This window comes from Dromiciops gliroides, chromosome 4 (genome assembly GCF_019393635.1).
Source record: "Dromiciops gliroides isolate mDroGli1 chromosome 4, mDroGli1.pri, whole genome shotgun sequence".
Taxonomy (NCBI): Eukaryota; Metazoa; Chordata; class Mammalia; order Microbiotheria; family Microbiotheriidae; genus Dromiciops; species Dromiciops gliroides.
Window position 1 is genome coordinate 424,991,682 of NC_057864.1, and position 250,626 is coordinate 425,242,307.

The 250,626-nt window shown below is 38.3% G+C and overlaps 5 protein-coding genes and 2 pseudogenes across 12 annotated transcripts; 3 read left to right on the forward strand and 4 right to left on the reverse strand.

Annotated features, from left to right (window-relative positions):
• Nucleotides 1-15,536: 15,536 nt before the first annotated feature.
• On the reverse strand, nucleotides 15,537-16,662 carry LOC122725825 (annotated as a pseudogene).
• A 5,009-nt stretch (nucleotides 16,663-21,671) lies between these two features.
• MFSD14A (major facilitator superfamily domain containing 14A) lies at nucleotides 21,672-68,158 on the forward strand. The gene is made up of 12 exons (XM_044000533.1): nucleotides 21,672-21,928; nucleotides 32,136-32,231; nucleotides 49,151-49,213; nucleotides 49,867-49,994; nucleotides 51,923-52,037; nucleotides 59,033-59,251; nucleotides 59,781-59,894; nucleotides 60,680-60,751; nucleotides 62,582-62,694; nucleotides 63,746-63,843; nucleotides 65,831-65,994; nucleotides 66,996-68,158. The coding sequence occupies exons 1-12, from the start codon at nucleotides 21,845-21,847 to the stop codon at nucleotides 67,200-67,202; spliced, it is 1,473 nt and encodes a 490-aa protein (XP_043856468.1). The 5' UTR covers nucleotides 21,672-21,844; the 3' UTR covers nucleotides 67,203-68,158.
• Nucleotides 68,131-100,663, reverse strand: SASS6 (SAS-6 centriolar assembly protein). 3 transcript variants are annotated; one of them, XM_044000531.1, is made up of 17 exons: nucleotides 100,485-100,663; nucleotides 96,034-96,094; nucleotides 93,307-93,386; nucleotides 92,833-92,937; nucleotides 91,208-91,379; nucleotides 90,282-90,347; nucleotides 88,679-88,798; nucleotides 86,791-86,982; nucleotides 84,666-84,734; nucleotides 84,495-84,584; nucleotides 84,230-84,409; nucleotides 83,817-83,898; nucleotides 82,496-82,632; nucleotides 77,400-77,528; nucleotides 74,500-74,591; nucleotides 70,629-70,723; nucleotides 68,131-70,519 (listed from the first exon to the last, which is right to left on the reverse strand). In XM_044000531.1, the coding sequence occupies exons 1-17, from the start codon at nucleotides 100,547-100,549 to the stop codon at nucleotides 70,422-70,424; spliced, it is 1,833 nt and encodes a 610-aa protein (XP_043856466.1). In that variant the 5' UTR covers nucleotides 100,550-100,663; the 3' UTR covers nucleotides 68,131-70,421. The 3 variants fall into 3 exon arrangements, with proteins under 3 accessions (XP_043856466.1, XP_043856465.1, XP_043856467.1); XM_044000530.1 differs by having other exon boundaries at nucleotides 84,666-84,860; XM_044000532.1 differs by lacking the exon at nucleotides 86,791-86,982 and having other exon boundaries at nucleotides 84,666-84,860.
• Nucleotides 100,664-100,708: 45 nt separating this feature from the next.
• On the forward strand, nucleotides 100,709-125,006 carry TRMT13 (tRNA methyltransferase 13 homolog). Of its 3 annotated transcripts, none has more exons than XM_044000534.1 (11): nucleotides 100,709-101,019; nucleotides 107,309-107,355; nucleotides 107,451-107,517; nucleotides 113,804-113,866; nucleotides 115,412-115,481; nucleotides 115,638-115,747; nucleotides 117,151-117,318; nucleotides 118,070-118,142; nucleotides 119,187-119,261; nucleotides 123,868-124,300; nucleotides 124,715-125,006. In XM_044000534.1, the coding sequence occupies exons 1-11, from the start codon at nucleotides 100,867-100,869 to the stop codon at nucleotides 124,923-124,925; spliced, it is 1,470 nt and encodes a 489-aa protein (XP_043856469.1). In that variant the 5' UTR covers nucleotides 100,709-100,866; the 3' UTR covers nucleotides 124,926-125,006. The 3 variants fall into 3 exon arrangements, with proteins under 3 accessions (XP_043856469.1, XP_043856470.1, XP_043856471.1); XM_044000535.1 differs by having other exon boundaries at nucleotides 107,313-107,355; XM_044000536.1 differs by lacking the exons at nucleotides 107,309-107,355; nucleotides 107,451-107,517.
• A 133-nt stretch (nucleotides 125,007-125,139) lies between these two features.
• Nucleotides 125,140-162,256, reverse strand: LRRC39 (leucine rich repeat containing 39). 4 transcript variants are annotated; one of them, XM_044000539.1, is made up of 10 exons: nucleotides 162,123-162,256; nucleotides 161,615-161,687; nucleotides 155,130-155,332; nucleotides 150,846-150,951; nucleotides 146,761-146,917; nucleotides 144,066-144,202; nucleotides 141,800-141,945; nucleotides 140,333-140,485; nucleotides 133,848-133,987; nucleotides 125,140-125,276 (listed from the first exon to the last, which is right to left on the reverse strand). In XM_044000539.1, the coding sequence occupies exons 3-10, from the start codon at nucleotides 155,240-155,242 to the stop codon at nucleotides 125,221-125,223; spliced, it is 1,008 nt and encodes a 335-aa protein (XP_043856474.1). In that variant the 5' UTR covers nucleotides 155,243-155,332; nucleotides 161,615-161,687; nucleotides 162,123-162,256; the 3' UTR covers nucleotides 125,140-125,220. The 4 variants fall into 4 exon arrangements, with proteins under 4 accessions (XP_043856474.1, XP_043856472.1, XP_043856473.1 ...); XM_044000537.1 differs by having other exon boundaries at nucleotides 161,615-161,692; nucleotides 162,123-162,252; XM_044000538.1 differs by lacking the exon at nucleotides 161,615-161,687 and having other exon boundaries at nucleotides 162,123-162,242.
• A 12,306-nt stretch (nucleotides 162,257-174,562) lies between these two features.
• DBT (dihydrolipoamide branched chain transacylase E2) lies at nucleotides 174,563-226,455 on the reverse strand. Its single transcript, XM_044002550.1, has 11 exons — nucleotides 226,352-226,455; nucleotides 216,690-216,813; nucleotides 213,224-213,299; nucleotides 210,340-210,521; nucleotides 197,360-197,481; nucleotides 188,895-189,114; nucleotides 187,328-187,494; nucleotides 186,204-186,281; nucleotides 181,150-181,341; nucleotides 178,752-178,823; nucleotides 174,563-176,898 (listed from the first exon to the last, which is right to left on the reverse strand). Exons 1-11 carry the CDS (start codon nucleotides 226,400-226,402, stop codon nucleotides 176,731-176,733), a joined length of 1,452 nt encoding a protein of 483 aa, XP_043858485.1. The 5' UTR covers nucleotides 226,403-226,455; the 3' UTR covers nucleotides 174,563-176,730.
• A 4,121-nt stretch (nucleotides 226,456-230,576) lies between these two features.
• LOC122754275 lies at nucleotides 230,577-232,202 on the forward strand (annotated as a pseudogene).
• Nucleotides 232,203-250,626: the final 18,424 nt, after the last annotated feature.

The window sequence follows — 250,626 nt, forward strand, 5'->3', positions numbered from 1 at the left end:
TCTCTCTCTTATTAGGCTCACAATAGATGTCTGTAGAATGAACTAATGAATGCAAATCAGATAACCAAAATATTAAAGACCCCAGTTGTTGAAGCAACAGGAACCATATTGTATTTCTGTCATATGAAAGTTAGAAACAGACTTATCTGTTTGGTATTTAAAGCTATCCCCAATCTGCTTCCAGCCTACCATACCAAGCTCATGTTATTCATTTTTCTTTGAGAATTTTCTGTATTCTCACCTAATTGACCTAATTGCTCTTCTTTACAATTCATCTTCTTTACCTTTGTATGGGTGAACCCATGTCTTAGATGCACTCCCACATCCCCTGTTCCACAGTCAGTAAAGAGAAAAACCAAAGTTAAATATAAATACCTATGCATTAGGCACTGGGGATACAAATGCAATAAATGAAATAATCCATACTTACAGGGAGTTTACATTCTAATGGGAAGCAACCAATATGTATTTACATATATGTAGAATAAATATAAAATGTCTCAAAAGTCTTTTGGAATACCCTGTATAGAGAGGATAAACATAAATATATAAGAAGTAGTTAAACATACAAGGTTTTTTGGAAAGGATACGCATAAGTAATTGGTGGGAGTGAGGGGATCAAGAAAGGCTTCATGAAGAAGATTGTGCTTCAGCTGCTTTTTTTTTTTTTGCAGGACAATGAGGGTTAAGTGATTTTCCAAGGTCACACCTAGTAATGTGTCAAGTGACTGAGGCCAGATTTGAACTCAGGTCCTCCTGAATCCAGGGCCGGTGCTTTATCCACTGTGCCACCTAGCTGCCTCCTTCTTCAGCTGCTTCTTGAAGGAAAAGGATTTTGTTGAGATGGAAGAGAGGAAGGCGCACATTACATACATAGGGAATGGCTAGTGCAAAGGTAGTTGGGAGATAGATGGAATGTTGTGAGGAACAGAAGCCATTTTGCCTGAATTGCAATGTGTGGGATGTGGGAGTAGTGTAAAATCAGTCTAGAAAGATAGATTGGAGCAAATTTGTAAAAGGCTTTCCTATTAGAATCTCTGTCTCCCTTGAAGTCTTAGCTCAGATGCTACTTCTACATGAGACCTTTCCTAATCTCTTCAAATGGCTCCTCTCCTACCTCCCCCATTGCTTTATATTTACTTATCCCTATACAGACTCTCCCTTACTCAGAAGTAAACTCCTTCAGGTCAGGAACTGTGTTGGTTTTCGTCTTTTGTTTCCTTGGCACTTAGCATACTGTTTGGCACATAATATGCATTATTGTTTATTTATATGTTTATGTTATATATGCATATATAATGTACAAAATATTATGAAATTATATTTAAATACATACTATATTAATACATATGTTTATATATGTATGCTTGTCAGTTGATTAATACTTTTTTATTAATCCTCAAACAGGCACTATTCTATTCACCATCTGATAAACTGTTTTGGATAGACATTTTTTCCATGCAATATAGGACAGTTTAAAGTGATTGCAATTGTTCACTTCATGTAATCAATCTTGTCTTTTAAAAATTCTAACAATAAACTGTTATGGAAATCTCTTTTCCCCCAAAAAACCATGCCCACTGCCAATATCAAAAGCAGCTAAAGTTAGTCCATCAGCCCAGAGAATCTAGAACTTCTTCCTAGAAGACCTTCTATATTTTGTTCTACTGCCTGAAACTATATTGGAAGTCTCTTGGGAGTAGTCTTAATGACACAGGGGATTTGTGGTGGTTCTTAGGTATTCCTCAATAAAGAATTACACTCTAACACATAGTCCACTTAGAATTAAAGTAGTCTTTTATTTGGCAGTAGAGAAAGTGACCAAGTGGGAAGTCAAAAGACTTCACCCCTCAGGGAGGAAAGCTTAGAAGCATTCTTCTTCTTAAACAGAAGGAAAACAAAAGCTTTTATAGAGGATAAATGGGGTATCCACTTGAAAACTGGAAAGCTCCCTTTTGGGGTGGGTTGGGGAAAGTTTGGATCCTTGTCATATTCCTGAAATTTGAGGGGGATTTTTTTTGAAATGATGGTCCTGACCTTTGGAATTACCTCCGTCTCCTACTAAGGTCAGTTAGTAGCCACTCCTAAATGACTTTCCTGCTATAGAATTTTATCTCCCCATACTTTTTGGTACATTTGTCCTGACCCCATACTATTTGGTACATTTATCCTGTTATCTAGTTGGTCAGTCTAAACTTCAGGAGTCTCTTGATTCATTTGTCCTGTCATCTAGTCATCTTTGGTTTTGCCTTTCATAGGAGAAACTTCTGATTTATCCTAAGCCCCATGTTATCTCCCCCCTTCTTTTTATCTAAGGGATGAGGAGGTGAAGATTCTTCTTCTGTAACTGCTTCAAGCTGAACAGGGTCACAGACATCACAGGGGGAGGAGGAGCCTGGTCCAGAGGCTGAAGAGATGTATAGGCAAGCTTTGAGCCTAGGCAAAACAAACTTTAACAAGAGGTTAAAAAGACAAGGGGCAAAAATTAAATGGACAAGAACCAGTATCACTATAGGGAGAAAGAGGGTGCACCAAGAGAAAAGCCAGGAACCTTAGGATCCCACATCAGGAGTGAAGAGCTGTTCACAAATGTCCTTCAGCATAAAAAAAATCCCATAGTGTTTGCAGGGGCTTCAGGGCACCTTTGCAGTGAATTTACTTCCTTGGTTCCAAGATGACTTCATTTTGGGTTTGGTTTTTTGTTTTTTGTTTTTTTCAGGGGAATGGGGGTTAAATGACTTGCCCAGAGTCACACAACTAGTAAGTGTCAAGTGTCTGAGGCCGGATTTGAACTCAGGTACTCCTGACTCCAGGGCTGGTGCTTTATCCACTGCATCACCTAGCTGCCCCCTCATTTTGGAAGTCCAAATCTAAATACCCCTTGATTTAAAGTAATTGCAATTTTATTCAGTTAATCAATATCCTCCTCAAGAGGAGCAGAGACAGATAAAGATCTAACCCTCACATAAAACGTAAGTTACAGAATACTTTTTTTAAAAATTTAATTTAAATTTTTTTTAGTGAGGCAATTGGAGTTAAGTGACTTGCCCAGGGTCACACAGCTAGTAAGTGTTAAGTGTCTGAGGCTGGATTTAAACTCAGGTACTCCTGACTCCAGGGCCAGTGCTCTATCCACTGCGCCACCCAGCTGCCCCACAGAATACTTTTTAAGAAGATCACCACAAATGAACTTACATAAAAGTTACTAAATTAACCTCCCTTGTAGTAAAGAACATAAGATGATAACTTCAAAAGAGTGTATGTCAAATAAGTTGTACGTAATAAACCATGTTTGTATTACAGAACACACTCTACAGAAGGGTGTTATTTTCACATTACATAAACTAAATAAAATTTACCTTTCCATAGGTGTAACAAAACACTCCATAAGTTAACCCCCTCTAAGAAAACTGGTTCTATTAAATTTCTTTTCTTCAAAACATACTCTTCTTGTTATTGATTCAGTTTTAAAGTGCATAACTAATAACAGACAGATGACAAAGACAGATGTTTATACACTTTTGTTGTTTAGAATATAAAAAGGACTATATTTTTTACATTAAATAATTGAAACATTATACCTGCATCTCACTATAGTAACCCATTTGCAGTACTACTTCAGGGATGAAGATCCAGTATTATATCCATGCTGATCACATGACATGATTATAGGAATTTTCCATTAAATAGGGACAAAGCTCTCAGGGAATAATGCTTCCTTAAACTTCATGTCCACTCTAAGCAGAAGTTGTATAGATAGCCAATTACAGTGGGCCAGGATTAAAATCAGCCAGATGGGATGGTTTCCATTCCATATATCATATTGGAGAAATTGATTCAGGAGAATCCTATCTCATCCTTTGCTAAAAGTCATTCTCCCAGCTTTCCTCAAGACAACTCCACCTGCAGTGTACACATGTAAGAACCCCGTAGTTGCTGGCACCATGGCTCATTGGCTCAATAGTATTACTTGATGATCATTCCTGGAGTCAGACTCAGAATAACAACAGTTAACAATCCCATAATGTCTTTAAATAGCAAGTTCCAGTGATCAGTATTATAAGTGAATATACTTCTCAAGGATCACATATCCTAAATAGCGAGCATTAACTATCCTTGCATTTATGTTAATTAGATGCTTTTCATCATTAAGTTAGTATTAAACAAACAAATTTTGCTTTAAGATGCTTAATAACAACAAAAGAGTTGGGATATGTGTAAATAATCCCAAATGGCAAACAGAGAACAAACTAGAAAATGTTTCACATAACAGTATATAGTTTTGGGGGCAACTAGGTGGCACAGTGGATTCTAGGTCGAACCAGCCCTGGATTCTGGAGGACCTGAGTTCAAATCTAGCCTTAGACACTTGATACTAGCTGTGTGTTCCTGGGCAAGTCACTTAACTTTCATTGTCCTGGAAGGAAAAACAAAAACAAGAAAACAGTAGTTTCAGTTATTGGCCATGTAAGCATAAACATAAGATACTGCCCTCAGAATTCCTTTAAACAATGGGGACATCTTTAAGGTGACTGAACTAGTTTGCATGCAGTTCCATACATGGTTTTTTTTTTTGGTTTTGTTTTTTAAAGGCTATATCTTATTTTATTAATACCTTTGGTTTCTACATAACATTTTGTTGCTGTTCAGTTTTTTCAGTAGCTCACTCTTTGTGACCCCTTTGGGATTTTCTTGACAAAGATACTGGAGTGGTTTACCATTTCCTTCTCCAGCTTTTTTTTAACAAATGAAGAAACTGAGGGAAACAGAATTAAGTGACTTGCCCAGGGTCATACAGCTGGTAAGTGTCTGAGGCCAGATTTGAACTTAGTCATCCTGAATCCAGGCCCAGCACTCTATGCACTATGGCGCCACCCAGCTACCCTCTACATTACATTGTCTTTTTTTTTTTGGTGACAGTTTTAATTTTCCATTTATTTTATTTTTTCCAGTTACATGTAAAGGAAGTTTTCAACATTCATTTTCATAAGATTTACAGTTCCAAATTTTTCTCCCTCCCTTTCCTCCCACATCCACAACACAGCAACCAATCTGACATAGGTTGTATATATACAATCCACAGGCGTTGTTTTTTTTTTTGTCTGTGTTCAGTCGATATCAGTTCTTTCTCTAGGAGTGGATAGCATGCTTCATCATTAGTCCCTTGCGATTGTCTTGGATCGTTGCATTGCTGAGAGTAGTCAAGTCATTCACAATTGTTCATAGAACAATACTGCTGTCACTGTGCACAGTGTCCTCACAGTTCTGCTCACTTTTTCTGAAATCATCCTGCCTGTCATTTCTCACAGCACAATAACTCCATTATAATCATATACCACAGTCCCATTTTTTCTTCTGAAAGATTATATTCAGTTTCCTGGATACATGATTCTTGGTTGTAATCTCAATTTGTTTGCCCTCTTGAAATATATTCCATGTCCTCCGGTTCTTCTTTTTTTTTCTTTTTTCTTAGTGAGGCAATTGGAGTTAAGTGACTTGCCCAGGGTCACACAGCTAGTAAGTGTTAAGTGTCTGAGGCCAGATTTGAACTCAGGTACTCCTGACTCCAGGGCCTGTGCTCTATCCACTGTGCCACCTAGCTGCCCCTCTCCCCTTCTCTCCCCCCCCCCCCCGCCCGTTCTTTAATGTAGAAGCTGCTAGATCTTGTGCTATCTTGACTGGGGCTCTGCAGTACTTGAATTCTTTCTTTTTGGCAGCTTGCCATATTTTCTCCTTGACCTGGGAGCTCTAGAATTTGGCTATAATATTCCTGGAAGTTTTCCTTTTGGGATCTCTTTCAGGAGGTGATCAGTGGTAGATTCTTTCAATGTCTGTTTTATCTTCTGCTTCTAGAATATCAGGGCAATTTTTCTTGACAATTTCTTGTAAAATGTTGTCTAAGCTCTTTCCTTGATCATGGTTTTCAGGTAGTCCGATAATTTTCAAATTATCTCTCCTGGATCTATTTTCCATTGTAACATCTAAAATTCTAGCTGTGATGTCTAAAATCTAATGAGTGGTCACTTTAAATTAGAAAACATATAGCACCTATCTTTGGGCATTAAGTATTTAAATATATTAGGGGTTGGGGGGGGAACAGAAAAACTAAAGAGGACACTCCCCTTTAGTAAGTGGACATTATAAACAGTGTATACAATGGGGAAAAGGAACACAGGAAAATGTCCATTTAAGTCTTTGGAAGTCTTTTCTCAGATGATTCTTGGGATGTCCTCTGGGTGTAGTTGTAGAATGGAAGTCTTTCAGGTGTTTCAGATGCTGTTAACCAGCCAGGAAAATCTCCTACAAAACTGAGCTTAACACAACTTTAAATAGCTTTGCCAATAATCAAATCAAATAATGAGAGTTCTCAAGAAAACATGTCTAGGGAAATTCAGAATCTTAGTTATACATGAAACATAATAAAAACAAAAATTGAAACATTCTCTAAAATTTAATATTACTACACTCCCCCCTGTGGAGGATAAATTGAGAAGACAATTGTGATATTAATTAAGAAAATAATTTTTATCTTTGTTTCATCACTTTTTGTATCATCTGCCTAATTATCTTCATGCCATTATGAGAAAGTAAAGAATCTAATATAATTGGTAGCAGATGTCAAGGCCAAATCCACCATTGTATTTATCATGACATCTGAGATAATTATGGGGGTTACCATAAAAGAACAGAGAAGAAACTGATTCAGGCTTAATTAGATGAAAAGGATTGAGATGTCTATGACATCAGGCATACAGGAGGGGGAATTGAAGTCAGGTGTGGAATGAGATGGCATAGCCTGGCCACCTGGTACCATGTGGAGGAAAATTAAACCAAGAAAACCCAACCTCGATGTTTGCCAATAGCCATTTTCTTGACCTTTCCCAAAGCAGTGCAGTACCTGGACTTTTCATGCATGTCTCCCCTCATGTGATAGTTCAATGTCTGGTCTTATATGTGTTCCTCTTGTGATTGGATGGCATCCTGGCCAACTGGCATCTGATAACTCAGAATGAAGGCAATTAATGTCTTAAATGATAAATTCCCATAATCCAAGTCTCATATGGATTTAAAAGTTGAGGATAATAATCATCGCAAAACATGTGAATGTGCCTAGACTCAGAATATAATATACAATTATGCAATAATTCCAAGTAATAACTTTTTTTTACTAAGTATACAATTACTTTTGTGAAAAAATCAGAACATATTTTAATACAAGTTAAAACAGAACACAATCTTAAAAGAGTAAGAATCTTTACAAAAATAACCACATACTACTGAATTCAAAATGTAGTTGCAAAAGCATAAAAAAGAAACTCTTATGTAGCATTTGAACTTTTTTTAATTAATTTTTTTAAGTCTAGAAAATTTTTTTCAATATCTAAAACCCCAAATCACATATTATTATTTTATACAATATGTTCCTATTTATGGCAATAATAAATTTGATTACATGAATATGAAAAAAAACTTTTGCAAATGTTCCCCCTTTTTTATGCTTATCAAAAATAATACTTCTAGAATTAATTTACACTTGCCAAGGCAACCAATTTGCCAGGGAAGTGGTTTATAGAATTTGATGAAATAATCAGTTGGAAAAAACAAACCATTTAGAATATGGGAGCCCAGTGCTCCCAGAGTTAACATTGTTTTATGAAATCAAAAGCATCTTGCATGGTTTCAAAATTGGACAGATAGATGAATAGAACAAAATACACATGGAAGAATAAGAGACAATGAAATTCAGTGGTCTGCATGTGCTGGTACCAGTTTTATGTGGGAGCAATGTATCCATGAGTCCTTCTCTCTGATTTGGATAGCGGTCAGAGTTGTTGGCAATACTTGGAAAGGACCTTCCCAAGCTGTCTGGATCCTACTAGTTCCCTTGGAGGCTCTGGACCAAGCCCCTTCAGTTTCTCCCTCCAGATAAATGTGCTGTTGTTAACCCATGAGGACGAGGCAGTGGGGCCTGGGCTAGCGGTGGTGGCTGAGGCAGAAGATGGTGTTGCTGAGAGTGTTAATTCTGCTCTCCTGGGCAGCAGGGCTCGGAGGTCAATATGAAAACCCATTAAATAAACACATTAGACATTATGAAGGGTTATCTTATGATGTGGATTCATTGCACCAAAAACACCAACATGCCAAAAGAGTAATCTCACATGAAGACCAGTTCTTACGCCTGAACATTTCAACTTATGAATGTAAGAGAGACATCCCTTTTCTTTTTCTTTTTTTTTTTTGTGAGGCAACTGGGGTTAAGTGACTTGCCCAGGGTCACACAGCTAGTAAGTGTTAAGTGTCTGAGGCCAGATTTGAATTCAGGTACTCCTGATTCCAGGGATGGTGCTCTATCCACTGCGCCACCTAGCTGCCCCAACACATCTCTTTTCACTGATGACTTTAAAGTAGTAATGTCAGATCAAGTACTTGATTATGTTACCTCTCATATATACACTGGACACATTTATGGTGAAGAAGGAATGTTGAGTCACTGGTAAGTTATTAATGGAAGATTTGAAGGATTTGTCCAGACTCATGATGGCACATTTTATGTTGAACCAGCAGAAAGATATATCAAGGACCACACCCCACTGTTTCATTTCATCATTTATCATGAAGATGATACCAAATATCCCCATAAGTATGGCCCACAGGGAGGCTAGGCAAGTCACTTAACCCTCATTGGGTGCCCCCCCCCCCAATTTTCACTGTAGTATTTGAAACTTCAGAAAAGGTCACTTCTGGATGCTAAGTCACATGCGTTCTTTTCATGGTGGAGCTTCCCTGCAGTATCTTTCTCAACAGGTTGGTAGTGCTCTAATTCTCACACCAGGTAGGCAGTTTTTCCAAGAAGATATTTCACATTGCCCTCTATTTTTTTATTCACTTGGGTTTGCTTTATTGTGTCTTGGTTTCTCATAAAGTCACTTGCTTCCATTTGTTCAATCCTAATTCTTAGGCAATTATTTTCTTAAGAGAACTTTTTTTTTTTAAGTGAGGCAATTGGGGTTAAGTGACTTGCCCAGGGTCACACAGGTAGTAAGTGTTAAGTGTCCGAGGCCCGATTTGAACTCAGGTCCTCCAGAATCCAAGGCCGGTGCTTTATCCACTGCGCCACCTAGCTGCCCCTTCAGAGAACTTTTGTATCTTTTCCATTTTGCTTTTTCAGCTGTTGACTTTTTCTTTTTTTTTCATAGAAATATTTTATTGTTTTCCAGTTACATTTAGAGATAGTTTTCAACATTTGTTTTTATAAGATTTCTAGTTTCAAATTTTTCTCCCTTCCCCTTCCCAAGACAGCAAGTAATCTGATATAGGTTATATATGTTCAATCACAATAAACATATTTCTGCATAAGTCATGTTATGAGAGAAGAATCAGAGCAAAAAGGAAAAACCTTCAAAAAGAAAAACAACAACAAAACAATAGAAATAGTATGGTTCGATGTGCATCCAGATTCAACAGTTCTTTTTTTTTTTTTTTAAATTTGGAGAGCATTTTCCATCATGAGTGCTTTGGAACTGGGCTGGGCAGTGAGGGTTAAATGACTTGCCCAGGGTCACACAGCTAGTAAATATCAAGTGTCTGAGATCACATTTGAACTCAGGTCCTCCTGAATCCAGGGCCAGTGCTTTATCTACTGCATTACATAGTTACTCCAGCCAGAATTCATCTTGAGGTAAGACTGGTGAATAAAAATAGGCAGTCAAGAATGAGATGCGTTTTTCCTTCATGACAAGTATTTCTGAAGTTCCAACATTGTTTTGAAGAAGGATAGAATTGTTAGAATATATTGTAGTTCCTTGAAATGCCTATTTTAAGACTTTACTCTCATTTGGAAAGTTTAATTTTATCAATTTGACATAATTTCCCACTTATTCTTTTCCTCAGTCTCTGACAGTGAAGGAGCCCTTCTCCTTCCCAAGGCCAATCCCTGTATGCAGTTAATCATTTCCCCTCTCCTGTCTTCTTCATCATATTCCCCTTTCTCTAATCTTCACCTTCTTCCTAATAGCAGTTGCCTATTGCATATTTTAAACTAGATGTTTCCAGAGACATCTTAAAACACATTATGTCTAAAATTGAACTTGTTATCTTTCCTCTAAACCCTTTTGTCTTCTAAAATTCTCTTTGTCTTTGACATAACAAAGGTTCCACCATCCTGAGTCACCCAGGCTCAGTGTCCTCCTCTAATCCCTTCTTTGCCTGACCCTTTTTATCCAATCAGTTAACAGATGTTTCTACTGTCACGTCACATATGATCCCTTTTCACCACTCTAGTTAAGGCCCCCATCATCATCTGTCATCTGTTATTGCAATGGCCTCCCAAATAGTTTTTTATTTGTCTTTTTCTCTCCATTCACACAGCCAGCACCCTAGTTCAGGCCTTCCTTAATTCTTGCTTGGTCTACTACAATACAGTTATCCCTTCCACATTGAGCGGGTTGGGGCATTGGTGCTTCCACAGTCTGGGAAATCTGTGTAAAATTTTTTGGCCCTCCCTTCATTCCAGAGAAGACATGAATTATTATGGTTTTAAAAGATAAAATATGTAGAGAGCAGCTAGGTGGCATAGTGGATAAAGCACCAGCCCTAGATTCAGTAAGACCTGAGCTCAAATTCGACCTCAGACACTTGACACTAGCTGTGTGACCCTGGGCAAGGCACTTACCCCTCACTGCCCTGCAAAAATAAAAAAAAAGAGAGAGAAAATATGTAAATAATACTTTACCTATATTTATGCATTTCGGAGTTTCTAAACTTTTTCTGTGTTGTCTACTAGCCTTTGCATGTCATTTGTGACTTCCAAATAAACCCCCCAAAATTCCCATTTTTTATGCTGACATAATATCTTGAAACTGGGATATGGGGAAAGTTGAGAAATGGAAAGAATAGCAGTAATATCCCAGTTGATTTCCCTGCTTCATGTTTCTCCCTACTCCAGTTCATCCTCTACCCCACTGCCAAAATGGTTTTCTTAAAGTACAGGTGTATAAATATTCAGTAAAATTCAGTGCCTATCTAATAACTTTAGCATCGAATATAAACTTTTGTCAAAACCTGGCCCCTTCTTAACTTTCTAGTATTTTCACACATTATTCCCCTTCACATACCTTAGAATACAGTCACATGGGCCTACTTGCTGTTCTTCACATACAAGTCTTCCATCTCCCATTACCCTGTCTTTGTACTGGCTACTACCATGCCTGGAACCTTACCCTTCTGCTTCCTCTTCAACTTCTCATAATTGCTTACAATTCCCTCAAGATTCAGCTCAAACATCACTTTTTTCAAGAGGCCTTCCCCTCTAATGTTTCCTTGTACTGTATGTTTTATATGTCTATGTATATCCCACTTCCTGCATTAAAATTGTAGGCTTCCTGAGGTCTAGGATGCTTAGCACAGTGCTTGATACATAGTAAGTGCTATATAAATGTAAGCTACTTTTATCACAATCATAATCATTTGGTTTTGTTACTCTAGGTGTGGTAACTGTCCTTTTGAAGCTCAGCTCTCTCTACAAGATTACCTAGCTCTATTATACTTTATATAAAACAGATGCGGTTGTCTTTTTCTTCTCATTATTACTGTTGTTAATAACATTCTCACTCAAACTATTCACTGTTCTCAAAGTATCTGTAACACCATTTAGAACCTTTAAATGAAGGTGACTGGGGGCGGGGAGGAGTGAATGATTGGAGATTAAAATCCAGGATGAGCTACTTTTCCTATCTATACATCATTTTATTTGTACTTCATGTAATCTGTGTTGTTGGTGTGAGCCCTTTCTCCAGTGGTCAGACTTGCTGCGCATGTATTCCTTCTTATTCTGTGCTTCTTCATCTGCTTCCAAATCTTCCATTCAGCATTCTGGAAGTTTTTCTCTGGGTTTTGTTACCTGCCTGTGGATGCCAGTGCAGTACTTGGATGTCCATCTTAATTAATCCCTTGCTCTTTTTTTCTGCATGATTAGTTCACACAATTTTCTGATCATACACATGGAAAATATCTATTTTACCACTTCTTGGTACAAGTCATTGTTGGTGACATGGTGCAGCCTAAGCAAAAGGACCTGGGTTTGAATCTTGGGTCTACTTCTTACTCTCTGTGACTTTTCTCTCTAGGCTTCAATTTCCTCATATATGGTATGAAGGAGTTGGACCAGATGACCTTAGATCCTTTTCAGTTCTAAGTCATTGATTCTGTGGTTATTTTATGTTTAAATCTTTTACAGTTGGTAGTTTTTTATTAATCCCAAAGTTTTGATAGCTTAAAAAACTGCACCATGACTGTATATGATTTAAGTGATATATATATATATATATATATATATATATATGTGAGATACTTTACCCTATTCCACTTCTCCCTTTCCCTTTCTCTGTATATAATTTAAGTGATATATATATATATATATATGTGAGATACTTTACCCTATTCCACTTCTCCCTTTCCCTTTCTTCCAGTGCATTCCTCTCCCCCCTTAATTTTATTTTTTTAAAGATATCAACATGGGGTAATTAGGTGATGCAATGGACAAAGTACCAACCCTGGACCCAGGATGACCCGAGCCCAAATCCAGCCTCAGACACCCGACACTCACCAGCTACATGAGCCTAGGCAAGCCACCCAAACCTGACCCCCCCTCCCCCCAAAAAAATTTGCTTTAAAGATATCATCCTTTATTGAACTCACACCTGTTCCCTCTAAGTATACTCAATTCAGCTGCACTAATAATGAGAAAGTTCTTATGAGTTAGAAGTATCATCTTCCCATGTAGGAATGTAAACAGTTTAACCTTTTAACATCCCTCATGATTTCTTTTTCCTGTTTATCTTTTTATGCTTCTCTAGAGTCTTGTATTTGAAAGGCAACTTTTCTATTCAGCTCAGGTCTTTTCATCACAAATGCTTTAAAGTCCTCTCTTTCATTGAATTTCCATTTTTTCCCCTGAAAGATCATAATCAGTTTTGCTGGGTAGGTGATTCTTGGTTGTAATCCCAGTTCCTTTGCCCTCCAGAATATCATTTTCCATGCCCTCCAATCCTTCTATGTAGAAGCTGCTAGATCTTGTGTTATACTGACTGTAGCTCCACAGTACTTGAATTATTTCTTTCTGCTACTTCCAATATTTTCTCCTTGTCCCAGGAGCTCTGGAATTTGGCTATAATATTCCTGGAAGTTTTCAGTTTGGGATTTCTTTCAGGAGGTGATGGGTGGATTCTTTCAACTTCTATTTTACCTTCTGCTTCTAGAATATCAGAGCAATTTCCTCTTACAATTTCTTGAATGATGATTTCTAAACTCTTATTTTTTCATGGTTTTCAGGTAGTCCAATAATTTTCAAATGATCTCTCCTGGAACTATTTTCCAGGTCAGCAGTTTTTCCAAGGAGATATTTCACATTGCCCTATATTTTTTCTCTATTTTTTGCTTTATTGTGTCTTGATTTTTCATAAAATCATTAGCTTCCATTTCCTCAATCCTAATTCTTAAGGAATTATTTTCTTCAGATAGCTTTTGCATCTCCTTTTCCATTTGGCTTTTCAAGCTGCTGACTTTTTTTCATGACTTTCCTGCAATACTCTCATTTCTTTTTTCCATTTTTCCTCTACCTCTCTTACCTTATCTTCAAAGTCCTTTTTGAGAGCTTCTGTGGCCTGAGACCAATTCATTTTTTTCATGGAAGCTTTGGATATAGGAGCTTTGACTTTGTTATCTTCTTCTGAGGGTGTATTTTGAATTTCCTTGTCACCAAAGAAACTTTCTAGGGTCAGCATCTTTTTCTGTCTGCTCATTTTGCCAGCCTATTCCTTGACTTTTAACTCCTTCTTTTTCTTCTTCTTCTTTTTTTCTTTTTGGTGAGGCAATTGGGGTTAAGTGACTTGCCCAGGGTCACACAGCTAGTAGGTGTCAAGTGTCTGAGGCTGGATTTGAACTCAGGTCCTCATGACTCCAGGGCCTGTGCTCTATTCACTGCACCACCTAGCTGCCCCTTTAACTTCTTCCTATAGTGGGGCACTGCTTGCAGAGTGCACTGTCTTAAGCTTCAGGGTGTCCCATGTCCTACGATTTAAGGAGAAGTACATTCTGCACTCCCCTGGCCTGTGCTCTGGTGTCTAAGTAACCACAGGCCTGCTTGCTCTTTAACCAGGGAACAGATTTCTAAGTGATTATTTTAAAACATTGTATATACATCATTTACATTTTTTTCGACAACGCAAATATGTCAATATATGCACATGAACAAAAGAAAAAGGAAGATGAATATCCCTGTTCAAAAAGATTATAAGTAATTGTAAATTCTGTTCTTTATTAGTTGTTAAAACCAACAAAAAAGATGCATATTGAAATTAATAACCACATTGCTTGTTTTCATGACTGTTTTTTAACCTTTTTAAAGTTTTTGACTTGGATTTATTGCTGCTATTGTTTACTTTAATTTGTTATAAGTGACATTTAAAAAGAAACTGTTTAGTCAACAAAGACAAAAATTACTTTTATGGGTGCAGTTGGACAGCATGGGACTTTTGCCATTAAACTAGCTAATATAAATCACAATGAGACAATGAAGTATCGTGGAAACAATACCGGATCTTCTGTTAGAATGTCTAAATTTGAATCTTAATTCTGCTTTTCAGTACCTATTGATTGATTAAATCATTTAATCTTTCAGGCCTCAGTTTCTTTATCTGTAAAATAAGGATCTTTGAAGGCCTACTCTAACTCTAAATATAATTCTGGTTCACAATATAAATTTAGTTTAGATTTCCATAGAGATATGAGAAATAATTTGATTTACCAAATCTTAATTGACTTTTCAAATTTTGTTATAAAGAAATTTAATGTTAACATTCATCATCTGAACTGAAGTTTTAAAATAGTCAAAACATTTATAAAGGATTGGACTTCATTGAACAGATATAAGAAAATAATCCAAAGGAGAGTAAGAATAAAGTAAGAAAATCTGATTTTCAAATGACCAAATATTTTGACTAAGATTTAAGTAGTTTCCCATGTGTTACTTACATTTCTTGTACAGTTATATTTTGTAAGGGACTTGCATAACAAAGCTACTTATGTTTTTTTGGGAAAAGTCCATAGAAAGTACTTTGATCTGGTTATCATTTACCCTTACAATTGTACTCCACAGAAAGTCATTGTTCTTATAACAATCATTCTATTGTACAATGAATGAATTTGATTTTGTACTGTTTGGTTTTAGGTGGGAGAGGAGACCTCAGTGGAGTTTTGAGCTCTGTAATTTTTTGAGTAACAGAATCTTGGAGTTTGAAGGGACTACAGAAGTTACCTAGCTTGTCCAAACCACTTCTGAACAGGAATCTCTTAAACTGGAATCTTGGCAAAGGCATTATCTAGCCTTAACTTGAAAACCTCAAGGGGTAGGGAATTGATGACTTTCTAAGGTTGACCATTCAAGTTTGGGAAAGCTCTTAATTGGTAGTGTCAAACCTGACCAAATGACCAGAGCCATAGCAGCTTTGCAACTGCTGTTAACTCTAAAAAAACCCCAGAGAGCTCATACAGGTTATCAAAACCACAATTAACTCTAAAAAATTTAAAATAAAACCAAATAGATAATGGTGGTTACAAGCAAAAACTTTCTTTATTCTGTTGGAGGAGGGAAATTAGACACACATATGCTGGGTCTCCCCCACATAGACTTGCTTTAGTGTGAGTAAATCTCAATACTTATACCATTGGCTACACAGTGACCTGTAGCTATGACAATGAGGGGTTAAAAGCAACATCGAGACAAGTTTGATTCACAGTAGAACTTCATCACTGGTATACAAGTAATACAGGTGCTTGTCCAAACTCAGGGACCACCTGATGCTGGTGTGAAACAATTCTGGGATTTTGCTGTGCTCGAGTTCATCCCAAGGGTACATGCAAAGGATTGTTGTTATGCCAAGTTCAGGGTACAGCTTACTTGCTGGGCCTTAACTCTGGAAAACGGGGTTTCTCCTAATAGTAAAAAGAGAGGGGTGGCCTTGGCATGGGAATCCTAACAACAGGAAGGGTTTTTTTTTGTTGTTTTGACACCTAAAATCTCTTTATTGTTTTCCATCTACCAGAGAGTGACTACACAGCAAAGGGAACATGCTTGGGCCATGGGGACACAGTAGGGGGAGGCATGAGCTCAGGCAAAGGCGGAACCATTCCAGCCCATGTTGGCAGCATTCATGTCATAGTAATTGATATAGATCCTGTCCCTGGGAATTTTGAGGTGCTTGGTGAGCAGCTCGCCAGAGCTGTTTGCTTTATGCCTTGTTCTGAGGCCTGCAAATTTTGCCAATGCTGTGCAGGCTGCAGAGGGTACACGGGTCTGAGGAGCCCCAAAGGCCACCATCTGGTCCGCCGAGATGTGCACTGCCATGTACTGGGCGGGCTTGCCCGTGCCCTTGGCTTGCTGCACAGTGAGCTCACTCAGCAGGGAATCCGGCACTGCAGAGCGCAGCACATTGGTCTGCACCACAAACATGGGCATCTTGGCAGTCGTTTTGGCAGGCAGCAGCACAGGGAGCAGGGCAGTGGTGAGCAGCAGGCTGTTGGGGTTTTTTTGTTGTTTGTTTGGTTTTTTTGGTTTTTTTTAGTGAGGCAATTGGGGTTAAGTGACTTGCCCAGGGTCACACAGCTAGTAAGTGTTAAGTGTCTGAGGCCGGATTTTGAGCTCAGGTACTCCTGACTCCAGGGCTGGTGCTTTATCCACTGTGCCACTTAGCTGCCCAGGCTGTTGTTTTTTAAACCAAATCCCCATAATGGAGATTTTCAAGCAGAGGATGAACTACTACTTATTAATGATGTTGGATTCACAGTTCTTCTTCTGGTTTGATTCAACTAGATGGCCTTAGAAGTACCTTATAACTCTGTGATTTGGTAGTCCTTCATTCCAGTTATAAAAAGTGCTTCATAATGTAAGTGAAAAATAACTTGCAGCTCTTTTTGCATATCACATAGGCAGAATCAAAATTTTCACTCGTTGCTTTTTTCTTCAGTTATGCTTCTACTATCTTGACACCCTCTACTCTTTTGACACCTCTCCAGGACAACTAATTTGTAGAATTGTTTTTGGTATTTTTGTGTTTTGCTTTGGAACTGTAAGGGTTTCACCTTTTCTGTGTACATTTGATCAGGACACTTAAAATTATTAGTTGAACCCTTTCTGTCAGTTTAGTTGTACAAAGGAAACACTTAAAAATAAACATCTTGTTTTGAAAATCTCACTCTGGATTTCAAACCCTTCTTTCCTAATCATACAGTTGGAAAAATCCTTAGAGACTATCTAAACCAACCAATTCCTGAAAAGAAAACCTTTCTTTTTTTTTTTTTTTGGTTGTGGGGCAATGGGGGTTAAGTGACTTGCCCAGGGTCACACAGCCAGTAAGTGTCAAGTGTCTGAGGCTGGATTTGAACTCAGGAACTCCTGAATCCAGGGCCGGTGCTTTATCCACTGTGCCACCTAGCCGCCCCAAAGAAAACCTTTCTACTGACAAATGTTCATCCAGTTCTTGCTTGAAACTTTCTATAGCGGGAGATTCTCTCTTCCCCTAAAGCAGTTCATACAAATTTTAGATGCCTGTAATTGTGTTGGGGTTTTTTTGTTTTTGTTTTTTGGTGAGGCAATTGGGGTTAAGTGACTTGCCCAGGGTCACACAGCTAGTAAGTGTCAACGGTCTGAGGCTGGATTTGAACTCAGGTACTCCTGAATCCAGGGCCGGTGCTCTATCCACTGTGCCACCAACTGGCCCCTGTAATTGTTTTTTATTTCAATCTGAAATTTGATTCTCATCTCCCACCTGTTACTGTTGGTTTAATCTATTAAGGCCCAGCAGAACAAGTCTAAGTCTTGTATTTTTCAAATACTTGAAAATAGCTATCATGTCTACCCCCTAAGTTTTCTCTTCTGCAGGCTAACCGCCCCCATTCCTTTAATTGATTGTCATAAGGCATGGTCTCCACTTATCATACTGGCTGTTCTCTCTGGATGGACTTTTAGGCTGTCATTATTTTTCCCTAAATCTACCATCAAACACAATACTCTAGATTTGGTGTGATCAAGGTAGACTAGAGCAGAACTTTCATCTCCCTCATTCGGGATACACTGTTAATAAAACCTAAGATAGCATTAAATTTTGTGGCTCCCTTGTCATACTATTGACTTATATTGAGCGTGCTTTTCTCAAATACCCACAGATCATTTTCATACGAACGATTGTCTAAACACATCTCCCATATCTTATACTTGTCAAATAGTTTTCTTTTTAAACAAACCATGGGATTTGTATGTCTAGAAGAGAGAAGAGAAATGTCTCATTAGTATCATTTTTTAATTTAAAAAAATTTGTTTTCAGTTCCAAATTCTCTTTCTCCTCCACACTTGCCCCACCCATTGAGAAGGCAGGAAAAAGATACCCATTATACATGAAATGTCATGCAAAACATATTTCCACCTTAGCCACATGATGAAAGAAAAAAAAGTGAATTATGCTTCAGTCTGTATTCGGATTTCATCAATTCTCTCTTTAGAGGTAAATAGCATTTTTTGTTTAATGAGTTCTCTGGAATTGTCATGGATCATTGTATCGATCAGAATCGTTAAATCTTTCACAGCTGATAATTGTTACTGTGTACAGTGTTTTTCTGGTTCTCACTTTACTTTGCATCAGTTCATATGTCTTCCCAAGTTTTTCTGAAACCATCCTCTTTGTCATTTCATACAGCACAATAGTATTCCATCATAATCTATACTACCAGTTATTCAGCCATTCCTCAGTTGGTTGGCATCCTGTCAGTTTCCTCTTTGCCACCACAAAAAGAGCTGCTTTTCATTGGGAAATGACCATCATCATTATTATAACAACTAACATTAACATAGTACTTTAAGGTTTGCAAAATGTTTTACAAATATCTCATTTTATGCTCACAAAAATGCTAGCAAATAGATGCTATTATACTCATTTTACAGATGAAAAAACTGAGGCAGACAGCAGTTAAATTACTTAATCCAGGGTTATATAGCTAGTGAATATCTGAGGAAGGATTTGAATTCAGGTCTTTCTGACTTCAGGTCCATCACTTTGCCACCTACCTGCCTCGATTAGGAAGTGTGTAGTATGCTTTATCATTGGTTCTTTGGAATCACAGCTCTTCATTGCATTGATCAAATTTAAAAAGTGTTTGTCTTTACAGCATTGTTGTTAGTATATAAATTGTTCTCTTGGTTTTGTTTACTTTATTCTGCATCAGTTCATACAAGTGTTCCCAGGTTTTTCTGAACTCATTCCCTTTGTCATTCTTACAACACAATAGTATTACATCACATTTTTATGCCACAAATTATTCAGCTATTCTCCAATTAACTGGGAGCTCCCTCCATTTCCAGTTCTTTGACATCATGCCTCTTTCTGAACCCTACACAAATTTAGGGCCCTTTGTGCTAGATTTGGAACTTCTTGCCTGGTGTATAACCTCTCCCTGTGCTGAAATGCTCCACGCTGCAGTTCCTGGCTCTACCCGTCCCCAGTGTCCACAATCCTCTCTGTCTTCCTATGTACCCTGGATTGAAAAAATGCCTCACTTATTTTTTTCCCTGAATTTTACAATAAAGACTGATTCTTGTGTGTTTTCTGTAACTGAAGAAACTGTGGGGTAGAATTTGTCTGTACTTCCTGCTACTCCACCATCTTGTGTCTACTCTCCAGTAAGGTACTTTCTCTTTTCAACTCACCATTTCTTAGAGAATGTTAACTACAGCAAATTAGCTGCCAAAATAAAGAGACTAAAAAAGCCAAAAAACTCTCAATTAGCAAAGCTTTAATATCCTTTCTTAGCAGATGCGTAACAACCAAAGCCTATGCTATTTTAGAGTATAAAGATCTTTGTAAAACATGTTGAAGGATTACAGAAGTTTACAAGCGCTCTCTTTTCAAAACAATGAAAAGTTGTTACAAAGTTAGATCATACCAAATGCATTTATTTATAGATGAAACTTGAAAATGAATGACAGAAAAAAGAATAGATCTACTGAACTTTTTTAGAGTGATTTTCTTCCCTCATCTGATTATAGAAACACAGTATTTGCATATTAGATTTCAGCAAAGCATTTGAGAAACTTTCTCATGCTCATCAACAAAATGGAGTGATGCTACTAAATAATAGGAAGACAGTAGTAGTTGAATAATCGAATTCAAAGAATAATGTCAACTTAGTAGGGTTTTTTGGTGAGGCAGTTGGGGTTAAGTGACTTGCCCTGTGTCATAGAGCTATTAAGTATCAAATGTCTGAGGCTGGATTTGAACTCAGGTCCTCCTGAATCCAGGGCTGCTCTATCCACTGCACCACCTAGCTGCCCCTATAACTTAGTGGGTTTTTAATGGAGTTTCCTAGTGATATGTGGTTGATCCTCTTCTTTTTAATAGTTTTACTAATAATTTGGATAATGGGATAGGTTGCATGCTTACTAAATTTACATATGAAACAGCTGGGAAGGGTAGCTAAACTTGGATGGCAATTAGGATCCAAGAAAATTTGGCTGAATCCATCAAGATGACCTCTAACAGGGAAAAATGTAAAGCTTTGTACTTGGGTACCAAAAAGGGTGGAGTTTAGCTAGAAAGCAGTTTGTCTAGGGGGAAGAAAAGCTAAGTGTTTTATGGGATGGCAGTCAAAAGGTAATTGATTTTATCTTTCAGTATGATAGGGCATCCAGATGAAGAATGCTGGTGTCCTCACCCTGGTCAGATTACCTAGATGAAGCGTTTAAGTACTTACCATGTGCCTGGCTCCTTGCTGAATGCTGAGGGTACAAATAGGAGGCAGGAGGTGCTTCTCATACCTCCTCTGTGAGGCCAAGCTTGCTCTTTATAGTTTCACAACATTTCGTTTCCTTTATTTTGTTGTCGTTCTTTCCATGTAACATCAAAGGAAACATTCATCAAATGCCCACTAGCATCAGACATAATACCACGTGAGAGGCAGTTTCATGTAGTGGATCCAGTCAAGAAAACCTGGGTTCAAGTCCTCCCTCAGACACACAATAATAGTATTTATTAGTGGGCACTTTGCACGTGCCATTCCATATAAACAAACCCTGCTAGAGAGAGAGGTTCTTATCCCCACGTTACAGATGAAGAAACTGAAGCCTTGAGTCTCTAAATGGCCGGCCCACGCTTCCATAGCCCCTCTCTGACCCCGACTGCCTCAGGAGCCATCCTAAGGCTCAGTGCCAGAGGGGACACCCCCCACACTCCCGCCCCCGCTCGATTCCCGGGGAACCCGGGAAATCACGAGGAGGGAAGGAGGGAGGACGCAAGGCCCGAGTTCCAATTCTAATCGCCACTTACCGGTGGGACGTTGACCCTCAGTTTTACCCAACTGTAAAGTGAGGTCCATAACCTCAGGGCCCCTTCCAGCACTATACCTGTGATTCGGTTTAACGAAATTCCGCCCATTTCCTCTCAAATACCTTAATCCCCTGCCACGCACGCCTGGCTCCTGCGCAAGCCTGAGAGGTAAAACCAAGTGTGACAAAACTAGATTCAGCCCCTTGAGCCGAAGGAGGGGAAGCGTTGGGAGGCGGGCGAAGTTTCCGAGAGGCGGGGGAGTCACGTGTCTAGGAGGCGGGGCTAGCCCGGGAATCGCCCGACGTGACGTGATATGACGTGACGGGGGCCGGAGGCGGGCCGGGCTCCCAAGATGGCGGCTGTCGCCTGAGCGTCTCGGGCTTGGCTGCGGGGGCTCAGGAGCTGCGGGCCGGGCACTCGCAGCTCGGGCCAGCCGGGAGGGGCTTACGTGGGCGCCGGGACTCGAGAATGGTAAAATGACTCAGGGGAAGAAGAAGAAGCGGGCTGCGAACCGAAGTATCATGCTAGCCAAGAAAATCATCATCAAGGATGGGGGCACGGTAGGTTTCTCTTCCCCGAGCCCCGCGTCGGCTCCGCCCCACAGCCGCCCCCAGCCCGGATGGGCTGGTCTCCATCCCCACCGCGCGGCTCTTAACGGCCGCCGTCTCCACCACATCCACGGCTTGGCGCCCCGAGGCCCCGCGCCTTCGGTAGGGGCCGGAGGGAGGCCCGAGCTGCGGACCCACCTCGGGCTCGAAAAGGCGCAGGCCACGGAAGGGAGCGGGGGCCTGGCCGTGCCATATGCTCTGTTCCGAGAGCACTCGGGCGCCGTCCGGGACCCCGAACCCTCCCTTCCCCAAGCGCCGCTTCTCGGGCATCTTGGGAGACGGCGGCGCTCAGGGGAGACGGCGACGTTCTCCCCCTCGTTGCGGGCTATAAGGCGTTTGCTCGCTAACCTCCGCCGCTCCAAGCGCCGTCGCCCGCGCCCCGGGGTGGGCCGCCGGCGGCGAGAGGTGAGGGGCGCACGGTCACTGCTCTGCAGCCGCTGTGGAGGAGCGAGAACGCGGGGGCCGAGCGCCGGCTTTCCCGAAGCCCGGGGCATCACAATCGTCGTGTGCGTGTGCTTGCTTCAGGAGAAACCTGGGCTGGTTTGGGGGTGGGGGTGGAAGGGTTCGTCGGTCCGAAAGACCCGCCCTTCTTTATTTTACGGATTGAGAATCCATCCGTGCTGGATCGTGATGGCCTTTTGGTTAGGGAGCTACAAATGCTTCCACTCGTACAATGTTTCCTGTAAGATTTCTACGTAACGTGGGAGCGTATGTATGTGTATACATATGTCTTTGTAGGCGTGTATGTCTACACATAATACACACATGCAAGTGTTCCCCACATGTAGTATGTGTTAAATGAATAAGTATTTAGGAAGCACTATGTGTCAGGCAGTGTTTACATGCATATGTGCCTGTGATAACACACTGAGGTACACACACAGATACGAATATGCAAATGAATATAAACTTTGTTTTGTACAGAAGAATGTTAGGATGCTCAGTAAATATACAGTTGAAGCAAAAAAGTAAATTTTCTCATTTCAAAAAAATGTGCTAAGAATTCTAAGTTGAGAAAGATTTTTTTGTTTAATAATAGATTTATGTAGAGTTTTGAGGTATTTCAACAAATCTGTGAGATAAGTGATAAAGTAGACAGTATATATTAGTGCATCTTGGCATAATGGATTCAGGAAGAGTTGAGTTCAAGTTTGACTCTACAAGTCACTTAACCTCAATATACTAAGTAATTCCCCAAGATTTCAAGTTGCAGAGAAGTTGTTGAATGAATTGATAGGTGGTATTTCCTCACACCAATGAAAACACAGTTCAGAACAATAAAATCTAAAATTTCATTGGGCATTTGATGGGGAGGGACATTTGAAATTCAGTCCACATTTTTTTGTTTCAATTGTTGATTAAATTCATTTGGTTGAGACAAATAAGGGCTGTTCATAAGTATATTTTGAGTATAGTTATAATTTGAAGTAAAAGTGATTCATTTCATCACAAAATTGTACCATTTCAGGTCGTATTGTCTTGTAGGTATCTTGAACTTATGAAGGCTAAAACGGAAATGGTTATATTTCTCCACAATATCACCCCTCTTCTGAACTATCCTATTTCTGAGAGCACTGTCATTCTTTTAGTCACCCTAGTGACTAAAGTGATTTGCCCAGGGTCACACAGCTAGTAAGTGTTAAGTGTCTGAGGCTGGATTTGAACTCAGGTCCTCCTGACTCCAAGGCCAGTGCTCTATCCACTGTGCCACCTAGCTGCCCCCCTCCTTTTTTTTTTTTTTAAAGTGAAGCAATTGGGGTTAAGTGACTTGCCCAGGGTCACACAGCTAGTAAGTGTTAAGTGTCTGAGGTTGGATTTGAACTCAGGTACTCCTGACTCCAGGGCCGGTGCTCTATCCACTGCGCCACCTAGCTGCCCCATTACAATATCTCTTTATTCCTCCCCTTCTCTCCACTTACATAGCTACCATACTAGCTGAGGCCTTCTTTTCCCTGGATGCTCTACCTCAGATCTCTCCCATTTCCATTCCATCTTTTACACTGGCTGCCAGAATGATTGTTGGTATATCAAAGATCTGATTATGTCACTCCCTTTCTCAAATTCAAGTGGCTTCTTAACAGGTACTTGAAGGACAATGTAAACTCTTTTGCATTTAAAGCCCTTCACAACACAACTCCAACCTGCTTTCTAAATCTTACTGTATATTACTCCCTTTCCCACTTCATCTCCCATCTACATACCTTCGAATCATCTGTCCCCTCTCAGAGAATATATTCAGGTCTCTTCTCCATTTCTTAGAATCAGTAATCTCTTTCAAGACTCAGCTCAAGCACTGTTTTCTACATGAGGCCTTTACTGATTTCCTCCTAACTCCTCCAGATCATCTTGTATGTATTTTATATATCCTAGTTATGTACATGTCTTTACCTCGAATTTAAGCTATTTGTGGGCAAAGACTGTTTCAATTTTTTCTCTATATACGTAATACCAGAGAGATGGGAGATGGAATATTGTCAGTGAAGGATAGGTAGGGCACCAGAATTAAGAAGGGTTGAGAAAGATTTCCTGAAAATGATGGAAGCTAGGGATGCCAGTAGCAGAGATGAAGGGAGAGCTTTCTAAGCATGGGAGACAGCTAGAGAAAACCCTGAGCCACAGATGGAAGTGTTTTGTCATGGAACAACAAGGAGGCCAAATGTCACTGATAGAAGATTACATGACAAGGGAAGTAAAAGGTGTAAGACTGGAAGGGGGGGGGAGCTAGGTGGCACGGTGGATAGAGCACTGCCCCTGGAGTCAGGAGGACTTGAGTTCAAATCTGGCCTCAGACACTTACTAGCTGTGTGACCCTGGGCAAGTCACGGAACCCCAGTTTGCCTCACCAAAAAAAAGAATTCTGCAAAGGTAGATGAGGATTAAGTTATGATTGGTTTTGAGTGCCAAACAGAGGATTTTGTATTTAATCCTGGAGGTGATAAGGAGCCTCTGGAGGATATTGATTATCAGAGTTGTGGGAAATCACTTTGCTGGCTGAATGGAAGATGATTTGGAGGGGGAAGAGACTTGAGGCAGTGAGTCCCACCAGCAGGCTACTGCAGTAGTGTAGGGGTAGGAGATGAGAACCTGCACTTAGTTGGTGACAATTTCAGAGAAACAGGGGCCATATTCAAGAGATCATGCAAAAGTGAAATCAACAGGCCTGTCAACAAATTGGGTATGGGATATAATGAGCGTTGAGAAGGACACCAAGGTTGCGAGCCTGAGGACTGGGAGAATGGTGTTGTGCTCTACTGTATTAGGGGAGTTAGAAAGCATAGAGATTTGGGGGTATAGATAATGATCAGTTTAGAGATTCAGAGTTTAAGATGACTACTGGACATCCAGTTGAAGGTGTCTGAAAGACAGTTGGAGAGATGAGGTTGGAGCTCAGCAGTGAGTTTGTAGCAAGATAAGTAGATTTGGGAATCATCAGCTTAGAGCTGGTAATTAAATTCATGGGAACTAATAAGTTCACTAGATGAAGTAGTATAAGGGAAGAAGAGAGGAGGACCCAGGACAGAACTCTGTGGGACATCTAAAGTTAGCGGGCATGATTTGGACAAGAATCCAGCAAAAACAGACCAAGAAGGAGCAGATGAATAGGTAAGGAGGCCTACGAGGAGATTGAAATAGTCCAGGAGTGGGATAATGAGGACCTGCACCAAAGTGATGGCAGCGTCAGGAGAGAAGGGGGCATTTGCAAGAGATTTACCAAAGGTGAAATTGACAGACCTTGACAATAGCTTGGATAATAGGGTGGTGAGAGAGAGTGAGTTGAGCATGACCTCTAGGTTTTGAGCATTGGTGGCTGAGGGTGGTGCCCTCCAGAGTAATATGGAAGTTTGATATTTGAAATTGAGAGTCTATCAGAAAATTCAAGACATGGTTACCTACCTATGAGATGTCTAATGGGGAGGAGTAGCTAAGAACAGGACAAATATGAATTGGAAAATGATGGGGATTAAGGAAAAACTGAGGGAAAAATAATAGCAGAAACCTAGGTGAGATAAATACCAGAGTAATAGATGTGTACAGATGCTCGAAAGACTAACAGCTTCTGATCATGCTAACTCTTGCTTCAGATTTTAGGCCTTGTGGTGAATAAAACTATATGTGGTCTCCCTATTTCTGTCCCAAGTAAGTATAGGGGAAATTAGCTGGAGTTTCTAATATAGTTGTTACTTATAAATGAGAAGCTTTAGCACCAGTTTTGGGGCAGTAAGGATTTATTAAAGTATACTAAATATTAGTAAAGAAGAGCGCACATGTCTCTGAAAGTTCAGAAGACCTATCTAGCCTAGAGGAGAGAATAGAGCTCAGCCTGGCCTGCTTCTTCCTCCAAGTCCTCTGCCACCAAGAGGTGGCATCCGAGACAGTAACTGAGTGTGGAAGCTTCCTCTGGGTCTGGAGGAGAGGCGGTCCTTACATACTGCTTCAAGCTAATTGGCTAATATCACCCAAATCCATTGGTTCACTGGACTTGAGGGGGGGTCCATGAGCAGAACTGCTGAGGTCAGAGTTCAGAGAACACACTCCCTGAGGGCCAGGCTCCCAGGTAGGTGTGGTTTCAATCAAGTCAACTTCTAGTGAGTCAATCAGCAAAGTCAATTTAATCAATCTTAATATAATCCCCTGGGGGAGGGGGGCCTCTGAGCGTTCCAAAACCCATTATTTTCTCACAGCCCCATGGTTCATGGTTGCAAATAGCACCCAAGGCTAAGCAATGGTAACTCCAGATTCCAAAGTTTAAGTTGGCAAGTTTCAGACTAGGGTGGGGCCCAAGCTCACCCTCTGTCTTTGGCAACATTTTACATTAAGTAGACATTGGAAATAAAAAGAGACTAGATTTCCTGGGCAAAGGCTTATATAGCATTGGCTGGGTGGGGGTTAGGGAAGCCCAGCTTTATCTGTAGCAACTCTTGGCATTAATCCTCTTCCCACATTCTGTTGTTCAGTCAAACTGACCTTCTTGTTGTCTTCTTATGGAGGATATTCCATTCCTCATCTTTGTACTAGCTTTTCCCCATTTCTAGAACGTTTTCCCACCTCATCCAGACTTCTTTGAATCTTTTTTCCTTCAAAACTCCGCTCAAGTTACACAGTGTTCATAAAGCCTTTCCTAATCCCTTTAGTTTCTAATGCCCTCCTCACCCCCCCAGAAATATTACTGTGTATTTATTTTGTACATGTTTTGCATATATTTACTTAGGGATGGATTGTTACCTCCACTAGAATGTAAATTCTTTGAGGGCAGAGACTTGTATTTTTGTTCTTTATCACCAGGATCCAGAACGATGCCTGGCAACCTAGTAAGAGCTTAAAAAATATTTGTTGATTATTTGAGAAAGATACAGAAAGCCATATAGACAGGTTTTTTTCTGTGTACTTATCTGCCTTTCTGGATTTTTTTCTCCTGGGAACTTTTTTTTAGAAAATGTAATTTGAGAAATAATATGATATACTATATTGATATGCTAATAGATTGAATAAAATGTAATAATATTGTATTCTCTCAAGCTTATTAAAGTGAGATTTCAAATTTAAAACCCCACTAAGTTAGGAGAAAGTCATTCATGTCTGTTTTGTTTATATATAAGAAATGTAATACTATGGCAGATACCGCAATTCAAATCAATAGCAATTGATTTGATCCATTATGACCAAATAGAAGTCATAGTGGGCTTTCTTTAATACGTATCTGAAAGTACATTTTAGTATTTACTCGCATATATTATGATAGTCCTTAAAATATCAAATTAAAGACTTTTCTTACATTAAAAAACCTTTTAAAAATTCTACCTAAATTAATATAATCTAAATTAGTGATACTTGAAGATTTGTCAGATAAAAGGGCCATTAGACTCTTTTGCTTTAGACTTCAGACTCCTTCTTGGCCTGAGGTCCATGAGCTTTTAAAAAATGTTTTGCTAATTATACTTCAATATAATTGGCTTCTTTTGTATTGCTATGTATTTTATTAATTTAAAAACATTATGCAAAGGGATACATAAGTTGCACCAGACTACCAAAGAGTAATCTACAACACAACAACAACAAAAAGCTAGGAACTCTTGCTTTAGAGTAGTACTTAGACCCAATTCATTGGTTTTGCTTTTTGTTTTCTTACCAATTCGTTGTTACAGGAAGGCACTTGTTCAGCATACTGTGTAGAGGAACTTTGAAAATATTGATGCATTTTGCTTTTTGTTTTGTCTTTGTATCCTCAGCACCTTGTCAGTCAACAAGTGAGTATTAAGTGCCAGCCATTGTACTAAGAGTTGAGGATATACCTAAAAAACAGTACCTGTTTTCAAGGAGCTTACATTCTTGAGGTGGGGAGAGAACATTCAAATAACTTTTACAAACAAGATATATATAGGATAAAACTGGAAAGAATCTCGGAGGAAAGGCACTCAGTTTAAGGAGGACTAGAATAGTCTTATTGCAAAAGGGAGAACTTGAGCTGAAAAAGTCAAGGAGGCCTGGGAGTGGAGATGAAGAGAGTAAGTTCCAGGTATGGGGAATAGCCAGTGAAAATGCCTGGAGTCTCTCCAAGACTAATACATACCATATGCCTGGCATATAGTAAGTGCTTAATAAATGTTTATTGGTTGACTGATCAAGGCTTGTGGGAAGATCAAAGAGCATAGAGTCACTAGATCAGAGTATATAGAAGTGAGGAAGATGTAAAGAACATTGCAAAGGTAGGAAGGGGCCATATTATGAAGAGATTTAAATGCCAAACAAGGGATTTTATATTTGATCTTAAAAGGGGAGCCACTGGAACTTAATGAATGAGAGGAAGAGGCAGAGAATTTGACAGCTGACTAGAGGATGGAATCCAGTGAGGAGAGACTTAAGGCAGAAAGAGCAACTTGAAGGCTAATGCTATCATCCAGGCATGAGGTGATGAGGGGCTGCACCAAAGTGGTAACAGTGCATTGGACTGTCACAGAAGGGGAGACACGCACGAAGTTTAGGTAGTGCACTGCCTTGGGAAAGGCCGAGAGAGCGGCTATTGGCAAGAGTCAAGGTTGGATTTTCTTGGTTTAATTTTCCTCCACGTGGCACTGAGTGTCTGGGCTATACCATCTCATTCAACACCTGACTTCAGTTCCCTCTTCTGTATGCCTGATGTCATGGATATCTCAATCCTATGCATCTGATTAAGCCTGACTCAGTTATTTCTCTGTTCTTTTATGGTAACCCCCATAATTATCTCAGGTGTCATGATAAATATAATGTTGGATTTGGCCTTGACATCTGCTACCAATTATATTAGATCCTTTAATTTCTCATAATGGCATGAGGATAATTTGGCAGATGATACAAAAAGTGATGAAACAAAGATTTTTTTTAAAATTCTTTTCTTCATTAATATCACAATTGTCTTCTCAATTTATCTGCCACAGGAGGGAATGTAGTAATATTAAGTTTTAGAGAATGTTTCAGTTTTTGTTTTTATTATATATTTCATGCATAACAACTAGACAATAATTGTAAAATCTTTTAAAAATATTTTGAATTTTCTTAGACATGTTTTTGAGAACTCTCATTTGATTTGATTATTGGCAAAGCTATTTAAAGTTGTGTTAAGTTCAATTTTGTAGAAAACTTTCCCACCTGATTACCAGTATCTGAAACACCTGAAGGACTTTACAACCACATCCAAAACTCTACAGCTGAGACTTGTTAGTTGATCTTCAGCATCCACACTTGAAAGACTTTCATTCCACAACTACACCCAGAGGACATCCCAAGAATCATCTGAGAAAAGACTTCCAAAGACTTAAATGGACATTTTCCTGTGTTCCTTTTCCCTATTGTATACACTGTTTATAATGTCCACTTACTAAAGGGGAGTGCCCCCTTAGTTTTTTTCTGTTTGTAATGTCCTCCCGCTAAAAGGGGAGTGCCCCCTTTAGCCTTTGTTAATGTTTCTCTCTTTTCATTCCTTTTACATTGTTAGTCATCAGTATCTAATATTATTGCTTCATTAAGGAAACAATTGTTTCTTAACAAGCAAAGGGGGATGTGATAAAATAATGGAATTTGGCAGACCCCCAGGGATCCCACCTGATTGATTTAGAATTGTTTGAATTGGGTGAGAATGAGAAACTACGTACCTACTTACGGTGATTTGATAGAGACCACACCTGGCTGGCCCTGAGTGACATTGTTCTCAGAGGTGGTGGTATTACTGACATCAGCAAGAGACCACGCTCAACCAATCAGCTTGAAGGACCTCCCCTTTGGGGGAGAGAGAGAGGAACTAGGAAGTGGACACTTGCTCATGGAAGTGTTTTCTTTTTGTGGAGGAACCGTCATGGCGGTAGACAGGAGAAAAAGGAGGGTCCCCCTATCTGCTTGGTGGCAGAACTTCACGTGGGTTGCTAGGAAAGGCATTACAGGTTTCTTTCTCTCTGGCTATACCGAATAGAGCCAAGCTAGGATTTTCCATGCTATAAGGAATCTGTTCTCAATCTCTCTCTCTCTTCACTAACTTATAATATTTTTTCATAAATCTTTAAAAGCCTAAACTCTTGCTGAATTTATAAGTGATTTTAGCCAGCTTCCCCCCTCCAAGACTGGGGGTGGGGTGGCAGATTAGAACCCACATTTAGATTTTTAAACAACACATGTCAGAGGAGAAAAGGTGGCATATGAGAGATGTTAAGGTAGAGCACAGGTTGACAACTGATAGGAGTACCTTGCATATTACAGGTCCTTAATATGTTGGTTATGTGTATGGTGGGCACAGCAATGTCTTCTCAGTACTCCCTGCCTTTCCATAGTACTTTTCTTTCTTTAAAGAAATCTTAGCTGCTATTATATTAGGTTCTTTTGTTTTATATTACATTTAATTTTATCATTCCTTAACAGAAAAGGAATGGGTTTTAACACTTAGTCATCTGGAACTATCCTTAGCTTTTCTTTCTTCCTTTCTTCCTTTCTTCCTTTCTTCCTTTCTTCCTTCCTTCCTTCCTTCCTTCCTTCCTTCCTTCCTTCCTTCCTTCCTTCCTTCCTTCCTTCCTTTCTTCCTTTCTTTCTTCCTTTCTTCCTTTCTTCCTTCCTTCCTTCCTTCCTTCCTTCCTTCCTTCCTTCCTTCCTTCCTTCCTTCCTTCCGAGGCAGTTGGGGTTAAGTGACTTGCCCAGGGTCACACAGCTAGTAAGTATCAAGTATCTGAGACCAGATTTGAACTCAGGTCCTCCTGAATCCAGGGCTGGTGTAATATTATGGCTTTTTAACAGATACCACAATTCAAATCAATAGCAATTGATTTGATCCATTATGACCAAATAGAAGTCATAGTGGGCTTTCTTTAATACATATCTGAAAGTACGTTTTAGTATTTACTTGCATATATTATGATAGTCCTTAAGATATCAAATTAAAGACTTTTCTTATGTTAAAAAACCTTTTAAAAATTCTACTTAAATTAATATAATCTAAATTAGTGATACTTGAAGATTTGTCAGATAAAAGGGCCATTAGACTCTGTTTTGCTTTAGGCTGCTCCACCTAGCTGCCCCCCCCCCCCCCTTTTTAACCTAAATTGTGTTGTCTATTTATGTTAGGATTGTCGTTGTGTCTATTGTTCTTTTGGTTCTGCTTTCTTCACTCTGTATCATCAGTTCATACAAGACCTCACATGTTTCTTTGGGTTCTTTATAGTCATTTTGGTCCTTATAGGGCAATAATGTTTATTAAGAAATAACTTTTTAAAATAGAGTGGTTTTGCTATGGAATGTGATTCTTTTGATGTCAGAAGTTTTCAGTGAAGGGTGACTTGAACCATATGGAAGTGATAAAAGGTAAAAAGGAGATTCTTGCACTAGGTAGAAATTTATATTAGATTTCCAAGGTGATTTATCTTTTACTTTATCTTCTAAATGTACTAATTGGAGACCATTTTTTAAAAGTTCCAGATTACTTTAATCTGATGCTTAAGAACGCAAAGTCAGAAAAATTCAAATAACTTGTCAGGTTGTTGACCACTTCATTTGTGAGCATTCCTTCTAATTTTAATGACCTTTTCTAAATGCATTACTTATACATTTTTTAGAGAAATGTTTATATACTTTATAAAATTTGATAGTGATCTTGCAAGGAACTAATTGGTTGTCTTTGTGCTTTGTTTTTTTGTCTTTCTCATAGCCTCAAGGAATAGGTTCACCTAGTGTTTATCACGCGGTTATAGTTATCTTCTTGGAGTTTTTTGCTTGGGGATTATTGACAGCACCTACTTTAGTGGTAAGTAATTTTTGACTCATTATATATCTGTTAATATACCTACCCTCTCTTCTTTCTCTAAGAACTTGGAAAGTGTTGTCTCTCTTTTCCAAAGCCAACTGTTTAATTACTACTCTTGATTCATTCCCTTCATTACCTTTGATTTCTTGCTCAACTTCTTTCTAGCACCTACATTCTTTCTCCCTCCATTAGCTCTTTCCTATCTACCTAAAGATCTCTCCAGTCTTTGCAACTGTCCTCCCTTTGTAATATTTGGTGTTGCTTACTCTTTCCATCTCCTTAACCCTTTTACTGTTACACTATCCTGCATCTCCTTTTATTTCTGTATCTATATCCTTTAGTAGTTCTTTTTTCCTAAATGTTGACATAATCAAAATACATTCTTTAGTTCTTTGTTCTATGTGCTATATACATTTCCTTCAGATGTTTTCCAATCCCATAGCCTCAGCAAATCACTGTATCTTCAACCCTGACCTTTGTTTTTCACATCTATTTGTTTAAGTCACACAGAATCTGAGAGTTGGAAGAGTACCCTCTAAGGCCATATATTCTAAACTTGTTCCTGAGAAGTCCATTCTACAGTTTACCTTATAAGTAACCATCTAGCCTTTGCTTCTGGGTCATGGGGGTATAAAGATAAAACAGTTCCTTTACACTTAAGGAGTTAACACTTTACTATGTTTAAATCCACAACTTTTCATCACACAGAAGAACACAAAATGTAATGATTTCAGTACCTGTCTAACTGTCTCTCTTCCCCAACTCTTGCCCTCATATTAGACTTCTGCATATATCTTTATAGTCCCCTAAGTATCCCATCTTCCCAGTTCTTCTATTTTATTCCCATGGCCTCTTCCTACACTCAGCTACACACAGAGATGGTTGTCACAATACACATCTTTTACTTCCGTGATCATGAATTCTGAAATTCCTTTACCTGATCATAATTTTCTGTCATTCCATCTTTTCCTTTGCTTTATGTCTCCAGCCCTGTTTTTGTCTTCATTTTATCTTCAGGTCCCTCTACCCTTCAGTTCTTTCTCAGGCCATCACAGTGCATTCTCTTCCTTTTCCTATATTGACACCAAGGTGAGTCAGTTCAGAACTATACTCCCTCTACACTCAAATCCTTAGGTCTCTTGTCTTATCAGTTCAATAAATATTTGATTAAGCACTTCCTTTGTGCCAAATTCTGGTTCTTATCTGAAACCCTTGCCTTGTACTTCTAAAAAAAACTGAGGCCATTTGACAAAGGCTCACTCTTTTCCTTTTATCTTACATCACTCAGGTATGTCTTCATGATTATTTTCTACTTTACCACTGTCTCACATCAAAAGGTTACTTTTTTTGCTAAGGCTAGCCCCACCTCTACATCCATTTTCTCCTGCATATTTCCTCTTGTATTATCCATACTTTTTTTATCTTCAATTTCCTTTATCTACTGGCTCCATCCTTGCTGCCTACAATCATGACAATGTCTACCTTGTTTCCCCCAGCTTTAAAGATCTCATTTCATTTATCCATTCCTGCTAGCTATTTGTCCTATATTTCATCTTTTCTTCTCAGCTAAACTTCTTGGAAAAGCTGGCTACAATTGGTGTTTCCACTTTTTCTCTTAACTCTCTTAAACCCTCTGTAATCTGGCTTCCAGCCTCACCATTCAATAAACTGCTTTCTCCAAAATCACCAATGATCTAATTGCCAAATCTAAAAACTTTTTCTCAGATCTCACCATTCTCGACTTCTCTGAAGCTTTTGACAATCAATTACCTTCTTCTAGATGCCCTGTCCTCTTTACTGTTTCTTACATATATCTCCCTCTTCCTTGCCTTGAGTGATTTCCCTTCTCTTCCACTTAATTTCCCATACTTTAAGATTAAGGTCAAATCCCACCTTTTGAAGTAGAATTTTTCTGGGTTCCCTTAGATGATAGTCCCTTCACCTTTGAGATTACTGTTGTCTGACTTCAGGCCAAGATGGTTGCCTTAATGGAGGCAGACTGCCTAGCTCTCCCATATAACCTTTCCAGTAAAACCCTAAAATTTGCACCAAACTGAATAATAATATGGAAATCCAGTGAGAGAGGAAGAGCCAAGATGGTGGAGTGATAGGAAGCAATGCAGTAAGTTCCTCTCCACCAACTCCTTAACAGATTTCGAAAATTCACCACAGCAAATCCTGATGGAGAAATCTATAAAAAGTCACACTGAGTCATTTGTCCAGTCCACCTCACCATAGGGAAACCTGCCCAACAGGGAGGTTTTGTGGACTTGGGTGATGATGTCAGTACAAGAGCATTCTATACCTGAAACACTCTAGCACTCTGGAGAAGACTGTGCACTAAGGCAAGAAGAGATCCCTGCCATACCAGGACAGTGTAGCAGGGACAGTTGCAAACTGGCCATTTTGTTGCCTACTACCTAGTTCTGGGTCACAGATCCAGGGTGAAATGAGAAAGAGACCTTTGCATAGGAGTAACTTTCTTAAGTAGAGAGGTCCTGGCTGATCTGTCAGGAAAGAAGGATATCCATAAGCCAGCAGGAGCAGCAGCAGTGGTATGATTCAGACCCCAAACTCAGTGCAGGGTCTCACTTCCAGCATCAAACCCAGGGTTCAGAGGAGTAACTAAGGCAGGTATCTCAAACCAAAGGGGAACCTTATTTCTTCCACTCTGAATTAAGAGATCTTTCCAGCTGGTTGATGGGCTAGAATCCAGGAACAGTCTACTCTTGGACGGATCCAAACCCAGATCAGGAAGTTGCAGGATTCAGGCCATGGGCAACAATCACACTTTGCCCTGGATCTGACTACTTTGGGAGTACTGAAAGCTTTTAAGTATCCAGCCTGTCCCTGAGATCCTAGAATAACCCAACACCCAGTACCCCAGGAAAGCAACAACAAGATTTTCCCAAACCTTCCTTCCAGAAGTGTGGCAGAGCCCAGCTCAAACATTAAGTCTGAAGTCAGGAAGTAGGCTGGAAGAATTCAGGGAACCCCAATAGAATAGGATATTTGGCAGGTACTCAAAATACAAATGCAAAAGAAGAAAATTATTTCAAAATATTTGTAATAATACATTAGAGAAAAAAAACAGCTTGAGTTCAAGCTTAGTTACAATTCCTGAAAGAGATGAAGAAAGAGTGTTTTTAAAATGTTTAAAATATCTGTATAAATGGTATAAGAGCACTTGAGGGGGGAAAAGTTGGAAGAGAGATAAATTATAGACGACAGAATTGGAAAGGGAATTAATAGTTTAGCATAAGAGCTTGTCTAAGCAACAAACTCCCTGAAAATTAGAATGGACCAAATAGAAGTCAATGACTTCAGGAGTCAAGAAGAAATATTAAAACAAAGTCAAAAGACTGAAAAAAAAATAGAAGAAAACATATCTTGTAACAAAAACAATTGGCCTGGAAAAATATATTGAAGTGAAAAACTTAAGAATCATTGGACTATCAGTGACCCCCCCCCCCCAGAAAAAAAAAAAAAAAGCCTAGCCACTATATTTCAAGAAATCATAAAACAAAACAAGCCCAGGTCTCTTAGAACCAAAGGCAAAGTGGAAATAAAAAAAACCTCGCTAGTTACCTCCTAAAAGAAACCCTAAAATGAAAGCTCCTAGGAACACAGCCAAAATCTAAAGCTTATAGGTAAAAGGGAAAAAGCCTGCTGCTTTCCAGACAGAACATTCAAGTACTGAGGTATCAGTCAGGATCACACGTGATTTAGCAGCTGCCATATTAAAAGAACAGAGAATTTGTAATATGGTATTCCAGAAGGCAAAGGATATGTGCTTACAGCAAAGAATAAAACTTACCCAGTAAAACTTATTTTAATGCTGCGGGGCAGAGGATGAACCTTTAATGAATTATGGAACTTCCACTCATTCCTTATGAAAATACCAGAGCTATGGAGAAACTTCAAAGTTCAAATGCAACAATAAAGAGAAACATAAAAAGGTAAAAATGAATGGACACTGATAAAGGACTAAACAAGGATAAATTGCTTAACATAGTTAATTTGGAAATAAGTTTTGCATGATTTCACATGTATAATCTATATAAAAACTGCTTGCCTTCTCAAAAAGGGGAGAGGGAAGGGAAAGAGAATTTGGAACTCAAAATTTTAAAAAATTTTAAATGTTACATGAAATTGAGAAATATTTAAGGAAATAAAAAACAATATTGGGGGATAAGCTGCTTACATTAAAATAATGGGGAGACTCGGGGCACCATGGATACCATCCCTGGATTCAGGAGGACCTGAGTTCAAATATGACCTCAGACACTTGACATACTTATTAGCTGTGTGACCCTGGGCAAGTCACTTAACCCCAATTGCCTCACCAAAAAAAAAGAAAGAAAGAAAGAAATATGGAGAGACTCAATTGAATAAACATTTATTTAAACACCTCCTTTGTGTCAGGTACTGTGATAAGCACTGGAGTACAAAAAGAGGCAAAAGATAGCCCCTGCTCTCAAGAAACTTACAATCTAGTAGGAGAGACAACATGCTAGCAAATACATACAAAGCAAACTATATGCGGCATAAACAGGAAAAAAAATAAAGAAAGCTCTGAAAGAAAGGGGGGCTGAAGAAGGCTTTCTGTAGAAGATAAAATCCTATCATCATGAGGATTCATAGAAGGAGTTTAATTAGATTGGGATCCAAGGCCTGTGAATGGTATTGTTATGGTCTTGATGATCCTAAGAATGGAAAGAAAGGGGAAGAGGAATATAGTTGAAGCTTGGGGGAAAGAGGAATGTTAGGAAAAATTACCTCACAATCAAGACCCACAGGTAGACATGCAAACAAGGAGTCAGAAAGACATGAGTTCAGATTTGACCTCAGACACTTAGTAGGTCTTTGGCTCTAGGCAAGTCACTTCACTTCTGTTTGCCTCAGTTTCCTCAACTTAAAATGAGGATAATAACAGCACAGAGTAGTTTGGGTATTTGTTTTTAATTATTTTTTTCTTTCTAAATTTTCATTTATATATTTATTTTTTGGGGTGGGGCAGTGAGGGTTAAGTGATTTGCCCAGGGTCACACAGCTTGTAAGTGTCAAGTGTCTGAGGTCATATTTGAACTCAGGTCCTCTTGAATCCAGGGCTGGTGCTTTATCCACTGTGACACCTAGCTGCCCCCCAGAGTAGTTTTGAGGATATCAAACAAGGCAATATTTATACAATATTTTAGCATAGTGCTCAGTACATAATGAGCACTATATAAATGCTCATCACCACCACCATACACACACACACACAGACACACACACATCAATCAAAAGGGAAATACAAGGAAAATAGAAAAGGAATTAAGGGGAAATTAGAGGGAGGACAGAGGAAGGGAGAGATCAGTGCTAAGCAAAACAAACTCTAAACAAGTACAAAAAGATTATACCTCTTTTTGAGGTGGCAAAGAATGGGAATCTGAGAGGTTCCTATAAATTTGAAGAATGAATGACCAAACCATGGAATATAAATATGATGGAATACTGTTGTGCTAAACTGTTACCAGTATGCTGACCAACTGGGATTCCAGAAGACTAATGATGAAACATGCTACCCACCGCCTGATAGATAGGTAAAGGACTCAGAATGTAGGACAATACATATATGTATATTTTTCATGATACATATATATTTTTTGGACACGGTCAATGTGGAAATTTGTTTTGATTGACTATATGTGTTTATAATGGGTTCTGTTTCTCTTGTGTTCTCAATTAGGTGTGGGGGAGAGGTTGGGGAGAAAGTATGAAAGGTAGGTTTTGGATAATTAAATAATTTTTTTTCAAAAAAGAAATTAAATGAAGAACTAAATAAATTGCACTGTCAAAGGAACAAGGGCTGCCAGCAGAACTAATACCAGGATAGGCAAACTAGTTTGTGACCTTCCAGTATGACCTGTGACATGTTAGAGACAGGTAAGCAACAAGAGCAAAGGACTCTCCCACAAAAGCCTCAGAATGGTCAGAAGTCCTCAGGGTGACAGAATCGTGTGGGAAGAACAGCAAAAGCTACCAGAAGAGACAACTTCAGCAGCACTCATCAGGAAAGCACAAGGGCTCTGAGGTCTCAAGCACTCTGCCCCAAAATATGATCCCTGAATATCCAATATTCTGAACCTTACAAATTCTGAGGGCTTAACCCTGGGAGGTGGAAGTCAGCCCAGGTGACCCTAGAGCAAGGCCAAGTAGGGATGAACGTCATACCGTTAAGTAGGGGGAAGAGCCTAGTTTTGGCACAGAGCCCCAGTTCAGAAAATAAAGGTGGAGAAATGAGTAAACCAAAGAAGTCACCGCCAAGTTTAAAAAAAAAATAGATTTCTAAATCCATTTTAAAATCAGCTTAGAAGGAAAGCTTAACTCTAAATTGCAAGTAGAGATTCAAAGAGAAAATGGATTTTCTAAAATGAATACATTATCTAGAAGATAGAAATAAAGAGATATAAGTTCTCAAGCAAAGAGTTGTAGGAAAAATAATTAGCTAAGAAGAGATCAGTCATTGTTATTAATTATAAATTGAGTAATTATTAGTTATTAATATATTAGCTTGCCCATGCAGCATATTCCATGAAGACTAGATTAGACCAGACCCAAATCAATGACTCCATGACACAGCAAGAGATATTAAAATCAAGTTTAAAAATAAAAGAAAATGTAAAATAGCTGGTTTTTCTTAAGTGACCTAAAAAATGAATCAAGGAGAGATCATTTCAGAATCATTGAATTCACTGAACACCATGATTTTAAAAAAGATCCTGGACACTATATTTTTAGAAATCATAAATGAAAATTGCCCAGATAAACAAGAAGTAGAGGGTAAAGTGAAGATAGAAAGCTTCTACCAGTCACTACCTGAAAAGGAAAATGTCATGGTACAAATCTTGAGTTTCCATGTCAAAGAAAAAATACTGCAACTATACAGAAAGAAAGAATTCAGACACCAAGGAAGCATAATCATGATCATACAAGCTTTACTATAAACAAATTTTGAAATACAGATTTATCATAAATAGCTATTCCACAAAGCTGAATATAACCTTAAAGAGTGAAAAACAAACCTTTAATGGAGTAGGTCTTTTTTTTTTTCAAGTAGAAGTCTTTCAAGCATTTTTTTTTGAAGGAAAAGACCAGAACTTATAAGGAACTTCAAAATGCAAACAAAAAAATCTAGAGAAACATAGAAATGTAAATTTACTTGAGCAATTTCAAGGGACTTTATAGTAATGCTAATAATTTAATAAGAGGAGAAATAAATATCTCTTCATAGCATTAATGTCTTCAAAAGATTGAGTTAAGTGGGGAAACAGGATGTAGAAAAAGAGAAGATGGGATGGATTGGTTTTTTTCTGAAGATTATCTCCTTTTTATTTTTAAATTTATTTAGAATTTTCCCCAAGTTACATGTAAAAACAAATTTTCTCCTCAATTTTTAAAACTTTGTGTTCCAAATTCTCTTCTTCCCTCCCCCCCATAAGAGCTCAAGTAATTCAATATAAATTATACATGTGTAGTCATGCAAAACATTTCCACAGTCAGGTAGTGAAAGAAAACAGACAAAAATACTTTAAAAAGAGAAACTAACAAAAAAAAATTTTTGTACTTCAGTCTGTATTCAGATACCATCAGTTCTTTCTCTGTAGATGGATTGCATTTTTCATAAATCCTTCCGATAGCTTCCTGCTCATCATTTCTTTCTTGCTAATCTTTTTTTGGGGGCGTTGGGGCAGTGAGGGTTAAGTGACTTGCCCGGAGTCACACAGCTACTAATTGTCAAGTGTCTGAGGCTGGGTTTGAACTCAGGTCCTCCTGAATCTAGGGCCAGTGCTTTATCCACTGTACCACCTAGTTGCCCCATCCTGCTCATCATATCTTATAGCACAATAGTGTTCCATCCTAATCTCATCCCATAGTTTGTTTATCATTCCCCAATTGATGGGCATCACTCCAATTTCAAATTCAACTTTTTTAATGTTCTGGATTTTAAGAGGAGAAAATGAGAAAGCAAAAATGTGATACTGGTTTTTGAGGACAAAGAAGAAAGTAAAATTTGCTATTTAAATTGAGATGTCAGAAGTGGAAAAAGGGGTGAGGGAGTGAGCATCAGAGGAGCTTCACGCATTTGAAACAGACACAGGAAGGTTGAATACATACATGTACACAAATAGCTTGGCATAGAAATACATCAACCTGAAACAAGAGAAGGGTGCATTAAGAAAGATCCAGTGGGTTAATTAGCACACCAAAATTTGGAGTTACTTAAATTCATGGCTTTCTGATGTCCACCTTTTACCCAGCTTTCACCTGTGGGTCTAAGAAGCTGTAGTATGCACCTTAGCTGGTGGGCTAAATCAGGTTGAGGGTAAGTGACAGGCCTCAAACCTGTCTAAATTAAGAGCATGTCTACCAAGCATGTGATGACTGCCCAGCAGGATGGGCAATTGAGAACAATTTGTTCCAATGGCTGTGAAGATGACTGAAGCATGCACTGTGGAGCACTTAGAGCTTGGTTAGACATGGAAGACACCAATGTTATCCACAATATCCTAGGCCATAGCTAGTCTTAACTTTTGTCTTGCTGCTGCATTTAGATGATTCTGGAAGAGAGAATGAGGCTGACAACTTTGTGCAACTCTCAAATAAATCCAGTTCATACTTAAGTCAAGACATCGACCATCATCCACTATTTTACCCAAACATTGGAATGTTGATTCTCTTTGAAAACAAAGGACAGAACATACAACACCCCCATTAGACTGAGCTCCTTGGGAGGGACTGTATTCACCTTTCTTGGTGTCCAAGGTGCATTGCATGGTGCCTGGCACATAGTAGGTACTTAACAAATTCTAGTTAACTGACAGGAATAGTTGCAGGCAAAACAAACTTCTTGGGGTAGCTAGGTGTCGAAGTGGATAAAGCACCAGCCCTGGATTCAGGAGTACCTGAGTTCAAATCCAGCCTCAGACACTTGGCATTAGCCTCTGTGACCCCGGGCAAGTCACTTAACCCTCATTGCCTTGCAAAACAACAACAACAAACTTCCTTATCCTGAGGGAGAGAAGAAAAAAAGCACCAGAAACTAAGTGGGGGGAGGGGGGTGGGCTCTAAATTCGAGAATAGCGGAACAGATTGTGTTATACAAAATGTAAGGGAATATTACTGTGCTATAAGAAGTAACAAGAGGGCAAGCTAGGTGGTGCAGTGGATAAAGCATATACCCTGGATTCAGGAGGACCTGAGTTCAAATCCGGCCTCAGACACTTGACACTTACTAGCTATGTGACCCTGGGCAAGTCACTTAAGCCTCATTGCCCTGTCCCCGTTCCCCCCCACCCAAAAAAAAAAAAAAAAGGTGACAAGAGAGGAGTTCAGATAATCCTGCAGAGTGAAGTGAGCAGAGCCAGGAGAACATTTTATACGACAACATTTTAAAGAAAAACCATTTTGAAAGACTTAAGATTTCTGATCAGTGAAGTGACTAACCATATCCCTCTGGGAAATAAGACTCCTTTTGTGTAACTCTGCTTTTTTTTTTTTCTTTTAAACAAGGTATTTTTCTTTCAGTTTTTATTTGGGATGGGACATTAGGAGATGCAAGATGAACAGTAGAGACACAGGAAAAAGGGAGCCATTGAAACATTTTTTTTAATTGAACAAAAGAAGGGAGTTCAGAAGAAAGCACAGAGAAGCTGGACTGTTCTGAAAGAAATGTGCTTTTTTTTTTTTTATAAATAAGTGGTATGAAGTGATAATTCAGTCTCACAATCCTTATTTCTGTGTATATGGAAATGCCCATTGGATTTTGGTGTTTAAGTTCTGTGGCAATTAAAAATTTATGGGGTACCCTATAATTGTCCCAAATTTTAGGGGAACTTAGCTAGGATTTCTAATATCTTGCTACTTAGAAATTAGAGGCTATAGGACCATTTTGGGGCATTTAGGATTTATTAAAGCATATTAAATATTAGTAAAGAGAGCGCACATGGTCCAGAAAGTTCAGAAGGTCTATCTAGGATAGAGGAGAGAGAGAAATGGGCCGCATGGCTACTCTTTCTGTGTCCCAGGGCCCAGAGAACAGAATGGTCGAGTGTAAGCTGTCTGTGGTCAGGAGGAGAGCCAGCCCTTCCACACTGCTCAAAACTAATTGGCTAGCATCATTCAAATCTACTGGTTTACTGGACTTGAGGGTGGTCTGGCGCAGTATGTGTGGGTGTCGGTACCAAGAGCAGACCCTTTGAGGGGAAAAGCTTTCAGGTGGGTGTGGTTCTAACCTCTCTTGTCTATAGTCATAGTCCAAAGTCCAACTACTTTTCCTTTGAAATTCTCCTGACTCTGGGCTGGCCTTAAGACTCTCTGGGTCCCCTAGGACCCCATTATTTTCTCACAGTTCTGAATAAGTTCTTACCTCCCAACTACTCTGTGTGTAGCTTCTGTGTATCTATTTACTTCTTGTCTTCCCCATGATAATGAAGGGACTGTCTTTGCCTTTATATCTCTAGCACACAACTACATTGCTGGGCACATAGTAAACACTTAATAAATGTTTGCTGGCTGATTAAAAGTAGTCAGATTTTAGGTCCGTCTGTTTGAATGTTTCTATTTCCGGTTTTTCATTATATTTCAGACTCATTTGAATAGATAAGATTGAAACTTATGATTGTAGAATCTACATAATTATTCTCTATGTATCAGAGTGCTGTGATTGCACACTGGTTTTTGTTGACATCACAGATGAATGTATAAGTCTTAGGGAGTTGTCTGAGACTCAGAAATATTGTAACTTGCCTGGAATCACATTGCTCATAAGTGTTAGAGAGGGATTTCAATCTCTGGTCTTCTAGCTCCCAGCCCAACTCTATTTAGTATGTCATGCTACTTTTCATTCTTATGTGTACATATAGTAAAGATAAAAAATAAAATTAAACATTAATATTACTAATGGAATATAATCTATGGTTCTGTTTTAAGGCTTCTCATATTAAACTATTTTTGCATTGGTTAGGATTTTTTTTTAATTTCAATTGTTAGCTAAACACTTCTATTAAAGAAATGTGTTTGTGTTTATTGTTAAAATATTTTAGTGTAAATTGCTTTAGGTAGAAGATTAAGACAAGAATATTTAAGGTTGTATAGTGGATATTAGTTTTCCATTGAAGGCACAGCTTTATTTAATTTTATTAGAAGAAATTTTAGTTAGTTATTAAAGAAAACTTCTTCGCATTAAGAATTTTTTCAGGGGCAGCTAGGTGGCGCAGTGGATAGAGCACCGGCCCTGGGTTCAGGAGGACCTGAGTTCAAATCCGGCCTCAGACACTTGACACTTACTAGCTCTGTGACCCTGGGCAAGTCACTTAACCCCCATTGCCATGCCAAAAAAAAAAAGAAAAGAAAAGAAAAAATTATTATTTTTCTTTTTTTTTGGTGAGGCAATTAGGGTTAAGTGACTTGCCCAGGGTCACAGAGCTAGTAAGTGTCAAGTGTCTGAGGCCGGATTTGAACTCAGGTCCTCCTGAACCCAGGGCCGGTGCTCTATCCACTGCGCCACCCAGCTGCCCCCTGTGCCACCTAGCCACCCCAATATATTTTTATTTCATTAAATATTTCCCAATTACATGGCAAAAAATTCTTAACATTTTTTAAAATTTTGAGTTCAAAATTCTCTTCCTCCTTCCTACGCCTTGCTAAGTCAACCAATATATTAATTATGCATGTAAAGTCATGCAAAACATTTTCCATATTAGTCATGTTGCAAAAGAAAACACACTTAAAAAACGTAGAAAAATCATGAAAGTAGGGGGCAGCTAGGTGGCGCAGTGGATAGAGCACCGGCCCTGGAGTCAGGAGTACCTGAGTTCAAATCTGGCCTCAGACACTTAATACTTACTTGGCTGTGTGACCCTGGGCAAGTCACTTAACCCCAGTTGCCTCACTTAAAAAAAAAAAAAAGAAAAGAAAAATCATGAAAGTAAAAGAAATATGTCAATATGTACTTGGAGTTTATCAGTTCTCCCTGGAGGTGGTTAGCATTTTTCATCAGAGTAGCTGTCTTTCGTGGTATCATCATTAAAGGATTCTTTTAAGCATTTAACTTTAACCCTGTAGAAGCTAATTCATTCCTAGAGTTCCCAGAATCACTGAGTCTGAATTGGAGGGGACCTCAAGGAAGTACCTGTCTTATGAACAGGAACATGCATATGCAGAAGAGATTACTCTGTAACACACTGAACTGGTGACCCCTCTCATGAGCATAACCATGACTTCCTGAGGTGAAGCGCATTCTGTTTTTGGAAAGATTAAATGACTGGGGAGTTTCCCTGCATTATCAACCTTAAACTTGCCTTTTTACATCTTCTACCCATTGCTTTTAGTTCTACAGTTTGGGGCCAACCAGAACAAAGCAAATCCCTCTTTCAAGTGTATGGTAGGAGTGGTATCTTTTTTGGTATCTTTTTTTTTTTTTTCCCTCCAATAAACTAGGCTAATGCTTTTTGAGGATGAGAACACCATTTCCTTCCATGGCACCTGAAGCATAAAAAATCTGGCACATGGTGGGCACTAATGATTGATTGAAATCTGCCCTTCCACAATTTCCACTTAATACTCTTAGTTCTTAACTCCAGGGCTTAGTTGAATATGTCTAACCTCTTTCTTATGTGACAAGCTTTCAGATACTTGAAGACAACTATCATGTACCTCCCTAATATACAATTTTTCAACCTTGAATTAGTCTTCAGTTCCTCTAGTCAGTCATGAAGCATTTATTATATGTCAGACACTACTTAGTAAGTTCTTGGAATGCAAAGAAAGGCAAAAACATGATCTCTTCCCTCAAAGAACTCTTATGGGGAAAATAACATGCAAAAATGTGCATAAAAGAGAATCTATAAAGATTAACACACATGTATACATATATATACATATACATACATACATATATATATATACACACATACATACATACATATATATATATATGGAGGGGTCCCAGACTGACGTGTGTGTATGTGTGTGTGTGCCCGCGCACGCGCGCGCCTTAGAGGGAAGGCAGTAATTGTGAGAAGTAGGATAGGCCTCTTGTAAAATATGGGATTTGTGCTGAGTCTTAAAGGAGGCTAAGGAATCTAGGAAGTGGAGGCAAGGAGGGAGACCACTCTACGTGTCAGGACAGCCAGTAAAAAGGCAGGAAATGGGAATGTTGGGTTTTTTTTAGGAGCAGCAAGTAGGTTGTTGTCTCTGGATTGTTCATGGAGGAGTATAAAGAATAGAAAGGTAAAAGGAAGCCAGGTTGTGAAGTACTTTAAAAGCCAAACAGAGCATTTTGTATTTGACCCTAACTGTAATGGGGAATCACTAATTTATTGAATGGAGGGGCAGGGAGTAGGATGAGGTTACATGGTCAGACCAGCATTTTAGGAAAATTACTTTGGCAACTGCAATGATTGGAGTAAAGAAAGATTCAGACTTGAGGTCCCAACCTGAGGTGATAAAGACCTGTACCAGAATGATGACTGAGTTGAAGGAAGGGGATGTAGATGTATAAGACAGGTGTGAAGGTAGAAAGGACAAGATTTGACAGCAGATTGTGCATATGGGATGAGTGCAAGTGAGGAGTTGAAGATGACAACCAAGACTGAGTCTGGATGACTTGGAGTGTAATGCCCATTAATGGGAAAGTTGGAAAGAGGGGAGGGCTCAGAAAAAAGATAGTTCTGTTTTGTCCATAATGAATTTGAAATGTCTGGGACATCCAGTTTGTGGTGATGCTAGAGCAAAGGGTGTAAAGAATTAACTGTTATTTGAGGTTTTTATGACCCCCTCTTTTGCTAGAATTTAAAAAACCCCAGCCTGTACACTGTCCTGGGGCTCAGGCACAGCGCCTCTGCAAACTCAGTGCTCCACCCACTGGTTGTAGCCGGTGCCATGGTGCCAGCACCTCTTGTCATCACCACTCGCCAACACCTACATGGGCCTGGCAAAATTATAATGACTGGAAGCCCAGTGAGGGCAGTCATGTGACTGTCGGAGCTGCCAGCCAATTGGCTTGGGGCTGTCTGGGGTCAGCCTGGGGTCTGCTGGGAAGAAGGGTGGTTTTTTGCCATTCTAGCTTGAAGCTGGAAGGCAACAGGACGCTGCTGTGTGTTCTCAGCTGATTCCTGGGCGGTGGTGTGATTCAGGTTGTATTATTTCCCTTTCCCCATTTTATTTCCTTTCCCTTAATCCTACTGATCCTGTTTGTGTTTTTGTAAGTTCGTTCTTGTTAAATAAATCTTGCTTTGTCTTGAGGGAGGCTATCATTCTCCTTCCTATTCCTAGGCCTAGCTAACACTCCCCAATTAAAATTCATCCCTACAGGGGAAAGCCTGGGGAGGGAGGGAGGGAGGGAGGGAAGGAAGGATGGATGGATGGATGGATGGATCATCTGCATGGAGGCAATAATTGAACTCCAAATATGATGAGGTTACTAAGTATAGAGTAGGTTTTTTGTTTTTGTTTTTAGTTTTCAACATTTGTTTATATAAGATTTCCAATTTCAAATTTTTCTCCCTTCCTCCCCTCCCCCCCTCCGCTAGACAGCAGGCAATGTGATATAGGTTATATATACATAATAACATTAAACCTATTTCTGCATTAGTCACGTTATATGAGAAGAATCAGAGCACAAAGGAAAAACCTCCAATCAGAAAACCAACAGCACCAAAAACAAAAGAAATAATATGGTCAGATCAGCATCCATATTCCACAGTTCCTTTTTTTTTTTTTTCCTGGATTTGGAGAGCCTTTTCCCTCATGAGTCCTTTGGAACTTTCTTGTACTGTTGTATTGGTGAGAAGAATCTAGTCTATCACAGTTGATCAACACATAATGTTGATGATACTATGTATAATGTTCTTCTGGTTCTGCTCATCTCACTCATCATCAGTTCATGCAAGTCCTTCCAGGTTTCTCTGAACTCCACCTGCTCATCATTTCTTACAGCACAATAGAATTCCATTACATTCATATACCACAGCTTGTTCAGCCATTCCCCATTGATGGACATCCCCTCCATTTCCAATTCCTTACCACCACAAAAAGAGCAGCTATAAATATTTTTGTACATGTGGGTACTTTTCCCTTTTTTATAATCTCTTTGGGAAAAAGACCCAAGAGTGGTATTGCTGGGCCAAAGGGTATGCACAGCTTTATAGCCCTTTGGGCATAATTCCAAATTGCTCTCCAGAATGGTTGGAGCAGTTCACAGCTCCGCCAACAATGCATTAGTGTTCCAATTATTCCACAGCTCCAACATTTATTATTTTCCTTTTTTGTCATATTAGACAATCTGATAGGTGTCAGGTGGTACCTCAGAGTTGTTTTAATTTGCATCTGTAGGGTAGGTTCTTAATTTTTTTTTGTATCATGAATCCTATTGGCAGCCTGATGTGACCTATGGCCCCCTTCTCAGAATAATGTTTTTAAATAATTGAAATAAATGCTGTTTTTTCAGTTAGAGATTAGTGGAAAAGATGTTTTTTTTTCCTTGTTGAAGTTTACAGACTTGCTGAAATCTAGCCGTGTACTTCTTTGGATCCTGTAGACCCCAAGTTATACCCCTGACATAGAGGAAGAAGAGAAGATGGTTTGGGTTGGACATACCCTTAGATGGTTTGGGTTGGACATACCCTTAGATAAAGATGCAGCAAAGGAGACTGAGAAAAAAGCGTGTTATGATCATAGTACCATTGCTATTCTGGATTGTCCTCTGAAACTTCTCCAACATACTCACATTCTCTCTGAAATGTGGTGCCCATAACATGATCACAGTGCTCCAAATGTTGTCTGAACAGGGAAGAGTGCAATAAGCCAGTCGCCTCCCTGATCCTGAACAAAATGCCTAACTTTTGGCTCCTATATCATAGTGTTCATGATTCATAGTGAGCTTAGAATTTACTTAAGTCCAATATTGATAGAATTGTAAACTCACCTTTTTAGAGAATAGAACTGACAGTGTCATTTGATCCAATTCAATCATTGTGAAAATATGCCTTGATGAAATTTTTTTTTTTTTTGGCGGGGCAATAGGAGTTAAGTGACTTGCCCAGGGTCACATAGCTAGTAAGTGTCAAGTGTCTGAGGCCGGATTTGAACTCAGGTACTCCTGAATCCAGGGCCGGTGCTCTATCCACTGCATCACCTAGCTGCCCCCCTTGATGAATATTATTAAAAATTAAACTATCTTTCAAAAATTTACGTAGCAGAATTATTTGTAATTTTTAAAAAACTAATGGCAGCCTGTATGTCTTGACGAGAGGGGAATGATTAAATACATTTTGGTACATTAATAAAATGAAATGCAATTTTAAAATATGAGGAATATAAAGAAATTTGACAAAACCAGGGAGGGATTAGTAGGATACTAGTGCTCTTTTCAGTTAGCTTACTGGCTTTTATAAATCAGTCACCAAGCATTTATTCAGCACCTGCTCTGATGTTCTAGGCACTGTGCTAGGTGTTAGGGATACAAATACAAATGAAATCATCCAGAGCTTACATTCTATCAGGGGAGTCGATATGTAACATGTTACAAACATGTGCAAAAGTAAGGTTTTTTGGCAGGGATAAGTGCTCGCAAGTTGGGGTATCCAGGAAAGACTTAAAGTACAAGGTGCCACTTGAGCATAGTTTATTGGTTTTTATTCAAACAAATGGTTACATAATACTCACTTGTGGTGCTATTCAGTATGCATATGCAAATTTATATTAGTCACTTTGCTTTGTGCAAAGGAAGATATAAAAATAAATTAAGAATTCCCTCCAGGAACTGTGATTATATTCTCATACATGTTTTCTCATATACATTTCACATGTTTTTATGAAATAATAACTAGTTTTATGTGAAGCTTGTTTTTATGCAAATTGCATTTTTTTTTTAGGTATTACATGAAACGTTCCCTAAACATACATTTCTAATGAATGGCCTCATTCAAGGAGTAAAGGTAGGATCAGTATTTTTTATACATATAAACATACATGTTCTCATAGAAAGTTGTAAATAGACTGTAATAGAAATTTTAAATGTCACTTCATTCCTCCTAATTTTTTGTAGCAAACTGGTTTTTGGTGAGCCACATAATTTTTCTTCTAGTTTAAATTTGATGTTCACTTTTAGAAATACAAATGAAGTAACATCTCTTTTAACATGTGCCATTTCTCATAGACTTGATCACAGTGGTAATTTGTCATGACTGAGAATTCAGCTAGCTCTTTTTGTTTGATTCACTCTCTGATTTCTTCATATGGTTGTATGCTACTATTGTCCAGAATTTTGATAGAAGATGAGGAAGATAGAAATTATTTTCACTGATCTAAGGTTGTTTCAGAGTCAAATGATTTTTTTCTGATAGCCTTGATAATACTAACAGGGTTGTTAATAATAACATTTGAAACAACAATGTTGTTTCAAATGTATTGCTGAATTACAGTGTTTCTCTGGAGGACACTATTAAATTATAATGACTGCAAACTTGTCATATTGGATACTCCATTATTAATTATTTACAATATGCCATAATTATATTTTTCTATGTGAGTAAAATGACTAGAATGTTCATATGAATTTGTGAAAAATCATTATTTTAAATTGTTTTAGGGATTGTTGTCATTCCTTAGTGCCCCTCTTATCGGTGCTCTTTCTGACGTTTGGGGTCGAAAGTCCTTCTTGCTGCTAACAGTATTTTTCACTTGTGCACCAATCCCATTAATGAAGATCAGCCCCTGGTAAGTAATTAGTTAAGGTTTTAGCCACTAAATATGACCTTCCATCCTTTCCCCCCAATTTTCTCCTCCCCCCCTTTTTAAACCTATGGTTAGGTTCCACCCCTCCCCCATACAAATACACATATATAAATTTGCCTTTGACATTTGTAAAAAGCCTTTGAGAGAATATAGTAATCAAGTCTTGAATCATAGAATTTTAAAGCTGGAAATGACTTCAGACTAGATGATCTTCAATATTCCCTTTTTACAGATGAAGAGAATTAGGTCCAGGGAGTTTAGTGATTTATTGAAACTTACTCAGCCTGGGCAGATCCTAAGTTTCCTGTCCTCTGATCCTTTCCCTTTTTTTTCTTTTTTTTTCCTCCTTTCCTTTTTCAGTGAAACTGTGCATGTTGTTGAGTTACTATCCATGGTCATATTTCTTCCCCCTGCCCGACAAAAGTAGTTACAAATATACAGTGCTGGATTGGTTTGAAGGATCTATCTGGATAGACACTGTGCTCTTGTCTACCTTTTTAAGGTAGGAGAGAGTACAGAGGAGAATCTATAGCCAGTCCACCTGAATTCAGCTCTGTTAATTTTATGACATCTTCCTTGCTTCCATGGGACTAGTCCCTTCCACCCTACTTCCTTCAACCACCCTAAGCTTCCACAATGGATATACATTTTTCATATTGTAAACTCGTGGTTATTTGTATCATATTCATATACATACCACATGTGTTCACACACAAAGTATGTACATATGTGCATGCATACACGTGTGTGCCTGCACATGTATGTATACCTATATGTGTATATCTCTGTGTGTTTACACACACACATATATCCTCCTTTCTAAAGCTTTTATCTTAGATCATTATAGCTTAAATGGTTAAACATTTGTTGAAAACTAGAGCTTCAGTAGATATCTCTTCCTGAACCAATTATCATAAATGTAAAGTGGACTTATCTTTGAATAACAAAAGTTTCTCTGGAAATGTACAGAAATAAAAGAATTGATCACGAAAAATGTATTTTGGAAAAAGAAACAAAGACCTCAGTGGAATGACTGTTTTGAAAGTTTTATTATTACATGGAACCTACACAAGAGTCTTTTAAAACTGGGAACATCAGTACTACAATAGGAGTTTCTTACAGTGCAGTTCCATGTCATTATCTCCAGTTAACTGTAGAACAGTTACATATAATAAAATGGTTGGAGTTTAGTTTTTCTTAATCTTTTCAGAATGCTCTTTGGTAATTTTAATGTCTTCCAGTTTTACTCAGGAATACTATCCTATTGTACATAGATAAACTATATCAGATTGTTTGCTGTCTCAGGGATGGGGGAGGGAGAAAAATTTGGAACTCAACATCTCACAGAAATGAATGTTGAAAACTATCTTTACATGTAATTGAAAAAAAATACTATTAAGTGTGGGGGTGGGGTAAAGGAATAACATCCTAACAGATTTCTTCTAATTCTGTTGGTTTAGGCATAATTAAGAAAGTAAAAGGTAACTTGTTGAACAGCATCATAGATGTGTAGCTACAAAATAAATGTTGACTAACATGTTACTCAATTTAATTTATTTATTGTTAGGTAAAATGGTAATTATGATAAAGAATGGAGAAGCTCTTCTTTATTTTAATGATGTCTGTAAGGGCTATAAAACATCTTCAGAGATTAGGTATAGAATCTTGTGAAATAGTTATTTCGTTAATTAATTTAGGTCTCTTTTTGTCAAGTAATCTCTTCGAGCTCTATATTTTTTTATAAGACTCTTATAAAAGTTAAATTGTTAGAAGCAAAATGAGTTAGTAAGTAGTTCTAGTAAGATGATTTACTGTTTGAATTCAATCATCTTTACTCTGATTCACTTGTAGAATTTCAGGAGGAAAATTCTAATTGTCCTAACCATTTCCTGTTTGTTATCTACTTTTAGGTGGTACTTTGCTGTTATCTCTGTTTCTGGGGTTTTTGCTGTGACTTTCTCAGTGGTATTTGCATATGTAGCGGATATAACTCAAGAACATGAAAGAAGCATGGCTTATGGGCTGGTATGTGTGTTATTTGCTACAAGATCCCTGAAAAACTTCTTTCTTCAAGCTTTACACAATATACTCCAGAAGCAACCCTATTTTACCACTAATTGGCCTTGAACCATTACTTCACATTTTAAAGAGGGGGAAAAAGCAAATACCCACCGTCTTGGTCAAAACTGTTATTTGAGGAACCAGTCTTGTCAGATAAAAAAATCACAGGACTGTCTTCCAAAGAAATTTACTTAGTAGAATTTTGAACTTAGGGAATAATGTTAATTTGAATTAAATATCAGAAACTAATTAACTAAGCCACAAAATCACATTAAATTTAAGATAACATCAAATAAGCTTGTTCCTTCCTTTTTGCCCCTGCTGATACTACAGTATCCTCAAATCTCTGTAATATGCTAAATACATGTAAGTGACTAATTTCCAAAAAACAATTAGTGTTTGTGTCAGGGTCTTTATTCTCTTAATGTATAATTGTTCATTGAAGATTCTGTCATCCGTTGAGTTTGCTAACAGAAAGGTCAGCATTCCTTAACAGCAAGGGGGCTTTCCCTGAGCTAAACCTTAACAGTAGAAGTAGAGATCAAGAGGGATTCTGTTCCAGGCCTTGGAGCGTAGCCTGTGTGAAGGCAAGGAGACAGGAGAGAGAATGCTGAGTTTAATGAATAGCTGGTGGGCCATTTGGGCTCAGCCATAAAACAGGTAAAGGGAAATAATATGCAAGTAGTCTCATAAAGTATTAGGTTGGAACCAAATTCTGGAAGTTTTAAAGGTCTGGATGAGTAATTTGCATTTTATCCTAGAGGCAGTAGGAAGTCTCTAAAGATTTTTCAGCACAAAGACATGGTCATCCCTCAGTCAATCTATAAACTTTTATTGAGCCCTGTGCTAAGGATACAAAAAAAGAGACAAAAGACACTCCATGCCCTCAAGGATCTTATAATCTAATGAAGGAAACACTATGCAAACAAATATATGCAAAGGAAGCTAAATATAGGATAAATAGGAAGTTGCTAATTGAGGAAAAGCATGAGGACTAAGAGGCATTGGAGAAGGCTTCCAGTTTAAAAAAAAAGATTTTAGTTGGGACTTAAAGGAAGTTAGCAAGGTCAGTAAGTGGAACAGAGAAAGGAGAGCATTCTAGGCATCAAGGAGAGGCAGGGAAATGCCCAGAGCTAAGAGATGGAATACCTTATTAATGGAACAGCCCAGAGGCCAGTGTCATTGGATCAAGGAGTATGTATTAAGAGAGTAAAGGGTAAGAAGGCTGGGGCAAGTTTATGAAGGGCTTTGTAGGAAGCCACTGGAGCTGCTTATTGAGTAGAAGGGTTGAGATGGTTGGACCTGTGCTTTAGGAAAATCACTCTAATTCTGGATTGGAGAGGGGAGAGACTCCAGGTAGGAAGACCTACCAGCAGACTATTGCAGTAATCTACACATGAAGTGGTGAGGGCCTGCACAGGCTCAGAGGAGAGAAGTTAGCAAGGTGAAATCAACAGGTCTTGGGAACAGATTGCATAGGGGAGGTGAGAGATGGTGAGAAATCCAGGATGACTCCTAGGTTTTGAGTCAGGAACTGGGAGGATAATAGTAATAGAGAATGTAGGTGGTGGGGAGGTTTTAGAGGGGAAAGATACTGAATTTGGTTTTGGACATGTTAAATTCAGTGTGTCTACTAGAGTTCACGATTGGAGGGTGGCAGAAAGTGTGGGCAGGATAGTTAGATTTGAAAGTCATCAGCAGAGAGATGGTAATTAAATCCATGGGACCTGATGAGATCACCAAGTGAAATAATATATAGAGGGAGAAGTGGGCCCCTGAGGGACACATGATGAGAGTGCTCTAAAAGAGAAGACAGCAAAGGAGCAGTCATATGGGTAGGATAAGAGCCAGGAGACAGTGGTGTGCTGGAAATCTAGAGAAACTATCAAAGAGGAGGGAGTGATCCACAGTGTCAGAGTCTGCAGAGAGACCAAGGTGAATGAGGAGAGAAAAAAGGCCTGTGCCTTCAGACCATTTTTGAGGGGGTGCTATATTGAGAGTACATTAAAGAAAGGAGGCATTTGAAGAAGGGAGAACAGTTAATAGAAAAGCGTGAGGTTAAAAGGGACTAAAATAAATTAGTGATTATATTTGTAAAGATAGTGGGGCAGATGTGAGAGATTTGGTGATGAAGACTTGGCATCAACAAGACTTGGCAATTAATTAGATACAAAGGGATGTCTTTTAAAAGAGTCAAGAGTTTGAGGTTATAAACCAGGATTACTGGAAAATTGATGGTGCTTTTGACAAAAATAATGGAACTAAGAAGAGAAATTCTCTTTTCAATGGTAAATACTTCAGTTAATTGAATTTATTATTTTTTTCCTTCTATTAATCCTTTTTTTTTTTGCAACAAGCATTTATTTTATTTTTTTCCAGTTACATGCAAGGGTAGTTTTCAACATTCATTTTCATAAGATGTAGAGTTCCAAATTTTTCTTACTCCTTCCCTTTCTTCCCCCCTCCACAAGATAGCAACCAGGTTATGTATGTACAATCCACAAGTGCTCTTTTTATCAGTTCTTTCTATGGGTGTGGATAGTATGCTTCATCTTCAGTACCTTGGGGTTGTCTTGGATCATTGTATTGCTGAGAGTAGTTAAGTCATTCACAATTGCTCATTGAACAGTACTGCTGTTGCTATGCACAATGTCCTCCCAGTTCTGCTCACTTCACTTTCCAGGTTTTTCCGGGAACATCCTGTTTGTCATTTTCTATAGCACAATACCATTCCACTACAGTCATATAGCACAGCTTCTTCATTCATTCCTCAGTTGATGGACATTCCCTTCATTCTCAATTCTTAGCCATCACAAAGAGTTGCTATAAATATTGTTTGTATATTTTTCCCCCTTTTCGCTTTTTCATGATTACCATTGTTAACTGTTTCCCTTCCATCCTATTCCCTTCCCCATGATATTTATTCTATTATCCATCTTCTTTCATCCTATTCCTCTTCAAAAGGGATTTGCTTCTGTCTGTCCCCTTCCCCAATCTGCCCTTCCTTCCTTTGCCCCTCTCTCTTTATCCCCTTCCCCTCCTATTTTCCTGCAGGGTTAGAGAGATTACTCCACCCAATTGAATATGTATGTTATTCCCTCCTTGAGCTAATTCTCATGAGATTGAGGTCTTTGAGCCTGTTCTGATGAGTGTAAAATTCATTTACTGCCCTGCTCCTACCCCATCTTTCCCCCACTCCATAAGCCTTTTCCTATTTCTTTCATGTAAGATTTCACCTCATGCTACTTCTGCCCTTTCCCCTCCCCCAGTACATTCCCCTCACCCCTCAATTTAACCCTAAAGATGTCATCATGGGGCAGCTAGATGACACAGTGGACAAAGCATCCACCCTGGACCCAGGGGGATCCCAGCCAAAACCCGGCCTCAGACACAAGACAGTCATCCACAACCCCAGGTATGTCCCCCAACTCCAATATTTTATGGTTCTCTAGGGTCTTGTATTTGAAAGTCAAATTTGCCATTCAGTTCAGGTCTTTTCATCACAAATACCTGAAAGTCCTCTTTTTCATTAAAGTCCCATTTTTTCCTCTGAAAGATTATGATGAGTTTTCCTGGGTAGGTGTTTCTTGGTTGTAATCCCAATTCTTTTGCCCTCTGGAATATCATATTCCATGCCCTCCGGTCCTTTAATGTAGAAGCTGCTAGATCTTGTGCTATCCTGACTGGAGCTCCACAGTACTTGAATTCTTTCTTTTTGGCAGCTTGCAATATTTTCTCCTTGACCTGAGAGCTCTGGAATTTGGCTATGATATTCTTAAGAGTTTTCCTTTTGGGATCTCTTTCTGGAGGTATTCAGTAGATTCTTTCAGTTTCTATTTTAGCTTCTGCTTCTAGAATATTAGGGCAATTTTCACTGACAATTTCTTGGAAGATGATGTCTAAGCTTTTTCCTTGATCATGGTTTTCAGGTAGACCAATAATTATCAAATTATCTATCCTGGACCTATTTTCCAGGTCAGCAGTTTTCCCAGAAGATATTTCACATTGCCCTCTATTTTCTTATTCATTTGGATTTGCTTTATTGTGTCTTGGTTTCTCATAAAGTTACTGGCTTCCATTTGTTCAATCCTAATTCTTAGGTAATTATTTTCATCAGAGAGCTTTTGTACCTCCTTTTCCATTTGGCCAATTTAACTTTTCAAGCTCTTGACTTTTTTCTCATGTCTTTCCTGCATCACCCTCATTTCTCTTTCCATTTTTCCCTCTACCTCTCTAATTTTATCTTCAAAGTCCTTTTTGAGCACCTCTGTGGCCTGAGACCAATTCATATTTTTCTTAGAAGCTTTAGGTATAGTTGACATCTTCCTCTGAGGGTGCCCCTTGGTCTTCCTTGTTACTGAAGAAACTTTCTATGGTCCTCACCTTTCTCTGCTCATCTTGCCTTTCTTTTACTTGACTTTTAGCTCCTTAAAGTGGGGCACTGTTTCCAAGCTGCAGTATCCCAAGCTTCAGAAGTCCCAGGTGGTATGATTTAAGGAGGATCAGGTTCTTCACTCACCTGGCCTGTTCCCTGGTCCGTAGATGACCCCAGATCAAGTTGCTAATCAACCAGCTTTGTGTGTTGTGGTTGTCAGCTCCTCCGACAAGCCTGTGCCCCTCCCCCACCTGGGCCACTGCTACTCAAGCCTACCTCCTGGTTCCTAGCAGGGGTGAAAAACCCAAGTTCCACCTCAGCACCAGCAGAGACCCCTGTAAATCTTTCCCCTGCCAAGGGCTCATCTCTCTCACCAGGCTGTGAGCTTAGTTCCATACAACACTGGCACTTCAGCTGATTCAGAGTCTCTGGGGGTCTCCTTCTCTAGTGAGGCCTTCGTGGGACTGGATCTGTGTCAGGGTGACTGTGGGGTTGGGCTCCACTCCTGTCTCAGCACAGCAGCTCCCTCCTTCTGACCTTCCAAGCTGTTCTTGGTTAGAAGATGATTTCAGCACATTTTTCTGTGGGTTTTGCTGCACCAGGAATTGTCCCATGGCATTATTTGGATGTTTTTTGAAGCGATTATGTCATGAGTTTGAGAGCTCACTGCCTTTCCTCTGCCATCTTGTCTTTCTATTAATCTTAACATTACCCTAATCACTTGGGGGAAAAGCTCTTCCTGGGCTAAATTTAGGAACTTTTTCCTTTTGAAACTAGTTAAATTTTGAGAAAGAATGATGTTAAACTATTTCAGTGCAGGACATTGTTTTGGAGTTGATTAGAGTTTGATAAGGTTTTCTCATTCAGATCAGAGCAAGGACTTATGACAAAAGTAACATTATAATATTATTTCGTATCCTAAAGAAGCACAATAAGGAGAGGATTTGGGGCAGGGGACTTAGTATACTTTCATAGCCCTGTTCCATGTCAGCTGGTTCTTTTGTTGTTGTTGTTGTGAGGCAATTGGGGTTAAGTGACTTGCCCAGGGTCACACAGCTAGTAAGTGTTAAGTGTCTGAGGCCAGATTTGAACTCAGGTCCTCCTGACTCCAGGGCCGGTACTCCATCCACTGTGCCACCTAGCTGCCCCGGGCTGGTTCTTAATATATAATATAGGAAGTTGTCCTATATTTGACTTCATAGTTAATGTGTCACTAGATGAAGGATCTGTGATTTCTTTGGTGTGGTATCTCCCTCCCTCCATTGATGAAGGCCATAACCTATCTGTAATTTAGTAGATTGTCTTTAGTTACCTAAAGTTCGGAGAAAGCAAGTTATTTTTGTTCCTGTGTTTAATAGATAATTAGATTGTTTCTGTGTTTAATTTAAGAAACATGTATAATCACATATTTATAGGGCACTATGCCAGGCACTCAGGAGAAACATAATTTTGATAAAACACTACCTGTTCTCATGGAGCTTATATTTAATACTGTTCTCTGTGATTTAGACCCAAGTCTGCCAGAAACAGTTTTATGTAATTGAACATTTTGTATCTATGAATTTCTGGCCTAGAGAGAAATGTCTAAAATGTCATAATCACAATCCCATTCCTTCAGACGTGACTCTGTGCCGAGACAATTTGAGGTTGTGTTAAAAGGAATCTTAAACAAGGAAGAAACCATAACATATTAAAATGTACTTTGGGGTTAATATTCCAAAAGTCCTTCTGGACTGAAAGGAACTCCTCCCAAAGATCAATATCCGTATCATTTGTTATTATGGAGAGGGATGAATTACAGTGCTTTTTCTTCACTACATGTAGATGATCCATTAATAATCCATTCACTGTAGGAGATGGAGAAGGCAGTGATCCAAATAGAAGCATTCAGTCCTTCAAAGTTTTCTTTCAAGTGAACGAGCACTTATTAAGCACCTATCTCGTTTCCAGTTACTGCCATTAAATCTAATTTCTACCCTTAACCCATTTCCTTAAGAATGGACTTTTATTCTTGACCTCACTTACCTACTAAGTGAAGAGACATGTCTGGAAGAAGTTCTTAGACCAGAGAAATATAACAGTAATAATAATAACAGTAACAATAAACAATAATAATAATGCTTATATAGTTCCTGAAGTTTTGCAAAGCACTTTACAGATATCCTCAAGTAATGCTCACAACAGCCCTGGGAGGGAGGTGCTGTAGTTATCCTCCTTTTACAGATGGGCAAGTTGAGGTAGACTGGTTCAATGACATTCCTAGGGTCTCACAGCTAGTAAGTGCCTGAAGCTAGACTGGCTGTCTTCTCAACTTGGGGTCCAACATTATCCACTGTACTGTCTATTTCTAGAGAAACCCCAAAGGAGGTTTTTAAATATGCTTCCCCAAAAGAAAACTTTTAAATAGGACAGCAGTGTATCTGCATTGGTGTACATTGAATGAGGAACTGGGGGAGTAAGAGAATTTGCAAGAGAATAGCTTTACTATATCTGGGTACATCGTGACTTTGTGAGTAATAGCATATATTTCTCCCATCCTAGCCATGCTGAGGTTTTCTCAAGACTTACTCTTGATCTCTTGCAGGTTTCAGCAACTTTTGCTGCAAGTTTAGTAACCAGCCCGGCTATTGGTGCCTACCTTGGCAGAGCCTATGGGGACAGCTTAGTGGTGGTCCTCGCCACAGCTATAGCTTTGTTAGATATCTGTTTTATTCTTGTTGCCGTGCCAGAATCATTGCCAGAGAAGATGAGGCCAGCATCTTGGGGAGCGCCTATTTCTTGGGAACAGGCTGATCCTTTTGCAGTAAGTTCTTTATAAAAGTTATTTATACTCTACCTCCCGGCTCCCATCCCCCCCTCCCCCCGTCCCCCCCTGCCCAAATGTGAATGTCATAGATGTTAGCGTTGTTGTATTTTTTTTCTTAAGTTCTGAGGTCCCCCAACTGGGTAATTATTTATTATTCATTTACTCAGATGGATCTGTGGTCTCACTGATTTGGAAGTTCCCTCCCACCATGTAGATTATTACCTATTCATGTCTACCCATCCTCTGTGGCTCTTGTCCATGTTCTATAAATTTACCAAAAAGTGTTTACCCAATATGTTGGTGGACTTCTTCAATTTCTTGTGAGAGCTTGAGGGCACCAGTGTAATCCTCTGGCTCTCTAGCTCTTCATCTGTCACCAGTATTACTTATTATTAACAATGTACTGAATTACTGAAGTAGTCAAAATAACAAGTTTGTTTTTTAAACAATTCTGCTAAAGCTTATCTTTACATATTAAGATTAGCTAATTATTTTTGGTTTAAGAACTTATGCTCTCTCTTTCTAGTCCTTAAAGAAAGTCGGTCAAGATTCTGTTGTCCTGCTAATTTGCATAACAGTGTTTCTCTCTTACCTACCGGAGGCAGGCCAATATTCCAGCTTCTTTCTATACCTCAGACAGGTAAATAGTCTAATTCTGCCAAATTTGAATTTTCTTCTTTGTTCAACCATAAATATTTGCTTACTTAATCACTACCAAAGAGTTTTCAGGAGGAAAGCATTTCTTCCCTGCCATGGAGTTGCTTTTGGTTATAAAAGCAATACTAGTTTTTATAGATAGTATTTTGTCTGGCTAATACTGTTGATCATTTTTCATGTTTCCTTTTGCAAAATGGGGATGTACTCTTCATATACAGTGATGCTACTAAACTTTTCCAGAAGGATATGGGCTTTGATGGTCCTCCTTTCATCCATGCCCTTTGTTTGGTGTTAGTTGGTGCATTAAACTACTTATATACTTGGCTAGTTCCTTTGTGACCAGTAGCAGACATTTGAGAGAATGTCTGGATAGGAATAACATAGAAATGTTTTATCTTTCCCCCTTATAGAGTTTTAGCTTTATATAGCACTAGACATAGGATAGTTGTTTATAAAATAGACCCTAAAGAGTATCTTTTGAAGTAATTTCCAGTTGTTTTTTCCATATAACATAATACATTACTGGCATCCACTAAGCCTGAATTTCCCAAAGAAAGTTTTCCTTATTAAATTAGGTATTCTTGGAAGAAGCATTAACTATTTCAGCCCTATAAGATATTCTTTCAGATCAATAAATATTTTATTGAATGCCTACTTTATGCTAGGTACTATTTCAGTGGTTTCTTTTACGATATAATATTTGTTATGCTATTGTATATTATGCTATAGTATTTATTATCTATTAACATAAATTTTTTAAAACTCTAGATAATGAGATTTTCACCAGAAAGTGTTGCAGCATTTATAGCTGTCCTTGGCATTCTTTCCATTATTGCACAGGTGAGTTCTTCTTTCAAACTTCACATTGAACCTCAGATGTTAATAAGCTTTTTGAACTATCCAGCAGTACTGTGCTACAGTGTTAGTTGTGTCAGAGGTAGTATGAATGGAGTCAGGGAGACCTATGTTTGAGTTACTTAACCTCTCTGATCCAGTTTCTTCATCTGAGGCCCTTTCCAGCTTTAAATCTGTGATTCTTCATCACCAAGGGAAAGGATATACTGCCAAGCCTTCTGGGAAAAAATATTTTAACTATTTGTGTAAAGGGAGTTTTATTTTAAGAGAGACTATTTTTAAGATGCCCCAAAATTGTTAGAGTGGGGGAAATGATTGTTTTAAAAAGCAAAGTAGTTGAGTTTGAAAAGCCCAGCCTTGGATTTTTCTAAAATTACAGGCAATAATTGTCAGTAAGTGGCCCTCATGGTATATACTATATGTATATGATAGAGAAAAACAGAGTCATATGGTAATTTTGCTCATATAGTTGATTGACCTGATCTAAAGCGGGCAATTTATATTTCTGTCATTATGTCTACTCACTCACTCTTTGAAGAGAAAAATCAATTTTAGGACAAGGAACTTAGGCTTTTGTTGTGTTCTTCTCTTGAATTCAAATAACAATTCAATTATAGTAGAATATATCTTGCTTCATTAGCTTTAATTTATATAACTTATATAAGGCCTTGCATTTATTGGTAGATTAAAAGTTGGAAGACCTAAAATTCTGTTTCATACCTGGTTGTCTGCAGTTAACAAGAATAGTCAAATTTAAAATCTAGCCCTAGGGACCAGTTAATAAATGACTCATCTCAGTTTGGCTCCTGAGAAAGTTGAAAGTTAAATCACTGAATCTGAGTTGTCAGGGACCTCAGAGCTCATCTCCAACCTGTGAATTTGTGCTATAGTATCGATGATAAGTAGAACATGGATGATAGAAGAACTTGGTATCTTCTGAACCAACCCTTTCTACTTGTGAATGTTTCTATTGTTAAGAAGTCAGTCTTTCCTCATACTGAGCAGACTGCTTTTTCGCAGTTTAAACTCATAGGCTTTAGACTTGAAGGGTCCTTCAAGATTGCCTAAGGTTTCCAGACTTTTCAAGTGTGAGAATCTTTTTTATAGTATTTAATATTAGTACATTTTAATTTCAGGAAACACATAACTAAGGCTTCTATGAATTCAGTACTATTTCTAAGTTAGTTTGTATTTGATTAATCATAATAGCATCTATATAGCCCGTTAAGGTTTGTAAAGTTTGTTATGATTATTATCATAAATTGGGGCAGCTCAGTGGCACAGTGGACTGGCCCTGAAGTTGAGAGGACCTGAGTTGAAATCTGACCTCAGACACTTAACTAGCTGTGTGACCCTGGGCAAGTCACTTAATCCCAATTAAACATCTGGGGCTATCTTCATTTGTCCTGGTATCTGTCTTGCCACTGAACCCAGATGGCTCTGGAGGAGAGAGTGAGGTTGGTGACCTTGCACAGCCGTCACTCACTTAAATCCAATTCACTGTAAGTTATGACATCACCCCAATGTCATGGTCCTCATAGAGAATGAAGGACAAACAACACAAGGTGCCAATGGACAATAATCTGTGAACGAAAAAAGTGTTGCATAGCAAATATGAAACACTTAACTGTTCCCCTTTCCTCTGAATCCATAACAATTAAAAACAAAGGAAACTTTTCTCCCCCATCTCTGCATTACAAAGTGTGATTTCAGGATAAATCCCTGGGAATTATTGCTGGGAATGCAAAGTGAAGATAATTAAAATTATTCAACAGCTTATCTAAAAACAGTTAAATTTGTTTTACATTTTCTCAGACCATAGTATTGAGTTTGCTTATGAGGTCTATTGGAAACAAGAACACCATCTTACTGGGTCTAGGATTTCAAATATTGCAGCTGGCATGGTATGGCTTCGGTTCAGAGCCTTGGTACGTATATGTATATGTATTTGTACTTTAGATTTTATTGTTAGTGTCATCTTGCATAAAATGGAAACTTTTTCAAGTATTTCTTACTAATACGTTATTGTCTCCAAATGGGTGTAAATTTTTTACCTTGATTTGAAGGATAGCAACTTCATAGTTCACAGATAATTGGCTGAGACCTCATGCTTACTTTAAGATCACAGACTCTTCTGGACCCTAAATAATTCTTAGCTTAGTTTGACATGTCAGCTTAAAAGAACCACTCTAATAGGCTGTTTTACAAAATCCCTTAACAAGGACCTGAAAGTTAGTTTTATTGGTCATTTTTTTTTTTCTGTTCAGAAAAAAAGGAATTAACCCCAGTGTTCTTTACTGGAGGCAAACCAGGAACAAGTGAAAAAAGTCCATTTGTCTTGGCCTTACCTTCCAGCTTTTCTTGCCACAGTCTGGTTTCCTGCTGTGAGGTGACCATGATTCTAGTGTCAAGATGCCCACAAACGCCATTTTGCCCGGGTATCGGGAATTTGACTCCAAGATCTGCCCTGATGTTTCAGTACGGCTGAAGTTACCTCTTTTAACTTAGATTTGTTTTTACATAAGCATTAAGCAGGTTTTGTGGGGTTGGCCATGGGGGGTAATATTGAATTTGTTTTTAAAAGGGTCTTGGAGTGTGGATTTTGTGAGCTTTAAGGTTTTTTAAATGTTAGACTAGAATATTCACAAGGCTTCATAGGTAGTTCTTTAGTAAAGCTTCTCTTAAAGGACTCTCAAAGGTTTATCTAAAATTAGGTGACTTCTGTCTAGTGCTCTCTTCACACTGGCACAGAATAAAGTGAACACCTTGAAGAACAGAATTAGCTGATGGGCCTTGTGGTTTCAGAGTGTTCAGAAACCATATCAGTATATTCTGTAACAGGCCAAATTGTCTCCTCCTCATACCTCCACTAAAAATGACCCAGTTGCAGGGATGAACTAAACTCTCCTAGTGGGCAATAGTATGCCAGATTTGCTGATTTTATTCAGAATTGGTTCCTTTTGCCTTTTTTGCTTGCAGGATGATGTGGGCTGCTGGGGCAGTAGCAGCCATGTCCAGTATTACCTTCCCAGCTGTCAGTGCGCTTGTTTCACGGACTGCTGATGCTGATCAACAGGGTAAGTATGAGTCACAAGCTTTTTGTCTGTTGTTTTGTTTTTTTGTTTTGTTTTTCAGGGCAATGAGGGTTAAGTGACTTGCCCAGGATCACACAGCTAGTACATGTCAAGTGTCTGAGGTTGGATTTGAACTCAGGTCCTTCTGAATCCAGGGCCAGTGCTTTATCCACTGAGCCACCTAGCTGCCCCATCTGCTGTTTTAGTATACTTAAACATCATTTGAGACTTTTTTCCAATATAGGGGAAGGAAAAGAGAAGTGAATGAGCATTTATATAGTTTCTACAAATACTTTATAAATAACTCATTTGATCCCTCAGAATAATCCTGGGAGGTAGGTAGTTATTACCCCATTTTACAGTGGTGGAAACTGAGGCAGAGGTTAGACAACTTGCTCATGGTCACACAGCTAGGAAGTAGCTGAGGCTGGATTTAAACTCAGGTATTCCTGACTCATATCCCAGCTCTCTATCCTCTCATAAGGAATGGTTTTGACATCTGAAGTCAGGAGCAGAGCAGGGCAAGGAATGGAGGCTGACTGACCTGGGCTCCTTCACAAAAGTGAGGCTTCAGGAGGGGGTGACTCACCAATGGGAGAAGGGGATTATCCTGAAGGAAGGATATTCCAGGGTAAGAAGGCTGATGGGGGAGTTAGATGTTCCAAGAGTAAGGAGGTCCCAGGAACTGAAGGGAAGTTCCAGGATGAGATGGCAACTGAAGTAATGGTTTCAAAGTCCACAGTGCCAAGTGCAGGAAACCCAGAAACTGGGTGTCCATTTTCTCTTCATTGAGTAGTCTTGAAATTCATCTCTGGGTGAGGCATCTATACTGGAAGGGGTGCTTCTCACAAGATACAGCCTCTCTGTTGGCTATCTTAGCCTTGCTAATTCCCTGACCTAGTACTAGATGGATGGTTTTAGTCCCCACTACCTTCAGCCTAAGCTCCAATCTCCAGCTGAGCTATTGCTGTGCTCTCCCAAAAAAGCAGACTCTTGACCTTGGACCAGAAGAAGCATTTCTGGTTTTGTTCCCTTAGGAGCTTGTTGCCTTCCAGGAAAGTGAGTGATCAGAGGTTTAGCCTTTAGAAAATAGTTACAAAGGTTAAAAGTGCAACATGTTGTATGTAATTGCTGGAACCAGTTATAGGGAAATCCTATAACTAGATAATCTGACCTGGATGGTCAGAATACTTCATTTAATTTGTGACATAATAAGATCAAGAAACTTGATATCACTTTCTAAAAAGTGAAGGGATGTCCTGTCTTAATTAAAAGCCTCATTTGTAGCTGGTTGGGAAAGGGTCAACTATCTTTAACAAATAACTTCTGTTGTGTAGACAAGGGATCTATGTGGGGTCGCTTTTATAGACAAAAACCTACCAAAATATCTCAAAATCTCACATTTACAGTATTATATACTTTAAAATGCCTCATTTGTATTTTGTAGGACTAAGGGCTATAGAATAGCATTTTGTGACTGTCAGGATGCACTTGCTGGCCTCTCACAGCCGTATGTTTTCCTAATTCACAATTGTGATCATTTCATTCTCTTGGTGCAAAAAATATGAATGAAAACTAATCTGCTTAGGGTAAGATTTTTTCAATATGGATCCAGCTAGCCTCCTTTTCCTAGCCTTTTTTCACTGTTACTCTTCATACAGGTCTATTCCAATCCAAGCCATGTTCTTCTGATCTCCTGCCTCCATGCATTTGTACATGCCATCTCCTATGCTAGAACATGACCCCTTTTCCCCATTCAGATACATATCTGCCCTTTGTATTCATGAACATGTGTTGGTACGTGTTATTTCTTTTACCTCCACTGTAAAATCTATGAAGCCAGGGGCTAGCTTTTTTTTTCTTTTTATTTCCATTGCCATAACGTTTGTGAAATGATCATTTAATTTTTCTGAGGACTAGAATTGCAGCATAAAAATGGTTGTATTGCCAATAAGAGAAATGTTAAAGGGTTGTGTTCTTTATCATTTAGGCGTTGTTCAAGGAATGATAACAGGAATTCGAGGATTATGTAATGGCTTGGGACCAGCTCTTTATGGATTTATATTCTACATATTCCATGTGGAACTGAATGAACTACAAATAACAGAAACAGATTTAGGAACAAACCAAGGACCTCAGCACCACACCCAGGAGGTATTTTCTTCTTCTGGTTCACTCTAATAAACCTAAGAATTTCATTAGGCTGCACTAAAGGGCACATTAGAAGAGATTTTTTTATTAAGTCCTGTGTAAGAGTCTTCCTTTATAGGATAAAATATTAGAAAGTCAGTCCTTATCACAATTTGCTTAGAACAGATTTTCTACCAAATAGGTTATTTGAATACATTCTAAAATAAAGCCAGTTGTATACAAGACTGAGTTTTTGTTAGTAGAAAGCCATTTATTGGGAATCTTATTTAAACATTTCATTATATTCATTGAAAGGCAGGTCATAACTTCAGCCAATACGAATAGTTTCCAGGTTTCCTCCTACAAGTGAGCACTAGATTTACCCGAGTGTTCAGATAACTTAAGTAAAAAACATCTGTCTGACTTAGGTGGAAAAATAACATTTATTATACAGGTTCGTGGTTCAGGGTGTAAATATTATAGACCTAAGAGGAAGGTAGGACTACACTTATTCTTTTTATTTAAATACTACTTTTCTAAGCTGTTATATTCGCTCTCCAAACATAGGGAAACCCAATAAATATTTACATTCCTTTCTTTGCCTGCTTTGGACTTTGGAGGTTTGATTTTTGGTATCTGATTCTGTATTTAGAATAATTGAAATCCTTCCTTATCCTCTTCCCCTCAACTTTTTTCCTCAAGACTTTCTTAGCTATTTCCGTGATCTAAAACAGAAAAGTCTAGTGGTTATTTCTCACAAAATACCTACAGTTATACCAAGAATCCCACCTTCAGATATATTAAAGTTTTAGTGACATTTTTATCCTTACATTTTTGTCCAAGGTAAACTGATTTTCCAAAATCTATCAATTACAGCTCAAGATCGCCCCCTTCTTTCAGGCAAGGATTTTATAATAATTATTAGAAAAAAGACTAGAAATTTCAACCCCCTTGTTCCTATGAGAGAAATTTATGAACAGATGAGACCTTCTTTGCAAAATCCTAATTGTTTTTTCTTTCCCCAGAATTCCATCATTCCTGGACCCCCATTTCTCTTTGGAGCCTGCTCTGTTCTCCTGGCTCTACTTGTTGCCTTGTTTATCCCAGAACATACCAACTTAAATGTAAGAGCTGGTGGTTGGAAAAAACATTGTGGTGGTCACAGCCATCCTCATAGCCCACAGGCTCCTGGAGAGGCCAAAGAACCATTGCTCCAGGACACAAATGTATGACAACAGACACTGGGAAAAACTTTGGGCAGCTCTTAGGCCTTGGTTTTTCACCTGCAGTTCTGGATGCATTTTCATCCAAATTTCATATTGTACGGTTGTCTTAAGAAACTGATCTGCATGAAAAATAGAACTGAACAATTCTCCAAAGATGTCATTTTTTAAAAAGTCTTGTTTCATACCAATCTTTTGCCACTAGTTCTGGAAAAAAGGAAAGAGTTACCTATGAATAATCTCCATGGCATACATGTCTTTGCATCCATTTCCTTAAGGTGTTGAGCTTTAATTCTATTTATGCTGAGTCTCAGTGAGACACTAGTAGGTAGCATAGTTGTAGACCCAATTATTTTAATATTGTAAAATCTTGGGTCAAGTAATTCAAAGCCTTATGCACTAAGTAAGGAAAAGGCAAAACATTTTGCATTTTTTACTTTTTTTTTTATTTTATTTTTTACTAAATACAGAATCATGTTTTAAGCTTGCTTGCAGAACAGAAATTTTTAAAGAAATATATAAGTGCATTGGGGGGAGGTGGGGCATTGTATCAAATAGTTATCAGACCATTTGGTATTTAAATGGGTGGGTGTTTAGAGCCTCCAAGACTTTACTGGCTCAAGCACAGCTTTCCAAAAATAGTTTTCATATACCACTGTTTTAATGTTTGCATAATCACAAGGACCTCAACACTTGAATACAGAAACTATAAATTATACAATAAACTGATAGTCTTGAAAATGTCAATGTGATATCTTTGTATAGATATAGTGGCCTTTCAGGATTGTCATAGTAACACTTGACAGAGCTAATGCTTGTCCTAAATTTTCAGGACCCTAGAAGAGAGCTTTATATAATAATTACTGATGTGAATTTCTCTAAAGTGTATATTTTTGTGTCCAGTTATATTATTTAAGAAATGTTACTTTGTATAAATTGTGTATAAAATATTGTATAGTTTAAAACGTTTTTGTCTGGTTATTGCTTACTTTCAAACTTTGGCCATGATTGAGTACCAGGGGTGTTGTAAAAATACTGTTAATAAGTTTTCAATTTTAACACAATTACAAACATAATGTCTATATATACATCATATACATGTATTTGTACTATACGGTTTTCAGCATTTTCTCTTCATAGAATGTATACACACACTCTACGTGTGATAGGGTATTTATAAACTTTTCCCACTCATGACCCCTTTTCACCCAAGAAATTCCTATGCAACCCCAGGCATTATAGGTATTCCTAACCTTTTACTGTTGCTAATTTTTTCACGACCCCCACATTCAGTTATGAGACCCTATATGGAAGTTTAAGAAGCTAGGTGTTAGAATACACATATGTACACACACACACACATATATTGTACGAGTAGAAAATGCTGAAAACCTCATGGTACAAATACAACCTCATTTCCCCTTAAAAGCTTGGTTTGGCCATTCTCAATATTTTTTGTGTGTGTATATATATATATAACTTGGAACATATACCACTGACCAAAAAGAATTTTAATATTTCAGCAACATACATTGATTACAAACAAATGTACAACTTTTACACCGCAAAACAATTGAGTTTAAGAGGTAGAACAAAGCCCATGGCAAATTTCCAGCAAGTAGATGTAAAAAAAAAAGTATGAGCATTTAAAAAATGCTTTGGTAAATCTGGCTGCTTTCATATTTAAAGGTTATGGGGAAGGAAAGGGTTGAATTCCTTTATGATAATCAAAAGACTGCCTAGACATATAACCCCACTTACTAATTTTACTACACATTGCCCACATTGAGTTTATAAATATGTACAACATTTACAACAAAGAACATTCTAAAGTTGCTTTCAAAAAGCTGCTTCATTATCCACATTTCATTCAAGTCATTGTAATCTAGTTAAGTTACTATTATATCTTGAAGATTACAGGATTGTAACTAAAGCCTAATAGCTCAACGAAAAAGGATACTCATAGGCATAAAGATTACACTATCTTAGTTTTAAAAAGCATAATCAAGGGATGACTGTCAACATGGTAGGCTAATTTTTTCCCATGATCTTATAAAACTCAAAATCCTGGATGGGGCTTCATAAAGCAAAATCACCTAAGATTCTAGATAATCCTTTAAAATGTCACCTACTGATGCTGGCACTTAAGAAAAAATGCATTGATGGCTCTCAAACATGCTAATTTTGTGCATTTTAAAATGCTTAAGAATTAGAATTTATCAATTATGTACAAATTATCTGAGGAATTAACTGCAAAGAGAAGAATGTTGGTGAAAATGAAGTTGGGAAAGGGATAGTATAAATAAAGCAAGCAGCAAGACTTTTCTTTTTTAAAAAAGTAGTTACCATTGAAAATATGCCTAGAGACTTTGCAGCAATTAATTGTGGTCACAGCACATAGTTTCTAACGAGACTTCTAAGTTTTGCATAGCTATTAATTGTTTAGACAAAGGGCCATTTGACAAAATTTTATCTGAACAAAATTCAAATTAAAGAAAAACTTAATGAATAAAGGATGCCAAGAGTGTTTTGAAACTACTTAGTTTAGATGACATTTCAGCCTAATCTGGCTGAACATTTGCAACATCAACTAAATCAGTAGGTGTTTTTTTTTTAAAAGGTATTTTACATCAAACTAGGTTTCAAGGGAGTCACATGTGTTAATGAATCAACTACAAGAAGCATTTTGCACAGCTAAACAGCTGGTTGAGCCCATAAGAATTACATCAAATCTTACAACAATGTTCCAATATAACAATCTTTATGAAATAATATAACTCTTTAAATTTTCTATTAGAAAACCAGTAGGCTATGAAAACTCTTAAGAATTTTTCCTATTCAATTTCTAGATAAGGTACCCCATGGGGGAAACGTTATCAACACTCTTTGGTTCTATATTAAAATTACCCTCACTTAAAAGGGTTATGATCTTCCATATTTTAATAAAATATATACAGCTAATACCCTCAAAAATGGTATCAAGGCTCCTTAAAAACAAAAGGCACTAAATATTCCATTACCTGGGAAATCTAGACCAAGGTCAAAATCCAAATTTAGTTCTTCCCTAATATTTTCCACATATAGCAATGGTAAAGTCATCAGTAGTCACTTAAGTCAGAGGCAAAGTCACCTTATTCATAGTGGTTGTGTTTATATGCTATGTTAAGAGCTGATCTTCAGTCACCACCAACCATTCTTATACTTCACAGAGCAAGACTGAAGGTTTGATCACTGTCCAGGAAAATATGCTGAAGCTACAGAAGGAGGGAGCATTCCAGGTTTTGATGAAGCTTGTAGGGTTGTTAAAGAGCCATCCTTCTGATGTTCTATAAGTAGTGGGAAACAAACATTAGTTCTTTGACTTCATACACATGTCAAGTTTTAAATCAACTTACAAAGAAACTCCAATTTAGAAATAATTGAGAAAATTCTTACCTGGATTACTAAACAGGTTTTGACTAAGCCCTCGTAATGGAATGCTATCTTCCCTTTTCTTCAAATACTTGGATTCCAGGCCCAAATTTTCACCACTTATCAAAGGGGGAAAAAAGTACTTTAATTTTTTTTTATTAAACAGATCATTCCTTAGTAAAATCTAATGAAGCTCAATAGCTTAAGTTTGAATTCTGTTAAAGTATGGTTTTATATGAGGAAAGAGATGGTTTTTATGTGATACGTTGTAAAAAAAGGAAGTGAATAATGAAAAAAGACATCAAGCATTAATACCACTTCCTATGAAAGATGAACCAATATAATGTCTACAAGGAGTCGATCAGTGCCCAGAGAGCAAACACTTAATTAGACCAATTAGGCACAAGCAATAATGAAGCTTTAGAGGCCGGTGCCATACTGATCAAAAAGTGATAGAGGGAAAACAAGCTTACTGAACACTGGCCACAGGGGCACACTGAAGATTTCCTATATAACAAAATGACTAGCTGTATAGCTTCAACTTGAAAGCATGCAGTGAAGGCACTGCCTCCTTAGGCAATCCATTTCAACTATGGAAAGCTGTTAGAAACTTTTTCCTTAGAGCAAGCTGAAATGTGTCTCTTTCCAACTTCCTCACTCTGCTAAGGGGCAAAACAGAACAAATCCAATCCTTCCACATATCAGTCCTTCAAATACTTGAACACAATTATCATGTTCACCCAAAGTCTTTTCCAGTCTAATATTAAGCCCAAGAGAGATGATAAGCACAAGATAAAGGGTATACAGCTAAAGAATAAAATTACCAGGACAGAATTTTGTGGGAAACAGCCCACAAACGGGGGCAGGACATGGATAATGATGCTACCAAAGAGGAATTGCCAGAAAAGTATGAAGCCAAAAAAAAGTGTCACAAAAATCCAGAAGGTACCCAGGAAGAGAAAGTCAACAGTGTCAAATTCTACAGGAGTCAGGAGAACTATGCAAACCTGTAACATGTAAAGGGGACCACTCTAAATTCTCAAATTTTCCCCTTCTATTACTACTACGTGACACATTCCCAAAGAACATTTTTTTTAAAGGGAGGGTTGGGAAAGGACCCATACATAGACTATATTTATAAAAAGTACCTGTGTTAAAATGAGTAAGCATTAAAATGCTTAACATTTGTAAAAACGCTATGTGAAAACAACAATCCCTGCTCTCAAGAAGCTCGTTCTAGTAAGACAACACAAGATGGAAAGGATGATCCCATAGTCCTTAGGATACAGTGGTCAAAGTAGATTTGTCATTTCTACTAATAAAAACATCTATTTCTGATAATTACTCATTTGATTCTACCAAGGACCTTGACAGTAAGAACTTTTTTTCCCAGACCTTCAGTAGATGTGCCTTCTGAGGATACAGAAGTTACACTATCATCTCCATATAGGTGGCTTTTTCTAAAATACTGGCTACAGGAGCTGGACTAGAAGTAAGGTCTGGGATGTTGCCACCCCTAGAGTTCTTAAGCTTACCTATTAGTCAGCAGGAGGTGCTGGTGGTGGCAAGGAAAAGTGGGTCCCCTCTCCATAGAGATAGCTCCCCTTAATGGCTATAGAGCCTGCACCAGACGCAGGGCCAGCAACCTTAAGGGCATTGCTATTCTCAAAGCTGTTGCATTAGGGCCCTGTGCCATCTCTATAAGGGTCTGAGAAGAAATGGTGGTGGTTTGACTTGACTGGAACCTGTCTTTCCCCCAGGATGCCTTAGTACGTCAGCTAGACTAGCTTGCCCATTCCATAGGTGGCAATTAGTTTTTGTTGTATCAAACAACTGGTGCCCAGCAATTGGGGAATAGCCAAACAATTCATGGTACATGAATGTGTTTTTACTTGACTACATTTATGTTATAAAGGAGGGATTTTATTTCTGAGAGGGAGGAGGGAAGGGAAGGTAATGGGGTTAGTTACAGCAATGTCATAAAAAAAAGAAAATGTCAATGCAACATTTTTAAAAACTGCACACAAGGGGCAGCTAGGTGGCACAGTGGATAAAGCACTGACCCTGGATTCAGGAAGACCTGAGTTCAAGTCCAGCCTCAGACACTTGACACTTACTAGCTGTGTGACCCTGGGCAAGTCACTTAACCCTAATTGCCCCGCAAAGAAAAAAAGAAAAAAACTGCACACAAGAGAAAAGAAGAAAGTTCAGAGAGAGGAAAAAAAAAGGAAAGCTTTGGAATAAAAATGCTAAATCTACTATATATATATATATTTAAGAATAAGCTATCTGTATAGAGATTCAAGTTTCATACACAATTCTTTTTCTTTTGTTTATGAATGTTTTATGTTTGTCAGATTCAGCATAACAAAAGATTAAAGTCCTGGAAAAAGAAATATTCCTCCTGTCTTGTTCTTCATTCTCAATGAACATTAAGGTTCAGAATAAAAGTTCCCCTTGTTTAGTGCCTTCATCTTTCGAAGGATGAAATCATTAAGTCAAAAATGATTAGCTGCTTAGTTCTTGGCAGAAAAGCACCCACCACTAAATATCTCTCAATGCTACTTGTGATTTATTTCTTCAATCTCAACCTCTCATATGGCAAGAAGGGATTTTTAAAAATGGTGTAGCCTGGGCATTATAATGGTACTCAAGAAATGGAAAAATAGCAAGGAAAAGAGCTCTGTTGTAAGAGAAGGATCCTTGTGAAAAATATGGATGGGTTCTGATCTGTATCAATGGAAAGTTTCCCACATAGATTGGACAATATAGCCATTAAAATCATCTCCTTCATTCCTGTTTTTGACTCAACTTAAGCACCAGGTCCCAGCAGCCTTCTTACTCTCAAAGACGTCTCTGCTACAAGGCAATAGCAGCTTTCTCACAAGATTCTAACACTCCTTCTGACTTCTCCCAATGAAGATTCCTCTGGCCTCAAAGTCAGAGTCATTAACATTTATTAGGTGACTACAATGTGCCAGGCATTTTGCTAAGCTACTTAGGTATTAAGGATACAAAAAGAGAAAGACAGCCCCTACTCTAAAGGAGTTCACATACTAACTAAAGAAGACAACAGAAAAAAGAAGTTGAAAAGGGTGGGATGGGAGTACCACATGATGAAGTCCTGGTGGAAAATCTGAGGAAATTGGTTTCAGAATTGATTATATCTTGCAGAATGATGAGTTTCTGGGGCAGCTAGGTGGCACAATGGATAAAGCACTGGCCCTGGATTCAGGAGTACCTGAGTTCAAATCCAGCTTCAGACACTTGACACTAGCTTCGTGACCCTGGGCAAGTCACTTAACCCCCATTGCCCCACAAAAAACAAACAAACAAAAAGAATGATGAGTTTCTGAAAAGCATTAAGCCCAGTAAAGTAGCAGGGTGGAAAATGATCTCCCTATGACCCCTCCCTCTGATTGGTCAGTTCCTGGAACATCCATTTTCTAGAAGGGCCCAGACTAGTCATTTTTAATCCTCTATTCCTCTTCTTAGGATCTGATCCTGACACTAAAAAGCACATGCACACATGAGCTCACACATATTTTTCACAAGTTACTTGAGGGCTTGAGGACTGTCCTTTGCTTCTATTTGTATTCCCAAGCACTTAGGAAATGCCTAGCATAAAGTAAAAATGTTTGTTGACCTGACCCTCAACAATACCAGAAAAAAGTGTTCCTACGTTTAGAAATCTCTCAAACATATCATTAAACCAAAATGCTGGAAACCATTCAACTATTTCCAGTTATTCTGTAATCAATAATTAGCATTCAAGAGACAAATGGATTTACATTTATGTTCTCAAACTCTTGCTGTATTAAATCTAAAAAATTTACTTTAAACTATAACTGCCAACATGCAATATTTTAATTATGTAAAATGAAGAAGCATTTACTTTTCTTTATCAGTTGATCGAGGTATAGTAATAGATCCTCCTGAAGGAATATCTGAAGTATTTGTTTTTGCAAACTGCAAGTTAAACTGAACCTGGTAAAAGACAAAACATTTCATATATTTGAAGTTATGAAATCTAATAACATTTTCCCATACAGTTATTTTTCTCCTAGAAAACAGAACTACAACTTGTCTTTTACTAAAAGCTTACCAATATCTTTCCTTGTGTAAGGTTAAATTTTAAAGTTATGCTCCTTTTTCCCCCTAAGCTGCACATAAAAGGTGTGACTATAAAGTAAGGAGATGTATTTATTTAAAGCACCAGAACCACATGACAATACTCTCGGAGGAACCTTAATGATGTCATTAAACCCTGTTGTTAAACCTCTATCTGACAATCACCCCTAGATAGAAACTGGATGGTTAGTGATGATCCAAGCTAGTTTTTAAGCCTCAGTGACATTAACTTCCAAGCATTAGGCTGCTGTCACCATCATGCTTCACTTACTGCAAGGAACAAAATACTATTCCCATGAAACTAAATATTCCTGACTCATTCTTCTTCTCTAACACAGTTTACCTGAGATATGTCAGGATTTCTATACAATAAACATGATTTACTTCTCTTTGACTTGCATCGATGAATTCCACAGCTAAACTGTTATGGTCAAAGCTAAAACTAAACAAGTCTTTTTTTTTTTTTGGTGGGGCAAGGGGGTTAAGTGACTTGCCCAGGGTCACACAGCTAGTAAGTGTCTAGGGTCTGAGACAGGATTTTAACTCAGGTACTCCTGAATCCAGGGCCAGTGCTTTATCCACTGTGCCACCTAGCCGCCCCCCCCCTCCTTTTTTTAATGGGTTTTACATGTTCACTTTCTTAGGCCTCAGGAATATTGTGAGTTTCCCCCTACAGAACTGGATGCTTTGTTCCTGGGTCATACTAGAAAGACCATTATTCCTTAGTATTTACTATTTTCTTCAAAAATGTTATTTTCTCCAGTTTCCCAATCCTTTTGCTGTTTCTATTTGTCACTAGAAGTGAGAAGTCTTATCTTGAAAATGTCTAATCTAAGTGAAAAGTATACTCTTAAAAATGTTCTGGTTTGGTTTTCTTTCTGGATGAACCAATTTCTACAACAAACATTACACGTTAGCCACCTTCAGTTGACCCCATGGTATAGAACAATGGAAAGAATACTGAAATTGGAATCAGAAAACCTAGATTCAAGTCTTGACTGTACCACTTAGCAGCAGTGTGAGCATGGATGGATAAATCACAACCACCTCTCAATCTGAACTTCTGCATCTGCATACTACTACCTCTGTCCACCTCACAATACGACTACGGCAGATAAATTAAGTGCTTTATAATAATAAAGAACTGTAAAAACATCATTATGATTATGATTTTTAACAAACTAAGCCTGACTTTTTCATCATTTTCCTAGGTCCTAGAGGTGAATGAATGTTGTCTTTTCATAACATCACAGACATCAAAAGCTGGAGATCTTAATGCAAAGAGGCAAATTTGACCTCAAAGGTATCACTGAGACATGGAAAGTGAAGCCCATGACTGGAATATAAATTCTGGATGGACATATTTTATGTGGTGAAAAACAGGATAGGTAAAAAGGGGTAGGACAACACTATTTGTTTACTAAGCAGACATATTCATGTGAGGAAATCCAGCAACCCACAATCAAGAAATATCATCAAAAGCATTTCAGTGAAGATCAATGGAAGAAGGAAAAGAAATAATTTGGTAATCTGTAGTATGTTTGACAGATATACAGATAAACCATCTGGGAAACATCAAAAACTTAGCACAGAGGTATAAAAGTATGATGAAGGACTTGAATTATTTAGCTATCTACTAGCATCTTTCTACAAAAAAAAAAAGCCTTGCTTTAATTATCATTTTATTCTTTTCTTTTTTTAAAAGTGGAATGTGATTCTAATAATGGGGAAGAAATGGTTATAGAAATGATGGTAACCTTCAAGGAAAAATGACTACCACCTGTTAAAATGTGTAATACAAACCATAAAAACTAGGCCCAATCTGACATGTAACATAGATGTGTTACATGTAAAATTTTGTTGATTCTAGATCTCTACCTTCTTTAAACTTTATTGCTGTCAAAAATTCTGAACATTTCATCCCTATACTTCATAATATTTCAAGTGTATCACTGGCATATTTCTTTTTATTTGAAAAACCACACACAATTCAATACATCACAGCTTCTAGCATAAGACTTACTGACTGACCTTGAAAGGACTGCTGCTACAGGATGAAACAAACCCCTGCTCTGTTTATTCCTCTGCTCCCAATAAGCCACACAATAAAATCAGTCTCATTACTTTATGGTCACACTTTGCATATTCTCTTAGCAGGTGGTTCTAGTATATTTTGGTCACACTTTGGAAATTGTTAGATTCCTGAAAAGTTGCATGTAAATCAAAATATGTAAAGAATCAAAATTTCAAAGGCATATTTTGAACGGAAAAATGATTTGATAAAAATCACTTAAGAATCTCAGTATTTACTTTAAGGAGCATCTTTCCTTTGCCAATGTACAGTGCATTTATTAATTCATCCCATTAAGCCAGGCAATAGACTATTGTACCATATACAAATATTGAGTTAATAAATATATTTTTAAATGTCACATGGTCAATTCCCATTATACTGGGAGTTTTCTTTCCATGGGGTATCTTATACAGAAAGGCATTATTAGACTTTAGAATTGTAACAGCATTTACCAACTTCTACTCAGTTTGTCTTGGAGGAGGCGAAGAAGAAACATTCAAGTACTGTTTCAAATATAATAAAGTACTAGAATTCTCCAATTTTGTTTTTAATTAAACAAACAAAGCTTCATCTTTAAATAAAATAGCTACCTTTGGTCCAGAAACTGGATGAACAGTGCTTTTTGAAGCTACAGGATGAGGGAAGGAACTGTGGTAAGTAAATGTGGAAGAAACAGGATAGCCAATTCCACAGTTTGGAAGAGGTAGTCTGTTATCAAGCTGGAGAAAAAAAAAGAAGGTGGAGGGGGGGAAAAGTATTAAGAGAAAATGAAAGCTATACATAGTATTACTTAATATTACTTACCCAGTAAGCACCAACAAGTTAAGGAAAGAGCTAGCCTTTTAAAGTTCCTTAATGTTCTGCAAAACGCTTTCTTTATGTATATACAGTTTGTCCCAAAAGTCTCAGTGCCATTTTAAACTCCTAAAGCTAAATAACAAGAAAAGGCAGGTGCTATACTTATCCCCATATTACAGATGAAGAAACTGAAGGTCAGAGATTAAATGACTTACTCTGGGTCACACAGCTAGAATGTATGAGGTAGGAGCAGAACTCAAGTATTCCTCATTCCCAAGTCCAGTATCTTACCCACTATGCCACCTAGCTGACCCACAGCATAGTAAGATACATAGTTGTTCACCCTATCGCCCTGAAGTCAAGTTAGCTCGGCCCTATAGTATAGCCTTGTTTACCAGAGTCTAAAATGCCTGGCTCATCCTTGGTCCAGAACAGCCCACAGACAGAAACTCAATACTTTATTGTAGGTAATTTTATTATAAATTAATTGGTTATCCTGTAACTATAAATTTCTATTAGTATTATTTCCACTAGACATTTATAGTTTAAGCTCTTTTCTCTGTGGAATGAAATATTTTGTGAGGTTTTTAAAAAAATGGTGAGGCAATTGGGGTTAAGTGACTTGCCCAAGGTCACACAGCTAGTAAGTGTCAAGTATCTGAGGCTAGATTTGAACTCAGGTTCTCCTGACTCCAGGGCCAGTACTCTATCCACTGTGCCACCTAGCTGCCCCTGAACGGTTTTTTTGTTAATTTAAAATTTAACTTACTTAACTTTATAAAATGTTAGCTTAAGTAACTTCTTATTGGAAAAAAAAAACATGCACTAACATCTAATTATCTAATCAAAATCCCTCACTCTGCTTTACTACCCCTACCTCTCTTCAGTCTGGCTCCAGCCTTTCCTTTGAGGCTCCTTTCATGTTCCTCCTTATGGACACTACACATTATAGCACAGTGTTTTAAAAAGAGCAGTCACAATTAGGAAGGTGCAGAAAGTCAATGTAACCAGTTAGTTTAGGCCAGGAGGAAATGGGCAAAGCACTAGGGCTACACAGACAAAATTAAAAGAGTTTCTGCTCTCAAGTTTACACTCCTGAAGGAACGTACACATTTTTTAAATCTGAGCAAAGAGAGAACATTGATTGCTGCATAATCAGACAAATCCCCAGAGGCAGCACGTTTCAGAGGAAAGAGCGTGGGGTTTGCAGTCAGAAGCCATAGGCACCAACCCCTTTCTGTCACTTAAGACCTACGTACTCTTGGCCAAGTCTCTCAACCTCTCCAAGACTTATTTTCCTTATCTATAAAACCAGAGGGGTTGCACTCTCGGCTCCTTTCCAACTCTAAATCCATGGTCGTATTATGTTTTAAGAGGCTGCTCTTAAGATAGGCCATAAATGAAGCTAGGGGAAGGTGAGGAAGGAAGGCATTAGGAATAACCTATACAAAGGGATGGAAAAGAGAAATGGAATGGCTAGTTTGGAAAACACCCAATGGGCCAGTCTAGCTGCAATGTAGAGTACAGAAGCAAAGACTGGAGCCAGACTGTGATGAGCTCTAAAAGTGGAGACACTGGAGGTCACTGAAAGAATGAAGAATAAGAGTCGGGGAAAGGGAAGGATGAAAAATGCTAAAGGATTATGATTAGATAAACATGGGAGTGGAAGTAGAACACCTGTGGACAATAAGATGAGTGGTATGATGGAGTGGAAGAGTAGATGAACAAAAAGAACTGGGAGAACAGTATCTGAGGAAACATCAACATGTATAGTGAAGTTCTCTTAATATGAGGGAAGGAGTTGGGCTAGGGAAGTCCAGACACTGAAATTAATGAGAAAGGAGGAAGAATATCCTATGGATTGGTAGATAACAACCTGCAGAATCTGGGTGTGATGATATGTTTGGATAGAGTAAAGTAAAAAGCAGGAGAGATTGCCGAGTGCTGGTTATAGAGGGAGAAGTGGCAATGAAGAAAAAAGAAATATACTGACTCCACTACCAGTCGGGGAGGGGGCGGGGGGGGGGGGGAGGGGCAGGATAAAGGGAGCCAGGTCTCAAGGAGTACCAAATATGAAAAGAGCAAGAGGAGAGGTCTACAATGACAAGCTTGTTGCTTCTGGAGGGACATTCCAGGGGGTGCAGTAGAGGGGCAGGCATACCTAAAGTGAGATGTTAGGTTGACATAGATGAGAATAAGGGAGAGAGGGAAGTGGAGTCTGGGAAGAGGGGCTTTGTTCCTTGGAAAACCATGGAAGGAATCAGTACTTTGGAAATTCAAATTCCCACAATTCCACAAACATTTAAACATTTACCATGTACTAACACTGGGGACATAAAGACAAGAAAAAGAAACAGTTCCTGTCTTCAAAGAACCTACATTCTACTGGAAGATTATTTTGGTAGCTGTTTGGAGAATGGATCTGAGAGAGAAAAACTGCAAGCTGAAAATCCAGTTAAGAGGTTGTTTTAATCGCCCACCTGAAGGACAATGAGGGCCTGAAGAAATATGATGGTGGTCTTGTGAGTGTAGAAAAGGACAGAGATATGCAGTGGAGGAAGAATTCATAAGACTTGGCAACCAAATGGATTTGGTGATGAGGGAAAGAAGAATCCAATAGGACAGTGAGGCTGTGAACCTGGATGAGAATAAGTACAGAGAAAAAAAGAAAAAGGAAAATTTGGAGCAGCAGATTGAGGGTAGAAAGATAATGCTTTTCTCTTTCTGGCATGTTGGGTTTGAGATGCCTATGGTTCATTCAGCTGAAGATATAGGACATGTAGCTGGTGATGAAGCCCTGAAAAACAGCAGAAAGATTACTACTTGATATATAGATTTGGAAGGGATCTGCATAGAGATAATAAAACCTATAAAAGATAATAAAATCACCAAAAAAAAAGAAGAGAGAAGAAAAGAGAGTTCAGGATAGAGCCTTAGGATACACCAATGGTTAGAGAACAGAACAGATGATGATCCAGCAAAAGAGGCAGAGAAGAAAGGGTCAGCCAAATATGACGATTACTTAGAGAAAGCAGTGGTGCAAAAACCCAGGAAGGAGAGAGCATCCAGGTGGAGGGGTTGACACAGTAGTGTTATATGCCACAAAAAGGTCAGGAATGAGGACCAACTTTTCTTGAGAAAAACCCACTAGATTTATTAATAAAGAGATCACTAGAAAACTTGGAAAGAGCAGTTTTAGTTTAGTGAAGAGGTTAGAACTTTCAGGAAGAAGGCAAATGGTAGATAAGGAAGTGGACGCAATGAGGGTAGAAAGCTTTTTCTCCAAAATTGATTGTGAAAAGGAGAGATTTAGAACAAGAGCTAGAGGAAATGGCATTCAAGAGATGATTATCTTGGGAAAAGCAGTCAGAATCTGGTCCTGATAAAGTTTTTAGAGAGTAATAAGTTCTTGACTTGTCATAATGATAATTTCATCCTTTCAAAAGGTTTAGGAACTAACAAGAGAGAAATAAGGATCTGATTCTCTCTTTTTTTGTTAGTGAGGCAATGGGGGTTAAGTGACTTGCCCAGGGTCACACAGCTAGTAATTGTTAAGTGTCTGAGGCCGGATTTGAACTCAGGTACTCCTGACTCCAGGGCTGGTGCTCTATCCACTGCGCCATCTAGCTGCCCCTCTGATTCTCACCGACAGGGAAGAAAGGGTGTTACAGTAGAAAACATCGGAATCTTGGGGTAGAGTAACCACTCTATCTTCTGTGATAGAAAAAAAGAGGAAGGTCAGGCACAATCTGACATATACTCTATATTTGGTGAATGTAGATTTCAAAGAGTTTGTAGGAAAAATAGGCAGGATACTATATTCTAAAATTCTACATGGGAAATTAGATCAAGGGGGATGGTAAACTTTCAAGAATACAATTTGGAAGACACAAAGCAGCACAATTCTGATACATAGAAAAATGGTAATTGTCTGATGAGACAGATGGAAAGATAAAAAACAGGGTGAATGAATACAAAAGCATAGACCAGGAGTGGCAAAAGTACTACAGGTCAGAATAAGATTAGGTTGTCAAGAAAAGCTATGAACAAAAAGGGACTTTTAAAAAGCTATCCTGGGATGGGAGCAGCAAGGTGGCTCAGTGGATAAAGCACCGGCTCTGGAATCAGGAGTACCTGAGTTCAAATACGGCCTCAGACACTTGACATCTACTAGCTGTGTGACCCTGGGCAAGTCACTTAAACCCCCCCCCGGGGGGGGGGGGGAGAGGAGCTATCCTGGAAAAAGGATCACAAAATAAAGAAAACTGTTGCCTTCTCAAGAATGGGATGAAGACATCTACTAGAGAAAAGGTAGAAACATTCAATCCTTATTTTGCTCCTCTTTTCTTTGCCACAGAGAAAGTAAAACGGCTAATAAGAAAATGACAGCCAATATTAGCATGGAGATAGGAAAATTTCAAGCACCTACTTGCCTTTGATGAATTCAAATCACCTGGCCCAGATGAACTACTTTGTCAGATACCAAAAAAACAAACAAACAGAAACCCACTATGTGAGTGCTGAGTGATTGTCAGCAAAATCTGAAAGATCATATGTCCTGATTTTTGATGGAAAAGCAATGAAATCTGTAAATTACTTGCCAATGATATTGATACCTGGGAAGATTCTAGAACAGCTCATTAAAAAGATGGTTAGTAGCCATCTAGAAAAAGATGTAATGGTCACAGAAAGTCAGCACTGGCAGACAGGTCATGTCTGGCTAATCTGATTTCCTTTTATAAAAGGGTAACTACATGGGTAGTACAGAAAATGCTGTAGCTATAGTCCATCTAGATTTGAGTCAAGCACTTGATAATGTAAATGACAGTATTCTTAGGATCTGTGTTTGACTATCATAAAAGTTCCCTGATATGAATTGGAATCTTACCATGTTCTGATTAGGAGAAATTCCATTTCTGATGGTGGTGTTGCTAGGCTGAGCAGGTGGAGTTGTGGAGGATCCCAATAGTTCTTGTTTTCTTACTAGGTGATTTTCATTCAGTTCTTTATTTAGCCATGTGATTACTTCATAAAAGAAAAAACAAATAAATTCAAATATTTTGCTTGTCCTTCCATTTTTACATTTGTTTCAAGCACATTTAAAACCTGTATTGAGCATCAAAATAAATTTTTTAATTGTGAAAAACACTGCCAACTCTCCTAATGTTTTAGCAGAGATAATATATAGGGTTTTCTAGATCTTTCCAAGCAAAAATGTACATTTTGATATGTTGATCCATGTAGGTCAGCTCTCACCTACTGCTGAAACTTGTAGCAAGTTCAGTCAGTCAATAAACATTTATTAAGCACTTATTACATGTCAGGAAACTGAGCTAAGCACTAGCGATATAAAAGTAAAAGACAATCCCTGCTTTCAAGTAACTCATACTCTAATGGAGGAGATGGTGTGCAAACAATTATGTACAAACAAACTATATATAGGACAAACTGGAAATAATCAACAGAAAGAAGGCACTAGAATTAGGGGGATCAGAAAAGATTTCCTGAAGGAAACATAATTTAGTTAGGACTTAATGGAAGCCAGGAGATGGAAATGTGAAGCATTTCAAGCTTGCAGGAATAACCAGTAAAAATAGCCAGTCAGGAGATGAAGTGTCTTGTTAGTGGGAACAGCAAAGAGATCAAGCTATGAAGGACTTTGAAGATCAAACAGGTAGATTGGGAGCCAATGGTGTTTACTGAGTAAGGGGGTGACTCGGTCAGAACTTTACATTTTTTGGCAGCTAAAATATATTCTTTTTAAAAAAAGATTTTTACTGTTTGCTTACATTTCCCAATATTTCCTTTCCTGCTCCTCCTTCCACTAAAGCTCTATCCCTTCTAACAAAAAATTTTAAAAGGGAGGGGGGGGGGGGGTCTGGCATCATCTACTCGTAACAGATCTGTCATAGCTAAAGTATTTTCAAAATAAACGACTTCAAATTCTAAATTTAAAGAATTAAATACATTTCAAAATGCAATAGCTCTACAATAAAAGTGAGAAAAGGAAACACTCTCAGCTAACCTCCCTATACACTTGATAGCACTATGGCAGTGTTACAATCTAGATGGCCCTACTCTAGTGACATTAGTATTAGTCATCTGGCAATGTCAGGTAACTAGAGGGGCTAGGAGTGGATGCCTTGAAATGCAAACCTTAAAGTGTTATAAACCCATATTGGTCAGCTATTTTCATTCAACAAACTTACATTTTTCATTATTCTTCAGAAGCTGTTTGCTCTCTTCAAGTTTTTGTACTGTAACTTCTAACTGTTCTTTCAATTTGCTTACCTGAAATATTTCAATATAATTAAGTCATATAAACTAAAATATAATTAAGAAAGAGGAAAAGCCAAAACATAATTAAGAAGTTGAAGGAATTATCCCAATGAAGTGATGAAAAACATAAAAATGTAATGTATACTGAGACAAAATTACTGACTTTTCAAATCAAAAGGACAATTTCATTATTTCTAGCTGATGATTTATATTTAACCTGAATCAAATCAGATTCTTTTGAAAGAAGTTTTTTAAAAATTCTCCAACATAGAATTTCATTCCTAAAGATAGCTACAATTTATAGACTGTCATTAAATCTTCATGGTCAGGAGATAGTTTTTACCTCTTGCTCTTTATTTTGGAGAGCTTGTCCAATATCTTGTAGCTCCTTTTGTTCTTTTTTCAATTTTTCTTCCTTTTCAGCCAGTAGTTTTTCTTGCTGAATTGTAACTGTATTCTTCAGTTTTAATTTGCTCATTAGCGTTTTCATATCACTTTGTAACTTCTTGATAATTTCATTTGCCTGTGAAATAGTCTCATCAGATACGCTTCTAAACTCAGTTCCATAGAATACATGAAGAATTTTCTTAAACTCCTCAAAAACAAACCTTAAGAAGTTCAGCTGATAATGATTTTATTGTAGCTTCAAGTTTTCCTAGCTGTACCCGATTCTTCTCTCCATTTTCTTCTAAGGCCACCTGAATTTAAAAGTGTTTAAATTTTAACCCTTTGGGCTCCATGGGGGAAGTACAACTTACTAATTTTTTTTAATGCATTACCTTTTGTTCCTGAATTGTATCAAATGCTTCTTTTGTTCTCAAAACAAGCTGATCTTTATCCTTGATTTCCTGTTCCAAAACAGCTACTTTAGTTTGAAGCTGATTAATGTGCTTCTCTTTTTCATGACATTCAGCATCAAGAGTAGAATTCTCTCTTCTCAAAGAGAGAATTTCTTGCTTTGCCCTCTGGCACTCCTACAATAAACACAACTATTATAAATATTTGTTGCTTCTAATAAAAGAAAATAAGGCTGAAAATATAAACCAGTCAAAAGTTTCTAGGACAAGTAATTTAAGAGAGCATAAAAAATGTGCTGCATCTACATCTGTTTTATATAATGTGGTCTACTATAGAAGAAAAGAATCCTTACAATCAAATTAAGGAAAAACCACTAGAAATCTACCAACAGATGCGAATAAACAAATAAGGCTTTAAAAAAATACCTATTATTTAGCAAATTTTATTTATCTGAATTAATTCCTCATTTTAAACACTACTTATTTTAATTTTTTTCAAGTATCAAAACAAACTTGCAAACAAAATATATTTCCACATTGGCCTTGTGTGAACAAACCAAAAAAAAAGAGCTGATTCTACCATCTGAGTCCTTCACCTCTATAAGTGGATAGCCTGTTTGGATCATCAGTCCTCTGGAATTACAGTTAGTGATAACATTGATCACAGTTCCTAATTTTTTCTTTATGTCTTTAAGATATTGTTATTATTACAGAAATTGTTGTCCTGCTTCTACTCACTTGACTCGCTATCAATTTATACAAGTCTTCCCAGGTCTATTTGAAAACATCTCCTTCATTTCTTATAGGACAATAGTTTCATCCATCCAACCTCTATACTTTGCTCAGCTTATGGGCACCCCCTCAGATTCTCATTCTTTGCCACCTTAAAAAGAGCTTTATTTTTCTACATCCTTAGTTTGTTTTCCTTAAGCCTAATAATCCTCCCCTTAATCTATACTCCCACTAATTCCTTTTTTCACCCTTCTCCCCTTTCTCTATTTTCTTGTTGAAATTTATTTTTGTACCCAACTGTATATGTCTATATATATTCTTCTCTTTCCTTTGACAAGTTCAGATGAGAGTCAAGTACAAGTATCAGCACTTCCCTAGCCCATCTTATTTGTATAGATGTCTAGATCAGTGACTCATAACAGGGTAGTGGGCAACAAAGCTGCCAATTGGCACCTATCCTTATCAAGGTGCTCTGGTATAGGTCTGAGACTTCCATTTGCCCTGGTACACAGCCTCTCCCTACAGAGGACTGCTTTACACAGCATTCCTGTCCAGATCTCATACCCAATGTCTGAAGACCTCTCAGTCTCCCTAAGACCCTTTGAGCTGGAAAAAAAAAAAAAAAAAAGACTCACTGACTTTTTTCGATTTCCCTATCCTGATTTGGACTAGTATATTTTCTAGATCTGTTTGGAGTAGCCGGGGGGAGTGGGGGGTGAGGGTGAAAGCTTGATTACTGTCTTCATCAGTATTAAGTATTTACTTCCATCACAATTTAAGATTCACAGAACAATTTTCTGACAATAACCCTGTGGGAAAGGAAGTACAAGTACTATCATCCTCATATGACAGATGAGAAGACGAAGTCTCTGGAAGATTGTGACTTCTAGCTGCCTGACGGCAGGAAAAGGAACTAGAGCTCTTTTAGACAGCATCTGCTCCAACATCCTCATTTTTATAGATGAGGAAACCAAGGTCCAGAGATTATTAAATGATCCATCCAAAGTCACACAGCTAGTAAATGACAAACATCTGGCTTGAACCCATATTCTCAGACTTTCAAACCAGTGTTCTTTCCAAGTTTTTGAACTATTCAAATAGCTACAAGAAACTTATTTTCAGATTCAGAAAGCCAAATTTCTCAGTTGCTTCTTTGAATCTTGGCTAAAAGGGGAAAAAAATCTATTATGTTATTCTATTCTCTACTGATGCCTTTTTAATATAATTTCCAGAATCTCTGTAGATTTTCTCTGAACCAACAATATTTGTCACCCCACCAAAACAAGTGAACAATTCAATTACACCTAACATGATAAAATAAATATCTACCAAATAAAAGCACTGTTTTCAACTACAAAAAGAAAGTATTCCATACATCTTCTACACCAGAGAGTTTTGCTTTAAGTTCTCTAATGGTGGAGTCTCCTTTGTACTTCCTTTCTGTTAGGTCCTTATTGGCCACCTCCAATTCTGATAATCTGTTCTGAAGCTGGCGAACATTTCTTTGATGTATGCTTTCTAGGTCTTTTTTCTGTTGTTCATGCTGTTGCTGAGACTGAACCTGTGCCTACAGGTAAGTAAATGAAAGTATAATTAGCAAAAAAATTAAGACAAGACAAAATGAAATATGAAAGAAATATGTGAACGTGTGCTTAATTCTTTTCTGAAAACATTAGCTCTCCCCTGTGAAATCGCACAGGTCAAAGCTGCTACAAACACGAGCATACCTCCTTGGTATTTTGGTTGACGATATTTACTTCCCAGAATTTCACGTATCAGGAATTATCCTTCGACAAATGCTTAATCCCCTCAATGTCAGTATTCACTCTGCTGATACAGCTTATAGCCTAATTCATGCCTTCTCATCTTGTGTAATATTTTTGGGGGGCATAGCAATCCATGCTAAGAACTATGGGATTTCAAAATAAGGGAATACCATATTACATACCGATCATAAAATTACTGCCACAGGTACCAATGGGGACTAGGCATTGAAAAAAGGAATACACCATTTTGTAACTATACTTTGGAACTACATTACCCTCTGTTGGGAATCACTGCCAAAGTGCAAAGACATTTTGTACTTCTACTATGGAAATTTCCTTATTCTAAGAAGTATAAAAGGAGAAACAGCAGCAATAGAACAAAGGAGGAAAAAGAGAAAAGGGTACAGATTATGGCAGTGAAGAAATTCATCTTGAAATAAATGAAAGGGAAGAGACTCCTAATAAAATACTGAGGATAAAAAACAAAGTAAACTGATTAGTAAGGGAGGAAGGGGAAGGGCATAAAGCATTTATTAGGCACCTATTATGTGCCAGGCACTGTGCTAAGTGCTTTGTAAATATTAATCACATTTTCATCCTCATAACAACTTTGAGGTAGGTACTGTTTTATCATCCTCATTCTACAATTAAGGAAACTGAGGCAAACAGAGGTTAAGTGCCCAGGGTCACAAAGCTCATGTGAGTGTCCAGATTTGAACTAGAGTCTTCCTGAAACTAGAAAAGGATGATCCACCATGTTGAAATAGCACAAATACTAAAGAAATGATAACAAAGAACCTATCTGACATTTACCTTGATGATGTTTAGGAACTTTTGGAGAAATAATTTCAAATTAGTGATAGAAATAAAAGGCAGGCAAAAGAAGCTTGAAGGAAAGGTCTGCTGAGAGGAATAATCATCCAGAAAAGAAATGTTTCAGAGGCTTAGCTATGAGGAAAAAATGGGAGGCTAGTAGTTTTATAGGGATAAGACTCAAGGAAAATTAATTAAGAACATAATGATTTCAGCCAGATAAGAAAAGGAGATGAATACTGAGAATAAGGAGCACTAGAACAAGAATAAGAAATAAGTATTCAAGAGAATGCTTGTAGTTTAAATGATGCAGAAAATGATTCACAGTAAGAAAAAAAGACAAGAAAAATAATATCAAAATTATGACAACAGATTTGCTTTCATACCCCACCCCACCCCGCCCCACCCCATCACTATAACATATATTAGAGAGCATTTCAGTTTTACCATAGGTAAGAATAACCCTTCAAAATGTGCATACTTTGAAAAATATGCAAAACCTGAATTTCCAAAATCTTGAATTGCTTAAAGTTTTATCTTATTTTATGGATACCTTTTGTTTCAAATTTGGACCTTATAGATATACAACACTCAGTTTTGTTTTCCAAAAGGTTCTTTCAGAATTACTGTAATCAAATGATTTCATTAACTAAGAATTTTATATATTCCCCTTTGTGTTCATACCTGAAGGGCTTTTTCCTTCTCATTTGTCAGTTCCTGAGAATGCTTGTTTGTCAGTGCTGCTGTGTGTGATGTCCATTCATTTCGTAACTTATCTAATTCCTGGACCTTTTCTGACAATGTCTGTACAATTTTAAACACAAATATTAAAAGATGGAACTGAGCTAGTAACATTCTGTTAATATTAACGACAAGTGATGAATTCCACTTCAAGTGTTCCTAGAGCTCTTCAATTCCTGCCCTATAAAGCATGATCTTCTTTGCAGGAAAGAGCTGTCTTCTTGTAGTCTTTGGATTCTCCATGCCTGGCATGGTACTTTGCCCACTGTCAGTGCTTACTATACCTTGAGTTTACTTGAATTAAGTTACACAATTATAATGCTCATCTCCTTACATGTTGAAGATGAGGAAATATAACCTGGATGTGGAGAAGGGATTTGTAGGCCCTTTCCTTGTACCCTGATCCTTTAGCTCTTTTCAGTACACCCTGAGTAGGTCTTCACACTACAGTGACTGCTATTTTTAAGGTGCTTTAGAAAACTTTAGAGGAACCAAATATAATAAGAGCTAGCACTGTAATAATGGCGCAGCACTTTAAAGTTTACAAAGCACATTACATGTTAACTCATCTTCACAACCCAAACCAAAAGCTTACAAAACCCCCAAAGCAGCAAGGTAAAGAAATAGGAGTATCCTCTTTCTACCATTACCATGGATGTTCTGCTAACAAGAACGTTGAATGGTATGGCTAAAGGAAAGCAGCCGTACCAAAAACCATTTGCCCTAAGTTGCGAGGAATTTCACTAATTGGACATTTACTGTGTCTGTAAGCAAACACTCTCAGAGGAACATTCCAATTCCACTGGAGTTAGTTTAATAAAACTCCTTTCCTAAAATACTTCACTTGCACTGAAGGAGCTTTAATTAAAGGAGGAAAAGAAGGATCCAAAGCAAGGAAGGGACACTTCAGAGGAAGACATATTTGTCTACCTTCTAGGGCAGATATAATGAAAGTGAGCGGGAAGCACTGAAGACAAACCATTTCAAAATGAGGTTTTTTCTTTTCCCACCTTCACAAAACAAAACAGAGCTGTCCTTTAAGCCCTTCCCCTCTTTGCCACACTTTATCTGTCCTTGTTTCCAACCCCTATCTCTAGCCCTCTCCCCTCCATGGGGAATGTAGGGAAGAGCTGACTTAAGCACTAGTGCAAAGCTGAAGTCACCTGGATAAGACGCCAAGGGACAGGCCCAGAACTAGGTGCATCTAACATATAGAAATGAGCCATAGACATCTGACCATTCATTAAATTTGGAGGCAGTTACTGTCCTTCTCTGTAGCCCAGTCCCCCCAAAAGAGGTAGCTGACAGGACACTGTAGACAAATGGAATGGTGTGGGCAAAGAATAAAGATGGGAATAAAGTATAAGATTAAAAGAATGTTTGGATAGAGCAAAAGATCTGAGCTGGGATTTACATTCTGTTTATGAATGAAGATAACTACTTTTTAGTTTTAGATTGGATTTTTTTGTGGTGCAGTAGCCTGACAACTGGAAGTCATTAAAGAGATGATTTACTAAAAACAAACAAACAAACAACCTTGAATTACCTGTTGTGTAAGGTTTAACTGCCTGGTAACATCCTCTAGTGTTTGCTCCAATGATAATTTTTCTTCCTATTAAAAAAAGGTTAATAAAATTTTAATTTAGTTAAGTTACTGGTCCCCAAACAACCTTCCTAAGACCAAATGAGTTAATATATGCAGAGGGCTTTGCAAAACTTAAAGTGCTACACAAATGCTAGCCATTATTAAGAAACCAGAAAACGTCCAAGCAAGCATATTGTATCTCCAGGAAATAGCACCTTATGTTTGTATGGCAATTTATACTTTTCAAGGAATGTTCACATTTCCTTACTTAAGATGGAGTAGGTAGGGTGAACTTTATTATTTATATCTGGCAACTGAGAAAACTCAGGTACCAAGAGATAGATTAATTTGCTCAAGGTGACTGAGTTAATTGGTCATAGATTTGAGACACCATTGGAGTCTGGAAAAAGACTCCCAATCTAGTGCTCCTTTCTATTATGTTGCACTTTTTCCTCTACAATGAACATTCTAAAATAAACTAAAAAATTAAATTGAAATTTGCCTCTTCTAAACTATTTATACTTTCTCAAACACAATGTATGATAGCAAATAACCAAATTTCCAAACATTTTATGGTGGTTCTTTTGTATTCATTTTTCTGGGTTTTTGGGGGTTTTTTCAGGGCAATGAGGGTTAAGTAACTTGTCCACGGTCACACAGCTAGTAAGTGTCAAGTGTCTGAGGCTGGATTTGAACTCAAGTCCTCCTGACTCCAGGGCCAGTGCTTTATCCATTGTACCACCTAGCTGCCCCCGTACTCATTTTTCAAAAGAACAAAATTAGAGAATTTTAGAGCTAGAAGGGACCTTAGAAATATCTAGTCTGTCTTGACTTTACAGATGAGGAAAATGCATCCCAGAAAGGCAGCGTGCAAATTCAAACCTTACCTTGCTACATTTCAAACAGCCTGCTAAAAATTTCTTTATTTCCATATCATTTCCAGGAAGAAGCTTTAGAGAAAGGTGTGTAAGATGCTTAAAGGGATTTGTCTCCACCACATTTAAAAATACAGGTGAATGATCCAATATGGCTGTTGTAGAAACTAACTGTAGTAAAAACCTTTAAAGGAAAGTTTACAAGTTAAAATACTTAGCAAGGTAGTACAGCTGTAACATTACATCAAAGGCACTCTTCTTACTGGGAATAAAGAGGACATATCACAGGATACTAAAGTTTTAAGTGCAATACAGGTAGCTGCTAGGGAATGAGTAGCCAAAAAACTTCAGCTATTACTTGACAACAGTATCTGTCTGCCATATTTAAAAACAAACTAAAGGGGGGGGGGGGCTCGGGGGTACAGAAGAACCCTTAACTTCCCAATTAACATAGAGTTCAATGTCAGTCAAGAAGGTACAATGATGTAAGTCCTGAACTGGAAACCAGTTAATTGTTCCCAACATACAAATAAGGCAATAGACTCATACTCTACATCTAATTCTTCAAAAACAATACCTGTAGAGTTCCAATCTTATTACCAAGATATAAGGAGAGAAAATAAAATGTTCCTTGAGCTTAAGGGGTTTGTGGTGGGGTAGAAGAAAGGAACTTAAGTTGGGTTTCATTACTTTTTTTTTTTTTTGCAGGGCCATGAGGGTTAAGTGACTTGCCCAGGGTCACACAGCTAGTTAAGTGTCAAGTGTCTGAGGCTGGATTTGAACTCAGGTCCTCCTGAATCCAAGGCCAGTGCTTTATCCACTGTGCCACCTAGCTGCCCCCTCATTACATTTTTTGAAAACAAAGAAATGCATTGAAAAACATTTTTGGTATATTACAGATATTTGATTATCACATAATTTTGAGTTTGCATAAATGCAAAACCTATGGACAAATAAATGAAAAAGACTGAATCCAAATTAAAATGAAATAAATCAAAAGATTCCAAATTTAATCTCCATCTTTTATTTTTATCTGGTTAAAAAGTACTTATAAGGGGCAGCTAGGTGGTGCAGTGGATAGAGCACTGGCCTTGGGCAGTCACTTAACCCCAACTGCCTCACAAAAAATAAAACAAAACAAAAAGTACTTATAAGGCTAAAATAAAGATAAAACAAATTCTGCACAAACAAAAATATCCAAATGAGTTTCTTTATAAACTGCTATTTGTGTCATATAAAAAACAAATTAGCTTTCTAAAAAATTTCACAGAAAAGACACAAATGAAACTGCATTTAGAAAAATATTCTGAAAATAATTTTAACTTGACAACAGATATGTCTAAATTCCTTTCCTTTTCCATAAATGCTTTCCCTTCTTCATTAAAAAAATATCTAAGATTAAATTTTGGTTAAAATAGTTTCAATGACTTTATTCAGCTTTGGGAACTCAAGGGAATATACTACTATTAATGTTAATAAAAACAATTTGAAATTTTAGGTTTAATAGAGGCTAAATTCCAATAAAAAAGAAACAACAGGGTATTCAAAACACATCAAGAAACCTTGGCTATAAACATCTTTCAAAAGAAAATTTAGTCTAAGATAGCTTAGTAATACAATGTCCATATAAGACTTACCTTGGGATTTCTTTGCATTGTTCCTGTGTACATTGCTGTAGTAGATCTATAAATTTTTGTGGAAAAGCTGAAAAGTCTACCAGAAGGCCTTGCTGCAATTTCAAACTATATACATCAAAGATAAGAAAAGGGAAATTTTAAAATTTGGATACTGTAACTTTAACATTTTGTCTTAGTAATTATCAATGTTAATCAATAGTATTCAATGTCCTCAGAATCAATTTAACCCAAGCTGCAGTTTTTCTGTTTTTAATGAATTATTAATATGCTCTAAGAATACATATTTCTACAAAATTACAAAGATTCTGAATAGAATCAGTTTATAAACACCACAATTTCCCCAAACTACATAGAAAATTCCAGTTTATCCAAAGTTTCTAAAAGGCTATCAATGTAACATAAAACATTAAACAATGAAAGCATATATTAAAATTTAATTGAATAAAACAAAGAAAATTTAAGTCACCAACTTACCTCTGAAAATCTTCCTCAGATATAACAAGATTATACAGAAAAAACGGATCAGCATCATCAGTCAACTGAATGACTAAATCCTAAGAGAAAGATTTGTTTTAAGTATTTCAGTGCATATAGATCTTAAAAATTAGTAAACTGTTTCTTTCTTAGAAGTAAAATCACCTGATATGGGAAAAGTATTCCCACTGAGTTCTCATGATAATCACTGTCAAATGACAATTTCATCATGCAGAAAGAAACCTGGAGGTTAAAATCTACCCTTTTTTTTGACTCAAGCATAGGCTGAATGCTTAGAAGAATAACACTGTTAGGGTTCTAAGAAAGCTTATATGGTTTTCAACTACATCAGTCAGAGATATAATTTTTGTTTACTGTCTTCGCAAGGGAGACAGAATCTCACATGTTACCCAAGAGAAGAAAAAACAAAGATAAAAACCTAAAGGAATTACTTTTCAAAGCTAGGCTTGTGAGATTTACACTTCAAGCTTTTATCTGGAGAGTTTATAAGGGAATAATTGAGAGGGAAAATATATATGCCAAAAGATAACCACAGGATCAGAGCAGATTGGGATCCTTCTACAAATAAGTTATATCACTTGAGAAGCATTGACTAAAACTGTGGGTGCAATAAATTCCTTTTTTCTATCTTTTGCTTTTTATCTCGGGAATATGACAGCCTTCACTTAAAGCTAATAAAAGGGACTCAAAAACTCTTATGATACATCCAACATCAAGGTATCACATCTATCACTTTAGGTCTAGTTCTTCACTTATGTTATTCAAGGATTTTGATAATCCCTTTCTTAAAAAAAAATCTTTATTTCAGCCTAGAATAGGATGGCCAATCTACTCTAACCACTATATAACGGTGAAAGAATTCTAGGAAAGGTTCAGAATACACAGGTACAGCCTTAATGGCAAGACCCACATCTTTACACATACACATTTTATTCCTAACTGGATCACACCTGGCTTTTTTAACTTGAACACATAGGATTTAGAGCAAGAATATATCTTAGAGCCCATGTAGTACAACCTCCTCATTTTAGAGATAAGAAAACCGAGAGCCAGAGATGAGATTCTTCCCCAGAGTTAAGTGTCTGAACAAGATTTCATCAATCCTCTTTTGAGCAAAGAAATCAAGAGAACTGATAATAAGTTAATTAACTTATTCCCTTCAGAAAAGAGGAATACCTCTAAACAAGGGTATCAGATATCAGGTTGCTAGGGTTGCCTGTGAACCAATTCTATTTAGCTCCAGGTGGCTGGTGAAGTGGCATTTGAGATCCATCTGTCTGTCTCCAGTCCCAAGTCAATGGCCTCTTACTGTAAGATTTAAGTTTGTTTTGTGGACAGTTCAGAATCATAGCACTGGAGGACTAACCATTAGAGTAGTCAGTCTTCACAGCACAGGAGGTATGGAGTTAAAAGGGAAGCAACTAGAGAGACAAGGTTAGAGCAAAGATTGAGGAAGATAAGGCAGGAAGACTGCAGAGCAAAAGTTTGGGGGAAAAACGTTTATTCCTGACTCTTAAGTATAACCAGTATGACTTTAGGGCCACAGAAATAAGTATAGAAAAGTTTAAAAAGGAAGTGAAGAAATGTACTTTACTGTTCCTCAGAATAACTGATGCTCATTTAAGTCCTTTCTCAGGCTGGGCCAAAATGTTATGAAGTACTACAGCTGAAAGGGTAGTCTTGGGGTTATAACACTAAGGAACTAACAATTAGCAAGACTGCTTTGTCCTTAGTATTTTTAATACCAACTATTTATGCTGCATATAGTTACTTATGAATAAAGAGGGAATCAGGAAGTATAAAAACATCAGATAAAGGCCTATAACCTAGATCAGTCTTTGTTCTGACCTCATGCAACTTTGCTAGGTGTACAGAAAGATCAAGCCTAAAACTTCAACCACCTTTCCAAAAATTGTTTCCTGGCTCAGCACCAGCCTCATTCCTAGATTCAAGCCTTTACAAATCACATTTGGGGGGTGGGTGGCCTTTGGATATTATCTTTAAATGTATTAGCAATGGTGGGTAGACTACTTAGAACCTCTGTGTGAAAAAGAACCTGTGGACAAAAATGAACTCTCTTATATACAAGGGCTACATCTGGGTAATCCAAGGTGTAGGAGCAGGATTATATTCCATAGTCCAGCCTCACTGCTTAGTTTTCAATTTTTCCAGTTCAAATGAGGCTCAAAAGTGTCAGTAACTTTGTTTTCCTTGCTCTCTTAAGTATATTCTCCTTCAGTCCTCTTAATTACTACTTTTCCAAAATGAAAAACACCCCAAACTGAAATATTCGTCTCTGCAGTACACCTACACTACTGTGTTGTTCTCTGGAATAGAACTATATTTCTATATTAACAACCTATAAATAAGTGGAATCTGATCCTTTTTAAAGTAACCCTTTCCCCATCACTGACCCTCTCAACTTTAATGCTATATATACACACACACACACACACACACACATATATATATATATATATATATATATATATATATATATATATATATATATATATACTGCATATTCTCTTCCAAATACCTAAGCAGTTTCCACAACCTCAGATTTCCAACAGATGTAAAGATCCAAAATTAAAAAAAAAAAAACCAACCCAGAATGGTTACAAAGTATTCAATGTGCACAAGAAATGAATGAGTTAGCTGTCTGGTACATAAGTTATCATTAAATTACAAATCAGAAATACCAACCTTTCGATGAACTGGATTAGAAACTGCTTGGAGTTCAATGCTCACTCTAACATTTACTCTTCTGTTTAAAAACAGATAAATAACTGTTAAAAAACACTCAAAATGGTCAAATACTGCCATTTGCACTAGGTAGAAATTTCTAACAGGCTATGTAGGAAGGGAAAACAACAGAAGAGGCAGCATTTGAGTTTTGGCATTGCCTATGTGAACTGAGTAAACTGTTTAACCTCTCTGGGCCTCTCACAATATCCTTATCTACAAACCTTTCCTAACCCAACTCTATTCCAAAAAAATCTGCATACTCACTATAACCCACTCATGAAATAATGTAAAGCTGGTGTCCCATATGGCTCTCCATGAGCAGCAGAATCTGACAATTAAATCTCAGCCCTCTTCTTTCTAAGAACTTTCTCTGATGAGGTAGAAAGTATAGTATTTTCTGGTCTACATAGGCAATCTAACCCACATGCTTTAGATAACAAGACACATTGCACACAGGTATGCACATAAGCGTATAATGAACACAAGTAAGTGGAAGGCATCTATTTTCTGTGCATTGTCTGAACATGTAATATAGTTCAGGGCACAGAGTGCTCGACTTGTAATCAGAAAGACAGGGTTTGAATCCTGCTAGATATTTATTACCTGTCTGAACCTAGGCAAGTCATGTTTGCAAGGTGCCTCAGTTTCTCCATTTTTAAAATGGAAATCATGGCATATACTTCACAAGGTTGTTATGAGGAGAAAATGAAAAGTACTTTGCAAATCTTAAAAGAGGGATATAAATGCTAGCTATTGTGTGTACTATATAATAGTACACACCCTAGCAGCACATCATAAAGATGAAGTGAATTAAGAAAAAAATAGTTAGGGGGGGCAGCTAGGTGGCGCCATAGAGAAAGCACCGGTCCTAGATTGAGGAGGACCTGAGTTCAAATTCGGACTCAGACACTTGACACTTAACTAGCTGCATGACCCTGGGCAAGTCACTTAAGGGGGGGGGAAGGGAGAAGAGGAACCAGGTGAAAAATAGTTAACTAAATCAGATTATGATATAAAAGCAATGAGTTGAAAAGTAAACATCACAACAAAGCTAAGAATTGTCTAAAAGGAAAAAAATATATAGCTTTTTTTAAGGACCTTCATTTAAATCAATTTTTTTCCTGATGAACTGAGTGCTGATTTGTTGGTTTTCCACTTTTTCTTGCTTAAAAAAACAAAACAAAACAAAACAAAACAACAATAACAAATGTGGGAAAATGTTTTACATGACTTCATGTGTATAATGTGTATCATATTTCTTGATTTCAAAATGGGTAGTGAATTGGGGGAAAGTAAAGACTTTGGAACTGAAAATAAATTTAAAAAAATTTTTTTAAATCTTTCTCATTGGGGCAGCTAGGTGGCACGGTGGGTAGAGCACCGGCCCTGGAGTCAGGAGTACCTGAGTTCAAATCCGGCCTCTTAACACTTACACTTAACACTTACTAGCTGTGTGACCCTGGGCAAGTCACTTAACCCCAATTGCCTCACCAAAAAAAAAAAATCTTTCTCATTTTCTGAGGCCAACTTTAAGACATACAAGATAAATTGGAATAATCTCAGAGAGAAGGTAGGGTTTTAGCTGAGACTTGAAGGAAGCCATCAAAGTCAAAAGACATATAGATGGGGAAGAGAGAGGTCCAGGCAACACCTGCCTTCTTACTCTTCCTAGAACATAATACTCTGTGTATTTTTGACTCCCATGCCTGGAATGCTCTTCCTCATTTCATCTACTTGCTTCCTCCAAGATTCTCCTCAAACCCCACCTTTTTCTTTAAGTTAATATTTTATTCCCTTCCCCCCAATTAATTGTAAAAAGTTTTAAACATTTGTTTTTGAAAATCTTGAGTTCCAAATTCCTCCCCCCACCCCCAGGGCAAGCAATTTCATATAGGTTATACATGTGCAGTCATACAAAACCAATTTCCAGTGCCTAAATTCTTGTTGAATGACTGAGTCTTGGAGAAACTTCCCTATATACACTCACTCACTTTAAAGTTAGGGGCCAATTTTCTCCAAAATCACGTCCTTTTTTTCCTTTCCTTAGAGGCTGCAAAATTCACCTACTTCATAAATTTTGGAGTTAGCTCTTAGATTTAAAGCAAATTGATTAAATCCTGTCATAAGCTACTCTTCATATTACTCTAGGAGTATCACATTATCCCCTTTTCCTAAAACAAGTTAAGCACATTGTTTTTCATGTCCCCAAATTCTAGTCCCATGCGCTCAGTATTAGGGAAATAAAACTAACGCAATGTTGACCACATTAAAAGAATACTTAAAATGTGTTGTCAAGTCCTAGTGTTTTTAGTGGAAACAATTTTGAATGCCACATAAACTATACTGTCTTCACAGCACATTGATTGCCTATGGTATTTATAATGATCAATAGTATGTAATATTTCACATTTTGAACAATGCACAACTGTACAAAAAAGTGTTCTGTACTATATATGGTTAAATCTCCTAATATTTAATTTTGTTTTTTTTTAATCCTTTGCTAAGATAATGTTATCTCCTCCAAACAGGGTGGTTTGGGGAGAAAAACACCGGAGCAGAAAGAGATCATCCCAGACCGCAGAGACTCCCCATCTCTGCTAAGTAAATCTCTGAACCTAGATACATTCCTTCACTTTCCTTAAGCTGTATAAAAGGCAGATCACTGAACTAGACAGTTCATGTTTATTTAGTATCTTATTATAAGGTCTGCAAAAAACTTTAACACAGACACTCACTACCTTGTTTAATAGATGGGAAACCAGGACTAAAAGGTTAAGTGATTTAGCCATCCTAAGTATCTGAAGCAGTCTGAATCCTGGTCCTTCTGCTTCCAAATCCTCTATCCACTAAGCCAAACAGGTCCAAATTCCTATGATCCTAAAAATTAGTATCACTTTATTGTAATACACAAGAATTTTATTTTGACTTGACCAACAACTTAAATTTACAGGGTTGTGTTGGTTTTTTTTTAAAACCCAAAGGATACAAGTATCATTTCTTTTTCAACCCCTATTCAAAGACTCCATTTAAAAATACCATCAGTTATACTGTATCTTAAAGCTGGCTCGGGTCTCTAACTCTTCTTCCTTCTTGCTCAGCGTTTGGCACTACCTCGTCAACCATCAGTTTGTGAACATAACAGCAGCACTTCCAACTTACATTTAGCTTCCAAATTTTTTTCAAAGCATTCTTTCAGAGATTAATGTGAGACAGGCAGGACCACAGTATTATCTCCATTTTACAAATGAATCCCAATTGTCCAGGATTACACAGCTTGTGTTGGAAATGAGATTCAAACATAGTTCTCTCCTGAATTCTGAACAGGTGTGCTTGAAACGGAGAACGGTATCATTCTGGCATGAAGCCTATTCTCTCCTAGCTCCACTTAATGTGGAGATCCTGACGGGCAAGTGATCCAATCAATCAATCAACAACCTTGACAGACAGTGTAGCCTCTATTAAGTGCCGAGGGTACAAAAATTTTTTAAAAAACCAAACACCTAATCCCAAAGAGTTTATAATGTCCTACGGAGAAGCTTTCATTCCACCTAGACCAAATCTAATGCTGTACTATATGTAACATGTTTCCATACTATTGCCTAAGGGGTTTCTTTCTTTAAAATCCCCCCCCCCCAATCCCTCGCGTCAGCCTATCTCCTGCTTTGGAAACGGAGGCGGAGGAGGAACCCCTTAAGCTTTCGGGTTCACGACTCATGTTTTTATTTCAGTTAAACTTTGTTTATCACTAGCCACAATAAAGAGCAACCGAGGGAGGCACTAGATGGCATTTAAAAAACAAACAAAACCACCGAGAGGAGCTGTTTCTTTTACTGACTTCCAACCGACTCGGATCCATTCATTAGATCCTGAGTTTGAAGAGACGAATGGGTGGGGCGCGGGACCTCGGTTCAAATCCTCCCACCCCCCTCCCCGCCTTTCCTAAAAGACGCAGGGCAAGTCGTTCTCCCCGCGGGAGACTCCGTTTCGTCCTCGGTAAAACGGAGGTGGAGGAGGCGATCAAGCCGTGCCCGCCTCGCTCACCTGGTTGCTGGGAGGATCAAAGGAGAGCATGGCGGTCGGCCCACTTTAAAGCGCTTTGGAAACTATGTAGTCATCTTTGGTTACTACCATTCGTTTTGCTTTGTTCCGGTTATTCCCTAGAGGACCCCGAGATCAGACCCTTGACGCCCGCCCGCTTCCTCGCTCCCGCCCCTCAGTCAAGAGAGGAGACCCCGCCGGGGAAAGCGGCAGCCCCGACCCCGCTGACCGCCCCCCCCCGACCCCGCTGACCCCCGACTCCTCCCGGAGGAGGCGCGCCCTCCTGGCCGCCATCTTGCGCCCTCAGCGCCGGCCCCCAACGGCCTCGGCTGCCTCAGGCGCGGGGGACGGGGAGAAGCGCGTTCCCTCACCTCTCCTCGCAGTCTTTGCACTTCACCTGCAGCGGGACCAGCTGCCGGAACAGAACCTGACTCATGGTGGACGGCCCGCCCAGCCGCAGAATGGACCGGCCCGGCCCGCTCCGGCCAAGCCCGCGTAGCCGCCTCGGCCAGAAGAACCTCAAGCTCTCTCCGCACTGTTTGGGTTTGGCGCTCGGCTCCCGCGGAGGAGGGCGGGGAGAGGGCGGGGAAAAAGGAGAAGAAAACGACGGCTGCTTTTGGCCCTCGTAGGCCACGGTAGCTCCCTTCCGGTCGGGGAGGTGCCTGGGACTTCCGATTGCCGTGGCTGCCCGGCGCCCGGCCCGTTTGTAAAGAAGCAGAGCCCGGTTGGTCTGGGGTGCTGGAAGCCCCGAAGATGTCTACACCGCCGCGGACGCCGGCGGCGACCCAGGTTCCGATCGAGGGCAGATGCAGCTACTTTGTGGAAAGGAAGAATCGCTTCTGCCGGATGGTGGTGGCGTCAGGGAGACGCTTCTGCGGGGAGCATGCCGGAGCCGCGGGAGCAGAAGTAGGGACACCCAGCTCTCCCCGGCGCGGATGCAGTGTTTATTTGCAATGTGTTAATAACTATAATAATAATAGACAACATTTATGTAGCGCCTACTATATACCAGACACTGTACTAAGCGCTTTACTCATTCGAGATTCTTTTCGCCCCGCCCGCTGATCCTCGGGCTTCCTTTGAGTCTCGGCTAAAAATTCCGCATTCTACGGGAAGCCTTTTCCAACCCGTCTCCATTCCGGCGCTTTCCTTCTGTTAATTACTTCTTATCTGTCTCCTATACAGCTCACTTCCTATACATTTATATGTTGCCCCCCCCCCCATTAGAATGTAAGCTCCTCCAGGGCAGGGACTTCTTGCTTCTTTGTATCCTCACCACTTAGTTCCTGTTGTTCCTATTTTACAGTCGAGGAAACTGAGGCAAACGGGTTAATTGACTTGTCTAAGGTCACACAGCTAGTTAGTGTCTGAGGCTAGATAGTCTGTTAGAAACGACAAGGAATGTAAACACCACCCTTTCCTCTTATCCGTTATTTACTTGTATTTGCATATGTGCTGTTAGGGTACTTTGAGACTGGGGTTTATTTCGTGCCTGTACTTTCTCCCTTGATGATGCAAGTCACTACCTCATGCTAAGTACTTTGCAAATATTATCTCATTTGATCTCAAAACACCCTTAGGAAGTAGTTATCATAATGCTGTAACTGTCCCCATTTTACAAATAAAGAAACTGAGGCAAGCAGGTTAAATGACTTGCCCAGAGTTACACAACCTGTAAGTGTCTGAGGCTGGATTTGAATTTAGTTCTTCCCGACTTCAGGCCCAGCTCTCTCTCTCCATGGATACTTGGAAAGACAAGAACATATAACTTGGTACATATGAAGAATGTTACGTGGAAGGAGGTGCTTACAGCTGGGGGGGGGGGGGGCGGACGACTATGAATGGCCTCTTGCAGAAGGTGAAATTTGAGCTGAGTCTTGAAGAAAGTCAGAGGTAAGGAAAGACAGCATTCAGTCTTTGGGGGATATTCTAGTGCAAAAGCACAGACTGGAAGTAGGTCATGTTCCTGGAACTTCTAATAGTCCAATCCAACCCAGTTTGGAAGGGTAGTAGAGTGTAGGAAGACTGAAAAGTTTAGAAGGGACCAGGTTTTGAAGAGCTTTAAGTGACAAAGGAGTTTATATTTGATCCTAGAAGCAATGATTCATGTTTCTTAGCCACAAATTAAAACAAACTTCACTTAATAGATAGGAGTGGTGAATTTCAAATCCCATCTCAAGTACTGACTTTATTCAAATTACTAAACCTCCTTGAATCTGTTTCCTTTTCTTCAAAATGGTGATAATGCTTGCATTAGGGCAAGGCAGTGATGAGGTGAAAATGAAATAATGTATTTAAGGCGGTCTCCCCCCACCCCCTCCCCAAAGTGCTCTCCAGGGCTTGATCATCAATTCTGTGTGAGAACATCTCTTGCTCCAGTGAGTGGCTTCAGAGCATCCAAGAAAGATAGCTAGCCACTCTGGCCCATTTGACACAGGCCCACTGAATCAGTGAATGAATGAACAAAGATAAGAAAAAACGTTTCTCTCCGATAGAATTTAAGGTCCTTGAAGGCATGTTTTCATTTTTCTTTGTATCACCAGCTTCTAGCATAGTGCTTGGCACATAACAGGCATTTAACAAATGATTATTGATTTAATCTCAATTCTAGACCCATTCTATCTGTCCATCTTATCTAAGAGCCTCATTTAAATTAGATTGGATTAAGCTGTTCATTCTGCATATCAAAATGTCAGTAAAATGAGTTTTTGTATACTTTTTCTAGCTTGGATGGTGGTTGTTGCTTTCACTGAATAGGACTTAATGTAATTAGAGTAATTTCACCTATGAATAGGAACCATCCATAGGGAATCTTTCTTTTGTTTGACCTTTTTCTTAGGGTGTCTTCCTTTATTGTTGAACACAGGTGAATAGAATATTTTTTTCAATAAAAGGTTACTACTGCCCAAGAAAAAAATTGTTAAGAAGCACTTGTGGGGGGGGGGGGTAGCTAGTTGGGTCAGTGGGTAAAGCACCAGCCCTGGATTCAGGAGTACCTGAGTTCAAATCCCGCCTCAGACACTTGACACTTACTAGCTGTGTGACCCTAGGCAAGTCACTTAACTCCCATTGCCCCACCAAAAAAAAAAAAAAAGCACTTGCTAATGAAGAACATCTTAGAACTAAAAACTCAGGAGGAAAAGGGCAGTGGAATTGTGAGAAACAGAAAAAGCACAGTTCATCTGCTCTTAAGGAGACAAATGATGTTTTTAAAAATTCTATAATATGGTCAGTTATTGTTCAAATATAAAGAAGTGTTAGGGGGCACCTAGGTGGCAAAGTGGATAAAGCACTGGCCCTGGAGTCAGGAGTACCTGAGTTCAAATCCAGCCTCAGACACTTAACACTTACTAGCTGTGTGACCCTGGGCAAGTCACTTAACCCCAAGTGCCTCACTTAAAAAAAAAAAAAAGAAGAAGTGTTAGAGGAAAAACTAACTCTAAAATACTGGAGTGAGGTAAAGAAATTTGGTATCTGTAAGGATAGTGTCTGCTTTTCAGGTACCCAAGCCCAATTCGACCTCGGAGTTCCAGCACTCCTACCACATGTTTTTTTCCTGTATGCATAGTGAGATCAAACTCTTAAAATAATTCTAGGTCTCATTTAAGAGACTTTTGGTGTTCCTTCAATCAGTGTAATTCATCTACAGAACTGGAATATCTGGAGGACCTTACCATCTATATGGAATCCCTCTTCAACTTGGAGTCTACTAGATCTCTTCCATGATGGTGGTGAATACCTTCAGCAAGCACACATCTCTCCACTGGCTTTGTATTAATCATCAGAGTCATTGAAAAAGTTATCTCTTTTGTGACAGCTTTCAGGATAATCTCATATGATTTTTAATATATGTATGGGAGAAAACCTTAAACAAGAGTTCATGGGGCACTATTTTGTTATTCCAGACCAAATCTTTTTTATACTCAAACAAGAAGCACAGCAGAGTCTTATATTATCTATGTATTTCAGTCAGCTGTGTTACTGTAAAGATGTACTCAGTTGAGGAATATTGCTTAAGAAGGTCTGTCTGTCCCATTCTAATATTCTCTACAAGGAAACCTTTGATGAGTATGTAGATTTTTTTCATTAAAATTTTGAATAGATGAAAAAGTAAACAAGTTGGTAGACCTTGATATTTACCATGTCACCTTTTTGCTCTCACATCCTTGGTTTCCACTTCTTTTTCATAATACCTTGAAAATCAGTCCCATTATATTGTGAGCTCTTTGAGAGCAGAAACTGTCTTTTGCCTCTTTTTGTATCCCCAGCGCTTAGCACAGTGCCTGGTACATAGAAGGTACTTAATAAATGTGTATTGACTGACTGGTCAGTCTCTCAGTTCCCTCAAAACTGTGTTGCCTCTTGTTACAGATCTCTGTATATTGTTGGTCTAGGTCAGTTTCTTTTCATAGCCAGGATTCAAGGTGTTCTTATGCTGTTCTCCCTAGATTAAGTGTTTCTACCAGGCAAGTCATTTAGGTGGACTCCCTGCAGTCATCTCTGCAGTTCAGCTCCCAGTGACCAGGGCCACTTCTCTCAACTCACAAAACTCCTATTTTGTCTTGAGTCGCTGGGTGAACTTCCTCTTGGATATAGTTCCTCTTGGGCCAGTGTCTTCACTGCAAGACACCATGGTCAATGGGAAGTGGGAGATGAGGGAGGAGAGAAAAATATCCTTTCTTCTAGAGGCCAAGAACAGTTCTATAGAGCTGGATTCTTCTATAGCTGGCTGTCTTCTCTCCTCACAATTCATATCATGCCTAGAGCCCCCTCCCTGCATGTGACTTGACTGGGTCCTTAGAGTGTCTTTTTTAGCCAACTGATGACTAGCTTCCCTCTAATTCCACCTGCTTGCTTATGAAGCACTCCTTCACACTTTGTAAAGAGCATACAAAATGTGTAAACTTCTTTGCATTTCAGTTGAGACCTTAACTTCTTCGGTAACTACCCATTCCAGTCCTATTATTTAATAAGCTTAACTGAGAAACCAAATGATCGGGAGTCTCCTGATCCACTTCCCCCCAATATAATAATTTCTAGCATAATTCCAATTCATTTGGGGGGGAACCCAACATTCATCATTTTGACTGATTGACTACTGTGTACAAATACCTGGCCTAAATTTGGGGGAGACAGCCAAAAATGAAATTGCCTCTGTCCCATTCTGCTGTGCAGATAAAACATGTAAGCAGATAGGTAAATATATAAAGTAATTTGTGAAGGGATAGCATTAACTACTAGGACAATACAGAAAGGCTTCACAGATCAATTGGTACCTGATCAGAGTATTATAGGATGACAATTCCAAAAAGCCAAAATGAAAAAGGTGGTCATTTCAGGGAAGGATGATAGTTTATGCAAACACAGGGAGGCAGAAGATGAAATATCAGATTTGGGGAGCAGCTAAGATATCAGTTTGATTAGAAGACTGTGAGAAAGGAAATAATATGATTTAAAGCTAGAAAGCTAGCTTTGAACAAGATTGTGAAGGTCCCTAAACACCTATATTTCTATGCTTTTCTTGAGGCAATAAGGAGTTTTGAGTCAGGGAATGACATAATTAAACCTTTCATGAAGATGTTTTTTGGACAGCTATATGGAAGAGAGTTGTGGGGCAGCTACATGGCAAATTGAATAGAGTGCTGGTCCTAGATTCATCTTCCTAAGTTCAAATCTGGCCTCAGACACTAGACCTTAAACAAGGCAGTTAGCCCTACGTGCCTCAGTTTCCTCATCTATAAAATGAGCTGAAGAAGAAAATGGCAAGCCAGTCAAACTACTCCAGTCTCTCTGCCTACAAAACCCCAAAATGGAGTCAGGAAGAGTCAGACAACTGAAAATAACTGAACCACCACCTTGAGGATGAATTGAGGAGGGAATGGATGGCTAGAAGGAGAGAGTTCAAGTAAGTTATAACAATAGTTCAGAAAATGATTATGAGAGTAAGGGAGGTAAGGTAAGGGAATTGCAAGAAATTCTACAGGTAGAATCAACAAGATAGGTACTAATGGGTGGTGATAAGGACAAGCAAAGAGTAAAGATGCCTTTACTATTATTAAACTGGATGACTCAGAAAAAATAGGGACTTTTGAAGGAAAGGTTTAGGGGGAGAAATAATGAGTTTCATTTTAGATGTGTTGACTTTGCAGTGCCATGGGATTCCTGGTGGCAGTTGGTGATATAGGACTGGTTCAGGAAAAAGAATATATAGATCTGGGAGTCACCCGCATAATAATGTTAACAGCTCGAGAACATTTATGAGATCTCTAAGCCCAAGACATAGCCTTGTGGGAGTCCCACATACAGAGGGTGAGAGCTGGGTAACAAGCCAGAGAAGGACGGGGAGAACAGGTAGGAAAAGAAGTAGGATCGTAAAATCTAGTAGGAAAATATCGAAGAGAAAGGAGATGGACAGTGTAAGTACTGCAGAGGAGCCTCCAAGGAGAATACTGAGAAAAGGCCATTGGATTTATCAGTTACAGGATTGTTAGTCGTTTTGGAAAAAGCACTTTCAATAGAGGGATGAAGTTGGAAGCCTAATTAATGGTTACAATAGGAGTGGGTAGTGAGTGAGAAAGGAGGCAATAATTGGAGGTGAGTCATTCTAGCTAAGGGGTGGAAGGTAGGAAAAACAATATCATGAAGGAATTTTAGGGTCAAGTGAAGTTTTTTTTAAAAAGATGAGGCAGACCTGGGCATGTTTGTAGACCCAAAGAAAGAGTTCTGCAGCAAGAGAGGGGATGATTTCCAGGGCAAGTTCCTGGAAGAGATAGGAAGAGGTAGGATCATCCCCATCAGACCAAGGACAGTACTGCAGCAAAACAGAAGAGGGCCAGTAAAGAGGACATATAGATGTTTTGAAATGTGGCATTGGGGAGATGAAAAAACTTATTTTGTATGACCTCCATATTTTTAGTAAATGAGGAGATAAGGTAATTTGCTGAGTGGTAGAGAGGGTGTCATGTGCCAAGGGGATAAAGGATTCAGAAGTGAAGGACAGTGTTTAGATGAAATTAGACAAAATTATGAAGGTACAAAAGTGAAAGCAGTAGTGATAGATTAAGAAAAGAGAGGGATAGAGTTGGTAGAGGATGTAGTGAGGGTAGAAAAGTAAGGGGAAAAGTTGGAAGATAGGACATTATCATCATAGAAGAGTAAGCTTAATTTTCAGCTAAATAAATATGCTTTTTAACAGGAAGAAAATACCAGAAAAAGAATACTCTGTCCCCTAGATCCAAAACAGTAAGTATGGGCTAAATAAACTTAAAGAATTTTCTGTATTTTAAGTATAGCTCCTACATATTTGTATTTGAAAATAATTGCCTTCTTAAATTTAGCACAGTGTATGAAGATCAGCTTGCAAAACATTTGAAAAAATGTAACTCAAGAGAGAAACCAAAACCAGTAAGTATCCTTATCAGTGAAAAAATCCGTACAAATATGTTATGTAACATTTTTGCATAATAAAAGCTTACAGTTATGTATCATCTTCAGGTTTACAAATGCTTTTTTTCACAGCTTCATAGATTATATTAGAGAAAAAGACAGAAAAGGGGCAATTACAGCAGAGTAAGCTTTACATAGATTGGTTTTTGGTAATGTTCATTTTTATGTTTTGTGTGTGATTTAATTCTGTGAAGCTCGTTGTAGTCCTGCCTCAGGGAATTGAATTTATATATATATATAAGTTTTTAAATAATTAGCTTATGATTTTAATTAGTAGTGACACAAGTAGTTAAAATTACGACTCAATGGTTTCCACCATTTCTGAATGGATGAATATAGGACATTTATAATCAAGATACAGCACAAATGCAATCTGAATTATGTTTTGTAGCAATTCTACTACTAACAATTCATAATTATACAGTGTTTTAATGTTCACAAATTGTTTTCCTCATATAATTTAAAGGAAATAATTGTTAAAAAAAAATTCACTGTTGTACAGATGGAACAGGCAAAGAGAGGTTAAATGACCTCCTTTCTTTTGATAACAGTTATCAGAACTGGGATTAGAACCTAATTTTTCTGACTCCCAATCCAGGGCTCCCTATACTTGACTCTATATTGTCCCGTGCATTTATGCAGATGTAAAATGTTATGCTTTACATCTCCAGAAATGGATTGTAGCTGAAAACAAAGAATTCTAGCTTAATACTATTCTCAAATGGGATCATTTGATAGCATTTTTATTGCTCAACTTGATCTCAGAGGGCAGAACTAGAAGCAGTGAATGAAAACTGCAAAGAGGTCATTTAGGGTGCATAATAAGGAAAAGCTTCCTCACAACCAGAGATGTTTTAAGAAGAAATGAACCACCTGGCAGGGTAGTAGGTTCATCCTCATTGGAGTGCTTTCAGGCAAAAACCTACAGAATAGAAGATTCTACTTCAGGGGTAGATTGAACTAGATGATATCTAAGGGGGCAGCTAGGTGGCACAGTGGATAGAGCACCGACCCTGGATTCAGGAGGACCTGCCTCAGACACTTGACAGTTTACTAGCTGTGTGACCCTGGGCAAGTCACTTAACCCCAACTGCCTCACCAAAAAAAAAAAGGGGCCCTTCCAACTCTAAGAGTCTGGTATCTAGTCCATACCATCTTGCAGTTAAAAGAGGTTCTATTATATTAGCTTATACAACAGCGTTTGTTTTTTTTTAACCTTTTTTGTGTCATGAACCTCTTTGGCAGTCTAGTAAAGCCTTTGGACCTCTTCTCAGCATAACTTTTTAAAAAATTCATAATTGAAAGAAATTCTAAATTTAAGTTAGAGGTTGAATGAAAATAAACATTTTTCTGCCAAAGTTCATCTATTCCCAGTATCCATGGATCCTGTTAACGTGTGTCCTGTCTCATTATGTTTCTGTTTCCCATTTTTATTGATTATTTTAGTAATCTTAAAGAGGAAGGCACTAGAAGCTAGAGGTAACAGGAAAGACCCCTGCAAAAGATAGGATTTGAGCTGAATCCTGAAGGAAGCCATGGAAACTAAAAGTCAGGGATGAAAAATAACATTTTAGGCCTCAGGTACAGCCAGTGCTAAGACACAAAGAGAGGAAATGGAGTGAGGTATGCAACTTAAGAGTCTTAGAAGGGGGCAGCTAGGTGCCACAGTAGATAAAGCACCGGTCCTGGATTCAGGAGGACCTGAGTTAAAATCTGGCCGCAGACACTGGACACTTTCTACCTGTGTGACCCTGGGCAAGTCCCTTAACCCCAATTGCCACACACACACACACACACACACAAAGAGTCTTAGAGGGTTGTATAAGGCACTGAGAGGTCAGGTCACTTGCTTGTGGAGACTTTTAAGTTGCATCTCCCAGGTCAAAGAAAAATGTTAAAAGCAACTAAGAAGGGACAGATTACATACTGTGGAATGAGTCAGAATAATTCAGGACTACACATCAGCTATGAGAAAGAAAAGAAAAGATAAGAATACAATCTGAAGGGTAAGGGAAAATGATATACTCAAGAACAACAATTTACAGAATTGGTAGGAAAAGTTCATGGAATTGATGACTTCCAAACATTCCTTTTGAGAAAATCAGAGATGGATAGTCTTTGAAAGAAAAATTCAGTGGACAACAGAAACTTAGAAAGATATGTTCATGACTGTTGTAGAAATATGTTTAACATGATTGTAATGTATAACCTATATCAGATTGCTGACTGACTGTGGGAGTGGGGAGGGAGGGAAGGTGGTAGAAAAATTTGGAACTCAAAATCTTACAAAAGTGAATGTTGAAAACTACCTTTACATGTAAGTGGGGGAAAAATAAAGGTCTGAAAAAAAAAAGAAAAAATATGTTTCTTACTTAGAATTGTTTGGCTGGGTAATTACAGCTGGAGAAAGCAAAGCATAGCAAAATGACTAGGTCATAGTGAAGAAAAACCCATCCACTTCTTACAAATAAGACGTTATATCCTGTTGCATTTCCCTCCTTTTTTCTTTTTTGCAGTGTCTCATTTACTGTATGTTATCCTAGACGTGGCATTTAGCAGAAATGTTTTGCAAAGAGTTGAGAAGTCACCAAACATATTAATATAACATATTAATAACATATTAATGCATGAACCACAAAACAGTTGGGATTATTGCTTCCCTTTTACTTGTGAACAGTAAGACATAATACTTTGGAAAGGCCAGGTGGGAGGGCTAGTTCCTAAAATTACTTTCGTCATTTCATAGATTAAGAAGCACTAAGAGTGATATTATCTTTCAAAAATGCTGCAGGAATTTAAAAAAATGACTAAAGTATTTAAGACCACAGTATGTTGTAATGATTGGAATGACACCACCTGCTGGAGACTTAGTGTAGGAAAGCTTCGCCACGAGGAGAAGGCATCTGAGGGAAAGCCATGTGGCTTTTCTTTGGTGTCAGGAAGTGACGTTTGCTTGTGGGAGGAAGAAGGAGCAAGGCTGGCTCTCTCACTTTTTTTCACTAGGACTCTTGTAGAGAGCAGAGCAGGAGAACTGTAGCTCCCTGAGATAGATAGATAAATCTAGGCCTTTCTCTCTCTCTTTACCAAATTCTTATTCTCCTTAATAAATGCTTAAAAGTCTAAACTCTTGCTAAAGCTTATAATTTATTGGCGACCACTCATTAGATATTTTAGACAGTATAGCTAGAATATTAGCCCCTTACAATATAAATCTCATGTTTGATATTTCTCACAAAGTCCCAAAACACCAAAGCACTTTTATGGGAGGAAGAAGTGACATCTGACTTTGACAGCTTTTTTTCTTTAAACAAAAGCCATCTTCAGATGGGGCAGGAGTAATTGGCAGAAGGAATAGGAGGTATCCTAGCACTTGAGAGAGGCATATGTTTAGTTTTTCAGAAAGGGAAGGGGGTAGCAAAATATAGATCTGTGAGCTGATCTTTTTCCCTGGAATTTATTCTAAGCACTTAGAAAGTATACCTGTGATCATTAAAAATCAGCATAGCTTCATAAAAAATAAATCATGCCTGACTAACCTCATTTCCCTTTTTGATAGCAGAGACTTTTGGTAGCATAGGTAGCATTAGACATTCTACCTTTTTGGTAGAGTCAGAGAATGTACTGGCCATAATAGACTTAGACTTCAGTGAGGTGTTTGGCAGAATCCTGTGTTGTCTAATGAAAGGGAGAGATGGGCTAGATGATAGTACAATTAGGTAGGTTTATAACTGGGTGATTGAATGAACTGGGGATATAGTCATTAATGAGTCACTTTCAACTTGGGAGAGAACTCTCTTGGTGGAATATTTCAGGAATCTGTTCTTAGACTATGTCATTCAGCATTTTTATCATTGATTTGACTAGGTGTAATTGGCATGCTTGTCAAATTTGCAAGTAGAACAGTGAAAGGGGCTAGCCAACATGTTAGATGGCAGAATCTGGGTTTTTAAAAGACTTCGGGCTAGCACCAAGATCAGAATCAGTGAAGGTAGAATCTAATAGCAGAAACTGTGAAGTTCTACACTTAGATTCAGAAACCAAATTAATAAAAACAGAATTAAGGAAATATGGCTAGACAATACTTTCTTTTAAAAACAATAGGGATTTCAAGAAATGTATTTTTGACATGTCAGCAGGATGAAATGACAATCCAAAAAAAACAACAACAAACCAATGCAGTCTTAGTCTACATTAAGCAAGGCATGCCATTCATAACAAAAGAAGTAAGTTTCACAATTCTCTTCCATGGTAAGGCCACATCTAGAGTCATTATTCAGGTTTTCTAGGACATAGACAAACTGGACAACAAAATGGGGAGAGGCCTGGAAAGCACAGTCAGTTGAAGGAATAGGATGTTTGACCTTGAAAGAAAAGAGATGTAATCACCATTTTCTTCAAATATTTGAAGGGCTGTCATGTAGAAGAAGTATTGGGTTTATTTTATTTTTTCTAGTGGTCTAAACCAAGAGCAGTCAGTAGAAATTACAGAAAGGTTTAGACTTGATGTAAGGAAAAACCTTCCAAGAATTAGAGGGGTGCAAAAGTGGAACAGGTTGTAAATTCCCTCCTCATTGGAAATCTTGAATCAGAGGCTGAATGAGCCCCAGAGTACCCTTTCCCTACACCAAGACAATCCTAGGATCTATCCTAGACACCAGTTGTCACTACTCAGGGCATCCTAACCACCATGCCTTTCCACTCACTCCATTCAGTTCTACTGTTACAGAACCTATCTGGGTCTCAGGTGGAGGAAATACTTGTCAGTACCAGGGACTCCATCCCCTTCCCTTACCCTTTAGCCCATGTTGCTTTACTACTTGCAGGGCTTGGATGAGATGGGAGTAAACAGTTCTATTCCTTTTGAAGAGGTGGAGGACTTCCAAGACTTACCATCTACCCTTCCACATCCTTCTGCCCTGCCTTGATAAACATTCCCTCCTCCTCCCTACTCTCATGTGCACCTATTTATATAGCCTAAGGGTCTCTGGAACTCACCATCTGCTCAGTTACCACCTTCTTTCATTTACCCTTGGGGTTTCTGGGCCTTCTGTTGTAAAACTTAACTTTCTTTGTATGCATTATCACTCCCCAATCAGAATGTAAAGTCCTTGAGAGAAGGGACCATCTTGATTATTCTTGTTTTTATCCCCAGTGCCTAAAATATAGTAAGTCCTTAAATAATCTTCCATTTATTCATTGTTCAAGAGCAGCCATGCCTAATAATTATAATAGCTGAACTGTTACTGCCTTTTGGCAAAACTGTCTTCTGTTAGTCATCCAGAGCAGCCCTGTCAGTCCATAAGCATTTATAAATACTATGTGCCAGACACTGTGCTAAGTAGCGGAGATGCAAAGAAAGGCAAGAGAAAGTTCTTGCCCTCAAGGAGCTCACAATCTAATGGGGAAGAAGCAGATAGGTTCCATTCACTTCAGTAAATGCCTACTATGCACAAAGCACTATTCTTTTTTTTTCTTCTTTTTTTTTTGGTGAGGCAATTGGGGTTAAGTGACTTGCCCAGGGTCACACAGCTAGTAAGTGTTAAGTGTCTGAGGCCGGATTTAAACTCAGGTCCTCCTGAATCCAGAACTGGTGCTCTATCCACTGTGCCACCTAGCTGCCCCCACAAAGCACTATTCTTAACACTGAAATTTAAATAAGACATAAATTTGAGTTCATTTTACTTGAATTAATTTAGTTCCTGACTTAAGGGACCTTACAAGCTAATAGGAAAATATGACCTAGACATCATGCTCATTATCATCATGGTCATCAGCCTCACTATAACAATAGTTAGCATTTACACAGGGCTTTAAGGTTGGCAAAGAAAGAGATACATAGATAGATGATAGATGCTTATATATAAAATCTGATTTGATCTATTGGAGTGAAGTGCAAAAAGTTGGATAGTTGGCAGTTTATACTTTTTGTCACAATAATGCATGAAACCATCTGCTATGGGATTCTTTTTTGTTTGTTTGGGTTTTGGGGGGGGGGGCAGTGAGAGTTAAGTGACTTGCCCAGGGTCACACAGCTAGTAAGTGTCAAGTGTCTGAGGGCAGATTTGAACTCAGGTCCTCCTGAATCCAGGGCTGCTGCTTTATCCACTATGCCACCTCGCTACCTGGAGATGTATTCTTTATTTGTGGGATGACTATCCACACTAATAAACTCACAGACCTTTTAGATATATTTAAGTATTATTATACCAACTTTAGTTAATTTTTTTCCTATGTTTTTCTTAAGGATTACTTTGTTCAAGATATTAATGCAGGATTAAAAGATGAAACAGAAATTCTTGATGAACTGGTAAGTGCCTTGATTCATCATTTAACTTTTTTTTTTTTTGGAGGGGCAGTGAGGATTAAGTGACTTGTTCAGGTCACAGCTAGTAAATGTCAAGTATCTAAGGGCAGATTTGAACTCAGGTCCTCCTGAATCCAGAGCCAGTGCTTTATCCACTTTGCCACCTAGCTGCTCACATCACCTAGCTGCCCCATCATTTAATTTAAAAAGAAATATCAACAGTTCCCAATCTACGGGTGAGTTATTCTAAGATTAGTTTCTAAGTTGGTTGTTGATAATTTGTCATTTTCTCATTGAAATAGTGTTATAAATGTTAGCAAAATTCTCAGGCCAGCCACCCCCCCCCAAAAAAAAAGTTCCACTTAATTTATAATTTAAAAGTCTATTAAGCACTTAATAAGTGCTTACTGTATGCCAAGCACTGAGGCTGCAAAGAAGGGTAAAAATAAGGTCCCTGTCCTCAGGGAGCTGATACTCTAATGGGGGGGAGGGGAATTCAAATAGCTGTTTATACAAGATAAATACAGCATAATGTGATAGTAACCTTAGCAGGAAGGTGCTGGGGGTGGAATTTGAGTTGAGTCCTCAGGGAACACAGTAGGGGCAGATGAGGAGGAAGAGCATTCCAGACCTGGATAAAACCAGTGAGAAGACTGGGAGATGGATTGTGTGAAGAACATCAAGAAGGCTAGTATAACTAGATCATAGAGTACATGGGGGGAGCAAAGTGTAAGAAGAGGCGCCAAGTTGTTAAGTAAGTACTCCATATGCCAAACGGAATTTTATACTTGACCCTGGAGGAAATAGGAAGCCACTTGAGTTTGTTGAGTAGGGAGTGAGGGATGGTGGGTAACAAAAAATGCTTCAATGTACTATCAATAGCCCTCAACTTGGGTCCCCATCCCCTTTGAGCCTGAATCCTTTATCCTGAGCCTCTCTGAGGCCTGAACCTGTGGAAAGTACACTGGAGTTTCAGAGAATCTGGGTTCAGATTCTGACTGCCACTTACTACCAGTGATTCTGCAAGCAAGTAATTCCATCTCTCTGGAACTCAGTTTATCTGTAAAATGAGCTGGTTATGGCCTAATTCTGTTTCTCTGTGAGTGGGGTAGAGAGGTGCCAGCCAGATGGAAGCTCCAGGAGCCAGTATTTTTTTATGGCCACACATGGGGAAAGGCCTAACAACAAGGGGTTACTGACTTCAGTGTTTTTTCCAGTAATAATGGGAGTTTTCTAGAACATCAGTTGTGAGAAAAAATTCAGGCAGAAGGGGATATTAGGAGGCAACATCGATTCATACGTATGGTTCATTTTAAAGTTGAATATTTATAAGACTGCTTGTGTAGAGAATTCTTTTTTTTCTTTTTTTTTGGTGAGGCAATTGGGGTTGTGACTTGCCCAGGGTCACACACCTAGTAAGTGTCAAGTGTCTGAGACCGGATTTAAACTCAGGCCGGTGCTTTATCCAATGCGCTACCTAGCTGCCCCTGTATAGAGAATTCTTAAAAGGAAATATTTTATTTAATGTTGTTTGGGTTTCATACACAGGTCCCAATTTCTTTTCTATCTGAAGAGCAATTGGAAAACTTAATTAAGAAACTGAGAAAAGCCAGTGAAGGTAAGTCTGATTAAAATTGCACAGTAAAATATTTCATAGCCTTAGGTGATTAGATGTTATATTAGTTGATAGCCTATTTTAATAGATGGCACTGGAGTTAAATCCTTAAGTTTTCATTTTTCACCTTAAGTTTTTGCAATTATATTTTTTACATAGGTGTGAATTGTTGTACACTTAAAGATCAAATAATGTCACATCCTGCATTGCATGATGCCCTAAATGACCCCAAAAATGGTGATTCTGCATTCAAACACTTGAAACAACAGGTATGGACTATATCATAGTATTTATGTTTAATAAAAATTGCTTGTATACAGTTAATTCACAGAAATAATATTTCTAGGTATAGTTAGTAAAAGATTCTCTTCTGAATTTATTCTTTAATATAACAGTATAGAAATGACCTTGTGTTTTTAAAAGCTTTGTTAGAGGTTTACAAGCTCTGACAGAGCCTACCGAGTTGTCCAATGATGGACTATGTGTCTTTTTGTTCAGGCTTAGCTTAATTCAGTGAGACTGATCATTAGATTGGCCACATAGTAATAATATCTTACCCATAGAAAATTTTTTTGGCTGAGAAGATTGGTTTTTCCTATCTTGCCCAGACCGGACATTCAGCAGCCACTTGCAGTCTTGATCCCACTACTGATCAGTACCTTTGACCTGACCCCTTTTCAACTTAGGCAGATTTGCTCCTCCCTCTACTTCAACCCCCCATCCCCACCCTACCCTTGTTGCCTATGGACTCACTCAGCTGAGACACTAAGCTAATATAGCTCAGAACTCCCAGGCTCAAGCAGTCCACCAGCCTCACCCTTTCCCAGTAGCAGAGATTATAGGCATGTGCCACTCTGTTGTTGTTCAATCATTTTTATGCATGTCTGACTCTTAGTGACCTCATTAGGGCTTTTCTTTTCTTTTTTTTTTCTTTTTTTTTGCCAGGCAATGAGGGTTAAGTGACTTGCCCAGGGTCACACAGCTAGTAAGTGTCAAGTGTCTGAGGCCGGATTTGAACTCAGGTCCTCCTGAATCCAGGGCCGGTGCTTTATCCACTGTGCCATCCAGCTGCCCCCATTAGGGCTTTTCTTGGCAAAGCTCCTAGAGTGGTTTGCCATTTTCTTCTCCATCTCATTTTACAAATGAGGAAACTAAAGCAAACTGGGTTAAGTGACCAGGGTCACCGGGCTAGTAAGTGAGGCCAGATTTGACCTCAGCAAGATGAGTCTTCCTGACTCTAGTCCTGGCACTCTGTCCTGTACCACTCTTACACTGCACCACCTACCTGACCTACCCTAGCAGCTCTTCAAGAGAATCTTCTAAATTGTAGAATGGTTATGATCTATGCCTGGGGAAGCATTAGCCATGCCAGAGAAATTAAAGCTCCTTGAATGCGATTTTACATGAATAACTGATTTGTTCATCTTCTGAACAAAAATGACTTGCCTATAGTCTCATAATCAGGTCTATTCTAAAGGCTATTTCTACTCATCAAGGTTTTATATGAACAAACACAAAAGCTAGTCACAAAAATAAAGAAAATGAATATCCAATTAAAGTTACCAACATGAATATTCTTACCTTTCTTGCTTAACTTAATATATCAAATTGCATCGGACCAAATAGAATTTGTTGGGTTTTTTTAAATAAAATAATCTTAAGAAGTTTACAGGCTTCAATTTTAGGTAACATGGAAAGATTAAATTTACTGGGACCAAGAAGATGCTTTGTTGAATTTGGAGCTGGAAGAGGGAAATTGTCTCATTGGGTTGATACTGCCCTACAAGAAGCTGAAAAGGTCTACTTCCTGTTGGTAGAAAGGGTGACCACAAGATTCAAGGTAGGTTAAAATAGTAAGATACGTCAATGCTATGATTTGGATTTTTCTGTAGAAAATGGCATTCTCTTAGAAGTGACATATTTAGAAGGAAACATGAAGTGCTATTTATTTTCAAGGTACTGTACCAGACTTTGCAGTTAACAAATGAAAATAGAACAGGCCCTGACTTCAAGGAGTTTACATTCTTTCATGGGTGGGGAAGAGTTGGCTACAATGTGTAAAAGACAAGTGAAAATAAGTACTAAGTATGTATAAAGTAATTCCAAGAGCAAGAGAGTTCAAATAACAGTAGGGTTCACTTAGGGCCTCCTGTAGGAGGTAGCTGAACAGGGCTTTGAAGGGTCATCAGTGAATGCGTGTGTGTGTGTGTGTGTGTGTGTGTGTGTGTGTGTGTGTGTGTGTGTGTGTGAGAGAGAGAGAGAGAGAGAGAGAGATCTTAACTTTTTCTAGTTCTAATGATTCTTATTGATTTAAATTGCATCTACACAGCTTATAGCCATTGTTCCAAGTTTTTAATGATATTTGAAATTATCACCAAATATTAGCCATGAAAGCAACTTTTAATTTGTATTCTCTATTGCTTTTTATTGCTTTATAGTTCCAAGGCTTTACAGTAATGAAAACTTAGATAAACATTTGCTTTGCTACATGTTTTTTTTATGGAAGCCAAAAGGTATTGCCGATATTTTAGTTTAAGTTTTATGAAGTGTTTTATTAAATTCATTGTAATAATGGTATTTCATTTGTGCAGGTAGATGGTAAACACAAAAACAGAAACTCTGTATTTGAAAGGCTTCAAATTGATATTCAACATTTATGTTTGAGTAAGTTGCATAATTTTCAGTTAAATTGTAATAAATTATATATTTCTAAACTTTGCTGGCTACTTAGAATTCCCATCACAAAGAACATTGTTTTCAGATGAAACTCAAGAATAAAAGTGTTTTATCTTTTACATTATAACTATTTGCTTAATTGAATTATTTGATTATTTTAATTTATAATATCTGTCTCAATCATGATTCTAGGGTGATGAGAAATTAAAAACTGCATTTATACAGCACTTTATGGTTTATAAGACACCTTACACATATTAATTCATTTGATCAATTAAATCAAAACATGTGGGGGGCAGCTAGGTGGTGCAGTGGATAAAGCACCAGCCCTGGATTCAGGAGTACCTGAGTTCAAATCCAACCTTGGACACTTGACGCTTATTAGCTGTGTGACCCTGAGCAAGTCACTTAACCCCCATTGCCCCACCAAAAAAAAAACAAAACCCATGCAAGTAGAAAACAATGAGAGGCAGTGTGGTGTCATGAAAAGAGTGCTTAACTTGGAGTCAAGGACCAAGGTTGTGATCACAACTGATACTAGCTGATGACTTACTTTGCCAGTCAAAGGATCAATAACTTCTCAAGTTAGAGAAGAAATCCTTTTTTTCCCCCAGTTATGATTTAAACTAGAAAATCACTGAGGTCCTTTGCAACTGTGTCAGACTTAACAAGGCTAATTTAAACTGAATATCCTTCAAATCTTTATAAAAGTTAAAATATATTGGCTAGAAATCAGGTTTGATTTCTGTTTGAACCATGACAACTTCTAATATTAAGTGTTCCTGAGCTTTAAGTTACCATTATTACTGTTAATAAAAATAATTCCTATTTGTTTATAAAGGGATCTCCTCACAAAGATTCTGTGAAATAGTACATATAGTTTTATCAGGTGAGGACCATTCCAACCCTAACATTTTATAATTCTTTGGTTCTGTTAGTTTTCTTTCTCTTTCTGAAGAGAGATATTACTTTTTTCCTTTCATAAGAGATTTACAATCTTAATTCTCTTTTTCCCCATCTTTTTTTTCCCAGGCAAAATACCTGTGCTAATAAAAGAAAAGTTACCTGTGGTTGGAATTGGAAAACATTTATGTGGTGTGGCAACAGGTATGAAATACAGAAACATAAAAATGTGCAGATTAACAATAGACCTCCTCATTTTAGTCTTTAATTTGGTGTAGCATCTTGTAATTAACTATCATCAACAAGTCTAATCTATGTACTTGTAGCCTAGATCTCATCCTTGTGCGTGGGATCATAACTTTAAATCTGAAAGGGAATGAAAAGGCCATGTAATCTAATGCCCTTCTTTACAGATGAAGAGATTGAAACCCAGACAGGTTAAGTGACTGCCTGAGGTCACAAAGGTAGTGAGTGTCCCGCCTCCAGGACCTTTTATCATTTCTTCTCTGGTATATCTTAAATCTCTAATACTCCTCTTTACTCAGTCACCACCCTGCTGGTTCAGGCCTTCTTCACCCCCACCTGGACTATTACAGTATCCTTGTAAATTGATGTCTGCTTCCTGTCTCTCCCCTCTTCTGGTCATCCTTCACAAAACTGCCAAAAATAATCATATATCTTTTGGTTACCCCTCTTTTATTCAAAAATCTCTAGTGGATCTTGGTCACATGTAGGGTCAAATACCCGTTCCTCAGCCTAGCATAGTATGATTCCTTATTGTGAGTTTTACATCAGGTGGTCCTCATGCTTGGAATGTACTCTCTCCTCATATCTTAGAATCTGTCGCTTGCATCAGTACTCATCCCAGGCACCACCTCCGGCATGAAGCCTTTTTTGGTCCCCTTTGCTGTTTTGTCTCCATCCTTAAATTACCTCATATTTACTTCTTTGTTTATATATTGTATCCCCCAGGAGAATATAAACTTCTTGAGGGTAGGGACCATTTTTCGTTTTGTAATCCCAGCACTTTATACCTCATAGGTACTTAACAAATGTTTGTTTAAATGAAATGAATTTTCAAGTCTCCCCAGTCCTTTAAAAAACAAAGATGATCATCATCTCTCTGCCCCCTTCCAGCTTCTGTGCCCTTGCTCCTCTTCATGGTCAGATTTCTTGGAAAGGTAACACGATACTAGGTGGTCCCACTTCCTTAAAGCCGGTTTCTCTCTTATAATCTGGTTTCTGTCTCTATCATCATTAGACAGTGTAGTGGCCTTTTCCCCAAAATTTTCATCCATGTTAAAAATGGGACACTGGACTATTTCCTCTGTGTTTCTGGATGTTTTCTTTTTGTTTGGCTTCAGACATATTACCCACTCCTGCTTCTTGTCATGTCCTTTTGATGGCTACTCCTTCTCCTCCCCGGATCACTCTTCCTAATCCCTTAAGGTAGGCATGTCCCAGGGTTTTTCCTGCAGCACCTTTCTTTCTCTGCCCCTTCTCCTTGGGCAGTCCCATTCACTTGACACAGCTTCAGCTCTTAGTATACAAATGATAATGGCTTCTCTGGCAATAGACCTTTTTCTGAACTCCAGACCTGACTATGTACCTCCTTGCAGCACATCCCCATCAGATTGCCTGCTTACACATCAAATTCAGAATGAGGGAAGCTTGTTATTTCCCCTCACACCTGCATCCCCATTCAGAGCATTACCATTTTACCCATTCTCTTAGGTTCAGAATCTCATGATATCTTTGACTTCCCTATCATATTCAAGTGGATTACCAAGTTATGTTAAGCTATCTCCACAATTACTGTCATTCACACCACCTTCTCATTCCAGCTGCCTGAATTATTGAAATACCTCTCAAAAGGTCTTCCAGAATATATGATCTCCAAGTAGTCTATCCTTCATACTAATGTTAGACTTCTTCTTTATGCAAATATCTGATTATGTCTTTCTTCAGTTCAAAGTCTTGTCTTCTGACAAGACTTCAAACTCTTTTGCCTGGGATTCAAAGCTTTTCACAATCTGGTACCACCCACCCTTTCTTTTCCTTTCCTTTTTTTTTCTTTTTTTGAACTTTTATTTTATTTCAGTTAACAAGCATTTTTTTCCCTTCATAAATGATGCTAAGTAATATCCTGGTACTCCTTTGCTTTTTTAAATTTTTATTTCTTTTTTCAGTGAAGAAACTCTTGTAACAAATATGCGTAATCAAACACATTCCACATTGGCTATATCTCATTCTTCATCTTGCATCCATTACTTCTCAATCAGGAGGTGGTAGCATTTCATCATTGGTCTTTCTGAAATGGTTGGTCACTGCATTGATCAATGTTCTTCACTCTTTCAAAGTTTTCTTTGCAATGTTATTATTTCATATATTGTTCTTTTGGTTCTGCTCAGTGTAAGTATTCTCATGTTTCTCTAAAAGTCTCTTTCATTATTTTCTTTCGGTAAAATAATATTCCATTACTTTGTTGTTGCTTAGTCATTTTTCAGTCATGTCTGACTCTTTGAGACCCCATTTGGGGTTTTCTTGGCAAAGATACTGGGGTGGTTTGTCATTTACTTCTCTAGCTCATTTTACAGCTGAGGAAACTGAGATAAACAGAGTTAAGTGATTCGCCAAGGATCACATGCCTAGTAAATGTCTGAGACCAGATTTGAACTTCCTGACTCCAGGCCTGGTACTCTATCCCCATTACAATCATATACCATAATTTGTTTAGCTATTTTCTAATGAATAGGTACCCCCTTAGCTTTCAGTTCTTTGCCACTACAAAAAAGAACTGTTATAAATATTTCTGTACATATGAGACCTTATCCTCTTTCTTGATCTCACTGGGTCAGAAGGCATGCACAATCAGTAATTTTTTGGTAAAACTGCTTTTCAGAATGACTGTACCTTTACCAACAGTGCATTAATGTGCCTTTTCCACCTGTAACTGCCCCCTCTCCCCAACAGTTTTTATTTTTCTTTTTTGTCACTTTTGCTAATCATATATGTGTGAAGTAGAATCTCAGGGTTGCTTTAATTTTCATTTCTTTAATTGTAGTGATTTGGAGCATTTTTCATATGCTGTTGCTGATTTACATTTCTCCCTTTGAAAATGCCCTATTCATATTTGACAATTTATAATTTGGGGAGCAATCATTGTTCTTATAAATATGAACCACTTCCTCATATAGCTTGGGAGTGAGACCTTGATCAGAGAAACTTGCTGCTGCAAATATTTTCTCCCAATTAACTCTTTCCTTTCTTAGTTTAACGACATTTGTTTCATTTTTGCAAAACAAGAAAAAAGTATATTTTATATAATGAAAGTTGTCCATTTTGTCTTTGATAATTCTCTTTATAGCATTTTGGTCTTGAATTCTTCCCCTCTCCATAGATCCAAAAGATAATTTCTTCCTTGATCCTCACTACCACCTTTATATGATAACATCTTCCTTGTGTTCTGTGCCCTAACACAATTGAATTTCTTATCATGTCCTATATACACCATGTACTCTTCTACTCAAATGCCTCTACACACAATGTTCCCTGTGCCTGAAATACTTACCTTTTCCTTCATCTTCCATTTTGTCCCGTTCATTGAATTCCTAGCCATCTTTTAAAAACCAGCTCAAATGCTATCCCCTCTAGAAAGCCTCCCAAATTTCCCCAACAAGGAATGACCGTTCCTCCTCAGACCTCACATAACACTTTCCTTTCACCCTTTTGTGCAGTTATTATATATTATTTAATATTTTAGAAAAGGTCACATTCCCCTTTTAACTAAACTCCATGGTGGCAGAAGTGACCTTATCTAGACTTTGTCTCTCCTGTGTGAGAAAATAATGGGATTTGGCAGATACTCAAAGGCACTGCAATTTAGTGACTAGAAGGCTAGGCTTGGAAGCAGGAGACTTGGGTTCTAGACCTGCCTGAGACACTTGATAACTTTGTGATGAATGGCAAGTCACTTTCTATCTCAGAGCCTGTAAAATGGGGGTGGCAGTCCTTGCTCTCACAGGATTATGCCTGTGAACCTTAAACTGTTACAGAACTTCTCTTTATTACAAGAAAGGAAGGAAGGAAAAGGAAAAAAAAGTAACAGATTGAAATCTGTCAGGAAATGGCAGAACTCTTTCATCTTTTCCCCTGTACTCATTACTTCATGCTGTGGAACTATCACATACCTCCATATCTAATAACCTACAAGATGCTATTTGCACCCCTCTCTTCACTTGCTCTCCCCAACTCCTATTTATTTTGTTTTCAGTTTGATTAACAACTTCCCCAGGTTTGAAAGGTAGGTTATTTTTGAAGATAAAAGGTTTTTCTTGGTAACACTGAAGTTTATTTGGTCAGAGGAAGGAGAGAAGAAATATAGCTGCTGAATTAATGTTTTTTCAGGCTGTAAATCTTAAAATTCCCTTCCTTCCAGCTATTTTGGGGATATAGGCTTTATTTTTTTTTTAAGTGAGGCAATTGGGGTTAAGTGACTTGCCCAGAGTCACATAGCTAGTAAGTGTTAAGTGTCTGAGGTCGGATTTGAACTCAGGTACTCCTGATTCCAGGGCCGGTGCTCTATCCACTGCGTCACCTAGCTGCCCGATATAGGCTTTATTACAGAATAAATCAATAGAAAAATGAGAATGTACATGAATCGAAAGGAAAACACCAAGAATTCATAGAATAAAATAGATAATTCACTCCAAGATAAAGGAAAATATTTATTGCATTGCTTAGTAAATATACAAAATATTTATTTCTTACAATGTGGTTTGAAGATTATATGATATTGTTATGTTTGCAGATCTTGCATTGCGATGTTTAGTTGAAACCTATCCTACCAGATGCAAAGAAAGAAATGAGGAACCAGTAGCCAAGCGTATAAAGAATGATAAAACAGACTCCAAAAATGACACTTTGGTAAATGAAGGAAGTGAACAGAATGAATTAGAGCAGTGGATCCCTGTAGCTGGCATTGTTGTTGCACTCTGTTGTCATCACAGATGTGATTGGAGGCATTATGTGGGCAAAGAATTTTTCAAGACCCTAGGACTTGGGCCAGTCGAATTTAACTATTTCCAACGAATGAGTAGCTGGGCCACTTGTGGAATGCGGGAAACAACTTTGGAAACGTCAGAAATTAATATAACAAAAAGAGATGATCAAACCAATGATAATGAAGAACATGACCATAAAGAATACAGGAAAACAGATGATAATCCTGAAGGTTTACCTGGGTAAGTGACTCACTTTGTGATATTCAACAACAAGAAGAAATGATGATTGCTCATTTTCTCAAGATGTATAACACACAGGTTATAAAATGCAATTCTAAATTGAATTTTAAAGTAAATTAAAATTCATAAACCATCGATTATGGTCTCAAATAAAAGGTCCCTTAGAAGACATGAAGAGTAGGTTCGGCATGTAGCACAGTTCTGGGGACATTATCAAGTATTTTCTGGGTGCTTATTAAGCTAAGAATTACTATATGTAGTGACAGATACTGTATGGCAGTTTATGTTCTTGAGTTAGAAGTGCTACTTTGTAATTCTTTTAAAATTATACTTATTGTAAATGATTAAGTTTTCTTTAACAAGCCATGTTACTAATTTTATTCTGATTGTGTTTTTTGTTATTGTTGGCTCTAGGCTTCTTACTGTCGAAGAAAGGAAAAATATAGGTCGTCTCTGTAAATTACTGATTGATCAAGGCCGGATCGAATATTTACAACAGAAGGGATACAGTGCTTCTTTGCAGTACTATACAGACTCCCTTGTGTCTTTGGAAAATGTCCTGTTAACAGCTTTACCCAAACAGTCTTCAACACCAGACTCAACCATGATGAAAGAGAAATTGTGAACAGTTCCTCCTAAAGAATTTTATAGCCCATCCCTAGATATTTTAAACAGATAAGATCATTTATTTAAAAATCATGGGAAAATTGTCTCCCACTAAAAAGTAAAGTTTCAAGTTATGGTTCTTTATATTCACAAAATTTTTTTAAAAAATAATTGATGATACAAACATGTTTGTATGTTGTAAGCTCTTCAGATTCTGGTGTTTGTTTTCAAAGACTTCAGAAGTGCTGATGTTAAGATAATTCACCAGATCCTCAAAATAATTCTCTTCAGTAGGTCAGTCATCTTGAGATGTTTTATTCATCATTATTTATAGAGTCTGGCAAAAGAGTTGGACAATTTTCTTTGTTTTCTGAAATACAAAAGCATTCCCACATATAACCTATAATCTTAACAAAAGTGCCTATTTGCATACACTTTAGAAGAATTTAATTTCCTTTGGTTCTTAGCTAATTTCTATTGTATAATTTCTGAATGCTGCTCTATATATGTAATAAGCAAATATTTTTCAAAGGTTTTTTTAGAACATGGGAAAATTTCAGAATTTCTGAGCTACATAAACATTTGTTGGGATAAATCCAAGAAAGGCAACCAGGCTATGACTGGAAATAAATACCCATAGCTTATTTCAATCAGGTTACGAAATCTGTGTCAATAAGATCACTTTTAGATAGGTTTTGGAAATATCCACATCATATCAGAATTTATCAGTGACCAATACCAGAAAAGAAGAAATGCTTACTCAAAATATAGATATTGTATTATATTTTTACATAATAATGAACTGGTTGGGAATTCCACAGTGCTACATATTTATGAACAAGACTTTTTTGGGGGAGGGGTCAGTGAGGGTTAAGTGACTTGCCCAAGGTCACACAGCTAGTAAGTGTCAAGTGTCTGAGGCCAAATTTGAACTCAGGTCCTTCTGAATCCAGAGCTGATGCTTTATCCACTGCGCCACCTAGCTACCCCATGAACAAGACTTGCAAATAAAACTTATACTTTCTGGAGTCAACTGGCTTTTACATTTACCAATATCCTTAGTATTTTCCTCAGTTTGAGAAAAGGAGATCAAAGGGAATTAGACTATAGAATAAAAAATATTCATTTCTTTCTTAGGCTTCTCATCTTTGGCCAGTGAGTTTTATGCATAGGCAAGTATTAAACGTGAAAAAAACTTAGTGCTTCCATACTTTCATGTAGGCGGTTAAAATTAGCCTCAGGCACCCTGAACAGGCTGCCCCTCCCCCAGCATGCAGCTTTCCCCAGGCACCCACGCCCCACTTAGAAATGCCAGAGCTTCCTCTACCTAGCCCCCAGCTCCAGGTGGGCCAGCACAGGGCTCTGCCAGCCCTGGGGGCACCAGCAAATTAGCTTGGCATGTGTGGGCATGGTCAGCCCGAGTTTCAGGAGGATGAAGAAGGTTTATATAGCCTGGGGGGTAGAGACTCTAGGAGGTCGGCTGGTGGGAAAAGAAGCACAGGGGAGCAGAAAGGACAGCTAGAGAGAAAGGAGGCTACAGGATCGCTACAGAGAGAGAAGTTAGAAGAGGGGAGGTTACAGAGACAGAGAAAGGAGCGGAGCAGTGAAAGGGAAGATTGAGAAAAGGGGCAGTTGCAGAGGACTGAAGGAGAGATGCAGAGTGAGGCATGGCTGCAGCAGCAGACTGGCCAGACACAGGCGAGAGACGCACAGGTGGCAGGGAGAAAGTTAAAATGCAGTCAGGTTGTATTTTTCTTTGTCTTTTTCCCTGTTTGTTCGCCTAAATAAACCCTTTGCCGTTAAATTTAAAAAAGGTTTTTTCTTATCAGTCTGGGAGGCAGTGGGGTAGGGGGAGTCCAATTGGCTTTTTCCATATTAAATTAAAAGCAGTCAGATAACCTAGCCAGCCAGGAGTTCACAGATTAAGACCCAGTTAATATATTTTTTACATATCTGATATTATTTTACCTTCATCTGTAAAAAACATCTCTTTAAAAAAAGAGTATAGGCTTCCTACCTCTAGTTGTAGTCATCTTTGCTAAAACAAGTATCCAGATGTGATTATATTAATAATTAAGAATTATTAGTTTATAATTCCTATTAGAGAAATTCCAACAGTACTTTTGGATTATTCTGGCATTACTGGACAGTCTGTACTTAAGTAAGTGAATTATTGGTGATAAGTCTGTCCTGTTATTTATTATTGAACTTTGACTTTTGCTAGCCCCCAAACAAATCAATTTTTTTAAATGTCAGTCTTTAATTACATATTATAGTACTATATTAAAATTACATAACTCAATTTTTCTTGTTTTTAATTTCATATCAAATGAAATTGAAATGGTTTAATTTGTTGGGTTTTTAAAAATATTATCAGGATTCTCTGATCCAGAAGACATAACTGTGTCCATAGGGCCATTTTCATTGTATCAGACTATACTGGCGAGTACAAAAATATTGTTAAACTTACTCATATTATCTAGTGTAATATATATTTCAGTACCTAAAGGACCATGTCTATGGGTATTCCTTCCCTTACCTTACACTGCTATTCACCTACAACTTAGTAATTGGTCTTCAAGTGTTATTGTGGCTTAAAAATTCATCACCCTCATATAAGTATGTATAGAGAAGTTCTGAACTGCACTAAGCTGTGCCCTGGAGATTAGAACTCTCGGCCTCTACTCAGAATCACAGCTCAAAGGACCCTCAAAAGTTATCTAGTGGGGGCAGCTAGGTGGCGCAGTGGATAAGGCACTGGCCCTGGATTCAGGAGTTCCTGAGTTCAAATCCGGCCTCAGACACTTGACACTTACTGGCTGTGTGATCCTGGGCAAGTCACTTAACCCCCATTGCCTCGCAAAAAAAAAAAAAAAGTTATCTAGTGAACCAAGGCTCCCCATTACAATACACCTCACAAATGGTCAGGCAGCCTTTGACCAAAGGCTGCACTTTGATTAAGGGGAAACCTGCTTCCTCCCAAGGTAGCTCATTCCATTTCTGTTGAAATCTAATTCTTAGTAAGTTTTTTCTTACATGAAACCTTAATATGCTGTTTTGTAATCTCTGCAGAGGCCAACTTCGGAGAGAACACTGGATTTAGAGTAGGAGGACATGGGTTCACATCCTTTCTCTACCACTTACAGTCCTTGTGGCTGGAAAAGTTACTTGGCTCTCTAGACCTTGCTTCTAACATCTGTAAAATGAGCGATTTGGATCACAAAGTTCCCTTCAAACTCAAAATCTAAGATCCTCTCCGTAATCCTAGTAGTTCTGCTTTATGGAGTCAAACAGAGTAAGTCTTTCAGTCTTTCCATTTGACTATCTTAAAACTATTAGCAATCATCAATTAGTTAATCAACAAACCTGGTATGCTAAACACAGGGGATACCAAGAAAAAGCCAAAAACAATCCCTATTCTAACAGGGGAGATTATATCTATACTCAAAATAGATAATACTTTAGGGGGAGAACAGGGGGATTTCCACCTCACTAGTCCTGGATACTTTGCCTCTCAATGTAGCTTAAAATTACATAAGATTTGGGGAACTTCATTGTCACACTATTGACTCGTATTGAGACTTACCCTCTAAAACCTCCAGGCCTTTTTTTTTCCCCTTTTTCTTTTTTTTTTTTTAATAATATTTTGTTTTATTTTTTCCAATTACATGTAAAGACAGTTTTCAACATTCACCTTTGTGAGATTTTGAGTTCCAAATTTTTCTCCCACTCTCCCTTCCCTTCCCCTTCCTGAGGCCAGTGAGCAATCTCATATAGGTTATACATTACAATCCCGTTAAACGTATTTCTACATTGGTAATGTTTTGAAAGAAGAATCCGAACAAAAGGGAAAAAAAAAACACAAAAAAAGAAGAAACAACATCAAAAGTGAAAATAGTATGCTTCAATCTGCACAGACTCCAGTTCTTTTTCTGGATTTGAAGAGCATTTTCCATCCTGAGTCTTTTGGCATTTTCTTGGATTATTTTATTGCTGAGAAGAGCTAAGTCTATCAGTTGATCATTACACAATATTGTTGATACTGTTTATAATGTTCTCTTGGTTCTGCTCATTTCACTTATCATCAGTTTATGTAAGTCCAAGTTTTTCTGAAATCTGCCTGCTCATCATTTCTTACAGCACAATAGTATTACATTACATTCATATACCACAACTTGTTTAGCCATTCCCCAATTGATGGGCATCCCCTCAATTTCTAATTCTTTGCCACCACAAAGAGAGCTGCTATAAATATTTCTGTGCGTGTGGGTTTTCTCTTTTTTTTTTTTTTTTTTTGGTGAGGCAATTGGGGGTAAGTGACTTGCCCAGGGTCACACAGTTAGTAAGTATTAAGTGTCTGAGGTCGGATTTGAACTCAGGTACTCCTGAATCCAGGGCTGGTGCTCTATCCACTGTGCCATCTAGCTGTCCCCTCTTTTCCCTTTTTTATGATCTCTTTGGAATATAGACCTAGCAGTGGTATTGCTGGGTCAAAAGGTATGCTCACTTTTAAAGCCTTTTGGGCATGGTTCCAAACTGCTCTCCAGAATGGTTAGAATCAGTTCACAATTCCACCAACAGTGCATTAGTGTTCCAATTTTCCCACATCTCCAACATTTATCATTTTCTTTTTTTGTCATATTAACTAATTGGATAGGTGTGAGGTGGTACCTCAGAGTAGTTTTAATTTGCATTTTTCTAATCATTAGTGATTGAGAACATTTTTTCACATGGCTGTAGATAGCTTTAATTTCTTCATCGGAAAACTGCCTGTTCATATCTTTTGACAATTTCTCAGTTGGGGTCTCCAGTCCTTTTTTTCTTTTTTTTTCGTTTTGCGGGGCAATGAGGGTTAAGTGACTTGTCCAGGGTCACACAGCTAGTTAAGTGTCAAGTGTCTGAGGCCAGATTTGAACACAGGTCCTCCTGAATTCAAGGCTGGTGCTTTATCCACTGTGCCACCTAGCTGCCCCCAACACAACTTCAAGGCCTTTTTCACATAAATTCTTATCTAATTACATATTCTCCATCCTGAATTTAGAAAGATGATAATTTTTATTAATCGAGTGAAAGACTTTATATTGATGTTAGATTATATTTTATTAGATATAGTACCATGTTCATAAAACTATAGATTTAGAGTTGTAAAGGACCTTAAAGATCATCTTGTGACCCCTAATTTTACAGTCAAGGAAACAGGCCCAGAAAAGTGCTGTGATTTGCCCAAGGTTTTGTTTTCTGATGCCCTTCCAGATAACCTCCCATCTTTTTTTTTTTTTTTAAGTGAGGCAGTTGGGGTTAAGTGACTTGCCCAGGGTCATACAGCTAGTAAGTGTTAAGTGTCTGAGGTCGGATTTTAATTCAGGTACTCCTGACTCCAGGGCCAGTGCTCTATCCACTGCACCACCTAGCTGCCCCACCTCCCATCTTTTTATTAGCTTTTTTTGCTTTTTGACTACAGTATTGCAGTGAATAGATGCCTCCAGAGAATCCCTATTTCTTTTTTCTGGGTCAAGTTTGATTGCTTAAAGCCCATAATCCTCTATGTATTTGAGGGGATTATTTTCCCCTCGTTCTTGCCAGCATTTAAACTGATCTTTTTTGCCCACCAATATTGCCTCATGAAATCTTAAGTTATCACAAGGGTATCCCATCTTAAGCCTACAATTTGTTTTTTGGTTTTCCCCCCAGGATAAGTTAAGTCAGATGTTGGAAGCCAAAGGAAAAAGGGCTTTTGAAGTACAAAGGAAGAAATCAGACTAACACTTTTTTTTTTTGGTGGGGCAATGAGGGTTAAGTGACTTGTCCAGAGTCACAGAGCTAGTAAGTGTCAAGTGTCCGAGGTCACATTTGAACTCAGGTCTTCCTGAATCCAGGGCCAGTGCTTTTATCCACTGCGCTGCCTAGCTGCCCCCAGACTAACACTCTTTTTTTTTTTTAGTGAGGCAATTGGGGTTAAGTGACTTGCCCAGGGTCACACAGCTAGTAAGTGTTAAGTGTTAAGTGTCTGAGGCCGGATTTGAACTCAGGTACTCCTGACTCCAGGGTCGGTGTTCTATCTACTGCACCACCTAGCCGCCCCTGGACTAACACTCTTAATAGTTAAGACTTAAAGCAATTTACTACTATGAAGACTAACACTACTACAAAATGATATGTTTTTCTATTAGCCATTAAGTGTGAAATATTTCATTTTGGTGAATAATAATAGACAGATTTGAAGTACTAAAGCATAGTATCAGTATTTTTATTGATTGACAAGAATGATCTTTCTCCCCCTTCACCAGACCCCATCAATATTTGAAGCATTGTTTTTAGTTTTCATTCCTAAATTAGAAAGAGATTTTCAGTAGTTGACTCTAAGATCCATAGTACATAGGTATTAACAAAAATATCTTCACTTGGGATGGTATGTACAATATACATTTTCCATAACTTTCTTATAATTTCTAGGTGGAATGAATTTTAGAATTGGGAAAGGAGAAAAGTAGATGTCAGAGTACTCAGGGAATCAAAATTACTCATGGAATGCCCTAAAAGAATTATCCTGTGGAGTTTTTTAAATTAAATCCTATAATTTAGAGCTTTGAGGGACCTTAGAGATTATCCTTTTTTTAATTTAATTTTTTTTGTTTGTTCTTTGTTTTTTGTTTTGTTTTTCTTTTGTGGGGCAATGAGGGTTAAGTGACTTGGCCAGGGTCACACAGCTAGTAAGTGTCAAGTGTCTGAGGCCGGATTTGAACTCAGGTCCTCCTGAATCCAGGCCCAGTGCTTTATCCACTGTGCCACCTAGCTACCCCCTATTTGTTTGTTCTTTCTTTGTTTGATTTTTTTTTTTGCTTGTTTGTTGTTGTTTTTTTGCAGGGCAATGGGGGTTAAGTGACTTGCCAAGGGTCACACAGCTAGTAAGTGTCAAGTGTCTGAGGCCGGATCTGAACTCAGGTTCTCCTGAATTCAGGGCTGGTGCTTTATCTACTGTGCCACCTAGCTGCCCTAATTTAATTTTTAACTTATGGAATAAAACAAACATTTCCATAACAAAGTAAAATTTTTAAAAGATGATTGGGAAGCATACTATCCACCTCCAGAGAAAGAACTGATATTGATTGAATACAGACTGAAGAATGCTATTTTTCACTTTTATTAAAGTTTTATTAGAGTTTTCATGACTAATATGGAAATATTTTACATAATTACACATGTATAACCTATATTTGATTGCTTACCACCTCAGGGAGGGGGGAGGGGAAGGAGGAATAGACTTTGGAACTCAAAACTTTAAATTGAAATGTTTAAAAAAGATAAAAAATTTTAAAAGAATCTTTAAAAAGAGATGATTACATATGAAAGTATAAAGCTACTATGTACAACTTGCTATTCCTTTCAAATATATAACAAAATTATGTAAATTTTTTTCTCCCCCTACCACTCCTCCACCCTACTCTAGAAATGACAAACATTAGACACAAATAGGTGTGTGTGTGTGTATATATAGATATACCTATTTTGTATATCTTTATTTATATATATATATGCACACCATCTAAATGCAAATATAAGTGCATATATAAGTAGATACATGTAAATACACATATATGTAAATAGGTATATCTATACATACATATATATATGTAAAATTATTCTATACATACTTCTATTTATTAGTTCTTTCTCTAGATGCAGATAGCATCTTTCTTCCTATGTCCTTTATAGTTAATCCAACACCACTAAGACCCTTTACAGATAGAGGAAATAGACTCAGAGGTGTTTAGCTATATCCACTTCCTATTTTAAGGCCAAAAGATTAACTTGCTACTTTAAACATTGTGGAGTTCCCATAGACCTCACTGCTAGGCATATACTCTGAGGAGGTAAAAAATGGAAAGAGAAGTCCCATATATGAAATATTCATAGGATCACTTTTTGTGGCAGTTAAGAACTTGGAACAAAGCAGGTACCCAATCACTTGAGAAGTGGCTAAATTAAATTGTGGTTATATGAATGTACTGTAAGAAGTGATAAATGTGGAATTCAGAGGAACATGGGAAATTTTATATGAACTGATACAGAGTGGAGTTAGCAGAACTAGGGGGACTTAGTAAATAAGCTTTTACTAAAAACAGAAATAGAACAGTAAAATGAAACAATGTGATAATGATGATCAAATCTGGCCCGGAGAAGAGTTGAGAAAATATACCTCTTGTCTTTTGATTGCAGTTGTGGGGGACTTTGGGTCCACCAAGTAATCTGAACAGAATATTATATACACTGTGAATCAGTGTGTTAGTTGGTTTTGCTGCTTTTTTTTCTCTTATCATCTTTGTTAAAAGAGAGGGGTGGTGGGGCAGCTAGGTGGCGCAGTGGATAGAGCACCGACCCTGGAGTCAGGAGTACCTGAGTTCAAATCCAGCCTTGGACACTTAACACTTACTAGCTGTGTGAACCTGGGCAAGTCACTTAACCCCAATTGCCTCACTAAAAAATTAAATTAAATTAAAAAAGAGAGGAGTGGGAAAGCTAAGTAGGAATATACTTGAAAATTAATGTCATGAAAAATTAATGTCGGGGCAGCTAGATGGTGCAGTGGATAGAGCACCGGCCCTGGAGTCAGGAGTACCTGAGTTCAAATCCGGCCTCAGACACTTAACACTCACTAGCTGTGTGACCCTGGGCAAGTCACTTAACCCCAATTGCCTCACTAAAAAAAAAAAAAAGTCATTTTTTTAAGCTGAGGAGTTTCCACAAGGTTAAGAAGAGAATGCTTACAACTTCCTCTAAACCCTTTTGTTCAATTTGTGAACTGAATTTACTTTTCTACATTTTTATTCCCATTCCTACCACTGAATTGGAGAAAAGTCAGGCAGCAAATAGAAGGAAGAAGGAATACCCACAACAATGAAATTACCGTTTCATCTAAATTCTGATAATACAAAGCTCTTACCTGCTCTCCTGCGGGACTCTTGGATATATGCGTGCATAAATTGAATGCCGAATAATTCCTTTTCCTCCTCTTCATCTGCATTTTCACAGGGAGGAAGTGTTACTTCCAGTTTTAATGGGTTTTCCCTGAAGTTGACAAACCTGGTAATTCATCAGAAAATTGTACTGTCATGGTACCTTAACTTTTCTTTTTTATTTTTTGTGTGAGGCAATTGGGGTTAAGTGATTTGCCCAGGGTCACAGAGCTAGTAATTGTTAAGTGTCTGAGGCCAGATTTGAACTCAGGTCCTCCTGAATCCAGGGCCGGTGCTCTATCCACTGTGCCATCTAGCTGCCCCCTGGTACCTTAACTTTTGACTAGCATGGTCCCATCCAAAAGATGAGGAAACAGTCAAGATCTTGTTAAAGACACAATTCTTACTGAACTTTTGACCAAAAAAAAATCGTGCTTATTGGACATCTCAATCCAAATGTCCTATAACCCTCGTAAACTCAAATAAACTTATCTTTCCTCCTAAGCTCAATTTTTGTATTTTATTGGCAGCACCATCATCCTTCCAGTCACCCAGGCTTGTAATTTAGGGGTCATCCTCAATTCCTCATTTTCTCACAGCTTCCCATATCCAATTTGATGGCCAGGTCCTGTTAATTCTGTGAGAAGCAGCTAGGTGATAGTGGATAGAGCACTGGGCCTGGAATCAGGAATTCACATCCAGCCTCACTTACCAGCTGTGTGACCTTGAGCAAATCACTTAACCTCTGTCTACTTCAGTTTCCTCAACTCTAAAATGGGATCATAATAGAACCTACCTCACAGGGTCATTGTGTGGATCAAAGGAGCTAATAATCATAAAGCACAATCAATGCCTGACACACAGTAGATGTGAAATAAAAGTTTATTCCTGGGGCAGCTAGGTGGCACAGTGGATAAAGCACTGGCCCTGGATTCAGAAGGACCTGAGTTCAAATTCGGCCTCAGACACTTGACACTTACTAGCTGTGTGACCTTGGGCAAGTCACTTAACCCTTACTACCCCGCTCCCCCCCCCCCAAAAAAAAACAACAAAAAAACTTATTCCCTTCCCTTTCCCCTTTGTTATATTGCTGACATATACTTCTGAAACTGCCAGCACCCTGGTCTAGCCCCTCATCACCTCATGCCTGGACTATTGTAATAGCTTGTTGGTGGGTCCCATTGCCCTCAAGTCTCTCCCCATTTCAGTCTATCCTCAGAGACTCAGCTGTCAAATGTATCTTCCTAAAATGCAAATCTGATCATGTCACCATCACCACCACCACTTCACCACTATCCCTCTGCAGCATTCAATCTACTCCAATGACTGGCCTCCTTTTGGTTCTTTGAACAACATTTATCTCCCAATCCTGGGGGGTTTTCCCTGGCTGTCCTTAATGCCTGGAATTCTCTCCCTCCTCGTTCTATCTCCTGCCCTCCCTGGCTTTCTTCAAACCCCAGCCAAAATCTCACCATCTACAAGAAGCCTTTCCTGATCCCCTTCAATGCTATTATAACCCTCCCTCTGTTGGTTATCCCCAGTGTGTACTGAGCATATCTTGTTTGTACATGGTTATTTGCATGTTGTTTCCTCCCTTCAACTGTGAACTCCTTTAGAGCAAAGATTTTTTTGCCTTTGTATCCCTGGCACTTAGCACAGTGACTGGCACTTGGTTTTGTTGTTGTTCAGTCGTTTCAGTCATGTCTGACTCTTTATGACTCCACTCCATTTAGGATTTTCTTGGCAAAGGTACTGGAGTGGGTTGTCATTTCCTTCTCCAGCTCATTTTACGGATGAGGAGACTGAAGCAAACAGGTTAAGTGACTTGTCCAGGGTCACACAGAAATTGTCTAAGGTCAGATTTTAACTCAGTTCTTCCTGATTCCAGGCCCTTGCTCTATCCAATGTGCCACCTAGCTGCCCCCCTGGAACTGGGTAGGTGCTTAATAAATGCTCATTGACTATTAACTCTAGCTTTCAGGTGATCTCTATGCAAAAACCACCATACGATTTGTAGCACTGTGCAAGATTTCCTAGGTCACACAAGGTAACTCAGACATGCTGGCACAGAGGTTGGCCACATCACTCTGCTACAAAGAGATCTTACCCATCTTTCTTACTGGAGCCATCCCTCCTTCAAATAATAAAGCTCAGTAACTACAGGATAATGGGCAAAGTTAATCGCCAGCATCCTATCCACTGTGGCACCTAGCTATTCTAGGCAGAATAGACAGGGTTTGGCAACGGATTGAATATGGGATTGGAGGGAGCCATGAGACAGTGAGGAGCTCAGGATGACACCTCTGTCAAGCAAGTCTCAGTGACTGGAAGAATGGTGGTGCCCTAATAATGATATCAAAATTAAGCTTGAGACCTTAGCTGTCCTGATGGGTAGATGAGTGAATAACAACTTACTCAACCCACTCTCTAGGGGGCCACAGACCATGTTTGATATCCCATCCAGTCATCTCACAAAGAAACCAGGGCTCTAGTTATCTTGCTATCTGACCTGCCACATGCATGCAAATTTCACCACCATCCCTGCTCTGCAGCCCCCTCCCCCACCAAAAAGCAGGTCACACTTTCCATCTCTTGTGCTTTGGGAAAACTAATCAAAACAAATCTACCATTTCTACTAGAAAGAGCATGATAATGTACTGCTCCGAGGTTCCAGTCACAATCCCTGTAACTCCTTAGGCCAAAACTTACTTCCTGGATACCACTCCCCTATATGTGTTACCTCCCAAGGACTGTCCAACTTCTGTATTTGTGTCCCTGTGAACTGTTATTTATTTTATTTATTTATTCATTCATTCATTAAGCAGGGCAATGAGGGTTAAGTGACTTGCCCGGGGTCACAGCTAGTTAAGTGTCAAGTGTCTGAATCTGGATTTGAACTCAGGTCCTCCTGAATCCAGGGCCAGTGCTTTATCCACTGCACCACCTAGCTACCCCCAGGACCTGGTATTTAGAGGAGATACATAATGACTTGTTTTTTCCTTTCCTTCTTTGTTTTTTCCTTTTATTTCTTCCTCCTTCCCTTCTTCCCTCCCTTCTTTGATTCTGTACTGTATTGCCTTTTTCCTGTAACTGTTTAAGTCATGGTTCTTTGTCTTTAAACTTAGTTCAGAAATTCAGCCAGTCCATAATTGGTTAAGTTTAAAAATCCAGTTCTCCTGGGGCAGCTAGGTGGCACAGTGGATAGAGCACCGACCCTGGAGTCAGGAGGACCTGAGTTCAAATCAGGCCTCAGACACTTAACACTTACTAGCTGTGTGACCCTGGGCAAGTCACTTAACCTCAATTGCCTCACCAAAAACAAACAAACAAAAAAATCCAGTCCTGCTAATCACTGATCTATTCTTGCCTCAAGGAATTTAAATTACCTTGGGGGATGTGTGTGTGAACATGAGAGTCGGGTGTATTATCTTTTTTTTTTTTTTTTTTTTTTTTTTAGTGAGGCAATTGGGGTTAAGTGACTTGCCCAGGGTCACACAGCTAGTAAGTGTTAAGTGTCTGAGGCCTGATTTGAACTCAGGTCCTCCTGACTCCAGGGCCGGTGCTCTATCCACTGTGCCACCTAGCTGCCCCGGGTGTATTATCTTTATATCACCAAGCTATCCTTCAAGGTTGTCTGATCCCCTCTCTCACACCTGCACTCATATAAGGAGCACTTCTTAGTCTCATGAGAGAAGAAGGGGGTTTGTTGCTAACCCCTATTACCAAATTTCCAACCAATCATATTCCCTGCACCTCAGCTTTGTAGCCAATTGTATTGCCCACAGTCCCATGATGTCACCTACCCTGTTCTGTTCTTTGTTCTTTATTCCCCAAAACCTATAAAAGGAGAAGCTGTCCATCTGCTTCAGGGTCTCTGGCATAAAGGGAGGCAATCCATTGATCCATTTATTGACAGGCAGCTTGCCCCTGTTCATAAATGTTATCTTGCATGGAGAATTGCCTCAGTTTTCCTTCTTGTTGAATTTCGAACACAACAAATGACATTGTTTCACTTCTGTTTTATGGAGAAACATTTGGCAGAAACTGGTGGGGCTGATTGAGAGGCTTTTATTGCAATCATCTAGTTGAGCAGTGGTGAGGTATTTTATTAGAATGGTGGCCGTGTTAGGGGACAGAGGGTTCAAGTGTGAGATGTGTTGTGGGGATATGTTAAATAACCTGGTATGAGGGAAGCTACTCTGAGAAAAGGGACCACAGCTGCTGTGTAGTCCTTGGCCCAAACAAGTCTCAGGAATTAGGGCAAGTGCTTTACCAGAATAAAGAGGCTTTCTGTCCTACAAGGGGATTCTCATGAATGATGGGAGAATGGGAAGCTCTTAGCCAGTTTCACTGGCCCTCCCTGAGGCTAACCTATAGGTACTGGGCAGATGCCCCCTAATTTGGAGCCTGGGATCAGTTGGTTCATGCTGTTCTTGACCCCTGGTACATATCTTGATACTTTAAAAGAAGATCTGTGATTTCAATGGAATGATCACCTCCTCAAATGTATGCCGCAATCTTTCTACTGTGAATGATTTGCCAAAAAAAAAAAAAATCACCTACTGATCAGCCTTCTAGGCATGAGTTTCTCCATTCTTAGTAAGAATGGTCCTTGGACAAGACAGTTTTGAAGCCTTTCTTACATGATATGACCTTCCAGAACTTGTGTTATGTCTTTGAAAACCCAGGGTCAGATTTTGCTCCTAGACAAATGATGCTGAAAATCACATTCTTCCTTTCAGTGGTGTGGTGGGGGACTCTAGGTGTGGAATGTTACATCAAATATCTAGACCTGGAAAGGACCATAGAGGTCATTTAAGTCAATCCTCTTATTTTTATAGGTTAAGATTTATAGGAGGGGCAGCTAGATGGCGCAGTGGATAGAGCACCAGCCCTGGAGTCAGGAGTACCTGAGTTCAAATCTGGCCTCAGACACTTAACACTTACTAGCTGTGTGACCCTGGGCAAGTCACTTAACCCCAATTGCCTCACTTAAAAAAAAAAAAAAAGATTTATAGGAGATTGTCTTGCCCAAAATTACACAGTTAGTAAATGACAAGTGGATTTGAACTCACATCTTGACTCACAACCCAGCAGTCTCTCCACTGTACCATGTTGACAGTTCTTTCTTTCTTTCTTTCTTTCTTTCTTTTCTTTCTTTCTTTCTTTCTTTCTTTCCGGTGGGACAATGAGGGTTAAGTGACTTGCCCAAGGTCACACAGCTACTAAGTGTCAAGTGTCTGAGGCTGGATTTGAACTCAGGTGCTCCTGAATCCAGGGCCAGTGCTTTATTTATTTATCTATCTATCTACCTATTTATTTATTTATTCATTTATTCATTCATTCATTTATTTAACCTAGCTGTCCCCTATGTGGCCATTTCAATGGTGATTGTTCTAATGGAGTCAGGATGGGGGGGGTAGATATACTGGGAAATGACTGAGGTGTTTGGGGATGTTTTTTTTTAAAATGACATCAATAGCACTTTTAAAAGATTGTTGCTGGGGCAGCTAGGTGGTGCAGTGGATATAGCACCGGCCTTGGAATCAGGAGGACCTGAGTTCAAATGTGACCTCAGACACTTGACACTTACTAGCTGTGTGACCCTGGGCAAGTCACTTAACCCCAATTGCCCAGCAAAAAAAAAAAAATGTTGCTGCTTAATTTTGAATAATCATGAAATACATCTTAGAGCATACATAGCAAGGAGAACTAGAAATTTAGGAGAAAAAGAACATTATTTTATGTGCCATGTTTCTTTTTATTAATTTCTTTGAGAAAACCACAAAAATCTATTTAACCAAAAAAAATCCCTTTCACCTACAGATTAAACTCATAGTAAATTTGTTACATTCATCTACAAAATGAGATCCAGTCACCCCTAAACCATAATTCAGCTTCAGAGTAGGATTTCAATGGAGAACAATGGAGAACTCTGAGCCTCAGTTTCCATTTCTGTTAAACATAATGATTTTTTGCTCTCCCTAAATCACAAGTTTAGTGTGAGGATAGCACTTTGTAAATCTTAAGACTCTATAGACTTAACCCCAATTGCCCCACCAAAAAAAGAAAGAAAGAAAAAAAAAAGAAAAAAGACTCTATAGAGGGGGCAGCTAGGTGGCGCAGTGGATAAAGCACCGGCCCTGGATTCAGGAAGACCTGAGTTCAAAGTCAGCCTCAGACACTTGACACTTACTAGCTGGGCAAGTCACTTAACCCTCATTTTCACACACACACACACACACACACACACACACACACACACACACACTCTCTCTCTCGATTCTATAGCAAATAGTAGCTATTGCTATTAATTTGAAGGCTGTTACCCTGAATAACTTAGATTAGGCTGAGCCTAAAGATACAAGATGAATTAAAAGCCTTTTGTTTGTGTTCTTTCTTTGCCACCAGAGGGGATTATGTAAGTAGCTTTCTGCTCATGCTGGTTCATTCTTTGCAACGAGCTTTTTACCTGAGATTGGTCATTCCTTCCATGCACTCTGGAATATCTTGCAGTTGGTTGTTGCTGAGAACCAAAGTTCCCAAGTTCTTCAGGTTGTTGATGGTTTCTGGCAAATATGTAATTTCATTCCGCTGGAGCCATAATGTATGTAGGTTTTCCATTCTAAAAAGTGTAACAGTTTGACAATTCATTACATGTAAAGTTATTAAGTGTAAAAGTAGCTAATTAATTAATTTCACAATTAATTGTGAAAATACCAGCTTAAAAAAAATAAAGTCAAAGTCATCAGGTTGGTGTATTTTTTTTTTTTTTAGTGAGGCAATTGGGGTTAAGTGACTTGCCCAGGGTCACACAGCTAGTAAGTGTTAAGTGTCTGAGGTCACATTTGAACTCAGGTCCTCCTGAATCCAAGGCCAGTGCTCTATCCACTGTGCCACCTAGCTGCCCCTCCTTTGTTTTTCAGAGGACGGATAAGGTAGAGAGGTTTTCAGCAGCAGAGTAAACAATACAACACTCTCATATCACTGTCTGACACAGTGGAAAGCAAGGTTCAGCTTTAAAAAAAAGTTGTAGTTTTAAGAATTTTATTTGCTGTACAGTATTATATGCACTATAGATTTTATGTGTTATGAAAAGTCTATATTGTCTGAAATATTTTTTATTGAGATAGTAGAAGAGGTCACAGAATTCTAAGGAATTGCAAGAAAAAGAAATGTTTTGCATGTTACCAATTTTGTTTTGCATCTTGTATTTTATGGGTTATTTCATATGTGTTAAGAAAATATGTGTTAATATGTGTTAAGAAAATCACATATTATCACAATTAATCTTTTGTTATAAAGAACTGTATGCAGAAAAGTGTGTTTTCAGTAATCTCTAGTGAAAGATTGCAGGTTTTGGTGGTCATAGGAACTTAACCCCCTATTTTCCATAGGTTCAATGTATCAATATTCACATTTTTTACTTTTGTGGCATTTTCTAAGCATGTTTCCTGCAAAAGTTGAGGAATGATTGTATAATTTTATGCATTAAGCTTTAAAAAAAATTTTACAATTGGACCAAGACTTTAGAACACTATAAATATGAGCTATTATTCCTTCCAAAGATGCACATTTTTGCCCATTCATGCCATGCACCCTCTGAAACTCCTGGCTATATGATCCCATAAGTTTGCCATAGGAGTACACCCTAGGTTTGAGGGTATATTTCCTCTCTGCTACTTACTAGAAGAATTTTGCTAAAATACAAGGTCCATAGATCACCAAAGCAATGGCAAACTTATTCTCCAGAAGAAAACCAGGAGTGGTGAGTAGAAACTGCAAAATGGCAAATTTAGTTTTGCTCATATAGAATATAAAAATTTACTAGTATTAAAAAATAGAATGAGATGTTATTAGTTTAATTGTATATTTCCTCCCAAAGTCAGGACATTGGTTGATAGCTAATTAATAATAGTAATTATTATTATCACCATACCTGTCTATAGAGTCAGGAAGTGTTTTAAGTCTGTTGCTTCCCATGTCTAGCCACTCAAGGGCAGGCATGTGTAGCACAGCAGAAGGGATTGTTGTAAACTGGTTCATACTCAGATCAAGATGAATGAGCTTCAATAGATTGCTGAGCTAAAAAGGAAAAAAAGATTTTTAGAACTAAAGAGTCTAAATGAAGACTAGTCAGAGAATTAAGGTAAGTACATCATACCTGGCACAGCCCTTCTCACTGTAGCATAAGATATAGCCGATTTAAAAACAACAAACACAACAACAACTACTGAATAGCCTGAGAATAAAAAATAAAAATAAAAAATTCATTCTTCAAAGAGAGTGCTCACTTAGTAAAGACGAATGATATCTTCCAAAATATCCACGTGTAAAGGTTTATAGTAACCAGTCTAGAGAGGCTTCCAAGATTTTAATCTGGAGAATGGGCACATTTTATTATGTTTTAAATGCATGGTAATATTTTTGTTGCCATTTTAACACCTAACATTTGATGGTTATCTAATAATAAATAGCATTTATATAGAACTTTAAAGTTTGAAAAGAACTTTCCAGATGTTATTTCATTTATTCCTCAAAAGAACTTGAATTTACGTGCTTGTGCTCTAAATTATTTAACTGAGTTTTCTTCCTCCCAAGATCTTTGATAATTTTAGCCTTTTTTTCCTTATAATCTCTATTGCTCACTTTTGGGGGTTTTTTTTGGGGGGGGTTGGTGAGGCAGCTGGGGTTAAGTGACTTGCCCAGGGTCACACAGCTAGTAAGTGTTAAGTGTCTGAGGCCAGATTTGAACTCAGGTCCTCCTGAATCCAGAGCCGGCGCTCTATCCACTGTGCCACCTAGCTGCCCCTATTGCTCACTTTTTGACTTCTTCCCCTTTGATAGGGGATTTGTCCACAGGGGCTAGACAGGAAAAATGTCTTAGCCTCTTTCCCCATGGGAATACATTTTTTTGTGGGCCTCAATCCCCTAAGGAATAGTAGTGGTCACAACTGGGTGACAGTTCCCTTTCCTTCAGGCCTGGTGTAGTCCTGCACACATCTGGCACCTGTCCCAGTTCCCCCTATTCTTAAGTTCTTTGGCTATGTGCTCCTGGCCCAGGAAGAGCACACCCCTGTCTTTGTATACTTCCTCCTCCTTCATAGGAGGGTACACAGGGTTGAAGTCTGCTATTTGTTGCCACAGAATGGTGAGGTGAGAGCAGGGGCAGGGTATACTGAAAAAGATACAGCAGTGGGAAAGAGATTGCTGAGTGTATTTCAAAGCATAAACTGGGGGCAGCTAGGTGGCGCAGTGGATAAAGCACTGGCCCTGGATTCAGGAGGACCTGAATTCAAATCCGGCCTCAGACACTTGACACTTACTAGCTGTGTGACCCTGGGCAAGTCACTTAACCCCTATTGCCCTGCAAAAAATAAAAACAAAAACAAACAAAAAAAGCATAAACTGGTGGCTCTGGTTGTTTGCCTTGCCAGAGAATAGAGCATGGTAAGGAGTGCAACAATTAAGTTTGTTCCATTGGACCTATGGAGACAGTTGTAATTGTTTTACTTCTTGCACATAATTTGCTTCTTTGGGGAATTTTTGAAAGTTAGTAAGGACTGGAAAAAATGTCCAATCCTCCATCTTGTGGGTCATGTGACCTAGAAATTAAATACTATGCATAGAAATTCAAATATTTCACATTTTGGAGGTTTGTACTCCCAAGCAGGTTACTGTGTCGAGGCAATGTTCTATAATAATTTCCTTCCCTGGTTCTGTGAGTGCTTATGGTGTCTTCTCTTTTTTAATCTAAACACAAAATTTAAGGCTTAGCATATGAGTCATTTAGAGTGGCTAACAGTGTGACAACATGTCACACACAGATCCAGGTTTAGTATTTCACCATTTGCTTCTGATCTGGCAGAGCCTAGGAATCTGTCAAGAAGGATATTGAATATGGTGTCACACTCATATATCACCTGGGAACATCCGTATTCCACCAACAATTATAAAAGAAACCATTTGACTGCCATGACATTGCTCAAGATCCACAATTACTGTCTTTGAAATGAATCATAGTTTTTTGTCTAATTAAAAACCAATTTCAATTTTATTTAATAAAAGAGACATTTCCACCAAATTCAATGGTAAAAGCTAATACCAAGCGATTATTTTTCAAGTTGCTATCTCTGTCAACATATGTGGGAAATAAAGTAGAAATAACTGGAGAATATGTCTGCTGGAAACTATATCATGCTAACCTCTTGTGGAAGGTCACAAATATCTCTGTTGACAGCGAGTTCCAGTTTCTGTAAGCTGGCACAGTTACTAAGCTCCTTGGGAACAGTCTTGATTTTGTTGTAACTGAGAATCAGCTCCTCAAGCCTTGTCAGCAGTCCTATACACATCAGACAAAATAAATGGTCATAAAATCAAGCATCCATTAATAAAATGTTATACAACATCTTAGCTGCCACTTTTTTCTTTCTATATTTTTTCTTTAATTTTTTTCATGATTAACAAAATTATATTTTCTCTTATCCCCACCTCCCCCACCCATTAAAAAAACCCCAAACTCTTGTAACAATTATGTGTAATCAAAAGAAATTCCTACATTGGCCAAGTCCAAAATTTTTTTTAAATGCTCATTGTACCCCCTGGAGGTAGGTATCATGGTGGATAATGAAATGCTTGGTTTTGTGGAAATTTGTTTTGATTTGGGGACCCTACCTTTAGGCTGAGATTAGAAAGCCTTAGGCCCTCAGGGTCTCTCCCCCTCCTCCTCAGCTTCAGCTGAGCGAAAAAGCCCCGTGGGCTATACAAGACGCCAGGTCAGACAGCTGGGGGGAAAAAAAAGCTCCCAACTCCCTCCGACCTGAGCGGAGCTATCTGAAGGATAGCCTGTGCTGAGGCATGAGGCTCGAGAGCACCGCCCCCCCCTCAGCTGCAGCTCTGGCTGGCGGATTAGCTTGGTCTGTGGGGGTGAAGGAAGCCCTGAGATTTGAGTGGAGAGAAGAAAAGGTATATATAGACCAGGAGGAGGGACTAGGAGAAGGGCTGACTAGGGGGAGATGGACTAGATAGAAAAGGAGCAAGGACGGACTAGAAAGAAGGGGGGCTAACTAGAAGAGGACAGACTAGAGGAGACTCGAGGTCGGACTAGGAGAGAGGCTGACTAGAGGGGAGCCCGGACAAGGGGCTGACAAGGTTACAGGCCTTAATACAAACCAGGGAAAGTGTAACGTGCCCTGAGGCCGGAGGCCGCTAAGGCCCTTATTGTATTCAAGAAGTTCTTCAGAGTGCTGCAGATGGGAAAGAGACCGCAGGAAAGCAGTCAGGTTGTACATTTTATTTCCCTGTATTCTTAATTTTAAATAGTATCTCATAAATAAACTCTACTTTGATTATTTAGTTAAGAGGCTTCTTAATCCTGTGCTTATCAATTTGGGAGTGGAGTAGTGTGGTGGAACTTTATAAACGGCCCACATTAAATTAACGAAGTCAGATAGCCAAAGTCAAAAGTCCCCAGTTTAGTCCTCCAGTCAGATTAGCCCCCCAAATTAGGCTAGTTAAGTCAAAAATATTTAACAGTTTGAAATGATGGTTGGTTATTGTATGGCTCAGAATTCTTAAGCTTTTCAAAAGTTTATAATGTCATTGTTATTGCATGAGTCATTCTCCTAGTTTTGTTCACTTCACATGATACTAGCTCACACAGTTGTTTTCAGATCCCTTTGAAATTGCTTAATTTTCTTCAAAAAAATGGTATTCCATTATATTCATACACCACAATTTGTTCAGCCATTCCCCAATTAATGGGCACTTCTGAGTTTTCAGTTCTTTGACATCACAAAAAGAGCTGCTATACATATTTGTGTGTATATGGGTCCTTTTCCTTTTTCTTTGATCTCTTTGGTATATAGGCCTAATAGTGGCATTGCTGGGTCAAAGACTTTGTACAATTTAATAACATTTTGGGCATAGTTCCAAATTGCTTTCCAGAATAGTTGAACTAGTTCATAGTTCTACCATCAGTGCATTAGTGTACCTATTTTCCCACAGACCTTCCAGCATTTGTCATTTTACTTTTCTGCCACTTTAGCTAATCTGACAGGTGAGAGGTAAAATCTGAGTAGTTTTAATTTATATTTTTCTAATTACTGGGGTTTTGTGACTTTTTTAGCTTGTATTTCTTCCTAAGAAAACTGACTGTTCATATAATTTGATTGCTTATCAATCAGAAGCAGTCTTTTTGTACCTTGGAAATAAGACTTTTATGGGAGAAAATTGTTGCAAAGATTTTTCTCCCTAGTTACCTGCTTCCCTTCTAATTTTAGCTTCATTGGTTTTGTTTGTAGCTACCATATTCTTCAAAGCAATCTCTGGAAAATGAATTCAAAGTTCCCATCCATTTTGTGTCCTCAAACTAGATCCTGCCCATCATTTCATTTCAGATACCTCCCCACTTTTTTAAAGTCAAGAGAATGTTAACCTGTAAGATTATTTCATACCAAGAAGTCTGCAGGTAGGGTGGTAGCCCACAACAGACATGTGATTGACCAGTTTGTTAAGGATAACTTCCTATGTTGCATTTCTGCTTTTGTGTCAACATCTTCTAAGAATCTTTTCCAAACTGTAAGATGAAATCCGTCCCTTTGTTCATTTCATTTTAATACATGAAGACTATTATAGCACAGTGTCTGCCTCATGGTAGGCAGTTAGCAAATGTCTGCTGAATTGAATTAAAATAATTAGGCTTTTTTAAAACAAAAGATTCTCATTGAACAATTCCAATAACCCTGAACTATGAGGTCCTCCTTGGCTTCATCTAGAGCAGTTGTTCTACCTTATTTAGGAAATTAATATATTACACAAAAATATGTTCATTCCGTAAGTCCTTAGACAGAAATAAGACTTGTAGCTGAAGAATCCTGACATGAAATAACAATGACTTACCAATTCCTCTAGGTATCTCTGAAATTGCATTTCGGGATAAATCCAATACAATGAGGTTCTGGAATCGCCCAATGAATTCAGGAATTTTTACTAAGCCGGTTCTATGAAGCTGCCACTCCTGCAACTGATTCAGTTTCAGTAGAGAAGACGGAAGGGTCTGAACCCAAAGAAAAAAAGAATTATAAGCATTATTATTTTATGATTTCAGTGTTACTGTTGTTTTAATTTACAGTATCCTGGTTTTCTGAAAATCAATATGGCTACAGAGGAACTATTGTGACTAAGCTGTCCAGAGTAGAAAGCAGCAGAGTTGGAATCATAAGGACAAGGTCAAATCTTGGCTCACACACCTATTAGCTTGTGACCCTGGGAAAGTCACCTAACCTCTCTCACCTTCAGTTTTCCCATGTATAAAATGGGATGATGATAGTAAAAGCATTCACATCATGGGCTTATTGGGAGAATTCAATAGGATATTTGTAAAGTGTTTTGCAGAACTCAAAAGTGCTCTATAAATGTTAGTTGTTATTGTTTGGTTTTGAAACTATTATAAATATGTCCTTTTTTCTGACTGACCCAAGCTACCTGTGTAACCTAGGACAAGTCCTTTAATTTCCCTGGGTTTTAGTATCCAAATCTGTAAAATGAGGGAAATAGCCTAAATGACCTCTGAGGACCCTTATAGCTCCAGCCAGATATATGCTCTTTGACTTTAATTCAAGGATCTGGGGTTTTCCTGGTGTAGGTACTCTCTCCACTGATGCCAGTCACAACTCCTCTATGCCTTAGTAAGTGGTCTTTGGCTGTTGCTACAGTCAAACAATCCATCCCCCTGCATCCAGTCTATAGATGATTTTTCCTGAACTTAGCTAGAATGATCATCAGATAATATAAAATATATTACAGGGTCTATACAGTAAGCCTTAACAGCTAAGTAGAGCTAGCTAGCCTCTATGGTTTTGCTGGAATAGCCTTCAAGAATACAGCATCACTACCTTTTCATGATGAGATATAAAATTCAGAATCTTCGCTAATTATTATGTTTTTATTTGGAGTTTTTTGGAGTGATTGTGTCAGGAGCTCCAAAAGGTTACTGCCTCTCCTCTGCCATCTTGGCTCCACCCATATATAATTTTTTTTAGTATTTTGCATAACTAACAAATATTAAGAAATATTCCTCCACTTTTTTTTTTTTTAGTGAGGCAATTGGGGTTAAGTGACTTACCTAGGGTCACACAGCTAGTAAGTGTCAAGCGTCTGAGGCCAGATTTGAACAAAGGTCCTCCTGAATCCAGGGCCAGTGCTCTATTCACTGCGCCACCTAGCTGCCCATCATTCCTCCACTTTCAACCCTTCAAACTCTAAACTAGAATTTAAGCTATTTTTTCTATTAACATTAGCATACTAGCACAGAATTCGTATCCTGAGAATTCATATTTAGTCATTTTGGATTGTTTACATTAACAAAAGACAAAAATACAATGGTCACAGGTATTGGAAATCCACAAGCAGTTCCCAAATCAAAATTCTATTTCTATGAATACTATTAAGAAAAATAGTATATTTGACTAGTGTAAATTTGCAATTCTCTGAAAACGACTCTTCTTTTTGTGCTCAAAGGTAGAAAAAATAAATTTAGTGATCAACTCTAAATGATTAAAAGGATAAAAATCTACCCATATGCATAAAGAAAAAACCAGACCCTACAAGAAAAATTAGATTGAACCTAATGGTAATTGAAAAAAAAAAAAGTCTGCCCATTGAAAATATCTTTCATTGGGGATTCCGGGCTTTCAAACTACTAGTCTGATTATAATTATGTATTATTTGAAGACTTAAAAAGAGGATGGACCGGGGCAGCTAGGTAGTGCAGTGGATAGAGCACCGGCCCTGGATTCAGGAGGACCTGAGTTCAAATCCGGCCTCAGATGCTTGACACTTACTAGCTGTGTGACCCTAGGCAAGTCACTTAACCCCAATTGCCTCACAAAAAAAAAAAAAAGAGGATGGACCTTGTTATTTGTTCTACTGTAGTAATTATCCCTGAGCCTTTGGAGACTATGTCCTGCATTTTCTTAGTTTACAAAGACAATAATAGATATGTAGCTTTGAGCTTGATAACCACAGTAAATTTATTGAGTATAAATTTATGGAGTCATTTATGAAATATAGATGATATCCCTTTTGATATTTCTCTTCCCATTTTGTCCGTTATGTAGTCCAACTCTGTTGCAGCAGTTATTTAGAGCCCTAATATTGCTAACTACTCTCCCATTGAGAGGCTTACAGAATTTCTTCCCCTGATCATCACCAGGAAAGAGAGTGATTTGGCCCCTACCTCTTACAACTGTTGTGAGGATCAACTAACACAACATACATAAAGTCCTTTGCAACACTTAAATGTTCTTGTTAAGTCGTTTTTCAAGTCATGTCCGACTTTCCATGACCCTATTTGAGGTTTTCTTGGCAGAGATACTGGAGTGGTTTGCCATTTCCTTCTCCAGTTCATTTTACATATGAGGAACTGAGGTAAACGGGGTTAAGTGACTTGCCCAGGGCCACATTTGAATTCACTTCTTTCTTACTCCAGTCCTGATTTTCCTAGGGCTGCCCAACTGATAGCAGTCTAGGAAGTGGGCAAGCATATACTCTACTGTATCAACTAGTTGCCCCTAAATAGCCTTTAAACAAAGAGGTATAAATAAAATTAAAACCCTTAAATATAGAAGTATAAAGTGTGATATGAAATCTGAGGGGACAGATTTCCAACAAACTGCAAAAACACAGGAATGTTTCCTAAGAAAGGTGGCATTCGAGTTGAGCTCTGAACTTCAAAGAATGCATAGGAATTGAATAGGGTGTGTAGGAATGGTAAAGAGGGAAAACAGTCCAGACAAAGGAAACAGCATGGAAACAAAGAATTTAATATATGAAAAATAGCTGGTGCAATGGATACCTCTAGTCAGGAAGACCTGATTTCATAGCCTGACCCTTTTCTGGTGGTTTGCTGGAAGCCAGGTCTTACTGTAGAGAGCCACTTTTTTGTTTGTTTGTTTGTTTTGAGAGAGCCACTTAAAAAATTTTTTTTAATTAATTATTTATTTATTTATTTTTAATTTTGGGGGGTGAGGCAATTAGGGTTTAAGTGACTTGCCCAGAGTCACATAGCTAGTAAGTACTAAGTGTCTGAGGCCATATTCGAACTCGGGTCCCCCTGAATCCAGGGCCAGTAATCTATCCACTGCGCCACCTAGCTGCCCACTTGTTAAAATTTTAATATGAGCATTTACACCTTGGAAATTGTCAAATGCTACAAATAAAGACTTGATTTATTGTTTTGTTGATTGTCTGAACTTAAAGTAATGGACAAAATGTTAATATTACAGATTAAATTTAAAAAAAATTTGTGTGTTCTTTTTGCAGATTAAATTTAAAAGTATGGCCTATGTATAGCTAGTTGTTAAACATTTATAAGTATATGTTTGCCCACTTTTTAGGCTGCTATCAATTGTGCAGCCCTAGGAAAATCATATAACTTCTCTAGATCTCATTTTCATCATCTATAAAGTGAAGGGTTTGGAAAAAATGACTTACATGGTCCCTTTAAGCTCTAAATGTGATCTTGTCAACCTAATGAAAAATTGTTTTCCCTTTATCTTTTTATTCCCATTTAGTGGGGTTTTCATGTGGAGGGTATTGTACCCTGATCAGGATTTTGGTGAATGTTTTGTTGGTAGAAACTTTTGTTCCTATACCTTATTAAATGAGAAAGGTGAAAACTAGAATAAAAATCTCATAGTTAAATTATTACTGCTAAATTTGACCAAAATGGACAAAGCTAATGTAAATGTTGAGGAGTGAGTTAATATTGTAGAGAAAAATATTTTTTAGAAGAATTTGGTATGTCACCTCAGTTGTTTGTGTGGTTCACATTCAGGTGGTATTTTGTTTTAAATTTCAACTTCTACATTTTACAGGCTTTCGGAATTACTATCTTGGCAGAATGCTATAAACTGAACACAATACTCTATAAGCTCTATAAAGAAAACACAAATAGAAAGTTGAAAGTAACTTCTCCTGATTACCTTCCATTCTTCTTTTTCTATCTTTAAAATGACCCTTCCATCTTCCCTGATGACTTTTTCCTTCAGCTTGGTTAAGCTTACTCTTTCTTCCCAGATTCGCACTAGCCTAGAAAACCAAGAATTCATTTTAGTGAAGAATATGGGAAGCATTTAAATTTCCACATTGAAAACTCAAAAGAAATAACATTTTGACCAAAGGTAATACTGAAAATTGGAAAAGCTCTCATTTTTCAAGGACCTTAAGCTTCAAATATCCTTTATTTAAGGGGCTGAAATATGTAACTGCTATGATTCTTAATTTTCCCATTAGGCTAAGATAGTACAATCATCTGGTGGATCTGGGGTAAATGCTATGGTTGTGATAGTTTCCATTTATAAAAGTCTAGTAACAAACTTAAGTCTCTAGTAGCTGTCTAGGTTTCTTTATAGAAGCATGGAACTGGGGAAAGATCATGGCTTTGGAGTCCAGAGGACCAGATTTCAAATACTGCCACTGACACATGCTACCTATGTGACTATAGGCAACTCACTTTGCCTTTTGGACCTCTGTTTCCTCAACTGTAAAATGAGGGGGTTGGAATAGATGACCTCTGACATCCCTTAGAACTCTAGATCTATGGTTTTCTATCACTTTTTTTTTGACAGTGATAAGATTGATAATAAGGAGAATGTCAGAGACATAGTATACCTGGCATAGTTTGGCAATAGCAAGCTAATCTTATGCAAAATCCTTATGGAGAAGATGGAGAATGGTGGGTACAGTTAGGTGGATTCAGAACCGGTTGAATGACTGGACCCAAATAGTACTGATGAATGGATTGCCATTGATCTGAATAGGATATCTCTAACAGAGGTCTAAAGGGCTCTATCCTTGGCCAAAAATAATTTTATTAATAAGTTAGATGAAGGTACATATTTTTAGATGACATGAAGCTGGAAAGAGTAGCTATTATTTTTAATGACTATATCAGGATTAGACTAAGTAGCATGAAAGTCCAAATACAATGAGATAAAATTTAATAGAACTGAATGAAAAATGTTCTTATTGGATACAAAAAAAATCAGCTATATAGATACAGTATATGGAAGACTATAGAAATATGGCAACTAAAACCCCTACCTTACACTATGGAAAAAACATTTATGAAAATTATTATGTCAAGAATTGATATAGACTAAAAATATTTTTTTCCCATTAGAATAGTTGGCTGGGGGCGGCTAGGTGGCACACTGGATAAAGCACCGGCCCTGGATTCAGGAGTACCTGAGTTCAAATCCAGCCTCAGATACTTGACACTTACTAGCTGTGTGACCCTGGGCAAGTCACTTAACCCCCATTGCCCCACAAAAACAAAACAAAACAAAACAAAAAAGAATAGTTGGCTGGTCATTGCCTTTTGTTCTTGAAGGACCAAAATGACATCACTATGTTAGAGTCAAATTACAATGTGTCTGGCTGTGGCTGATCAGACCAATATGACCTCGAAATGCTCTACCACAGGCAGCGAGGTGGCACAGTAGATAGAGCACTGGCCCTGAAGTTGGGAGGATTAGAGTCCAAATCTGACCTCAGACCCTTACTACTGTATGACCCTGGGCAAGTCACTTAACCCCAATTACCGTAAACATCCAGGACCATCTCCAATTATCCTGATTTATATCTTGCCACTGGACCCAGAGGGCTCTGTAGGAGAGTGTGAGGTTGGTGACTTTGCATAGCCCTTCCTCACTTAAATCCAATTCACTACAAGTCATGACTTCCTTCCGATGTCATGGTCCTCTTCTGGTCCATTAAAATATAAACTCCTTGAGGAAAGCCATTTGAAAAAACACTATTCTTTGTATTCTCCAGTACTCAGTACACTTCCTAACACATAGTAAATGTTGAATAAATGATTATTGGTCAACTTTTTAAAAGGTTTAGATAAATTCATGGAAAATAGATACAGAATTAGGAATGTTTTGGTAATATATCCCTAACTTTCCTTTAAGATACAATTTAAGTATAATTTTATCTTATTGTTACTTTTTGTTTTTATATCACATTCATTTTCAAAAATAGTCTCCTCCAGCACCCCAAACCAATTCAGCAAAACTAACCTAATATCAGCCATATCTAATAGTATGTGTAATATCCATAATCCCACACCTGCCCTTACCCCCTCTCCCCAATCTCCACCTCCACAAAGAAGGATGGGAGGTACATTTTCTCATCTCTTCTTTGGGGCTAAGATTTGTCATTAAAATCATATAACATTCTTTTTTTCTTTTTATGCTCAACCATCAGCAATAAATGTCCCTCCAATTATTTAAATCATTCTTTATCTCTTTAAAAAGTGTTTTTAAATTGTATTTGTGTCTTGAGTGTGCTTTAAAAAAAATTTTTTTAAGTGAGGCAATTGGGGTTAAGTGACTTGCCCAGGGTCACACAGCTAGTAAGTGTTAAGTGTCTGAGGCTGGATTTGAACTCAGGTACTCCTGACTCCAGGGCTGGTGCTCTATCTACTGCGCCACCTAGCTGCCCCCTTAAAAAAAATTTTTTTTTGAGTGTGCTTTTGTAGACTAATATTTTATGTATTTTGGAGTTATTTTGAATGGGACTTTCCTTTCTTTATCCTTCACCTTTCAAGGCTGATATCAATAAGAACCATACTTTTCCAGAAACCATTACTTGGTTCCATTCTCAGAGACAAAATAGTGGGTTTGAACTAATGTTGAGATTCTTATGTCATTATGAATTAGAATTGTTTGTGTATTATGGAGGATCTCTTGAACTAAAATCATATTCTGAGGCTTTATTTTGCATGACCTTGACTTCTCAAAGGCTATGCTAGCAAAGACCAGCTCTTACAGATCCTACCAAGCTGGAAAAGCCTGGGAATAAGCTGTATGTTGCCTGATGAGAAGCCTAGCTAAACTCAGAGAGGCTCAGTAATGCACTGGCAGCAAGGCAATTCATTTTCTGGTCCTGGACATCTCAAAGATAATCTGAAAAGTTATATAGAGATTGTGAACTTTGCCAATGGAGAGTACACCTACTTTCAATGAAATTACAGATCTCTGAAGTGTTTAAACTTGAGAACCTATGAATAGATTTCAGGGTTGTCTGTGAACTTGTAGTTTTTGATGTTTTTACAACTGTATTTCAATACAATAGGTGTTGTTTATAGGCCTGTGTATTTTATTTTGTTCACTTAAAAATATTATTTAAAGAAGTGATCAGTAGGTTTCAGCAGACTGTCAAAGGGAACTATGATACAAAGCAGGTTAAGAACTCCTGCTTTAGGAATGTCAGAGGCTATACCCTTCTTGATCAATCCACACCTGTAATATTGTGTCAAGTTTTCAAAGTCACAGTTTAGGAAGGACACTGAAAAATGAGAAAGAGTACCAAGGAGAATGACCAGAATGGTAAGGAAACTAGAAACCATGTCATGAGAACCATCTGAAAAAAATCCCTAAGAATATTTACTCTAGAAAAGAGGATTCTCTACTTTAGCCAAATTAGATTATATTTTCCCCAAATAGCCTCTCTATACTCTGTACCTCACAGGGTTGTTGTGAGGACCAAATGAGATAATATGAAAAGTACGTTTCAAACCTTGAAATGCTATATAAAGGCTCCTTCTCCTTTCTCCTTCCCATTATCTTCGTCCTCCTCTTTCTCTTCCTCCTTTCCCTCCCCTCCTCCTCTTCCTTCTTCTTACCATTATCATTATTATCCTAAGCCTTGAACATCTTACTTCCTACTTATCACCTGAATTCTTGACCTTTTAAAAGGTAAACTTAAATTCTAATTCCTCCAAGAAATCAAACTGACCCCTGGGCACTTTATTATGGCATTTTCTGTGTAGAAAAATGAAAGGTCTAGTAGCTGGCCTAAGAGGTAAACTAACAGCAGCTTTTAGCTCTTTGGGAAGGCACCAAGCGGCTCAATGGCTAAGAAGAGTCAGACAGGAAAAATATCATCACTGAAGACTCCTTGTCCTTTGACTTTGTCTAGAAAGGCTCCCAAGATATTGTCAAGCACAGTTAAGGACATGAATGCTTTTTGTTCCCAAGGATATCAGAGCATGAGGCTTATTAATAACCATTTTTAAATTTTGGGGTTTTTGTTTTTTTTTTGCGGGGCAGTTGGAGTTAAGTGACTTGCCCAGGGTCACACAGCTAGTAAGTGTCAAGTGTCTGAAGTTGGATTTGAACTCAGGTACTCCTGAATCCAGGGCCGGTGCTTTATCCACTGAGCCACCTAGCTGCCCCCAATAACCATTTCTTGGAACCTACTTTTGCTGAAATTCTTTTTCTCGCTTCAGGTCTTCAGCTTGCTTCTTGATCCTGGTTTCCCATACTTCCTTTGCAGCAAGGACAGCCCCCATATGAACAGCAGTTTCTGTCATGGTTCTTTCACATGTGGGAAGGGGTCATCAATTTCATCAAGGACTGAAAAGCTGTATTACAGATTCCATCTCCCAACAGACCTAATTGTACTGGAGAAAGTGGCAGGAAGAAATGAATGAATGAGACAGCATTGATTAAGTGCTTACTATGTGTCAAACACTGTGCGAAGTGCTGAGGGGATATAAATAGAAATGCAAGGCAGTCCCTGTTCTCAAGGAGCTAAGCTTCCATTAGGAAGAGACAACACATAGAGGAGGTTTCAATTACAGGGTGGACAGACAGACCTAGTGGTCCTTAGTCTAAGAGTGACTCACATTTTTATCATTCTCTAGGGTTTGCCAAATGCTTTTCTCATTATTACTCTGTAATATAAGTAGTACTATCAGAACTTTCATCCTCATTTCAGATGAGGAAACTGAGGCTTAGAGAGGTTCCTAACACATAATCTTTCTCTTTAACTGTTTCTTAACTTTGTACAGGTAGTTCCTAATTAGTGTGAATAATGAAGCCCCTAAACTGGTTGCATTATTCAAATTGGTATAGCATGTTTCTGTGGAATTGATTACCATATTTTACATAATTATAACTTGGTATAGTTTGCATTTGAATACATGAGACCATTTTGGGGGACTTTGTTATATGTAGCTGCAAATCTATATATTTGTACAACTGTAAGGCAAAGTCCCTTTCAGATTTTGAGTGGCCATGTTTGCATATGAAGTACTCAGGAAACAGGGTTGAGCATTTGGTAGGTGCAGTGGCCTGGCCCTCCAAAAGTGGACCCATTGGTTGCCTATTTCTCTTACCCACTTAATTATGTGGATATACAAGAGATTCAGACACTACAAAACTCAAGAACAGTTGGTGAAAGGAGAGAGAGCCTTGTACTTGGGGCCTGCATCCTGTTGCTCAAGAGGTGACAAGACATAGAGTAGAGACCTCAGATCCACAGGACTGAGGGAGCTCCTGCTGGTCCAAGACTAAGGGAGTGTAGATATTTCTTTTTTTTAAAGTATTTTATTATTTTCCAGTTCCATATAAGGATAGTTTTCAACATTTGTTTTCATAGGATTTTTAGTTCCAAAATTTTCTCCCACCCTCCCTTCCCTCCTTCCTCTCCAAGATGGAAAGCAGTCTGATATAGGTTATGTATATACAATCACATTAAACACATTTCTACATTAGTCATCTTGTGAAAGAAGAATCAGAGTGAGTGTAGATATTTCTAAAAAATCACAGTGGTACTGAATGCCAGGATTTCAGATGAGCTCTAAGTTGGAGACAAATTACCAAGTAATGACCAAGCAACAGGGAGGGCCCCATGCCCAACTCAGCAAAGACTGTCCCCAACATAGAAAGCCAAGGAGACATGCACAAGAAAATGCTGTCCAGGGTCCTGCAGTATATAAGACATAAGTTGCCCTTCTTTTTAATTATAGTAATTCCGTTTATCTTCTCAGTCTATGATTGATTAACTTTTGTTTTTGTTTTTGTTTTTATTTGGGTTTTTTTTTTTTTTTGGCGGGGCAATGGGGGTTAAGTGACTTGCCCAGGGTCACACAGCTAGTAATTGTCAAGTGTCTGAGGCCGGATTTGAACTCAGGTACTCCTGAATCCAGAGCCGGCGCTCTATCCACTGTGCCACCTAGCCACCCCTTGATTAACTTTTAAAAAAACAATTTACTTAATTCAGATATGGATATTACAGTGAGGTTTTGATTATTATCAAATGAAGTGCAAAATCTGTTTGAAGTTCATTATTGAAAGGAGAAAGGAAACCATCAGTCAATGAACATATTTCTGAGTGAAAAAACAGTGAGATATAATGAAAGTAACACAATGGAAAATTTTTAACATTTCTCCATTTTATTATTATTTTCTGGCTTCATTTGATATGTGCCTTCTGCTATAACCAGAGGGAACATTAACAGAATGAATCAAAACAAAACAATATGTACAATTAAACCCACTTTAAAAAACACTACAGGGGCAGCTGGGTGGCGAAGTAGATGGAGCACTGGCCCTGGAGTCAGGAGTACCTGATTTCAAATCCGGCCTCAGACACTCAACACTTACTAGCTGTGTGACCCTGGGCAAGTCACTTAACCCCAATTGCCTCACTAAAACACACACACACACACACACACACACACACACACACACACACATACAAACAGTACAAAATGGATATCAGGGAATATTGCCCTGATATTCTAGAAGCAAAGGTAAAATAGAAAGTTGAAAGAATCCATATTATCACCTCCTGTAAGAGATCCCAAAAGGAAAACTTCCAGGAATATTATAGCAAATTCCAGAGATCCCAGGTCAAGGAGAAAATATTGCAAGCAGCTAGAAAAAAGGAATTCAAATACTGTGGAGCTACAGTAAGGATAAAACAAGATCTAGCAGCATCTACATTAAAGGACTGGAGGGCATAGAATATGATGTTATAGAGGGCAAAGGAACTGGGACTACAGCCAAAAATCACCTACCCAGCAAAACTGCGTATAATCTTTCAGAGGAAAAAATGGGACTTCAATGAAAAAGAGGACTCTCAGGCATTTGTGATGAAAAGACCTGAACTGAATAGAAAATTTGACTTTCAAATACAAGACCCTAAAGAAGCATAAAAAGGTAAACAAGAAAAAGAAATCATGAGGAATATTAAAAGATTAAACTGTTTACATTCCTACATGGGAAGATAATACTTCTAACTCATAAGATCTTTCTCAGTATTAGGGCAGCTTAAAGGAATATACTTAGAGGGCACAGGTATGAATGGAATTATGAACTGATGCTGAGAGGAACAGAATCAGGAGAACATTGTACACAGTAACAGTAACATTATGTGATGAACAATGGTGATAGACTTGGCTCTTTTTAGCAATGCAATGGTCCAAAACAATTTGAAAGTATTTCATGATAGAAAATGTTCTCAACATCCAGAAAAAAAAGAACTGTGGTTTATGAATGCAGATTGAACCATACTGTTTCTACTTTTGGAATGTTCTTTTTCCTTCTTTTTTGAAGTTTTCCCCTTGTGCTCTGATTCTTTTTTCACAATATGACTAATGCGGAAATATGTTTAATATGATTGCACATATATAACCTATATTAGATTGCTTTCTGTCTTGGGGGAAGGGAGGGTAGGAGAAAAATTTGGAACTAAAAATCATATGAAAACAAATGTTGAAAAATATCTTTATTTATAAGTGGAAAATAATAAAATACTAAATAAGAAGGAAAAAACACCACAAAATGGAAAAGGAAATTGCCAAGTAAAGAAGAAACATTAAGGAATAAGGAATAGGAATAGAGAAATATAAAAAGACTGGTATTAAGAGGTATGGTGGCAAAAACAAGGCCAAAACAACACTCGACATAAATGACTACAATGAAAGAAAGGCAAACAACAGTAAAAATGAAAAGACCTCAGGTACAATATAACAGATGATGTTCATGACAAAAATGATTCAAGTTAAAGCATTGTGTGAGATTAAAATTGGATATTAGATAATAAATCTACCCTACTTAACCTTTCCCTTAATTTATATCCCAGACTAGTAAATGGAAGAAGCTTCTGGTTTTCTAGATAGACCTTTTATTTTATGGTAGTCACAAGGTGATGTTGATTAGAAGGATAGGAAAGTAGAAATACAACACAAATCGTCTTAAGTCTAGGCTTAGTCTATATTCTGTATAAAACTCACCAAAAGCGGAAGGCCACCTTTGGGGCGAGAGACTGAGTCAAGCGCGTGCTGTTAACCAAGAGCCAGGCCGAGTCAAACTCCAGTCCGCGTCTGTCTGTGCAGCGCAGCCAGGAGACCAGCAGAGCAGGAAAAAAGGCCCCACTTCCGTTCTCTCCTTGCCTTTTAAGTTCACACCCCGGAAGTCGAGTGCTCAGCAGGCAATCTGGCCTGCGTCGCAGGCGGACTGGTGTGCGTAGCTCATGCTGTTGGTCTCCTCCCCAAAAGGGTGGTCCTAAAAAAAAACTGGTGTCTCTCCATTATCTAACCGACTGTTAAAACTTTTTACCACAATTGTCATTCCTTTTTTAAACAAAAGGCAAGCTACAAAATGATTCAATGGAAAATTCCAGTTCATATGTCTTTACAAGATTCTCTGATTCTTCATATTCATATTATCTTAAGCTATAATAGTATTCCATCATATTCATGTACCAGAATTTGTTTAGCCATTTCTTAGTCAATGTATACCAGCTTCATTTCTGGGTTTTTGTTGCCACAAAAAATATGCCTGTGATTATTTTGTTATATATGGGACTTTTCCAACAATCTTTTTATCTCCTTGGGGCATATGACTAGCAGTGAATTCCTTGGGTCAAAGGGTATAGACATTTTAGTCACCTTATAATTCTAAATTGTTTTCCAGAAAACCACTTCACCAGCAGAATATCAGTATGCCTGTCTTCCCACAGTCCTTCCAACATTCACTACTTTTGTCTTTTGTCATGTTGGTCAATTTGCTGGGTATGGGCTTTAGTTTGCGTTTCTATTGTTATTTGTGATTTGGAGCAATATTTCGAATGCTTGCAAATAGTTTATAAATCTTCTTTTGAGAACTATTTATTCATATCATTTGATTATCTACTGGGGAATGACTCTTGTTCTTATATACTTGTGTTAATTCTCTTTATATCCTGGATATCAGACTTTTATTAGAGATATTTGATGAAAGATTTCTTCCTAAATCAATTGTTTCCCTAATTCTAACTGTTCTGATTTTGTTCATGCAAAACCTTTTAATTTCATGTTCTAAAAATTATCTGTTTCATCTTTTGTGTTATCCTTTGCCTCAGGCAACTTTCTTCACCAAGAGTTGCATATGTCAGTGGTCTGGACAAGAAAAAAAACCACTCATTTACAAAGGGTCAGATTGTCAGCTTGATCTTGCTACAGCTTAGGAATCTTTTAGGATGTGTGTTGGAGAAAGCTGGCTGACGTGTCTTTAATAGCATTGGTCTCATTGAAACTTAATTTCAAGCTTTCTTTGACATGTCAGTTTTTCTAAGTTGGATGTCTTCAATTGTTAATTAGTGAAATGTGTTCTTGTTAATCGTGCTATCATTATTAAGATATATCCATATTGCTTAACAGTGGATATAGAGGTGACCCTGGGTTCAAAGATGATGGGTGGGGTGCTGAACTGTCATTAAAGGATCAATGCCTTTTAAGGTACTTTGTGTTCAGAGAAGCTCATCACAAGAAAGCTGTCACCCAAGTGATCAAGTTTTTTCTCCACAACAACTCATGAAACCACAAGGTATGAAGGGGTTGTGACACGTATGGGTTGGAATGAGCCCCAAATGAATGAAATTGCAAGTCCTTCTAGTATTTACCAAGAATTCCTCCTTTTCTATTATTTTCCTCAAGCATCCCAACCCCAGACTGATCTGAGCTAGTAGCTGGAAATGGAGATATATATTATCTTCAATCAATAAATCAGCAAGAAGTTATTAAATACCTATTATATGATAAGCACAGGGGATTCAATTTTTTTTTTTAGTGAGGCAGTTGGGGTTAAGTGACTTGCCTAGGGTCACACAGCTAGTAAGTGTTAAGTGTCTAAGGCCAGATTTGAACTCAGGTCCTCCTGACTCCAGGGCCAGTGCTCTATCCACTGTGCCCCCTAGCCACCCCCGGATTCAATTTTTTTAATGGAAGTCTCTGTCTTCAAAGAACTCATATACTATGGAGATAAGTATTATATGCAAAGTAGATACAAAATAAATATGAAGTGGAGCAATCAGGAAAGGCCCCATGTAGAAGATGGCACTTGGGCTAAACTTTTCAATGTTATAATTTGATGCTTTGAGATACATATTTTATATATGCTTAAATGTGTACATATTGTCTCCCTAGAGAATATCTGCCTTGTCAGTGCAGGGGACATCTTGTTTTTGTCATTTTATCACCATTGTTTGTACAAGACCTGGTACAAAGGTGCATAAATGCTTGTGATTGATATTTTGGTAGACTCATAATCTCGTTGGTGGGGCTACTCCCTCTGCAGGTACAAATCACAACTCCTTCCTTTTGTGAGTCATATCTACTTTCAGAATTTGACATCTCCCATCTCCAGGCCTTTGCACAGGCTGTCCTCTATGCCTGGAATGCTTCTTACACTGACACATACATGAAGCCTTTCTTGGTTCTCTCCCCTTCCTTCCTAATTAACAAATTCTCCCTCGTGAAGTTACTTTCTATTATTTCGTATATACCTCTGTACATGTTTTCCCTCTCCCCTCCATCTAAGCTCTTTAAGGGCAGAGATTAATTTGGGGGGTTTGTATGTGCCTTATACACAATGAGCACTTAGTGGATAAATGTTGACTTTAATATAAAAATCACCTGCTCCTTTGGCCTCTGAGGAGTCTGGAACATTTAGAAGCATACGGTCTCGGGTAATTTCAAAAGTTGTAATCTGTGCTAGAGAGAAAACTGGGTATTATTAAAGCAGGAGTGGGTAGAGTACCTATGAGAGGCACATATCCTGCAAAATATAAGGGAAATAAAGTCTTTCTACCCTATGTTATCACAACAGGCACGCAGGAGTATAGCAATGACATGCCAGGGTTAGCAGGTTTGGAAAGCATTCAAAACTAAAAAGAAACAAATATTTAAAAAAATCAAACAAATCAGTCCTGAAAGAAATTCGTCTTTGCCTTCTATGCAATCAGTCTGTTTTCTAGAAGAGCACAATTAAATGGGTCACTCTGACCTCTCAAAAGATAGGTTTTATACTCAGTTCCCAAACTGGGTTCCTTTGTCCAGGCAAGCACAGACACAGGTGACTGAATCCTCAGCAGCAAACATTTGTAAGTGAGATCAAGGGGGAGAAGAACTCAGAAAAACTTACCAGAATTGGCAGTGTTTCCAAACTCATTGATTGCTCAGTGAGGGAGAGGTTACAGATGGGTTTTGCCAGTGTCACTCCAAGCAATTCAGATCCTCAGCCACGCTGTGACCCAGAGGAATGTCATGTCAGCCCAGTGCTAATTTTAAACCATGACAGAGCTAGGAATAGCAGGAATCACATGGGACTTGTGTGCAAAGCGCTTGGAGAGTTCATGTTGAAAGTTTTCCCACTTATCAGGACCCATGTGCAAAGAGAGTTTAGGAGACCGACAGAAAGCAGTGAGTCTCTCCCCATGATAAACACTTGTGTCACATAAATAGAAAGGCCTGCCAAGTCCTTGAGCCACAAGAGTGAATATCACAGGCACAAGGACTTCAGAACAATACCGAAATGAAGACCTAGGAGTGTGAAGAGGAGCCTCTCACATTGCTGAATTTGTCATCTGGAATCGGGGTCTTTGGCAGAGGGGTGATCTGTAGCACACATATAAAACCCCCATCCCACAAGGCCACATGGCATCCACAAAACTGAGTATGGGCCGAACCAGATAAAAATCTAGTTGGGAAATGTTTAAAAAGAGAAATAAAAATACAACATAGATAATATTAATTTGTAGTTTTCTAAGTTAATATGTAGCCCCCAGGGATCTATTTCTATTTGAGTTTGATGCCGCTGTTCTACAGCATGACCTGTTTGGTTGAGGTAGGCTGAGGACACAAGATATGAAAATTGAGGAGAAGGAGAAACAGGGAGGTTTGAAGGGGAAGGCCTGGAGGTGGAGAGGACTGTGAACTAGGTACTGAACTCATTGAGGAAGGACAAGAGAGGTGCACAGGTGATAGCAACAAGGATCCAGATAGGATGGTGGGAATTTTAAAAGAAGAGATATCGTCGGTGAGTAAGAGCGACAGACGGAGGGTCTAATAGTAAGGAGTGAGGAATATACCCACTCCTCTTCCTTCTTCTCCTAGAGGTGGCCAGGTGGCACAGTGGGTAGCACGCTGGATATGGAGTCGGGTCCAATTCAAATTCATCCTCAGGCACTTACTCGATTTGTGACCCTTGGGCAAGTCACTTAACCTGTCTGTCTCAGTTTCTTCAGCTCTGTTTGTTTGTTTGTTTTTTTAAGTGAGTCAACTGGGGTTAAGTGACTTGCCCAGGGTCACAGAGCTAGTAAGTGTTAAGTGTCTGAAGCCGAATTTGAACTCAGATACTCCTGACTCCAGGGCCGGTGCTCCATCCACTGTGCCACCTAGCTGCCCCAGTTTCTTCAGCTCTGAAACAGGGACAAGGTGGTTGTGAGGATCAAATGAGATAATATTTGTCAAGCCCTTATCTCAGTTCCTGGCACTCAATAAATGCTTGTCCACCCCCTCCCCCTTCCTTATGGCCTCATGATTGAAGGGGTGTGAGAGAAGGAACAGCCAGCCTTAGTATTCCAAGAGATGTGGTGCCTTCAGGAGAAATCTAGATTTCACTGAGTACCAGAAGACAAAAGAAATGCGAGATGATAGTATCGTAGTTTCAGAAATAGAAGGGACCTTAGAGGGTATCACATCCAACCACCTTTGCAGATGAGGAGAATGAGATGCATAAAGATGAAACCACAAGCCCAAGTTCACCAAGATAGAAAGTGGTAGAGCTTAGATTTGAACTCTGGTCTTCTGACTTTAAATGTGGTGATACTGACCCTGTACCACAGTGGAGGAAGGTTCTAGATGGTATGTGGAAAAGGAAAGCAGAGAAAGATAAGGACTAGGAACTGCTAGAGAGGGGTACATTAGGAAGGGAATAATGATAACCACTGGGGTGTGGTGGGTAAAGCGCCCACCCTGGATTCAGGAGGACCTGAGTTCAAATCTGACCTCAGACACTTGACACTTGCTAGCTGTGTGACCCTGGGCAAGTCACTTAACTCTCTTTGCCCTGGAAAACAAAACAAAACAAAACAAAACAAAAAACAATGATAACCACTGGAAGCTCTTTTTGATGCTGATTCTCCTAGATCAGGGGTTCTTAATCTGCGGTTAAGATAGATTTCAGGGGAGGCTGTGAAGTTGAATGGGAAACACATTATATCTTTATTTTCACTAAATTTTGGTATTCTCTGTCATCCTATGTATTTTCTGAATTTAAAAGATTATTCTGAGAAGGCAACCATGGCATGGTAAGTGTAACGATTGGAATGACGCCACCTGCTGGAGACTTACTGTAGAAGAGTTCCGCCCATGAAGCGAAGGTCTTTGAGGGCAAGACCGGGAGTCTTTTCTTTGATGTCAGGAAGTGACGCGGGCTAGTGGGAGGAGGAAGGAAGAGACTGGCGCTCCGTCTCAGGCTCTTTCCTGGGGACTCTGGCGGAGAAGGGAGCTAGAAATGTGCTCTCCCTTTAATAGATGGGAATCTAGGCCTTTTTCTCTCTCTTTACCAAATTCTTATTCTCCTTAATAAATGCTTAAAAGCCTAACTCTTGCTAACGCTTATAATTTATTGGTGACCGCTCATTAGATATTTTAGATAGTTTAGCTATAATTTTAGCCCTTAACACACAAAAAAGGTTAAGAACCCCCAGGCCTGGGAGACCCTGACCTGATTTCAGCTGTTCTATATGACACAGGCCACTAGGCCAGGTGGTCCATCCTGGTGGGAAGGTAGACCAGAGAGAAGCAGGACAGGCATGAGTTCCCGGGGGCAGCCTAAGGGTAGGGACACAAGTGGGAAAACAAGAGAATGGCATCTGAGTCAAAGTCCCTTTCATCTTGTGCTAGTTCCATTCCAGGCTTCAAGTCATAATTACTCCTACAGGGCAAGCCAGAAGCAGGCCCCTGCCCATTTAAGGACTGTTGTTTGCAACCATTCCTAGGTGCCTAAAGCCTCAGTCAGTCAGTCAACAAGTATTTATTAAGAGCTTACTATGTGCTAGGCATTGTTTTAAGCATTGGAGAAATAAAGGAAAATGAAAGCTAGTCCGCTCTCAGGGAGCTCATAGTCTATTGGGAGGACAACATGCAAACAACTATATATAAACAAGATAGACACAAGATAAATTGAGCCTAAACTCAGAGGGAAGGAACTAAGATTAAGGAGGTCTGTGAAAGGTTTCTTGCAGAAGGTGGGAATTTAGCTGAGGTTTGAAGAAAGCTAGGAGGCAGAGATATAAGGGAGAGGATGCCAGGAATTGGAGAGAGCTAATGAAAATGCATGCAATCAGAGCAGCTAGGTGGCACAGTGGATAAAGCACCAGCTCTGGATTCAGGAGGACCTGAGTTCAAATCTTGCCTCAGACACTTTTACTAGCTGTATGGCCCTGGGCAAGTCACTTAATCCCAATTGCCTCACAAAAACAACAACAACAACAACAACAACAACAAAATCCCAGAAAATGCATGCAATCAAGAAATGGAGTGTTTTGTTGGAGGGCGATGGGGCAGGAATAAGCATTTATTAAGCAACTACTTCTAAGCACTTCACAGGTTTTTTGTTTTGTTGTTTGTCCTTCATTCTCTCTTTTTTTTTTTTTCGGGGCAATGGGGGTTAAGTGACTTGCCCAGGGTCACACAGCTAATAAGTGTTAAGTGTCTGAGGACGGATTTGAACTCAGGTACTCCTGAATCCAGGGCTGGCGCTGTGCCACCTAGCTGCCCCTGTCCTTCATTCTCAAAGAGGACTATGATATTGGGGTGATGTCATGACTTGCACCGAATTGGATTTCAGTGAGGGAGGGCTGTGCAAGGTCACCAACCTCACTCTTTCTTCCAGAGCCCTCTGGGTCCAGTGGCAAGAAATACATCAGGATGACTGGAGATGGCTCTGGATGTTTAGGGCAATTAGGGTTAAGTGATTTTCTCAAGGTCACACAGCTACTAAGTGTCTGAGGTGAGATTTGAACTCAAGTCTTCCTGAATTCAGGCCCACTGCTCTATCCACTGTGCCATCAGGAAGCCAGGGTCACTGAATTGAAGACTATGTGAGGAGAGTAAGATATAAGACTGGAAAGTCAGGAAAGGGCCAAGCTATGAAGAGTTTTGAATGTCAATTGGAGTATTTTATATAGTTGATCCTGGAGGTAATAGGGAGCCCACCAGAGTTTATTGAATAAGGGGATGATGTAGTCAGAACTTGTGTTTTAGGGAGATCAGTTTGACAACTGAGTGGAAGATAGATTGTAGTGGGGAGAGATACCAAGATACCAAGCAGTTGGCTATAGCAGTCATTCAAGAGGATTATTTCCTATTTATCCTGTCTCTATCTTGTTTGTACATAGTAGTTTGCATTTTTCTCCATTAGATTGTGAGTTCCTTGAGGGGTAAAAACTGTTTTTTGTATCCCCAGCACTCAGCATAGTGCCCAGCATACGGTAGGTACTTAATATATGCTTATTGACTAACATTGATCCCAAGGGTAATGAATATGGGGAATTGAAGGCAGACATGCCCAATTACTTAAAGTGGCTGATGTTTACATAAAATAGCTGTCACTTTATACTGTTACAAATTGCTTTACATATTCTCTCTCTCACACACACATATACACACACATGAATATGACATATAGGAAGACAATCGATCTGCCTGTGATATCTGGTGGTAAAGATGTATATTTAAATTCTCTCAACCTACCCATCCACCAAAATCATGTCATATTTAGTGATTTTCTTTTTTTAAGTCCAGGCCTATGAAATCACAGGTGTGGGGAACTCCTGATGTATAAACAACTTCCTCTATGTATGCAAAATAAACACTTGTCTGTAATTTATAGCCTGAGAAGATTAAATTGATTCTGTATTTTTTCATTGATGCTATTTACAATTCATTGATTTTGTCCTATTACTGTCCACATTATGGTTCTTTGTCTCTGAATTTAGTGTAGAAATTCGGCTTATCTGTAATGAGTTAAGTTTAGAAGCCCAGTTCTTCTGCTACTCACTCTTCTATTCTTGCCTCAAGGAATTCTGCTATCTTTGGAAGATGTGAGTAGACACCGGGGAGTCTGGTCTAATATCTTTATGTCACCAAGCTATCTGGTTTGTTATTCAAAGAAGTCTGAACCACTATCTTTAACCCTGTAGTTGGACTCAAAGAATGACTTTTTCTTAGTCACAGGAGGGAAGGAGGGGATTGTTGCTAGCCCCTCAATCCCAGTTTCCAACCAATCATATTTATCCACACCTCAGTTATGTAACCAATTATGTTGTTCTCAACCTCTGATGTCACTAACCCTATAACCAAGTATATTAATTCCCTACCTACTCTGTTCTGTGTTTTTTTCTTTCTAATCTTATAAAAAGAAATTAAGTCCTCATCCTGGGATCTTAGGCTAAACTGACACAAGCTTTTTTTTTTTTTTTTTGGCAGGACAATGAGATTTAAGTGACTTGCCCAGGGTCACACAGCTAGCAAGTGTCAAGCGTTTGAGGCTGGATTTGAACTCAGGTCCTCCTGAATCCAGGGCCAGTGCTTTTACCCACTGACACAGCTATTGACCCATTCTATTGGTAGGTAGCACTCCTGTAATAAAATGTTATCTTGCTTGGAGAGAATGTGGCTCAGTCTATCTTTCTTAAATTTTACTCATGACAAACTTCAGTGAATTGCCTGAGGAAAAAAGAGGTTAAACATTTTGCCGATCCTGTCACTGCTAGTACAAATCAGAGGCTAGATTTGAAATCAAGTATTTCTGACTCTAAGACCAGCCCTCCATCTACTATGCCAGCCATTTCTCAATGATTTTTTTTTTCAAAAGAAAAATGGAGACTGTTATCATAAAACAGACCCCCACGGGTGTCAGGTCTCCAAACTTTAATCCCCTAACCACTATTGATAGGAGTGATATCACCAGTAAGATCTCAAAATAAGCTTAGAGTAATTTTACCACTAGAACAGCATGACATAGCAGGCTTCCACCAGCCGCGGAGGACCATGGATCAGCGCCTTGAAGAGCCAGGGGCCACAGTGTGGCTGTGCAGTCCTATACGGGAGCCGCACCTCCTGCCGCAAAGAGGACATCGGAAAACTGCGCTCTCTGTTGCCCGTCGGTTCCTGCGTCTCATAGAGAACCAACCTTGAAGCCAGGATAATTAGGGTTCCAATTGTTTTTTTGACACAAACTGACAGTTTGATCATGGGGAAGTCAGTAGGCTAGGCAACTCTCTAAGACTACAGGTAGAAGAGTAGTTGCCAACCCTCACAACTACATTGCTAGAGGAAGTTTCCTCATTCTGAAGTTGTCTCTGATAGCAGTTCACAAAATAACATGTTCCAACAGATTGGATGCAGAAGGAGATATGAAATCCAGTTTTGATTAAGCCAGATATTAAAGAGACTTGCAAAAAATAGGTAACGCCATGCCATTCTTCTAATTTTTTGTTGTTTTGGAAAAGAGTTATTTTTATATATTTATTTATTTTTTATAAAACGTTATTTATGGGGCAGCTAGGTGGCGCAGTGGATAGAGCATCAGTCCTGGATTCAGGAGGACCTGAATTAAAATCCAGCCTTGACACTTAACTAGCTGTGTGACCCTGGGCAAGTCACTTAACCCTCATTGCCCTGCAAAACAAAAACAAAACAAAAAAAAGATTGCCTTTAAAATGTTATTTATACAGGGTGGGCCAAAAGTTACAAAGGGATCTGATGTTTTAATAACTTTTTGAAAATTATTTTTTCTTTATTGTTTGCCATTTACAGAATTTGATTTTTCACACATCATGTGAGTTCATTTTCTATATATACTATGTATGATGCTATGGTATTATAAATTAAAAACAAAAAATTAAAAAGCTATCAAATATTCATGACTTTTGGACTACCCTGTACAATGAAATTAGTATTGTTTTAAAATGAGTTAAATATTTTTATTGTAACAGTTTTAATTTCTAATATAGTCAATATCAATAGATATAACTCACATTTAACAAAACTTCTTTGGTGTCCTTAATCATTTTTAAGAGTATAAAATGGTCCAGACAACAAAAGAATTTCTGGTCGATAACAATGAAATTGCAGCCCCAATGCCTATCCCTAGTATCTCCAGGCAATTGCCAGCACTATGAAAGCAGTTGTTTAATGTTACTAAATTTGTATATTCAGAAATATTGCTCTTGGCAGTGAAAGGAGATTTGGACAGGAATTGGAAGGCAGGAAACAGAAGTAGGAATGTCTAGGCTATATCATTCCATTCTCTTCTCATTCCATTCCATCCATAATCCACCTTCTTAAATAAGAACCCGTTAGAAAAAAGAACATTTTAAATACTTTAGTAACCAGCTGTGCCTGACAATTTGGGCTCTTTGAAAATTGTTTCTGAGATAATTGAATGAATTGATGGATGAATGAATAAGCATTTATTAAATACTATGAGGTAAATTCTGTGCTATGAGCTGAGAAGATACACAGAAAGGCAAGACATGTTTTGCTCTAAAGGTGTGCACATTTTCTAATGTGCCCCCAGTTACAAACACAGGATTTAAGGCTTGTTATATATTTTGTTGAAGTCTAAATATACTCTTAAGGAGCTTATTGCTTTTATTTTAATTTTTTTGCATGAGGCAGTTGGGGTTAAGTGACTTGCCCAGGGTCACACAGTTAGTAAGTGTTAAGTGTCTGAGGCCGGATTTGAACTCAGGTCCTCCTGACTCCAGGGCCAGTGCTCTATCCACTGTGCCACCTAGCTGCCCCTGAAGTCTAAATATACTCTTACACTTTGGCTCTCAATCTCCCTCTGCCTTTCCTACTTCCTTGTTACCCAAGGAACCAGTGTCCTGAGGTCCTCTTTTCTTCATTGATGACTTCCTCCCCATGACCACCATTTTAGGAAGGGTACTGGTCATGTTTCACCTCACTCAGACCTGGAATTCCACCTCTTCCTTGCCTAATCCATTGCCTCCAAGCAGGTATCTTTCCTCTTCCCATGTTTCTCCTTCTCTGCCCCCCTTTCCAGCTCTCCCTATTATATATCTTCTTCCCCCATTGGAATATAAATTCCTTGAGTGTAGGGTCAGTCCCTTTTTTTTTTCCCAGTGAGGCAATTGGGGTTAAGTGACTTGCCCAGGGCCACATAGCTAGTAAGTGTCAAGTGTCTGAGGCCAGATTTGAACTCAGGTCCTCCTGAATCCAGGGCCGGTGCTCTATCCACTGCGCCACCTAGCTGCCCAGGGTCAGTCCTTTTGGCCAGTATTTGTATCCCTAGTGCTTAGCACAGTGCCTGGCACAGAGTAACCACTTAATAAATGTTTTATTTCTATCTATCTACAGCATTTCCTTGACCTACCAGAAATAAGATTAGTCAAGATTTGTTTCAGATGAAGCGACCATGCTGACTCTTCCTTTGTGATCACCACTTCGTTTTCTATACACTCATTAACCACACCTTTAATAAGACATGTTGAAATTTTTCTGGCAATTGAAGCCAAACTCACTGGCCTATAGTTTGTGGATTTCTTTCTTTTCCCTACTTTGAAAATTGGGACATTTGCCCTTTTCAATCCTGTGGCACCTCTCCTGTTTCCACACTTCCGAACTGTATGGGACAATTATGGATTTGAGTCAGATTAAACTCTGAGGATGGAGTATGAAAGATACCCAGCCCCCCCACCCTTCCCAATTGGCTAGCCTCTCGCTCTGCCTAAAAGTTAATTGCTTGTCAAATTCTCACTGTCTCCTTTAAGTTTTATTGTTGAGATAATGGACTTGGGACAGTTCTGTAAACATTGGGGATGGGGTCTGGGAGATATTCAGTCCCCCAGTAAGTTTTATTACTTGTCACAGTTCTACCAATTAACACTATTTACTTTACTTCTGCTTAGTTCCCACATGCCAGCTACACCTTAGTTTATGGCCTGTAATAAAAAACTCCCCTCTCATATGTCAAAACCCCAGTCCCTGTCATGGATTAATTGTAGTCAGAAAAGGGAGTGATTTCTGCCTCCCTCTTTCTTTGACATTCCTCAGACTTGTACCCCTTCCCCTTCTCCCCTTTGTTCTTGGACATGTCTCCATACACAGATCACTAGCTGGGTATGCATCTTGGGTGAGACAGGATTGGATGTTAGATTGTGAGCTCATCCACCCTAGGTGTACGTGGGGACAGTCCTTTTCAAGATTACTATAAAAACCTAGAGGATTGGGCCTATCTTTGCAAGACTGCAATGTGTAATTGGGTTTTGCCCGTCCTCATGAGGATGTAATAAATCTGTCTCTGCTTGACTTGTTGGTCTCGAGTTATTTGGGTAAATTGAGGCAGTTTGTCCCAAACACGAACATTACTCAGTGGCTCAGAATTACATCTGCCTGGTATTTCCCATACTTATAAATGTAGTTCTAATTTGATTAAGTTTGATTAAACCCATCAAAAGCAGCTAGGTGCTTCCTTTGTATCTTTTTATTCCTTTTGGATATCCACTCCTTATTGATCATTATTGTTTTGTTCTTTCCAGTCAAATGCTCATTCTCTTGCTGACAAAAAAACAACTAACAAACAAGATAGCAATTGAGCAGCTTTCTTTATTATTATTTCCTCCAATTTGAAATGCAGTCCTCTTTTTTTTTTATTATTCAATTTTATTTTCTAGTCTGCATTCTCTCCCTTCCACATTCCCTCCCCACTGAGAACACCTGGGGGGAGGTGGGGATGAACAGCAGACCTTAACCCTTTTGCAGATTCCCTTTTTTTTTTTTTTTAAATTGGGAAATTTGCCCTTCTTCAGTCCTGTGGCTGGGCTGAAAGAAGAAAATAAAATCCACCTCTTTTCCCCAATGTAGCCCCAAAACAAAAAAGACTTGCCACATTCTTTTCATTGCCTTTAACGTTCTTGAAAAACCTTGGACATTTTGAGCTCTTTCGTTCTATTTTTACAGCATCATGCTACACTTTTGTATTTGTCCTCCAATACTTGTCTGTTTCCATCTCCAGCATATCTTTTTTTTTTTAATGCTAGTTGACATTCTCCTTCTGTACTGGTATCAGCCTCTTTAGAAAACCACTTTTTTTCCTTATTGGAACTATTTCTCTTGGTATCATCAGAATTTCATTCTTTTTTTTTCTTTCTTTTTTTTTGTGGGGCAATAAGGGTTAAGTGACTTGCCAAGGGTCACACAGTAAGTGTCAAGTGTCTGAGGCCGAATTTGAACTCAGGTCCGCCTGACTCCAGGGTTGTACTCTATCACCGAACCACGTAGCTGCCCCTCCCTTCATTGACTTTTAAAGTCCTACATAATCTGACCCCCCCTCCTTACCTTTCCCATCTTCCTACACTTTACTCCCTTCCACCCTGTTATCGTTGTTCAGTCATGTCCAACTCTTTGTGACCCTGTGGACCACAGCATGCCAGGCCCCTATATCCTACACTATCTCTTAAAGTCTATCCAAGTTCATATTCATTGTTTCCATGACACTATCCATCTCATCCTCTGCATTCCCTTTTCCTTTTGCCTTCAATCTTTCCCAACATCAGGCTCTTTTTCAATGAATCTTGTATTCTCATTATGTGGCCAGAATATTTAAGCTACATCTTCAGTATTTGACCTTCCAATGAATAGCCTGAATTGATTTCTTTTCTTTTTTTCTTTTTTGCAGGGCAGTGAGGGTTAAGTGACTTGCCCAGGGTCACACAGCTAGTAAGTGTCAAGTGTCTGAGGCCAGATTTGAACTCAGGTCCTCCTGAGTCCAGGGCCAGTGCTTTATCCACTGTGCCACTTAGCTGCCCTGTTTTATATATATATATATATATATTTTTTTTTTTTGGTTTCTCTTCTACAGTGTCCTTTACTTCTGTGTATTTGCATTCCCAATCTACTGTTCTCTCTACAGACTTGACATTGTAGATTCCAGGGTGGTTGTTTTTTTTCTGTCCATTATTTTTGATGTGCAGGCCATAAAATTCTGCTCTCATAATTTTAATTTCTTTTTTCAACCCTTCAGGAGCAGTATGTTATGGTTTCATGTTCTCCTCAAATTCCATAGGGTCCTCTTTCTCATCAAGTGTTGGATCATTTTCCTTTGTTTTGCAGTATTTATTCATGTATACCTGGATTTTACTAGATTTGGAGACCACATTTCTTTCTGCTGCTAATTTTTTCTCTGTTGATTTATCTGCTTTATAAGTTCAAAGTCTTTGAGTTTTCTTCTCGAGATCTTTGGTAATTTCAGCTTTCCCCCTTTACTTTCTCATTGTTGTTCACTGTCTGCCTCCACTATGATTTTGATTTCTGTAGGGGCTGGAATTCAAATGTCTCACTCTCCTCCCATGGTGGATAATTCACTATTCACCAATTTGGGTCTGCCTCAAATGACTTTTGGAAGCACAGAACTGGCTGGAGAAGCTCAGGCTTAGTGGGGTGCATACATTCTTCCTCCCTCCACACACACATACACACACACACATACACACAATGACTTATTCCAGCATCCTGACCCATGCCCTCTGTACTCAGTTCTTTAGCTTGGCATCAGCTGTACCATGGGGTTGGTTTCTGTAGTTTGTGTCTCTGAAGCTCTGGGGGAGGATGGGATATGGGGGTATAGATTTCAAGCTCATACATTGCCCTGCCCCTTTTTCTTTGTTCCTGGTCCTCCTGTATAGATCTTTTGCAGCACAGACCGATACCTCCCTCCTCATCACCCTCCCACCCCCGAGCAAGCTTCTGCCCAGGAGCACTACTTTAGTTATGGTGCTGGCTGGCTGTTGGAGGCCCAGAAGGCTTCTGCCCCTGCAATGCTGCCATACCTCTTACAGCCTTCTGGTCTTGAGTCAGAAGACCTGAGTTCAAACCTGCCTTCAGACACTCACTAGCTCTGTGAGCCTGGGTAAGTCGCTTAACCTCTATTTACCTTTATTTCCTCATCTGTAACCTACCTCCCAGGGATGTTGTGAGGACTAGATGAGATAATAGTTGTGAAGCACCTAGCAAATGTTAGCTATTATCACCTTTGGCACATCATTTCTATTTTGGAGACATTTGAGACCTCAAGGAGATCAGAGAAAACGTCTAGTCTTATCATCTTGTTGGGTAGTGAGCAACCAAGCTGCCAACTGGCACTTGTTCCTGTAACCTGTACAATATCGTACCCTGGTATGGCTCTGGGACTTTTTTATAGTTTGTTTCAGTCCTGGAGTCCTGTAACAGGAGCGGGATACTCTTAATCAGACCCAGTCCCCAGTGTCCACAGGCCAGTCTCTGTCTCTCTATGCTGATTTGGGCTAGAAAAATGAATCACTATGACTTTTTCTGGGATTTGATCTGGTGCATTTTCTAGAGCAGTTTGGCATTTTTGTTTTTGGTTTGCGGGGGAGAGAATTGCTGTATTTCATGCTATTCTTGCCTTCTTGGCTCTGTCCCCTCTCCCACAATTTTCTGTAAGTTTAGTGGATTCTCTTGGGCCCAGAACCATTTAAAGACCTTTTCGATCACAGACTGCTGAAGACTGAAAGTATTAAGATCATTGAAAATTTTATTGAAAAATCCCATTCCAAAAGATACATGAATTTTTCTTTTAAGTCAATTAATACAATACAATATCCTTTTAAATAATGAATTAAGTGCACAACTATTCTATTTGTATACATTTGAAAGTCTACTCTCCCTCACATGCTCAGATTCTCTTTAAGTGGTTTAAAATCTTAATTTTAACTATAAATCAAAATTTTAATTTATAAGAACATGAAGCCTTTGTTTTTATATCACAAACCTTGAATCAATATATTTGGCACTTGATGTTCAATTGCGCAGCATTAAAACAAATATGTATTTCTGAATGTAAGTCACTATTGGCATATGCTCCCTTTAATGCTACTGAGGGAATCTATTAGATTGCTCAATCATTATTTATTTTTATTCTAAAATCATAGACTTTCAGAGTTGGAAAAGATCTTATAAGTTACCTAGGCCAAGGGTACATGAACCCTCTCTACAAAATCCTTCACAAGTTGGTCATCTACATGTCTACTTGAACACCCATAGGGACAAGGAATTCCCCAGCCAAGGTAGCCTATTCTACTTGTTCTCTTTCCACTCTAATTGTCCTTGGTTTGCTTTTCCCCTATTACTTAGTTTCCTCCTAAGAACAAGAAAAAATAAATTCTTATTACCAGTGCTTAGTAATAAAGGCTTAGCCACTGACTTTACATGATCACACTGTCTTTGGTTCAGCTGAGGGCAATAAAGAAGGCTGTAAAATCCCTAATAGAGGGAAAGGGCAGAAGATGCTACAGGTAAAGAGATACAGGATTTTCCTATACAAGAAATGATCAAATTTCTCAAAATGTATTCCTTTAAATTACTGGATTTGGCCCATACATTAGCAACATTGAGATGATTGTTAAAGAATTCCAAATTACAGTTTTATAAGGATCAAGAACATTAGAAAACCGAATAAGATAGTTATCCTTAAAGAACTTACTGGTAATTCAACATTTATCAAGTGCAAACTTGTATCATATGCAAGCTACTGGGCTAGGAATTGGGAACACCAAGACAAAAAAGGACAAAAACCAGGAAGCAGTTCCTATATTGAAGGAGCTTACATCCTACTGGTGGATACAATTGGTATACAAAAAATACAAAATAATATGAGGAGGGAAAGAGCACCATAGTTCAGTCTTGATGGGAGTTATGGCCTCTAAGAGGTAGAGTTGAGGAGGGAGGGCATTGCAGGCATATAGGACAGCCTAAAAAGACTTGACAAATGGTGGAATGTGGAGCTCAGATCAGCTGGTGGGCCAGTTTTTCTAGAATCCTAAGTGTATGAAAGGGGGAGAAGAGGAAGCTCACGGCAGATGCCTCTATTTTCCTAGTAAGGCAAGAGTCAAGGAAAGCAGAGAGGGTGGTAACAAGAGTTTTAGGAGAGAAGGAAAGGTTTGGGAAAACTACTCTGGGGAGCAGGATAGTTAATTAGGGAAGAATAAATAGGTTGCTGTGCAATAGTGATTGCTCAGCTGAGATTAGGTTAATAAATTTGCAGTGGACTCAGTTAAGTGTAGTTGTGTGACCTTCTCCAGTATCATACATGTAGAATTAGGGAAGGCAGATAGCAGGGAATTAGTTACATAATATAATTTCAGCATTTCTTTAAGATCATCTCAGTTTTCCCCCTTTTAAGATATAAGGGATGAGACATTTACAGGAATCAAAATAACATTACTGAGTAATAAAAGTCTACTGAACATCTTTAAAGATAAACATAAGTGCACTTTATTTAAGAATTTGTATAATTAATATTAGGCAATAAAACATTATTGTATATAAATTCCTTTTCCCAACCCTTAAGAGACAGTTAAAAATATCATACTGAGATAGTGTATAGAGATATTAGTTTTTGGTAATGCCAGTCTTCTTTGCTGCCAGCATCCCTTACATTTAAGATCTCAGCACTACATTAGGATGTTACATGTCACACTCTTGTCTTATAAAATTTGACAACCTTAAGAAAGTTACAATAAAGCTGTCCACTTAAATTTAAATGTGCAACATGGTAAGAGAGATTGGCATTTATTGTGAGATCTTGGTCACGTAATATAATCATTCACATAATACAAACTTCAATAAAGAACAAGTGTAGCTGGGTTTTATACATTCGTCCAATGCCCAAAAAGTTCATGGATGTTTCAAATCAATGTTTATTTCAGTTCTAGCAGCATGGAAGCTGGATTTTCCAAGTAGGATTTCCATAAATTAGAGAAGCGGGCCATTGTAGCACCATCAATAATTCTATGATCAGCAGACCAGCTCACATTCATTATCTGTGCTTTGATTACTTCACCTTTCTCATTAAACCGAGGCACAGCCTAGAAATAAAAAGGGGGGAAATTTTCACTCAAATTCCAAACTATGCAAAGTAGTGGTTGTAAGGGCTTTCTATGTCTCTTCTCTAATAGCATTAGTGATGTCTAACAGATGAGAGGCCATATTAACTTATGTTGGAAAACAAACTATTCCTATCTATATGTATCATTCTAGTAATTTCTATTTCATAGTCTAACAAGTGTGGTTTTTAAATTAAGAGTGTGTCAATCTTTCCTGTTCTCAATGGAGTTTTTCTAATTATATTATTCTTCTGGGGATATATGCAATTCTCTAACAAGGGGTTCTTAGCCTTTTTTGTGTTATGGACCTCTCTGGAAGTCTGGTGGGGCCTACAGACCTCTTCTTAAAATACTATTTTTAGTTGCATAAAAGAGAATACACAGGATTACAAAAGAAACCAATTATATTAAAATACAGTTATAGTTAATAGTCAATAAATATTTATTAAGCATCATGCTAAATGCTGAGAATACAAAGATAAAAAAAAAGACAAAGTTATCAAAATAGTAAAGAAACAAGTTTACAGATCCAGGTTAATTAATAATCCTTGCTCTAGGCGGGATTTGGCCTCTGTTTTAAAATTTATTATATAATTATAAACAAAAAAAAAACTGAGATAGGAGAATTAGGAAATGGGAAAAGAAAACTCTCATCAACTCCCATGGATTAAATGACCATTTCTAGGATGATGATTCTCAAATCTACCTATCCTGCCTCAAACTTTTTGCTGACCTCCAATCTAGAATCTTTTCCTTTTCAACATCTCAAACTGTATGTCCAGTAGTCACCTGAAACTCAACACAACAAAAATGGAACTCATTAGCTTTCCCCTTAAACCCTTCCCTCTTCTCTTCTCTTCCCTATTACTATAGAGAGCAACACAATCCTCCCAGTCTCTCAGTCTCACCCCTTAGGAGTCATTCTGGGCTTTTCACTATCTCTTACTCCCATACCCCACAATATCCAAGCTGTTGCCAAAGGCAGTTGATTTCACCTTTGCAATATCTCTTGAATACTCCTCAACAACCTCAAGACTGGACTACTGCAATAGCCTGCTGGTGGGGCTACCTGCCGCAAGTCTTTCCCCACTCCAGTTCATCCTCCACTAAAGTCACTAAGTGATTTTCCTAAAGTGCAAGTCTGATCCTGTCACCCCCTACTCAATAAATTCCAAAGGCTTCTTACTGCCTCCAGAAGCAATACAGAATAATCTGTTGGACATTAAAAGTTCTTTATAATATAGCCCCCTCCTGGCTGTTGCATGGACAAGGCACTTCGTCTCTCTGCTCCTGGTATTTTCTCAGCCAGTCCCCGTGCAGAGAATGCTCTGACTACTAACCTCCCTGCCTTCCTTTAAGTTCCAACTAAAGCCCCCCTTCTACAGGAAGCCTTCCTTAACTCCTCTTAATTCCCACACCTTTCCTCTGTTAATTATCTCCTATTTATCCTGTACATCGCTTGTCTTGTGTATATTTGTTTGCATACAATGTGCATTCTCCCCCATTAGATTTTAAGCTCTTTGGGGGCAGGTAATGTCTTTTGCCTCTTTTTGTATTCCAGCACTTGGCACAGTACCTGGAACACAGTAGGTACTTAATAAATGTTTACTGATTGACTTGGTAACCTAGAGTATCATGTTATTCTAGTGGCAGGGAGCTAAATTGCAGCTTTAGCATCTAGGCAGATAGAAATAGTTACTATAATGGGCTACTTTCAGAAACCCAAATCTACAAAGTGAAGACAAACATCACAAAGAGTGACTTTGCTTCTCCCACTAACAAAAGGATTAAATTCAATTAGTGGTGACATTTTCCAGTTACTTATCTATTTATACCTTTATGGCTCCAAGAGCTCCAATTGCTACTTCGGGTGGCAATATCACTGGTTTGGCATAGGTACCACCAATCTAAAAAAGAGAAGAGTAGAGAAACTGGGTTTTAGAAAAAACACTCTTAAGAATGTTAGCAGTTTTTGCATTTATAACTTTATATTTTTAGATATGATACATAAGTCCCATATTAATCTTTGAAGGGACTTGAGTTTGAGAGAAGACATTATTTTCTATTTTATTAATAACCAATTATTAATACCAGGATCCAGGGTTTCTTCCCTTTTTACTTCCTCATTCAGGCACTTGTAGCTCTCCCAGTCTCTGAAGGACAAGGCCAAAGACAAGATTGGCCTAACCTTCCAGGACCGTTCCCCTCAATTTTGGGCAGGTCCTCGCCCAACTGGGAGAGTTTATTTATGATTAAAGTGTAAAGAAAATTTAATCTAGGTGAATTCCACACCTAAAAAGCATTAGGCTCATGCCCTAGAACACTGTCCTTCCCCCCTTTCAACTTAAGTGGTCTAGGTGGAGATGGCCCGCTTTGTTTAGACTAGGGCTTCTTAAACTTTTTCCATTCTCGAACCCTTTTTGCCTGAGAAATTTTTATGCAATCCTGGGTATACAGACATATAAAATAGGTATACATAACCTTTTACTGTGGCCAAATTTTTGTGACCCCCACCTTCAGTTTTGCAACCCTATGGGAGGGAGACCCTAAGACCTAGCTTAAGAAGCTAGGGTTGAGGCAGAGCCAAAAATGGCAGAGAGAAGCCAGCAAATTGACTGAGCTCTCCTGTGGTTCCCTCAAAAAGAACATTAAATCAAGCCTCTAAACAGATTCTGAAACTACAAAACCTACAAAAAGACAGAGAGACACAATCTTCCAACTTGGGATGATTTAGAAGACTTCAGCAAAGGTCAATCTCACTTGGCAAAAGGGGAGCATAGCACAGAGCATAGCACAGCAGGAAGCTCTTGGCCACAGCACAGCAACTGAGGCTCTTTGATCCTGTCTCAGCAAGCTGGTGGCACAGCTGGCCAGTTGTGAGATCCACCAGCACCAGCTGAGAGGGCAGGCTGCTAGCTGGAGGGCCACCCATGGGACAGGCATGAGTGGGCCCGGCCATCCCAGCGTCTGGAGCAAGTGCAGGGAGCAAGTCCAGGGCGGTGAGAAATCCACAAGCCATAGAGGCCTCAGAGTAGAAAACAAGTGACACAGCCCCTATCCCCCAGCACAAGAAGCTTGAAACAGTGACCCTTGTGCCCCAGGAGCAGACCTCAACTTTAAAAAAAAAAGCTACAATATGAGTAGGAAACAGAAGAGGGCTCTTACCATTGAGGGCTTCTATGTCGATAGGGAAGAGCTAAACACAAACTCAGATGAGGATAATACTCTAAAATTGCCTATATGTGAAGCTTCCAGAGGAAGATGAATTGGTCTCAAGACCAAAAAGCCTTCTTGGAAGAGCCCCAAAAGCATTTAAAAAATAAATTGAGAGAAATGAAAGCAACACAAGAAAATTATGAAAAAAAAAGAATCAACAGCTTGGAAAAGGAAGCACAAAGATTGATTGAAGAAAGCAATTCCTTAAGAAGCTAGGGTCTAGATCGCTGGAGAAAGCTGAGACTCATTATCAAGCAGCAGGAGGAGATGCAGGCTTTCAGCCCACCTCCTCGTTTGAAAGTCAGCCCCAAAAAACAAAAACAAAAACCAAACAAACATGGGGGCAGCTAGGTGGCGCAGTGGATAAAGCACCGGCCCTGTATTCAGGAGTACCTGAGTTCAAATCTGGCCTCAGACACTTGACACTAGCTGTGTGACCCTGGGCAAGTCACTTAACCCCCATTGCCCCGCCAAAAAAACCAAAAATCAAAACAAAACAAAAAAAGAAAGTCAGCCCCATCACTGACTGTTTACCAAATTGAGTTGATCTCTCCCCAATCAGGTGCACCTGCTTTTCCAAAAGAATTTAAGCATTCCATGATCTCCATGGTTTGGCTTTGGTGCAGAGAGACCACTGATCTTCAGTTTATTATTTGGTAGCCTAATTAATAAACTGATTATCAATTACCCAGAAACTGTCTATCTTGGGCTTTTCATTCATCTCAAGTTCAAGCCATATGAGGACTAGCTGAAGAAATTGGGGATGTTTAGTGTGAAGACGACTTGGACAGAAATGATAGCTGAATTCAAGTATTTGAAAGGTTGTTTGTCATATGAAGGATGAGACTTGTTCTACTTGGCTCAGAGATTACGAGGAGAAATAGGTTAAAGTTGGCAAGAGGCAAATTTGATATGGCTATAAAGTAATGCTTTCCAGCAATTATTCCTGGTTCTGTTCAATTCCAAAGTTTTGTGACAGTTTATGAATGTGAATATTTTAATTATTACAGTACTCACTGATCCAATGTTGGACAGAGTAAATGTTCCTCCTGTGATATCAGCAGTTCCCAGCTGTTTTGCAGAACCCAGCTTCTGCAGACGATTTAATTCAATGGCAATCTCAAACACACTACAGAGTTGAACATTTTTCACATTGGGGACAATAAGTCCTTGTTCAGTATCCATAGCAATTCCAATATTATGAGAAGCCTATAAAATAAAAATGGCAACCGTAGTTCTTTCACCAAATTAACAAATGAATAACAAATTAGGTAAAGAGTGACTTTACCTCTGTGTTCCCCTAGAAGAGGGCTGCCTTTCCCCCCTCTAATCCCTCTAATTCTGTTTATTAAAAACCCCATTATTTTTTCACCTTCACCCCAAATAATTGTATTTTAGAATAAAGTTTTAAGTCTATTCTAATTCCCAGGCCACTGAAACAAAATCACTTGCCTTAGAGATAGTTTCAAAATCCAAACCACATATTAGATCTCAAACTGTATGATAAAGCAGTAATTATCAAAACAATCTGATACTGGCTAAGAAATAAAGTGGTGGATTAGTGGTACACAATAGACTGCATTAAATGACCACAGTAATTTAGTGTCTGATAAAACCCCAAATCCAAGTTTTGGGGACAAAAATTCATTATTTGACAGAAACTGCTGGGAAAACCAGAAAATAATATGACAGAAACTAGAAATAGACTTAACATCTCACACTGTATACCAAGATATGGTTAAAATAGGTGCATGATTTAGACATAAAGGATGACACAATAAGCAAATTAGGAGAGCATGTAATAGTTTACCTGTCAAATCTATGGATAAGGGAAGAATTTAGGACCAAACAGGATATGGAAAACATTACAAAATATGAAATGGACAATTTTAATTATATAAAGTTTAAAAGTTTTTGCATAAACAAAACGAATGCAACCAAAATGAGAAGGAAAGCAGAAAACTGGCGGTTGGGGTCAGGATTTACAGTAAGTATCTCTGATAAGGGCCTCATTTCTCAAATATGTAGAGAAATGAGTCAAATTTGTAATAATACAAGTTATTACTAAATTGATAAATGGTCAAGGGATATGAACAGGTAGCTTTCAGATGAAGTAATCAAAACTATCTATAAATCATATAAAAATGCTCTAAATGAATTTTTTTTTTTGGTGAAGCAATTGGGGTTAAGTGACTTGCCCAGGGTCACACAGCTAATAAATATCAATGTTCTGAGGTCGGATTTGAACTCAGGTACTCCTGACTCCAGGGCCGGTGCTCTATCCACTGCGCCACCTAGCTGCCCTTCTAAATGAATATTGATTAGAGAAATACAAATTAAAACAACTCTTAAATGCTACCTCACACCTATCAGATTGGTTAATATGACAGAAAAGGAAACTGATAAATGTTAGAGGGGATATGGGAAAACTGGGACACTAATGCACTGTTGGTAGAATTGTGAATTGATCCAGTCATTTGGAGAGCAATTTGGAACTATGCCCAAAGGGTAATAAAACTGTGCAAATCCTTTGATCCAACAATACCGCTACTAGGTCTGTGTCCCAAAGAGAATTTTTTTTAAAAAGAAAAAAGAACCTATTTGCACAAAAATGTTCATAAGAGGGGCAGCTAGGTGGCACAGTGGATAGAGCACTGGCCCTGGAGTCAGGAGTACCTGAGTTCAAATCAGGCCTCAGACACTTGACACTTACTAGCTGTGCGACCCTGGGCAAGTCACTTAACCCCAATTGCCTCACTAAAAAATAAAAAATGTTTTTAAGAATTTTTTTGTGGTAGCAAAGAATTGGAAATTGAGGGGAAGTCCATCAACGGGGGAATGGTTAACAAATTGTGGTATATGGTTGTAATGGAATATCATGGTACCATGAGAAATGATGAGCAGGCTGATTTCAGAAAAACTTGGAAAGACTTATATGAACTGATACAGAGTGAAGTGAGCAGAACCAGGAGAACATCATACACAGCAACAGCAACACTGTACCATGAACAACAGTGAATGACTTAGCTGTTTTCAGCAATACAATGATCCAAGACAGTCCCAAAAGATGAAAAATGCTATCTATCTCCAAAGAAAGAACTAATGGCATCTGAACACTGAACATAGCATATTATTTTCACCCTTTTTGGTGGGGTCAATTTTCATCCACAAAATGACTAATACGGAAATATTTTGCATGGTTGCACATGGACAACCTATATCACATTGCTTACTGTAGTAGGAAGAGGGAAAGGGAGGGAGGGAAGGATAGAACTTGGAACTTAAAGAAAACCCAACAGATGTTAAAAACTGTTTTTATATGTAATTGGGGAAAAATAAAATATTATTTTAAAGAATAATGGAGATTTCCTGTTTCAGAGGTAACTCCCTAGCAACTGCAAGTTTAACAGTTCTACAACTGATCTTTCCTACTATAGGAAGTAGAGGATTAAATAGATAACATTGAAGCTAGAGGAGCAACAAGGGAATAATAAAGCCACAATATGGAGGAGCAAAAGGTCTGGATTTTGACTTCCACTATTACTATGAGTATTCTAGATGATGCAGTTCAATGGGAAGCAGTTTGCTCTCTCTAACTTCAAGTTCCTTTTCCTTCTAAGATGGGAAGAGACTGGGCCCTCAGGGGAATATAGAAATCTAGATAAAAGAGAGAGACATCACAGTATTGAGGGTTTGCCCCCCTGTCATACCCAAAATAATTTTCCTTCCACAGAGTACAAAACAAAGATGATTGGCATAAAGTCTGGAAGACTGAACTGTCCCCAGAGGTGGAAGAAGGGGAAAAGTTAAAACACATTAGGGAGAGAAATGGAACCATTTTGACTATTTGTGTTACTGGAATTCCTTTGTGTTGTTTTTTCCCCTTCATTTTCTATGGGGTGAAATAAAAGTTGTCTCCTATTTAAAAAAAAATCCAAACCAGACATATTATCTTAACAGCTAGTTTTTTCATATAAGCAAAAATTGGCTTTGCCTACAAACTTCTTTGTACCAATGCCTTGGAATGTTTTAATGGACTTACATACACACATATATGTATATGTATGTGTGTATAAATTCAATACTGATTTTTTACACTAGAAAGTAATTTTTTTTTTAAAAAAAGCACTTTTATTACATATCCAACAAAGCACTTACATAAGGGAGATGAAGTAAAATCAAGTTATTCAGTGGAACACAACCTGTATCTTGGCTCTTTAAAGCAGACTTTTTGGGGGTTTTGCTTTTTTTAAAATTTTGAATAAAAGCATTTTATTATTTTCCAGTTACATGTAGAGATAATTTTCAACATTTGATTTTATAAGATTTCATTAGTCATGTTATAAGAAAAGAATCAGAGCAAAAGGGAAAAACCTCAAAATAGAAAAACAACAGCACTAAAAACAAAAGAAATAGTGTGGTTCAATCTGCATCTATATTCCATAGTTCTTTTTTTTTTCTCAATTTGGAGAGCCTTTTCCATCATGAGTCCCTTGGAACTTTCTTGTACTGTTGTATTGGTGAGAAGAATCTAGTCTATCACAGTTGATCAACACATAATGTTGATGATACTGTGTACAATGTTCTTCTGGTTCTGCTCATATCACTCAGCATCAGTTCATGCAAGTCCTTCCAGGTTTCTCTAAACTCCTTCTGCTCATTGTTTCTTACAGCACAATAAAATTCCATTACATTCATATACCACAACTTGTTCAGTCATTCCCCAATTGATGGACAGCTCCTCAATTTCCAATTCCTTGCCACCACAAAAAGAGCAGCTATAAATATTTTTGTACATGTGGGTCCTTTTCCCTTTTTTATGATCTCTTTGGGAAAAAGACCCAAAAGTGGTATTGCTGGGTCAAAGGGTATGCACAGCTTTCTAGCCCTTTGGGCATAATTCCAAATTGCTCTCCAGAATGGTTGGAGCAGTTCACAGCTCCACCAAAAATGCATTAGTGTTCCAATTTTTCCACAGCTTCTCCAACATTTATTATTTTCCATTTTTGTCATATTAGCCAATCTGATAGGTGTCAGGTGGTACCTCAGAGTTGTTTTAATTTGCATCTCTCTAATCAATAGTGATTTAGAGCATTTTTTCATATGGCAACAGATAGCTTTGATTTCTTCATCAGAGAACTGCCTGTTCATATCCTTTGACCATTTCTCAATTGGGGAATGACTTGGATTCTTTTAAATTTGATTTCGTTCCCTATATATTTTAGAAATGAGGCCTTTGTCAGAAGTACTGGCCATAAAAATTGTTTCCCAGCTTTCTGCCTCCCTTCTAATTTTGGATACATTGCTTCTGTTTGTACAAAACCTTTTAAATTTAATGCAATCATAATCATCCATTTTGCATTTCATAATATTTTCTATCTCTTGTTTGGTCATAAACTGTTCTCCTTTCCAAAGATCTGAAAGGTAGACTATTCCTTCCTTTCCTGATTTACCTATGGTATCACCTTTATGTCTAAATCATGTACCCATTTTGACCTTATTTTAGTGTAAGGTGTCAGATGTTGGTCTATGCCTAGTTTCTGCCATACTCTCTTCCAGTTTTCCCAGCATTTTTTGTCAAATACTGAATTCCTATCCCAGAAGCTGGGGTCTTTGGGTTTATCAAACAGTACATTACTAAAGTCATTTACTACTGTGTCTCCTGTGCCTAGCCTATTCCATTGATCCTCCACTCTATTTCTTAGCCAATACAAAATAGTTTTGATGACTGCCACTTTATAGTAGAGCGTCAGATTTGGTACAGCTATGGGTTTTGCAAATTCTTGGAAATTGATTTTTGAAGGCTTCTTTTACAAATTAAATAATTTTCCTTCAGTGTCTATCCCCTTTCCCTCAAATTACTTATCTGTCTTATGCATTGATAAAAGCAAAAGTTCTTTAAAGTAGTAAACCCCTATTTCCAAAAAATATGATCAAGTTTTTTCCCCAAATTCTTTGTTCCATTCCTTAAAAACATTGATCAAAGGTACTACACTGTCAGCATCTCTCAAATATAAACACATTTAAGCCACTTGCTATTAAAGAACTATTTTAAATAATACTGAACAAACCTTATATGTTATATTCTGGCAGTTTTCATCCACTGAAGCATTGAGGATAGGAAATTCCAATAATCCCAAAGATGCAGCCTGATAAACAGAAGAAAAAAATGCCACCTTTAGTCATTTAAATTGGCTATGAAGAAGGAGAGGGGGAAAAATACCCTTTTTCAAATCCTGGGTCTAATTTCAAGCCAACACCACCAATAAGTGACACTGATCTCAAATGTAAACTTCTGAGCTTGGAGAATGAGAAAACCCTAATCATTCAAGAAACCAAGTCAAGGTAGTCAGCTTTTGAATGTCAAAGGGATTCTGAGGATGAGAACTATGGGAACCTCTAGGGCATCAAGTTTCTAAAAACGAATATATGCCTTCATATAAATAAAACGTTAAGAATTTTATGGACCTAACACTTCTTTGAAAGCAGAGATTCAGGGGAGATGGTATTTGAGGCCCCAACTCAGTTTCATGGATTGATATGAACACGGAATTGATTTCCCAGTGGTGAGCCTCTCTATACTTATCTTGGCTGAGCTTCAGAAAACAAATTCTGTCACTAGGACCTGAATTAAAGCCTTTCCAGGATTGGAAAACCTACAAAACCTACAATTGCTTCGATAGGCTTCTCAAAAATTGCGATGAAAATACATAAAAAAGTAAAAATACCAGGGAACTTCACAAGAATTCTAATGATAAAAAATAGTAAACAAAAACACCATGTAAAATGTACTGATACAGTATTGTGGTAAGAAACGGAAGTTTTAGCTGAATCATTTGAGAGTTGAGAGCATGCTACTGAACCGCCTTTTGAAGGGGCAGTCCCCTTTAGGTAGATCTTATGGATAATATACACAAAAGGGGAAAGGGGAAAGGGGAAAGGGGAGCAAAAAGGGAAATGTCCATTTTAGTCTCTGGCACAGACAACACTATACTCAGAATAGTTAAATAAAAGATAACAAGGAGACACTTGCTGGGGACCAAGGAAAAAGGGGAATTCATGAGAAATTTTAAATAGTATGTTTGAATGAAAAGTAATATTTAATGGGGAAATCCACATTCAATGTACTACATTTTTGATAAACTGACATTCAAATGCTCTACAGTTGGTGCCTCTACTATGAATGAATTCTCACCTTTAAGAAAAAAGGCATAAAAGAGAGTTTAATTCCACGGGCCAAAGCTATGGGCTTTAATTCTTCTCGAAGCTTAACCAGCTGAGTAAGGTCAACCTCATCACAATAACCAAAATGAGGAATCTTCAGGGCCACAGTCATAGTCTTGACCATAGCTTTCTCAAAGCCTGAAAAAAATTAAATAACTATTTATTAGAAACTTACTTTATCAAAACATTACATTTTTATAGTGTTTATTTTCATTTCAAAAATGAAATCTTTTTTTTCTTATGACAACTATCTACCTTACAAAACCTGGAAGCCACTGATTTTGGACAACTAAAGAAAATTTATACAAAGGTACTCGGCATTGTTTTAGGTGCTACTTGAGGGTGAAATATTCAATAGCTCAAGATGAGAATTTAAACAGATAAGCCTCTTTTTACTTTTCATTGTCACATAATGACTGTCATTTACAATATTGCAGGCAGTCCCAGATGTTTTACATGAGCCTGTAAATAAACCAGAATATATTACAATTCTGAAGACTTGAACTCAAAAGACGGAAATCCTGTGTCTTCAAATAAAACCATAAGTAGTAGAGCTTATATTTTCAAGTAAATTTATTCCAGTATTACTTACTAGAAGTTATCCAAAATTTACTTGTTTAATTACTATTTAGATAAAACTTGGGAGTAAAATAGGAATCACAATTATTTTGTAGCCTCCCCTAACCACCTGGTGGTCTAATAATAGAAAGTTCTAAAACCTTGTTGAAGGAGAAACAAATACAACAAACTAAGAAAGAACAGAGCAAAGCAAATGGTCTCATCTATTGTTTTTGGGGTTTTTTTGGCAGGGCAATGAGGGTTAAATGACTTGCCCAGGGTCACACAGCTAGTTAAGTGTCAAGTGTCTGAGGCTGGATTTTAATTCAGGTTCTCCTGAATTCAGGGCCAGTGCTTTATCCACGGTTTCATCTATTGTTGCAACAACTACTTGCTCCCCTCGTTTAAGAGACTCTGAAGTCTTCTGCAGAGAGACTTCTGCAGAAAGGAATTCTTTCACAATTTTAAAACTATTTAGTCACTTCCTCTTGTCTACTGCCCTCCAATGGGGATTGTTTCCTTATAATAAATTCTCCTAATTGCATTCCAAATGCTCCCCTCTTCTGATCCCCTCTCTTTCTCTATGCCTCTCCCTCTCCTGTGTAATGCTTTACAATGCTTTACTTCTATTCTAAGTTTCTGGAGAAATCTAATGATTGGCCATGTACTCTAAGCAAGCCTGAAAGATTATGAAAACCAAATATGCACCCTAGAAAGCAGGAAACTAACTCAGTGAGAGCAGTTTAACTTAGCATACCAATAAATTTCTTATCTTAAGTTTGACGTCCTATCCATGACCCACAATTATCAGACTCCTACTGATGGATACACATCTCCCAAAAGGTTCCATTCCTCTTGGTTGAGAGAATTCCTCAACAAATTCAATTCATTCTAAATCTGCCAATGTCATACTTGACCAGACCTTTTAGAGATGTTTCCTCAAAAATGATTTTACTGATACATTATATTTATGACTTCACCTGTTAGGGGCTCTGTTCTGTCTTTCACCGTAAATACTTTAGGTTTTAACACTGGCATAGGAATAGACTGAATTGTTTCAGATTTTGGGAAAGGTGGGATGATTTCAGACTTTGGTGATGGGGGTAAAATAGCTCCTGTCTGCTTTGCCAAATAATTGAGAATATCTTCTTTAAGGATTCTGCCATCTTTTCCCGTTCCAACAACTTCACTCAGTTTTATCTGAAAAGTAATGTGTAACAAAAATAAGATTTCTTTCAGTTAATAAATTAATTCATTCTCAACAGAACAAAGCTAAACACTAATATCTTCATTATATCAAAAAAGCTCTAGGATTAAAGCTACATCTCATATTTCAGTATTTCTCACTCAGAAGATAGTACATTTTCATTATTTTAGTTTGTCCATGTAGTTTGCCTACGTATTGTCTAGTTTGTCTAAATTATTATTCAAAATTGCTAAAGGTGAAATAAAATGATTTCTATTTTCAGCCATTCTTAGATCTGCACAATTATTATTATTTTTCCTTTGTTATGTAAAAATGTAACAAAAATAAATGAAAATGGACAAATTAAAATTTGAGAAAGATATTTGTTAAATACCAACAAATTTTAACCAATTTTTGTTAAATGAAATTATAACAATGAAAAGAACCACCACATCAAAGCTCTCAAATATCTTTTCATTTTTTTGTTAGAAGAGCATATAAATTATCAAAAATAATCTTACTAGAGGCATATTTGGCATCTGAATATCTTAATTACTGGGTTAAGGATTGGCTGATTTAATTCAGGATGTTTAATCTAGGGAAAAAGAGACAAGCAATGATAATTTCCAAGTTTTCAAGAGCTGTTTTATAGAACAGAGCTAAGACATAATCTATGTGGCTCCAGAAGGGAGAACTAAGACCCGTGGGTAGAAGTTGCAGATACTCTGCCTTATTGAGATCACATCACGGATACTCTGCTTAGTTCTGCATGCCATATCTTAGGAAGGAAACCAATAGATTTCCTTTCCAAGGAATCCATCCATCTAGCAGAGGGCAACCCAGATGATAAAAACCCTAGGGAACATGCATCAGAGGACTGGTTAAAGGAAGCAGGAATATTTAGCATGCAGGAGATACAGCTTAAGGGAAGAACATAGCAAATATAAGTGGGTTAAGACTTTTTCTACATGGTCCCTGGAAGCAAAATTAGAATCAATGAATAGGTAGAAGCTGCAGAGAGCCATATTTCAACTTGATAGAAGAAAAAACTTTTATTTAAACATTCATTTTTTTTTCATTTTGAATTCCAAATTTTCTCCTTCCCTCCAGTCTCTCTTCTACCCACTGAGAAGGCAAGCAATGTGATACCCATTATACATGTGAAGTCATGCAAAATATATTACAATATTAGCCATGTTGCAAAAAAAAAGCAAGAAAAAAAAAGAAAAAATGCTTCAATTTGTAATCAGAGGTCATTAGTTCTCTCTCTGGATGTGGATGGCATTTTTCATCCATGAGTCTTTTGGAACTGTCATGGATCATTGTATTAATCTAAATCTTTCACAGTTGATTACCGTTATAATATTCCTATTATTGTGTACAATATTCTCTTGGTTCTGTTCACTTTACATCATGTAAGTTTTCCTTCTTAAAAATTAAAAATGTCCCAAGGTAGAAGGGGTTGTCTCAGGAAGAATTAGGTTCATTGGAGGTCTTTAAGCAGAAACTAGATGACTTGTTGAGGATTTAAAGAAGGGATCCAGCACTGAGATTCTGTAATCTTAAATTACAAGGAGAGAGGTTGGCTCAACATAAGAAGGAACTAACAAGAGCTGTTTAAAAATGGAATGGACTTTTTCATACAGTAGTGAGTTCACAGTCACATGCAGTTTGTGGTTTCATGCAGTAGTGAGCTGCTTTTCACTGGATATGTTTAAACAGGCTGAATGTTAGGGATGTTGTACATCAAATTAATTTATTGGGTAAGGGACTGGAATTGATCATAGGATCATAGATTTAAACCTGAAAAGGGCCTTAGAGATCATATAGTCCAAGCCCCTGATTTTATAGATCATGAATGAGAGGCCATGAGAGGTCAAATAACATGTCCAAGGCCACATAGTCAGGATTCAAATCTCTCCAGATTGGTTGAATCAGTTAAAAACTCCAACAATAGTGCATTAGTGAGTCAATTTTTCCACATCCCCTCCAGAATTTGTCATTTCCCTTTTCTGTCATATCAGCCAATCTGTTAGGTGTAGGGTAGTACCTCAGAGTTGTTTTAATCTACATTTCTCTAATCAATAGTGATTGAGCATTCTTATATAACTATAGATAGTTTTAATTACTTTGTCTGAAAACTGCCTGTTCATATCCTTTGACAATTTATCAACTGGGAAATGGCTCTTATATTTACTAATTTACTCAGTTTCCTATATATTTGAGAAATGAGGCCTTTATCAGAAAAAAAAACTTGCTATAAAAAGTTTTCAGAAGTATAATTACTGTGTATTTCCTTTCCTTCTACTACCATTTATCCCACTTTCTCCTTTTATCCTGTCCATTCTCAAAAGTGTTTTGCTTCTGACTACTGCCTCCTCAACTCTTCCCTCCCTTTTATTAGCCTCCCCTTCTTTTATTCCCTTCCCTTCCTACTTTCCTATAGGTTAAGATAGATTTCTATACCCAATTAAGCATGTATGTCATTTCCTCTTTGAGTCAATTCTTATGAAAGGTTCAAGCACTGCCTCCCCCACTTTCCCCATCTTCTCTTCCACTATAAAAGCTTTCATGCCTCTTTTATGTGAGATTTTTTTTTTTTTGGTGAGGCAATTGGGGTTAAGTGACTTGCCCAAGGTCACACAACTAGTAAGTGTCAAGTGTCTGAGGCCGGATTTGAACTCAGGTACTCCTGATTCCAGGGCCGGTGCACTATCCACTGCACCACCTAACTGCCCCTATGTGAGACAATTTACCCCATTCTACCTCTCCCTTCCCCTTCTCCCAGTACATTCCTCTTTCTTACCTCTTAATTTAATTTAATTTTTTTATATCCTCCTATTATATTCGATCCACACCCATGTCCTCTGTCTATGTATACTCCTTCTATTGCCCTAATAATGAGAAAGTACTTAGGAGTTTCAAGTATCATCTTCCCATGTAGTAATGTAAACAGTTTAACCTTTCCTGTTTACTTTTTTATGCTTCTCTCTCGAGTCCTGTATATGAAAGTCAATTTTCTTTTTAGCTCTGGTCGTTTAATCAGGAATGCTTGAAAAATCCTCTATTTTATTGAATATCCATTTTTCTCCCCTAAAGGATTATAATCAGTTTTTCTAGGTAAGTGATTCTTGATTGTAATCCTAGCTCTACTGTCTTCCAGAATATTATATTCCAAGCTCTGTGATCCTTAAATTTAGAAGTTGCTAAATTTTGTGTTATCCTGACTGTGGCTCCATGATATCTGAATTGTTTCTTTCTAACTGCTTGCAATATTTTTTCCTTGACCTGGGAGCTCTGGAATTTAGCTATTGTATTCCTGGGAGTTTTCTTGTTGGGATCTCTTTCGGTATATTCTTTCAATTTCTATTTTACCCTCTGGTTCTAGAATATCAGGGCAGTTTTCCTTGATAACTTCCTGAAGGATGATGTTTAGGCTCTTTTTTTGATCATGGCTTTCAGAATGTCCAATAATTGTTAGATTATCTCTCCTCAATCTATTTTCTAGGTCAGTTGTTTTTCCAATGAGGTATTTCACTGTCTTCTATTTTTTTCATTCTTTTGATTGTTTTATTGTTTCTTTATGTCTCATGGAGTCATTAGCTTCTTTTTGCCCAATTCTAATTTTTAAGGAATTATTTTCTTCAGTGAGCTTTTGTACCTTCCTTTCCATTTGTCCAATTCTACTTCTTAAGGAGTTCTTTTCTTCATTGGATTTTTGTGCCTCTTTTACCATCTGGCCTATTCTACTTGGTATTGTGTTTTTCAGTATTTTTTTTTGTGCCTCCTTTACCAATATGTTGACTCTTTTTTCATGATTTTCTTGAACCCTCATTTACTTTCCCAATTTTCCTTTATCTCTCTTATTTGATTTTTTAGATCTTTTTTGAGCTCTTCCAGGAATTCTTTTTGGTCTCACATTTTATGTTGGATATAGCAGTTTTGACTTTATCTTCTCTTTTTGCTCTTTCCTGTCACCATAGTAACCTTCTATGGTCTTATTATTTTTTTGTTGTTTGTTAAATTTTCTAGCCTGTTTCTTGACTTTCAACTTTATTTTGAAGTTAGGCTTTGCTCCTGGGGTAGAGGGGGCACTGTCCCAAGCTTCAGGTTTTTTGTGCAGCTGTTTTGGAGTTAGTTGTGGGGAGGTCTGTATATTTTCAGTTCTTCCAAGGGGGTATGATCTGAGGAGAGGCATGTTTACTACACTCTTGGCCTGTGCTCTAATCTGTGAGTAACCACAAGCACTTTTTTCTACCCTGGAAATTGTGACCAAGGTGCCTGTTCACTGCCAGCTTCAAACTCTGGTGTGCTATTACTCCTCCTCACCCTGGGACTGCAACCCAGTACTGGGACCCAGATCTGCATACAGGCAATACAAAAGAGCCTGTACCCAGTGCCAGCAAATGGACCCCTGTAATCTCCTTCTGACCTGTTGTCTGATCTTCTTACTGTCTGTGGCCTGAAAGCTCTGGAATACTTTGCTGTTGCTACTGAGTCAGTTGCCCCTACAAACTACTGCTGGTTTGTGGGACATAGCCTGTACTAGACTGTGCTCCACACTCATCCCAGTGCAACAGACCTTTCCTGCTGACCTAAGTTGTCTTGGGCTGTAAAATTGTTTCAACCCACCCTTTTGTGGTTCTACTGCTCTAGAATTTGTTTGGGGCATTATTTAAAGTTGTCTGGAGGGGAATTTGGGAGAACTCAAGTAAGGCCCTGCTTTTTCTCTGCCATCTTGGCTCTGCCCCACACCCCCATGAAATGTTTTTAAAAGGACTAAGTCACCCTTGAAAGATAAATGTTTCATTAATTCTGTCACATAATGGAGGAATCAATGATTCCATCAATGTAAATACTAGCTCCAATACTACAGATCACAATCACCTTTTCATCCTGTGAAACTTTTGTCCGTGTTCTCCTGTAAATCTTCTACAAAGTGTCCATTTAACATGCCTGGAGCATTCCTTTACATCTCTTAACACTGCTTAGACACTAATGGAGCAAAGAGACTATCCTTCTATCACACCTTCTCACTGCACGAACAGCTTACTTCTTCCAGTAATATATGTCTTGGGCCTCACTGCTGGTGATGCACTGAAGCTCACACATGGGCCTCAATAATACTAATAATAACGACTGACATTTACATAGAATTTTTCTTTCTTTCTTTTTTTTTTAGTGAGGCAATTGGGGTTAAGTGACTTGCCCAGGGTCACACAGCCAGTAAGTGTTAAGTGTCTGAGGCTGGATTTGAATTCAGGTACTCGGTGCTCTATCCACTATGTCACCTAGCTGCCCCCTTTTTCTTTTTTTCTTTTCTTTCTTTCTTTTTTTTATTTACATAGAATTTTAAAGTCTGCAAAGCATTTTTATATACATTATTTTTTTTGAGTCTTTGAGTTACCTGCAACTTTAATTCTTCAGAAACTATGGTTATTTCATGACTCGCAGCCATACAGGATAGTTGGATTTATGTAAATCATTTTATGACTGTGAACTTAAACAAATACTTTTAAAAGCTATGTTTAAATGTTCCTAATTTGGCTTTACTCAAAAAACACAATCAAATATCAAGATTTGGAACTAAGAGATTACTACTAGGCAGATAATTTCTAATCATTTACCACTTCAGCAAACAGTGGATTAGCCACAGTACTTTCCTGTATTTATTTGTGGTAAGATAAATTAACTTCAAATACTACAACCCATTTCTACAGGCAATAATTCCTAAATTTAAAAAACCTACTAAGTAACTATAAACCAGAAATGAGACAACTTTTGTTCATTTGAAGAAAGCAACAAATTCACTGTCTTTAAACCATAAAGAATTATGTTCATTTGAACAGTTATGATTCCTCATTTTCGACTATTCCTCTAGTATTTTTTTTTCAGGAAAAATTGTTTTTTATTATGTCCTTGCCTTCTTCCTACTTATCATTTTATTATTCTGATCTATAGATCTAAATAAATACTATTTCAATATATCTTATAGGAATATTTTGATACTTCAATGATCAGTGATTGATATTTTACTTCAGTGATCTTATCCATGTACACTACAAGCCATTTATGTTTTCTTATTCTATGCAGCTCTTGTACCTGTCCTCCCATAAATCCTCCAGAGGTGTTCTGCCTATCACACTCTTGGTCTTCCTTAGACATCAATGGAGCAGGATAGCTAGGTAGTATAGTGGACAAAGCACTGTCCCTGGATTCAGGAGGACCTGAAATCCAGCCTCGGACACTTGACACTTACTAGCTGTGTGACCTTTGGCAAGTCACTTAACCATCATTACCCCACCAAAACAAATAAACAAAAAGAATTAAAAAAAAAAAAAGATCAATGGAGCACATGAGTTATCCCTCCCTCTCACTACATAAATGCCCAGCACATTTTCTGGTCATATAGTTTTGTTGTTGTTGTTCTTGTTTAATTTTGGTGAGGCAGTTGGGGTTAAGTGACTTGCCCAGGGTCACACAGCTAGTAAGTGTCAAGTGTCTGAGGCTGGATTTGAACTCAGGTCCTCCTGAATCCAGGGCCAGTGCTCTATCCACTGCGCCACCTAGCTGCCCCGTCATATAGCTTTTTGATGGTATCTTGTACAACTTCTAGAGTTTTAGTTTTCCTTGGCAATATGCTACAACCTATATATGATTACTGTGTGTCCTTCCACTGGCTTTTGAATCACCTGAAATTTTGCTTCTTTGGAGAGTGTGATACTCTTTGACTCTAAGTGTGCAATATATTTTTTCAATTTATGGACAGAAAATATCAAAATAAAAATTGAACCCCAAACTGAACAATGAAAAGCACTAGAGTGAATTAGTGAGGAATGGGATACCTATTCACAAAAGCAGTGCAAAAAGATAATGAAACTGGAGGGATTTTTTGCAACTCTGAAGATTCTATGAAAAATGAAAATCATTTTGTCTAATGACCCTAGTCATTAATATCACAAAATAGGGAGACTTTTGCTCACCAAAGGTATTTACCACTATCATGGAGGATGTCCAGCAAAGTGTTCAAGTAGCATAAGTATTCCCGATACTTCGTCAAATCCCCTATAGGTTCCTCTTTGCAGATGACATTGTGTGGTTTACAAGTCCCTAAGTATCATAGAACCTCTTAAAGAAGCTCATGTACTGGATAACAAATTAGAGATCTAAAAAGATCTCAACAGATCAACACAGGGGCTGAATCTTTTAAAAAAATTCAACTTCACAAGTACAAGATGAGAGAGATATGGCTAGACAACAGTTCATCTGAAAAAGATGAAAAAGGGGTTTTAATGGGCTATAAACTCCATATGAGTCAACTGTATATAACAGCCAAAACTATTATTAATACTGTATAATAAAAATATTGTTATTACTGTTTTTATAGGCTGCATTAAGAGCTACAGTGGCTAATATTCTGCAATAGTCAGACCATATCTGAAGTATTATGTTCTGCTCTGGGCACCACATTTCAGGAAGGAAATTAATAAGCTTGGAGGGACTACAAAAGTAGTATTCAAATAGCTAAAGGACTGTCATGTGGAAGAAAAAATAGAAATCTTTTGTGTAACCCCAAAGGGCAGAAATGGGTAGCAGCTATTTCTTAATAGAATAGACTATTTGAAAAAAATAAGGAGTGATCCCCTCATTGGAGGTCTTCAAACAAAAGCTGAATGGCCAGCCAGTCAGCCAACAAACATTTATTAAGCACTTACTATGCGCCAGCTATTGTGCTTAGTGCTGAAGATGTAAAGAAAAGCAAAAAAAAACCCCAAACCCCAAACAAACTATAGTCTGCTGTCAAGCAGCTCACATTCTAATGGGAGAGACAACATGCAAACAATTATAGGCATCTGTTATGCTATAAAGGGGATTCTTTTTCAGTTATAGGTTGTATATTAAATGGAGTAACTAAGGTTCCTTCCAACTTTGAAAAGAATTTGACCCGAGTGTCCACATAAGAAAAATCAAGTGGATGAAGAATTCCTATTGTCTGAACTATCATATACAGTTGGATCAAAAGCCTAATGACACACTGACAAATATGTCCATTAACACACAGACCTTGGATAGATGCTACAGATGAACGATTAAATGGGTTCCAAATTGAGTAAGTAGTAAAAATGGTTTTGGTCTGCTCTTCAAAAATTGTTCAGTGTCTTTTAGGACCTCAAACTAGTCCCCCAAACAACTAAAGTAAATATGCCCTCTTTTTTTAAAAGTAGGATTATATACAGAAAAATTAGCAGGAGAACCTACATTGTTTTCCATGGCAAGGCGACGAACTGCAGGAGTAGCTAGTGTTTTGTGCCCCTTTATTTCCTGGTGGGTATGTTCATCATGAAACACTGCAGGTGTTTCAACAACATCTTCTTCTGAATCTGGAAATAAGGCAGAAGACTGCAGCAATTAAAAATATTAAGTGAAAACTTATTTTAATTTCTGCAAGATCTTAAATAAATTCATGTTTTCACAAAAAATAAAAATATACAAATGTAAGATTGGGTTTTTGATAACAGGAAAACATATTACTATGTATCAGAAATTAAGCATACAGTGCTAAACAACGCTCTAAAAAGAAGGGTTCTTCACAGTATTGGCAGGGATTCTGATGGTGCCTATTACCAAATAAAGGAAAATTATGTATGTATTTGTGTAAAATTAAATTAGCAGTTACAAATCAAAGGAGAAAAATAATCTTCCATAAAATGATAATGCATGTTGCAGATAAAACATTTTCCAATTTATTTTTCTAACTCTAAAATTGAAAACAATATGAAATGAGGACTATGAATGGTGTGCCTAGATATAGAAACAAGATTCTGAAAATATCCTTTACAACATATGAACCAAGTGGTCATCCAGGCTTGGTTTGAAGACCTCTAATTAGGAAGAACCCACTATCTACTGAGTCAACCCATTCAACCTGTGGTTATTTTTAATGGTTCAGAAGTTTTTCCTTACCTCAAACCTTATTTACCTACATACAACTTCAACCTATTGCTCCTAGTTCTGTCTTGTGAGACCAAGCAGAACAAGTCTGTTACCTCTTCTATGTGATAGCTCTTGAAATACTTGAAGGGGGTGTCATGTCACCTTGGGAATTCTCTCCTCCAAGCTAAATACCCCCAGTACTCCCAACTCATTTTCACACTGCATGAAGTCAAGGTTCCTCACCATCCTGGTCACCCTCACCTGGATACATTTCAGTCTTTCAATGTCCTTTCTACAATGTGATACACAGAATAGAATAGAACAGGTATGGTCTCACAAGGAAAAATACAGAAGGGTTATTACCTCCATAGTTTCATGACTCTCTTTCTGGGCTGCAATAATGGCACATTGATGATTCTTATTAGCTTATTAATTTCCACTGAATGCCCCCAGATCTTCATGTGTCTTGAACTTATTAAGGGCACTTAGGTGCTCGCTGACTATCTACTTACTGATCTTAAGTACTAACCTTTATTACCCAGTTTTGTTCTGTCTCTTGTTCTGTCTACTCCTGAGCAGAAAAAAAGAAGGAAAATGAGAGTTGAGAAGCTCTTATTCCTCTGCCATCTGTTTTTTTTTTTAATCCAATCTGATCAGTGGTCCAATCTTTTCTTTTCCTTGATATAACTTTAAAAAATCCCTTTTTGTCATACTCATTTTTCTTTTTTTGGTCGATCTCAGTCATTCTGAGTTTTCCTAATAGATGCCACACTTTTATAAGGGCTCTTCATTGTCCTTTTGGTGACCTGAAATTTTAATTCATAAAAGGATATGGTATTCCATGATTTGTAATCATTCATTTGTGGATCACATATCAATGGATGCCATGTAATAGACACCTATTTCAGGAAAATGGCTACTTATTATCAGTGTGATCTTTTGAAATAACAATAGCTGTTTTACTGTGGTATATGATTGTAATGGAATATTGCTGTGCTGTAAGAAATGACAAGTAGGATGACTTCAGAAAGGCCTGTTAAGACTTGTATAAACTGATATATAATGAAGTGAGCAGAACCAGGAGAACAGAGATAGCAATATTGTTCTATGAAGAACTATGAATGACTTAACTATTCTTAGCAATACAATGATCCAAAATCATCCCAAAGGACTAATGATGAAGCATACTCTCCACCTCCAAAGAAAGAACTGATATTGATTGAACACAAAGTGAAGCATGTTATTTTTCACTTTCACTTTTTTCTTTCATTCAAGTTTTTTCATACAAAATGACTATTATGATAATGTTTTACAGAAGTGCACATGTATAACCTATATCTGATTGCTTACCACTTAAGGGAGGGAGGAGTGAAGGGAGGGAAGAAGGGGTAAAATTCGGAACTAAAAACTTTAAATAACAATGTTTTTTTTTTAAATAACAGTGATTGTTTTATATAGAGCTTTAAAGGTATACAAAGGACTTTTAATTGGATTTTTTTTTTTTGCAGGGCAGTGGGGGTTAAGTGACTTGCCCAGGGTCACACAGCTAGTAAATGCCAAGTGTCTGAAGCCGGATTTGAACTCAGGTACTCCTAAATCCAGGGCCGGTGCTTTATCCACTGCGCCACCTAGCTGCCCCCTTAATTGGATTCTTAAAGCAATCTAGTTAAGTAGGCATTATCAATACAGATAAGGAAACTGATGGTCAGAGAAGTGTCTTGGCCACACTCACCCCTCAGTAGTGTCAGACCTGACTCATTTGACATTTTAGGCTAAACTAACCTGAGTTCTCCTGATTCCAAACCCTATACTACATCTTTTCTTTAGTCATTATGCGTATCTATAGTTCAAAATACTTTGCTGCTGCCCATTTTTTAAGACTATCACTTTGACATATTTATCTTTTTTCCTACTGACTTTTGAAACACTTCAGGATAAAATTAAGAGATATACTTAATTCATTTATATCAATCAATAAGCATTTTTAAATGCCTCCTATGTATCCAGTACTTGAGAGACCAAGACAAAATTACATTTATTGGGGAAAATAACATGTTTACATATAAGTATACACATATGTGTGTGTATATATATGTACACACACACACACACACACACACACACACACAGAGGAACCAAAGTAATTTGAAGGGACATTAATAGCTGAGGGGAAAAGACAAGTCTTGTTATGTATGCATTTGTATTATCAGATATATCACGTTTGATCTTGGTATAAAGCCTTATGAATTAAGAATGATTCTAGAAATATGCTACATGGAATTTTTTCTTATGAGATGATTTTAAATGTAGAATTTTTTAGAAACTCTTAAAAATATTTTCATAAAAAAGGAAAACTATCAAAGGAGTAGTCATATTTCCTACCAATTTTTTTTAGATATTTTGTGTTTTAATAAGCTAAGATTCCCCTTCTTACCCCCCCATCTTTGAATGAGAACATAAGAAAAAAACAACCTCATTACTCACATTTATAGTCATCCAAAATAAATTTTCTCATTGGCCATATTAAAAAAAATTTGGTTTCACTCTATATTCTTAGTCCTTCCTCTCTCCATAAGGAAGGGGCCAGCGTATTTCATAATTAATATTGAGGAATCCTGGTTGTTCATTATGCTGATGTTAACTGAAATAATATTTATCAAATTTATATAGCATTACTTGTTCATCCATTTCTCCAATTTATGGGTACCGCTTCAAATTCGCATTCTGACACCTCAAAATGAGTTGTAAATATTTTTGTACATCTTTAGAGCATGTTTTGCTTAGAATTAATCCCTCCCTTAGTCTGTTCTCCTACTAATTCCTCCTCTCTCCTTTTCCTCTTATTTACCTGTTCTATGAAATGTATTTCTGGATACAACTCTGTGTGTGTGTTGGGGGGGAAGGGGGGGTTGTTTTCCTCCTTTTGACCAGTTCAGATAAAACTGAGGTTCAAGTGTTAGCTGTTCACCCACTCACTACTCATTTGTATACATATCTCCTTGTGTACCCTAATTACATGAGATAATTTCCACCAACCTTATTTTTCCTTCTTCTCTTCCCTTTCCATTCCTTTCTTACAATCATTAAAATATGATAACTACTCCTAGGCCTTGTCTAATTGGACTCCCTCTATGAACCCTGATAATGATAGGGTTTAGAGGGAAATCATGCCACCTCTCCATATTAGAATATTTTTCTTTTAGACATTGCTTGTAAATGTTTTGGAATAATTCTCTTCTTCTGTGTCTGTATCTTGAGCTTCTGTCACTACAGTTCTTTTTTTTCTTTATACAGCCTTCCAGCCTACTTCCTGACTTCAAAACTGGTGTTATGGCTGGGCTCTGCCTCACTTCTGGAGGGAAGATATGGGTCTTTTTGTTCCCTTCTTGGGTTACTGAGTGTTGTGTTACTCCAGGATCTTAGGGACAGTCTGGGGATCTGAAAGCTTTCCCAAAATTGGTCCCAAAGTGGTCCAATCCAAGGCAAAGTTAGATTTCTGCCTCTAGTTTGAACCCTGCAAGTTTCTGACCTGGGTTTGGGTCTGTGAAAGGGCACACTACTTACTGGACTATTAGTCATCTGGAAAGCTCTGTTAGTTCAGAGTGGAAGAAATGTAGACTCCCCTTTGGTCTTGAAGAACTCTGGAACTGATTAGGTGACATGGGAGATGTTGGCAAAGGACTACATAGGACTACTCTGTGTTCTATGAGCAAAGCAGTATTGAAGTAGCTCAAAAGAAACATGAGATGTGCAAATTTAGAGAATCTACCTTAAATGTTCACATGGATTATTTATGCCTGAACTGTGGTAGAGCATTCTTCCTCCTTTATACTGCTCAAGGCGTCCCCACTTAGAAACACCACCCCATGTGCTCATGTTCCCTTATCACTCTGTCCTGGATCTATGATTCAGAACTGGATTGTGGGCAACAAACTTGCCAGTTGGCACCTGTCCCCATTGTGTTGCCTCCAGGTAGCTCTGTTAGAGCCCTGAGGTGACTGGGAACCTCCTTTTGCACTGGTGCATAGCCTCTTCCCAGGAGTATTCTGCACAGAGTGCTCCTGCCCTGACCCATCTCTCCAGTATCTATAGATAGATCTCCCTAACTCTCTCCCTATGCTGAGCTGGGCTGGACAAATGACTCACTGTGACTCTTTCTGGATTTCCCCATTAAGATTCAATTTGATGCATTTTCTAGATCTGTTTGGAGGAGTCCACCTCAGTTCTTCTTCTTGTTCTGCCACCTTGCCTCTGCCCCCTCACCAAAGGTAAATTTATAGTATAATCTGACAGACGTGGTCCCAACGGGAGAGGTGTAATCCAATAAATTTGTGAAAATACAAATCACAATGTGACCCAGATAAAAAAGGCCACACCATTAAAAAGTCAGCTATGACCAGGGGAAGCATTACTAACAAAACGAGTGATAGAGAATCACAGAGGTTAAAATAAACAATTTTGATTACATCAAACTGAAAAGTTGTTGCATAAAAAGAATCAATGCTACCAGGACAATACAGCAAAACCACTAATGGTGAAAGATCTACGCATCAAATATCTCAAGGATTTAATCATTAGATTTTCAAAATGGAATCATTTTTAAAAGTACAGTAATAATTAACTCCTCAGCCTCCAGAACACAATTAGCTAATTGGCAACATCAACCTAGAACACGGCTATGAACCTGAAATTAAGGACTCCCCGCCCAAAAAAGGGGGCATTTAATCTGAAACATTTGTAAAAAATTTACTCTACTTTCAAATTTTTTTTTATCCAACTTATTTATCTTGGTCCAAATTAAAAGCAAAAAATTAGAAGAGAAGTGATGGAGCAATTATAGTTGTACATAAGAAAACAGTTTAAAATGATAGAAAAGAAAGAAAAACTCATTAAGTTAAAATAGAACACTGTATATATAATGCAATAATTAATGTTCATAATGATAAACATTTATCATCAGGAAGTTAAATTATGTTCCATACCATTTGTTAGTAAGTTTAAAAGGCATAAAGACATCTATCCGAGAAACTAAAAATAAATAAGAATTTGGCAATAAAAAGGGCATATGCTTCAGTTATTTATTTTTTATATGGAACACTTCATTCCCCATCAATGCCAGATAAATGAGGTGACATGGAGTTTACAAATTATACAAAGGAGGCTAGAAATAATTATGAATGTTATAGTTATCGTTACTGTGGAGAATGAAATAATTCAATGAAAATTTCTATGGGCCACATTCTGGAACCAAACACAACCATCACAACTTATTTATATAGGATTATCAGATTTACAAAATTTTTCCTTACAATCCTGTGCAAATGAGAAAACTGCAGCTCAGAGAAGTTAAATGAGTAGCTAGATGTCTGATTCAAAGCAAGCATTGGGCCAGAATTTGAACCCAAGTTTCCTGACTCCAAGATCAGCACTAGACTATATTGAAAGAGTTTTATTATATCTATCTTACAATGAATATATATAATAATGATACTTCAACTTGTAAAGGTCTGAGAGTTCTTTAAGGCTTGTAGCTTTTAAGTACCACAACTGTAATTGAATATGTATGTGTCAAATAACTAGGGGTCTTTCCACAGCTAGAACACTTCAGACAAGAGTTTTAGGAAAACTTTAGTAACATTTCCATCAACATTCCAGACTACTTAAAAATCAAGACAGGAATACAAACTGTAAAACTGCAAAAAAGCCAAGTCTGCATTACAAAGGAAGAAAACATGGCAAATTGTTTAAATCAATGTACTGGGAACTAAGATTCTATTTCTATGACTTGACATAATGTAAATTTAGATTTTATACCTTAAATGATTCTTTGTCTCAGTGTTTTCCCATCTGTAAAATGAGAATAATATTCTATCAATAAATTATGTACCACAAAGGGAAAAAAAGACTCAGCAATATTCAAAGAATCATAGAATTTTAGAGAAAACTTTAAATTGTAATCTTAGTATAACAGATTTTTAAAAACCAGATATTTATCAAACTCCTACTATGTGCCAGGCACTATGTTAAGTGCTGGGAATATAAAAAGAGGCAAGAGATAGTTCCTACCCTTAAGGAGTTATTTTAATGAGTAATGGTAATATCTCTGCAAACTAAAAGTAAGACTATATAATTGGCTGAATGAGACCCATAAGCCTATGTTTGATCATATCAGTCCCCTACTCAAGAAGGTACAGTGACTCTCTATTGCTTCTGATACAAAATACATATTTTTCTGTTTGACTTTTAAAGCTTGTCACAATCTATCTCCAGTTTACCTTTCTAAAATGCCATATAATACTCTTCCTCATTCTATGGTCTATCTAAATTGTCCTATTTATGGTTGCTGTAGAAGACATCCCATTTTCCATTTCTGTGTCTTTCCATAGGCTGCCCCACATACCAGGTATGAACTCCCTTTTCATGTTCATCTAGTAGAAATCCCTAGCTTCCTTTAAAGCTTAGCTCAAATGCTACCTCCTATATAACAGGGATTTTTAACCCGGGATTTGTGAATTTTAAAAATATTTTCATAATCAATAGAATTCATTTCCTTTGTAATCCCATGTATTTTATACATTTAAAACATTATGAGAGAGGCTTCATAAATTTTACTAGATTGCCAAAGGTACCTGTCGCCAAAAAGTTAATAACATGAAGCCTATCCTAATTCCTACAATTGCTTAGTGGCCTCCCTGGGAAATAATGTTGCATACACTTTCAGATTTAATTTTTGTCCCCACTCCCACCCTATCCCAACAGAATATTCACTGTGAGGGCAGGAAAAAAGCTATACTATGTATTTTATAGTTTAACCTTATAAAATAATGATAACATGAATAAAACTATAATCTAGACTGCTTGAAATTAAAGACTCTATAAAATCCATTACTAAATAAATATATGTAATTAAGGAGGCTTTAAAATTTTACATAATTCCTAAATGTAAAGTTTGTTTAAACCTTATACTGAAATTTATCTTCTTTCTAATCATAAGTTGTTATATTCCTAATGCTAGGAAGCAAGAATTCTTAACTTTTTTTGTGTGTTGTGATCCCTTTGGTAGTCTAGTGAAGACTATGAAAACCCTTCTTATAATATTGTTTTATTTTTAAAATTCATTATTGAAAGAAATACTAAATTTTAGCCAGAAGCTGGTGAAAATATAGACATAATTGTTTTCCCACCCAAGTTCACAGACTTCCTGAAGTCTAACCACAGACCCCTTCAGGGCTGACGACCCCAGATTGAGAATCCCTGCTCTAATACTTTCAAAGTACTTTCTGTACATTAGTTCATATCAGCTTCACAAGAATTCTATGGAATAGGAACTACAGATGTTAAAACTAATACTTCACAGATGGGGAAACAGAATCAGAGACATTAAATGACTTGCCTCTGATCCCACAGCTAAGTGGATTTGAACTCAGGTCCAAACCTTTCTCTATTCTGCTCCCTGTTTGTGTCATATTTTTAGTCATGGGTCTCATCCTACCAATTATGTGGTAATTTTAATTTAGATAAGCATTATGATTATTCATTAAAATCTGATACACTAGGGTTATAACTTCAAGTTTTCTCATATATAAAATGAGGGAATTACATTGTATATGATCACTAAGGTCCCTTCTACTTTTACAATTTTTAGTCTTTGAATATTAGCCAACAATCCTATACTTTAAAAAACCAAATAATTTTGTAGGAAAAATATGAACCTCAAAATAAACAGCCACATGTAACTTTATATTCACCTAGTACTCTATATAACTGCTTAAAATATATTGTGAATGATGTATTAAACTGATATATCAAACTGATTGAGCAAAAGAATAATAATGTTAATGACAAAGCCAGGACTAAAACAAAGGCCTCCTGACTCCCAGTTCAGTGTTTAGTTTGATTAAGCTGAGAGAAAAGACTATATCTGGACTCTTCTCCCAGCATGGAGCTGCTTGGCACATGAGGCTTCGAGCGGAGGCTCCTGGGGCTTAAGCCCAAGCCGGACCCGAAGAAGGGCCTGTGTTTTGTGGGAGTCGAGCTGGGCTGGGAGTTCACCTTGAGGTGCCTGAGGTGATCCCCACCTGACTCAGAGCTCAAGCCCTGACTTGAGTTTTGTTTTGAAAAGTTATGTTTATACAAGGACTGTTTAGTGGGGAATGGGGACATTCTTACTCCAGCATAGGGTTGGGGCCTAAGGCCGCAATCTGATTGGTCGATAAATGGAGCAATCTGATTGGTCAAACCCCAAGATAGGTTTTTCTCTCTTAAAGAGTTATATATGTTAACACAGTATTGTTCTGAGGGGGAGCCTACACTCTTGCCCAGAATAGGTTAAGGCCTGGTATCACAGTTTGTAAAATCTGATTAGTTAACTGGTATCCCCTGATGGGTTCTTAGGCTGTTACTGTTATTCTGTATAAATAGCAACTGTAATAACTGAAATGTAAATGAGGGGGTATCAAAATGCCTTAATGTGATTGGTTGGAGGGGATCCCTTGAGGGGTATAAATAGAGGTGAGGGACCTCACTTCAGCGCACTCTCCAGCACATTCAGAAGAGTGCCCATCTTCATGAAGATGACTAAAGCCTTCACTCACCAACTGCTGACTGCTTGAAGTTTTTGAACAGTGACCTGCTAGCAACACTAGGGCTGCCAACACTTGAGCTGCTGACACTAGAGCTGTGCAACACAAAGAGTGGTTAGCTGCATTTCTAACAAAGCCAAGAAAGTTTTATTTTTATTTTTATTGGGGGGGGGAGGGCAATGAGGGTTAAGTGACTTGCCCAGGGTCACACAGCTAGTGTTTGGGGCCGGATTTGAACCCAGGTCCTCCTGAATCCAGGGCCAATGCTTTATCCACTGCTCCACCTAGCTGCCCCAGTTTTATCTTTAAGACAAAGAAATGGGGATGAGGGTTTTTTCTTAAGAGTATCTTAAAATAATAAGAAACAGATTTCAGAAAAGCAGTCATGAGGAATTCATCAAATGCCACAGCAAAATGTTCTAGCTTTAGATTTAATTGTAATGCAGTTTTTTTAAAATATTGAGCCACAAGCTGGCCTTCTGTCATTTTTACTTACAAGCAGAAGTCCAACTTTATACCTTAAATGAAAAAAGTTCTTTAAACTCAGTAGAGAAAAGATGGACATTTGATGTACATACACCACTTTTCTCCTTTGTGTGGGGAAGGAGGACATTTTAATAGTTCAGTTAGATTTGTCTTGTGGGAATAGGTCAGATAAAGAACATTGTTACTTGCTGGAGGAACAGTGAACTACAAAGGGCTTGGCTCCTTTTTCTTTTCTTATTTATAATGCAAATTACACCAAATTAGGTACTTTTGTTACAGAGCTGCTGTTAAATGGACAAGAACCAGATAAAACATGTCGTATAGGACAATCTGTGGAAAATAATTCACTAGAACCAAGTCAACAAAATACTAAGGGGCCTGTTCCGGGAGACAAAATTCTCTTTAAGCCTTTCCTTTGTGACAATTTTCATTATAATTGGATTTTATCTGTAATACTGTTATTTCAAAATGCTTCAAAAATACTCTGTTTTCACAATTACCTTATAAAATGGGCAGAATTATTATTTTCACTTTAAAGTTGAAGAAATTAACATTCAAGTTAAATGATGTATCATCTCAGCTTTATAACAGAACCAGGACTGAAACTATCTAGACATCTTGCCTTTTAGTGCAGTAATAATGCTGCAAAAACCAAAGTTGCCAGTTAAAAGAATCATAGTACCACCAATTCAAAGGTAAAAGAGAGCTCAACAACCAGCCTAGACCCAAAAGGAATTCCCCCAAAATAACACACCCAAGTAAACAGCCAACCTTTACTTAAGCCTTTTGAAGGAAGGATAATCCAACTACCTCTCAAAGCAGTTTATTTCAATTTTGGACTGCTCTAATCAAAAGAAAGTTTTTCCTCTATTATTAAATAGGCTTATGACACAAGTGTATACGCCCTTTTTACAACATCACAGTGAATTCTGTTACAGAGTATAGCACTATTTTTATTAGCAAAGGTCTTGAAGGAAAGTAGCTGAACACGGTAGTGTATAAAAGTAAAGAAATATTATGTTATAAAAAATGATCAATGAGAAATTCAGAGAAATAACTTATATGAACTGACACAGTACAAAATAAGCAGAATCAGAGCTTGAAGACCTAAATAATGTGAAAGAAAACAATATCAGAAGGCTTCAGAATTCTGACCAATCAGTATCTAAATGTGACTCCAGCTGATACTGCCTTCAAAATCTTTAGCAGAGAAGTTGTGTTACATAGGTACAGAATAAGGCAAGCATTTATAGGCATGGACAATGTTCTGTTATATATGGCTTGACATTTCAGGGTTCTATTTAGAGGAAGTAGAATAATTTTTAAAAAATCAATAACCTATATATCAATAACACATATGCAGGGGTGAAAAGGTAAAAACCTGACAGAGAAGTAATAGTTAAATCTTCTCTAATTTGAAGTCCAAGTCACTTATTAAGTATGCAAAATGGGGCTTAGAAAAACTAGTAGTTGTCCATCCCTTAACCACTTCTGGGAACCTTAACAGGCACCTTTCCTATCTATACAACAAGTTAACAAGGAATCCATGGTGATAAGAGTGCTAAAGGGCATAAGGGGATTCCTTGCCAGCTAAAAAGCATTAATACTTTTACTTCCAGCTATTTCATAAAACAAAATTATTACTTGATAAAGTATTTGTAGAAAAGAAGAGTCATAGCACTGTCCTAAATGAAAGAAATTGCTGATACACTACTGCATAGGATTTCAGAGGTTTAATGAATGATGTTATCTGATCCAAAACATATCTGAAGTATAAACTGCTTTCTTTCTCAATATCCCCAAATAATTAGCTAGCCTCTAAATATAAACTCATTAATCTTAGCTCTGTAAAGCTCAAATAATTATATCCAATTTTTATCTCATTATGTTTTGCTAGTTCTTTAGATTTAATCTGATGACAACTGAACTAAACTGGGAAAACACACACAGTGTTGGGTAGAGAAATACATTTAACTCAACATGGAAATAGGGGAGAAAAGGAGAAAGGGGATTTAGAAGGAGGACAGATTAAGAGAGTAATTAAACCTAAGCAAAACAAACTAAGGATATACAAAATATTTATGGCTCTTTTAGTGGTAGCAAAGAATTGGAAACTGAGGAGGTGCCCATAAATTGAAGAGGGGCTATGTAAATGTGATGGAATTAATATTGTGCTGTAAGAAATAATAAAAGAAATGGTATCAGAAGAATTTGGGAAGACTTATATGAACTGATGCAGAACAGAGTAAGGAGAACAAAGAGAATGACAACAATACTGTAAAGACAAAAACCTTGCTTTCGTTCTTTTTTCTGCAGTTCTTCAAACTTAATAGCTAGAATGCATTGTTGTCATTTTCCTTTGGGGTTTTTTTCTTGTCATTTAACTCTTCCTACAGTGTCTGCTGTTTGCCATCTCCATGACCACTGCTTCTATTTTGGTTTACTGCTCTCTTCCTTCTTCTTCTTTTTTTTTTTTTTTGCAGGGCAATGGGGGTTAAGTGACTTGCCCAGGGTCACACAGCTAGTAAGTATCAAGTGTCTGAGGCTGGATTTGAACTCAGGTACTCCTGAATCCAGGGCCAGTGCTTTATCCACTGCGCCACCTAGCCGCTCCCCTCTTCCTTCTTTTTTAGTTTTATTTTTTAATTTTTTGCATTCTGTCTCTTCTAAAATTACTTTCTGCAGACTTTTATAGATTTGCTTGTATACATGCTGTATGTTCCCACTGGGGCTTTAGTTTCTTGGGGGCAGACATTGTTTGATTTTGCTCTTTGCATCACCAGTACCTACCCATGGTGCCTTAAGCGGAATAGGAGTTAAATAAATGAACTAGAGTTTAGCAGCCACTGCCAACGAGAAATAACCTCCCTTTCCTATAACTTTTTCCCCACATTTCTTAGCTAACTGTGAAAGAGACTATTAAAGTCATCACCAGCTGATGAAATGTTTAAAGTTGCTGGACATCTGACCTCCAGCTAATATATAGGCACATGTCTCTCTAAGCAGTGGTGACATGGCATGCTACAAACTTAACTCATCAATCTATGAACTATGTAACAGAAGTTCCCTTTGTATTTTTTTTTTCTGTTTCAGTGAAATACAATCAAAACCCTAAAAGATACTTGAAAAAACAAACGTGGCATCTTTAAAAAACCATTAAATTAATTGGGGGTCTTGTGACAAATGAAAAAAAGCAGTAACACATTTAGTAAAATGGATAAACACACTTTACGATACCTTTTAAAGCTTCTGTTTCTATGTCTACTAATGGCTTCCCCACAAGGGCAATCTGATCTACTGCATAGTAGAGTTTTCTAATGATACCATCATAACGACTAGTGATGGTAACAGAGGCTTTATCACTTTGTACTTCACAGATGCTATCAAACTGAGACACTGTATCTCCTTCTTTTACATACCTGAAAGGAAAAATATAAAATTATATAGACAATTTAAAATACAAAAACATCTTAAGACTACATATATGCTATATGAGGTCAGATAGATAAGCTACCAACTTAGTTTTCTGTCTGAGAGAACAGTTATTTTATACAAGACTATGGATGTCCTCCATGGCAACCCGAGAAATCTATAACCATATCCCAAACTTCCCTGACTGACCCCAAAACCAAGTATCCATTAATTAACATAAATCTTTCTTAAAACTAATATTTCCTATTCCGTATCAGTTTTCTCATCTGTAAAATGAGTTGGAGTGGATAACTTCCAAGTTGTCTTCAAGTTCTAAATCCTTTGATCCTAAGATCTCTTAAGAAAATGGCTTCCCTGTGGGAAAATTGGAACACTAATGCATTGTTGGTGGAGCTGTGAACTCATCCAACCACTCTGGAGAGCAATTTGGAATTATGCCCAAAGGGCGATAAAGCTGTGCATACCCTTTGACCCAGCAATTCCACTTTTAGGTCTTTTTCCCAAAGAAATCATGGAAAGGGGAAAGGGACCCACATGTACAAAAATATTTATAGCTGCTCTTTACGTGGTAGCAAGGAATTGGAAGTTGACGGTGTGCCCATCAATTGGGGAATGGCTGGACAAGTTGTGGTATATGAATACAATGGAATACTATTGTGCTGTAAGAAATGATGAGCAGGAAGAGTTCAGAAAAACCTGGAGGGTCTTACGTGAGCTGATGATGAGTGAGATGAGCAGAACCAGAAGAACATTGTACACAGTATCATCAACATTGAGTGTTGACCTACTGTGATGGACTATATTCTTCTCAGCAATGCAATGGTACAGAAGAGTTCCAGGGAACTCATGATGAGGATCTCCAAATCCAAGGGAAAAAAAAAAAAGAACTGTGGAGTATAGATGCTGATTGAACCATACTATTTCTTTTGTTTTGGGTGCTGTTGTTTGTTTTTTTTTCTATTTTGAGGTTTTGCATTACTGCCCTGATTTTTTCTCTTATAACAGGATTAATGCAGAAATAGGATTAATGTTATTATGGATATATATGTGTGTGTGTATATATATATATATATATGTATATGTATATAGATATATAGATATAACCTATATCAGATTACCTGCTGTCTAGGGGAGGGGAGAGGGAGGGGAGGGGAGGGAGGGAGAAAAATCTGAAATTGTAAAGCTTGTATAAACAAAAGTTGAGAACTATCTTTACATGTAACGGAAAAAATAAAATACCTTATATGTAAAAAGAAAATGGCTTCCATAGATACACTTGCAAAGTAGTACTTCCTTTTATCTTATACTTATGTCTATGAACTTTCAAAGGGTGACCTTTATCTATACAATTTTGAAATCTGTTCAACAAACCCAAGGTCTCTATCCATTCCCTTCCCAATTTTGCATACTTCAGTTACACTCATTTTGAGTTTTTGTCCTTTCCAGACAAAAAAAAAAAATTAAGGCAGCAAAGTAACACAGAGGGATTTGGGGGTGGGGGAGACGGCATGGAACGGTCTACTTTTTCAAATTTTTTCTATTTCTATATGTTGGCATCCTCAGCAAATGAGTTGAGTATGAGAATGTAGGTTTTGTTTTACTTTATTTTCTTTATATGGGGGTTTTGGAAAGAGGGGAAGATGACTTTTAAGTTAAGTAGAAATTTTTTCATCTAAATAAAACTTTCTGGATTAGTCACAACTTTATGAAATAAATAAACTGTCAGGTACAGGGTCAAACAAAAGTAGTTGTCATTTCAGCATAGGCTATACCACAGACTTTAATAACTTTTTCAATATCAAATTTATAAACATTAAGTCTGAGTACAAATCTTCGGTCTTCATAAATGCTTATTAAAATAGTTGAATAGCCACATTTTTATTAGACACTGAATTTCTGAAGGGTTCATTTCTACCTTCTGGGCATCGAGAGTGTATAAAGAAGAATATATATAGAAGAAGAAGTTTGAGAAGATAAAAAAGAACAGGTTTTCAAATAACTATGCCACAAATTGCTATTTTATACCACAACAAGCATACTGTTGGATGAGGCAGCAAGGTGGCACAGTGGATACAGTGCTACTCCTGGAGTCAGGAAGACTCATCTTTGTGAGTTCAAATTTGGCCTCAGATACTACTACCTATGTGACCCTGGGCAAGTCACTTAGCCCTGTTTGCCTCAGTTCTTCATCTGTAAAATGAGCTAGAGAGAGAAATGGCAAACCACTCTAGTGTCTTTCCCAAGAAAACTGCAAATGGGGCCATGAAATGTTGGACACAACTGAAAAAATTGAACAGCAACATATTGCTGGAATTAATTCCATACCTTCACAAGTGAAAAGGCTATTTCCTCCATAACAGGTGGCTTGGAGTCAGGAAGACTTGAGTTCAAATTTGACCTCAGAACTTTACTAGTTGTAACCCTGAACAAGTCATATAATCTGTTTGTCTTAGTTTCTTCACCTGTAATATGGGGTTAAGAATAGGGTCTAACTCCCTGGGTTGTTCTGAAAATCAAATGAGATAACTGTAAAGTGTTTAGCATAGTACCTGGCACACAGTAAGCACCATATAAGTGTTAGCCGTCATTATTATTCAATGTAAAGATGAACGCTGTTCATGATTATTCAAATGATTATCTTCTTTTATAAGTATTGAGTTTTTTCAAGGAAAAGGTTTGGTAAACTTACCATTCTTTAACTGTCACTTCTGTAATCCCTTCTCCAATATCTGAGAGTTTAAACTGAACGATCTGTCCGTTTACAGCTTCAAAGAAGAGAAACCATCATAAACGTGTACTGCACACATAAACATGTTAACACCTTTCTTCTTAAAAGATATAAGCATACTTTCAAGTCTAAAATTTGATTATATTCTCAAAGGATCCCACAAGGTTGGTAAAGAAAAGAATGACCAGGTTTTTTTTTCAAGAAAAAAAAAACAAAAACAGAAAAGCTTCATTAATTTGTTCAAGGGTAGGTAGTAAGTTGACAGAACAACAATTAGAACCATGTATCTTGACTGATAGTATGGTATTCTTCCTATGTAAGGCCCATCCAACAAATTAGTAGTTTCATGAATCAAATGATAGTCTTCATATAGCCAAATAAAGGTGATCATGAAGAGCCTTGAAAGGGAAATAACTTGCTAAGGGACAATTGTACAAAATGATAGCAAGGGCCTAAAGAAATTTCCTTCTGGCTGCTTTTTTGTACAGGTTGTATGTATCAGAAACTGAACTCATTGAGAAAGAAAGTCTTAGAGGTATGGTTGATAGATCCCACAGGATACAGATTGGGTGCTAAATTTGAAACCTCAAAGTATAGGTTACTTAGTGAATGTGATAGAAGGAGAGTTTGGAAGTAGCAATAGGGAGCAAAGAGCATTCCAATTCTCCCCACATTAGCCAGGGAGTTAGGTAGTATGAGTAGCTAGCACTGGAAAGGGTAGCAAGGGAAGCAGTGTCATTAAGTGGAGTCAAGCCTCAATGAGGCTCAAAAGACGAAAAGAGTAAAAAAAGAAAGAGGTTTAGGAAGAAATTTTTGAATTATGAGCTTTCTTTCCAGTCATTTCTAACTGCTGATTCATACTAAGCTCATAGTCCGCTAACCCCTCCAGATCTCTTTCATATAAAGAGCCTGATATAATATGCATATTCATGCCTCTGACCATTTTGTACTTGTGAAATTCATTTTTTTAAACTCAAGTTTAAGACTTTACATTTGTACTTAACTAAATTTCATCTTATTAGATTTGGTGCAAGGTTCTGGCCTGTCAATATATTTTTGGGTGCTAACTCTAATCTTTCATTCAATATGATAGCCATCCCTCCCATTTTTGTGTCATCTGGGAATCTAACATGCCATGTATGCCTTTATCCAAATCATTGATGAAAATGTTTTTATTAAAAAAGCACAGGGCCAAGCACAGGTAGATTCCCCAGGATGACCCACTGGAGAATGCTTTCCACAGCGGCATCAACAATCCTTTGTTAAGCACTTACTTTGTGTTAAGTACTGTGCTAAGAATTGGGAATACAAAAAAAGACAAAAACAATCTCCAACCTTAAAGAGTTCACATAATAATGGGGGAGAAAACACACAACCATATAAACACAAGATCTATGCAGTGTAAAATGGAAGGTAACCTTAGAGGGAAGGCACTAGTAGTGAAAGGACTGTAAAACACCTCTTCAGACATTGCTCTTTAGGTGTGGCCATGCAACTAGTTGTTCCAAATTCACCTACTTGTACTTTCATTTCTAAAATATTTTTCCATCTTTCCTATAAGAATGCCATGAGAGACTTCAACAAGTACTTTGCTAAAATCTGGATAAATTCTATCTATAGCATTCTCTAGACCCTTCTCCTGACTTTCTAGACTTCTTTTTCCACTATTCCCAGAAGCTCCTCATCCTGGGAGCTGCCTTAACCTGGAAGATCATCCTGAAAAATTACTTTATAGCCCTCATCAGGCCAGGAAGGTTCAAGTCTTCACTCTTCTCTGGGCCCTCCTCCTGACATTTCTCTACCATGCCCCAGCATCCTGGAAGATCCTTCCCGTCCTGTAACCTTCCCACACAGGAAGATTCCTCTACCCTTGTGGCTCTGCCCTTTTATTTGGTCTTTTTCTTCTGGATATATGTTGTTTTCCCCCATTAGAATGTAAGTTCCCCTGGGGTAAGGACTTTCCTTTGATTTCTTTTTTGTATCCCCAGCACTTAGCACAATGCCTGGCACAGGGTAAGCAATTAATAAAGGCTTGGTAATTTGATTTGACTTTCCCAATCTAACTGTTTAGTAACAAGCCAAGTAATGGAAGAGAGGCAAGCTTGATTTGTTATAACACAATAATTAATCTGCAATTCCCTACTTGCCTATAGTTTGTTCCTTGACACTTCTTTATATACTAATAAAGAAGCTTAAGGCTAAAGAGTTGGCTAGGCATATATTGCATAAACAATCAACAGCCTATTCCAGAGAAGGAGTTAAAGAAAAGAAGTGAAGGAGAAAGGCCACAATCCCAAGATAATGGTCTCTGGAAAGGAAATTCTTCTACTCCCTCAGGCAGTAGCAAATGTTAAAAAGTCTTGTCTGGTTTCCTTGAAAGCCTCTATGACTTGTAAGATGATTATAAATACTTTATTCAACAATGGCAAATGAGGTGAAAACAAAGATGTAGATTCTCCCTTTACTACAGACTACACAGTAAATATGAGGTAGCCATCTCACAATTCTACTTGATCCTCAGAGTAAAAGGTCAGAGTATGGTGGGTTCATGTGAAGGCAACCAACCCCCAATATTTGAACAATTCTAAGAGAGAAAGGGAAAGTAGGATAATCTTATTTACTCTTGTTTTTGTTTTGTTTTTGGTTTTGTTTTTGTTTTGCAGGGCAATGGGGGTTAAGTGACTTGTCCAGGGTCACACAGCTAGCAAGTGATAAGTGTCTGAGGCTGGACCTGAACTCAGGTACTCCTGAATCCAGGGCCAGCACTTTAACCACTGAGCCATCTAGCTGCCCCAATCTTATTTACTCTTATGGATTCTATGTATTTACTTCCCAGGTTCTTTAAAGTACCCTGAAGTGCTTGGGGAAAAATAATCACATATAATACAAAACACTTGAGAACTACAAAATTTACTGAGAATTGATTCCCCACCCAGTGCCCTTTCCCAGACAAATGAATTGCCTGGGGCTGACCAATCTTTGTCATTTCCAGACTCTTGATGGACTTATAGACCTTCCCCCAAGCAACTTATCCCCTCCCAATGTTCCCCACCTTTCTTCCCCCCACCCCCCACTATATGATTATTACGAAAAAGAATCCATCTACATTAAGTAGTTTCTATTCAGAGTCAGTAACCCTATACTGAGCAGTTCTATTATTTCTTTTGTCAAAGGTTCACTTACATTAAGTAGCTAGATGTCACTCTGGAGCAATCTTTTGGTCCCCTTTTTGTCCTGTTACCCCATAAAACCTCTGTCCTCTGTTCCCATCTTTGGGTATTCCTAGCTTCCAAGCTTTTCGATACCATGAGCTATAGTTCCTCTGCCCCGATTAAAGACCTTATTTCTCCTATATTGATTGCTTCCTTAATTTCCAAGTTAACACACTCATATATATTTTCTGTTTCCTACTAAAGTCCATACTTACTACCAGTTGTTTTTAATAACCGATGTGGATGACCAAACTTGAAGGAAGAATAACCAAAGAGACATGTATATTTTGGCTTCACAGCATGAACACTACTGCACAATTGAATATGACGAACACAACTCTAGAGGAATAAAAAGAAAAAAAGTTAAATTTTGTAAAAATCATACTGCTAAGTTCTTATCAAATACACACTTTAGTATATGTTTACTTTAAATTAAAATAGATATTAAAAGAATTGGTAGTTACATAAATAATTAGAATGTGCAGCAATAGGAAACCATCGAACCTATACTGTAAGTTGTTTTTTTTTAATCAGCCCACTTAGCAGTAATGGCTAATTTCATTCATACTAGTATATTTTCATAAGAATTTCTATATAAGCATGTAAGACTGCTACAATCAACACAGTTTCATAATTATTATTACTACTACAACACTACAAAAGATCATCTGGTGAATTACCCACTTAAATTGGCATTCCTAATTCCTCCCTCCCTTGCAACATCATTTTGCCTAACATTGTATTTTTAATAACTTTATATGAAATCAACAAAAGTAGAAATGTTTAATGTAACATGTTTTAAAATCTAGTCCAATGAAGAGATTTAGTATATTTAGTATAGTTTCCTCCTTAAAATTAGATTTATTCCCATATTTATTCAATCCTTAGGTAAGAAAATTATATGATGCAAAATTAGTAAGAAATGTTATGATTGGATGTAATCAATGAAAAAATGAATTATCAGAATTTAAGGAATTATCTGTGAAGTTGGACTAGATAATCTCTAAGGTCTCTTTCAGCTCTCAAAACAGTAATTATAATAGTTTACATTTACACAATGCTTTCAATTTTGCAAACCACTTCATTTACATTCTCTTATTTGATAATCAGAACTCTGTAATGTAAGTACTATAGACATTATTATCCCATTTACAAAAGAGAAAGCTGAGCCTCAAAAAGGTTGACTTGCCTGACTTGAGTCCCAGCAGGTGATTACATCATGATGCCTATGACTTGGTTAAAATGTTTTATTGTTATCCTGATAGATTTTCTTGCTGTAATTTAAAGTTATAACAATTATTTAATCATGACATTTGAATAGAATCACTGAGTTTTAAAGGTGGAAGGGACCTTAGAGATTATCTAGTCTAAAGGAGGCTTTTATTGTGGATAATAAAATGAACCTATGATTCCAGGCACTTAAGCTAGACACTTAGGATATAAAGACAAAAAACAAAACAGTCCCCTCCACAAGGTATTTATTTATTTTCCACTTCGGAAAGTAAGGAGTAAATGCAAAATTATATACAGACATGAGGCAGCTAGGTGGTGCAGTGGATAGAGTACCAGCCCTGGATTCAGGAGGACCTGAGTTCAAATCTGGCCTCAGATCCTTGACACTTACTAGCTGTGTGACCCTGGGCAAGCCACTTAACTCCAATTGCTTCACCAAAGAAAAAAACATGTGTATACACACACACACACACACACACACACACACACAATGAGAGGTAATGAAGGGGGAGGAGCTAAAGGCTGGATAGGGAGGAGAGACTAGGAGATGCCAACAACCAAGAAAGGTTAAATAATTTCAGGTCATGACAGCTGATTAATAGCAGAGCCAGGACTAAAACCCAGGTTTCTTGATTCCCAGGACGGTGTTCTTTCCATTACATCATGCCAGCCTGTTTTTAATGTAGGAGGGGTGTGTCCTACATTCTCCCCTTGCCCCACCACCACAACACACATTCTTTTATCAGGTGAGAATGCCTCTTGGGTTGAGTTAAAAATCAATATATGCAAAATTGATGTGAATATCTCACAGATACCCTTGAATCAAATCAAAGGGATAAAATAGGTGCAAAAAACCCCCCTTACTCCATTTGGAAGAAATGAAATACCTCAAATCATTAGATGAAATGAGATGATGCTACATGGGAATTATATTGGGGCTGGATAAAGAAAATCAGGCACACCCTGTGGGGCTTGGATGAAACAGTAAGCCAGTTTGAGTCCAGTATTCCAAAAGCAGGCCAGGTTAGTGTCAAACTGGCTTACTGTTTTATCCAAGCCCCACAGGATGTGACTGATTTTCTTCATCCAGCCCTAATATAATTCCCATGTAGCAAGAGCGTACCTCCTATTGATTATTCAGTTGATAACAGTTAACCAGGCAAAGTTACTTAGCTTTTTCAGTTAAGGGTGACAGATTCTTTGTCACATTTTATCACTTGATGTAGAGTCCTGAAGTTGTCTTCCCCAAGTGGATCTAATTTGTCCTAGGCTCCCAGTGTAAATGCTTGCTGTCAGCCACTGCTGTTCCAGGGTAATGCTATGAATGCCTGCCAATGGAAGTCCAAATTTTCTGGCCTTTTGAACTTCATAAGATCATCCTCTGGTAAAGGGAGTGAAGGGAAGGAGACAGAGACTCCCTCTCCATCCCCTTGAACAGTTTCTTTTCAAGGGCTTGTCAAACATCACCAATAATCCACTAACCACAATAATGTAGCGAATGATCTAGAGTCAGATATCCTAGAGAATAAATTCAAGTGGGACTTAGGAAGAACTACTAACAATAAAGCTAGTGGAGGTGATGGAATACCAGCTGAGCTATTTAAAATCCTAAAAGATGATACTGTTAAAGTGTTACATTCAATATGCCAGCAAATTTGGAAAACTCAACAGTGGCCAACTAGATTCAAGAAGATCAGTTTATGTCCCAATCCTAAAGAAGGCCAAAGAACGTTCAAGTTACAGAACAACTGTGATCATTTCACATGCCAGCAAGGTTATGCTTAAGACTCTGCAATATGTGAATTGAGAATTACCAGAAGAACAAGCTGGTTCTCAAAGAGGGAGAGGAACTAGAGACCAAATTGCCAAGATAGCTAGATTATAGAGAAACCAAGAGTGTTCTAGAAATACATCTACTTCTGCTTCACTGACTACACTAAAGTCTTTGATTGTGTGAATCACAACAAAATGTGGTTAAGTCCTCAAAGAAATTGGAACTCCATTTCATCTTACTTGTCCCCTAAGGAACCTACATGCAGACCAAGAAGCAACAGTTAGAACCAAACGTGAAACAACTGACTGGTTTAAGTTTGGAAAAGAAGTACATGAAGGTTGTATAGTGTCACCTTGTTTATTTCATTTATATGCAAAGTATATCATGTGAAATGCCAGACTGGATGAATCAAAAGCCGGAAATTAAGGTTGCTGGGAGAAATATCAACAATCTCATATATGCAGACCACTCTGATGGCAGAAAGTGAAGAAGAATTAAGAAGCCTCTTGAAGAGGGTAAAAGAGGAAGAGTGTAAAAGCTGGATTGAAGCTTAAACATAAAAAAACCCACCTAACTTCCTGGCAAATAGAGAGAGAAAAATTGGAAGCAGTGTTAGATTTCATATTCTTGGGCTCAAAGATCACTGCAGGCAAAGTAATTATTAGTTTTAAGGAGAAAAAAAGGTTATGGTTTAATTGTTTTTAATTAATAGAGCACAAAGTTTTTTTAAGAGGTTATTTCAAGGTATTATCAATTTTATAATTTTGTAAAGTGTTTCCTAATCTTTCATGAAAATTATTGACTATATTAAAGTCTAGTAGTCCTTCATTACCTGGAGGATCAAATATAAAATCCTGATTGGTTTTTAAAGCCCTTCATAACCTAGGACCTTCCTACCTTTCTAGCTTTCTTATAATTTAATCCCTCCTCCACATACAACACAATCTAGTAACACTGTCCTCCTTGCTATTTTTCCAATATGATACTCTACCTCCAATTCTGGGCATTTGCACTAGCTGTCTGCCATGCCTAGAATGCTCTCCCATCTCACCTCAGTCTCATGCATTCCCTAGGATATTCAAGTCTCATTTAAAATTCCTTCTTCTACAACACCTTTCCGAGGTACTCAGTGTTAGTATTTGTACATGCACTGGAAAAACATAGCTGTTTGCATGGTTTTTCCCCACGGGAATGTGAGCACCTTGAGGTCAGGGACTGTGTTTTTTAAAGTTCCTAATAATAGCTAAGTACCTACTAATTACTAACATATTATTCAAGAATTTCACGTTGAGCAAATCTCTGGCTTAAAACATAAATAAGGGGAAGCTAGGTGGCACAGTGGATAAAGCATTAGCCCTGGATTCAGGAGGACCTGAGTTCAAATCTGACCTCAGACACTGGATACTTACTAGCTGTGTGACCCTGGGCAAGTCACTTAACCCTCACTGCCCCACCAAAACAAAACAAAAAACCATAAATATTTCTGCCTTCATAAAAATAGTTTTCTAAAATAACTATTCTTTTGAAATTTGGAATGAAAAATCCTATTTTATAAATTTTAATTGTCACGATCCATAGAAATCTGGTTCTGGAAAAGGCTAGAAATAAAATTTTAAAATAGCAAAGACTCAACTTTCCCAAATTCTCAGAAGCCTTTTCTATCTCTCATAGTTTTTCTTTATTATCTATTTCATAGCAGACTCAACCAAGTCAATATTTGCCTGGTATACAGTAGGCACTTAAACATAAAAGATCATCTCATTTAAAAAAAAAGGAGATGGAATAGAGATACTGTATACAAACATGGCTGGGGTAGAATTTTAATTGAACAAGAGATGATTATCACAGAAAAATAGACAACTTTTAAAAGCTTTTGTGCAAGGTCAAAGCTGTTAGAATTAAAAGGAAAAAGTGGGAAAAAAGAGAATTTCATAGACAAACAGTGATCAAATGAATACTAGATGGTAGTTTTGAAATGAAGAAATATAGGTTATGAACAATCACATAGAAAACATCCAAACCATTAAAATTAAGATATATAAATTAGTACAACTTAAGCCCTTGGATTGACAAATATGAGAACAATGAAAATATCTGGTTTTGGAAGGCTTTTGGGAAGACAGGAACATCAATACATTGTTGGTGGATTGGTCTAAGCATTCTAGTCAAAAATTTGGAATTATATACAACAACTCATTAAACTGTCTTCAACTCAGTGATACCCATTACAAGGCATATACCCCAAAGAAATCAAAGAAAAAAAGGACCCATGGATACAAAAATATTTAAAGACACACTTTCTACCAAAAAGAATTGGAAATAAAGTAGCAGCCTATTAACTGAAGAATGACTGAACAAGGGGGCGGCTAGGTGGCGCAGTGGATAAAGCACCAGCCCTGGATTCAGGAGGACCTGAGTTCAAATCCAGCTTCAGACACTTGACATTTACTAGCTGTGTGACCCTGGGCAAATCACTTAACCCCCACTGCCCCGCAAAAAAAAAAAAAAAAAAAGAATGACTGAACAAATTGTGGTGTGTAAAATATTCTAGAATCATCAAAAGTTCAGAGAGGCAGCTCAGTGAAATGGACAGTCAGGAAGACTTGGGTTCTAATATCCTCTCAGATACTTGCCATGTATGTGACCCTAAGCAAGTCACTTGAAGGGCTGGACTAGATAACCTTCTAAAATCCCTTCTAGTTCAAAATCTATGATCATATTGTGAGAATTAGAATATTGCCCCCTGCTGGAGAGATACTGTAGGGAAGCCCCGCCATGAAGAGAAGCCCGGTGAGGACAAGTCAGGTGGTCTTCGGTGTCAGGAAACTGGCTGGCTTGCATTTGTAGAGCCGCCTGTTAGTTCTGTCAATCAGGGCTGCCAGCCAATTAGCTTGGGGTTGTGTGTGTAGAGGGCCCTGTTTCCTGTGGGAGAGGGGGCTTCTGGGAGAGAGAAGGAAGGAGAGGACTCACTCTGGTGCAGGAGAGAGAGAGAGAGAGAGAGACACACGCTGGTATGGCGGACCTTCGGGCTGGGCCAGATCAGGGAACGCTGTGCAGCTGGTTCTCCTTGGAGCTGCGGATTCTGGGTGGTGGTGAGTTTGTGTTGTTGAGGCGAGACTAGCTCTTTGGAGCTAGCTGGGCTGGAGGCAGGTTTGGGGTGCCTGGGGTCCTTTTGCCCCAGAGATTTAGATTCTAATCACCTGGGAAGCGCATTGTATTTTTTTCCTTCCCCTATTCCCTTTCTCATTGTCCCTAGCTCTATTAACCTCACTTGTATTTTAAATTTGTTCCCATTAATAAAACCTGTTTTGTTTTTTTGTTTTTGCGGGGCAATGGGGGTTAAGTGACTTGCCCAGGGTCACACAGCTAGTAAGTGTTAAGTGTCTGAGGCTGGATTTGAACTCAGATACTCCTGAATCCAGGGCCAGCACCTTAACCACTGTGCCATCTAGCTGCCCCTAAAACCTGTTGTTTTTTTTTAAAAAGAGGCTGTTAATCTCCTTTCTTACCCCAATATTACAGCGAGCTACCCAATTAATTCTCCCCATACTAAATTTGGCCCTTACAATTTGAATACAAAGGACCCAGATTAAAATTATCCAAACTAAAAGAACACAATATCCAGAATAATGTAAAAAATAACTTCGAAAGATTTCATAATTTAGATAAAAGCAATGACAAATCATGACTTCAAAAAACAATGATGGGGCAGCTAGATGGCGCAGTGGATAGAGCACCGGCCCTAGAGTCAGGAGTACCTGAGTTCAAATCCGGCCTCAGACACTTAACAATTACTAGCTGTGTGACCCTGGGCAAGTCACTTAACCCCAATTGCCTCACTAAAAAACCAAAAAAAAAAAAAAAACAATGATGATGCAATACTGAGATGTAGAATTAAACATACATTTTTTGACATGGTCAAAGCATTGATTTACTTTGATTGACTGTCATTGTAACAAGAGTGAGAGAAGGGGAATGAAGTAAGGGAAAGGAGAAAGATGAGGGAATGAGAAAGACAGGGAGACAGAGAAAGGAAGACAGGAAAGAAAGAGAAAGAAAGAATAATTTTTTAAAGACATAAAAACAAAGAAAGAAAACTGCCCTTACATGTAACTGGAAAAAATAAAATAAATATTTGTTGCTAAAAGATTAAAAAAAAAAGATTAAACATACAAAGATTATTAGTACTTTCACAAGCCAAAATAGGCAAATTTGTTAAATTTCTGCCCAAGAAACAGTCTACTTGATAGCAGCACACAATTCAAGTGAGCTACATTAGGGATTCACACTATAAGGCATAATATATTTTATTTATTTTACAAATACTTAAGATCTTAGATCATCAGTTTGGAGCTGAAATGGCCCTATGACCCCCTATTTTACAGATCAGGGAAGCCCAAAGTGTTAACTGACTTCCCAAGTTGCTGGGTTTTGAAACCCAAGACCTCTGATTCTGAATCCAGACTCTTTCCATTTGACTTAAATGATAGTATTCTTGAGGCAATATGGTACAGTGAAAAAAGCAATAGATTTGAGATCAGAGAATCTGGGTTCAAATCCTGTTTCTGCTTATTTATTGTTACACTGAGCAAGTCTGAGCTTTTGTCTAGATCTCAGTGCCCTATTCTGTAAAAGAAAGTTTTATTTAAATAATTTCTAAGATCTTTCAGCTCTAAATCATATGAAATGTTTTATTCCACATATAAGATAGATAATAAGGCAATACATTAATTACTTTATGATAATATGTCTTTAAAATTAATATACATATTGCTCATGTTGAGCAGTTTGGAACTCAATCTTGACATATATCATAGCTCCAGCATACATTAATCTAGTTACAGAAATAATATACTACAGTGGGAGATAAAAACATGGTTAGGGGCTGAACCTGTAAAGTCATCAGGTTAAGTAATTCCAGGATGAAGAAACACTTTCTACCAATGCATATAGGCATATTCTCTACAATTTATAGTTTATAAAGACCTTTTGATAGAGATATAGTTTTAAAAAATACACTAGTAATGCTTGCAAGAGCGAAAAAGGTAGGGGAAGCAGGCAGTATAGGAAGGTAAATCAAGAAGCATTTATTAAGCCTCATCTAAGTGCCAGGCACTGGAGATACAAAATCATAAATTAAACAGCTCTCATCTATGTCGAGATTGAAGGCCAGCCAACTTTAAAAAATAAAGAGAAAAGTGCAATGCATGTAATTGTAAAACCATATTCTAAGGTAATATGAGATAATGAGGCAATAAATAAATGAGATAATTGTAAAGTGCCCAGTACAGTGTCTGAGACATAGTAAATGCTATATAAATGTTAGTTGTTATTGTTATTGTTATTATTATTATTCCTTATTGTTTGGCTTACATGTACAATAAATCATTTCATAGAGTTTAGATCTGGAGTATCTTAGATATCAACCAGGCCTAAGGATTTTTAACGTGGGATCTGAGACCTTGTTCTAAAATATATTTATTTTTATAACTGCATTTTGATATAATTGGTTTCCTTTGTAACCCTTTGTATATTATTTTATGCATTTACACACATTATTTTGAAGTGTCATCAAAAGTTCCATGACACAAAAAAGGTTAAGAACCATTTATCTAGACAAAATTCTCATTTTATGGAGGAAGAAACTGAGGTCTAGACAGTTGAAATGACTGCCCTCACAGTTTATAAGGAGAGAGAACCTGTTCACAGGCATAGGTAACCGGAATAGGGACTGGACCTGTGATTTAACTGATATAAGGAATTACCAGATGTGGAAATTCCTTCCACCAATGCGTTTAGTGCAACTTATCAGCCCTGAGGTTTATAACCTTTTTGTGTGTGTCATGGGCCCCTTTGGTAGTCTAGTGAAGCCTCTGGACTCCTCAGAAAAAAATGTTTTTAGATGCATAAAGGTCACAGTATTACAACGGAAGCCAGTTTTATTGAAATAGTTATCCATTTTTTTTCGGATGGGGGAGTGAAGCTGCTGTTTTAGAGAGTTGCCCAGAATACAGGGGAGGTCCCAGGGTTCCAGAGACAGTATGTGTCAGAAGTGGGAACTGAAAAGGCTCATCCCAAGAACACACACGAGCACAGGATGTCCCCAAAGCTTAAAACTCCACCGAGACTTTTGAGACACATTGTATATGTACAAATACATGAAAAAAAAAATTCACGGTAATATGGGGGAGGAGAGGGAGGGGTAAGGGGAATGTCAGGAAAACAGTAACACTCATAATTATAATAGACACCCTTGAACACTGTTCACACCAGGTTCGGCAGATCTGCCCTCGCCGCGGGGCAAAGACCGAAGCTGCTGAGTCTCGCCATCCTCCCTCCCGCTTTGGGGACGTGGGATGGAAGACAACTTTCCCGGGACTGGACTGACGAAGGAAATGACACGGGCAAGTCCGCCCGGAGCCGAGCGGGAGGCAGCGGAGGCTGTGACAAAGGGAAGGACTAGCGCTGCCCCGCTGGTGGAGGGCGGCTCCGGGCCGGGGAGATGGAGCCATCCATCCGCGACCGCAGGTGACTGGCAGAGGATGCCGGGGCGGGAGGATGCGGGGCGTCGAGGCCGAAGAGCGAGTGGTAGGAACCGCGGAGGTGGGGGTCACCTCACAAAGAAGGACGAGGGCGGGTGGACTAGCGGTTCGGGGCCGGAGGGCGCCGAGGTCCAGGCCAAGAGCGCCTCTCGCCCCCTCCCCGGGACCCCCGTGCCCAATGCGAGTTTCTCCCTCTCTCCTCAGTCACCCTTTCCCCAAGACCCGCATCGACTCCCTCCCCCAACTCGCGAGGGGCTAAACCCACTCTCAGGGCCCGGGACCCCCGGCGACCGGATCCGCGCGCGTCCGTCGGTCCCTCCCGCCTTACCAGGTGCCGGGCGCTTCGACTCCAGCTCCTCAGGACCCTCGCTGCCGCCATCTTATTCCGGAAACAGCTGCTGCTTCTCCACGCCGGGGGCCGCCTCTGTGTGGCTCCTTAGGAGGGGGCGAGGAAGCGAGCCTCCCCCTGGACAGCCAATCAGGAGAGGGAGCGCAAGCCTCCCACGAAGCGGCCAATAGGAAGGCCGGGGTGGGACCTGGAGTAAACACTGGGCAGGGGGTAGGGGAGGGGGGGGGGGAGGAATGAGGGAGACGGGGCACGAGGCTGCCTAGGTGAGCAACAGTTCTGGTGGGTAGGACCCACTCTGCCCGCATTCCTCGTCCCCATCTCTCTCTCTCTCTCTCTCTCTCTCTCTCTCCCCCTCCCTCCCTCCCGTGTGTGTGTGTGTGTGTGTGTGTGTGTGTGTGTGTGTGTGTGTGTGTGTGTGTGTGTGCGCGCGCGCGCTTTTATGTGCAGGACACTATGCGGAGCTGTGGGGATACGAAAAAAGGCAAGAGGGAGTCCCCGCCTTCAAAGAGCTTACAGTCTGATGGGGGACAACATGCAAACAAATATATGCAGAGCAAGCCATATGCAGGATAAATAGGAAATCATTAACCGAGGGAAGGCTTCCAGTAAAAAACGGGATCTTAATTGAGACTTAAAGGAAGCCAAGGAGGTCAGTAGTCAAAGCATAGGAGGGAGAGCGTTCCAGGAATGGGAGGCAGAGAAAGTGCCAGGAACCGAGAGATGGAGTGTCTTGTTCGTGAAAACAACCAGGCAAATGTCACTGGACGAAAGAGTACCGGGGGAGGAGAGAGAGGGATGTAAGAAGACGGGAAAGAAGTGGGTGTGGGTGGGTGGGTGTGGCGGGGATATGAAGGGCTTTAAACACCAGAGAATTTTCTGTTAGTTCCTGGAGGCGATAGGGAGCAGAGATTTGAGTCACTTGGTCAGACAGACACTTTAGGACTTTGGTGTCGGAATGGAGGATGGATTGGAGCGCAGAGAGGCAGGCAGACCTATGGGCAGGCTGTTGCAACAGTCCGAAGTGTGAGGTGATAAGGTCCTGCACCAGAGTGGTGCTGTGTCAGAGGAGAGAACGGGGTATATGGGAGGGGACGTTGCAAAAGTGAAATAAATCTTGGCAACAGATGGTACGTGGGAGTGAGGAGTAGAGGATGACACCTAGGTCGTGAGCCTGAGGGATTGGGAGGATGTCGGTGCCCTCTGCAGTAATGTCTGTGTAGAAAGGTAGAACACGTTTATTCCTTTATACTAAAATGCTGAGAGGCAAGCAAAGAAAAAAGGTAAATAGTAAAGCCAGTGTCTGACCTCTGACGCTGCTTTGGCCAGCCACTTAACCTTTCAGTATAACCCAAGCACTAAGACTATACATTTTAGAATAGTTGCTGATGTGCATTGGTGATGGAGTTTCCTCATGGGGAGTCCCCTACACCAATGAAATCATAGGTCCGAAAAGGGTGTTGTGGGGGTGGGGGAGATAAAGGAACAAATCTAATAATAGCCAATTCAGGTCAATTCAGCAAGCATTTGTTAACACCAGAAGGACCAGGAGTGTCTATTAACACCAAAAAATTTATTACGATTTTCTTTTGAAAAACAAAAATTTCCAACGTATTTCATTCTTTTCCTTATGGATAAAAAGAGGGTGCATGGCAATTAGCTCAGTTTAAGAGCCATTTTTATGAGCTAGGTAAGAAACAAATACAACATCCAATTTCTTGCCCTCAAAGGGCTTACATTCTATTGGTGGTGTTAAGGCTAGTCTGTCTAAAATATCTAACCAGTGGTTGCCAATAAATTATAAGCTTTAGCAAGAGTTAGACTTTTAAGCATTTATTAAGGAGAATAAGAATTTGGTAAAGAGAGAGAAAGGCCTAGATTCCTATCTATTAAAGGGAGAGAGCATTCCCAACTCTGTTCTCCACCAGAGTCCATAGGAAAGAGACCGAGTCAGAGCGCCAGACTCCCCCTTCTTCCTCCCACAAGCAAACATCACTTCCTGATGTCAAAGAAAAGATGCATGGTCCTTGCCCTCAAAGACCTTCACCTCATGGCGGAGCTTTTCTACCAGCAGGTGGCATCATTCCAATCGTTACAGTGGAAATACAACATATACAAAGACAAGTAAATATGGAGTATAGGCAAAGTAAATAGAAAGCAAAATTCTTAAGTCATCAGGATTCACAAGCATATTTGTTTTATTTTCTTCTGAGAGTCTGAGTGGCATAATACTACAAGGTGTCTCCAAAGTTCCTTTAAGGTATGCTTTAAAACTGCATTAGGACTACTGAGACATAGCTCAAGTACAAGTCTCAAAGTCAGGAAGACCTGGGTTGAAATCTCACTTTTGGATAGTTTAAACTCTCTGGAACATACCTACTAAGTCACAGACCCACAGACCAGTTGGTAGAGGGAATTCCCCAGCCTGAAAAATCACACAAAGCCTTCCTATATCTCTTCCTTATGTTGTAATCTCTTTCTAAGTAGAGACTGTATTATTTTATGCCCTGCTTTTCCAGTCTTTTTATTTCTTCCTACTCTAATATCTCATCCACTTAACTTTTTATTTTCTAACTCAGAAAATGGTATGAGTATTTTATAGGGTACCATAGGAGTGTACCCTACCTCCTTTGAGAACTTCTTTAAGAATGACTCTGGCTCATTTTCCAGCTGGAATCATGGCGGGCACAGAAGAAGAGAAGAAGGTGCCATCTGCTCCAGAATCCCTTCTGAAAAAGTGAAATGCTTTTGCAATACCGAAGGCCAAACATCTGAAGAAGAAAGTGGCTATAAAAAAAGCTCCATAAAATACAGAGAAAAGTTGTCTATGAAAAAGCTAAAGCTTACCACAAGGAGTAGTAGGCTTCTTCCAGTCGCAGATGACAATGGATCAGCACCTTGAAGAGCCACAGGCCACAGTGTGAATGTACAATCCGATACAGGAGCCACAGCTCCTGCCGCAAGGAGGACATTGGAAAACTGTGCTCTCTGTTGCCCGTCAGTTCCTGCGTCTCATTCATTTTTCTTCCTCCAGAGCTTGGAGGCCCATCTCAGTTGTGTGCAAGCTGCTCCTGAGTACTGAACTCCATCGCCCGAGGTCCTTGGCCATCTTCTCCCAGCTGCTGGTGTCTATTCCCAGAGCTCTCAAGTCTCACTTGCATACATCTCTATAGCGAAGCTGGGGACATCCAGTAAGTCTTTGGCCTGAGGCTAAAGACATAGAGTAGGTCTTTAGGAATGCGCCAGTCTTGCTTGCGGTGCAGCCGTCTTTGTTTTTTTGTTTGTTTGTTTGTTTTTTAGTGAGGCAATTGGGGTTAAGTGACTTGCCCAGGGTCACACAGCTAGTAAGTGTTAAGTGTCTGAGGCCAAATTTGAACTCAGGTACTCCTGACTCCAGGGCCGGTGCTCTATCCACTGCGCCATCTAGCTGCCCCTGTCTGTTTCAGTAGCATGTAGATGTTCGAAAGTTTCGCGCATTGGAGCACTTCTGTGTTGGTGATCCTATCTGACCAAGATATGCCAAGGATGCGTCAAAGGCAGTGCATGTGGAAGCTGTTAAGCTTCTTCTCTTGTCTAGTGTATGTAGTCCATGTTTTGCTGCCATACAGTAAGGTACTCAGGATGCATGCTCTATAGACGGCAAATTTGGTTTGTCTTGTCAGTTTACTGTTTGTCCAGACAAGCTTGGCGAGCTTAGACATGTTTGAAGTAGCTTTCCCAATCCTCTGATTGATCTCAGAATCAAGTGACAAATTGTCACTGACAATTGTAAAGAATTAATTGTTATTCGAGGTTTTATTGCCTTGTTGTGCACTGGCCTGGGGCTCCGCAAACCATAAGGTGCTCCACCCACTGGTTGTAGCTGTTGCCAGGGCTCTGGCACCTCACATCATCACCACTCCGAAGCCTACATGGGCCTGGCAAAATTATAATGATTGGAAGCCTAGTGAGGGCAGTCATGTGACTGTCAGAGAGGCCATCCCATTGGCTGGGTCTGTGTGGGGTTTTCTAGGTTTGAGGGAGGAGAATTGGGCATTCTAGGTGGAAGCTGGAAAGCGACAAGCGTTCTGCTGCATATTTTCAGTTGATTCCTGGGCGGTGGTATTTTTTCAGGTATTATAATTTCCCTTTCCCCATTTTATTTCCCTTCCCTTGATCCTAATGATCCTGTCTGTGGTTTTTTTAAAGTTCGTTCTTGTTAAAATAAATCTTGTTCTGTCTTGAGGGAGGCTGCCGGTCTCCCTCCTTGCCCCAATATTGCGGCAAGCCACTTAGCTAGCACTCCCCAATTAAAAATTGGTCCCCACACAATAGAGACATGAGGAGTACAAACAGATGTACAGAAGTGAAATCCGGCTGGCTAGAATGGCAAGCAAAGCTGGAAACTACTATGTGCCTACTGAACCCAAGTTAGTTTTTGTGATCAGAATCAGAGGTATCAGTGGTATTAGCCCAAAGTTCCTAAAAGTATTGCAGCTTCTTTGTCTTTGACAGATCTTCAACGGCACCTTTGTTAAGCTTAACAAGGCTTCAATGAACATGCTGAGAATTGTGGAGCCATACATTGTATGGGGTTATCCAAACCTGAAATCTGTGAATGACTTAATTTACAAACGTGGCTTTGGCAAAATCAAGAAACAGAGAATTGCTCTGACTAATAATGCCCTTATTGAAAAATCTCTAGGTAAATATGGAATTATCTGCATGGAGGACTTGATTCATGAGATCTACACTGTTGGCAAGCACTTCAAAGCTGCCACCAACTTCTTGTGGCCCTTCAAATTATCTTCTCTGTGTAATTTAAGATTCTAAATGTGGGTTCTAATCTGTTCCCCCAGTTTTGGGGGAAACTGACTAAAATCAGTGATAAAATGAGTTTAGGTTTTTAAGGGTTTATTGAAAGATAGAAAGAGAAAGATTGAGAACAGAATTCCAACAGCCTCGCATTCCTATCTTTCCTCAAATTTCCTGTGAAGTCCTCTGCTGCCACCACCACCATCAAGTCAGGAACCCAAAAGAGACAGACCTCTCCGTGCAGGCCCTCCTTCCTCCTTCCTGTCCCCTCCCAGAAAATGGGAGGCTCCTCAAGTTGATTGGCTGGTAGCCTTGGTGGACAGTACCCATGCGCAAATGTTCCTTCCTGAAGCCAAGGAAAAGCCACATTGGCCTTGCCCTCTGAGGCATTCTCCTCATGGTGGAGCTTTCCTATAGTAAGTCTCCAGTAGGTGGCATCATTCCAATCATTACATCTCCTTGGGGTGGAATGAAGAAAAAGACTACTCATTTTGTGGAAGTTAGAGATTCTGGTAACAGGGAAGACCAGATCAACAGGCTTATTAGAAGAATGAACTAAAGGTTGTTACCATGATTGTTTTTCTAATGGTCTGTTAATAAAAATGGTTGTGATGAAATCAATATTTGCTCTATTGGACACGTTTCTGATTAATCAGATTATATGCTTAGTCATATCCTTAAAGCTAAAGTTCAGGGCTGGGGACCTAGAGATAAATCCTGGAGAATAGAGAGTAGGGGGTATATTTGGTGACAAATGGATCCAAGCCACTAGGACCACATCAACCTGTTGCTGCCAGACATTGTTTGGCGCACTGTACCTTACAAAAGAACATGTTTGTTGGGTAGAAGTTGCTGTAATTACCTGTGGTATGTGTAGCTGTTTCTGTAGAGAACATTTTTAGAGAATGTTTTGACAGTCCTTGTTGACACAAATATTCTCCTTATTTATAATGTGATTAAAATGGATTTTTAGACGTCTATCTTAAAAAAAAAAAAGAATGACTGAAGCTGTGGAAAAATTGGAACATTAATACATTGTTGGTGGAGCTGTGAACTGATTCAACCATTCTGGAGAGCAATTTGGAATTATGCCCAAAGGGCATTTGACCCAGCAATACCACTTTTGGGTCTTTTTCCCAAAGAGATCATAAAAAAGGGAAAAGGACCCACATGTATAGAAATATTTATAGCTGCTCTTTTTGTGGTGGCAAGGAATTGGAAATTGAGGGGATGTCCATCAATTGGGGAATGGCTGAACAAGTTGTGGTATATGAATGTAATGGAATTCTATTGTGCTGTAAGAAATGATGAACAGGAGGAGTTCAGAGAAACCTGGAAGGACTTGCATGAACTGATGATAAGTGAGATGAGCAGAACCAGGAGAACATTATACATAGTATCATCAACATTATGTGTTGATCAGCTGTGATAGACTAGATTCTTCTCACCAATCCAACAGCACAAGAAAGTTCCAAAGGACTCATGATGGAAAAGGTTCTCCAAATCCAGAAAAAAAAATAAACTGTGGAATATGGATGCTGATTGGACCATACTATTTCTTTTGTTTTTGGTGCTGTTGTTTTTCTTTTTTGAGGTTTTTCATTTTTGCTCTGATTCTTATAACATGACTAATGCAGAAAAAAAAAAGAATGACTCTGGTGAGCTGCTTGAGGTAGCTAAGTGTCTCTGTGGATAGAGTGTTGGGTCTGGAGTCAGGGAGTCAAATCTCAAATACTTACTGGCTGTGTGATCTTGGACAAGTCACTTTCTCTACCTCTGCCTGTCTCAGTTTCTTCAGCATAAAATTAAGATCATAATATCACCTAATTCCCAGGGTTGCAATGAGGATAATAAAGTGTAAGCATAATGCTTGGCATGTAGTATATGCTTAATAAATGCTGGTTACCTTTGCTGCTGCAGAGATAATAGAATTACCACATGTCACCTCTAGCATAATCATGACTAATTGCCCCTTTGGACAATGAGGACTAGTACAAGTTATGGAGTGGGAAAAAGGCATAGTAAAGGTTGAGAACTACAAAATTTACTGTGAATTGATTCCCCACCCAGTCCCCTCTTTCCCAGACAAATGAATTACCTGGGGCTGACTGTCTTTGTCATTTCCAGACTCTTGATGGACCTTCCCCCAAGCAACTTATCCCCTCCCAATGTTCCCCACCTTATTCCCTGGACTTTATGTTATGTATCGCCTATACTTAACTTAGGAACAGTTGTATTATTTCTTTTGTCAAAGGTTCATTTACATTAAGTAGCTAGATGTCACTCTGGAGCAATCTTTTGGTTCCCTTTTTGTTCTGTTACCCCATAAAAACCCTGTCCTCTGTTCCCATCTTTGGGTATTCCTATAGCTTTGCTCTGCCCCAATTAAAGACCTTATTTTCTCCTATATTGATTGTTTCCTTAATTTCCAAGTTAACAAGGTTCAGAGCAGTTGTATCAGGTTTTCTCTTGTGGTGACATTTCCTGGTTTTCATGCTCCTGTTCTCAGTTCTACCAAGGGGAGTGAGGCCTACAAATAAGCAGTTAGGAAGAATTATGGAAACAAGCCTTTGCCACAAACACTGGAAATTCCGTAGCTGGGAAGTGGACTTTCAGATCTATGACTAATTCACTGGATGAAGATGTTCCTATGTTTACTCATTTTCTTGTGAAATGGACCTAAAATACTGAAAGTTGTGAAAAAATTTGAGAAGTGTCTCAGTAAAGTAAAAAAATCGAATAAAATTGTAATTTACATTTATAGATAAAAATAGGTTTGGTGAAAATAACTTTAACATTTTACCTTTATGCCAAAATTTTCTGGTAGCCACTAGTGAATGTACTTAATGGTGAACATAAATCTTTCAAATGGCACTTGATGAGACCCTGTAAGGGGCTAAAATTCTAGCTAGTCTGTCTAAAATGTCTAATGAGTGGTTGCCAATAAATTATAAGCTTTAACAAGAGTTTAGACTTTTAAGCTTTTATTAAGGAGAATAAGAATTTGGTCAAGAGAGAGAGAAAGGCCTAGATTCATCTAGCTATCCAAGAGAGAGAACATTTTTAGTTCCATTCTCCATCAGAGTCCTGAAGAAATAGAGCGAGAGCCAGCCTCGCCCCTTCTTCCTCCCCAAAGCAAACGCCAAAGAAAAGCAACATGGCTTGCCCTCAGATGCCTTCTCCTCATGGCAGAGCTGTCCTACAGTAAATCTCCAGCAGATGGCGTCATTCCAATCGTTACAACCCAAAGTTCAGACAAAATATAATCCCTGTCCTCATGGAATTTAAATTCTAATGGAGGGTATGAAGCATCCAAATAATGCAAATTTAGATATAATAAATGCATGAGAGAGTTACAAATTGCTATATGGAAGCAGAGGAGGAAACTAGGGGCAAGCCATTTCCCTTCTCTGGATCTCAGTTTCTTTATCTGTAAGAAGAGGGGTTAGGGGGGCAGCTAGGTGGCGCAGTGGATAGAGCACCGGCCCTGGAGTCAGGAGTACCTGAGTTCAAATCCGGCCTTAGACACTTAACACACACTTACTCGCTGTGTGACCCTGGGCAAGTCACTTAACCCCAATTGCCTCACTAAAAAAAAAAGAAAAAAAAAAAGAAGAGGGGTTAGGATTAGATAGCCTCTGAGGTCCCATCCATCTCTAAATAGATGATCCTATGAAAGATAATTATCAATTGGGAGAATTCTGGAGGACTTCACACAGGAGTGGAAACTTAAATTGTTTTTTAAAAGATGGGGAGCAATTCAAAGGTAATGGAGTGGGTTTGGGAAAGAATTTCAAGCATAAGGAAAGAACAAAAGTTAAGAGTTTTTATTTATTTTCTTTAGAGGAAAAACTCTAGCTTTCCTGAAATACAGAGTGTATGTGTAATTGAGGACTGGCCAATGACAGTCCAATCTTTAGAGCATGTGCAATGTTCCCTGTCTGGTTTCAATCTGAAGAGATTGCCTGGATTCTATACAGAGAACTGGTGAGTTTACTTCTAGCCATGAGTGATGAAGGGCTGGTTCTATATAGTATTGATGTTTTCTAATTGGAACTGAAAGGTTTAATTAAGGAACCCGAACTGAGTTTGTATGAAAAAGTAACAATGCACCATTCTCCAGCTCTCTCCCCTCTTCTCCCCCCAACCCTTTCCCCTGACTGTATTTGAAGGAGAAAGAACATTTATGGGGGGTGGGGTGGGATGGGGTGGGATGGGGTGGACAGCAACTTTACCTGCCTTGTTTCCCCATCCGGTTTTCATGTGTCACTGAGTGCATGGTGCCTATTTCTGTTGGCACCTTTCCTGATCATAAGTGAATAAGACAAAATGGGCTAGCATGCAACCTTTTGACATCTAAAAGGTCAGAACAACCAATAACTAGAGTAGTAGCAGAGACCACCAGAGCTGGGTGTAACCTTAGTTGAATTTGATGATAGGAAGGTAACTATTTGGTCTAACCCAGCTGTAAATAGATGCATTAGTCAAGTCAGCACCTCCAGCTGATCAAGGGAGCGATGCCATCTGAGAGGTAAACATGGTGGGGACTCTTAAAAAAAGGATTCCCCAGATCAGGAGGTATCCCTTAACCACATATGTTCTCTAAATGGGTGCTTCTCCACCTTTGTTCTTTAAGTTTCATCCCACTTTCCCAAGCCTCTTCAGAGGTGAGAGTGCACCCTAAATTTGGGGAACATTTTTGTAATTTTTGTCCTTGCTATACCTTCTCAGGAAATGTCTCTTTGTAAAAGTTAATTAATATCAACTGGCCCATTGATGTTATGGAATAAATCAGATGGTGGCTCATGCGCAACAATATTAGAAACCCCCAACCATTCAGGGTTACCTCTCATGCCTAAGAGGTAGGAGCCACCATCTGAAGACTCAGACTACTAAAGCTAGTGGAACTTGGAGGAAGTATCTCCAAAGAGAATGCTACATATGGAAGAGAATAATTTGGTATGTGACTAGAAAGAGAGTATGGTATCAGATTATGAGGAGCCTTAAATGTCACACTGAGAAGGTTGAACTTTATTCAAAATAAGGACCTGTGCATTGAGCAAAGGAGTAGCATGGCCAGATGAACACAAAAGGAAGATGAATTAGGAAGCTAGTAGGGCATGATCTAGTTAAGTTATTCATTTGCACAAAAATCTTTTGTTGTTCAGTCATTTCTGTCATGTTCTACTCTTTGTGACCCCATTTGGGGTTTTCTTGGCAAGTATGCTAAAGTGATTGCCACTTCCTTCTCCACCTCATTTTACAGATGAGGAAACTGAGGCAAACAGGGTTAAGTGACTTGCCCAGGGTCACACCGTTTGTCAGAGTCTGAAGTCAGATTTGAACTCAGAAAGATGACTCTTCCTGGGTCTAGGCCTGCCACTCTATCTACATAGCTGCCCTGTAAAAATCTTCACTGGCTTCCTATTGACCATTAAATTAAGGTAAAATTCCTTTGGAAATACCTAGGAGATGCTAGGAAGCTTAATATAGGTGCATAGGTGTTTTTTTCTCTTTAAAGTCAAGGGTAATTTATTGTATGAGTTTACATTGCCCTCTTACTCTGCTATATTGGAGAGTCTAATTATGCCAATGATTAATAGAAATCAATAAACTCAGAACCCTCAGATTAGGAAACCTTTTCTTTCCCTAATCACTGAGCAAAGAATGGTCCCTCAGCTTTATATAATAGACTGAAAAATTCCCTCTAGTATCTTTTTATCAACACCTTCTATAATAAATATTCATTATCTTTTTTTTTTTTTTTTGGTGAGGCAATTGGGGTTAAGTGACTTGCCCAGGGTCATACAGCTAGTAAGTGTCAAGTGTCTGAGGCCAGATTTGAACTCAGGTCCTCCTGACTCCAGAGCTGGTGCTCTATCCACTGCGCCACCTAGCTGCCCCCATTATCTTTTTTCTGGAAATAAACCCATCATAAAAATGCAAACAAATTCTGGGTCACAGGACCAACAAGATGAAGGACTAGACATTTTCTTCTATCCTCATGCCCTCACAAACCTCTCCAAAATAAGGAGTATGTGCCAGAGATAAAGCAATTTCTGGTTACTCCACATTCTAGGATACTAAGAACCCAAAGAAGGCAAAAACTCCATGAACTAATAGCAGAGAAGTCCAATAATCCCTAACCCCTAAATTTCATTCCCCTAGCACCTTTCCCATACCATCCACTATACTCTGAGCAGCAGGGCTGCACAAGGTAACCTGTGGGCTTTCAGCAGGGCTCAACTCCACACTTCAACCTTCACATCCACCTCCACCCAATGTCATGGAAATCCAAACACAAAAGAGCAGAAAATAGCTCAAGCTTGCAATGCTCTATAACACAGAGCTTGGTCAAAGTGGAGGAACAGAGGGGATGGAGACAGATCATTTGTTCATGTGCTACATACTAACACCCTCCACCCACCCCAAACTATTCCCAGGGCCCTGGAGACCAAATTCCAAACAGCAGAGATTTTCTCAGCCTCTCATAGTGTGAGAGCACTCTGTGCCAAGGGATCAGAGAATTGAGGACAGAGGGAAAGGAGGAAAGATGTGTGTAGCATTCCATTAAGCCTGAGAGAAAGCCTGGCATCTATCCGGGGCAAGTTCTGTCCCAACCAGAGGTCACTTGGGACAGAAACTGGGGCTGGTGAACTGTGAGTTTCCCTGCAAAGGCAGTTAGAAACTTGGAAGGAGGCTGATTCTTTGAAACCCAGTTCCCAAGGAAATCACCATGAAAGGGGGAAGGAGTCAGAAAGTGAGCAACAATGATAAATAAGGGGGAAAGCCTGAAATTACCAAAGATTTCCAGAGGAAGAAAATTCTAAGAGCATGAGTATAAGCAGACAACCAATAGGAAAAATATTAATAACAGAAGGGATTATGCCCTCCAGATTAGGTAAGAGAGTTTAGGCACTTATAAATATTGTTAGACAAAGTAAAATAAATTAATATCTGATGACATAGAGAATCCTATGTATTCCCCAAGACAGCATGGAATTCTAACAGGATGTTTCTGAATGGTTTAAAAGAGAAATAAGAATTGTAAAAGCAGAATTTATGACCTGCACAGCAGAAATAATGGGCAGAATTTAATTCATGGTGGCCAATTTCACCAAAGTACCAGAAGAAAGGAAACCTGACTGGGAATTCAAATACACAGACATAAAGGACAACTTAGAAAAAAGAGAGTCAAAAAGCAACACCTTAAGAGAAAGCATGAATTCCATATAAGCAAAACATATTCATCTTCAAGATAGGATGCAAAGAGAAAACTTAAGGATTATAGGACACCCAGAAGAATACAAGTCAAAAACCTCAATAATATAATGCAAGAAATAAGACAAGAAAACTGTCCAGAATTTCTAAACATGTCATACAAAGTGCCAAAGGAGATCTGAAGATTTCCTCTACAAAAAACCCCCCAAAACAACAAAACCCCCCAAAACTTACAATGCAAACTCCAAGAACCTAGTGATTACATTTAATGATTCCTCTAATAAGCAACAAATTCTGTAAGCGATCAGAAGAAAAACCTTGAAATAAAAAGGAAAAGAAAATTCAGATAACACAAAATTGTTCAGAATAAAGATGAGTTGGGAGAGAATTTTACTTTGTATCATTTGTTTTTCAGTCCCATGTAAATCTTCATGACTTCATTTGGGGTTTTCTTGGCAAAGATACTGGAGTGGTTTGCCATTAACTTCTCCAGCTCATTTTACGGATGAGAAGATTGAGGAAAACAGGGTTAAGTGACTTGGCCAGGGTCACATAGCTACAAGGTGTCTGAGGCCAGATTTGAATTCACAAAGATAAGTCTTCCTGACTCTAAGTCTAGCACTCTGTCAGCTACACCGCTTAGTTGCCCCATATATAAACCCAGGTTCTCTGTCTCCAAATCCACATTGTGCCTTCCTGTCTCTCTTCTTTGCTTGTTGACTCACATTTGCCTTTCCTTGACAAACTTTTCAAAATAACCTTTCTCAGCACCAGCTATTTGGTCCTAAAGGCTTCTGGGAGGAAGTCTTACTATTTCCTAAGGAGATTCCCGAATCATTTGGGCAAATGAAACCACGTACCAGAGGGAAAGCCTTGTGGGTGTGAGGCAGTGTAGGAGATTTGACTAGTCTTTATTTAACAGCCCATTCAACTTGTGTCATCATTAACAGGGAGCAATATCAGTCTCAGAAAAATCTTTGAGGCTTTGCTTACCCCAGTATGGTTACTGCTAAAGTTAAAGTGGTGTTGTGTCCATTAGCACACACAATATGCCACCATCTTGAAACTGTATAGAATTTCATTAATTCCTTTGAGAGTTATGCCATCTTTTTCTTTTTTTAAAATTTTACTTTATTATTTTCCAGTTACATATTACATATAAGGATAATTTTCAATATTTGTTTACACTGGATTTTTAGTTCCAAATTTTTCTTTTCTCCCCCCCTCCCTTCCTTCCCTCCTCCCCAAGACAGAAAGGAGTCTGATATAGGTTGTAAATGTACAGTCACATCAAACATATTTCTACATTAGTCATCTTGTGAAAGAAGAATCAGAGCACAAAGGAAAAACCTCAAACAAGAAGGAAAATTTTAAAAACAGTCCAATAGTAGAAACAGTATGATTCATTCTGCATTCATAATTCACAGTTCTTTTTTCTGGATGTTGAGAATATTTTCTATCATGAGTTCTTTGAAACAGTTTTGTATTGTTGCACTGCTGAGAAGAGCCAAGTCTATCCCCACTGTTCATCACACAATGTTGCTATTACTGTGTATAATGTTCTCTTGGTTCTGCTCCTCTCAGTCAGCATCAGTTCATGTAAGTCCTTCCAGGTTTCTCTGAATTCCTCCTGCTCATTGTTTCTTACAGAACAATAGTATTTCATTACATTCATATACCACAATTTGTTTAGCCATTCCCTTATTGATGGGCATTCCCTCGATTTCCAATTCTTTGCCAACACAAATATTTTTGTACATGTGGGTCTTTTTCCCTTTTCTATGTCCTCTTCGGGGTACAGACCTAGCAGTGGTCAAAGGGTATGAACAGTCCTGTAACCCTTTGGGCATAGTTCCAAATTGTTCTCCAGAATGGTTGGATCACTTCACAGCTCCATCAACAATGCATCAGTGTTCCAACTTTTCCACAGCTTCTCCAACATTTATTATTTTCTTTTTTTGTCATATTAGCCAATCTGATAGATGTGAGGTGGTATGTCAAAGTTGTTTTAATTTGCATTTCTCTGATCAATAGTGATTTAGAGTATTTTTTCACATTATGCCATTTTTTTCTAAAGCTATAAAAAAAGTCCACACATACACAGTCCATGAAAAAACAGACTTGCTTCTGATTCACATTGTTTCCAAGGTAACTGATTATATCAAAGTGACTTAAGTCTACCTTTGGGTGGGAGTTTATAAAAAAAGAAACTATAAAATCATAAAGTGTTAGAACTGGTTTGGATAGGGATAGGGACTGATTTCAACTCATTTAACCTGCTTTGATATAAAGATATTCCAGGTGAGGAAATTTCCTCTCCCAATGCAGGTTTAGCACCATAAGAATTGTCTAGAATTGCCTAGAGCCTAGCTTCTTAAACTGTGGGTTGCAACCCCATATGGGGTTGCATAATTGAATGTGGGGGTCGATAAACTGCTGCAGGGATCTTTATGTATGAATTAGTGGCCCCCATTTCTATTTGAGTCTGACCCACAGGCCTACAGTGATGATGAGGTTATATTCAGAACCACACAGTGTCAGAGGTGGGACTTGAACCCAAGTCTCTTTGGATTTGAGGCCAGCTTCCTATCTAGGTTCTTAAACTTATTTTGCATTTGTATTTATTGTATTTGTATTAATCTAACTTTGTATCAAAGTAGATCCACAAAAGCAGATATTGCAATCAAGGTACTGGACAAAGCAAAAACAAACATTCAAAATATTAAAAGGTATAAACAAAGAAATTACATTTTGTTAAAAAGAATTATATAGACAACAAACCAATATCAATATTAAACTCATATGCTTCAAATTCCTTAGCATCTACATTAATAAAGGATATAATAACTGAGCTACAAGAAAACATAGAAAATTACACAGTAGTAACAATAAACTGAAATATCTTTCTCTCACTTTTGGAAGTCTAACAAAAAAAAAAGAAATAAAAAAGGAAAATATAGAAATGAACAAATTGCTGGAGAGACTTGAGTTCCAGACTTATGGTGCCTTATAAATGGAACTACAAAAGAATATATTTATTTCTCATAAATAATATATTGCTTTTTGTAATAGCAAAGAATTAGAAACAAAGTAGATTCTCAGCAATTAGGGAATAGCTAACCATTTGTTGTATATAAATGTAAGGTATGAATGTATTAATATAATGGATACAGAGAAACATGAACAGATCTACATGAACTGATATAGAGCAAAGTAAGCAGAACCAAGAAAACAAAGTACACTTTGATTATAACAATACAAATGGAAAGAGCAACATACAAAAATACAAATAGTAAATAAGCCTTAAAAGTTTACAAAATTCCAAAAGGTAATTATACTTTATCATGCCCTGATAAGAGAATAAAGAAGGGGATTGGGGTAAAGGAAAGGGAAAGGAGAGTGGAAAATTCATCAGGTTCCAAAAGAGCAAGGTTTGGCAAACTATGGACCAAGAATAAAATCCAGCCCACTTATTATTTATTATGTTATAATATAGCTTTATTTTAAAATATAAAAACTATTCTTAGTTCCTGGACATACAAAAACAAGTGATGAACTACATTTTATAGTTTGCCCATCCTTGCAATACAGCCAAAATAGGGGCAGTTGGGGAAACAGCTGATCAATCCCTAAACATATCAGTGAGCAAGGAAGGGTTCTAGGTAAGGTTCATGATAAGAACCATTCCTTTAAAGGAGTGTCCCATCACAAGTCCTCCATTTTCTCAGCTGTGGCTACTGTGAAACAACAAAAGACAAACAAACCACTGTTATATCTGCTTCTACTGTTACCACTGAGCTAGTCAGTCCCATTTCTTCTCATCAGGACAAGCACAACCCTACCATGTAGCCAGCAGACAAAACTTTGTGGGCTCTTCAAATCTTTGCTCTTTCAAAACCACAAGAAGCCCAGTTGGAGTTCAGATTGCTCCATGAAGTCACTCTCCTCATTATCCCCTGCCTACACTTTACCTGGCATTCAAAGTTTTTCACAATCTGGTGCCATTATCTTTTTTTTTTTTTAAGTGAGGCAATTGGGGTTAAGTGACTTGCCCAGGGTCACACAGCGAGTAAGTGTTAAGTGCCTGAGACCAGATTTGAACTCAGGTACTCCTGACTCCAGGGCCAGTGCTCTATCCACTGCGCCACCTAGCTGCCCTACTGCCATTATCTCTTTATTTCATATTGATCCCTATTACACATTCTATGACTTCAGCCAAACTGGATTACTTTCCAGTCTGCGAACATAAATACCTCTGTGCCTTAGTTCATAGTGTTTCCTAAACCTGGAATTTCTCTTTTCCTGTTTTCCTTTTGAATTCCTAAAAGTTCTTTAAAATCCAACTCAAATACAATTTCAGAAAGCAACTACAAGTGCTTTAGTTGGGACCAGAAAAGATGAATACATTTTGGTAAAACTTCAGTCATTTATTCACATTAAATAATGCTGTTTCTGGACTTTGGATTTGGTTCTTTAGGGAGTTTTGGGGCTTCTGGGAAGATGTTAAAGGGAGAATTCAGGAGGGTACCCAAGAACTCAAGCAGCACTGTGGTACAAGACAAATCTACAGTATATAGGAAATGTATAAGGTGTTCAGGGAGGACCTCTGTCATGAGGGCTTGCCCAAGCCTTTACAGGGCTGCTCATCCATCTTTGGTATCTATCAGTCACTCAACTCTCACCTGTGTCAAGAAGCTGTAGCATATATAGTGACCACACCCAATATAACTATCTTGGCAGACAGGCTTAAACCAGGTTGAAGGTAATCAACAGGCCTCAAGTCCAACTGTGAGTTAGACCAAGCATGTACAAATTTTCCCTAGCAGAATGGGTGGATGAGAACAATTTGTTCCAACTGCCATGAAGGTGGCTAAAGGAGGAGCTGGGGACCACTTTTGGTCAGACATTGAAGACACTGGGGTCATTCACAGCATCCCGGGCTATCACCAGTCATCTTGACTTTGTCTTGGTGTCGGACTTCAGTGATTGGAACAGAGAGTGAGGGTGATGACTGTGCAGCTATGACTCACTTAAACTCTTAAATTCACAAAGGAGTCAAAACATTACCCTTTAACATCATTGGTCCTCTATGAAAATGAAGTATTGACAACAACAACAAATATAAACTTGCAGAGGAAATCAAGTCACACTTTCTCTGACTGATTAACCTTGTCATGACAAGGAATCTTTCCCTCTTCTTTGCCTTCCTTCTAACAGTGAAACTTTCATTATATAAAACACAATTAGAGTTTTTAATAAAATAAAATCAATGCAGTTAAATTAGGGGGAAATGGTTAGCTGGGGGGGAAATCTTTTCTGTAAAGTTTCTCTGATAAAGGTCTCATTTCTAAAATGTAAAAGGAACTGATTCAAATTTATAAGAATAAGAGCCATTCATCAATCGATAAATAGTCAAAGGATATAAACAAGTAATTTTCTTTTTTTTTTAAGTGAGGCAATTGGGGTTAAGTGACTTGCCCAAGGTCACACAGCTAGTAAGTGTTAGGTGTCTGAGGCCAGATTCGAACTCAGGTACTCCTGATTCCAGGGCCAGTGTTCTATCCACTGCACCACCTAGCTGCCCCTAAACAAGTAATTTTCAAAGAAAGTGAAGCTATCAACAGCTATATATAAAAATGCTTCATATGTTACTAATTATAGAGATACAAGTGAAAACAGCTCTGAGGCTCTACCCCAAACCCATCATATTGGTAAAAGTGACCAAAAAATGATAAATGTTATGGGACTGTGGGAAAACAGACACTAATGCATTGCTGGTATAGTTGTAAATTGGTCTAGCTATTCTGGAAAGCATAGAAGTGTACCCCCAAAGCCACTAAACTTTGTACATACCCATTGACTCAGTGATACCACTAGTGGACCTAAAATATCCCCAAAGAAATGAAAGACAAAATGAACCCATATGTGCTCAGATACTTAGAGCAATTCTTTTTATGGTAGCAAAGAACAGGAAACTAAGGAGGCAGCCATCAGTGGGGGAATAGCTGAACAAATTATGGTTTATAAAAGTAATGGAATAATACCATCATATAAGAAATGAGAGGATTATTTCAGAGAAACCTGGGGAGAATTGTATGAATTGATGCATAATGAAGTAAGCAAAACCAGAAGAAAAAATTATAGAATAACAACATTATAAATACAAACAACTTTGAAAGACTTAAGAATCCAAATCAATTCAGTTACCAACCACAAATCCAAATGACTGATGAAACATACTGTGCATTTTCTGCTAGAGGTGATGGACAGGGGTACCGGAATGAGATATTTTTGCATCTGTAGGATTTTATTTTACTTGATTATGCATATTAATAGTAAAGTATTGGTTTTCCTTTTTCTTTTTTAAATTTGGGATGAAGGAGGTGGGACCCAGAGAAAAGAAATGTTTGTTCATTGAAAAAAATAAAACAGATGTTTTAAAAAGTCAGTTAGAAACAACAAACAAGGGCCTCCCTTTCTAACTGATTTTATAGGACTGCCTAAGGTCAGTTTCAGAGCATGACTTTTAGTGGGGCCTATTCCAGGGTATCATTAACTACAGCTGCTACATTCCTACTTTCCAGGAATGTGAGTCCTAAATGTTTGTTGTTCAGTCATTTCAGTCACGTCCATTTGAACTCAGGGAAATGAATCTTTCTGACTTCAGGCCTAGCACTCTATCTACTGTGCCACCTATCTGCCCTAAAGGTTTTCCCTGCTAAATATTCCCTGACTTCCTTATTGTGATAACACTATGAAAGGAAAAGTATCAGATTAGGGGGAAGTAAGGAAGGGTGATGCCAGAGTGTGAAAAGTCTTGATATCAGGAAAAGACTTGCTCAAGGCTTCTATTTGCTAGGAATAGGCTCATTATTGATTAAAGACAGCTGAAAAGATAGTGCTTCACAGTTAAACACCATTGTGAGAAAATCCTGGAAACCAACTATAAATAAAGCAGTGGTTAGGAGCCCTATTAAGGCAAGCAGGTGTGGCAAATAGATATTTTGCTTGGGCAGTTAGTCAGAAGAGTAAGCCATGAGAACTATAAACAAGAAGAAAAGAGACCAGTATCTTGCTTCAATTAAACTTGAAATCAAATGAGAATTTTGCAGTGAGCTGAACAGAATGAGTACTCTATTGGTATTTCTGCCAGTACTAGATGGCAGGTCTATCTGTGCCAAATAGGGGTTAGTCCCTGTTCTAGAAGAGGAGTCTTAAAAGGCAGGAGGGATACCCTCTTCTCTTCAGATTATCGTGGAGGGGAAAGTGTGCGTGGATTGAAAGAATGGAAGACTTCAGGCAGGCTGGCCAATTGAGAGGCTATTCACAGTGGTCCAAGTGAAAGGTGATGAGGGCCTGACCTAGCATCTTGAGTGGAGAGAATGGGATGGTTTCAAGAACAGTTAAGAAGGTAACAAAGAAAAAAGGGATATGAGGAGGAAGGTAGAGGAAGAGGTAATGCCTACCTTGTTAGGCAGTTGGAGGCAGAAAGAAGGGAAGAAAGAATACCTAATACTAAAAGCAAAGCCATCATTTAGCAAGCGTTTATTGGGTACCTACCAGGTGCCATGCTGGGTTCTGGAGTTACAAAATAAAAAAAAAATAGTCCATGTTCACCAAATAAATGGATGTGAAGTAAAGAAAATATAAATTGGGGGGGGGGAATGGGAGGAAGCACCATCACTTGGGGGAGGATTCATATAGGAGGTGATTTATGAACTGAGCTTTGAAGGAGGTCAGAAATCCAAGAGGCCAACATGATGAGGGAATAAATGCATTAAAGATATGAGAAATATCCTGTACAAAGACAACAGGACATTTACTTACAATGTAGGATGTAAGGAACAACAAAAAGGCCAATTTGATGGGATCAGAAAATGTGGGGTATGCCTCTTCAAGATCATAGCAGATCCGAGGACTTAAGGAATTATTCCCTCCCTGAAGTCTCTGAATTCATTTTCTGCTGTGGGTGTGGCCACAGGTAGATCTGTGAGTCATCTGCAAAGATGATAATTAAATTCATGGGAGCTGATAAAATGACCATATCAGAGAATACAAGAGAAGAGGGCTCAGGACTAAGTCTTGGGATAACTCCAAAGTTCAAGAAGAAGACAAAGATGATGAAGTAGCATAGGAGGCTAAGAAGTAGCCAAACCAGATAGAACCAAGAGCAAACAGTGTCATGAAAATCTAGAGAGAAGAGAGTACCCAGGAGGAGAGGATGAACAACAGAGTCAAGAAGGTCATGTAGTCAATTATCCAATTTATTTCATATCACTTCCCTTCGTTTTGGCTTATTTGGTATTTCTTGAATTCACCATTCTATCTCCTGGCTATATTTTTCTTTTCTTTTCTTCTTTTCTTTTCTTGTGTGTGTGTGTGTGTGTGTGTGAATTGGGGTTAAGTGACTTGCCCAGGGTCACACAGCTAGTACTTGTTAAGTGTCTGAGGCCAGATTTGAACACAGGTCCTCCTGAATCCAGGGCCAGGGCTCTATCCACTGCGCCATCTAGCTGTCGGTCCTGGCTATATTTTTGTGTAAACTGTCCCTCTTCCTCAAATATTTTCCCCTCCTTACCTTTATTTCCTTGAATCCAAAACTTCCTTCAAGGCTCAACTCCAGTGTCACCTATTAAAGGAAGTCTTTCCTAATTCTTTTAGATGTTACTTTATCATTTTGACTCCTCACTGAGTGCCATCAAATACCAGGAAGCACAAGTGTAGTATAAAAATCATGGGCATTGGAGTTGGGGTACCTGGATTCGAGTTCTAGCTCTCCCCCCCCCAACTATTTGCCTGAATGGTGACCACCTAAATTCCCTGTACCTGTTTCCTTATTTAGGAAATGAGACTGTTGTAGGCAATTTCTAAGGTCCTTTCTCGTGCTAAATTTATGATCTTGTCTACTACTTTCTTCTTCCTCTAAATTTTATTGTATGACTTTACTTGACAGTATAGGCAATATAGGTGTATCATCAGCCAATTGGCATTGTGAATGGACCACATAGCCTGAAATCAGGAAAACCTAAATTTGAATCCTGTCTCAGACACTTAGTTGCTCTGTAGCTCTAGGCAAGTCACTTAACCTGTTTGCTTCAGTTTCTTCAACTGTAAAATGGGGATAATAATACCACCATTCAGAAAGTTATTGTAAAGCTCAAAAGGGATAATATTTGTAAAGTGATTTGCAAACTTTATAAAGTGTGATATAAATGTGATGTATAGTTGTTGTTCTTTGGAGGATTAGTAGAAGGGTTCATGCTCCCTTTACATGAACAGTCTTAAATTGATGTCTTCTCTGCAAGTGTTCAATGATCTTTCTTCTGTAAGGAATTAATTGTGATTTGGGGTTTTCATAACCCTATCTTTACTTTATTATGGTCAGACTGGAAAAAAAAAATGTAAGCTTGGGTGTGTACTTTGGGAGATAATTGAATAAACAAGAGGAACTCTGACCACAGGGAACATTTATTGAAACTATGTAACTAAGCCTCCCTCTAATAGCTCCCCCACGACCACATGGGGCTGGTCAGATTATAATGGGGACAGCCCATGTGGGTGTGCTGAGCCAATTGGAGACTCAGCATGGCTAAGAACCACCCCTCCCCTTCCTGTGGAGGAGTCAGTTGGATACAGTTAGAGTTACAGTTAGAAAGAGTTAGAAGAAAAGGCAGTTAGAGAGGGTTCTGAGGGAAACGGGGAAGGAGGGAAGGCAAATAGAGGAGCTGCTGGTGTTTGACCTTTGGACAAAAACAGAAGAGACTACACAACTAATTCTCCTTAGAGCTACAGATTTCGGGTGTAGTGAGTTTGGTTTTTTAGGCAAAGCTAGCTCTTTGGAGCTGGCTGGGCTGGAGGCAGGTTCAGGTGCCTGGGGCCTTTTTACCCCAGAGATTTATACATTGTTTATACATTATTTCTAGTTGTACTAATCTCACTTGTGTGATTCAGATATTGTTTTAAATTTGTTCCCATTAATAAACCTGTTTTGTTTTTTGAAAGAGGCTGTTTCTTTTCTTACCCCAACATTAAGGCGAGCCGCCCAATTAACTCTTCTCATACTAAATTTGGCCCTCACACTTCCTTCTTCCTCAGTGTGACATTCTTTAATTCTCTAACATCCTATCAATTTGAGTTAACAGCCAGAGATCAATATCTGCCCAGACCAGCTATGAGTTAAGTTTCAAAACTGACCAGGAAAAAACAAAGTAGATGGAGATGCCTACAGCTTCATGCACTTGAGACAATAGTGATCCCTTTAAAAACATTTTTTTCTTTATTTAGAATTTTATTTTTCTCCAATTACATGTAAAAACAATTTTAACATCCATTTAAAAAATTTTGCATTCCAAATTTTCTTCCTTCCTTCCTCCCCACCCCTATTTTAAGAAAGCAAGCAATTCAATATTAGTTATATATGTGTAGCCGTGAAAAACATTTCCATATTAGGTTGTGAAAGAAAGCAGACCAAAAAAAAAACCTCAAGAAAAATAAAGTAAAAAAAATTATGCTTCACTCTGTATTCAGACATTATCAGTTCTTTCTCTGGAGGCAGATAGCATTTTTCATCATAAATCCTTCAGAGTTGTATTGTTGTATTGTATCAAGTCATTCACAACTGATCATCTTACAATATTGCTGTTACTTTGTACACAGTACATTTCGCTTTGAATTAGCTCATGTGTTTCCAGGTTTTTTCTGAGAGCATTCTGCTCATCATTTCTTATAGCACAACAGTGTTCCTTCATAATCACCAATTCATATTTTTCTTGGAAGCTTTGGATATAGGAGCTTTGACTTTATTATCTTTTTCTGAGGGTGTATTTTGATCTTCCTTATCACCATAGAAACTTTATATGGTCAGAATTTTTTTTTCTGTTTGTTCATTTTCCCAGACTATTTCTTGACTTTTAAATCTGTTAAAGTGGGGCACTGCTTCCAGGGTGGAGGGTGCACCATCCCAAGCTTCAGGGTGTTTGTGCAGTTGTTTTCAGAGATACTTCTAGGAATTTGTAAGTTTTCTATTCTTTCACATTCTTTTAAGGAGAGGTATGTTTACTACTTTCCTGGCCTGTGCTCTGCTGTGCAATCTTCCACAAGCCTGCTTTTCTTCCCTGTAACTTTGAGGAGTGTTCAGCTCCACTGTGGCTGAGAGCTCTGATATGCTAGTGCTCCTCCCCATCCTGGGACCACCACCCAAGACTGAGACATGGTTCTGAGTATGAGCAAAACAACAGTCCTGCCTCAGTACTAGCAAAAATCTCCCTGTAATCTCATTCTGTCCAATTATTTGACCCCTTTACCTTCTGTGGACTAAGAGTTCCAGAAGCAGTTACTGCTGCTGCTGATTCAGTTACTCCCAAGGCTTGTTCCTGATTTGTTGGAGATGGGTCTGCACTGGTATGGCCTGCATGGAACTGTACTCTGCTCTCACCTCGGTGAGACAGACTTTTCCTGCTGACCTTCTAAGTTGTCTTTCACTGGAAAATTATTTCACCTTGTCTTTTTTCAGGTTTTCACGAATTATCTTATGGCATTATTTGAAGGTATTTAGAGGGGTCTTGGGGAGAGCTCAGGCAAGTCACTGCCTCTCCCTTCACCATCTTGTCTCTGCCCCAATAGTGATCCCTTTTGAGAGAAGAGAAGCAATCTGTGACTCAAAGATTGAGGGCCTCTAGCACAATGAAGTACAGGAGGGGGTATGGGGAATCCTCTGAAAAGGATACCATCAACATAAGTAAATCACATAGTCCTGAGCCAATCTTCCAATTTCAAGAAGAATTCATTTGTTGTTGAATCATTTCACTCATGTCTAACTCTCAGTGACCCTATTTGGGGCTTACTTGAAAGATACTAGAGTGGTTTACCATTTCCTTCTCCAAAACATTTACAGATGAGGAGTTGAGGCAAACAAGGTTAAGTGACTTGCCCAGGGTCATATAGCTTTTAAATGTCTAAGGCCAGATTTGAACTCAGAAAGATGTCTTCCTGACTCCAGGACCAACACTCTATCTACTTCACCATATTAAGCACTAATTTTTAGACTGTCTATAATCTTTAACTTCACTTTGATTCCCCAAATGTGAAATCATTTTCTAATGGCACATGTCCATTCAGTTGTGGGATCCTGGAGAACTAGGACTGGTTTTTTGCCTTTCTTTTTATCTATAGCACTTAGCATGGTAGCTGACACATAGTAGATGCATAATAAATGCTCTTCGACTGTTAGCTGATTGAAATAT

What these genes read in the sequence shown, in the direction of transcription:
- MFSD14A (XM_044000533.1), top strand. Translation starts at nt 21,845, where the DNA reads ATGACTCAGGGGAAGAAGAAGAAGCGGGCTGCGAACCGAAGTATCATG. An exon ending in GCCTCATTCAAGGAGTAAAG is followed by an intron (nt 49,214 to 49,866) that starts GTAGGATCAGTA and finishes AAATTGTTTTAG; the next exon opens with GGATTGTTGTCATTCCTTAG. An exon ending in TCTTTCTATACCTCAGACAG is followed by an intron (nt 59,895 to 60,679) that starts GTAAATAGTCTA and finishes TTAAAACTCTAG; the next exon opens with ATAATGAGATTTTCACCAGA.
- DBT (XM_044002550.1), bottom strand. Translation starts at nt 226,402, where the DNA reads ATGGCGGCAGCGAGGGTCCTGAGGAGCTGGAGTCGAAGCGCCCGGCAC. An exon ending in GCCTTGCCATGGAAAACAAT is followed by an intron (nt 189,115 to 197,359) that starts GTAGGTTCTCCT and finishes ATTACTTTTCAG; the next exon opens with ATAAAACTGAGTGAAGTTGT. An exon ending in GAGCTCTTGGAGCCATAAAG is followed by an intron (nt 176,899 to 178,751) that starts GTATAAATAGAT and finishes TTTTATTTCTAG; the next exon opens with GCTGTGCCTCGGTTTAATGA.
- SASS6 (XM_044000530.1), bottom strand. Translation starts at nt 100,549, where the DNA reads ATGAGTCAGGTTCTGTTCCGGCAGCTGGTCCCGCTGCAGGTGAAGTGC. An exon ending in CAATGCAAAGAAATCCCAAG is followed by an intron (nt 91,380 to 92,832) that starts GTAAGTCTTATA and finishes TTTCCTTTAAAG; the next exon opens with GTTTTTACTACAGTTAGTTT. An exon ending in ATCCAGTTTCTGGACCAAAG is followed by an intron (nt 74,592 to 77,399) that starts GTAGCTATTTTA and finishes GTCTTTTACCAG; the next exon opens with GTTCAGTTTAACTTGCAGTT.
- LRRC39 (XM_044000539.1), bottom strand. Translation starts at nt 155,242, where the DNA reads ATGACAGAAACTGCTGTTCATATGGGGGCTGTCCTTGCTGCAAAGGAA. An exon ending in AGAGATACCTAGAGGAATTG is followed by an intron (nt 144,203 to 146,760) that starts GTAAGTCATTGT and finishes TGATGTGTATAG; the next exon opens with GACTGCTGACAAGGCTTGAG. An exon ending in CTTCCTGACTCTATAGACAG is followed by an intron (nt 140,486 to 141,799) that starts GTATGGTGATAA and finishes TACACTTTTTAG; the next exon opens with AATGGAAAACCTACATACAT.
- TRMT13 (XM_044000534.1), top strand. Translation starts at nt 100,867, where the DNA reads ATGTCTACACCGCCGCGGACGCCGGCGGCGACCCAGGTTCCGATCGAG. An exon ending in CAAGAGAGAAACCAAAACCA is followed by an intron (nt 107,518 to 113,803) that starts GTAAGTATCCTT and finishes GTTTTTCTTAAG; the next exon opens with GATTACTTTGTTCAAGATAT. An exon ending in ACTGAGAAAAGCCAGTGAAG is followed by an intron (nt 115,482 to 115,637) that starts GTAAGTCTGATT and finishes TTTTTTACATAG; the next exon opens with GTGTGAATTGTTGTACACTT.